This window comes from Anthonomus grandis, chromosome 14, assembly GCF_022605725.1.
Source record: "Anthonomus grandis grandis chromosome 14, icAntGran1.3, whole genome shotgun sequence".
Classification (NCBI taxonomy): domain Eukaryota; kingdom Metazoa; phylum Arthropoda; class Insecta; order Coleoptera; family Curculionidae; genus Anthonomus; species Anthonomus grandis.
In genome coordinates this window covers 4623577-4835066 of record NC_065559.1, presented here as the reverse complement: position 1 = coordinate 4835066, position 211490 = coordinate 4623577, and the positions used below count along the sequence as shown (strand labels likewise).

Below are 211490 nucleotides of genomic sequence, written 5' to 3'. Positions count from 1 at the left end.
ATCTACATTTTACGTTTTCGCATTTTTAGTTCGGCAAAATCATCTATAACTTTATCTACATCTACAGTACTGAATATGTCGCTTTCTACATTCAGAATAGCCAATAATGCCGAATTTTCTTGACTTTGACTTGAGAGAGTTTCTTAAGTATGATTTTACTCTTTTTAGAGTTGAAAATGATCTTTCACCTGATGCGTTGCTTTTTGGTATTGAAAGATATATTCGAAGGAGAATATCGATATTGCAAAATGTTGATAATATGTTTGAGTTTATAATAAATTGCAACATATTTTTTGGATTTCTTGGTACATTGTTAGAATTGCACAGTTGTTTAAATTGTGCAAGTTCGTCAGGCAATTCATTCACATCAATATCTTTTGCATAAAGCTCCTCAATATTCTTCAAATTGTTTTAGACTATTTGATCTGAACACGGAAAATCTATGAAAAGTATATTAAAAATATCACTCACACATGTATAGGAGTCTCTTCTTTTTGTTAATTCTGTAATTAGCTTATCACATATTGGAATAAAAGTATTGATTCTGAAGTCTTCACTACCTTTTTTAACAAATGAAACATCTTCTGCAAGACCTTCATTGGCAATTTTTTTTTCCGACTTCTAGAAGTCAAAATTTTATAATCACTGTTGGGCTGAAGTTTTCTTGCCTCATTTTCAATATCATTGAATTGATTTCTTAAATGATCGATGAATTGAATCAAACTGTTATAAAGACTACAAGCAACAGTCAAACTAGTGTCGAAGCAAATCTTTGGCTTCAATCGTGGTAGGTATTTTCTGATTTATGTCTTTTTGCAGCTCTTCTAAGGTAATTTTAATTTCATTAAAACCAAGTGCTATGGACTTACAGCATGGTCTTTTCACGGTTGGCGGCTTCGCGTTGGACATTGCTAATTTTTTTTGAAGTAAATTCCATGTATGGAATTCCATATGGAAGTGGATGCGGATAGAAAATTGTATAAACATTGTATATTATCAAAGTAGGTGGCCGCTTCGAAACAACATTCAGCTGCACTATTGCCTACCAAATTTAACGAATGACTGAAACAAGGTACAAAATGAGCACTATTTAAAATATTTTTTATTTTCGCCTGGACTCCGTTATATCTTCCAGACATATTCGAAGTATTATCTGCAGTATGTGAAAAAATTTGCACAAACCCCAAAAACCTTTCGACCGGTTTTCCATATCGCAGAACATACCTTACAATTAAAGTTAATTGATCGATATGGGAAATGTCTGGTGTAGAGTCAACTATAATTGAAAAATATTTTGATGAACTGCAATTCTGATACTATTGAATCTTTTACTTCATTTGCAAGGAGTGTTATAAACTCGTTGCAAATTGTCGGAGAAATATAGCTCACCTGACCACTACCAGGGTTCCCATATTTTTTTAAATGATCGGGTAAACGGATCAAATTTACTAAGAAATTCTAAAGCACTTAGAAAATTCCCATTGCCCTTGACAAATATTTGGTTTATAGAGCCGTAAAATGCTAATCCGTTTTTTTCAAGAAATTTAATAGTTGCCACTACTCTCTGCAAAAGGCTTCTCCAATATTTCTTTTCTTCATGATAGCATTTTTCCATTTCTGTATCAATACGTCCCTCCAATCGACGTCTGCTCACCAATGTTCCAATAGAAGTAATGTGTTCGCGTGAAGAATTATGACTTTTCAAGCTTTTACTAATATTTTTCCAGTCTTTATAACCGTCAGCACTAAGACTAACAGTTTTGTTAGCAAACAATTTGCAAACGTAACAATAAACCAAGCCAGATATTGGACTATAAACTAACCATTCACGAAGTACTTTTTCCCCGTTTACTTTCACTTTATAAAAAGCTGAATATTTTAATTTTCTAGTTTTGTTTGTTTCCACTTGCTTAATACATCCTTCTATTTTATCCATGTTTTGTTCAGGTGGATTATCTACAAAATAATTTTTTTAAATCAAACTCAATTGTTTTGGCCAATTTGCAATATCGGTAGGAACCATAGGAGCACATGAGCACGTGCATCTCCAAAATAAATGAAAAAAATATTAAAATAACCATTTAATACCTTACAAATACAATTATACAGGATATTCCAAACTTTAATAAGGCTGATATTTATAAATTTTCTTCAAATAAAAGCAGGACAACGGACGTCTTAAAACTGCAAGAATTAAAAAATACTATTACTAATATTTATACATTTATTTTCTGTCCAAAAAGAAACTAAACTATTTTTACTTGATGCCTTCTCATATTTTTTTCTTCTACGTTTAATACAGCTACGTAACCAAAAAAACATGTATGGTAGTTGCACAAGAAAAATAATTAAAAATGGATTAAATTTACACTAATTTGTACCCTCTTTATCATAGACCACGAGCCGCTACTGACTTAATATGAGATTGGTGGATTCGAGACTTAGTCTGGTTAAAAAAAAAGAACAACTTAAATTAGCAATATAAAAAAACAACTTACGTTCTGACAAACGTTCTGGAAAATGCTGGTTCGTTCGCTTACCAGTATATTTTATTTAAATTACACATCAAAGTACCACTAAATAGACTGGAGGAACTGTTTCCAGTATTACTGTCTTGAAATAAGTTATAACTAAAATCACTACAAATTATACGGTCCAGCCCGCAAGCGATTTTGGGCAAAGCCAGGTTTTTGAGATTACCCAAAATGCATAATCGCCGCATATTTATAAGAGCCCTCCATATGTGTATATATTTTGGTTTTTGGAAAAATCGCGCTTTACTAATTAGGTGGAATATATAGTTTTGGAAGTTATAGTTGTTTATAGTTTTCTACATCTAACACTTCAATAATTTTTTACCAAAAAACTTTCGTTTGTAGAGATTTGCAACCATCTAAAATCGATTTAGATATTTATTAGTAATTGCCTAAAAAACTTTAATTCGAATCCTTTGGGAGTTTTGGAAGTTATAGTCGTTTATATTTTTCTACATCTAACATTTCAATAATATGTTACCAAAAAACTTTCGTTTGTAGAGATTTGCAACCATGTTAAATCGATTTAGATATTTATTATTAGTTGTATAAAAAAGTTTCATTAGAATCCTTTGGGAGTTTTGGGAGTTATAGTCGTTTATATTTTTCTACATCTAACATTTCAATAATTTTTTACCAAAAAACTTTCGTTTGTAGAGATTTGCAACCATGTTAAATCGATTTAGATATTTATTATAAGTTGTATAAAAAAGTTTCATTAGAATCCTTTGGGAGTTTTGGAAGTTATAGCCATTAAGTTTTTTTAATACATCTAACAATTCAATAATTTTTTACCAAAAAACTTTCGTTTGTAGAGATTTGCAACCATCTAAAATCGATTTAGATATTTATTATAAGTTGTATAAAAAAGTTTCATTAGAATCCTTTGGGAGTTTTGGGAGTTATAGTCGTTTATATTTTTCTACATCTAACATTTCAATAATTTTTTACCAAAAAACTTTCGTTTGTAGAGATTTGCAACCATCTAAAATCGATTTAGATATTTATTATAAGTTGTATAAAAAAGTTTCATTAGAATCCTTTGGGAGTTTTGGGAGTTATAGTCGTTTATATTTTTCTACATCTAACATTTCAATAATTTTTTACCAAAAAACTTTCGTTTGTAGAGATTTGCAACCATGTAAAATCGATTTAGATATTTGTTACTAATTGCGTAAAAAAGTTTCATTCGAATCCTTTGGGAGTTTTGGAAGTTATAGCTTTCAATTTTTTTTTGTACATCTAAAAATTCAATAATTTTTTACCAAAAAACTTTAGTTTGTAGAGGTTTGCAACCATCTAAAATCAATTTAGATATTTATTATCTTTTATAAAAAAAAGTTTATCCAAATCCTGTGAGAATTTTGGGAGTTAGAGCCTTTTTCATTTTTTTACCATTTGACTTTTTAATTAATTTTCACAACAAAACCTTAGTTTGTAGAGGCTTGAGACCATCGTCAGTCGATTTAGGTATTCATTGTTAATATATGGACAAAAAATTATTAAAATCCCTTGGGAATTTCAGGAGATACGGGCATTATATTGATTAAATAACAGGGAGCGCGGGCTATAAATTGGTCGCTGGCAACCGGCATATGCTGCGTTCTCGATTTGATTGCTGGATATCGATCGGACGCTAGCTTCACACACATACAAATTAACTACTCCCAGTTTGAATAAGAAAAACTACCGCAACGCACTTTGGGTCATAAATATAAAATTAAAAAGGCACCGTCGGACCGTCGCTTTACGCCGAACTTTAGTGTAAGCCGCCTAACATGCAAAAAAATCCTTGTTTGGTCTGGGCCCATTTGCGGCGTTTAGAGTAAGAAGAAAAAGTCTTTATTCTATTCAATGCCGATGAAATATAATTTTTTTAAACCCAAACATTTTTTTATCAAATTTAATTTTTTTTTAATTAAAATATTATTTTATAGTACAGGGTACAGGTAGGAAATAAAATAATGCAAATTTCCTTAATATCACAGCGATTTTCGGGCCCTTCCAAATTACGGGCCCTAGGCCTAGGCCTAGCGGGAAAAAAGGCCCTGCTACTTACTGGTAATGACAGTTGACAGCTTAGCAAACCATGAGATCCAATGTTGTCAGGTATAGCTTAACAAGATGATGGGAAATTTGAATTGGTTTTTTTGTCGAGTTGATTTTGGTGGTGTAATATTTAAAAAAATTAAGTATTATAATTATAATTATATAAAAAATATTATTCATTTTTTTTAATTATTTAAACTTTACACACTATTGAAATTATATTTTTAGTAGAGCATATACTTAAGTTCTATCATTCTATAAAAGAAAACTTTTGTAAGCTAAGCCTTGGACTTTTTTATTAGTTTATTTAATTGAAAAATATGAAGAACAATATATTTTTGACTTAACATTTGCAGAAGTTTAGGCCTCCATGAAGCTTAGTATTATATGTACTTTTTTATATTATTTATTTATTTTTTTTTATACAACGCCGGAATCAGTCCTTGTAGACAGATACAATGTTTTCTAGATATTTTCTGTTAGGTAAATATTTATATTTTTAAAATAACGCGGTTTATATTAGTCCGGATTATTGTGGTCGCCCTGTATATGGGATTCTCTTTTGGGGAAACTTCAAAAAAATTACCTCTTGCGAGTTTCTTGATACGTTGGCGAAAATTCTCAATAGCCTTAATAGATGGCATCGCGGTAAAGAGATAGTAAACATTGCTCATAGATGGCAGGACGCACCACACGGTTTCTCCCTTCCTGTTTGGAAACTAATGCGACGTTGCCGCGTATAGATAAAAGCCAATATAATCTACTGATTTAATCATGTCTAAACCAATCATGTTTTATCATGTTATCTTACTAACTATATCGATATTCGCACTAAAAACGATATAGTTATAATAATTGTTATATGGTGAAATATAATTACGTATCATGAGATTTTTAGGTTTTAAATAGGAGTTCGTTAACACTTTTTAGGACATCGGTCTCCTGATGGCGGCATAAACCTCCGGCAACGCCGACTAATTTCCCAAGTTCCTATTCGAACGGACTTGCGAGTTTGTCTTGTCAAATGTTTTTGTGTATTTTAAAAGTAGTTTTCCCCTAGTTAAACCGAATTTTAAATTATAATTCTACGTGCAGTGAACTCTACGTGAATCGAACTGTGTTTTAAATTGTTGGTTATCGTGCAAAACCCCCGTGGAACCGAGCAATTCGACTTCAAACATTTCCGAGTCTCGGTACGTTCAGATCGTAACGGAGACCGGGGCAGCCATGTTGTAAAGAATCCTATCTGGCATCATGGGTTAACGCGTCCAAAATTGTCGCTCTTTTACCAATAGGGATACGTCGGGAAGTAAAAGAAAGCGGTCGAATTAACGAGGAAATCGTGAATTTTTTGGCAGGCAAGTGCTTTAACGGTGTTGTGAGGCGAGTGGACCGCTCTCGTCGCCCGCGATATGTCTCTGCGCACGGGCTAGTGAATGCATATCTCTACTACATTCAACCAAGTTGTCGGGCAGCGCAGGGAGTTAACAACGTAACGATATAAGCGAATAAACGACAGACTGGTCGAACTCGGAACTGCCGCCTCAGACGAGGAGGAGCAGCTTCGCATCCCCCTAAATGAAGCAGCAGCAGCAGGCAAAACCGAAAAACAAACATATTTCCGCCGCCGGTATGTGTTCTTCCGCTGTCGCGTTGTTCACGCGCTAAGCGATATCCGTGAAAAATCGCCCTCGTTTCCAGTAGTTGAAACGTGTGCGAGGCCATTTTCGTCGGCGCGATGGCCGATATCCTCGGAAAAGACCCGGCCACGTACTCCAGGGAAAAGGAGGCTTTCCTACGCGATTTGAAGCATTTCCACGATACCAGGGGGTAAGTTGATCGGGGGGAGGGTGCTTGATTGATTCCCTCGAAATTGCCGCGGTTGATGGGCTCGTTTTTATTTTGTCTTGTCTTTGTTGCAGAACTCCGTTTAGGAGGTGCCCTACCCTAGGTGGTAGAGAGATTGACCTCTTTCTGCTTTATACTTTGGTTACCCAGGAAGGTGGATGGATCAAGGTGAGCTTTTTTTCACTTATATTTAATATTATGTTAAGTAGTCTCATTGTTAACAAATAATATAAAATAATAATTATTAACCTTGAGTATAATATACATGTGTTTAATTTAGCAGAATTTAGCACATACAATAATATATAGTAATCGGGTGTATATAATATACTACTAAAAACTGGGAGCTATACAAAGAGCCATGAACATTGATTTTTATAGGTTCAAATTCAAAATGTTAAATCATAAAATACAAAGTATTTGTGGACACCTCTTCCTACTAGATAAAACATTCACCATGTAAAGAGTAACTAAATAGTGATTAAAAAGTATCTAAATCTAATAAATAAATAATAAGTAGCAAATAGAAATAAAATACAGAAAGGAGAAGCAAAATGCAATATTTCCAATAAATAAATAATAGTTTAAAAGAACAAGCTTTTATTGCTAATTGAACTAAAAAGTAGAAAATTATTTTTAATTACAAAGAGTTTTTATTACAGTAGTAGAAGGTTGGACAATCAATAAAACTGGACCTCTAATAAAATTTAAGTTATTAACAAAATAATTCAAATCAAAATAAAAAGAGTGGGCTGCTCGATATATTAAATATGACAATAATTATTCTATTGGCAACTATCTATGAGAGAAGAGTTATGAAAACTTTGAAAACTTTTATGAAAAGTTTTTACTTTGATTTGAATTATTCTGTTAATATCTTAAATTTTGTTATGATTTTTGTTTGAGGTAATTAATTATTATGATTGATTGTCCAACCTTCTACTACTGTAATAAAAACTGTTTTTAATTAAAAATTATTTTCTACTTTTTGGTTTGATTAGCAATAAAAGAGTGTTTTTTTTAAATTATTATTTATTATCTTGTTGAAAGCATCTCATATTACCTGGACACTTTCAGGGCCAGTGACATGTTCAAACTTTTAATACTCTCATTATTAAAATCAATAAAATGCATGTTAACTGAAAAAGTATACGAATTTGATAAATAGAAAATACAATGAATTAAACATACAATTAAGCAAAATTCTGCTGGCTGTCTGTGCAACTATAGACAGACCCATTTAAATGTCATTTACCACCTATTGTTTTTGAACGTTAACAAAACTTTGTGTGTGTCAGTGTAAATAATAAAGAATTTAATAATCCTGGCAGTTCTAATAAGGATAATGGGAAAGTGTTATCAAATTATTGCATCATCATCGGTCCTTGATATGTGTGCAAAGTTTCAAGTTGATCATACTTTTAGAAACCAGTGAAAATCAAGCTCAAACATTCTGTTAAATACATAGATGCAACCCGAGCTAATAAAAGCCTGTTAAAAAGGCAACCATCATAAATATACAGCATTTTTCGTTGATCATGTTACAAACTTCTAGGGTAGATAGAATATGTAAAAAAAAGAAAAGTTTATCCGGAAATGCTTCCTCAGGGAGCTAGAGCTCTTTGAAGATAATCTTTAAAAACTAGTTTTTGTTTTATAGCTTCGGAACTACTAGTTATTGCAACCAATTTTGTTAGTATGTTTATTCTTTTGAACCTACTAAACAAATCTTTTTAACTAGGGGAGTGGAAACCAGGGGGATATTTGGTAAATTTATCCCCATTTCTCTAAGACTTCAATTTCTGCCCATTTGTGTATCAGATTATGATGCTCCTAGGCCTTTTGCATAAAAAAGGGGCTCTCAGCAAAAATCACTAAATATCACCGTTTTTGTAAAAATCAACTAAAAGTAAATTAAGATACACCAGAATTAATTATTTTATTAATAATGCTAAAATTCATTTTTCCGTTCAAACTTTCAAATATATTATGTGCAAAATACAGTTATATATATATATAAATCAAACAAAATAAAATAGGATAAATACCATAATGCTTCACAATTTTTTTTCTCTCATACTAACATACAAAAATTAAAGTTATAACAATATTTAAAAAAAAAAGACACAAACAATACATTGAGAAGACTTAACTATAATTGAATGCATTGAGGTATTCTGTGGTGTCATAGAATGATTTTTTAGGCAACATTTTTTCACTTCAATTTTGACATTTTTCAAGGATAGACATAACAGAGTGAAATAGGGCATGATATGTAGTGCTCAAAACATCAAATCTGAACCTCCTGAGTGAGTCAGTAGTCAAAGTCAGATAAACCTAAATGGTCCAAGAAGTATTCTTCTATAGTTGCCTTTTACAACTAACATCATTCTTACCTCTCTCCAAAATAACTTATAAGAAATTGTCTTACGAAGAGGCTATGGAAGATGGTTAAATATTTTTTTACTTTCATAAAAATTGATTTTTTGATTAAGGAATAGGTGTAGGAATTGGTAAATTTATATTATAAATAAGTGTTATTTACATTTTCCGATTGGATAACCAAAGAATATTTCTTATGCATCAAAGCAACAGTTGCAGTATAAATAAAGATGGAAGAGTAAGATTTTCTGGAAAATAAAGTGAGATTTGCAAGATTCATGATACTTAAGAAGATACAAATATCTTATGATTTTTGTGCTGCAGAAGCACAAACACAGAGTTGAATAAATTTGCGGATGCATGCCCCCAAAAACAAATCCCAAAGTGTAAGTGTGATTCTACTAGAGGTGATTTATTAGGAACGGCGTGATTAGCGACCGTGATTCGGTAATCACCGTTCTTTTAAATGGTCACTGTGATCACTGTATTTTTAATATTTACATTTAAGGAGTCGCCTGGTGGCGGGCCAACTGGCCGGGCTTTGGTTAAAAGCTGTAAAAATATCAGTCATCACTCATACATCATAAGCATTTAGCTTGAAGTCCTTCCATGACAATAATATACACTATTGGAACGGTAACAGGTATCTCGAAATCACGGGTCGCCGTGATATGATTATTTCAGTCACCGCCGTTATTGGCGATTTACAAATCACGGTGACAAAATCACGGATAGTGAAATATCGCTCATATCTAGACTCTACCAATGAAAAATAGGCGTCTTTAGCTAGTAATATACCTACTATTACTTCTAATTATTGTTCATATAGCAAAACATTTAGATGCCAACTTGGAAGAGAGCTGCTCAATGTGATCTTCAAGCTTTAAAGTCACTAAATATACCTAAGAATTAATTAAAAATAATAGGGGAAGAACAGAGCCCTGTGGCACACCTGCTGTGACACTTAACTTTTCTAATTTAGAAACAGCAAAATGAACCCTTTGACACCCGTATATATGAAAATGATTTTAACCTTTTGAAAATTGGACTTCTAAAACCATACATCTCTAATTTTTGCAACAGTATTTTATGTGAGATCGCAGAACACGACTGCGGCTGCATCCCCATCATTGACGCTCAGATAAAGCTTCTCCAATATATAAAAATCTGCATCTTGGAACCCTGAAAGCCAAATTGAGCTTTATTTAAGAGAGATTTTTATTCTAAGAATGGATTCATCCTATTTTTAAGCAGCTTTTCCACAATTTTAGAAAGTGAATGAAGTAGAGATATAGGTCTGAAGTTAGCAGGGGTGCCCTCTCCTTGCTTAAAAATGGGAAAAAACTATAGCTTGCTTTAACAGGACCGGAAAGTTACCATCCAAAAAAGAGGCATTAATGCATTTAGCCAATGATAATAGTGCGATGGAGGCAAATTTGCTAGAACTTACATTGAAATTCCATCCCAACCTGAAGAACATTTAGATATAAAGTAGTCTAAAAGTAAACAAAGACAAACCAGCAGTAGAACACTGGATAAAACCCAGCACTTTCATTGCCATACCAGTCACCTGATTGATTTGACTTTTAAAAGACAACCTGGAGTCAATAAATATTCCCAAGTCAGGAACCTCTGTTTTGACACCAATTGCTGCATTGTTTTGTTTTATAATGAAAACTAATAGGGTTTCTTCGCCTAGAAAAAGTAATCTTATAGCACTTATTGATATTAAGGGGGATATTCTATTTAAGCACATGTCAAAAAACAAATTAAGGTCTTCCTGCGGGAGCATAGCATCATATAGGGATGTGATAAACCTAAAGAGTAAACAGCGTCATATATTCAGCGAACATTAGCACACTACAATATTTAAGTTTCCAAAATTAACAATCTGCATTCTACCTCTGATGAATCCTGAGATCCACTGAAGAAGAGGCCCCACAATACCTAAAGCCCTAAGGTTCTGCAAAAGTACCCCATGATTAACCCGATCGAAAGCTTTGGAAAAATCTGTATATATCAAGTTAACCTGAAGTCTCTTTTCTAAGCAGCTGTAAATTCCTGGACAGGTGTGTAAGAAATTTTTGTAAATTTTATTAATATAAATAAATCAGTATTCAGTAAATAATTGTAGTGAAAGGACCCAACACTCAAAAAGACCCTCCCGTTCTGTCGAAACGTGTAATGTATTTGGCGCTCGTCGGCCGTATCACCGCTTGTGCGGTTACGGGCAGAATGCTTCTCGCTTTGCTCTGCCTTCTTTCTAAGCAGTAAGCCCAGTAAGCATCATCAATCGGAAAAAGTTTGGACTAGTAGGAAGTCGCCGGAATGCCGATAGGCGATATCTGCTGAGCTTTGTGTGAGAGTGAGTGGTGTGCGGTGCTGCCTGATGTCGTGCGACGACGATCCGATGGGATCGCGGACGCGTGCGATGCGATGGAGAAAAGGTGGGCCCGTCCTCCTGGCGCGTGCCGTACGTTACTCTAGGTCAGGGTCGCATTCGCTGTTACTGTTTTGCTTGTCCCTGTGGCGCCCTGTCTCCTCTGCTCTCCCCGCCCCCCCCACACACACACATAAACACACACTTTCCCCGCGAACCGCTGATGCACACCGTTTAACGAATATGATGAATCCGTTTTGTTGGTTCGAGGATCCTAGCCAATCAGCAGAAGTGAGTTCGGCTTGTTATGTACTGTATCTGCGATGCATCGTGGCATATGGTTCCGAGTTTCATCGTGATTCTACCTGAGATATTACTGTTTGGAAAACACATTCCAAACAAGGTAAACCCCAAATAAAATTGTGCCGCCACTGTGTTTTAGACAAAGAAATCTTTTACGTATGTTCGTCCCTCTTTACCTGTTCTGGGTTCCGATGGTGAGAAAACCATACAAGGTAACCTTTTAAGTTTATTGTACTGTATGGCTGACTAATCTACTCAGATTTCATAATGTTACATGTAATTTATGTAAAGTAGGTACCTACAAAACAAAAAGATTCAGTGTAGTGCTTTCCTGATTTAAACCTAGAGTTTACTGGTGAATTAGTGTCTCGATGAGTGTTATAAAAATAAAGAGACAGTTTTTCCTTTGCTTTCCTTATATTTAAATTAAATTGATACCAAATTCATGTAAAAAAGGTGTCAATTTTTGCTCTTATTTTTGATAATTTGTTTTGTTGTATATTGATAATTTTACTGGTGTTATTTTAGTTAAGAAAAGTATGGATGGATGAGCGCATGACTTAAATTTATGATTATTTGTTTTCCTTGAAATACACCCCAGTTTTCTTATTTTAACACTGGTTGAGTGACTACTGAGATATTTGTTTTACAACAAATAAATATTCTCACAAATGTAATTATTTGGTGTTTTATTTACTAGTTGCAGTCCTAGCCTAAATAAAGGTAAAGTAGCTCAGGGTTTTGGTTAAGTACCTATACCCGAATAAAATTAGACTTGATCCGGTTGCCTCTGGTAAAAAAAGTTCTTCTATTTGTATTTGTACATTTAAAATAGAACCCCTATGGTAGCAGTGGCGAGGCAAATACGAAAATTTGTTTTTGTCCACTCTAATTACCACTAATAGGTTTTAGCGAACTGATCGCTGATGTTCTTACTTAGTTGCAGTCAAAATTAAATCAAAATAAGCTTTATTGTTATGAACAAATATTGGTTGTTAACAAATGAACTTAAAATTAAGAAAAAAAAATGTATACAAAAAAATGAGAAAAATAAAAATCTATATACAAAAACATATACACTGTAGACTCCACAAAACATAAATAAAAATTAGTAACGCCCTTATTTAAGTATTTTTTTGTACATAGAATGCAAAAACGTATCAAAATGTACACTCACATCACATGCACAAGAATAGCGCAACTGGCGAAGTTAAGCCTCCTGGCCATTCTTCCAGTCGACCAATTCGCCGGATATTAAGTTCACCATCTTTAAATATTAAGATAGGAAGTCCAATACAATGTTTTTAAGAGTTGACACTGATGATAAAACAGTTTTAACCAAATATAACAATGCAATATACATATACAATATATCTATCTGTCACTAAAAAAGTCCTAAAAATCTACTGCACATCTAATAACTACCTCTTGTATTTCGACCTTAAATAACCAATATTGCATAATATCTTAAATTGAAGAGGTAAATTATTATATAAATTAACACAATTAAAACTGAAGTTCTGTGCTGTGTTGAATAATTTTTTCTCATAAAGAGTGATTATGCACAGCCTCCTTATAAATTAGTTTTTTAAACAAATATACTGGTTGTTGACACATAATATTTAGTTTTCTAGAAAATAGTCAGGTTAAAATTATATCAGTTACCGCACTTAAACATGATCAAACTTTCTTAATTTATAAATAAATCTCCAGCATGTATTCTGAACTTCTTTTTAGTAAAGATTTTAAATGTTGTTCAAAATTAAGCTGTACATCTATACACAAACCCAAATTTCTACTGCAGTTAGCAAAACTCAACTGAGTATTTTCAAAAGCAGTAACATTGTAGTTTTTGTAGGATTAATAGTCAGATTATGTTCTGTTGAGTATTGCAAAATATTTATTTATTGCTCTTCCAATGAGCAATTGCCCAATTTACAACAATATAAAACAATTTTACAAGAGAAGAAAAACCTAACCTACACTACACATTGCACAAAAATCAATAATACCTGATAAAAACCATAAAAATAGATAGAGTACAATTTTACTTAAATATTTTCACATCACAGAACATTGGCTTTCAACAGTCTTAAAAACTTTATTTTATTAGTAAAACAATCCAACTGATCCGAGTACTGGTTAGCTAGTTTGCCTGCCCTGGCAACAAAGGAATTATTTCCATAATTGGTTTGGTGGGATGGAATATGGAATGAGGGTTTCTGACGGGTCAGCCTATAAGGAACATATAGACCAATTTTACTGAGTATATCTGGGCAGCAAGATCCAGAATGAGGAATGTCATTGAAGACTGACAGGTCACAATGTGTTTGAAGAGTATGGATATTAAGTTCAGATTCAAACTTGTGGTAGATATTAGGAAGTGGAACATTCCTTTTGAAAGCAATGTATCTTAAGAATTTGTGCTGAACCTGTTCAATCATCTGAATGTGGTTGTTATAATGAGGTGACCAAATACATGAACCATATACCCTAGGTGAGGACAAACTAGTGCACAGTAAAGAAGCTTAATAGAAGCAATGTCCTGGAATTGGTGCACCTCTTAATAAAACCCAGCATTTGCATAGCCTTTAATACAGTTGTTGTAACACGAAGAGAAAAATGTAACTGGGAGTCCAAAGTTACACCAAAGTCTTTTACACTAGATAACACTTCCAGAGGAGTGCCATTAATAATAGTATAAGTATGCTTAAGCTGGCCTGTGCCTCGAGAGAAAACTATCCAATGACATTTACTGGTATTCAAGAGCAAGCCTGTATAAGTTATTAGTGAAGTTTAAGGCAATCATCCAAATTTGAGACTCTATGGTAGACCTTAAGGTCATCCGCAAATTTCAGATAGTAGCTATTCATGAAACAACTTCCAATATCATTGATGAAGATGTTAAAAAGCAACGGCCCCAGGTGGGATCCTTGGGGAACACCAGATGGAGTCGGTATTTCATTTGATTCAAAATTGCACAGTTTATAACATTCTGCCTATGTTTTTTTTTTTTTGGGTCGGTGGAGAAGTTCTTTATGAACACTGGTTACGCGGCGCCGCCCCCAGTAGTGTGGGACTCAGTGTCGAGTCTGTTTCGTTCTGTACCCACTAAAACTCCACCGCTGGGTGGTGCCCTGTGGCTCCGCACACTGCAGTCTGCTAAAAAAGCAGTCCTATTGTGTCCCATATGTTTAGTCCCACAGGTTCAATTCTGTAGCTTCAAGGAAGTCCAGGATTGTGCCCAGTGGTAGATTTCTTATACCCTCTGGTGAGAGTTTCTCTTCCCCCAGGAATGTTGCCCTGGTTTGATTAAATGCTTCACAGAAGCACAGTATGTGAAGAGTTGTTTCGTCCTCCTCATTGCATCCCCTACATAGCGAGGTACCTGATTTCCCTAGCGTATGCAGGTGTTTCCTGCTGGGCGCATGGCCTGTAAATAGCCCCGCGACCCTTCGCAGTTGTTGTCTGGAGAGGCCCAGTATGTTCTCACCCTTCTTGAAGGGTGGGCTGCCTATAAGTTTGCCTATGGTTAGATAAGTATCTTTTCAGCCACATACAGGGGACCGGTGCCGTACTTGCTTAGTTTGCTTAACAAAATTGCATGATTGACGCGGTCAAAAGCTTTACTGAAGTCCGTATAGGCTGCATGTACATGACAACCTTCCTCAGCAGCATCATCAGGACAGTCTGGATTAAACTGAAATAAATTAATTGGGTATCATCCGAATATGCTTGCATGTGCGTTGATACAATAGAAAACATATCTGCAGTATAAATAACATACAATAAAGGGCCAAGTATGAAGCCTTGTGGCACTCCTGAAATAATATTTCTACTCTGCTCTGTCTCACCACCTATCCTAACTACCTGCCTTCGACCTGTTAAATATGACCTAAAGAACAGTATTTCAACCTCTCCAAAACCATAATATCAAGGTAATAAATTAATATAGCAGCCATTTGGCTATCTTGAATTTTTACAATGTTGTCAGTAATATTTAGAAGTGCGGCTGTTGTACTATGACTAGATCTAAAGCCCGATTGATGCACAGGAAAAAATACATTTGTATTAAAGTAATCAGTGATCTGAACATGAACTACTCTTTCCAGAACCTTATTACAGGAAGCAGACTAACAGGCCTCAAATCTGTAAAACTGACAGGATCATGTTTTTTAAGCAGTGGGGTAACAAGAGGGTAACAACAGCAAACTCAGTAGGTATTTATATCACAGAAAACTTAAGTTATGAAATTTAAAATTTTAAGTCTCTCTGCTAAGCAGCACTATGAAGTTGCAGGCATTTTGTCAAAGAAATCCAATGTGCAACTCATCCCTATATGACAAAAGTTCTTTAAGAAATTGATGTACATAAAGCTCTTATCATAACAGGAGATTTTAATGAAAGAGATACTTGAGCTCTAAAACTTTGTAATATTGCAAACATGAAACAAGAGGCATAACTAAGACAATTCGGTAAGTTATTGATAAATAAAACAAAAGAGGGCCCAAATTGCTGCCCTGAGGAACACCAGAGGTGGCCAAATACTCCATGGACAAATATCTATCAACCTATCAAACCGTTTGACTTCTTCCCTCACAGGAAGTGAATTTAAAAATTTGAAAGCATTAGTTGAAAGGCCAAATTTATCTAGTCAAGAGACAATGATTAATCTTATCAAATGCTTTTGCACAATCTCAGCAGCAGTTTGAAAAAAGACATAAATTTGTAACTGTAGATGTTAATGCTCCCTTTTGAGACTCTTGATGCATTTATCCTATTACACCAGGGGTAAATTCCATTAGTTTTAAGTCAGTTTTTTATTTTTGTAGGCACTATCTGGATAAGGCAGCAGCAGTTGTTTCATTCTAAATAAAACGAAATTTAGTTGTATGGTGTCTAACACCATTCAGGTTCTCTCCACAGTAGTTCTCCATTCAAAATGTTGGTATCATCAACAAAGTGAAATATGCCTGTCTACTACAACACCACCATTGATGTTGAAGGATTTAAACAGAAACAGGCCTATTTTTAGACTTCTCTGTGGCACCCCCATAACCATGTCTTCTGAGTAGTAGTTATGGCCATTTTTTCAAATACGATTCTAATTATCTCAGTGGTAAATCAACTAAAATGTCATGATTGGGTAGTCAAAAGCTTTTGAGAGGTTGAAGAAGGAAGAGTTTCACATGTTGAAATTATTGCAAAAAAATTATTTAATGGCAGCTGTTTAATTTCATTATGAGACAGTATACCTATATATAGCAATAGACCAGCTGAATCTTAATGTCTTAGTGACATCTATGAAATGTAATTTGTCTTAGGTTGAGAATTCCAGATACTAATCACAAAATGTCAATTATAAAGACTTTAGTATCAATCAATCTCTTCTTTATAATGGCTTAACTGGTAGGTATTGCGTGTTAATATCGAGTACAATCAAGACTCGTTTGCCTTGGTTGGATTTCTCCTGAATATCATCATCTCACTGATCCGATTGCTTAAAATTTCATCACATACAACGTACATGAAAGACTAGCTAAGACCGTACGTACATACGTTACATAAATAAAAATCTCGGTTATTCTAATAATACATGCCAGGCAACCAGAACAGAAGGTAAACGTTAACTTTTTCAAGCAGAGCGTGGCTCGAGTGAACAAAACAAAACCAATAACAGATTTAAATATAAACACCATGAGAAATTCTATTAAAAGAAAAACTGGTTCGGCATGTATCGGGGCGAGCCGAGAATTTTTCTCGGGAAGGTGCGCGCGCCTCCTTGCATCATGTTATTGTATCTTAGGAGTACCGATAGCGAGGCCACAAGAAGCCCCTCGATACCCCGACTATAGGTTAAAAACGGTTTACATTTTACATCGATATTTGGACGACTTATGTTTCAGTACGAGCCATTTAAATGGTCGATGAACTTGGGTGAACATTCAACGTTACGGCAGCAGCTTTCATGCCGCGTTGTCAGTTGGTAAATTTGCGACTGATGGTAGTTTAACTTTCAGGTGACTTGAAGATATGCAGAAGGGATGTCGTGGATTAAAACTAGAGAGTACTCAGAGTATTACAATTAAAAATTTAGCATCCAAAAGCAGCAGAGAGGATATCAAAGTAAGGTTTCTTCATGTGATACCATTAATTTTTCGACTTACAGTTACCCCCAAAAGTATTTGGACAAAATTTATTTTTAACAATAACCTCACTTTACAATATAATGAAGAAGATAATTATGCTACCTGATAATAATCTTGAATATTTCTTAAAGACTACTGAGCAACATTGATTTTTAGAATGAATTTTATATCTCAAAATTATTTGGACAAATAGAAAATTAAATATATACAATACAATAAATACCATACAATTATAAATTAATACTTAGTAGGAAAACCCTTCGATTCCATGACACATCTAAGTCTTTTAGGACGTCTTATGGACTGAACAAGTTTACTATATAGTGACATTTACAGAGATTTTATTCCATTCATTTAAAACTTGGTTAATTAGATCTTGTCTATTTTTTATATTATGTACTTAAACCTCAGATTTCAATGCCTGCCATAAATTTTCAATAGGATTCATATATTGTGATTGAGGGGGAAAATCCAAAACTTTAGGTACATTATAGACTAGCCACAATCTACTTATGTTTTGGGTCGTTGTTTTGAAGAAAAGCATAATTATTTTCTAAACCTAAGCACTTTGGTGTAAATTGGTTTTTAAAATATCCAAATACTTGTGTTTGTCCATAATTCCATCAATTGGGCAGATATTTCCTACTCCACTAGCTGCAAAACATCACGGAACCGCCTCCATGTTTCACGTTGGGACAAATATTTTGAGATTGCAAGGAGGTACCAGGTTTACGCCACTCTATTTTTCTGCCATCTGATGAAAAAAGGTTTATTTTCGTTTCATCCGAAAAAACCACGCGATTCCAAAACTCAGCGGGCTCATTTATGTATTTTTTTGCGAAAGCTATTACACGTTTCTGTCTGTTGATTTTACTAACATGTGGCTTCTTCCTCGCTATTCTGCCATGAAAATTGTTTTTTCTTATAACTCTCCTAACTGTCTCAGATCCAACTTCTCTGTAGTTCCGAAACAATTTTCGGGGCACTAATAAAAGGGTTTTTTTTTGTCTCTCTCATTATAAAGTGTTCATCACGAAGAGTCAGCTTCCTTGGACGACCGGATCGATGTTTATTTCCCACTAAATTTTTATCTTTAAATTTTTTGACAATATATCCAAAGAATGATTTATTTAGAGTTATTTATAGTCGGCTATTTTCCGATAAGTTGGCCCTTTTTAAATAAATGAATGCATTTTACAAAATTTTTATCCTACAATCTGGAAAAAAGCAATTATAAAACCCTTAGCAAAGATCAGTAATCCAAAGGAATTGAAAGACCTTAGGCCTATAAGTATACTGCCGTTAGTATCCAAAATCTTATTCACCAACAAATTTGGGCATATATTTATTTATTTTTTATTTTTTATCTATTTATTTATTTATTTATAACATCATATTATAGTTACACAGTTATAATAAGTTATTACAATATCAAAATTATGCAGTTATATTCCCCTAGATGCAAGCATCTGTATGGGAAGTAATAAATGAACAGTGTACAATAAACATTTTTCTTCTGTTCAACTTATTTAAAGAAAAAATATATACATTAATATGAGCTCCTAAGTATATTTATAAAATAATAAAGTACATAAAGTACCTAAACAATTTAACAAGGGAAGGCATCTACTAATATTAGCATACAACAGACTTAAACTTATTAAGATTGTTTACAATATATTTCTTCACTATTTTTGAAAATTTTTTATTTTTGATGTTTCTAATATGTTTAGGTAATAAATTGTACAGTTTTGGTCCTATAAATTTAATGGATCTCTTTCCGAACTCACTATAGCATACAGGAAGAATTAGTTGATTATCTTCATTAGATCTAGTGTTTTGGTTATGGTTTATTGGATATCTAATATTTTCACGATTGTGTATGAAGCAACAAACAGTTATACAGAATAAAGTTCTTATGTTTACATAGGTTTCATTATAAATTTCTTTAGTAGGGTATAAGAATGGTTTTTTAAGGATTATTTTTAATATTTTATTCTGCATTATCTGAAGAGGATTTAAAGAATTGTAATGCATACTGCCTCAGAGTAATATTCCATATCTTAGTATTGATTCCACTAAACTTTGGTATATGGTTATAAGCATATTTCTGTCTAAAATATTTCTAATAGTGTAAAATTTGTAGACTAGGAAATTTAATTTTTTTGTTAAACGTGCAGTATGTAAGTCCCATTTCATGTTACTATCAATGATCATTCCCAAATACTTTACATTTGATGCTTCCTGTTGCTGATGGTCGATTTATTTTAGTCTTTGAGAATGCAATATAGTTGGTTTTTTGGACATTTAATGTAATCTTATTCTTTAATTCCTGAATGCCAGGCAGGTTTTAGAAAGAACTTTAGCACTTCTACCAGTTTGGTTAACCTTCTTAATAATATCAGAAAAAATTAAGAAAAAAAAGAACTAACATGTCTTGGGTTGTTAGATTTTACTGACTTATAGTATAGAGCCTTCAATACTATAAGTCACGAAATGCTATTAGCAAAACTTTATTACTTTGGATTTTCTGGTGATGCAGTAAATTTTTTTAAGTCTTATTTAGCTGGCAGAGCTCATTGCGTAGTTCTTAATAAGCACTGAAAAATCAAGTTACCACCAACGTGGGCGAAATCAGCTGACTTAGACATAGTGTTGTCTGATAAAAAAAAACCGTTTCGGTGTAGACCTTATAGACTAGCTGAAACCGAAAAAGAAAAAGTAAGAACTACAATATTTAGTTAATCTTAAATGCTGTATTGACACCAAGGGCAAATGAGCATGTTGAAAGACTTAATAGAACAATTTTGTCTGCGCTTATGACTACTAGTACTAGGGAAGATACATGGGATATGTCTATTGACCAAGTTCAATCTTCCATAAATAATACTGTCCACCAAATCACTGGAAAATCTCCCAATCAGTTACTAATGGATTACACTCCACGGACTAAAAGTGACGCAATAATATCTGCATAACTAAGTTTGCCACACATTAATAGAAATATTGATATACTTAGAAAAGAAGCCTCAAATAACATAGGGAAAAATCAACTAAAGCAACAGAGACGATTTGATCAACATCGTAAGCCCGCAAGGAAGTATCAAGTAGGAGACCTTGTTTTAATATTAATGAATAAAACCGCGGACGGTCAAAGTAAAAAGTTAAGTCCTAAATGTGCTGGTCCCATGGTCATAAAAAAAGTATTGCCCAACGACAGATATAGAGTAAGTTCTACTATAAGAAATACAACAATGTGATCGCAGTTGATCGCATGAAGCCTTGGATACCACCGGAAGGAGTTTCAGATGATACCCAAAGCGAGAGTGGAGAGGATGGCGTTCCCTTGCCATCTGACTCAGAATAAAGTGGCGAGTTGCGAGGACGCAACTTTTGCCCAGGTTGGCCGAATGTAAAATATCCTAAAGTAATTTAATATATTTAATAAACGTAAATTTTTTAAACACCCTGTGTTCGTTTAAAAGTGTCTCAATCGTCCGAGAATTATCTTACATCTTTGAAAATCTATACCCTAAACATAAATAATAATAAGCAAAGATTGAGAGTTGTTGAGATGTTGTATAAGTCTATGGCTAGAGTTTTATGGTATACCAGAGTTTGTCGCTGTTTAGCGAGGTATTACCAGGTTGTGGTCGATTGTGTAGCAATGGACAGGGATGCCCTCTGAGCGCGCAGTTCCTTCGAGTTGGTCTTGTAAGTTATAGAGGACCCTCACTTGTCTTCTTGATTGACACATTTGGATTCTAAGATCTCGGTATATGTTATCTTAGTTTCCGAGTGTTGAGATGCTTACTGCTTAGCGGCAGTGGAGCGTCTGGGGTAGCCTTAACTATTTTAGGGGACACTAGCTAGTCGTCGAAGAAAGAAGATATATATATGTAAATTATTAGCAAACATAAAGTAACTATATTGATGGTTGTTGGCATGACTGAATCAAGGGGACCGAGGTTCCCCGGTGAGTAAACTTAATCTTTATTAGATGGGTCAGTACAGTAAATCGTAAACATTTTTGTTTCATGGTACTCTCAATCTCTTGCTGTATATGCACCACATTGTATCTACGGGTGTCCCGCAAGGTTCCATTTTGGGCTCATTGCTCTTTTCTTTATATTATGTTGCTAACATGATATCTTGTGTAAAACACTCAACATTACAGCAATATGCGGATGATTCCCAACTATATCTTTCGTTTTCACGCCAAAATCTTTCAAAATTTCAGTTTAATCAGGATTTAAAAAGTATTGATAACTTTTCACAGGATCACAACTTAAAAGCTTCCAAATCTTATACAATAATACTGGGTTGCGGCAAAAGTGCTTTTGAGGTTTTTCCCAATTTTCATGCACAGATTCGAAATGTTCAGCTACCATTAGTCAATGAGGTCAAACATCTGGGCATGTATTTTGACAGTGGTATTAAATTTTAAACTCATATCAAAAATAAACTTAAAATTGCATATATACGCCTAAAAAACTATTTACCATCTAATATTAAATATTATTTATGTAATTCACTAGTTCTCTCTTTGCTCGATTATTGTGATGTTTTGTATTCTGATTCCTTGACTGAAACAACTGCTTACTGTATACAAAAACTCCTAACTAGTATTGCTAACTGTAGGTTATGTAAAGGAATAAACAAACGAAATGACATTCAACCTAACCCAACCACTTTACTGCTTTGTCAGCAGTTAAAAACATTTGCTATTATTATTTAAGAAAATTATAATAAAACCTGAACCATGAAAGTTACGTAGTAAGGGAAGATATTCTTACTTTAAATTAAATAATTTTATTTCACAATTAATAATATATTATTTTATATTTTTTAGGTCAATGCCAAGAATGATTGGACGACGTTTTTCCCGCATTTCAAACTGCCTGCCGTATGCAGCAACGGTTGTGTGGCCCTTAAGCAAATCTACTTGAGGTAATTCATTTTCTGGATAGTATCTAATAATCAATAGCATTATTTACTTAATTTATTGGGTATTACGTCACTATTTAAGTGAAAATCAATTTAAAAAATACTATCTTATACGCTCAATTATTGAAAAGTAGAAGAAAGCATATGAGATAGTATATGTATTTTAAATTGATTTTTGATTGAAGTATAGTGACGTAACACCCAAGAAAATAAGTAAATAATTATGAATTCGTCGCAACAATAAATTATTAGTATTTCGCTACACTTGAAACCATTCACTTCCATATTGGGCTCCTAAAAAGCAATTTTTTTAAATTTGTTTTGGAGTCACTAAGAAAGGAGGATACCCAAAGAAAACCACTGTGTGTACAGTGAATTTACCATGAAAGGAACAAATTCATTTAAAATTGAGGTGTTTTTTAATTTTTTGGCACGTCGGTTAACATTTTCGCTTGTGTACCTCAAGTAGAAACTATGGCGTCAATATTAATTTTTTTAATTGGAGCGCCCTGGATATCATGACATTTTACAATTCTAGGATATATTCTTAATACTTTTTGTATAGCATACCATATTATGCCTAAAGTTAGCGGTTGGTCAAATTTGACGTAATAGACTAATGAAACATACGACATTAAAACATAAAAATATATACAATATTTATTGCAACTGATGTTCAATTTGTTGTCCATTTACTTCAATGCATTTTTGAAGTCGGTAAATAACTTTTCCAATTGCACATTTTCAATCACTTGCGGATCGATTAGTCTAATCGTGAATGCACTGTATAGTCTAGTATTTGTAATTAAAATTCATTTGAACAAATCTATATTAGATCTTTTTGCATAAAACTGCATACGCCTCCTTCACCAAAGAATCAAGAAACGACAATGCAATAAACTCAATAGAACAACACTCCGAGTCTCGTGACAAAAACACTTTCCTTATCGGCTTTTGACACCACCCGGAAAACCCCGATATATTATAACGCCGACCATCGGTATTAGCGATCACAGTGAGTTAGTTCGTAATGAACACGAGGTGGCTGCCAGTTGTTTTACAGCAGCAGCAGCAGGAGGGATCTTTACCGCTTTGTGCACCATGACACACAGGTATACTGCGACATACATGCAGGTAGCGGGGCGAATGTGCTGCAAACCGAACACTGGCGAGTGGTTTGTTTTTTTTTAAATAATGTTCGTTGTCCCTGCGAGATCATCACCGGCGGGTCTATTGCTCTCTGCGTCTGCGAGACCGGGCCAGACAAGCAGTCTGGCCTGGAGAATCGGGATGACTATGTCGACGACGTGAAAGTAAAAACAAGCAAGGCAGCCAGTGATTCCATTGGCTCATTGGCACATAGTCGGGTTTGTCGTTGCTCCACGCAGCGCGTGGTCCTGTAGAAGGTATAAACGAACTCGCCTAATGCACATAATCTTCGATTATGATTCCGACAAGTCATGTTCGAGTTACATTCTTGGTCAGTTACATACAATGAACTGCTCAGTATATTCAGACAAATTTTTCAACGTTGTTATACGATAAAATGAAAAGGCATCATTTATTTTCCCAAAAGAGCAAGCAAAACAATAAACGAAAAATAAACATAAATAATCACTATTTATAGGCATTCACAGCATCAACAGCCAACTACAGATTCCAACCTAAAATAAAGAGGTACTAACCTAATAAGGAAAAAACAAATACAAACTAAAGTAAAATGTACCAACTAAGCCATATCGGATGTCTACAAAACACATATTAAATAAAATAGGGTAAGAAATTAAAAATTTCAAGATCAAAAGTGTTTAAAATTAAAACAAAAAACATAGAAAGTCTCTTACAAGATGAAGAAAAAAGACAACAAAAACACGAATTTATGTTCATTCAAGTTTAATCGTGATGAGTTTCCTAAATTGATTAAGGCTAGTCGAGTCAATATCTATCCCTGAGGCATATAAATTAAAATAATAGCAGAGTTTATATATGGGAGAGTTTTAAGTATTAAGTACTTTAATTATTATCATGAAAGTTTAAGAGAAATGGGGCTATTAAAAGTAAATGTGGGGCTTACACGAAATATGAACAAGGGAGAAACAGTGTATCTAGTGACAATCCTGACAATACTAGATGCCTCATATATTCATGAAGTGAAGAATACTTGGAAGAGTCTGGAGTTGCAATGGATTTTTTAACTGATAAATTTTTTAAAGGTTTGAGGCTTTGACAAAGAAAAATTAAAAGTGCTGAAGAGTACCAATCAAGAAAATGTCTGTCTCCATACAGGAGTTTCCTAGTTGGAAAAAAGAGTTTTGGATCTAGAACTGATGGAATATGCATTCAGTGTAAAGATAATTGAAACCCAAAAAAGTGGTGGAAAAATTGAAACATATTGCAAATGACTTGTTTTTACATGATAGAAACAAAAAACCAAGTTTTTTTAATGGGAATAGAGGTCGAATGATACCTTGAATTAAAGGTAATTTTATTCTCTACATAGCGTTATTTTTATTTTTTATTTAATCAATTCGTTCTCAAGAAATAAGAATAAACATGGCTGACATTCTTCAAAAGTTTAATTCATGCAATTTTGTTGCCTGCATAAATTTTATTTTTTTTTTTAAATCCAGGTGTTCATCTCAAATCAAGAAAAAAAATATATTTCGTAAATTCAAGTTATTTTGACAAAAACGTCAAAATATGCAGTAAATACTTGCATATTTCGACGCTTTTGTTGAAGTGAGCAATAACAGTAACACGAGTAGTATTTGTTTAATCTAGTCCTGGTAATATTGATAACAATGGTTTATACGCTACAAGAGAGAATTGAGTTGGTGGGTCTTTAATATCAACAAATTAGGTCTGCTAGTAGAGCAGCAGCACGTGCGTTTAACAGTAATCATTCGGATAAAAGGGTAAATCATCCTTTTGTAATGTATTTGATGAGGAAGTTTTAAAAAGCAGTGTCAGTTCAAAACAGAAAAAATGAAATTCAGCATCCCATGAGAAATGAAGAGGTACAAATTGCAGTGTTGGGTCATGTTGAGGTGGAATACATTTACTCGAAAAATTGCTACCGCATCTGGCATGTCTAAAAGTACCGTTCACAAAATTTTAAAATATACAAAGATCATGCCTATAAAATTAAACTAGTACATGAGCTAAATGAAGATAATTTTGATCGTCGTGTACAATTTTGTGAGTACTTTACTTTAGTAAGTTACTTGAACAAGATGATAGATAACCTTCTAGAAAATAAAGTGATGGGGCACTACCACATTGTTTTTTGCCTTTTCGTCATTTTTTGAACGACGTATTTCCTGGACGATGGATAGGCCAGAGAAGTGCCTGCTACATCTCCCGATCTGACCCCTTTGGATTTTTTTTATGGGATCATCTAAAAACCAAAGCCTCCTGACTCTCTGACTCCTTTGAAGATCTTTGAAATAGAATTGTTAACGAATTACAGTTAATGATGCCCGAAATGTTCGCTAATGTGCGCAGACGGTTTTAACAACAATTGTATTTTTGTATGGAGGTCAACGGAGATTTTCAACATTTAATAAAATAGGTATTAGATACTTTTCATTTTTTTCATTTAAAATAAATAATCCACATTTATTCAGAACAAATTGATAAAATAAAAAAATTAAAGGGCTATGTATAGAGAATAAAATTAGCTTTAATTAAAGGTATCCCTCGACTCCTATTCCCTTTTAAAAAAAAAGGGGGCTCTGGGGAGTGAAGGGATGACGTCAGAGAAACGCAATATCTGTCAATAAATGTCACCCTCAATGTTAATTTTGACGTGTTCGGGCCGTTTTGTGTTTTGTCTCGGACAGCCTGTATATATGTATATTATATATACCTTATTCCATAGTATATTTTGTAAACTTTGCTACCGGAAGCAATTACAGCACTCCCTTTTCAAATTGAAGACACATTATATTGGTCAAGCTAAAATCGTTGTATAAAAAACCAATAATGTAAATATTTTCCAGACTAAGACGTATCTTTGCTATTTTAGAAAAGAACTCTACTGTTTTTGTAGAAGAATCTTTATTAATATATTTGTTAACAGTTATCGGGGAAAATTACCCTATTTTCCGATGAAACTACAATTCTTTGACATGGATTAAACAGTGAATCCTTGCATCTGACCCTGATGATGGACCTGCAGAGGATACGAGACTGGTTTGACTCAAATAGCCCGTCATTGAACTTCAACAAGACCAAAAGACATTTAGGGGATGTGATCATTGACGGTAATCAAGTTACTGAACACTATAGCAGCAGATTTCTTGGTGTCATCCTTGATAAAAACCTTAAATTTACTAATCATTTACTAAGATTTTGCCAATAAAATATCAACTGGTTGCTTTACCGTTAGGGTCGCAACAGAAGAGCTTGGTACCGAGATGGGTAGAACGGTATATTTTGCCCTTGTCGAGTCTCGTCTTCGCTACGGTATTTGTTTTTGGAGGAATGCTAGCAATTATCTTATCCAGTCGTTCTTTGTATTGCAAATGAGAGCCCTCAGGTATAATATTTGCAAGGCAAAACCTCGGGGTTCCCGCCGCCCTTTATTTGCTCGAGAAAAGATTCTGGAACAGTCACCTGGAATTGCCATCATGTTCAAGAATCGGCATAAGTATATGGCAGCGGACCCCAGGTATGTGACACGACAGAGGGGCAATCTGCAACTACTCATTCCCACGTCCGCTCTTATTTAGAAATCAATTTTTTTACGAAGTAATAAAGTTGTATTCAATCACCTGCCATGCAACATTAGAGGCCTTGCAACACTCAAATGGTTTAGACATATGCTTAAAAAGTATCTTGACAGAAAAGGCAGTTGAAAAAGGCAGAAAAAGCAGAATGTTTTGTGGAGTCTGCAGTGTATGTTTTTGTATGTATGTATATATTTCTTTTGATTTTCATCCTTTTTTTGTATTTTTTTTTTACTGTTTTTATTCTGTTTCTTTTTCTTAATTTTAAGTTGCTTTATTAGCAATAAAGCTTATTTTGATTTGATTTGATATGGCAGAGAAGTTCACTTATTGGTTGGAAAATTAATGTTTAATAAAACAAAAAAAATCCTGGTATAATTTTAAGAGAGATATTTTTTGCATTGAGCTAATAGGAAAGTAAATTTTCCGGACACTGGAAAATCGTTTCATTACCACTCAAAACATTTTTCTTACCATAGCCAAGAAAAGTCCACGATAGAACTCTGCTGGGATTTTTCTCAGTGTAATTTATTGCAATAGACCACCCTGATGTACGTCGGTTTAGTTTAAAGCGACGCTTATCTCAAGGACTACGTTTAAAATGATCGGGTTTTTACGCATAAACGAAACTCAACTGGTTCGTAAGGCGCGATTCCTCGTGTGACTCGTGTGCCCGGTGGAAACTGGAGGAGCGCCAGTCGTCCAAGAACGGAACACCCTTGAAGCTTGGCCCCCGGCTGTTTGTCGACACGAAGAGCACAACAACAAAATCACGTGGTTTCTCATAGCGCCACGTTTCCCCACCACTTTTGGTTTTTAGCCTTTCCCATGCCGGGGCATGGACTAGGTCAGTGTCAATGCGATAAGTAAATGCAGTCTCACCGCCAATCAAATACTACTTACTATTACTACTATGATTGTGTATTTAACGGTTAGTATTCGTCACTGGCTCAAGTATGTTGTCATTCCGTAACCGAATTAGAACATTCGGTGATGGATGCCATTACTCGCCGATGGCAGTTCAGCAATCTATCAATGTGGTGGATTCAGCCTAAATCTACATTGGTACGTAATTACGGATACGTGAGGCTGTCAAGCCTAACTGCTAGAGGCAAACGTATCCGTAGAATGACGTTATATTTTTACTCGAGCTTTTGGTGTTTACAGTTTTGACCCCACAATAATTGCTTCAACCTATTTTTATGCCTTGATTGTAAAGAGGTTCTCGGATCCCTTAGAGACCACTAAATTTAAAAATATTGTCCTCATTGGCGCAAAGTGCGAAAGTAAAACCCTGGTTCTCCTCCATATATACTAGGAAACCTTGATGTTCCAAAAAATTATGGCACTGGCTATTAATTAAAAAGCCGCAATAGTCACATTTAAAATATGTGACCCGGGGTCGAACCTAAACTCGACATTCTAAAAAGAATAGTACAATATAACAACTGGTAAAAAAAATTGGTAAAAATTCAAAAATAACAATAAAAAACAAATAGTACAACGGACCAAAAATACGGAATGAAGTTTGAATTAACCAACTTCTTTCTATCCGTGTTTTCATTCACGTAGGTATGTAAAAAATTCCGATATTCGCCTAGGAATTTGGTGATTTCTATAGGGAAATTTTACTTTTATTTTGGTTATTTCATTAGATATCATACCAACACCAAAAAATTAAAAATTATTTTTATTTAGATTCATGTTTACAATCATAGATGTAATAGATACAAGTTTTGAGTCCCGGTGTTTATATCTTTAGTTTTCTATCTGTTTTCTTTAAACACTAATTAATTTTTTTATTATGATTGGCTATATACTATCTGTTTAAATCTGAATTAATTTATGCTCTTCCAGATCATATACTTTAGGTAGGTGTAGGTGTAGGTATACCTTATATATACTTTCTTACTTGGATAATAATTGTTTTTGCTTGTATAGAGAACCGTGCTTGTATGTTATTTGCATTCTTATTTTTATATTGTATTTTTCTTCCAGTGTTTGCGACTTTGGCGATATTCCCTTAAATGTAGCAATATATTAGCTGCTGAAGAGGAGGAGCGTGGAGCACTTAAGAGCAGCAAATTGGGAGACACGTCAGTTGAGGGAAGAAAGTGATCCTTTTTCTATCGAGGACACACGATTTAAAGAACTAGTTAGAATCAATAAAGAAATGGCACAATTCTTATTAAATGGTATTTTGCCCCATATCCAACAAGGAAATAATCCTGTTGCAATTCCAAGTTACATAAAAGTTTTTATGCCACAGGAACCTACCAGAGGGTTTTAGGCCGAAGCCATGATAAATATATCGAAATTTAGATCTATTTTACTATTATTTGTTTTTGTTTGGTCTTTGGTGTAGTTTAGCAACATGTATTTAACCTAAAACCAGACGTATCGCTTCAAAGTGATCAAACGAGTCGTGTTTTGGCGGCATTTTTCGAGCATAGAATCGAATCAATCAATGGAATTCCATATGACACAGAGTCCCACTGCAGGGCACTTAAATGGTTGGGCGATCAACCGTTTCCAACTGTACGGACTGTCAAGCATTTAATAGTCTTCTAGAATTTTGCAGACATTTTCTTTTTACTTCTGCCAAAATTTTTTTGGAAAGAAACTTTCATTAACCAAATTTTGCGAAAAATCTTATATACGAAATTGATCTGTTCTCATATTAATCATATCAGGTGCTTTATTCAGGTGTGCTGATATGTGGGGTAAAGGAAAATTTCTAAAAAAGCAGTGAATTATATTGTGATTATTGTATAAGAACTGAGATATAATTTGAATTGAATTGGCGACATTGCATTTGCATAAGTAGGTATTGCAATAAACTGTTTTTGTGAAAATGGCGAATGAAAATGTAAACGGCAAACGCGAGAAGTGGATTCTGAAAAAAAAACTGGTGTATTAAATCAATGCATAGCAAAAGGCACAGATTTCCTGGTTTATTAACAGACCCAATATGTTTAATACTTGGGTTCAGATCAAAAAAATACCTAATATCTTTATTTGTTAAAAATGTGTAGCACATTCCTTTTAAAAAGGTCTTTTTTTAGACCATGATTATGAAGAATTGACCACTTTAGATCACATAGAGCAACAGGTTACAACAGAATATGCACCAAACTGACGGATTGTCATGTAATGCGTTCAAAAATAAATAAAATGAAGGTTAGAATCTGCATCTGGGTCTTGAGTAATACAGGAGGATCTTACACGGGCAATGTGGCAAAATGCGGTAAGATTGTCTTTTTTAACTGATTTTAAAACTTGATAGAATATGCTGTCTAATTCTAGACATCAGAGACCAAAATAAATAACTCAGTGAATCTCAAGATACAGCAGATCTCATCTTATTTCTGGATAGAGTGTTTGATAACTTCCATGTGAAAACTTACTCTAAAGCTGACGCCAAGAGCAATTTTTGAGAGATTTTATACAAATGGGAAAATTACAATAAATAGTGGTGACGTTTGCAAAACCGCCCTCTCAGGCATAAGAAAGCAATTAAAAATGCTAGATAAAAATGGTAATTTAACTCAACCAGGAGATTATACATACATCGAGGATAATTAAAATTTCTTTATGAAAATTGTAACATAGCTCGTTTATGTACAGCGCAATTAGTCAGATGTTAGTTCGTATTCTTTAAGTCAAATTTAATTACAAAATGTTCTCTTTTCTAGTGGTGCTCTGATGTTATTAAAGGAACATCTTCCCGTGACCATCACCCTATAAAACTACTTAGAAAGTTTATTTAGAAAATCTTAAAACAAGGTACAAAAAAGGTCAATATTCTCTATGCACCATTACATTGTATCAAATGCTTCCTAATTTCTAAATAACAACCAAAACCAATTTCTTTAGTATTTGATTATTTATTTTTACTGTCTTCTACTAAGGATTGCTGAATTGTGTAGGGGTAATTCCTTTATTAAATTTTTATAGACCTTTACACATTTACTATTTACCCCTGTACAAATTGTACTTTACAGACTTTGTTCTTCATACAACAAAGTTCATAATTAAATTAAGTAAATTGTAAATTTTATATTTTGTTTATTGTTTTAAGAAGCATATATTACTGTTAAATTTTATTATATAACTTGTGGATTTTTTGTTATAATATCTTTTATAATATACTTTTTTATTTCTTATTCTTGTTTAATTTCTTAAACCCAGACCTACGTATCTAGAAGGAAATGTATGGGTCTTTCAGAAATTATAGTACACAAATAGAAAAAATGATAAACGGAGGACTTTAATTCTACTACTTACTTTTACTACTGTTTAATTTGATGGAGACAAAAAAAATCCCAATTTAACACTTTTTCAATCCGTACTGTTGTTTCCGAAAGAACCACACATTTCCCACTAATTTTATAGGCGCATAAAAAATATAGAATTAGGCGCCATAATCAAATTTTAAATTTCCCGCTGCTAGTAGGTCACAGGTTTGCTATCTAAAAAATATTAATCTAGGGATGGCACTCACAATATGTTGCGTTTGGTCCGTGTTTATCAGCTCGGATTGTTTAGGTTTTGTCAGTGAAGAAGTTTTTGAAAAAAGTACAAATAATTAATAGTGGGAGGGCCAAAGATTCATGGGAATTAAGAAAAAGGAGGATGAATTCTTGGGTATCATGCTCAAAGAACTCTCTGTAGTGTATTGAGTATCAACAAGCAATAACTGAAATATCCTTCAAAGGTGATATACTCTTTGAATATTTCTATTATTACATAGTGTATTCTGATTAACAATATAAGTTGATACTAAAAATTGGTGGTTTTTCCTGATATTTTAGTCCAGGATAATATTTTAAAGGGTAGCGCGTAGGCTTACAATTTATTTATTATCCTTATGTGAAACAACTAATTCAAACCTTATGACCTCATGCATCCCAAATCAGTGGTATGTAATGATATGACTCTCCTTAACTGCAGAGAGCCAGTTTGCCATTGCTCTAATGAGTGGAAAAACAAATCTATATAGTCCCTGTTCACCATCTATGTTACAATCATTGTAACACTTTTACATCATTATGTTCTTTAAAGTTTAAATGGGTAATTTTGGAAGATGTGAGAAATTAATCGGATCTTAGCCCAAACATATATTTTCAGTTATTATTGACCTTTGGCGTTCCTCCGAAGATAAAGAACAATTTACTGATTCTCTTTAAGGCAATCAAAATAGACAATTATTTTAAGCACAGTTCACCTATGAACACCCTTATAGACACCATTTTAAACATAAAATATGAGGCATAATAACGATCTGCGAAAAACCTTTTGGATATATTTATCATAGATTGAGGGTTCTATAGTGTTTAAGGCTGTCACTATAGATGATTTTCTGAAGGTATGATTAGTGGCAGTCAAAAATTCTAATAATCCAATTAATTTTTTAGGTACTTGGACCGTTGGGAGAAGGTCCATTTTTTAGGCGAAGATGGTGACAGGGGCAGCGACGACGACGAGGAGAACCGACACAAGCGCTGGTCCGCCCGGGCTCTGAATTCCGTGCCTCACTCATATCTCTATTCGCAGCATAATGTTTCTGGTAAGTAAGTAACTCAAAGCGACGAATATTGCCTATGACAACAACCCTTGTGGTTGGATGATACGAATATAAGAGATACCAAACGCCAATTTTTCCATTTATTATTATCCTCTCAATTAATAGCTAAAGCAGATGAATTCTTTGACACAGTTACGTCCTGGTTTAGTCTTTGTCAGCAACAATGCAGATGTTAAGGAACACCTTGACTGGGATTATCATATAGGGCAATAAAAAAAGAACTCTAGTATTAGAGTAGGTTAGTAAATATATGAATGGATACTTCACTGAAGTTTCTGTACTTTGCAAATTTCTAATCTGTTCTGAGTATGGTATTATTTTCTATAAAGGGACAGCATGTTACAAAATTTTTTTACAATACAAAAAAGGTTAATAAGAATAATTAAGAAAATGGGCTATTTAGAGCTGTAGGTCAGTGTTTAAGAGCATGTGACCATGTTTGCAGTATACATTTATGAATGCCTTATGTTTTTCCACCAGAGTAAAAACTTGCTCCAGTCCAAAACAGAACAAGAAAATTTCATTCAAAAAAATCTCTTCATTATATGTGTGATAAATTAATTAACTCTTTCCTTACTCATATAAAAAGTGATAATTCATTTAAGAAATTAAAATTACAATTATGTTTCAATATTTGAAAACTGCTTGAAGAAACTATGAGCATTTTGTCTGTTCTTCCATTTACACAGTACTGTAGTTGCTAATTGAATAAACCCTTTTTCAGTTTTTGCTAAAAGTATGTAGCTACTAACCAATTGTTGCATATTTACTCTAGTTTAATAGTAATTATTTATTTATTTAACCTTAAATTAGATGTTAGACTCAGATTCACAAAATCCAAACCTTATACTAAGTAGTGGAAAGAATTTTCTCTTCAAATTCAAAAATCGCGTTGTTAACAAAGCTGTAAAAAGGAGAAAACGGTGGATATTTATAAAACAAAATAAGGGAACATTACAGGTAAAGGTCTTAAAACTTATAAAATACATGTATCAAAACTAGTGAGTAAACAACAATAATAAAAATATAATATAAAACAAAACAATATGACTAAAAGTGTCTGGCGTAAAATTCATTCAATGAGTAAAAAGCTTCACTCTGTAAAAATGTCTTTAATTTTTTCTTAAATTTAAGGTCACATTCAATATTCCTTGCTTGTGTCATTTTTTTAAAAAGTTTCGTCGATATTGTTTAATATGGTCATTTAGAAGAAATTATGAAATTGCAGAAGCAGTTGTTAAGTTTAGTTCTTTGTGGTGGATTTGAGCTTCAAAAGTGAACCTCTGTAACGAATTGTTATCCATTGTGTCTGAAAATCATTAACGGAATGTCTCCTTTAGTGACAAAGGAAATTTTAATCTAGAAATTCTGGTGTTAGTGGAATCCACTGTTAGATGTCTCCCTTTTTGGTAAAACCAGTTGCTCGTGATTACAACAAGAGAATTAAATTATTAAGTGTAACCAAATGTCTCTCTCGCCTTTCACTTTTTTTTATACCTCCATTTCCAAATTATCTTGTCTGGATTGGAATTTTGAAAATTGTGTTATAGTCCCATAGTCTGCCCAAAAATTCCTAAAAGTTTTTTGATGTTATTGGATATGGTCATTTAGTTAGAGAAATTATGAAACTTCAGAAGCAGTTATTAAATTTAGTTCTTTGTCTGTTTAATTTTTAAACAATTGAGTGGATTCTTGGAAAATTGTGTTTTCATAGCATAGTCTTCTTAAATACAATAGAAAAACATTATTTTATTATCATTAGTTATGGCACTGCAATGAGGAATTCCACGGAAATGAACCTCTGCTCCTGGCAGGTCTTTGGTGGTCAGAGGGTGCTCAGAATCCTTGGGTTAACTATAGGACTTAGCACATGGACTGTATAAAGCAAGGAGACTATAGCCATCTGATCATTTTAAACTTTACAAATTTGATTGTTTAAAATGTGAGTTCCTTAAGAGTGTCTCCAGACGTTGAGATTACTTCAGGTGTTCCTCAGGATGGGTATCTCTCTACATTCCTTTTGAGTTGTTTCATACATAATATTGAATTTGCCTGTTCTGATTTTTGCAGATGATATAAACGTGTGTTTAGGGTCATAAAGTTATGTAAGTTGCTGCAAAATGATATTAATGCCTTTTTGCTGTAGCGCAATAAAAATAAATTAATTTTGAATACCAGGAAATGTAAAGTAAGAAACTTTAGTTGTAAGAAGAATCCATTTACTTTCAGTTAACAATTGGATTATTTTCAGCTTGAGCGTCAGTGTCTTATTAAGGTTTGGCAATTTGGTTTAACTATAAACTTATCTTTTCTCAGTATATAGAGCAATACGATTATTAGGTTTCTTTTTCCGAATCTTACAGGGATTTGAAATATTTCTGTATTTCATTTGAAAAAAAAATAGTTTTTCAATGAAATTCTTCATTTTCTTTAGCATTTCCAAGTTCTTTGGCCTCTGTGTAAGGATCTAGAAATTCATCAAAATCCTTATGTGAACTTCTGCTTCCTGGCAGTAAAACCAATGGACAAAATTCATTCATTATCAGTCGTTTTCGAGAATGAATTATGAGTTTCTTAGATTGCTCCTTAAGATCTAATTCATGGCCATGAATCTCAGCTCTAGTTAGAAGGATATACAAGTTTGGATATACTGCAAGGAAATTCTTTACTTCACTAAGAGAAGGATGAGGTAAGCTAACCTTTACACCTAATTTATAGACGTTATGACGTTGAGAAACCAACGTTGACTTTTCCCAGTTCTTTTGCTTTTGATAACTCTTGGTGAGGCTCTAGAAATCCATAAAAATTCCTAAGTGAACTTCTGGTCCTTTCAGTAGCATATATCAGTTCCAGACAGAATTTCCTTTGAAAAGTTTGAATATTCTGAAAGGAAATTCTTCTTTTAATTTAGATTGAGAGGAGCTTAAGGTCATTAGACCTAGTCCAAGACGTAAAACCAAGATATATTGTCATTTTTAAGTTCTTTGCCCTGTGGATAACTCTGGGTGAGGCTCCAGAAATTCATTAGAATCCCTATGTGAACTCTGATTTGGGTTAGTACCATAGACTCTATTTATGAGACAAGGACACTTCATTGGCTTTCTTTTAATTCTCTTCGACCTCTGGGACTTTCAATGAAATTCCAGTAATCCATCATTATCGAGTCTTGTGTCACATTTTGGTCCCAAGAATACTTAAACTTTAATTTTCTTACTATTGATTTGGGCATTTGAATAGAGCTGAAGATTCCAACATATCCAGGAATTATTTACAATTCAGCTGGCTTCAGTAAAATTATACTGATAACCATTCGGATATTTAATGGTTTTTAACAGTTAATTGTGGTAGTACTATTGAACCTTTGGTGCAACCACTAACCAAAACTTGTTATTTTATACTGGACACGTATTTCATTAATACAGTTATCATTTTCAGGAAATGATTAAAACTAAACTGAGCAGTTATATCACAGATTCTAAAGAAACAGTAAAAGTATTTCATTCTTAGTTTGACTTAAATAATATGAATATCCTACATTAACCTAATTCTACTTGGAAATTTAACCACTCCTCTCATAATTTTGTAGGTGGAAATCCATAATCGATGATGCTAAGAATCTTACCATAGACTCAATCTCAATCAAAGGCTGTGATGATAATGAGACAATAAAACTTTAATATTATCATTTCATATAGATAAGTAAATAATTTTTTATACAAAAAAGACAACTTGAACTCAAAAAAAAAGATAGGTTAGAAATTCACCTAATTTTTGTATTAAACCCTTGCTCTTTGGTAGATCATGTAATGAAAAGACTAAGCCACCATTTTTGCGCGGATTAAACACCTGATCGAGATTAAGTTCACACGGTGCATACGGGTTTGAATAACCAACAATCTCTATTAAATAGGTACACTCAAAATCACACTGTTTGAATACTAAGGGAACTCAAGAGGATCGAAGTACTCATTGTTGCAATTAAAAAATTCAAAGCCAAAAAAATGTTGATAGGAGACGTTTATCTTGGATTCAAAACAGGTGTGAGAGCAGCAGATTCCAAAGTCAGAATTTCCATGATAATTAGAGATAGGGAGGGAGAAACGATGATTATTAGAGAGATGGTGATATAATGAAGTGCAACTTCTTCTGATTCAGGAACTTATCATTTACGACATCCTACGTTCATTTTAAAATGGTTCCAAATCATTACAAGTTAAAATATTCCGTATGTCTCCCCTAGTTGTCAGCAGCGAAATAAATAAATCGGTAAAACATGTGTATTGATTTTAGCCGTGCGCCGACGGCATGAACTTGTTGAAGGGGACGAGTGTACAAAAGCTTCATACTTTATGTGGAAAATAATACGCTTTCTCGCTCCTTGTGCTCACACGATTTTATGCGTACGGTTAAAGAGTGTGTTATTAGCTGCTGCTGTTGCGCTTTAACCTTTAAAGGTCTTCGAGAATTAACAGAAAAAAAAACGGTGAAATGGGCAGTATATTTTAATTTGATTTATAGTCATAAAATGCTAATTAGAATCGTACTAGGGTTTCAATGGTGCCGATTAGTATGACTGCACGGCACGTAGTCATTATTTTATAATTTTTGTAGTAGCTGAACCAAAAATCATTCTATATTATATTCCTGCTCAAAAAACCCTCTATATACGTTAAAACATCGCCCGCTTCTCATTTTTTGTCCTTTTTCAATATTCAGCTACTAAAAATTGTATTACAAATCAATAAAATATTCATGATAGCCGAGAGCTGAGGATTTCAACGGCGCATATTTGTATAACGTAACGAGGACGACGACACACAGTGGGCTGTAAATGATTTTTGTTTGCAAATGTCTGCTTTAAATTATAATAAATCAAAACTACTAAAACACATGGTATTTTCTAGGCATGGAGTCAACCATGCAAGAGTTCTGTTGAAATCTACAACCAAAAATTGAAATAACCGTTTTCCTTCATATATTCTTAAATGATAGATATTATACGAGGGTCACTTGAAAAATTTTCGGTCTTTTTAAGAAAAACACATAATTCAAGCAGAACAAAAATTTATTTCTCGACATTCTCCACACAAATCAATACATTTCATCAAACGCTTATCCCAACCCTTTAGGCCATCGGAAAAATTATCTTTAGGTAAATCTGAAAAATACAGGTTTACTGCCTCTTCCACCTCAGTATTTGAGTTTGAAGTTGGGGAACAAAAAAAAGTCACTCGGAGCTAGTTCTGGTGAGTACGGTGGATGTTGAAACTTCAAACTTCAATTTCGCCATTGCGACCATGCACGTGTGGACTCGCGCGTTGTCCTGATGAAACAGCACCTTCTTCGCCAAATTGTTGTCGTTTCTTGAGTTCCGCTTTCAATCGGTCCAATAACGCAGCGGAATAGGAGGGTCCATTGATGGTTTTCCCTTTTTTAAGGTAATCAACCATAATTATACCATGGCTGTCTCAAAAAACTGTCGCCATCACTTTTCCAGCAGAAAGAACGACCTTTGCCTTCTTCGGAGCTGGTTCCCTCACCGCAATCCACTGTATTGACTGTTTAGTTTCCGGAGTATGGTGATGGATCCATGTTTTGTCGACAGTGACTAGTCGGTGTAAAAACTCGACACGTTTTGGTCGATTGTCAACAAACGCGGCATCCATCGCGCGGATAATTTTGCCATGCACAAATCTTCATGTCAAATCTTATGCACCCGTTCAGTCGATATCCCGCAAGCCTCAGCAATTTCTTTAATAGTTAATTGGCGATCTTCCATTACGATTGTGTGCACCATCCGCGGAAACTTTTGTAATGGGTCTACCAATAGAAGTGATAGAAGTTTAGTGCGCCATGTACGCAAAATGGTATGTGTCAAAACGCGGATCAAGCGTCAGTTGTGTTAAGTATACTTTGACATTTCATCATGAATCGTTTAAGTCAAGAGCAACGTATAGCTATCGTGAAAAGGTATTACGAAAATACGCAATCGGTTTGAGCCTGTTATCGTGCTCTTGAGGAGATTTTGGCCATCGTGGACGGCCTTCTGAGCTTGCAATAAGGCGCACAATTAATAAGTTTGAACTGGAGTACACTCTTCTGGATAATAAGCCACCAACGCGACAAAAAAGTGCAAGGACCGCTGAAAATATCGTGCTGCAAGAGAAAGTGTTGACGCGAATAACAATATGTCTGTTTTGCGCCGTTCTCAGCAATTAGGCATTTCACCAATGTCTCTGTGGCGCATTTTGAAGAAAGACTTAGGCCTACATCCATATAAGATGGTTCTAACTCAAGAATTGAAGCCTACTGACTATCGTTTGCGAAGAACGTTTACCGACTGGGCCCTGTTGCAGTTGGAACAAAATGCCGATTTTGAGAAACAAATCATCTATTCAGATGAAGCCCATTTTTGTCTTAGTGGCGTTGTCAATACGCAAAATTGCCGCTTCTGGTGTCAGAACAATCCCCAGAAATTAGTACAAGTGCCATTACACCCGTTAAAAGTGACTGTGTGGTGTGGTTTGCATGTCGGTGGAATTATCGGTCCATACTTTTTTGAGGATGCAGGGGGGCGTACTGTGACAGTCAACGGAGAGCGCTACCGCGACATGGATAACAAACTTTCTTTGGCCTGCAATTGATGGTGGAGACTTCGAACAGAATTGGTTTCAACAGGACGGAGCAACATCACACACCGCCCGAGCCATAATTAATTTATTAAGAGAGCTTTTTGAAGATCGAATAATTTCAATTCAACTGGCCACCAAGGTCCTGTGATCTTACTCCCCTGGACTTTTTTCTTTGGGGATATGTGAATTTAAAGGTGTATTCTAACAATCCTTAAACCATCAATGAGTTGAAAGTTAACAATCTAGGGTTATTCGCGAAATTCAGCCCAACTTGTTAGAAAAAGTGATTGAAAATTGGGTTCATCGTCTAAAAGTCTGCCGCCGTAGCTGAGGTGGACATCTTAATGATATTTTGTTTAAAACATAATGTTACATAATAAACTACAAAATGAACTTATATAATTCTTATTGGTAGACCCTATACGTCCAGAACGTTCAAGAACGTCAAAAATGCTTGTACGACAGCGTTTAAACTCGGCCATTCAATGGTTCACGGTTGTAAATGAGTGCGATGATTCACCATACACGGAACTAACTCTTCTTTCACTTCCCCAGTTTTTTCCCTTTCAAAGAGAGGAACTTTCACCGCGCGATATTCGATTTGGTCCATTTTTTTAAACAATTGTCAACTGTCAAAAGTTGAAGGATACCATGTGTTTTGTACTGACCGAAATGACTTGAAATTTTTATGTCATACATATGTAAAGGGCATCTATCGGTAAGCGAGAGATCTCGAATATACAGCGACGTTTTGCCGGTAAGGCCGAGAACTTTTCAAATGACCCTGGTATTATATTTTCGGCGATCATCCTGTGCTGATCGACGCTTTCAGTATTTCACGATTCGCCGGTTGCAGTATTTGCAAGAAGTAAATCGCCGGTAGCGCCAGTGATTTTCCATTCACCGGTGAAATATCGCCCAATACTATTGAGTGAAGCAGAATGAACGAAGGTGGGGTGTTTTCAAATTGACACTCGATACTGTCTGATAAAAGAAACAGAAAGATTTTTTTAAAAATGTGATACTCATAACGCACCTAAAGAAAAGCATTCCGAATTCCGGGAGCCTTGTTAGCGGTAAATGAAACGAATGCACGGCCGCGACGGCGAATTGACGGAGGGAGGAGGTACAGAAGAATCCGGGTGCGGATAATCCCCGCATTTGCAACCGTGGTTCGCATGTCGGCCAAAAGCGTGCCGGCAAAGCCCAATCGCTCAATCCCGACCCCGGTAAACACCGGCTCGCGGCGGCATCAACCAAGAGAGGGCAAATCGATAACCCTCAACCCTTCGTGGGGTGCCGCTAAAGGGCGGAAGGGCGGGCGGCTGCCCGTCGACTGTTCGCACCTCTTCATTCTCCCGTCGGCGACGTTGTCGGATCATTCATTGATGATGTGGTATAAGCAACGGCTTTCACAGATAATTTAAATTCACAAGACACAAATACGAGGTGTGATCAAAAAATAAGGTTAATTTTAGCGGGCTACATCGGTTCGATCTTCGACTATTTTATATGATTATGTTGGTACGCTTGTCTCCAGCATATGTCCAAAATTTTATTGGTATTGTGTAAATCAGCATTCTGTCAAATTAAAATCAATATGGCCCCCTGTAGGCACGCATTGCACAGAACTTAATAAATATATCTGGACTGCTAATGCATATGGCCCCCATACCCAAAAATGACCACTGCCTGTTGGCCGCCATTTTTATAGTGGTTGTGTCCTTTTGATGTTGGTGACTCTGAACATTTGTAGTGTTGCCAACAAAAAATATATTAAATAACGGTAATGAAGTTGACGTTTGACGTGTGAGTGTAGCGGATTGCCTAGTTTCGGCGATTTGTAAACGAGGCTTGGGTATATTGTCTGCAACAGGCGATATATGTCCTCCTAAAAATAGTAAACAGAGTTCCGATAAGTATAAGGCGGAAAATGCTTATAAATTTAAGCGGAAATGCGCACCACTTGTCTATAACACTTAATCGTACTATCATAGAATATTGTTGCAATATCAATGTTACTTTTCTTCAAATATTTACGAATGAAAGGGTTTTAGGTGTTGTGGTCAACTACAATCTGAGGAATCTGTCTTTTACTCATCAAATTGTTGATATGGTGAATGAGGCATACAAAACAATAGGTCTCATTGTCAGATCTAATAAACATTTTAATGTGGAGTATTGTGTGAAGTAAATCGACAATCTGGTATTACCAAAGTTGGAATATGCTAGTATAATTTGGTCTTGTCAATATAACGTTTGGATTCAAACCATGGAGCGCGTTCAGTTTAAACAACGTTGGTTCCCCTGAAATTACTAAATGTTGCTGTTCTTGTTAGAAATATAGCAAACAGAAAAGATGTTGCATTTAAGCCTCCCTGGAACTAATATTTATAAACACCTATCTATCTACAAAATGTGCAATTATTTTAATATTTGGGCGTGTGATTTAGATTAAATCTGCTTTGAATTATACTGCCAAAACAGCAAATTATTTACCCATTTAAACTTTTGTATCTGTTATATGTATATTTTTCGAAATCGCTTTAATAGTATACATCAAAAATAACTTCAATGTTTTCTTTTAGATGAGAAACGTGAGCAATTCCATCTGGATTCGAACCTGTACAAGGCCTCGGACTATGACAGGCTGGCTCTCTCATTGATTTCGCCGCTGCCTAACGAGCAGGATTTCGCCATTAACGTGTGCACCCTACTGTCGAACGACAACAGGCATAACTTGAAGTTGGACAAGCATCCCAGGATCGTCACGTTTTTGTTGGCGCACGCGGGAATCTTCAATCACAGTGAGTACGAGAAAATTTTTTTTTGTTTTTTTTTTGGGAGATGTTGATCCCCTTTGATGATTTTAAGAAGATACCTGATGAGGTGTTCTAAATTTGTTTAATTTTTGAACGTATAGCTTTGCTTTTTTTCATTCATTGTAGGTGGCGGTTTTTTTTTGGAAATACCAGATGTTAAGTGGGAATTTACGGATGATAAGTAAAAAATTGCAGAAAAAGAACATTTTTTGATAATGCCGGAAATATAGAGATATTGAGGGGAAATTTATAGTTAAACGGGTGGAAAGCTCCAGATAGTGAGCGCAAATGTTGAGATAATATCAAATCATTTTTATAGTATGTGTTTGCACAAGTCAAAATTTAAGTCTAATGGCTTGAAATATCTATAAAAAAGTAGAAAACAAATTATTACATATTAATTAAAATTCATACATCATTTAAACAAAATATAACAAATAGAATTCCTAAAGAAAACAAACTTTCATACAGAATCGGAAAAAAATAAAGGTAATCTAAAATAATTTTACCAATCCAGCATGGTTTCTTTCAGTCCAGATTAACAGTAACTAACTTCTTACTAACTAACTTTCGGACTGCATATGAGGCTATAAATAATAAATGTCAACTAGACCATGGACTTCTTGCTCAGAAAATTATCAGGCTTGACTTTTATTCTAATCTTGTAGAATTTTTTGCTTCCTATCCATTAGATAGACACCAGTTTGTAAAGTATAATGGGTTTAGGTCATATGTTTATAAAGCATATAGGGGTGCTCCTCAGAGTAGCAATCTTGTTCTTTTTGTGTTTTACATTTTTATCAATGATATATCTGTTAATATTTTAAGCAATTGTCTTCTGTTTGTTGACTACCTAAAGCTATTACCTATTATAACTAATTGGGAAGACTGTTTGCTTCTCCAAAACGATCTTAATTTAATCTATAACTAGTGCAAGATTAATAGGCTTCCTCTTAATATTGCAAAGTCTAAGATGTCCATTTCTTTTCAAAGTTAGTTTTGACCGTACATTAAATGGTACAATTTTTTGTAACTGTGATTATATTGACAAGAGGCTTAATTTTTGCAATCATATAGATAACATCAAAAAGTCACCTTTCAAATCTATTGGTTTTATTATAAGAACTACATCGGACTTCACTAATATATCAAGTAGAATCATCTTGTTTAATTTCCAAATAAAATTGGGATTACTTTATTCGGCTCCACTCTGGTATCCAAACTATATTGTTCACATTGTTAGACTTGAATCTGTCCAACGTAAATTTCTAAAATATACTGCTTTGAAACCTGATGTAGTTTACTCCGAACAAGGATACGATCAGCACTTGTAACTCAGCGGATTTAATATGCTTTCCATATATCAGGAAACCATTTGTGCCGCTTTGCTTTTTCTCTTCAAATTACATATGTAATGGTCATATTAACTGCCTGGAATTGTTAGCACCTCTACACTTTGTTGTGCCTTACATTAATACTAGAAGGTAAAAAAAAAATTACTTACAAATATATAGCTCAAATTTAGCAAAGAAAGAGGATTTATACAGAGCATGCTCTTTGTTTAACTTTGTCCATTTGAATCTGGATGTCGATCTGTTTAACATATCTCCTCGTCATTTTAAAAAAATTGTACTTTTTTTGTACATATTTAATGACTACTCATCTTTTTAGGTTTTTTATACAATTCGGCTTTTAATTGTTTCCCCCTCTCCGATCTTTTGAATGCATTTATATAAAAATTTGTGATTTGGCACACATCATTAGCAACCTAAATACTACTTTTTGTTGTTACATATTGTTTACCAATTTTATTTGAAAAATAAAATTAAAATAGCAAGGAGGGTTATGCGATACATCGTTTGAAAGATCCCACTGAATGATTTACGGTCCTGGAATATTAGCTCATTATTTCTAACTATAGGAAAATGGAAGCCTTTCAAAATGTTATTTTACACATTTTTATTTAATTTTATTTTCTTTACTAAACCTGTTCATGTGTAGTAAAGACCTAAATTTGACTGGGAACTTTATTTAAACATGTTGGAAAATGCAGTAGAACCACTGATCCTTGAGATTATTGAAGACAATCCTCATGAGTTTGAGTTGGAAACAGTTTTTCAACAAGATGGGGCACCGCCTCCCTTTAGCAGAAATGTTAGAGAATATTTAACTTACTTAACCTAATCGGTGGATTGGTCGCAATATTGATGTTGCCACTTTCCAAAATGTTCGTGAATTGTTCTCCAATAGATTATCTTAATGTCTTGAAGTTAATGGTGCACATTTTCAACATCTTTTGTACTTTTTCTGTGTTACGTAAAGTTTAATTATTTTAAATGGAAATAAAAATGCGAAAAATAAGATTTTGAAAGGCTGCCATTTTGCTATCGGTAGAGGTAATGGCTTAATATTCTAAGACCATAAAGCATTTAGTGGGAGCTTTCAAACGATGTACCGCACGACCCACCTTTCTATTTAATTTTATTTTTGACACCATTTTGGAGTTTTGCAAAATGAGCGAGGGATCAAAAAGTAGTAGGTAGGTAGTAGGCTAATGATATGTGCCAAATTTAAAATTTTTATATAAATTTATTCAAAATATAAGAGGGGGAGGGGGACAATTAAGAGCCGCACTGTATATGATTATTATTAGTTTTCATTACATATGCATTTTCATTACTTCTATTTTCATATATTCTCTTAGTGATTAGGTTTAGATTCCTGTTAGACAATAAATATATTTGAACTTGAGTTATTATTATTATTATTATCTGGATAAATGTAGAGAGCAGATTATAATAAAAAATGACTAAAAAAAACACTGATTTTTTATAACTTTTTCTAAGAATTTATTAAAAGACTCGTAAATAATCTTAAAGCAATATAATGAGGGGACCAAAAGACGGAAATAGATAAAGTTTGATTTGATATTACTATAACTAAATATATTTTCTTTTTAGGCTCTCTCCGACAATTGTTCGTGCACATTTACAGCGACGTAAGAAAGAAGCCGATCCACAATTTCTGGAGCGACGTGCTCGAGTCCGACGAGTTCCTCGATCTCACTAACGAAAATAACTTCTACACGCGGAAGGAGGACGAAAAACCCTGTGATACGCTAATAAAGGACGACACGTTAAAATATGCCCTTCTCGATTCGAGCGAGAAGGGCGGCAAGCGGTCGGAATCGCGCGAATCCGACATCGAATGTGAACTGGTAGAAGATAGCTTAAAGCCGCCAAAGTATTTTAGATTTAAATCCGATCCTTCCGATAGGGAATTGTTTTGTTTGAGACGGACACTCGGTACGCAGGATTACGTAGGCCAGCGAGTGTTGCAAGTAGCTACGATCTTAAGGAACTTATGCTTTATGGAGGATAACGTGTCGGTATTGACTAAAAACTCGACGTTTTTACGGTTTTTGTTGTTGTGCTCGTGTTCGCAGTGGGGCACTCTACGCAACCTGGGTCTAGATATGTTGGGGAACATAGCGGCCGATTTTGACCTGAACGGTCAGAACGATTTGTTGGGCACCTCTTTATTGAAAGTAATCAGTAAAAATCTACAGAGCGACGATCGGGCGTGTTGTCTGTCTTCGGTAGAAGTATTAAATAAATTAAGCCAGAACGAGAGAAATGAGGATGTGCTCATTCGCTCTCTGGAATCCACCGTATACAAGAGGGTCTGCTCGTTTCTCACTATACACGACGTGATGCTACTTATTTATACTTTGGAATGTTTGTATTCGTTGTCCTCGTTGGGGGAAAGGTCGTGTAATTTTATCGGGAATATCCATGGAGTAATTGATACGTTGGTGTCGCTCGTTACAGTTGAGGGAAAAAGCTATGGGCCAAAAGCTTGCATAGGTAAGTGGTTAGCTACAAAGGTTTTATTAATTTTTCTAAAATTTTATAGAAGAAAGAACTCTTTTTGAAATTGGGGGTAAATCATTCACTTTCTTCAACATTCAACCATGTATACTTTTATTTATTATTTTACTTTTAATAAAACCAATTCGTTCACTTAAAGGTATGAAACTGGTGGAAACCATACCGCCCGGCAGCCACCTACAGTCGCAAACGCAGCAGCAAACGAACAATCAAACAAATAATCAACAGACTTCCCCGCAACAAGGCAACTCGGCTACAGCCACCACCAGCAGCATGGATAGCGGCAATATCGTTAGTTCGCCCCCACCGCCGTCTGTGACGCCCGTAAAAGTCATGACTACAATGTCGAACACCCCTATTAGGAATGTGACTATTGCGCCCCAGAGGCTGTTATCGTCACCCGCCAAAACTGGTAAGTATTTTATCTAAGTTATTTTAATTTATTTATTTCCACAGTTTTGCTACAATTAAAAAATAAAAGATACAGAAGCTTACGTAAAATGTATGGAATTTTTGCATAAAAGAATATTAATCTGAAATCCTAAGACTAAGAACAAAAAAAAACAGAGATATGTCATGTATCTATACTTATACTATACACAAAATTATAAACGAGTACTAGAATAATATGACTGCAGTAATTATGTCACAAAAATTTAGGAATTGCAAAGACAGTTAAAATTGCCAAATTAATTTAATGTAACACTACGAGGGTGGTCCCAGAAGTACCCGGCCTGACCTAGAGATGTTGGTAGTAGTTTGAAAAATATCAGTATATTAGAAAGTATACAATCTATAAAGCATATGTTTCAAGTTTGAAGACGCCACGTTGTTTAGTATTTGTTTGGCAGCCATTAATAGTGAACGTTTTCAGTGAATTTGTAAAAATGGGAAAAATTGGTCATCGTTATATGATACAATACTTTTATTTGAAGGGCCTCAGCCCGATATAAAAGCTGAACTAGATTCTACTCTGGGTGAGTCTGCTCCTTCATTAACAACAGTAAAATATTGGGTAGCAGAGTTTAAACGAGGCCGTACGAGCTGCCAAGACGAGCATCGCAGTGCTCGACCAAATGAGCTGACGACTCCAGAAATTTAAAAAAAAATTCACAAAGTGGTACTGGATGATCGTCGACTGAAAGTGCGCGAGCTAGCGGACATAGTAGGCATTTCAAAAAGTGCGGTACATCGCATATTAACTAAAAATTTTGACATGAGAAAGCTGTGTGCAAGATGGGTGCCGCGTTTGCTCACACTCGAGCAAAAACAGTGTCGTGAAGATGTTTCAATTGAGTGTTTAGCGAAACTTAATAGCAACAAAGCAGAATTTTTTTTTCAAAGAGAAACAATCAAAACAATGGATTCAAAAGGGAGAACCGGCTCCGAAGAAGGCGAAAACCTTTTCATCTGCAGGCAAGGTCATGGCGTCGATTTTTTGGGATGCGCGAGGGATAATTTTCATTGACTATCTTGAAAAAGGTAAAACTATCAACGGCGAGTATTATGCGAACTTATTGCAACGTTTGAGCAAAGAAATCAAGCAAAAACGGCCGCATTTGGTTAAGAAGAAGTTGTCTCAGTGGTCAAAGATTTGCCAACAATGAAGAAGTGATGTCTGCAGTTAATGGCTATTTCGAGGCGCAAGACAGTTCTTATTATAAAAAGGGGATCGAACTTATAAAACATAGCTAAGAAAAGTGTATAGAGCTGAAAGGAGATTACATTGAAAAATAATTAAATTTTTTTCCAAAATTGTCGTGTTTTCTTTCTTGGGTCGGGTACTTCTGGGACCACCCTCGTATTTCGAACGAAAAACACTATATCCAGACACCAATATTAAAATGAAACCATGATATAGGAAATAGAGGAAAAAAATGAACTTCCATTTATATATCCCCTTCTCAGCCTGAAATTTAGAGCAGGAAGGGAATAAAATGAGATTTTTCTGGTTTAATTGGACCAATTAATATTCCAGACGATCCAGAGACCAGTAACAAAATGAAACCATGATATAGAAAATAGAGGAGAAAATTGAATTCCCATTTATATATCCCTATCTCAAACTGAAAATTAGAGGAGCATGAGAATAGAGTGATTTTTTTCGGTATAGATCTGGTATAGCTAAGTTAAAGCTTTTTTGAAAAAATGTAGAGTTAGTGTATATAGTAGAATTGCGCGGATCACACAGCGCTTTCGCATTTTGTGGAGATTCTGTAGTGAATAACCTTCAGAACACAACAACAACAACACTTGAGTGTAACTCATCAAGCTAGATAAATCTTTGATCTTCACATCTTGTTGCGTCGTTTTTTTTTTTTTTTTGAAAGTGGAATAAAATGTAATGTAAGCCATTTGGTTGGGAAAAAGCCTTTGTATAGCCTTTTAATTCCTTATTGTCTATAGTAATTTGAGCAATTCAATAGGCACTAAATCTGTTCTGTTTTCTTTCTTTTGAGCTTTTTATTGCTCGTAATAGTCTCTTCTGACTGTGTCTCTCATCTGCAAATATAAAGGACAAATGGTGTTATCTTGTGCCATTTGTCCTTGTTCATTTTATATGTGAAGAGAAAGTTTTCGATATACTCCAGCTGTTTCTTTTATTTTCTTATGCAACTTATACTCATCAGGTTGTTCTTGCGAATGTTCTTATATCATCTGCCTGGGTTCTTGTATTCTCTTGTACGCTTAATTTATATAATACGAATTTACGGTTTTCAGACCAAACTACGACGCCACTGAAAACTGCGGTAGTAGCGACACCGACTGTGACTACAACTACTCCGGTAGTATCGGCGTCCTCTGTTATCCCATCGATGAGTCCGCAAATGCTGATTCAGCAACAACACGCCCATCAGCAGGCGATTCAGGAGAACGAACAGTTCGCGCTGGCGTGGTTAAGGGCGACGTACGAGCCATGCACCGGATCCAATAAGTAAGTTAAGATTTTAAGTTAAATAAGTAAGTTATGAAGACCAAAAAGCCAAATTCATACAGGGCTGCACACTGTCTACTTTTAAACATATTATAATCAGACTCGATAACGAGAAATGGGAGTAAAAATTAATGAAGAATATATAAAAGCGATACGATATGCCTAAGTGATAAACTAGAAGACCCGCAACATCTACTAAACTGTGTAAACGCAGAAGGTCAAGAAATGGGGTTCAACGTTAATATCACCAATACAAAATTTATGGTCTTCAGTCGACAACCACGTCCGGATGTTGCACTACAGATTGATACGATAAATATAGACATATCAGTTAAAGTGCTCGGGGCAACAAGGTATATAAGCCATATTCAGTAACTTTTGTGAAAAACGACTTTAAAGGTGGTATGTCTTTTTCATGTCAAAATAAAAGTACACTTTCTGTTACTATTAAAATACATTCAAAAATGGTAAATGTCGGTAACGACAATGGTAAATGTCGGTACAAAAGAAGTTTTATAAACTCAGTTTTAATAAGAAACACTCAAGTTTCTATAAGTTAAATCATCGTCAAGTTAAATATCAATAGTCTTCAAAAATACTTACCTTGGCGAACAAATTTATGGAAACATTTTTAAAATATAAATAAAAAAAAACTACTTTCTAATTTGGTTTTTCAAGTGCGGCCAAAAATTCTCTATAGGATTCAAATCAGGTGTTTGGGAAGCCCAATCCAATACTTTAATTTTTTCAGAAGGAAACAAGTTCCTCTCCAACATGTATGTGACTATTAGTTTCTCCTAAATTAAATTTTTGTTCGGTTATCGTTATTTTAGATTCGGGTAGTCATTTAAGGTCACTATCAGTTGGATAGTAATCTCTGTTTGAACTAAAATGACTTTCAAACAAATTGTCTGAACGTTTTGTTGTTGACTGAATTATGCGAAAATTTTAATTTTCAGTAAAATATGGCTTATATACCTTGTTGCCTCAAGCCCCTCAGTTTAAGTACCTTAAATGTTATATCACCAAACATCTAATCTTTTAATTATGAATTCTCCTCTTTTGTAGGATATTGGAATATTTAGGCACCTTCTATATTCTCCCTCTTAATCCTATCCTCGACATTTAACCAGTTTTAGGCCGATTTAACTAACTGATTTATCCTTATAAGAAGCATTTCAACGATACACTAAATTTTCTTACAATTTAATGATAAACCCCGTACAATGCCTTTCATATTAATTCTGGACTTGCCTCGTATTATTATTAATGCCCACCGAAACAATTAAAAAGGATTTTGTTTTTTAGAATTGACCATCAAGAATTGTATAAGCACTACATCAGTTCCTGTTCAAAAATTGGTCGACGTGGCGTGATATCGCCCCTACATTTTCCCAGATGTGTTAGGTAAGCATTAAATGAATATTTATGTTGACTTAAATTAATAATTATGTTGACGTTTTTTCCTAAAATCAGTCTAGAGTTATTTTTTGGTTGGTAAAAATTAAAATTTACGTTGTAAAACTTCTTATTTATGTGAGCAGAGACTTTGCCTAAACTTGTAAATGGAAGTGCAAATGTGTAAGTAGGGTTCCAAGAAAAAGAATTTTGTCACTTATCACATTTGTGCGTGCTATACCTTAAAATTCACCAAAAAAGCTTAAAAATCTATATAAATTTAAAAAATCAATTAGTGTTGTTTCTGGTGGTTTAAAAATTAGCTTTAAAATTATGAGGTACAATTTTTTCGCGTGTAAAAATCTTAATTTTCTTCTTATTTCTGAAGTTTGAATACCCATCACTTACAATCGAGTCATAGTCTCAGTGACAATTTGGAATTTCAATTGGCATTTAATTTTTTGATACATCCAGATGTGTGGTTGACATCCATTTTTTTACAACATTAATTGATGGATCAATTTTGAGCTGGTCGAGATTTCGGTCAAAATCTCCGTCAATTAACCAGACACAACACCAGTTGTTGATATAATCTAAATCCAGCCAACATTTTGCATTTAAAATTGTACACTGTATGCCGTTTTGGTTGTAACAATAAGTTATTTTTAAAGATCAATTTTTTAAGTTTTCGCGAATCTATGCCACTTTTTTGTAAAACTAATAATGCTGCAAACAGAATTGAGTTAATTTGTTTGACCTCAAAGTAAGATTAAAAAAAAAAATTAAAATTGTTTTGGATATATATTTTTGCGTGAAATTTAATGCCATTTCAAAAAAAGACATGAGAAGCGTTGTTTTAAAAGTCATCGAAAATTGCAAAGTTTTATCTATAAAAATAACCGAGATATCTTGCAATTACAATAAAAATGGGAGACAGTGTACGTACAGGGTAATTCCTTATATTTTCCCACTTTCCTTAACACTTTTGGACCATCTTGTATAAAAGAAAATAAATGTAAAGTTATAGGGTCTGATATGTAGTTTTTGCAAAATCTAGTTTTACGCTTGTTGGTGTAGAAAAAATAACAAAAAATAATAAAAGAAACATTTTTTAAATGATGGGTCCTGTTAATTTTTATTTTAAAAATATATGCATTATAACATTTGATTAAGCTGTTTTTGAAATATTTTGGTTTTAAAGTTTATGATTTGGTTGCGAGACTGGCAGCCATTGTCTGTGTTTTAATTTTAAAACATGGTTAGAATATAACTTTTTAAAATCATTATTTTCAAAAGCTATACATTTTGATATAAAAAAGAATAATAAAAAATACATATAAATTAATGCAATAATTAGAATTCAATTTATGTTCTTTATAATATATAAACTCTTAACTAATATATGATTAAAATTAAAAAAATTCACAATTGCTGAATATGCCCACCATTTTGATCAATACAAATTTGAAAGTTCCTTTTTAACTTATAGATTCCATTACTGATATAGTTTATAGAACTTAAAATTCTAGCCCTGAATTCTTCAATATTTGCACTTTGTGAAAACACTTACAAACCCCCACAAAAATTAATCCAAAGGTGTAATCTCTAAATTATTTATTGGCCAGCTTATGGGTCTTCGCGGACCTATCCATATTTCACACTTATTACTTAAAAAAATTGCAACAGGCATCATATTCTGTGGTGGAACTCCATCTTGGTATCATATTGACGGATTGGGATCTCCTCTAATAAAGCCTCTATTTCTGAATTTAAAAATTCGATATCTCACCAGTTAAAGATCTCTCTTAAAAAAATGGGACCAATAACTTTATTATATCGGATACCGTACCACACGTGGAGGGATCTCCTACCCTGACATTTTATTTCGTAGAATTCGCGTGGGTTCGGTGTGGCCCAAAAATTTGTATTTTTTCTGTTAAATACACCCGCAGTGGTAAAAGTCCACTCATCGGTCCACAATATTTTCTTAATTAAAAAATTATCCTGTCTCTTTCTGTGCAGCATCTCAGCACAAAATACCATTCGAGCATATCGATGAGCGTTCTCCATCTTATCCAATCTTTGAACAGGCATTTTTTTAATGGAAAATAAGAATACTTCTTAAGTATCTTTTGAATTTTGCACTCTTACTTATTATATACGGTCTTCGAGAGACCTACTAGGATTTTCTAAAAAGTGACTGATGGTCTATATTCCCTCTGAGTTGCGGAAGCATTTTTACGATATTGATGAATAAACGCAAATTTTGGATTTCTCTTTATCTGTATAACGCATTTTTACACAAGTGAAACAAAAACAAATTAATTTCATATTATTGCTCTTTCTGCCAATGTAATTTTGTACAAGTTTCTTAGCAATAAAATAATTACAACAAAACGCAGATTTGAATTAGCATTGATAGCTCTGATCCAATGATGCCAAGTGCTTATGTAGAAATGGCAAAAAAAATACTTTATAATATTATAAAATTTTGTCACTTATTTTGACACAAAACAATACTACTCGTCCTCTTTAATAATATATGAGGCATTTTCTTCAACAACATATGATAAGATACTCTATAAAGAAGTCAATATTCAAAGTAAAATAAATGCAGATTACGTATATTGGAGAAAAAGGCAACAAGTCGCATTGTTGATTCCATCGATACAAGAAATCTTTACCAGTGCCGTCGTCAAAAAATATTCACATGATAAATATTTATTAGTAATAGATTATGTTTTAAATTATAAACAATATTACAATTATTATAGATTTCTTAACAAGTTTTCATTATTCTCTGTTTATGATGACGTTTCTCCCTTGATATGATGTTATGAGAGTATCAGTATTTACTTGTGAAAAGATCGTCTTGAGTCACTTTTTTTCCATGGTGCGGCACAAGTTTCTACTATCGTCACAATTCACAAAAACACTCAAATGCGTCCTTTTTCCTTTTTGAACCAAAAACTAAAGAAGAAACGCAGAACTTTACAAATGTCGAATGTAAACAAAGCCGTTTAGCGAGATGACATTCCGCAAAATTAGCTCTTGCTTGCGGTGTTGCCATTCCAAATTTGTTAAAAGCGGTTTTTGGACTAAGAATGTTAATAATTATTTTTGTGCTTAAAATAAGATATACCTATTTCTACTTTTCATTTTTAATCCAAAATCTAACATCAATAAGTTAAATTAACATTATTTATATGTGTTGATATATAGCTGAAAATTTCCTCTTTTGAAAATGCGTGTAAACTTGACAACAGAGAATCGGTGAATATGTTTGTGAACAAAACACCCTCCTTGCCCCTGTGCAATCAAACAAAGTAGTTGTTTACTAATTATAGTGTTTCAATGTTCTAAAAATATTTTACAAACGGCTGAACTAAATGTTAATAATGCTTATAGTTTTCAAATAAGAATAAGAAGATCTATTATTTAGAAAAATAAAATACAGTGTGAAATTTTTTTTTATCCTTTTTACAACGCCATGTATTATACATAACATAACACAACATTTCGCAAAAACTACGGTACAACTTTTAGAGTACGAATCAACCTAGTTTGGTACACCTACGTCAGAGCCTACGTCAGCGCTGCAGCGAGACGTATTTCGCATATCAAGCGGTAAAAGAGAGATAACGGGTTTTATTCGGGCTGTTCCAGTGGTATAGTTGATTTTATAAATATGGATTTTATAAAATGTTGAGATTTAATTGTTATATTTTTATAATATTCAGGCAGATTCTAATAATTTCTTAAATTTTGCATTTGCATTTGTATTTACAATTTACAAAGTAGGTAGATAAGTACAAAAAAGTTTAGTGAAATATGAGGTGAAATATTTACAAAAATAAACAAGTTTACAAAGTATCTACATAAGTAGGAAAAAGTATAGTGAAATATTTATTAAAATATTACATATTTACACCAAATCGTCATTCTGTTCAGAGCTGTCCGATTCAAGGATTGAACACCCTAGTTCATCCTCTGATGCCGTCTCATCGTCATCCCAACCCTCTTCACTCTCCTCAGATGAGCCTGTATTAACAGAGTGAACACTAAATTTTCCACTATCTTATCTAAAACTTGTTCTTTTTCTATGAGTTCATTCTCAAACTTTCTTACATGTTGGCAAATATTGAAACACTCTTGTTCTGTCACCTCCTCAAATTTTTGTCTTGCCAGCGCCTCAGTATCAGGCAATCTAAACGTGGTATTCCGCGCTGCAACCCAATTCTTTACCAAAGCCCATATTTTTTCAATGGGATTTAGTTCGGGATGGTACGGAGGTAAACGGAGCACACAATAACCATCTTTTTCTAAAAGCTCATCTAACCTATATTTTATGGAAAAACGAAATATATTTTCAGAAATTATTTTGTATAACTCTGGCCTGTTTAATTTTGAACGAAGAAAAAATTTTAACCATCTACCTTTACTTTCGGTAGAAAAGTTAATAATAATAATTACTTAGAATTGGGACACCCTGTACGTATCATGTAAATAAAAGAATTCTACGTCGTATAATTCTTCTAAAAAATTGTTTTCTAAGTAATTCGTACCTATGAAGATAATTTAATGAATAAAATAATTTTGTTTTATTTAAAGTGGGTTTCTGCTCTAAATAACATACCTATACCTAATATAAAATAAAATAAGAAATATAATATAAAAGTTCAGTGTGTGTTTTCCTTATGGTATAATTTATGCACCAAATTAAAATAGGAAATAAAACAAAAGTTGGTTGAAAAGACTTTTAACTTTTTGACTTATTTTATGTAAAAATCGATTTGAGAATCAATTTAATCAATTTCAGCCTATAACCCTTCTTTTTTTAAACAGGTTTTTGTTTTCTTCTTTTTCTTGAAAATGTTCAAAATACTGGAATTGTGTGTTCTTATTGATTTACCGTAGATACCTGTAATTTGTTAAAGGAGTGGTAATCCCTTCTTCAGCCTCCCTTTTCATGAACTGAATAATATTGTTCACAATTTCACAGCTTTGGCTGTGTAAAACACGACCCCGTCCAAGTTTTTTAGGTGCCTTATCAATATTATCAATATAAACACACACACACACACACAATAATATCTTAAATGAATAGTCACAAATAATTTCAAATTAATACCAAAAAACAAACAGATAAAACGCGGCGATCTTTCGTGAACAAAACAACTGGCAACGCTTAAAATAACGGAAGCGGAGAGCGTTGAATATTATGATATTTGAGCCTCGGCGTTGTCAGCTCCATTCGACCTTTATTTGCGTGACAATATTAATACAAAACAGCAGTGCACGCCTGTGGAGCTATTTCGCATCCAGCTTAGCACAACTAAACAAACATCGCGCTATATTTTCTCTTTGTTGCGTGTGACGTAGATGTACCAAACTAGGATGGTTTTTACTCTACCTTTACCATCGTTTTATACAGGTTGGTCCAAAAAAGTTAAGAGGGTCTAATTTAATCCTAGAATATTAATTAGGCCTCGCCGAACGTTAATACATTTTCACATTCATATTTTAGATCAGTATTCGGCGGCACCGTGGGTCCGAACCCGATGAAACCAGCCAACCCTAGCGACCCTCAATACTACGAGGGTATCAAGGTGCGCCCGCAACCCCTTAAACTGAACATTCCACCCCCGTCCCCGACTCCCAAACCAGTAGTAGCCGTACCCGTCACTGCCTCGTCAAACTCCTCGAATACGACTAAATCGGGGTCGCGTCGAAAACAAAAGGTGACGCCGGTACCCGCGTCCATTAGCGGCGCTAAACCCGGTACCGTCGTCGGTACTGCCCCTCTAACGGTTGAGGCGGAACCGGGGTGCGACGGGAACGGCGGTTCGTTTCCTTCAGGTCCCTCCTCCCTGTCGAATAATCAACACGCGCCCCCCATGTCCCCGATCCTAAAGGCTCAGTTGAGCGCCCCGCCGAAACCGAGGGAGGGCTCGGGCTCTGCTGCGGCGGCGGCCGTTTCAAGTGATCCCCCTAACAGTCAGGTAAAATAGTATTCATTCTGCAGATATCAACTAAGGCCAGTAGAATCGTCCTCGTCGTCGTTATCAGACTTAAATTAAGTACTATAAGAAATTCGATAGAGAACCAACCATCAGGAGGAGATGCGAAATCCAAATTTGCCCCACGGTGCAAAATTAAGCAAAAACCGTTTTTTGGTTCTAATTGACTTTAGGTATTCCCGCATTTTAACATTTTTGAATATGAAATAGTAAGCTAATTTTTTTTGGATATTATTTTAAGCAAAAAAAATTGAGGATGAATAACATTTTTTTTAATAAAAAAATTTAAAAAAATCATGACAATGTTTATAGTTTAGGTGAAGTTACTTGGACAAGTATAAAAACTAAAAACCTTTAGCAGGCGGCGTTTTCTTTATAAGGCATTGGCGTGCATATAATTTTTATTTCTCTGGCTTAATATATACCGGGTGGTGCGTCGCTGAGCGGAACATAGGAAAACCCATGTAAATTTTAGAAGCCAATAAGTCGACTATTGGCTTCTCTGTACATTTTACAGTGCGAACGTAAAGGTTGGAATAAATTCATTTAAAATTCAGGGGTATGTTCAAAAAAAAAACGCTCGGACATGTCGATTTTTATTTTTAACTGCGGGTTTTGTTACTATAATTTTATGTATACAGGGTGGCCCAAAAATAAGTTACGGTCATCAACGTAATTTTTTTAAACGTAAACACCTATTTTTTATTTTAGATTTAGGTTCTACATCAAATTCTAAGTACATTTCATGTACCATGTCCTATACCTAAACTCGACCGTTGACGATTGAACACAATAAAAGGCTATTTTTGGAAGAGTTATTTATATCAAGCAACCTATCAGTTATTGTTTGGTTATTTACATTTGTGGTTGGTGTTTTTGATTGTTAACTTGTCACAATTTGTTGACATCAAATAATTTTGAGTGAATTTAGTTTGATTTAGATGCCTAAGCAAAGTTTTGCTTGTGTTAAGTTTATCAAAAGATAAAATTAAAATTTCAAAAAATGGTACGTCTTAGTGAGCGAGAGCAAATAGAGATTTTGATGATGATTGGTTATGGAAACAGGATGCGCACTCAGATGGAAGTCTGTGAAATTTATCATGCCAAGTATCCTGATAGGCCACGTATATCTCAAAGTACTGTCAGTAAAATAGAACAGAAATATCGGGATTTGGGTCATGTCAGGGATAATTATACGAAAGGTCGGTCAAGTATATCAGAAGAGAAGCAACTAAATGTTTTGCTGGCAGTTGAAGAAGATTGCCATAAAACGACTCGCAATATTGCGTTAGAAAATCAGATATCCCAGACATCCGTCGTTAAGTATTTAGGTATAAATAAATGGCACCCTTACAAAGTTCAATTGGTTCATGAACTAAATGAAGATGACCCAGATAGGCGTTTAGAGTTTTGTGAGAGACTTATGGACTTGTGCCATGCTAATCCACAATTTTCAAAAAAAAATGTATTTTCTGATAAGGCAACGTTTTGTCTTCATGGTAGTGTAAACCGGCAAAACTGCCGATATTGGGCTACTGAAAATCCGCACTGGATGATGAAGTGCCACAGCCAAGTCCCTCAAAAAGTAAATGTTTGGGCGGGGGTGATTGAAAACAGGGTTATAGGGCCCTTTTTCTTTGAAGGATACTTGAATGGTGAGAGGTATTTAGAGTTTTTAGAAAATGACTTGGTTTCATGCCTTGCCACTTTATACCCCGATCCAGAAGACCCGGATATATTAGATAATTCCTTATGGTATCAGCAAGATGGAGCTCCAGCCCATTACACTCGTCCCGTGCGCCAGTACCTGGATACCGTTTTCCCTGGACGTTGGATTGGTCGGAGGGGTGCAATTGAATGGCCGGCCAGATCGCCGGATCTGACTCCTTTAGATTTTTTTTTGTGGGGGTATCTTAAGTCCAAAGTTTATGTTAATCGGCCAAACAACATTGAAGACTTAAAAATTAGAATAACGGAAGAAATAAGATTGATAGAAGGCATCTAAATCAAACTAAATTCACTCAAAATTATTTGATGTCAACAAATTGTGACAAGTTAACAATCAAAAACACCAACCACAAATGTAAATAACCAAACAATAACTGATAGGTTGCTTGATATAAATAACTCTTCCAAAAATAGCCTTTTATTGTGTTCAATCGTCAACGGTCGAGTTTAGGTATAGGACATGGTACATGAAATATACTTAGAATTTGATGTAGAACCTAAATCTAAAATAAAAAATAGGTGTTTACGTTTAAAAAAATTACGTTGATGACCGTAACTTATTTTTGGGCCACCCTGTATACATAAAATTATAGTAAGAAAACCCGCAGTTAAAAATAAAAATCGACATGTCCGAGCGTTTTTTTTTTGAACATACTCCTGAATTTTAAATGAATTTATTCCAACCTTTACGTTCGCACTGTATAGAAAAAATGTAAGATAAGTTTTTGAAGAGACCAATCTGGCAAACCCTTGTGCAAAGTTTCAAAAAATTTTAATAAGCGAATCTTGAATTATTCAATTAAATGTAATTGCAAAATTAGCAAATTTTCTGTTCAGGTAAAACCAGACACCAGCCACCAGCAAACAATTTGTTATAAGGCTTTGTCAAATCTTTATCTGACAAATATTGATTGTTGAGCGGGCCGGAGGCTGTGGAAAGACTCGAATCGACCATAAATATATACGGGAATCGATCACTAAATATCGTAATATATTTTGCAGTTTATTTTAGTGCGTATATTTTTATTTGATGCGTATGTCTTTATTAAAAAAAAACAATATTAATCTTACAATATTACTTAATACTACATTGCCAAAGAAGGCGAAGATTAGCTTAAAGCTACCCTTTAACTCTTAACCTTCCTAGCATTCACAGTTTAAATGAAGAAAACAAGAGAAAAAAAACAAAAAAGTTGTTGTCAAAGTTAATTTAATTTTGTGACAGCCGCGTCAACAAAATCGTTCTTTCAAAATGCCTGCATTATCTCCTCAACAAAAAGGGATATTATACACTCGTCTGATGGATGGAGTTCCTATAAAAAGAATCGCAGAAGAATTGGGCATTAGTAAAAATACCGTTTCCTTAGCTAAGGCAAAATAATTGCAGAATATGGAGCTATTGTAAGAAATCCAGGTTCTGGTCGACCAAAAATTTCAAACGAAATTCAAGATAGAGAGTTAGTTGGCTTTCTAAGAAACAATCCGTTTGAAACAGCAATAAAGGCGAAAGGAGACACGCATTTTCCTGGTTTTGCTAATACAGCTCGTAGTAGGATAAGAAATTTGGGAATTAAAAGTTGTAACAAATAAAATATTTTTGACTGAAGCAAACAAACAGAGAAGATTAGAATTTGCCCATCAGTATGCACACCAGTAATATTTTCAGATAAAAAAACCGTTCAATAGTGCAATAATGGCAAAATCCGCGTTTATAGGCCTTCTAATACCAGATGTGGTAAAAGATATACATAAAAGACTAATCAAAGTGGACGTTTTACGAGGGCGGGTCAATAAGTCCGTGACTTTTTGGATAAAAGACAGGTTTTTATATAAAAAGTTATTTTATTTTTCAACATAGTCTCCTTTGAGTTCTATACACTTAGTCCAACGTTTCTCCAATTTTTTTATCCCTTCGGAAAAATATGATTTGTCGAGGTCATCAAAATAGGCATTTGTTTGAGAGATGATTTCGTCGTTGGAGTCAAATCTCTTGCCGCCGAGCCATTTCTTTAAGTTTGGGAATAGGAAATAGTCACTGGGGGCTAAATCTGGAGAATAGGGCGGATGAGGAAGTAATTCGTAACCTAATTCATGGATTTTTGCCATGGAAACTGCACATGTGTGGACCCTTGCATTGTCCTGGTGGAAAAGAACTTTTTTTTGGCCAAATGTGGTCTTTTTTATTTCAGTTCCTCATTGAATCTATCCAATAAGTTGGTATAATATTCTCCATTAATTGTTTTCCCCTTTTGAAGATAGTCAATGTGGATTATACCGCATGCATCCCAAAAAACGGTCGCCATGACTTTATTGGCTGACAAACCCACCTTTGCCTTCTTGGGCGCCGATTCACCCCGAGAAATCCACTGTTTTGACTGCTGTTTGGTCTTCGGCGTATTGTGGTGAATCCACGTTTCGTCCACGGTGACGAAACGACGCAAAAATTCGTCCATATTGCGGTTGAATAACGCCAAACACTCCTGGGAAATTGTCACACGGTTGCGTTTGTGGTCGATTGTGAGCAAACGCGGCACCCATCTTGCGGAAAGCTTTCTCATACCCAAATGATCATTCAAAATTGAAACTACTGAACCATGTGAGATGCCTATGGCTTCCACAATCTCTCTCACTTTCAATCTCCGATCGGCTAAAACCATATCGTGAATTTGTTCGATTGTATTGGATGTAGAGACCTCGACTGGGCGTCCAGAACGTTCGGCATCTTCCGTGCTTGTACGGCCACATCGAAATTCAGTAAACCACCCTTCTTTACCATGGAAATGGATGGTGCAGAGTCCCCATAATATTTATCAAGCTTAGCCTTGGTTTAAGTGACGGTTTTTTTCCGTAAAAAATAATGCTTAATGAGCACACGAAATTCATTTTTTTCCATTTTCTTCTCAAAACGAGTGGTAGTCTGCTATCAACAGCTGTCAAACACAAACTAAATGGCGCAGCTTGTTCAAATTTTGACAGGCGTCAACTGACTGTTCTTTGTTGACAGGAGCAGAGTTGCCATTTCCATTAAGGGGCGGGTTAATTCAAAAAGTCATGGACTTATTGACCCGCCCTCGTAGTATAAACGTTTGGGCCTGGATTAGTTTTAGAGGGCCAGGCGTTTGTCAAATAGTGCAGGAAAGGCTTAATGCCTTAGGATATTACAATATCGTGAACAATGTTATGATGCCATCGGTTGGTGTAGTCTATGGGCAAGATTTTATCTTCCAACATGATAATGTTCCTATACATACAGCCCGTATAGTGCAAAACTATCTAGATAAAAGTCGAATTCAAGTTTTACCGTGGCTTCGAAAAGCCCTAGTATCAACCAAATTGGAAACGTTTGAGGTAAAATGGCAAAATATATGTATAAAGATAACTTTAGGCCTAGAAATCAGAATAAATTACGCCTAAAGTAACTGAAATAACCAAAGAATATACCAGAAACTTAATTTTAATTATGCCACGACGTTTGCAAGCTCTAATTGACAACGACGGTGCGCTTACTAAGTATTAATAATTTTTTATTCCTTATTATCAAAAAAGATATTAGTTAGTTTTGGTTTATTTATAAAATGTGTTCCAAATAAAAATAAATATCGAAAAATAAAAATGTTTTGTATCAATATTATAGAGTGAACAGAGGGAGCAGCCTGGGTTCAGATTTCAACTGTGCCAGTTTTACTTTTTTAATTTTTTGGCAACTAATAATTTTGTAGTTTTGAAAAACTTATTTAATTTTAATGAAATTATGCATAGAAATGATCAAAAAGAGGAAATTGTGGGTTCGGTAAAGTTAAAGGGACGTCTAAAAACCGATTTTTTTTTGAACATTTTGAGCGTGGTCAAAATATTGATAAAAAAAGTGAGGATGGTTGGAAAAAATACAAAACTTTGGAAATTATCAAGATTTTTTTACATACGTTAAATACGTAATTATAGCCGCCTTGCACAAGGTTTTTTAGCTCTTGATTTTGCTATAATTAAAAAATATATATATTGGGGCAATTTTGGAACTTTTTGGGAGCTAAAATTGTAAATTTATAGTAAATTTATAGTACTTTGTTTTTGCAACTAAGAATTTTGTAGTTTTGGAATAATTATTTAATTTATAATTACATATTTTGTAATTTACACATATGACAAATAAAACAACAACCTTATTGACAAAAATGGGAGTGGCTTCACTATGTCCCCAGTAGTATTTTTTGGTTTTGTCTGGAACACTTTTTAGTTGGATGGGTCGGCTGTGGACTCAATTTTAGATAATAAAACACATTTATCAGGTGTTACAAAAAAGGTATTATTTATTTAAATTATTTGATGTTTTATGTAATATAATATATTATAAATATACATTTTGAAAAAAAAACATAATTTAAGATAATATTTAATCATTAATAGGTAAATAATAACGATGAGATTTAATGTAAATTAACTTATAGTCAAAACAATAAATATCTTTATTAACCTTTGTGCTACCAAGGTTTTGAACGTACGAGTAGTACCAAGGGGGTACATATTGTACCCTCTTGGTTGTTCTTATTTTTTTTTCAATATGGATAGGAAAATCTTACTAAGCATAAGGAAATATCAAATTTTATTCAAAATCAAGTTATTTTTATTAAACATAATAATTTGAATATAACATAATTCAATTTCAATTGTCATTTTGATTTCACCTGTTACAATAATTAGTTTTTTTTTGATGACCGTGATTTTTACAAAAAAATTCTTGCACTTTTCACATTAAAGCCGGCACTTTTTGTCATCCTTTCTTGGGCAATAATGGCAGCGTCCAAATGACCCTTCTGGATTTGGCGGCATAGGCAAGATTTCTTGAGGTAGCACTTGATTCATAGCAGATGTAACTCTTTTTGGGAAGCCGTTTAGATTTGTCATTCTTCTGGCTACGTGCGGTTTTATGAGGGCAAGTCCTACGTCAAGTAAAAATAATCTCCTGTTGTCCATTTGTTTTTTTTCCAGTCTGGAAACTTTTTTCCATAGTGAATATGAATTTACGCCAGCTATATCAATAATATTTTGGAAAAGTACAAATGGATACCTTTTTGTATTTCTTTTTACACTGTACTGATTGACCAATTTGTCCATAGTATCTACGGCCCCTTTTGTATTATCATAATGGAGTATCATGTCTGGTTTGAAGTCATTCTTTATTCCACTTATGGCCTTATCATGATGTTCGGTGCTCAATAAAATTACGGCATTATTACTTTTGTTCACATAAGAGGAAAGAGTAATAAATGAGGAGAATGCAAATACAGAACTTTTCCCTCAGGCTTTGTTTTTCCTCAATGTTCCGCAAAGTATTATACCGCGTTCATATAGTTCCTTAGCAAGCGGAAGACTAGTAAAAAAATTGTCCGTGGTAATTCCAGAACCTCGCTGAATACCCTGTACCAAGTCAAGGACAACCCTTTTACCTTGTTGTTTTTCTGGAACATTACCGTCTTTACCTGAATAAATTTGGAGATTGCAGGCATATGATATCTCACAGTCAACCATTGCCCATATTTTTAAGCCATATTTCGCTGGTTTATATTTTTAAGCCATATTTCGCTTGGTGATACACAAGCGGGGTACAAATTGTACCCCAGCCAACAAAATTGATTATAATTTAAAAAATATTAATTGTAATTAACCGATTATGATTTTGTTAGTTGACTAAGGTATTGTTAATGGCAATGATAAAAGGACAATACATTTGAAGAATTAATCTTTCAAATATAAGTAATTATTTACGTGTGGGGTACTGCATGTACCCCCTTGGTAGCACAAAGGTTAATAAAACATTGATATAAATAACTAAACGCAACCATAAGAACTTATATCATTAATAATCGAAGTACAAATTTTTGTAACTTTAAACCTAAAATACTTTTTTATTTCTCAATGTAACAAAAAAATTATGTCTATACAAAATTTAGGTAATTCCATAAGGAAGAGAATGATACGTCATTTGCTTATGTGGGACAAATAGGAGCCAATGAAAAAAAAAACCCTTTTTTTAAATAATTTCGCAAAAGTAGTTGGCACGGTGCTGCAAATTTGGATTTAACATCTCTTAATCGTCCTATATTGAATGTCGTAGTGTACAACATTTGGGCATGGTAACGCAAATTAAAAATACCATTCTACTGGCCTATACTTCAAATAAACCGAAGAGAGCTTGGGTCGGTGGAGGGACGGGTAGTTTTCTTTTTTATTTATTCGTGACGTTATGAGATGGAATCGAAATGTTTCCAGCGGAAAATTTGTGTTCATTACTTCCTTAGTTTTCATTTCAACTTTTAAAGAAGACTTTTTGTCAATAATTTGAAGAGGATAAGGACTTTTGTCCTATTTCATATCATATCAAATATATGAACTAAGTTTCCTTAGGGCTTCAGAATTTATAATATTGATATATCATAGGATAACTTTTCAAATAGAGAAAACTTCGATTGAGTTCATTAAGCAATAGAGTAGATAAAACATAATAATTAAATGTCTGATGCCCTCTTTAGAGTGTACATATACATTCAGGCTGTCTCAAAATTGCTCCTCTAGCATATATTTTATCTTATATCTCCTAAACAGATTCACAGTAATGTTCCTGAATTGCAATTGTCTCGTACCTTTTTTTCCGGAAAAGAATGTCACTCGAACTTTTAAATTAAGGACATAGGCGTTCTTCTTTAAATAAAAATCGTTGGATGGAATTACTGAATAATTCAACCCAACATGCTACTTCAAGCTGCTCAATCAAAGCTTTCTTGCTTAAAATACTACATGCCGGCGCTTATTGGGTTCATTTAATTGACGTTTACACTCTTAAGAACATTTATTTTTAAACGCCACTTTTATTGTCTGACGCGGTGGTTTGAAGATGCCTATTAAAAGGCAAAACACGCGCAGTTTCATTGTTTACACTTGAAAATCCAACAACCATAGAAAAGCCATGATGTCTGATTTGTTAAACTATTAATTAATTTGTAAATACATTTACAGTCGTGCGTATTTTTCTTCAAATCGATATTCTATATTTGACGAGTTATTCTATAAAAAGAAAACTTCATCCCTACCATATACATTTCCGTTATTTATTTTTTAAGTTTTAGGGGGGTAGCTACGATAGAACTCTTGATGTAACTAATTACTATTAGAAAATACTTTGGCATTTAAAGAAAATTTACCTGGACTAGCAGTGGAGCCTTTTTCTATCCTAACCTAAACGAGTCCTCATGTAACTTGTGTGCTTATCTGTTTTATTTTTGGTAGTCAGTTGTGTTTCTTTTAGTTTTTGTAGCTTTGTTTTTTTTATATATTTTCATTGCATAATATGAGCTTGTGCCTTTATAATGCTATTTGCAGTAAATTATAATCATTGTCGTGCATTAATTTTTCCCGATATAAGAAATCATCAGAAATCTGCTGCCACACTTTAAATATTGCTATAGACCCAATTTGTATATTATGAGTGTATTAATATTAATTACTACTAAATTAACTGTTATCAACTGAGGAGTGTCAAAGTTTAACTTTTATAATGAATAACCGCTGATTAACTTAATGAAATTTAGTAGGTATCTGGTTTTTTTTTTGAGATATAAGTTCCAATTTGATCTAATTTTGTTTCATTACTCTCTTGTACGTACAGTTTTTTTTTTAACTTAAAATATAAAGCGGTGGCCTGAAATTGATTCTGAAAGATGAAATCTGATTGATTTTGTAAATGTAAGACTCATTGTCTTATTTTTTGACTACACTATTGTAAGACTAATTGGTGACAAAAGAGTGATAAACGTTTTAACAAAGTAAAGCTTTTAAAACCAAAATCTTTAAAAAATAGGAGACTAAGAGTACCAGCAAAATAAGGTCAAATTTGAATTTTTCGAACTAAAAAAAACACATTTGAACCCTTTATAATTAATAAATGAATAATTTGTTTAAGTTAAACAGAAGTTATACTTTGACACCCTGTATCTCTATTAATATTTTGACGTTTAAAATTCTGAAACCCTCTAACGAATGCACTGATGTTTTCTTTACATGTGAGAAAGATTACACTGCACTGATTATTATATAAAAATATGTCTAAACTCGGATCTTATATCATGTAGTGCATGTATTAAATAAATAAAATGCAGCAAAGTATATTTATTGCAAAAAAGAGCCAATTATAAGGTCATTTGTAATTTTCGTTTTGCATGTTTTTGTGTTGATAGTGATTGCAAATTTAACAGTTCTCCTATATAATTTATAATTTTTTTACATTAAATCTTTATCTAAAAATCTAATAAGCGAATTGTTTGATGTATGTCAACAATGTGCGTTCTTATGACATTTTTTAAACATTATCCAGAAGAACCCTGAATTCTGAAAATACCAAATTTCAAAGTATGTGATATAATTCATATACATTTAGATGCAAAAAAAACACAACAGAGAAAATTTTCGTCAAGTTTAAAGTATTATATTTTTTACCCTATTCTGATGATTTTTCTAACAGACTGTATATAATATATATATGAATTTTAATTGGTACACTCAGTTTTTTAAAACATGTTTGTGTTTGACTTATTATACCATTATAAGGTTGATTCCTGTACCCTAACTTTGACACGCCCCGTGGAATAATTTCGTTAGCGAATTTTCATGAAACCTTCTTTTTCGGTTACAACAAATCTCTTGAGCAATTTGTTTTTTGGTTCATGTCAAAATGTGCTTTGGTTCATTTCTAAGAGCGAACTGAATTTTCCACATACAGTTCACTACTTTTTCAATTATCATTATCTTTTGGTGTTATCTTGTAATACGACGAGTTGGCTTTGATGCGATAACTGTCATGTTATATCGATGACCCAGTAGCACTGTATATGGAATTCAAAAAAACGTTAAAAAGCAACGATCTGGTATTGGTTTTAATAAACGAATGGCTCCGCCGAACAACGTTGCAAGTGACAAAAACTTATTTTTTCAGAAATTCAAAAAAACACTGATTGTTCAATGAAATTAATTTCTAATTTACAATTTCTTATTATAAACGAGGCTTTGTTATTAAGTGAAATCATCTACAAGAGAAAATATTATACTATCATATCTTACTAAGATATTGACATTTTAAAAGTATTTTTTCGGGTACAACGTTGTAAGCGACGTTGTTCTTTGAACAAGACGTATAATACTGAATTAAATGGGGCTGATTCAATAATGTAAGTAGGTAGTTTTCAAATATGATCTTTAATAATAATAATACAAAAAACTTAAGTTTTCTTATTGTTCAACCTTAATATTTTCATAAAAAGGCATATATTCTGGCGGGATGTATTTGCACATATCCAACAAGTCCTTTTTCTTTGCCGATTTGATCGGGAGTCTATCCTTGTATAAAGGTGGGAACCGAGAAATTTTTACTGGGGGTATACTTCTCTTCTTTGGCCCCTTTACTTTTTTTGCTAATGAGTGCGAAGTCCATGTTTGAAGGACGTTGTGTGATTTCCTTCCACGCAATGTTATAGGATCATCTTTTGTAATTTGGTACCATACATGGCTAGTTACACTGAATTTTATTTTTTCCAGTGAATCTAACAAAATGTCGGTGTTTTTGAAGTCTGCTGTATCCATAACACAGACAGTAAAACGATTGGGTGGTTCCTTGGCATTAGCTATGACTTCCACCCATTGGTGAGGAACATACACTTTTTTACCCTTTTTTGCTCGTTCAATTAGAGCAAAGTCCCTGTCACAGGGTAGAAAACACCGTCATCATAAACTTTTGCGCAACGGTAGTGAAATATTCATTCAAGAGCAGGTGCTGCAAAACAGCTATAATCCGCCAGTTGTTGTTCTGACCTACGCATCTGTCAGACCAAAGCTTAAAAATTCTCACTTGGCTTCAAATTTGTAAAGTTAAGCTCAATATATTTTAAAATGCATGATGCTATTTCCGCAGCACCTCGCTTGGCAGTGGTCTCATCCCAGAAAAACATATAAGCCATGTTTCTCCCCTGGTCATGTATAGCCAAATTGTAGCACGATAGTTGCCTCTGGTAAAATACGTTACTATGCGTGAGGTTTGGACAAAATAAAACTTGTTGTAGGTCTACACAAAGCACAACGTTTTCAGAGCTTAATATGGCACTCTCTTTATCTTCAGCAAGCGCCTTGTAAGCAGAGTCAGCCCTCATATGATGAAGTTTGCTTTGATTTTCAATAATTTTTTTTCTCTCTTCAGTGGCAGCTGCAATGAGCTGAATGTGCAGCTGATCACAATAAGTACAGGTATCGGACCTAGGCAGACCAAATCTTGGTTGAACTCACTTTGAAAAACATCACGGTACATGTGAAGTTTTGCAGTACTGTTGGTGTATTTAATGCAGAAAAGCTGCCACATTTTCTTGATACTCAGGTCAGGATTCAAACATTCCTTTTTGCTCTTGCTGAAAATGTTGTGACTTACCTCTTCAGGTGGTAATTTTCCAGGCACTGGCCGGTTTCTTTCGGATATGTATGGATTTCCAGAATCCCTTGAACGCTTACGACACTTATCTTTCCACTCACTAACTTCAATTTTCCTCTTTTTACCATTATTTAAGCGCTTTTAATCGCCAGGCGAAAAAAAACAACACTCTCCGCGCCAGACATTTTGTCGGTTGCAACGTTGTTCCGAGCGCGTCAACCTGTTTTCGAAGTCATTTAACGTGCTGCCATCTAAACCACAATCATATAAAACTGATACCAAAAACTGCCATGCGGTAGAAAATTTCGTTTACAACGTTATTTTCTGAAAGTCTCAATATCGCAATTAATGTCGCTTACAACGTTGTTCGGCGGAGCCATTCAAACAATGATAACAAAAACAGAACAAATGATATTTCATCAAAAAACATCGTAACTAAAACTTAACCTACGTAGGTAAATTACAAATAACTAATACTTTGTATTACCCTGGCTGCTATAACCGCTTGTACACGTCGGTTCATGTTGTAAATGAAGTTGCGACATTTAATCCTCCTGCCAAGCATGAATTGGCACCTTCGACAATTTTATTTCGCAACTCTTCTAAATTTGTTGGTCTACTAAATTCATGCTTGTAAATGGTTTTCTTAAGGTAACCCTACAGATAACAGTCATTTGGAGACAAATCTGGAGATCTAGGAGGCCATTTAATATCGCCAGTCCCACTAATAAGGCGGTTAGGAAAAGTATTTGTTAAAAATTCTTTTACCCTAGCCGCGTTATGAGCGGGACAGCCATCTTGCTGAAAATAAACCGATCCCAGGTCTACATCAGGTAGGATTTGAATGGCGGAAAGAACTTGGTTTTGCAGCAACTCAAGGTACTTTTGGAAGTGCCATCAATAAAAAATGGCCCTATAACATTGTCGCCCAAAATACCTGCCCAAACATTCAATTTCTGAATTTGTACTGGGTACGAAACTGAAAACTTCTGTGCTCGTTTTCCTGAGACCAATAACGAACAATGGAAGGATTGTGTTTGCCATGTAATGGAAAAGAAGATTCATCAGAAAACAACATATTTTTTAAAAAATATTCGCCTTTTTTATTGCCTTTTCCATCATGGTTTCACAAAATTCGATTCTTCGCCACTGGTCTTCAGGAAATATTTCCTGAGTTTTTGAATACTTGAAACATTTGTACCCATATTTTTTCCAGATAGGAGCAACAGTTTTATTGCTCATTCCCAGTTCCTCTCCAACACTTATTAATGGAACGTGCAGTAACACAGCAAAGTTGCTGCTGACTCCCGGTTCAAAAAATAAAAACGAAAAATTCCGCCGCCTGCAAGCCGCAACCAAGCGGTGTTGCCATTATTTTGGGTAATACGTAGCTCACGATAACACGATCTGTATATTATTAAGTATAATGTAAGAATCCCTAACGTATTCTATAGGGCTAAGATATGGAGAACACACTGGCCAGTCCATTTTGATGATACCAACTTCTTCTAGGTATTGCGTAACACAAATTGTAGAATGTGACCGCCCTTATCGCGCATTAGTATAAATTCATCATACCAATTAAAAATCATATATATACAGTCTGCTAAAAAAAAAACCAACAAAATAGGTCTAAAAATTAAAAAAATATATATGTAATACTTTAAATTTGAAGAATATTTCCCTGTTGTTTTTTTTTTCATCTGAATGAAGTTATATGTTATGCGGTAGTGGCATTAAAAAGATTGGCCCATTTGAACGTGGCCGCTTAGCTTAAAGTTCAAAATCTCAGTTAAACTAGTTAGAAAAAATCGTAAATTTTGCATTTTTAGTAGTGTCTATATACACTTACTTAAAAAAATAAAACAGGAATATTTCTATGAAAGGCAGAATATTCTCTACAAACGTTGTTTCGGATTTAAACCAGAAATATTTGTGTCTTCTAACAGTCTTAATTTTTTTTAATAGTACAGAGTTCTATTAAATATTGTCACCCAGTATTATATTACAATTGTACTAAAGAGGCTAATGATTGGACTGGTGTAAAGTGAGTGGTCAGTTTCAAATGGTACATTCTCTTTCATACCACTACCCAATAATATCATTATTTTCTGTAAGTTTTGAACTGATTTTTCTTTATGAACAATGGGCACAGTTTAAGGTAAACCGTAAGATTATATCTTTAACAGTAAGGAAGCCACCCTGCAATTACATCTAAACTGTTAAACAGTATTGTCTTCTCAATATTCCACTTTAAAATCGCCAATTTAAATGTTTATTGTCACCAAGATTTTAAAAAAAAAGGAAAATATATTAATGACAGTGTATGTACATATAACTCTTCCATTCAATTTTTTTGATACTTAAAATAAAAAGAACATACATCTACCCTAACAGCCTGTTTAAATTTAAAAAAAAGAAAAACGATTAACCCTTTTGGTTTCAAGCACCCGTTTTGTAGTAACTAGACAGTGTGTGTTTTACCACGTCCGAACTTGTGCAATAAACCCGTGTATATATGAACGTTTCTTCTCCCAATAAAAGGCGATATCTCACCCGCACCTGAGTCACGCCCTGTTAGGTAGCACCGCTTCCACGTCCGGTACGACCACTACGACTACGGCCGTATTGGCCAAAAACGAGACGGGAACAACGCAGGGAGGACAAAACAATAGCAGTTCGTTAATAAAAAGCCTGTTGGCGAACAAGGTAAACGATGCATGCGTGCCCCCTGTGAGCATGAAGGCTGCCACTACTACAACTGACTGTCAAAATGTAGCTCAGGTAACACACTAACTCCAAGCCCAATTAGTTTTTTTTTTATTTGTATGTGTTTTTTCTAAGAAATTTTTAATAGCTTCTTTTTTTTTGCTTTGTTTTGTTAAATTTGTACTAATATGTAAAAACTTGTATGTTATTATAATGTTCGAATCTTTAAAGCAATAGGGTGGAAAATTAAGGTTCAATCTGAGTAGGTCAACCTGGCAAAGTCAAGGTCATCATTCAGCTCTTTGCATCCATGCTGAATATAAGTTTTCCTCAATATTTTCTGTTTTGAGTGGTCTGCATCCAATTGCTTTTCATTCTTTTGATATCGTCGGTCCATCTTGTGGGCGGTGTTCCTCTATCGGCTCTCGATTCGCCATTCAAGCCATCTCCTCGTCCATCTACAATCAATTTAAATTAAGACTATTCTATTCGTCATATAACATCAGTAACACCAGGAGAAGGCGGAATTAGTACTACTCAGATTTTGTTTTACGGTCGATCGGAACGGTTCGGCTTTTCCTCGAAAATCCTGGGTTTGTATTTTGATATAGAAATAGAAGCAAGGATAGGAGGCATTTATATTTGACAACGTCGTATTTACGAATTTCAGCGGCTAAATAGCGACCGATCCGATGGATTTTCTGTGTCGCAACTGTTAATAGCTAGATGGCGCACGCGGGCGGCAACTGTATTATTAAGTTATATGGAAATATGGGGTATTCTGTATAGTGTATACGTTACGGTCAATGACGAAAATTCGTAACGATCGAAGTAAAATAGGCAATATATGAGGTAAATCGAAGTTTTATGACCAATATTCTCTATTTTCTTAAAATATTCAAAACCTGACCCAACCTTGGGCCAACCCAAGTCACCAGGACTTGTGTAGCCAATTAATTTTGATAGCGCTTAAATTGATGTCCAGTCGTCATCATTTCATAACACAAAGTTAGGGCGAGTTAGGTTGGCCCAAGGTTGGATCAGGTTTCGTATATTTAAAAAAAAATAGAGCATATTGGTCATAAAACTTTGATTTTTCTCATATATTTTATAATAATTTGTATAAGTATAAAACTGATTTAATTTTAAATTAAAATTTTATTAAAAGTTTCATGCCTTCTGGCTTCATTAATAAATTCTTGATCAAAAAATCTTTGATTACCAAATCCTTCCATCTTTGCAACACTCACACACACAACAATAAGTTCTTTATAGGTTGAACGGCCTTATTCGTTGTAGTTGTTGTATGGTTGGTATCACATTCAATTTCACACAGTATCCCCCTCCCTGAACTGAATACTGAATTTCGGTCACATTGCTAAGAATATTTTAGAGTTCTGACAACACTGTTTTTAACCGTTCGGCCGGATTCGTAAACGTAGGACCAATTCCGATCCCCCAACACCAGTTCTCGTTCGCAGATTTTCGTTTCAGATATGATTCCGCAACGATACACTCTACCAACAGCCACATTTTCACTAGGAATCTTGATACTTCCTGTAGTTCCTGCAACATCTGCTTGATATCTTTCAGGTTGTCTGACAGTGATGTATATGTCACATTCCAGTGCAGTTCTTTCAAGGCATACTTCAGGACGGTGATAAATACTTTTTGCGACATTGTTTCTCGCTACTACGCTTCTTCCGATAGGGATTGTGTTGGTCTTAGTTACAAGTCATTTGATTTGAAAAAATTTAAAGCAGTCACCCACTTTTTTTTTCTAATTTGATAGTTTAATCAGTTTAATAATGCTTCCTTCTGGTTTTATCAGATATTTTCTTGAAAACGGTTAATTGTATCGACCAGAGACAACAATTTTAGGTTTTTTAATGATGAAATAGATAGTGTTATGTTTTTAAATTTGTTATCGAAAATATAAGATAGGGGCCATCAGAAGGAGAAGGCCCTCTCCTAAAATTAGATTTACACTACTTTTGGGACGGAAAATGAAAAGAGCACCCAAAAAAACGGGGAATCGCACATTTTCGAGATATTTAACGCATCATAACTGTATTTTCTTCCGGTTTTCTTAAATCCTAACAGATTTCTTCAACCAATTTGAGCAGGCTATAGCTCTAAGGGGGAGTATTTTAGGACACATGCTTGTAGGAAAAAGTCTTATTTTGACTCCAACATTACGCTCTTAAAATATTTGCACCGAATTTCGTAACACCCTGTGTATCTTGTATTAGGTTAGTGTATCAATAGTTTTGTGTAATGAATTCATGGCTGCATCTCAAGAACGAGTGGTCTGTTGTATTCGACAGTTTTCTCTATTAGAGTTTCTATACTCTGCAAATGGTCATTTGTCCCAAAATCATCACGAAACTACCTATTTATCGGTTGACAGAAAATTATTTTCAAGTAGTAAAGTTTTAATTCTCGTAAATATTAAAAAAAAAACGACTTAGCGAGCTGTAATTCTAGCCACAACCCCTTTTTTATGAAGCAATATTACAGTGGCGTTACACCACTTGTCTAGTATGTTATTCGGAAAGGAACATATTGATAAGTGTTGATCTTCTATAATTGGGTTTTGCTTCCGATCTTAATTGTGTTAAATACCAAACGATCCTCACCACGAACTTTCTTGATTTTCGATTTTCTTAGGGTTAGCCTTATTTCACCGATGGTAACTAATTCAACCTAAAAGAACTATTAACTTGCTTTATGAGAGCAAATAAGTAGTATTCTTAAAAAAAAAATTACTTTATATTTAGCTATTCGACTTTGGCCATATCTAAGCTAAATTGAACGTTGCAGAACCCCAGTTGGAAAAGCACAGTATATTGAAGGAAGCAATCCTTAATTACTTTGCTCATGGTACAAGATATTCTTATGGAAAACTAACCAGTCGACTAAATCTTTTGATTATATCTGATTTTGAACTGAACCTTATTGTCATAAAATTTACGACCAGGCGATGTATTATTGGCACTGAGGGTCCAGTCCACACATTAAAATATCTGCAATATGCACGTTGCGTCAAAATAACTGAGTTTCCACTTGAAAAACTTGTTTACTGTTCCCTTTTTAAATTTCCAAGCATTCTTTACACAATTCTGAAACAAAAATAAAAATGCAATTTTAAATAAAAAAAGTTGCAAAGCATCTAAACCATAAAGCTGATGACCCTATACTTTAAGAATTTCATCCCTTTCGTTTCAGCAAGGGAATCCATGTGTTATTTAAATCAGCTGATAGCAGAAGGGGTACTACTAGATGAAGGCATTAAAAAAAAATACCTCAAAACTAGAGGTCAATTTCTCGAGCTGCAAATAATCTCAACATTTTGACGTGAGCTTACAATCAGATTCTGACAGGTTTCATTTTTCTGCAATATTTGGTTATAGAAAGGCGTAACCAGACAGGAAAACTATATTTTGACGTTAAAATTATGGTTTCAAATATCAACATAATTTTGAAAGTACTCCTAAGCAGAATTGCAGATTATTTCGTCATAATTTGGACTATAATAGATCTATTATTATTCATTTGGACCCCTTTACGTTGAGTGCAACGTCCCAATGCAAAGCAGTAGTAGTAGTTTTTTGACACTCTCTGGAAAATTGCTTCTTATCTGCAGAATATGGGGACTTTTTAATATCACTAAAATTGAACCGTTAATTCAAGTTTTTTTTTGTTTCTGGCTTGTAATGGTTTACAAAATAGAGCCTCAAACAAGGCTATCATTTAACATTTTCTCAACTTTCCAGTTACTCATTAATAATGACATATGTATATTTAGTTTAATTAAATGATTTTTGAATAGGAAATATTGAGGCTTCTTAGAGATTGCTAACAAGATGTTGTAGCTTACTCTACACTTATTTCCAATTCCAGCTTAAGTACGTCAAGATAAATCATATATGAAAACGACTACAATTTAATTTATTTCAGTTAAGACCAAAATTATTGTTATATGAGCATACCACATATTCATAAATTTATCTTCTTTGTCCTGATTATAAATGAGCAAAAGATATACATAAAAAATTGCAAATTAAGTGTGATATAAGTCGCATGGTTTTGAAACTAAACAAAAAATGTAGATAATATTTTAATAATACCTTAAAGAAAACCTTATTTTTGTTTTTAGAAAAAGGCTCCAAGTGGTCAATAAACTAAACCATGAATAAGGGAGAATCTTAATTACGTTTGCAGTTTTATGCTCTACATATAGAGGGGTATTCGATTAATCGTGGCGAGGTACCATATTTCAGCAATGAACAAGAGATTTGGTAAAAAACTCGGTGCTGATTGAGCAATATTAGACTCAAGAATTTTCCGCAAAAAAAAATTTCTTATAGGTCTATAAAACATTAAAAAAAAATTGGATGGACCATATTTTGTACTAAAAAATTTAAAAAAATTCTTACTACATGACGTCATTTTCAAAACTCTCCGATATATCAATTTTTCACAAGGGTCTTCAGTAGGGTTGCCATACTTGACAAAAGTCCAAAAAGTTAATGATAAATTCTTGTTTTTACTTGGCATTTCTCTTAAGTGAATTGATATAAAAATATTTACATGATTACTCTATTTTAACATGCAACTGATTAAGTATATATATTTTTTTTTAATTAAAAATTGCAAGGATCCCTTATTTAATATGTAAAATTTGAGAAAGGGCTTGTATATGTTCAAATCAACCAAACCCAATACAACCCAACCCAGTCCAACGTAACCAAACCCGACCCAATTTTAAAAAGGCGTTAAATTTTTAATTATTATATTTTATTTATTTAATAAGTATAGAAATAAAGTAAAAATGTTTTAGATCAACATAAAAAGATTAGCCCGCGATAATGCCGTAGTATATTTTCAATATTTGTCTCCATAACTAAATAGGAGCATGGAAAAACCATCATCCATATAAAACATAAAATTTTTTTTTTTTTTTTTTTAAAGTGGCTCTGTCAAAAATCTTTTTGTATTAATGTAATGGACTTAAGGTACGCTTCCTAAACATACCCATAAAAAATCGTTGGGTAGTAAATTGCTGAACCTCATCAACTCAGTTAATAAAAATGGACATGGACAACTAATTTGTGTGCAAAATAATTCAATTCTTACTTAAATTATAAAAATAAAGTTTAGTTCTAAGATATTTGCCTAAAATATTAAACAAATATGCCTGCAACTTAAAAAATAAACCTTTTTAATGAGTTGCTTATCTCGATTATTTAAAGGAATAAGTAGAACCATAGATTAGATAATTTAAACTAATTTTTTCATTTTTTGTTCCATATAAAAATATATATCAATAATAATTTTACATATTATGTAAAGTTTAGTTCTCAGAAAGACTCCATTATATCTTTTTGTTTTAATGTAATGGATTTAAGGTACGCTTCCTAAATATACCAAAAAAAATCGTTGGGTCGTAAATTGCTCAATCACCAATTCGGTTAATAAAAATTCACATAATAAATTGCTGGAAATCATTTTTTAGTTAACTCGCAAAAGCAATAAGCAATTTCTTTTGTCTAACTGATTTTTTCCCCAAATCCCTTGGATTATTCATTGCTGAGAATGCTATGCCAAAAACTTAATCAATTCCCTTTAATGATGTCGAAAACTGCAAATGCAAGAAAAATTTTCAATTGTATATAAACTCATTCAACATCTTACTCATACAACATTATTATTACTAGGTGGCAGCACGTCAAAAGCTTTTATCACAGCAAAACACTGCCAACGACAGCAACCAAAGAAACCCAAGCCGACTGGAAGCGCTAAAAATGCACCGAATCAACGGTGTGAGGCAACTGTTCGCGGAAAAAGAAATCAACGACCCGTCGGTTTCATCCACCACCCAATTCGTGAGTTCGATTAAAGGGAAAAAGGAACCGCCCCAACCGCCACCCCCGCCACTGGCACCTCTGAGCAATAACACAAAATCGAAAAGCGTCACTCTCGTGAACGAGGACAGCGACTCGCTGAGTTCCACTTCGTGTTTGGGGGCGGTCGGGATCGTCTCGTCCACGGAAGATAACGATAATTCTTTGACGAGTTTTGAAGGTCTGCTGAACGGCATGCCGATCGTGGAGGAGACGTTAAACGACAGCAGCAATTCCAAAGATTCCGTGAAAACGTCCAGCAATGAAATTAGCATCGATAAGCCGTTGAGGCTGGCCGATTTGCTCGAGAAGAAATTCGACACGAAGGGTCCCGCGCTCTTAAACGGGACGCTGAACAAAGATCTGAAGTTGAGCAGCGAGAAGTCTGATCTGTTAGAGAACCACATTGAGAAAGCTTTAAGTAGGGATAATGTAGATATTAAGATGGAGGTGGAGGAAGTGATCAAGGAGGAAGTGATTGACATCAAGGAGGAAGTGCTGGATGAGGAAGAGGTGGATTCTAAGCAGGGTGAGTAAACAACCGTTTTTCTCTGTATTTCCGGGTATACAGGTTGGCGAATAGAAGACTACGCATAGGCATTATAAACGGCAACACCACTTCTCGTTTACTTTCTGGTTGATGAGTGGCGCGGCGGATTCCGATCGTCTGAGTTGCTATTTTCGGCACGGCACAATCGGCAGACCGCATTTTGCTCTGTAAGTGCATATTGCACTGTTGAGTCTTAAAGCGCTATTTTAATTTTTTTTAATAATTATCATTATGGCTGTTTATACCCATTGCGAAAAAATTCAAATGATTAAATGGTTTTACGAAGGTACAATGCAGGAATTTATTCTCAGTACATTTCGAAAATAGACTGATTCCTTGTGCTAAAACTATTTTAAATGTCAAATTTTGAGACATCTTTTTGCCTCCAAAAATGTGGAAATTGTCACATCAAAGCTCAAGAACCACCCATTGAAATGGACGAGAACGGCGGAAAGAAATGGTTTGTAGTGCTTGATTTTTGGATTTAACACGATCGAGCGTAAGTGTTGGAGAGGAACTAGGTATGCACCATAAAAGTGTGACGAATAGTTTTAAGTATTCCAAAACTCAGGAGGTGTTTTCTGAAGACCAGTGGCGATGATTGGCATTTTGTGAAACCATGATCGAAAAAAAAATGAAAATTTCTTAGAAAATATTTTGTTTTTAGATGAGTCCTCTTTTCCACTCAAAAGTTGAATGTTTGGGCTGGTATTTTGGGCGACCATATTATTGGGCCATTTTTCAACAATACCGTCAGGAGTTGTTGCGGCGTTATTGTCTTTTTCTTTAATCTAGGGACGTTATCTGCATTCATTTAACATTGAATATTGACTTCTTTATAGAGTATCTTATCATATTTTATTAAAGAGGAACAGTAGTATTGTTTTGAGCCTGTCAAAATAAGTTACTAATTTTTATGATATTATGAAGCATTTGGCATCATTGCATCAGAGATGTTGCAAGCAAAAAAACTGCCCATAGTTCTACGACAATGCTAATTCTAGCCTTTCAATGTTCTAAGGTTATAAGAATAATTTTCTCATTAACGATGATGAACTTAAACGCAATCAATCTCAACTGAAGTATAGTTAGCGAAACAACCTTCAGGACATATACAGTATCGGACAAAATTAGAGAGACTTCTCTATTTGCCAACTCCAATTTTTTGTACTTGAAATAATATTAATATTTGTTAAGCAGTATACCGGAGTTGACAAGAATTCTATTATCAACAATTCATTTTTGTAGCTCATGTTTACATTTATTTAAAGAATGTTTTTAACATTGATAAAAAATTACTGCGACAGAATTAAAGAGACTCATTTTGTATTTAGTTTCGCTGAAGTCGCGATTAGTTTAATTTCTGTTTATTAGTTTGAGAATATCATTAGCAATGCCTCGTGGTAAACATTATTCCATAGACCTAAAAGAAAAAATTATAAAAGCCTATAACTCAGGTCGCTCACAAAAATTAATAAAAGAGCAATTCAACGTCAGTAAACAAATGGTTTCCAGAACAATAAAAAATTATCAGCTCCGTGGAAGAGTGACAAACCTTAAAAGAGGTGGCCGCAAGAGAAAAACCTCAGTACTGCTGGACAGAAGAATTAAACGACTAAGTCAGAATAATCCGCGTCTATCTTCAACACAGATTTTGGCTGAATTGGAGGCGGGGCTTCCTGGAAGGAGACCAGCAAAAAAAAACCATCTATCAAAAAAAAAATGTAGCTGCTAGAATGTTATTTGCAACACGTCACCGTTACTGGACAGCTAAGGACTGGAATAAGGTTTTGTTTAGTGACGAGTCTAAATATAATATTTTTGGAAGTGATGGAGCGCAGTTCGTACATCGCCCAGCAAACAAAAGGCTTGATCCAAAATATGTTTCTGGTACTGTGAAGCACGGAGGTGGCAATTTAATGGTTTGGGGTTGTTTTTCGGGTTATGGAATGGGTCCTATCCACAAAATTGAGGGCACTATGGATAGATTTATGTATCGGACTATACTGGAAGATGTAATGTTGCCTTACGCCGAATGGGAAATGCCGCTAAGATTCACGTTCCAACACGATAACGACCCCAAACATACGGCCAAACTTGTGAAGGAATGGTTTTTGACTAACAAAATTCAAGTTTTAAAATGGCCACCGCAATCGCCGGACTTGAACCCAATTGAAAATCTTTGGGAGATTATAGAGAAAAAGATTCGCACTAAAAACATCGGGAATCGTGCTCAATTATTTGAAGAAATCGAGAATGCCTGGAAATCAATGGATCCGGCTGTAATTTCGAATCTCATTGGATCGATGCCGAATAGATGTGCAAAAGTTATCCAGAATAAAGGGTACTGGACAAAGTATTAGGTTAGTTTCATTAGTATAGAGTACAAATGTACTTTAAGGATAAGTCTCTCTAATTTTGTCGCACAGAATTTTTTGAATTTTTTTTATTTTTCCTAATAAATCTTGAGAAATGTTTTTTTTTTAAATTTATTTTAGTGCCTTTTTAAACTACTTCAGAACATAACATCCTTCAGCACAAAAAGAGGAATTTAATCATTTTTATCTTACATAAAAGACGTAAGTAGTCGAGTCTCTCTAATTTTGTCCGATACTGTATATACCGGGTGTCTTAGGAAAGTGGTTCGCTCCTATAACTTTTTTAATTTTTTATATTTCAATCTAGAGTGCCGTGAATAGACTTTTTAGCATTTGCGTAACAACTATTGAACATCCAAGATTAATGATAAATTGGACTCTCCCCTTACCGTCTAATTATTAACGATAAATTGAAGAGCTTTTGAAGTGTTTTTTGTCGGTATTTATAATACAATAGTAAGTTGGCCTTGGATTTGACATATCATTGTTACAAATTATCACGACAACCTGTCAGTTTCTGATATAATTCGAGTTATTCAGACATTTTTCAATAATAATAGTTTTTCAGACAATTTTGCCAGCAACAAACGGGTGGCCATTTTTAGCATTTTGTGCCTTAATAAATTATTTGACATGTCAACTTTCAAATAATTTATTTGTTTTTTTTCATTGGGTAAGTCACGCATCACTACAGTCGATTTTACAGTGACGCGACGGCGGCGCTGCGATCAATCCAATATCAAGAGATAAATAATAAAATTTCAATAATGCTGGTTTTTTGAAACTCCCACTATCGATTGTTTTATACCAAATTATTTTTAAAAAAATTCACTTTTTAACTATGGTAATGAGCCACCCTAGTTCCGTTTGAAACAATTGAGTTAGAGACGAAAATAGTTAGATCTAGGAAAGCCGTGAAAAACAAAAGAGAGTCAATTATATTTTTTTTAGTACTACTTAATGTAAAATTAACGATTTTAAATTATTCATGGCACTCTACATTGAAATTTAAATAATTTAAAGGTTAGATGTGAAAAGTTGACATATGTGAGTCATTTTTCTTAGATTGTAATTTCCTGTCAGAATATGTTAAAAAAGTTGGAGGGTTCCATTTAAAATAAGACAGTTGGGATCATTTCCGGTTAAACCAGAAGTGACAGAAACCAACTGAATATGTCAGCCAATCCCAATTTCAATGCTACACCCACTTACCAAATTTCATTTTTTTTTAACTTAAAAATTAAAAAAGCAAACCACTTTCCTAAGACACCCGGTATATGATGTTTTGAGACCGAGACTTGGGGTTTTTAATATTTTTTCTCTACTTACGTAGGTCTCTTTGAGATAATGCACGAGTTCTTTCAATTTGAACTGAAGTATCCTGCGCACATAGACGAAATAATGATGATTCTCTCATATCGCTGAGTAAAATCGCTTGTTGAAGCTTGAATATAGTCCTTAAAACATTACAGGTATTAAACGACAAGCAACAGATGAAATCTCGGGCATAGAAGCGAAAAAGGCACATCTTTTAACCAACGTCAACGGATCGACCGGAAGCTCCGAATTGTCTAGCGCGAACGGAGACGATCGACCGACGACCGTTTCGAACGCGGCGGCGAAGTTATTCGCGGATTTTGCCGCCGACATCCTCGAAGACGAGGACGACGACGTGATAATCCAGGAAACGACGACGCCGGCCAATCAGCCGCAACCGGTCGCCGAACCGGCAATTCAGCAGCAACAGCAGCAGCAGCAGCTAATCGTGGACAACAACCAGCAAATGTTGCTGTCCCAGTCGAGGCAGATGATCGTGTCGCAGCCGACGGTACATACGTCGCAGTCCGTCGTTTTGTCTTCGGGTGAGTTGCTTTTTTAAATTTTTGGGTTATTTTTATTGGATACTACGACCTAACACAAAAATGTTCGGACATTAAAATATGTTGTTCGTACATCATATTATCAAATTTGTTTTTAAACACTGTGATAATTAACTGCAAAACTAAACTAATATTGGAGTGCAGGTTCTCCAGGCCGAGGGTTTATTTTTAAAAAAATAAACAGGTTTCCAAAAATACAGGATTTTCGGAAACCTTTTATTCATAGGCATAATTGCAACAAGCTTTTGACAGTCTTCGGCAGTAAAACAACCCCATATACAGTGTGTCAATTTGAAAACTTTCAATGCAAATATCTCTGAAACTAAAAAAGTTAGAAAAGCGAAAATTGGTACAAATGTTATAAAGATAGAGAAAATACTACCCCTCTTGTGATACCTTAAATTAAAGGTCTTTTGGAGTAGTATTCACCTGCACAAAGATTTTTCGAAAATTTTATACAGGGTTAAAGAAAGGTATAATTTTAATGATATAAACTCGGATAGAAAGATAGATTCACCTCAGAACTAAGCTTTTCTTTTACCTTTGTTTTGAGTTTTGAAACATAACCTAAGTAAGACAAGGGACTTTTAGTGTAATGGCAAATCCATGAATTTTAAAGTGCTCTTGCACAAAAACTAGTAATTTAATAGTGTATAAATAAATGTAGTTTAATAAAATTATATTTATTTTATTTTTAAGTACATTATTAATATCGTAACACTTACTACACACATACAAACATATTATTATTTTGGGTCAATATAATTTATTGTATTTACAAATTTCCCTGTATTTTAGTGCTCTTGTAATTTTCTGTTTTGTTGATGATCGAAATCTTCTTATCCATTTAGGATAAAACAAGTAGCTCTTATATTTTGTTAAACTCTAATTGTTGAACCCATAACACTCTACCAAGGTGGTTAGTGCTAGTCGGCTTTCCTTTAAGAAGATCCCTGAAGCATTTGCTTTTTTAAGTCTCCCTCCTAGCCCTCACTTTCCATATTTTTACCTCTTCCTCCTTCCCTTGATTTCCTTGCATCCATTTATTATATGTGACGCCGCACGAATAAATCCACCTAAGCGTCTAAAAATCCAATTTTTTATTTTAAATTTATTTTTATTGGTTTTTAACATTGTGCAATCGGAAAATTGTTATTGAGTTATTGAATTTCAAAGTTTGCTATTTACCACTGTTTTTTAACGACCCATACTCGGTGCGCGTACTTCGGGTACGCTCGTTCGAGAAATCATGCGACCTTTTTCCTGTAAAACTTTTCTATGAACACTTAGGTATGTTTCTTCGTGCGGCGTCACATATAACACATCATATTAAATTAAGTATAAAATCGAAAGTCATACTTAATAAAACTTTCCTTCTAATAAAGGGACCCAACTGAAAACCACCTCCGGTCAAACGGTGATCGTCCAGAATGCCGGAATGCAACCCAGACAATCGGTACTCATCCAGCCCGCGAACTCCGGGCAGCTCCTGTTGTCTCAGGGACTACAGGGCCAAGTTCAATTGGTTCAGAGTGCGCAAAGCGGACAGTACGTCATACAGACGAATTCTTCCCAAGGTACGTATAATATAATAATCACGATACTTGTTTATTTATAACACGCCCCCTCTTAAATAAATATTTAGGTTACGTGGTGGCCCAACCCCAAACGGCTATGGTCCATGGTCAGCCTCAAACCGTACTTTTGACTCAGCAGGGCCAAGCCGTCGGTTCGAAGACGATCATAATTTTGCAACAGCAGGCGTCGGGTTCGGCCAGTCACCATCAAAAAGTCATGGTGACCCCGCAGGGCCAACAAGTGGTCGTCACCCAAGTTCCTAGGCCTGTGGCCCAAGCATCCACTGTAAGTAAATCATTATTTTCGTATAGTATTTTTAAGTAAAATGCCCATCTCATACGCTTATAAATTGAAAAGAGGAAGAAAATCGAGTTATTCACGTATTTAAAAGAAATATGAACTTAAATCTTTAACGATACCTTTCATTGTATTTAATTTAAGTTCAATAAGTTTTAAATACAATAATTTACTTGAGGTATAATAGATTTATTTACATACCCATGAGCTAATTTAATCTATTAATCTCTGAGCTCGTTTCTTCTTTTCAATATCCTACCTAACTTTGTTATGAAGATAGAAAATTGAGAAATATGAGGAAATCTACTTATGTAATACCTAATTTGAACCAGCGTTTTGGTAGTTATATCTACTACCGTTATCAAGGTAAATAAAATTAAATTAAAAATATGGAAAAAAATATATACTTATCTCTTCCCATCTCTTGTCTATGCTCCATTTAACATTTTCTTAATTCAACAATAGTTAAAATACTTTTTTTATAATTTGACGGTTGATTAATAGTTTGACAAACTGTTTTGAAAGATTCCAGTAGCTATCGCGTGAATAACTGATGGTTTCCTTTAAATAATTAAATAGGGTTGAGAAAAAGAAAATTAAAATCTTAAAGACCTGGAAGGTGGTTCTTGTGCCCAACTAAATTAGACATTCAACCACTTAATATTTAAGTCAATCCAGGATTGAGTTTGTTCCGTCCGAACTTTTACCAGTTTATCTAAATTTAAATTAAACCGTTAATGAACGTTCCAAATATTAATAAGCGCCATTGAAATTTTAATCAGAAGGCCTAGGCCTTATTCAATCGTTTAATGTCACTTTTTACTATTAATAGAGTCCATCTTAATTATAAAAAAGAAAGAAAGACGCAGCTTGAATTATTAAATAGTTAAATTTTACTTTGTTTCACCTCCTTAATAGCGAAGCATTATCATATGTGCTTTACAGGTAGTACCAAAAACTTCAATTTAAGTACACTTAACAAAGCAAAACTCTACGAGGTGGGTAAACAACTAAGGAGACATTTAAATGTAGTCAATAATATTAATTTAAAACAAAATAGATTGTAGCTCATTACAATAGGGAAAACAGCTGAAACAGTGGTGAAAATCCAAAAGATCTTAATGGTTCAACTCAACCACTAGTCAAGCCAAGTACATCAGCTATCGCAGAAAAAGACAAAAGTTTACCCAAAGGCTAAACCTGAGTTCAGGATAAATCCAAAACTAAAAAAAAAGAAACTAGAAGAAAAATAAACCTAAAAGAAATATCTTCTATTTATTAAGTAGAAATCATAAGTCTTACCTCGGAAACTAATGAGGTTAACAAAAATGTGCCACTAAGGAGTGTGACGCAGGAGATTTGATCTTAGGCGATTTCCTGGAGGTTGTTATAAAACTCCCTTTCAGCACAAATTACGGTTTCCAAACAAGTGTATAAGTATACCGAAATTTCAAATTTAATTGGACCACTTTTATCCCCTATGAAGGTTAAAATTTCCAAAAATTCTTAAGACAACGTGGGGTAACAAAACTACAATTTCCAGCCAACTGAGAACGGTCTAGAATTGTCTTCCTTCATAAAGAAACTACAAAAAATGAATTCAACGGAAAACCCGCATAGAATGCTAAAGTAAACAAATAAAGCAAATGCCACAGCAAAATTATCCTAAGGAGAAAAATAACGGAAAACAGCGTCACTGACAACAAGGGGCCAGGTTGACTGTCACTTCGACCGTCATTCAAAAGTAAACAACAAAAATGGTTCTTTATGCTTCACAGAAAATCGCTTCAAGGAAAACCACGATTTCTATGGGAAAAACAAGGACTGCTATACTTGGATGGACACTAAAAGAGTACAGCCCACAGAATGGTAAGCTCTATACATGCTATTTCTCAAGGACTCAAGATAAACAACCATCGTAAGTGTTCAAAGAGCAATGCGCAGAGAAGTGAGAGAACCAACCAACAAACCAAAAAGTCAACATAAAAGACCAATTCAAATTTCCTTTGAAAACTAGCTCTAAACACTGAGAAAAACAAAGTAAAATAAGTTAGCTTTTAGACTTTCATAACAGCTTAGACCTAGTGGAACTACTAATAATCTACAGGGACACCAGAAAAACGTGTGAAAACCATAATCGAACTTAAAAAAGTACCAAACAAAGAATAGGCATACAAAAAAATCACAAGATGTAGCATTTCTGTTTTTATTTCCCAGGGACCAATGAAATTATAATATAATTAAGAGTTTGATGAATATATTATCATCAGGAGATTACTCTACTTTTTAATCTAATCACGATTTCATACATATTATATTAAATGGCAGATACTAAATAAACTAGACCATATGCTTTAGTGATTAATAATTTTTTAGACACCATGAAATGATAAAATAATAGTCGCCAAATATGGTCTAAAATTCGCAAATTAAATCCATACTTCTGGTTCGACAAAAAAAGATTTAATCCATCCCGTTTTCGGTCCTGACACTATCAACACATATTTTGCCCAGTTTTTAAAATTCTATTTATTTTTTAATGTAACACACACTGGGGAAGTTAATTTTGTACAATTTTGAAGCTGAAAAAAGATTAATGCTTAAATTCTGTAGTTCGTTTATTGCTGTTTTCTTGGTCCGCGTAATAAATTGTCGTGTTGTAAACAATTATTTCTTTCTTACATCGAAGACCGAGCGCTATTGCTATAGTTGCTGTTGATCCTAATGATTTTTCTGATATACGTATTATAAGTATTTTGTCTAAGATTTTTAAAAAGTTATCTATTAACAAATTCATGATTATTTTTTGAATAATGACCCATTACCTAATATACTCAGTGAGGATTTAGGGGTGGGCTAAGTACAGCCACGGCGGTTCCTAAAGTAACCAACGATATTTTAGAAAACACAAATCAATGCAACGTTACAATATTTCATTGCTCAAATGGACTTTTAGTATTCAAGTTTAAATATTTTGGGTATTTGGAAAAGTTCACCTCTACGTTTGAGTCATATTTATACGAGAGATTCGATTTTTTTCTAACCACAGCGGCATTGCTTGTTATAACTTATACTTCTGACATTCTAACCTCCTTTACAAACGTGTTTGTGATTCTCAACTATGATATAGCGAGCATGTAGAGTAGTTCTTTTCAAGAAAATTATTTTTACAAATAAGCACTTTTTAAATTTTAAATTTAGGAAAATCTTAACAGATTCGCTTGTCCTTTCAGTCATTAATTACTGTAATTTTATATGCTTCATGAAAATATGATACAGGTCATGCGGAACGCTTGTGCTCTTTTGAATCAGAAAAATATAATCATATGTCTCAAATAATTTATTGATTTGAAAGGGCTTTGTATGGAAAATAGATGGAAATATCACTTATACATTTTTAGTTAATCCTGATCGCCATTTTAATATCTTGCGCAATATCTTTAGAGCACGTCGTTCCATACACTCTGTGACCGTTAGACATAAGGCCAAATATTCCATGCCTCGTTTTCGTACAACATTTTATACTAGGTCCTTTATCTATAATATAACAAACTTCCGGACGAATGGCGATTGCATAACTTTAACAAATTTAAATTTAACACTTATTTGATAAGCAAAGTGTGGGTATAAAAAATTTGACGGTAGGCTTGTTATACATACACATCTGCAGTTATTTTAATCTCAGTGTGCTTTGCTCGACTATTGCTCAATAATAACTAATAACTTCTTTTTCAATTTCTCATATTTTCTCCTAATTTCGAAGATGAATATGAAAAAAATCTTCTTTCCATAAACAATTTTCCACTTATTCAATATATGGTGTAGACAACCGACAAGGGTGTATATAAGACTGGTTCCAAATGAACTGCCCCTCATAATGTCATGTTTGTGTTTCTTGAAGAACATAGTTATTGTTTCGAGTATACCGGGTGACAATGAAATCATTTACCAGAGCGTCATTGATTTGTTTTTGGAGTAAGAATTTGGATCGTTGACATGGTTGTAAAGTTTAATATTCGAACTCCCATTAAAATTTAGCAGGACGTTTCGGCAGAGAACTATCTCCCATCCATATATCCCAGGTTTAGTAAATTTAAAATAAAGACAATGGAAGTTCTGCTTATAGCAATAAATATTTTTGTTATTATTTTGTATAATGAAACATTTACTATTAACTAGTATTTGTCCAAACCAACCTGATTCAACTGCAAAACTTAAACAGTTTAATTGCAGCATTAACTTCAAAATGTATGGAGATCGAATCAATTTTATGACGTTACTTACAGGTTTCATGCAACAATATCCAACAAACAAAAACAACAAGACCGACGCCATCTCCGTCGCCAGCGCTAAGCACAACGTCTACGTCGTCCAGCATGAGTAATGGCGTTAAAGAAAAGTCTGAGGAGCCGGTTAAAAAGGTCGTCAGGGACGTTACCTCACTTTACATTTGTGAGTGGGACGACTGTCAGATGTAAGTCGAATTTTATCGTTTATTAACACATTTTAGAGAATTTTTCTGCTTTATTGAAACCGATATTTTTTCTTCAAGAAATACCAAATTTAAATCCGCCAATCAAGTGTACCTTCACGCCTGCGAAAGTCATTGCCCCAAAGGCGACGAGGAGGTCTACTGCCTGTGGGACCGATGCGATTCATTGAAGCGTAAACGATTCTCTTTGATGACCCATATTAATGATAAGCATTGTAATCTCGAGGTAAGTTGTGTTTTTTTCATCACTTTTATGAGGTACAACAAAATTTTCGCAAGAATCTTAATGAACCCAGTTAACAAAAATTAACTTCTGGTAATAATGAGAATTTAGATTCAATTCAGTTTGAAAAATTGAGTTTTTGTTGTAAGTTTTACAAGGATATTGTCTCTATATGGTTATATCCAAAAATATTTGCATTTATAGCAGTGTTATTCGACATGTTTTAATACACAAATTGGGGTAGTTAGTCTCTTATTTAATATTTACATCATTCTAATAAAAAATATACAAGAAAGGTTTAAACTATTGCTCGTCAAACTTGTGAAGACTGAAATAAGAAGCAAAAAAAATTAAAATGCATTAAAGTGGTATTAAACAAGTGAAAACATTAAGAACTCGCTCTACAGCATTAGAATACAATCACTGACAAGTCACTATTATAGAATGGACATATGATAGACAGGTCCGAGAAAGATTAGGAGCTAATTTCCTCTCCTAGAGTCCTTATTTTAACTTTAGTGTTTCCTATAATATTCCGTTAATATTTTTGAAAAGTTTATGTTTCTATGGTTAAAAAAACTTTTCTCTGATCTATCGTTGTGTAAATAGACCATTAAAAACGTTAACGGGTGACATAACAAGGTTTTGGTCAAGTTAGAAGTGTTTACCTTCTAGTATCATTAGGTATTTTTAGCCATCAATAGTTGTGTCAATATATAGTGTGAAAAATATTACTTAAATACTGCAATAAACATTTAAAATTAAATAGTCCAAGAAAAAAGGATGTTTGTATATGATTTAATTTCTTTTAGGCGATGAAACATAGTTTGGTACGACGGAAAAAGATCGCGCAAGGTTTAACGGTGGAACCGCCGCCCCCTAGTCCTTCATCGCATCCGGGATACGCCCCAGATGCGGCCCTTCATGCGATCAAGCGACACGCCCTCGAGTTCGTGAACCCCAAAGAATTACAGGTAATTTATTAAGTTTGTTCACGCTGATTTGTTTCTTTACGAAATGCTATGATAAAAATAAGTAGGATTTTTACCATGAGACTATCGATTATCAGTAAATTAAGCTTCAACTGAAATATTGTAATTTATACTTAGATCAAAACGACTAAGCAGGGCGCCACAACAACAATAAAAGTTCAACTCCCACCTTCAGATCAGGTGAGGTAACCCTTATCAGTTTGCTCGGTTTGCGTTTAACATTTTTTTTGCTACGCATTTTTTTTTCCTTTTTTTAACATTCGTGTTCTCATCATTTTTTTTGCTTATGCATAAGAGTGACTTGGCATGGTTTGTGAATTCATTTTGGTTGATTTTTTTTTAATTCTCTCATATTTATTATTATACTGTACCTGATCCTGCTGGTAAGAGTAAGAACAACGATCAGTCAGAGTAACTGTTTTGTAAAATTGCTTTAAAATGTTGGTAGATATACGAGGTTTGTATAGGTAAAGCCTAACTTGATATGTTTTGAAAAAACCTATTTATTTATTCATCAATATTTATGTTGCAAAGTAATCGGCATCAGATATTATACACTTGTGCTTTTTCCAATCCTTAATGTAGTTTTTTTAGCGGGACAGTCAATTTGGCATACAGAAAGTCTATAAAGAAAATGTGTATCTAGTTCTCTTGGGCATTTTTTGGGGAATTGAATGAATCAAACACGAAGATAATTAAACTCTATTGTTACGGAAGTGAACCTGCTAAAAATTGGAGTTCACTTAATAGGTACCCTCAAAAACGATTTTGCAACCCAATAACAAAAATCAAACCGAAAATCATTTTTCAATGTCTTTTTTTATTTATAAATAATTTATTACTTTAAAGTTTGAATTCTTAAAAGATGCCTCCCAAGGCGTGACGTCACTTGTTAGTTAACGCTCAATAATCGTTGGGTTTTCACAACGACCATAATAAAACCGCATAAATACATTGTCTATTTAATAGAACATTTTCTTAATCATATCATTAGCATCTTACTCGCAGTTTCTAAAATTATTGAAAAGCATATATCTGACAAGCTAGGTCGATTTGCGGAGATATATTTAATTATAAAACAAATAGAAAGAGAGCGACAAAATAAATCTACACTGAAAAATGTGGAATTATATAAGGAAAGCATACATACGACTTAACGGTGAATTCCTTGCTACATTGGTTCTATACAAACATACCGGAAACAAATAAAAATTCAAAAATATGTCTGAAATATATTTGGGATATTAGATAACGCGAGTCAACATGATAGTTAATTAGTTTATAGAGACAAAACATGTCGGCGAGAGAACGCTTTAACTTATCAAATATATTTCAAGAGAATATATTTGGTATTTATTGATATGTGAGTTAAATGTACAATTAAGCCCATTATTCAATTACACTTGATGCTTAAGTAATTTATAAGTTCTGCGACACCCAGATCCTTCACTTTACCTGTCCTCTTAGAATTCGATGGAATTATAGCCAAATTGAAATAAATTAATATTACGTGTGAAACTAAAAAACGTGCATTTTTCATAATTGAGGCGTTAGAGCAAAAGTGGCACAAGCCAAAAATATTTTTTATGGAGAAATTCGCAAATAAAAATAATTAAATTTTTTGAAGATTAATTACGAAATTATTAGAGGCTATTGTAAGAATTTCTTAATTTATATTTATTTAGGTAAGCGGTGGAATATTAAACATAGTTTTTGGACATTTTTTTTTTGAAAAATAAGATTTTGTATGTGGCTTGGGCCACTTTTGCATAACCTTTTTTTTTACTGACTTGAGAGTAAAAATGAATTACTAAAGCAAAATAATTTATTTTTAGGTAAACCATAAGATATTTTTAAACAAAACTCAACGTAAACTCTTATTAATCATTTTCTTCTTCCTCATGATTTTCAAAAACATTCGAGTCTTCTTCAACACGTGCTTTGTGAACCAGTTGACGATAAAATTCATGGTTTACTGGTGGAATATAATCAAGCAAAGATAACAAATCTTGGTATTTCTTTTCTTGTATGGGCTTAGGTCCCTCGAACAGAGGAAGAAGTATGGCCATGTCATGGAAAGTTTGGTTACCCCGTTTTTTACATTAACTTCGTTAAATAAAACATTTTCGTTATTGGAATATTTAAATTGGATAATTTCAGGATTTTCTCTATCATACCGAAGCCACTGTATTCGCAACCATTGTACTTTTTCATCAGCTGCCGTTTTTTTACGATTCGGTAATGCCTTTTCTAGTTCTTTTGTTGAAAAAAAGTCGCTGGAGGTCATAACTACTACTTTGAACGGATTTCTTTTCCTGGCTTCTAGAACCACTTGCATCCAATCATTGGGAACAAAAATATTTTTATAGTGTTTTTAATTTTTTTCGACTAATCCAAAGTCCTGATCATTTGGAAGGTAGGAGTGACCAGAAACTAAAAATTTATGGTCAATGTTGTTAACTGTGTAATCGCTGGATAATACAATGTATGTACAAAGGGCAGCCATTTTGAAATTCCTATTTTGACCACCGCACTGATCGCTGTATATTATTAGCTTTCTTGTGGTAACAAAATTCTTAATATAGTGTGCAATACAGGAACCAATTTCCTGAGTACCCCGGCATGCAACACTCTCGTCCCACATGTACATGTGTACTACGCGAGTTTGAAGATCTTGAATTCCAAAACAAAACGTCCAAAGTTGCCTTTTGTAGTACGCGACTCCTGTTGAAATGATCGGCGTTGCCAATGTTTTCACTAAGTCAAATGAAATTACGGTAAGGTCATTGTCCGATTTTGCAGCTTCAGCATCGTTTCTCATGCCTTGTCTAGCAGCTTCAGCTTTCCTCTGGTGCAGCTCTTGTTCTGCTTTAATTGCCTCACTTTCTTGGTCATCTGCCATAGCTCCTTTAATTTTAATATTGAAAGCATCACATTTGCGACAACTATCGGATAACGGCGCGTGAAACTTTAAATTAAAATCATTTTTAAATATTTGACGAAAAACAAACAATGAAACCAGTTTCATTTTTATACAAATTGTACATTTTGGTTAGGTCTAGTTTTAGAGAAAGATACTTGACATTTGGCCTTTTTTTATGAATAATGGGACTCATAAGCTGGTAATTTATTAATAAAACTTTTCCAGAGAAGTTTTATTAACTGGTATTGATTTTCCACGTTTATCAGACTGTGGTGTTCCATCAGTGCTTTTTGACTTCAATACCCTAGTTATGCGGCCATCAGACACGCCCAATGATTGCTTAAAAAAAGTTTTGCAAACTTTTTTGTCTTCTCCTTTGTCATTTGGCAAAATGTAGCACCTGCTGTGTTCCTTTGGTTTTATATTTTCCGTGGTATAATTCCGTTCTTTGTTTAGAACTCTGACATGTCCAAAAATATAAGAAGTCTGCAAAGTGTGAGATCCCAAACTATAAAAGTTTATGAATACAGCCTCACGCCATTTTTGTGAAAAATTTTCGTGGCACTTCTTTGAACAAGGGCATTCTTTGGCTTCAAATATCTTGGAAGAAACCACCCTCCCCTTGGTGTTCACGTATTCTTCACCAGCAGCACGCTTTCTTTTCCTAATATTTCTCTTCCACTGTCCTTCATTTTTCCTTCTTTTTGCTCCCTGAATAATTTGCTCGCGAAGTGCGTTCTATGTCTGTAATATAAACAAAACATTAATCAATAAAACATAATATTTTATTATAGAAGTCAATAAAAACATAATAAAATATAATGTTTTTATCGATTGATAAGGAAACAAAACTAACCAGAGAGCTCGCTAGCTTCACTTCCAGAAGGTACGAATTCAGAACCTGAATCCTGAAAAGGTTCTTCTATATCTGTAACAAAAAAAATGTAAATGCAAAAGTGGCCCAAACCTGGATCACCGAAACACAGTATTTTCATAACCTCAAAATACGTATTATTACAACTTTAACTGCAAATGTGCAAATAAAATTTAATTATAGGTTACTTACCAGAGCGATCTTCGTCACAACCAGACATATTTCTTTGTATTTTATTTGAAAAAAAAAACTTTACTTTTCGAACAAAAAGTATGCTATCAAAATTACAAACACGTGGTCAAAATAATCTCAACGTCACTGAATACTAAAGCGGCCCACAATGGGTTGGGCCAGTCTTGCTCCAGCAAATATGAACGTGCTATGTACGCAAAAGTGGATTTATGTGACATCTTGCGGTGGTATAGTAATGTAATGGTCAAAATAGGCTTGAAAAAAAATTCGATATATTTGTAGGCCATTTTTGCTGTTAGCTCAACTTTTTTAAATATGTGGCTTGGGCCACTTTTTTGTCCAAATCATTTTGTAAAAAAAGCACCAAGAGTATATATTCCAAATAGTTTATGTATATATTCCAAACAATTTATGTATATATTTAATTAATGATTCCACAATTTTACCGAAAATATCAAGTTTACTTATTGGCCTATAATTTGTCAGACTAGATTTATCACCACTTGATAAAAATGAGCCACTTGCAAGGAAACAGGAAAGGACACTGGTTAAGAGATAAGTTATAAATAATAGATAATGGTTTATATTGTGAAGATGCACATTTTTTTACAAAAAAAAAAAATCGGTACACCTTTACTCTCGTCCAAGTCACACAGAGCTCCTTTAAATCTGAAGAAAACGCTTTAGGAATTATTGCGGATTACTTAATACTTGTGCGGGTTTCGTCCAGGATTTAGTACACGTACAACTCTAGTTAAAATGTTAAATCTAATGAAGAACGTAAATGTTCACTTGTTTGATTTTGGTAAGGCATTCGACACTGTGAACCATAATTTGTTACTAGCAAAGCTGTAATATTTTGGCTTGTCAGTTAATGCCATACATTTTTTCCAAAGCTCTTTTGACAGTAGAAAGTATAGGCAGGTAATATGTACCAGGTGGTTAAATATCTCAAACTATAACCAATTTATGTGCCAAAGTATGTACCAATGATAACGCAAAATATTCAAATCGTGCAAAATCTTCTAATGTCGGATCTAAAAAATCTAGAAACCTTTGAATTAAATCCCAACTTAAAATTAAACTCATTAAAAATACAATTATACTTAGTACTAAGAAACAAAAACATAAGAAAGACGTTGTGTGGAATTTGGACATCCATTTATCTGGAAATCATTTTCCTATTATCGAGCAAGCAAAAAGGCTTGGTACCTATTATTATAACCAGTTCTCTCTAACCTTTGAGCCTCATATTTAGTGATTCTTTAGACTAAACACCGACTAATGCTGAACGTGTCTAACTAACTTTTGACTTCACATCATCAGGAAACGTTCCCGGTTTCGCGTGGAACAACTTAAAACAACGTATGATTAATCGTTGTTTATTTAGCATATTGTGTAAAAATAATTTAAAAAGCTGACCAATGCAAGAATTTCATTGCGGTAAATTCGGTTTGAAATATGTTTTTTTTGCGGCAAGGGAACGGGATACCCGTTTTCGTTAATAAGTGTCATAGACCACTAACGACTGATGAGAAAAGAAAGGCTAGATAGATTTTTTAAACACTTCAATTGCCAGATTGACTGTACGATAGTCGATTTTTGGTATAGCTTTCAATTTTTCCAGCGATTGGCTTTTTATCGAGTCAATCTTGCAAAATCCTTGCAATTTGTGGGTACATTTCGGTTTTGGATATAAAAAAGTCACACAGGGCTATATCTGGTTAATATTAAGGGGAAAGCCACGAAACAGTCGAACAAAAACTATAATTATTTATTCTCGGACATTATTTCAAACCGTAGAACAAAATAAATTATACTTTTCGTTAATATAATAGTCCTCGTAATAAAAGAAAGAAAGGACTTATTTTTCTCAGTTTTTTGCAGAGCTATTGAGCCATTTCCGATTTTGGAGTTTATCGATATTTCCTAATGTCTTAGATAAAGTGAATACACGAGTTTTGAATGTTTGGACTCAATGAGAATCACGAGAATTCAGGCGTGGTCTCATAGGAATTTGAACGGAAATTTTTTTAATTTTTTTAAATAGCATCTTAATAAGCATCAAACTACATGACTTTCTCACTATTTTGTAATTTTTACGCTTAGATTTTACATTTGGTACATAAAATTAAATAGAAACATATTAAGCAATGTATAATAACTATGTAAACTTACATAGTTCCCCGGGTAAAATTAAATATGAAAAAGTATTTTTTTTATATATGTGGTATTAGTTAATAAATAATTTTAATGTAATTATTACTTACAGTTTTTATAAGTAGGATGTCCAATGCTTCTATCGTGATCTTCCCAAAGATTTTCTATTTGATTTAGGTCATTTTAGGACCATTTCATAACAATAATGGTTCTATGTTAGGTAATTAATGATTGTCGTGTATCTTTCTCGTTTCCTTTCCTGAAGTTACGATGGGAATTATCCAAAATATTCAATTTATTAGCTAGTTCTATTATCCAGTTATTATTAAGTAAATCTTAAATTTAATTTACCCCGAAAGGTGGATCATTGTTACCAAAATCATGTTCTTCATTAGATTTATTTATATCTATATTATAAACTTTGGTTTTTTTTCAGGATGATAATGAAGGCCCAGTAACCAAAAGTATTAGATTGACAGCCTCGTTAATACTACGGAACTTAGTGATTTATAGTAACACTTCAAAGAGGTAAGACTTTTAATTAATCAGCAGTTATCGTAATTATTTTACAATTGTGAGTCTTTGGCAGATGATTTACCAAATGTTTATCTGTTTATGTTTTTTTTCTTTTCTTAACTTTACTTTGATATCCGTATATTAAATTTTATAGCGATTTAGGATACGTTTACACTTTTGGTTATTTAAAGTTTGGTTCCATCTCGTATAATAGGTCCACCAGAAGCTAATATAAGAAATGACCCTGTATAAATTTCATATTAATTCATTTATTTATTTATTCTTCCTTGAAACATAAAATAATTTTTAATTAAATTAAGAGTGCTTACTACCAATGCAATCTAAGATTTCATAATAGCTATTACAGACCTGCTAAATAACTTAAAAGAAAATAATTGAATCGATTATTTCAGAAACCCGTCAAGCGCCAAAGTATGCAAAAATGAGTTACGAACGGAAAAAATTCCTTTGGATATAGTTGCGTCGTTTAGCGCATAAACCCGGCAAACACCGTTGCCGTATAAGGGGTATACGGTAGTGTTGTAAAAATCCGGATTAATTCAATATCCGGACAGTATTGATTCGGATGAATTGAAAATTCGGTTTTTTTCATCCGGATTAATTCATCCGCTCGATGTCTCGTCCATTCGGTAAATTATGTCATGTTTCGGGCTCGATGCTCGACCGTCCGATAAACGTTTTTTAAAGCTGTTTTTCGAATATGAGGTATGCATTATGCAACCTATTGGACATTTCGTTTTTACGGATTTCTACATGATGTTAAAACTAAAATAGTTAATTATGTATGTAATAAATCAAGTGTATTTTAAACGATGCAAAATATCAATACGAAAATGCTTTGTTGCCGATTGCCGGGTTATTTGTCCGGACGATTTAATTCGGATTCTCTTAGCTGGTAAAACGTGGAACTTCGTGTCACTTCGTGAGCCTCGTGCAAGCTCATACGATTATTTCATCGTCGGGCTAACGGACGACGGGCGGCGTGTATCCGGACGATCTAGATATCCGGATTGATTCGGAATAATTTGATATTCGGATTGAACGGACGATTAATCCGGACTCTTCGCATCACTAGTATACGGACCATATTTATACCGTTTAGTGCAGAAACCCGTCAAGTGATGTCGCTTAACGGCTTTCTGCGCCAAACCGAACATGGCCGCCATTATATGCTGCCAGGCGTTTGTTTTTGTGCTGTTCTCATTAGTCTTTGTTTGTCGGTGTTCCTGAACGTTACGTAAAGTGAATAATAATCATTTAAAAGTAATTATATGTAGTTCTGCATGATAATAATAGTGTTAGTGCCCGGTCAGTCATGTTAAGCAGTTCAGAAGAGGATGAACCTGTGCCTAAAAGAAGACGTGGAATAACCCATGAGGATTTATACAAGCGTAATAAAATGCGCAATGCTAGATTAAAAGGTGAGACTTTGTGACTTGTAAGTGTGCTAAAATGTCATTTAGACATAAATCAAAATATAATAGATGATACATGGCATAAATTTTATTTACTACAAACCAAGGATCTTCAAAATACCTATTTACAAACTTTGATAGAAGTCGAAGACGTCAAGCGAAGACGAAAAAAGACCGAAGAACCTCTAGAATCTAAAAGAAAAGTTACATATAGATACAATGTAAAAGTACATGGTGTACTTAAAGTTGTATGTAAAAATTGTTTTTTGCAAATACACGGAATTTCACGTGACAGGGTAGATAGAATCTGTCAGCTACTTGGAAAAAACCTTGGAACGCCAACTGATAAAAGAGGTAAAAATAAAAGTGGTTATTCATTCGGGCGGCCTCAAGTTGACGTTTGTAGTTTCTGCGAGAGTCAAAATGTTAAGATAAAAGATAAAGCTCTAAATGACACTGCAAAACGGGTTGCAGTAGCAGAGTTAGTCATTCATAAGAGAAGAGCAAAAAAGTTCTATGCAAGTATGAAAGCTGCATCAGAGAATAAAGATGGTGATACTACTTGTTTCCTGTGCTTTGATTTTATGCAAAATCTGCCTCTGCCAAACATTCCCGTGCAAGAAATATTTTATATGCGTCAACTTTGGGTAAATGTCTATAATAGTATACATGATCTGAAAACTAATAAGTCAAAGCTATACGTATATCATGAGGGGGAAACAAACAAATTCCCTTGATGAAGTTTGTAGTATGATTTTAAACTACATCAACACTGAAGTACCTGCAACTGTAAAACACCTTGTTCTATTCAGCGATGGTCCCTCAGGCCAAAATAAAAACCATACAGTTACTCGTTTTTTGATGAATCTTTGTGACAGGAAAAGGTTTTCTACAATAACACACAACTTTCCAGTCAGAGGACATTTCTATTCAGCATGTGATCGGAAGTATACTTTGGAAGTATAAAGCGTATGTTGAGAAAAGTGGATCGCGTCTACACGCCAGAGCAATACGTTGAGCTAATTTTAAAGGCTAGTACCAAAAACCGCTTTAAGGTTCATTAAAAACGTCAGAAGTCTTTAGTTTCAAGAAATGGTGGCCAACACATTACAAAAAAAGCACATATTTTGTTGACAGTCATGGCAGAGGAATCCCACAAGCACAAAAAGAGAGTTTTAAAATATCTACCTACAAGCAGTTCTTCTAAAGTAAAGAAACCAAAGGAAAAGTAGTAGTTAGTGAATACGTGGACGAATTAGTAAAGTCCTATTATTAACATCCTCCAAACTTACCAGTGTAAGTAGCTTATCCAGAGGGAAAGGTAAAAAAAATTGGCTCCATGAGTCTTGATGACTTGATAAATTTGAACATTTTTTCAGGTACCCATAAACATCAAGAAAATGAGAGATTTAAAAAAACTGCAACCTTACCTTGCCGGCTACGAGGCATTTTATGACCGGATTTTTGAATGGCCTACTACATATAGATGTGCACCAAAACCCATTAAAGAGATTTAAACTTTAAGATGTATTTTACTCGCGGTTTTAAGAGTATTTTTTTGTAGTTATCTATAAAATGTAATAGAAAAAAAAGTAATAAATGCTGCAATATAAATAACTGACAACATTATTTCCTAATTACTCCAAAAAACTTCTTAAAAAAAATACCTTCAATATGTCAACAAAAAATATTATCGTTTAGTACAGAAACACGTTAAGTACACGATTTTCAAAAAAAAAAATTGTTTAGGTGCCACGAGAAAAAAAATTGTTGTTTTCATAAAAACGCTTGGTATTATAAGTACTTTCAGTAAAAAATTACGTTTACCCTTTAAAAAAATTGTTTTTATAATGAAACAGTTTTCTTTACTTTTCTCTAAACTATAATTTTGACACTTGACGGGTTTCTGAAATAATCAATTCAATTTATATCTACATACATAAAACAAACAAGTAAAAATGCACATTTAAATAAAATAAATATTTATCCCAAGTCCAATTTAATTTTTTTAAAAGAAGAGTTGAAAACATCACATATTGCAGACTTCTAAAACTTTGTTTAGCCCAGGTGATTGTTTTGACAATAAGGACCAATACGAAAATAAATTTAAAAATCTGTTCGCCCGACGATTCCTCCGATATAGTGGCGTCTTCAGGAGCTTCTTGTTCAGTTAATAAAACAACGAACAAACATTGAACTACTACACAATCATAGACAATGCATGGCTATTATTAGTCATTCAAAGATATCACAGACTTCTTTTAGACTCTTTTTACACACGTTTTTTTTTTGTACTGTTTTAAAATTTACATATGTCTTACCATATTTTCCTAACTTTGCCCTTTTTTTTAACAAAAGGTACTTAAGATCATATGAATCCCACCTGGCCAACATCGCCCTAAGCAACGTAGAATCGTCACGAACAATAGCCCAAATACTATACGACATAAACGACAGGTCGACCCACAGGTGACCGCGCAGGATCCAAGTGTGATTTGTGAATTTTTTGTAATGTGTGTGTATATATATACATATGTAATTCTTTTCATGAATGTTTAGTTGTAATTCTGCGTGAAGGGATATAAAGACCACACAGTTTTATTATCTGAAGATCTGTGAAAAGAACGTTAGATGAATAAGATTAGCCCGTAAGACAAACATGTACGTATAAGGTAAAAATGTAAATTATTTAATTGAAATGTACAAATGTTAGTTTAGAAGGTTAAAAGCCCGTTGTTATTTTTATATTATTTACTACTAGGGTAAATCGAATGAAAAAGGCATCTGAACCAGTTGTTTGGACCTTTAATATTAAATAAACACTTAAACTGTTTTTATAATTCTGTGCAATTTATTTTCGCAGTTGTGTTTTGATAGTCAGTACTAAGCTAACGCTACTTATTACATTATTGTAAATAATTTTTAATTGCTGTATTTTGGGTACTTTTCCATTTTACATGTGATAGAAACGCAGTTTTTTTTTAAATTAATTATTTTATCAGTATTATCTGAACGGTAACGTTTTAAAGTGGTAGCCTGTTAATTTTTTTTTTTAGGATATTAATATTACGTCACAAACAACGTTTTATTTAATAAGGATCTTTTGTGTTATATACTGGGTGTTTATTACACATTCGGCAAAAGTTCGGGACAAAATAAGAAAAAAAGCCTCGCTTTGTTTTCAAAATACAGGATGTGCAAAGTTTAAAAAAGAAACGTGTTTTTTATTCCTGATTAAATAATAGCTTTTAGAATTATAATTTAGATGTAAGAGCATAAGGTAGAGAATATGCCTTATAGAACACTGGTGAAGCATCTTCCTTAAAAACCAGTTGGGCCTTAACAACTTTAATACATTCATTTAGGATTGTAACCACATTAATTACTACAACTGTTAATCACACAGCATAAAGACATTCTGCAATTGGAGACCGGAAAGTTATGAGCTAAATCATAGTATTCATTTAACATAATAGAAACAACAATTTTATCGATCACGTATAGAACATGACCAGAGCTTTTTAACACAAGATGCGAAAATTTTAATTTATATTCAAATTCTGACAACACAGTAATACTTGACCCAGTATCTGCCTCCATCTCCACCTTTTTACCTTCTATATATACAGTTTTAATTAAAGCATTATTAAAGTTATTTCTCTGATGTTTAGCTAGATTAATAGTCCACAGGGAGGATCGCACGGAAATATAAGCATTGCAAGCTATTAAATTAATCAATAGTTTCGGAAAATAAAGAATAATTCTAATTATCCTCGACAAAAACTAGATAGTTATTACACAAGCTCGCATATGCTGAACCTCATGGATCAATGGGACTAATTATATTTCTTCGGCAAAATTCTTCATTACTCAGCATAATCTGCTAATTTTTCAATGCTTTTCCTTGTAGCAAAATTTCTTTCTCAGAATCATATTTTTCAGATGTACGAAAAGCCAATAGTTCGACGTTTAACTCGTTTCGACGGTCAATTTCACCGTCATTTTCATTGCTCAAACAGCAGTTTTTTCGTGGCATAAATAAATCAGAAAAATACAAAAGCCATAACCTTTACGTCTTTGATCTTTTGCCAATTTTTCTCCATTCTGATGATCTCCTTGTTCAGGTGTATTATAGTGCTTGATCCATGTTTCATCCATTGTTACATACCGCCCTAAAACTCCTTTTCTGGCATTTTATTTATCAAAAAGGTAATCGAGAGAGCAGTCTTGCCCCTTTTCCTTTACAGTGTTTATACTTTTAACATAACCAAATCGTTAAAATTGTGTCGATATCACTTATATACGGATGATACAATTTTATGTGCCATTCAAACACGGTTTTCCTAAAAATATTGCTGCACAATTAAATTTCGAAGATCATCTTTTAAAAATTACTCCTAAAAAATCTTTTACAATTTTTTTTTGCAATGTAACTCAGAAGTCAATTGAACCTACCTTTTAAAGATTTACTCAAAAATCTGGGATTAATAATGGACAGCAAACTAAAATTTAGAGACAATTATCAATCTTTGTCTAAAAAAAGCTTACTCGATACTAAAGACAATTTACTTACAATAGGTATTTGTCTCTAAAAACTAAACCTATGCTATGCAATGCCCTAATATTATACCATGTTAACTTTGCGGACCATTTGTACAGCTCTTTATTGCATAGCATCGATATTAAAGGGTTTCCAAAAAGGTCAAAGCAAACAGTCTCTTTTCCGTTTTTTTTTTCTTAACACAAGTGTGATGTCACTATATTTCTGAAATTAATGGTCGAACTGTCATGAAAATTCAACACGTTTAGTCTGAAGGTTAGCAGTACTATCTGAAAGTCGTAGTTTTGTTTTATTTGTCAATTGTGACGACATCAGTTGGTTAGTCCTGGGACTTAAAATAAGGCCAAATTTAATTTTATGAACTTTTCTAAATAAATGTCGCCAAACCAAAACCCCAGGAATTTCTTATAAATTCTAATAAGGTTGTAACACCATAAATTGATTAACGAATTTACTTTTAAGGAACAAATATTTTTCCTTTAAAACCTTGCCCAACCTATCATTTGGAAATGAAGCTATCCCGGAAATAAGTACTTTTTTCTTATTTTGACCCAAGAAACACCCTCGAAAATTTTACCAAGCCAAGTATATACGAAACGCACCAAAAATAAACTAATTCAATTTCTCTTTTTTAAATATAGTCCTAATAAGTCAATAGTGCTATTTAGAAATAACCTAACATTGCGAAAATATATGCAGTCTATTAAAAAGAATTAACAGGCTAAGGATCCAAGAGGCATTAAATTACGAATCTCTCACAAACATGGATGATGACCGATGTCGAGTACATTACATAAATGCGCATGTGAAAAAGCAGACACTACCATTACATCTCGAAATACATATGTGCTTAGCATATCCTTTTATCCAATAAACTAAATAAATGCTGTAAACTACCTACTTAACATTTTTTGTCAATGAAAATAAACTGCATTTAATGTGTGTCTATTTTTATACTTGTGTATTTTTGATTTAGATTTAAGTTTGCCATTTGTTTCTTATTGTAGAGGGTGAGTCAACGTGTACGCGGACTAGTTTGAAGATAATATTTGTCGGATTATCGCCTAATTCGATATTTCTCGTATTTCAAACGTAACACCCTGTATTGGAATTTCAGGCTATAACCATGAAATCTATGTATAAGAGGTTTTTTTGGCAACGAATAAAATAAAATATTTATAACATACCTGCTAGTTATTTAAGGCAGCATCTAGCTGGACAGTGTTACTATCCTTAGAACACAATATCTGCCACCACGACTTCTCTGAAAGCACACAATTCTGATGTTGAAATTTACCATTACTTCTAAACACATTTCTCGAGTTATGTCAGAAGTTATTCCTCTAATTTCATCTTTCAATTGTTGAATAGAAAAATAATCCAGTGGCGTCAAATCGTATGATCTTGCCGGCCAATTTACGTCTCCATTTCTTAAGATAATCCTCCCTCCAAATCGTCATGCAATAAAGTCAATGTTCATCGAACACCCGTTTTCAACATATTTTTTAATCATCTAAACACGTTGTTCGACTGTATAGCGCTGCATTTTTAAAATTTCACTAGATTTCTCAATCAAATAAAAATCGAATTATATAAACAAAGTTTGAGATAACAATAGTAGCAAATAAAAACATTCGAAACCTCTTACTGGAATACCGTTTATAAGTCCACTTCTTTTTTCCTCCTTAAAATTAAAATTTACTTATTTTGAAAAAACTGAATGCCTGTAAATCTTCAGAGCGTGTGAGGCATATCTTCATTGTAACTTTATTCGTGCCGACGTTTCGCTACTATCATCTTCAGGCTAATGAGAGACGACTTTTTTTGTTGATCAATCACCGATTAAACTGTTCATAAATATAAACAAATTCTTGTGATTGTTCCAATTGAAACGCGTTAATAATTTAAGTCAAACATTTTATTTAATACCTACAAACTGCATATACAACTAACTTTTCACTAAAATCTTTTTCAAAACTGATATTAGCCTAATAAATGCATCAACAAACTGAAAACAAAATAATAACATGTATAAAAGAATATATTAACAGAAATTTACAACTAAGATGCTCATTTTATTTGATTAAAACGGCTACAACCCTTTCATAAGTTGCAGGCCGATGCCCAATTTCGTGGCAACCTTTAGTTGTGACGCAGCCGCGTCCCTCAACGAGAATAAGTGGATCATCTCCATTTCTGATCTCGCTAACCCGATCGCTTTGTTAAAGAGCTCAATCGCTATCACTAGGTTACCCCTGAAACAAATTATTTTTAGCTAAAATCCCGGGTATACGAAAAGATTTTAGCGTTTAAAACATAACGATTAACAAGTATCAAACTGTTTTACTATAGTTGATTTAAAGGGTTTTGCATTCTGAGGTGCGCAAATAAAAGAGCCAATGTACAAGGATGACGGGGAACGAAATATTCACTACAATAAAGCGTGGTCGATGTAGTGGGTTTACATCCGGCTTTTCTAACGGCCTAATTACAGTGGCGGATAAAAAATAAATCCGCGTTTATTCCGCTAATAAGGTGTTTAAAATCCTGATAAATTTAAGTTCTTTTTTAGTTAGTGAAACCAAAACTCTTCCACGCAAATATTCTTCTCCAATTTGTGATTTTACATAGGTTTGTCAATAGAAGTGTAGGTATTCCCTTGATTGATGAGATTGATTGAGATAATTGTGGTAAGTAAGGTAGATTAGTAAAGAACAGCCCCTGCTTCTGCTTGTTTTATTTTAAGTAGCTTTTTACTCTAATATTAAGCTGCTAGCAAAAAGAGTCGCATAGCCTTGGTACACAAAAATGCATGATTCGTCACAGAGAAGAAACTATGAAATACACAGACAAAGATGCTGAACCCTAGCTTATCATAAGCAAAAACAATGAAAAATTAGACAATCTGTGTCCAATGACTCTAGGAAGGTACGTAAGAAATTCAACGTCCCAGAGGTCCAGAAGACCCTAAGAAAAGGTAGAAACCAAGGAGTAATTACTGGACAATGCAGAAAACACAAACCAAATACTAGACACACCGTAAATAGACTAAAAAATATAAAGTAGATGGACAAAAAGAGAAAAAGTGCATGGCCATTTTGAGATGCGATCGAAATAGTGGGTAATAGTATTAATGGTTGCGATTGCACAGGGAGACTAGAGGTGGGGGTTTAGGTAAGGTCCTATTTGAGGTTACCTAAAGTGGAATTGGTAGAACCGGTGGATTTTTTATTTTAATTGGATGGAATTCTTACTTTCCAAATTAGATACGTGCATACTAATATTTACAATGTACCCGACATTGGGTTTAAGGAAAACAAAAAGAGAAAGTTACGGATGACAGAGAAAATTCTGCAACTAATGGACTGAGAGAAGGAAGTGCAAGGGAATACCTCTGAAGTATGAGGAGATAAACAGGACCGTGAGGACTAACCGTAGAAAAGCAAGGAAGTTGTATCTGTCCGAGAAATTAAGTCACTGCAGCAAAAACATGATTCCTTTAACATAGCACAAGAAGGTAAAAGAGCTGACAGGAATGGAGAGTAATAAGCAGGTGGGAATCCGCAGACATGCGAATAATCGGATCGAAGAAAAATTTTAAAAATGGGAAATGTTCGATGATGACGGCCGAGGTCTCTCACAGAGGTGGATGATGACAGAGAGAAGGGACTTTACAAAAGAGCGAAGTTATCCATGCAATAACCATTCAGAAAAACGGACCAAGAAGACAAAGGCCTAGAGCTTTTGGTTAAATTATTCAACACCATCTACAGTGCAGAAAAGGTCCGATCCGAATGGCTCAAGTCTACTTTGGTGGCGATTCCAAAAAAGCCAAACTCCTCTTAGTGTCTATCCCACAATTAGTCTGATGTTCCATGTCATCAAAATATTCGTAAGAATAATCCATACACGGATTTCTAAGAAACGCGAAGAATAAATAAGGATTTCATGAACACTTCCAAGACCAAATTAATCATTTTCTCCAAGGCACATATCACCGGAACGCTTTTGATCAATGGCAGAAATATTGAACAGATATCAGCCTTCACATATCTTGGCACCATAATCGACTCAAAACGGGAGATACGTTCTAGAATTGAGCAAGTCAGGAAAATTGCCCACCCAGAATGAAGCAGTTCTTCACCAGCCTTGATTTGAGCAGCTTGAAACTCAGAATGCGCATGGTCAGTGCTACATCGTCAGTGTAGAGTAGTCCCAAATGAGATGGCGTCGTGCTGTAAAATCTTTAGGCCATTTCTAGGCCACGGAAGTTCCTAAAGCCACAGGTGTAGGGTAGTAAAAATATATTACCTGGAAATAATATCATTTACCTGCTCTTCACGAACTTCCGTCACCTAACAACGGCGTAAATATTTTATTGCACACCTTTGGCCGTTGCCATTGATTGTCAGCTTAAGAGCACTCTATTATTGTACGATTTTGAAGGCTAGACTCTCGATCCGATAACTAAGAGAAGGATCGAGGCTTTTGACATGTACGTATGTCGCCGCATGATTCGTATCTCGTGGATTCACCGAGTTACAAAACGAAGAGGTCTTAAGAAGAATACAAATCATTAAAGAGAGAAAAACAAGACACATAGATCATATCATGAGAGGTGAAAAATACGAATTACTGTGGCTGATAATTGAAGGAAAGATTCAGGGAAGATTAGAAAATGAGAAAGACATCAGAAGATGGGTGCACTTCCACTGAGATTTTTAGAGTTGCTGTATCCAGGATAATGTTAGCTATATGGATTGCCAACCTTCGTGATAAGAAGAAGATATTTGGATAGTTTGTATGTTCTCAAAAAATATACATTAAAGTTCATCAATGTTAATTTATGATTCATAATTTACAACGAAAGCTCTTAACTTATTTGGCATAAAGAAATAAATTGTAAAGACTTATTTGACCTTATATCAAACTAAATCTAAAAAACTAAAAACAATTAACTGAGTCACTAAAATAAAAAATAACATATTAAATTAATTGGTTAATGTTAAACATAGAGATATGAGTACTCCAACCACCAAGTTATTTATTGAACCAGTGGAGAAAGGATTTATGATGTTAGTTTTTAATCGTGATCTTAATGCGGTAAATTTAGGTGGTTTTCAGAACTAAAGGATAAGGTAGAACGTGTTACGCATATCTGATGCAGCTACAGTTCGGGTAACAAAGCCAAAAGTGCCTTCGCTTACGCACTCTAAATAAAATGAAAAAATATAGAACAAATATTACCAAACTGACCGAGAATCCGAATCCAGATCAAGGACCTCAACCCTAAACAAAGAACCAATCCAGATCAAGGAACTACTAAAGCAGGTGCTTGCAAGAAACACCCTTACAGAGGGAGTAAGGAAGATAGTCTTGCACAAAGTAAAGGAAGCAGAAAATTTAGAAATAGAAACATACCAAACTGTCACCCCTGGTAAAAGAAGGGAAGACCAGATGGATCAGACAGCTTCTGAAGAACAGATCTCAAAAACACCTAAAGAAAACCCATCAGTAAAGACCTAGTGATCAACGCAAATGCCATAAATTGAATGACAAAGCATCAGAAACGGCTACCCAAAAACTATCCATTTACTGCATATAGTAAAACCTGTTATTCAAATCTTAAATGAAACCTGGATAAACCCAACGATCGACATCAATTATTTTGCAGACTACTTAAATGGCATAAGTTTGTGAAGAAGAGCGATGAAATGATATTAAACAGCGACTTCACGGATAGTGAGATAGCGGCTATAAGGAAAATTGAGAAAAGGGGTATTTGTAGACAAAACAAGCACACTGAGAGAAAAGTAAGATATAACCCACTGGTTGAGTTCTTTACCAAAGCAAGAGGCTAAAGTAACGAGAATAAGGAGAAGACAGTGGTGATTTCTCCACTAGGATCTTCCAATAAATATTTAAAAAAATATAATATTGATATGTATATTTTCTTCCTTATTATTCTTTATTTAAAGCATTTAAACATCATAGACCAATTACTTGTATCGCGAGAAACAAACAGGCCGATTAGGAAAAATATAATTTAACAAATATAAACTGAAAAAGTATAAAAGTATGTGCTGTAGTTATACAGAAACTGGGTTGTTTTCAAGAAAAACAGACAAGAAATTGCTCCTTTCAAATAAATATATTGAGCCCTGTTTGGAGTTTGCAAAGACTCATCTTTCCTACACAAGAAAAAAAAGTCATCCTGGAATTATGGCTAAATTTAAGTATCAGATGCAACTTTGCCAAGATAATTTGCCTTTAACTTTATAGATGTCAACAAGAAAACATTCGAAATATTAATTAGAAAAACCATGATGAACTTTTTATCACGGCTCGTGCATATAAAATGACTTTTGGCATGAAATTCCCAATCCTTGCTGACTAACTTGCCAAAACATGCCGCTGTTCTATATTCTTTTAATCTATAACTTAATTATTAATAATTGACAAAATAAACTAAGACTTTTACTTGCCTTTGTACTTCCACGGTTCCTAACGTTTCATACGCAAACTCGCATTTTTCATCAATGCTAATGGCTTGCCTCATTAACCGAACGGCATTTTCAATGTCACCCTTCCACTGGAGCATTAACAGGCCTCTGTGAACGTACACACTCGCGTTATTCTCATCCACTTTCATCGCTTTCTGATACAATTCTTCTGCCTCTTGAAATTCTTGTCTTTCCGTTTGTACCTAAAATAATTCGTTTTAGAAGTAACTAAAACAAACAAGAATATTCGATTACTTGCGCAAATAAGATATAAGTCTCTGGGCAATTGGGGAACTTCAAAATGGCCTCTCTGAAATCTTGCAAACTTTTCATTAAAACTCCGATGTCTTGCGATTGCATCGCATGTCTGTAGTCGGTGTAGCACTTCTGTACGACCGCGATAGGGAAATTGGGGTTTAGTTTGACAGCTTTTTGGAAATCGGCACGGGCTTCTTCTGTTTTTTCCATCAGTAATAGAACCTGACCTCTATGATGGAAGACGTCTGGGAGAGTAAATAATGAGATTACTAATTTGTTCACGTCAAAATTATGTTTTAATGACTTTCTACAGGGCGTCTATTGTATATTTATTTATTCAGGGTGTCTTATAATGTGCTAAATAATTTAACAGCAGATTCCTTTTAAAAAAAGAATGAGGTTATGTTAAATTTTCCTAGTCCGAAAGTCAAAGACATCAAAGATACAAGGTGATAAAGTTGAATTTTAGCCAAAAATTTAGCATTTATTCTTCTTTTTTAAGAAAATTTGAAAAAAGGTTTTTTTTATATGGCATATCTTAATATTAACTTTTTTTAAAATTATTTCAAAGAGGACGTCACCAGTAAGATTTTTATTTTTTATTAAACTATAACTTTGTTAGGATTGGCATATTTTAAATTTCTAGTTCTTGTTGTTATTTATGTTGATTATTGTTACTTATTGCGTATGGAAGTCGAAGACTTGACCCGCATGTCCAGACTTTAACCCATTAGATTTGTGCATATGGGGGATACATGCAATTATTAATGGTAAAAATATTAACTGCTGTTAAGTCATTTAGCAATGAGCAATTATTTTTTAAAAGAATTAATAGGCTGATCTTTCAATAAGAGTTTTAAAATGTACTAAAAAATATACTGAGACATGATTTAATACACCATGATATATACTACTCCATTCATGACTATCATTTACTGGCAAATATTTATAATTTTAATTTTAATTTTAAATTTAACTTGTATTTTATTATTCACTCGAATAAAGCAATTTAAAGATAAAAATCTCAAAAAGAGTTAATCGCAGCGGGATTTTTGAAGTGTAGGTACCTTTTTTTAAGCAAAACTGTTCGCACAATGCATATTTAAAATAAAAAATTAAATTATGCGTTTAAAAAAAACCAAAATGTTGCCGATGGCATCCTCTATGACTTAATCTTAAGATTTGCCATATAAAAAAACCATTGTCTAAATTTTGTTAAAAACAAAGAATAAATGCTAAATTTATAACAAAAAATTCAAAAAAATTACATTAACGTTATCACCCTGTATCTTGGTTGTCTTTGACTTTTGGACTAGGAAAATTTACCTTAACCTCATTCTTTTTTTAAAAAGAATTTGCTGTTAAATTATTTATGTGACATGCTGTACAATGTATCAACAACAAAATTGCAAAATATACGAGAACTTTTGCTGCTTAAAAGTCTTGACCTCTCTTGTCAAGTTATACCAAAACCTGGTTGCAATGTAGTCAAATGATTTTTGATAATTAGCTGACCTATCTAGTCTAAAATGGTCAATGTGTCATGTATTATAATTATGATAAAAACTATTAAATAAATCCTTTAAATACACTGGCTGACCTGTTTTGAGAATTCTATAAATAAAATTAAACATATGACTCTTTCTCCTGTTTTCCATATTTAAAATCAAATTATTATTTAAATAAGGAGTTTTGTAATTTTTGGATTTTACGATACAACATTCTTGTGAGTGATTCACCATAAACAATATCTCAATGATGATGATGACAACACAAGACTTTTGCATGAGCTATACTTTACTTTAGATGATAAAAAAATTTTAAATTTATTTAAACTCTTCTTTTTGTTTGTGAGATTTAAATTTAAGTTACGACTTTGTGCATATTTATTTAGGTCACTATTTAATTGAGTTTGTATAGTATTGTAATTTAATAGTGTAAAATTTGTATACCTGGGAGTCATCTGCTTATTGTTGTAATTTAGAGTATTGCAAGGTTTGATACACGTCTGAAACATATGTAGAAAACAAGAGTGACCCCAAAATAGACCTTTGTGGCACACCAATTGTAATATTTAAATAAGTCGATTTCTCTAAGATGCCATCTTTAATAACGGAGACACAATGGATTCTGTTGCTTAGATAATTTGACATTAGGGTTAAAGCCTGGACAGAAAAACCAATAAATTTTCATTTCGCTAGAAGTAACTCATGAGAGCTCATGTCAAGAGCTTTACCAAAATCTAATAAAGCTAGAAGTGTACTATGACTTTTATCTTGAGCGGATCTTATTTTATTTGTGAGATTTACTAACGTGGTTGTTGTACTACGAAAAGAATTAATTCAAATGAATCTATGTGTTTCCAGATTTGACAATATGTGTTTTTCTATAATCTTAGAGAGAACTGATAAAATATTTATAGAACGAAGATCTTGTATTTCCTTAGGCTTAGAAAGGTGGTAATATTTTTATTTAGGTCTGATGATGCCTCTAGGGGCGAAATATGTGTAACCTATTTTCAATCTTAACCCTTTCAGGACCAGTGGTTAGCTGAGCTAACAACAATTTATTAAATTTGTACGTAAACGTCTAGCGGTCATTTGATCTAACCACAATGCATAGTGTTTTGCCAAGTAGTATATTATATGGAAATATTACAAGCATGCTCTAGATGGCAATAAATTCGGTTTTTATTTCGATATTTGGTTAGTGTGAAAGGATTGTTTTGTTTTGGTGTAAACAAGTGCATTTGCTTCACGTTTTGAAGTGGTTTTGATAAAAAATGGCAGGTAAAAACATATTTTCTTTATAATTATTTGTTAGAAATTAATTGTTTTGCTAGTTATCATTAATTTGTTATGCCCATTACTTTTATTTTTGTAAAACAAATGTGTGGTATCCCGGTCTAACCACCAGGCATCAGTAAATCTGAGAGATATCAGAAAAGGTTTACAGGAAATTTACGAATGGTTTGAAATAAAGACTTTGACTTTAATAGTCTCAGGCGGTTCTTGGTGATTTCCAAATCTAATAGGAGTCGAAATATACATTTGCTATAGATATTTTTTATTACTAGTGATTTATTTCACAGAGGGTTTATTGGAGGTGGGAAGAATTATAAAATCTACCTCCTGGCGATTTTGAAAATTTAATCAGTAGCATACCATCTGATAACAAATCAAAGGTGTCTTCCGTTACCGAAGATGATATTTGTGACGGTGAGGACATTTTGGATTTATGGCAATAGACGTTGATATATTAGAAGATGTCGAGGAACAGCAAGATATACCTGCAGCTATAGTTATATCGAACTATGAATGGGAATCTGAAGATGAGGTTCCTTTGGCGCAATTACAGTTAGAGCTTAGAAATACTACAATACAGTGGACAAAGCAGACAACATTCGGTACACAGGAAAATACTGGACCCGTTATACCACAAGATCTAGAAAGTTCTACTGAAATAAAAGTGTTCCTACCTTCTGATGGGATTAAAACCTATTCCCAGCTATCGTGATTATTGGTTGTCCAGAATTGAACTTAGAGATGATTATATAAGTACTGCTATGACCAGGGATCGCTTTGGCTGGTTGTTGAGCAACTTACATTTGAATAACAACGAAGCAAGATGACAATTATGACAAGCTTTACAAAATTCGCCCAGTCCTTTATGCCTTATCAAATTCTTATCAAAATTCATTTATGCCAAGTGAGTACCAAGCCATAGACGAATCTATGATACGATTCAAAGGAAGAAGCAGCATTCGACAATATATGCCGATGAAATCGATCAAGAGGGGATACAAGGTGTGGGTAAGAAGTGACGAAACAGGATTTATGTCGCAATTTCAGATTTATACGGGTAAAGTTTCAAATCTTACTGAAAAATCCGGGAAGGTGCCAGGGTTATAAAGGACTTACCTAGAGAATTAGTTGGTAAGAAGCATAAATTATACTTTTTTAAGTCGGTTGAACTGCAAAATAGTTTACTATTGGAAGGCATTTATGCATGTGGAACCGCCAGAAAAAATAGAAAAAATATGCCAAACGACTTGCGTGACGATAAGCATTTGAAAAGAGGAGAATCGGACTATCGGGTATCTACAGGAGGAATTGTAGCCTTGAAGTGGATGGATAGAAAAAGCGTTCTTTTTATTTCAAATGTTCACGATCCTGCCAACCTGGAAACTGCTTCTAAAAGAAAAAAAGACGGCTCTAAAGAAGATGTAGAATGCCAATCACTTGTTAACGATTATAACCGGCACATGGGGTACGTCGACAAGTTTGACATGTTAAACTCACTGTATGAAATAGATAGGAAGTCACGAAAATGGTGGCACCGAATTTTTTGGTACTTTGTGGATGCTACAGTCATTAATTCCTACATCATCTTCAAACAAAGAATGCCAAATGATATGACCTTGAAACAGTTTCGGCTTTCTGTAGTGAGTGGCTTAGTTGGTTCAAATCCAGAATCCGAAACGTGGTCGGAAAATTGCAGAGAAACCCCCAAATAAATTCAAACCTCTTGTACCTATAAAAATGCTCATATGCCCATTCACACTACTTCTCTTAGATGTGCCCAATGCAGTAGCCGCAAGGAAACACATCGAACCGTATGGAAGTGCTCAACATGTAACGTCGTATTATGCCTGAAAGATGTAAGAAACTGTTTTTACGATTTCCACAAACCATAGTGAGTGGCTAGTGGTTAGTCCAGATAACCGCCGTTTATTTTTTTATCTTATTTTTTTTATACTATTTTATGTTCAAATACCCATTTAAATAAAGATTTTTTGGTAGTAACTGTTTTCTTCGTAATTTAATTAATTCCGTCCTCAAAGGGTTAATATAAGTGACTTTTGACCAAAATTGTAATTTTTTTACTAGGAGACTACTTTTAATTAACGTTGACCACCAACTGGGGTAATCTGGTGCCTAGTGGTCACATACTTCCTAAACTTTATATAAATAACTAATAAATAAATGAATGCCTTACCTGAGTTATCAGGTCCCAAAATTTCAGCTTTATCAAAATCGTTTAAACATTCGTCCAATTTTTCTGTCTGCATATAAATGGACGATCTCTTAATAAGGGCATTTACCTTTATTTTAAGATCGGCCGAATCTGACTCGATATTGTTAGTTAAGTCTTCAACAGCCTCTTTAAACTGTCCGGTGAGGAAGTAAAAGGAGGCCCGTAGCGAACGTGCTTCGGCCTTAAAATTGGATTCGGACTCGCTGAGATTTAGTTCCTCAGTGCAGGCCGGTATGATCTCTTCGTATTTTTCTGTGGCAAAAGCCAGCTTTGCTTTTAGGAATCCTACAAAAGTTTTTATCAATGAACTAAAGACGGATTCTTAATTTTTCACTTACCTTTTAACTCTCCTTGCCCTAAAGGGTCTGTAGTTTCCATGATCTTTTTATACACAGGATCTTCAGAAAATGACGCAAAATATGTCTTAATAAAGTTTTTAGAAGGAATAATGTGTTTTCGGGTTCTTACTGCCTCCGAGGCGTTTTTCCTGCCTAGCTCTTTAAGTACTCTATCTGCCATCATTAAAACATTTTGGTTGCCAAAATTTTGTATTAAGCACAGGGCTGTGACGTCGTCTAAGGCGTTTTCCCAGTCTTTTGTCATTTCAAGGGCTTTTGCTCGCCTAAAATAAGCATAAACAATCAAAGAATAATATATTCAAATTTTGAAGAAGTGACTAGAGTTATTAAAGACATGTCGAGAATAAAATAAAGAGTGTCAGTTAGTGGTAAATTTTTTTTGTGATTGGAATGTCAGATCAAAGGTTCCAACCATAGAACAGTTAAGATTAATTAATTAAGTTTTAAGACTAAGATTAATTAAGTCTAATACTAGTGATCCCGATCCAGCCTTTTTGTTATTTCAATAACAATTTCTAGGAAATTTACAGGAATTCAACAGCTGAGTGTGTTACAGTGAAAAAATTATTCACTATAATGTTAGTATTGCATGAATGGTATCACTATGGCAGTTTATGAATTCTAACAATCTAATAAACAAGTAGCTTCATTTATAAAAGGAAGCACTAAGAGTAAGTTTTATTTAAGGAAAGAACCCCTGACAGAAGGTAAGCTTATTAGTTATTAATGAGGTAAGTATTGATTTTAATTGAAGTTCTATCCCAAAATAGTTGCCCTAGCTGAAAATTACTTACTGACTGAAATTTATTTAAAGAAGTACCAAAAAAAAATTAGGATCTTTTGCAAATGTATTAATTGTAGAAGCTATTTTGTTAATAGGAATATTTAGTAAATAGATTGCTCTGCAAAGGTGAATATAAAGAAGACCAATACATTTACAAGCCTTTCAATATGGATCAGAAAATGAGGTGACAAAATTTTATTGGAAAATCCAAGAAGAAATGTCACTAGGCGAATATATAGTGCATTCAATGCTGAGACATTTTCAAGTTCTTTTGATAAATCCTTGCAGCTTATTAAGTCTATTTATAGTATGTTTAATGTGGCGGAAGAGAGTAATAGGACTTGCAAAAATTCCAAATTTTTGACCGAGTCAAGCTGCTTCAAGGGGACACAACATAATGACAAGGAACAGAAAAAAAAAATCAATGTAGTGAGTAAATAAAACTAAAAATACAATAAAATATAAGTACAGATATATAAATAAAAACATAAATATAGTATATGATCAATAATACAGCCGGATTCAATTCACAAAAGTGAAAAAATAAAAGTGATATAAATAAAATAACAGATAAGTGGCAAAAATCATCTAAATAAAATAAGGCGGTTTACAGTTAAAATTTATCCCAAAATATCAAAAATTAAATTCTTTGGTAATGCAGTTCTTGAAATGGGCAATCCCAAATTATTACTATTAAATCCTGTTATTCTCGCTGCATTATCAAAATATCCACTGTCTATAAGAATAAAAATGCAGGTAACAGTAAGAATCTTCTCTCAAATAAACAGGGGCCTACAATGCTCCCTAGGACTGACCCCACACAAATACTGCAAAGCCCTCTTCTGGAGAATATAGATTGAATGAGTTTACTGTTTGTAAACCCCCAGAATTGAATACCATATCTCAAGTGTGATTCGACCATCAAGGCAAAATATATCCCCCTCGCTATATCCTGGCCTAAGTTAATTCTGGTTACTCTTATAGCATAGCAAGCAGGAGTCAGTTTTTTCCTCACATTCTGAATACTAATATGTTCCAAAAAACTTTAATCTAGTATTAATAAATACCCCCAAAAACTTATAACTATCTTTATTATCCAGTTGAACATCGTTTAGGAATATGTCTGCAATAGAGCACTTAAAAGATAAAATATTGGTCTTGGAGATATTGAAGACCAACCTATTATTGTTGCACCATTCCATTATTGCTCTAATATCACGATCAGTCATGCCCCTTAAAATATCTGAGTCTTTACCTAGCTATAGAATTGATGTATCATCAGGAAATAAGGTAAAAAGTCCTTTTATGTTTGAAGAAGTGAGGTTGTTTATGTATATTAAATACAAGAGCAGGCCTAAAACTGAGCCTTAAGGAACTCCATGCTCAATGTTCTGATCCGCTGATAGACCATTATTAATTCCCTTAACAAACTGTTTCCTATTAGTAAGGTAGGATTGCAGCCACTTCAATGGTGTACCCCTAAAGCCGTAATGTGAGAGATTCTGCAGCAATATTCCTTGATCTAAGCAATCAAACATCTTTGAAAAATAACCCGGTATTTTCGTGATCTACTTGATGAGAACAACCCGCTGGTATAGTTAGTTCGAATTCGAAAAAAAAATATTTTTCTAAAAAAAATCGATACGTGGGGGTATACCCGAAAAACGAAAAACCCAAACTTTGAAGGCTGATATCTCGACTTCTATGGGAGCTATCGGGAAAATTCCAACGGTTTTGTCTTAGTTTCGTCATTTTGAATTCAACGATACCATCCGCAAGGTCTTAGCTTTTATAATAGCCGAGATATGGCATTTTTGATGCCCATTTTTGGCCTCAAAAACGAGGTCGAAAAAATACTCGATTTCTTAGTTTTGCTCGGATTCCCTTATAACCCGGTATTTTCGTGATCTACTTGATGAGACCAATCCGCTGGTATAGTTAGTTCGAATTCGAAAAAAAAAAAAAATTTTTCTAAAAAAAATCGATACGTGGGGGTATACCCGAAAAACGAAAAAACCCAAACTTTGAAGGCTGATATCTCGACTTCTATGGGAGCTATCGGGAAAATTCCAACGGTTTTGTCTTAGTTTCGTCATTTTGAATTCAACAAGACCATCCGCAAGGTCGTAGCTTTTATAATAGCCGAGATATGGCATTTTTGATGCCCATTTTTGGCCTCAAAAACGAGGTCGAAAAAATACTCGATTTCTTAGTTTTGCTCGGATTCCCTTATAACCCGGTATTTTCGTGATCTACTTGATGAGAACAATCCGCTGATATAGTTAGTTCGAATTCGAAAAAAAAATATTTTTCTAAAAAAAATCGATACGTGGGGGTATACCCGAAAAACGAAAAACCCAAACTTTGAAGGCTGATATCTCGACTTCTATGGGAGCTATCGGGAAAATTCCAACGGTTTTGTCTTAGTTTCGTCATTTTGAATTCAACGATACCATCCGCAAGGTCTTAGCTTTTATAATAGACGAGATATGGCATTTTTGATGCCCATTTTTGGCCTCAAAAACGAGGTCGAAAAAATACTCGATTTCTTAGTTTTGCTCGGATTCCCTTATAACCCGGTATTTTCGTGATCTACTTGATGAGAACAATCCGCTGATATAGTTAGTTCGAATTCGAAAAAAAAAATATTTTTCTAAAAAAAATCGATACGTGGGGGTATACCCGAAAAACGAAAAAACCCAAACTTTGAAGGCTGATATCTCGACTTCTATGGGAGCTATCGGGAAAATTCCAACGGTTTTGTCTTAGTTTCGTCATTTTGAATTCAACGATACCATCCGCAAGGTCTTAGCTTTTATAATAGCCGAGATATGGCATTTTTGATGCCCATTTTTGGCCTCAAAAACGAGGTCGAAAAAATACTCGATTTCTTAGTTTTGCTCGGATTCCCTTATAACCCGGTATTTTCGTGATCTACTTGATGAGACCAATCCGCTGGTATAGTTAGTTCGAATTCGAAAAAAAAATATTTTTCTAAAAAAAATCGATACGTGGGGGTATACCCGAAAAACGAAAAAACCCAAACTTTGAAGGCTGATATCTCGACTTCTATGGGAGCTATCGGGAAAATTCCAACGGTTTTGTCTTAGTTTCGTCATTTTGAATTCAACGATACCATCCGCAAGGTCTTAGCTTTTATAATAGCCGAGATATGGCATTTTTCATGCCCATTTTTGGCCTCAAAAACGAGGTCGAAAAAATACTCGATTTCTTAGTTTTGCTCGGATTCCCTTATAACCCGGTATTTTCGTGATCTAGTTGATGAAAACAATCCGCTGGTATAGTTAGTTCGAATTCGAAAAAAAAATATTTTTCTAAAAAAAATCGATACGTGGGGGTATACCCGAAAAACGAAAAACCCAAACTTTGAAGGCTGATATCTCGACTTCTATGGGAGCTATCGGGAAAATTCCAACGGTTTTGTCTTAGTTTCGTCATTTTGAATTCAACAAGACCATCCGCAAGGTCGTAGCTTTTATAATAGCCGAGATATGGCATTTTTGATGCCCATTTTTGGCCTCAAAAACGAGGTCGAAAAAATACTCGATTTCTTAGTTTTGCTCGGATTCCCTTATAACCCGGTATTTTCGTGATCTACTTGATGAGACCAATCCGCTGGTATAGTTAGTTCGAATTCGAAAAAAAATTATTTTTCTAAAAAAAATCGATACGTGGGGGTATACCCGAAAAACGAAAAACCCAAACTTTGAAGGCTGATATCTCGACTTCTATGGGAGCTATCGGGAAAATTCCAACGGTTTTGTCTTAGTTTCGTCATTTTGAATTCAACAAGACCATCCGCAAGGTCGTAGCTTTTATAATAGCCGAGATATGGCATTTTTGATGCCCATTTTTGGCCTCAAAAACGAGGTCGAAAAAATACTCGATTTCTTAGTTTTGCTCGGATTCCCTTATAACCCGGTATTTTCGTGATCTACTTGATGAGAACAATCCGCTGATATAGTTAGTTCGAATTCGAAAAAAAAAATATTTTTCTAAAAAAAATATTTTTCTAAAAAAAATCGATACGTGGGGGTATACCCGAAAAACGAAAAACCCAAACTTTGAAGGCTGATATCTCGACTTCTATGGGAGCTATCGGGAAAATTCCAACGGTTTTGTCTTAGTTTCGTCATTTTGAATTCAACGATACCATCCGCAAGGTCTTAGCTTTTATAATAGCCGAGATATGGCATTTTTGATGCCCATTTTTGGCCTCAAAAACGAGGTCGAAAAAATACTCGATTTCTTAGTTTTGCTCGGATTCCCTTATAACCCGGTATTTTCGTGATCTACTTGATGAGACCAATCCGCTGGTATAGTTAGTTCGAATTCGAAAAAAAATTATTTTTCTAAAAAAAATCGATACGTGGGGGTATACCCGAAAAACGAAAAACCCAAACTTTGAAGGCTGATATCTCGACTTCTATGGGAGCTATCGGGAAAATTCCAACGGTTTTGTCTTAGTTTCGTCATTTTGAATTCAACAAGACCATCCGCAAGGTCGTAGCTTTTATAATAGCCGAGATATGGCATTTTTGATGCCCATTTTTGGCCTCAAAAACGAGGTCGAAAAAATACTCGATTTCTTAGTTTTGCTCGGATTCCCTTATAACCCGGTATTTTCGTGATCTACTTGATGAGAACAATCCGCTGATATAGTTAGTTCGAATTCGAAAAAAAAAATATTTTTCTAAAAAAAATCGATACGTGGGGGTATACCCGAAAAACGAAAAACCCAAACTTTGAAGGCTGATATCTCGACTTCTATGGGAGCTATCGGGAAAATTCCAACGGTTTTGTCTTAGTTTCGTCATTTTGAATTCAACGATACCATCCGCAAGGTCTTAGCTTTTATAATAGCCGAGATATGGCATTTTTGATGCCCATTTTTGGCCTCAAAAACGAGGTCGAAAAAATACTCGATTTCTTAGTTTTGCTCGGATTCCCTTATAACCCGGTATTTTCGTGATCTACTTGATGAGACCAATCCGCTGGTATAGTTAGTTCGAATTCGAAAAAAAATTATTTTTCTAAAAAAAATCGATACGTGGGGGTATACCCGAAAAACGAAAAACCCAAACTTTGAAGGCTGATATCTCGACTTCTATGGGAGCTATCGGGAAAATTCCAACGGTTTTGTCTTAGTTTCGTCATTTTGAATTCAACGATACCATCCGCAAGGTCTTAGCTTTTATAATAGCCGAGATATGGCATTTTTGATGCCCATTTTTGGCCTCAAAAACGAGGTCGAAAAAATACTCGATTTCTTAGTTTTGCTCGGATTCCCTTATAACCCATTATTTTCGTGATCTACTTGATGAAAACAATCCGCTGGTATAGTTAGTTCGAATTCGAAAAAAAAATATTTTTCTAAAAAAAATCGATACGTGGGGGTATACCCGAAAAACGAAAAAACCCAAACTTTGAAGGCTGATATCTCGGCTTCTATAGGAGCTATCGGGAAAATTCCAACGGTTTTGTCTTAGTTTCGTCATTTTGAATTCAACGATACCATCCGCAAGGTCTTAGCTTTTATAATAGCCGAGATATGGCATTTTTGATGCCCATTTTTGGCCTCAAAAACGAGGTCGAAAAAATACTCGATTTCTTAGTTTTGCTCGGATTCCCTTATAACCCATTATTTTCGTGATCTACTTGATGAAAACAATCCGCTGGTATAGTTAGTTCGAATTCGAAAAAAAAATATTTTTCTAAAAAAAATCGATACGTGGGGGTATACCCGAAAAACGAAAAAACCCAAACTTTGAAGGCTGATATCTCGACTTCTATGGGAGCTATCGGGAAAATTCCAACGGTTTTGTCTTAGTTTCGTCATTTTGAATTCAACGATACCATCCGCAAGGTCTTAGCTTTTATAATAGCCGAGATATGGCATTTTTGATGCCCATTTTTGGCCTCAAAAACGAGGTCGAAAAAATACTCGATTTCTTAGTTTTGCTCGGATTCCCTTATAACCCGGTATTTTCGTGATCTACTTGATGAGAACAATCCGCTGATATAGTTAGTTCGAATTCGAAAAAAAAAATATTTTTCTAAAAAAAATATTTTTCTAAAAAAAATCGATACGTGGGGGTATACCCGAAAAACGAAAAACCCAAACTTTGAAGGCTGATATCTCGACTTCTATGGGAGCTATCGGGAAAATTCCAACGGTTTTGTCTTAGTTTCGTCATTTTGAATTCAACGATACCATCCGCAAGGTCTTAGCTTTTATAATAGCCGAGATATGGCATTTTTGATGCCCATTTTTGGCCTCAAAAACGAGGTCGAAAAAATACTCGATTTCTTAGTTTTGCTCGGATTCCCTTATAACCCGGTATTTTCGTGATCTACTTGATGAGACCAATCCGCTGGTATAGTTAGTTCGAATTCGAAAAAAAATTATTTTTCTAAAAAAAATCGATACGTGGGGGTATACCCGAAAAACGAAAAACCCAAACTTTGAAGGCTGATATCTCGACTTCTATGGGAGCTATCGGGAAAATTCCAACGGTTTTGTCTTAGTTTCGTCATTTTGAATTCAACAAGACCATCCGCAAGGTCGTAGCTTTTATAATAGCCGAGATATGGCATTTTTGATGCCCATTTTTGGCCTCAAAAACGAGGTCGAAAAAATACTCGATTTCTTAGTTTTGCTCGGATTCCCTTATAACCCGGTATTTTCGTGATCTAGTTGATGAAAACAATCCGCTGGTATAGTTAGTTCGAATTCGAAAAAAAAATATTTTTCTAAAAAAAATCGATACGTGGGGGTATACCCGAAAAACGAAAAACCCAAACTTTGAAGGCTGATATCTCGACTTCTATGGGAGCTATCGGGAAAATTCCAACGGTTTTGTCTTAGTTTCGTCATTTTGAATTCAACAAGACCATCCGCAAGGTCGTAGCTTTTATAATAGCCGAGATATGGCATTTTTGATGCCCATTTTTGGCCTCAAAAACGAGGTCGAAAAAATACTCGATTTCTTAGTTTTGCTCGGATTCCCTTATAACCCGGTATTTTCGTGATCTACTTGATGAGACCAATCCGCTGGTATAGTTAGTTCGAATTCGAAAAAAAATTATTTTTCTAAAAAAAATCGATACGTGGGGGTATACCCGAAAAACGAAAAACCCAAACTTTGAAGGCTGATATCTCGACTTCTATGGGAGCTATCGGGAAAATTCCAACGGTTTTGTCTTAGTTTCGTCATTTTGAATTCAACAAGACCATCCGCAAGGTCGTAGCTTTTATAATAGCCGAGATATGGCATTTTTGATGCCCATTTTTGGCCTCAAAAACGAGGTCGAAAAAATACTCGATTTCTTAGTTTTGCTCGGATTCCCTTATAACCCGGTATTTTCGTGATCTACTTGATGAGAACAATCCGCTGATATAGTTAGTTCGAATTCGAAAAAAAAAATATTTTTCTAAAAAAAATATTTTTCTAAAAAAAATCGATACGTGGGGGTATACCCGAAAAACGAAAAACCCAAACTTTGAAGGCTGATATCTCGACTTCTATGGGAGCTATCGGGAAAATTCCAACGGTTTTGTCTTAGTTTCGTCATTTTGAATTCAACGATACCATCCGCAAGGTCTTAGCTTTTATAATAGCCGAGATATGGCATTTTTGATGCCCATTTTTGGCCTCAAAAACGAGGTCGAAAAAATACTCGATTTCTTAGTTTTGCTCGGATTCCCTTATAACCCGGTATTTTCGTGATCTACTTGATGAGACCAATCCGCTGGTATAGTTAGTTCGAATTCGAAAAAAAATTATTTTTCTAAAAAAAAATCGATACGTGGGGGTATACCCGAAAAACGAAAAACCCAAACTTTGAAGGCTGATATCTCGACTTCTATGGGAGCTATCGGGAAAATTCCAACGGTTTTGTCTTAGTTTCGTCATTTTGAATTCAACAAGACCATCCGCAAGGTCGTAGCTTTTATAATAGCCGAGATATGGCATTTTTGATGCCCATTTTTGGCCTCAAAAACGAGGTCGAAAAAATACTCGATTTCTTAGTTTTGCTCGGATTCCCTTATAACCCGGTATTTTCGTGATCTACTTGATGAGAACAATCCGCTGATATAGTTAGTTCGAATTCGAAAAAAAAAATATTTTTCTAAAAAAAATATTTTTCTAAAAAAAATCGATACGTGGGGGTATACCCGAAAAACGAAAAAACCCAAACTTTGAAGGCTGATATCTCGGCTTCTATAGGAGCTATCGGGAAAATTCCAACGGTTTTGTCTTAGTTTCGTCATTTTGAATTCAACGATACCATCCGCAAGGTCTTAGCTTTTATAATAGCCGAGATATGGCATTTTTCATGCCCATTTTTGGCCTCAAAGCCTCAAAAACGAGGTCGAAAAAATACTCGATTTTTTAGTTTTGCTCGGATTCCCTTATAACCCATTATTTTCGTGATCTACTTGATGAAAACAATCCGCTGGTATAGTTAGTTCGAATTCGAAAAAAAAATATTTTTCTAAAAAAAATCGATACGTGGGGGTATACCCGAAAAACGAAAAAACCCAAACTTTGAAGGCTGATATCTCGGCTTCTATAGGAGCTATCGGGAAAATTCCAACGGTTTTGTCTTAGTTTCGTCATTTTGAATTCAACGATACCATCCGCAAGGTCTTAGCTTTTATAATAGCCGAGATATGGCATTTTTGATGCCCATTTTTGGCCTCAAAAACGAGGTCGAAAAAATAGTCGATTTCTTAGTTCTGCTCGGATTCCCTTATAACCCGGTATTTTCGTGATCTACTTGATGAGAACAATCCGCTGGTATAGTTAGTTCGAATTCGAAAAAAAAAATATTTTTCTAAAAAAAATCGATACGTGGGGGTATACCCGAAAAACGAAAAAACCCAAACTTTGAAGGCTGATATCTCGGCTTCTATAGGAGCTATCGAGAAAATTGCAACGGTTTTGTCTTAGTTTCGTCATTTTGAATTCAACGATACCATCCGCAAGGTCTTAGCTTTTATAATAGCCGAGATATGGCATTTTTGATGCCCATTTTTGGCCTCAAAAACGAGGTCGAAAAAATACTCGATTTCTTAGTTTTGCTCGGATTCCCTTATAACCCGGTATTTTCGTGATCTACTTGATGAGAACAATCCGCTGGTATAGTTAGTTCGAATTCGAAAAAAAAATATTTTTCTAAAAAAAATCGATACGTGGGGGTATACCCGAAAAACGAAAAAACCCAAACTTTGAAGGCTGATATCTCGGCTTCTATAGGAGCTATCGGGAAAATTCCAACGGTTTTGTCTTAGTTTTGTCATTTTGAATTCAACAAGACCATCCGCAAGGTCGTAGCTTTTATAATAGCCGAGATATGGCATTTTTGATGCCCATTTTTGGCCTCAAAAACGAGGTCGAAAAAATAGTCGATTTCTTAGTTCTGCTCGGATTCCCTTATAACCCGGTATTTTCGTGATCTACTTGATGAGAACAATCCGCTGGTATAGTTAGCTCGAATTCGAAAAAAAAATATTTTTTTAAAAAAAATCGATACGTGGGGGTATACCCGAAAAACGAAAAAACCCAAACTTTGAAGGCTGATATCTCGGCTTCTATAGGAGCTATCGGGAAAATTCCAACGGTTTTGTCTTAGTTTCGTCATTTTGAATTCAACGATACCATCCGCAAGGTCTTAGCTTTTATAATAGCCGAGATATGGCATTTTTGATGCCCATTTTTGGCCTCAAAAACGAGGTCGAAAAAATACTCGATTTCTTAGTTTTGCTCGGATTCCCTTATAACCCGGTATTTTCGTGATCTACTTGATGAGAACAATCCGCTGGTATAGTTAGTTCAAATTCGAAAAAAAAAATATTTTTCTAAAAAAAATCGATACGTGGGGGTATACCCGAAAAACGAAAAAACCCAAACTTTGAAGGCTGATATCTCGGCTTCTATAGGAGCTATCGGGAAAATTCCAACGGTTTTGTCTTAGTTTCGTCATTTTGAATTCAACGATACCATCCGCAAGGTCTTAGCTTTTATAATAGCCGAGATATGGCATTTTTGATGCCCATTTTTGGCCTCAAAAACGAGGTCGAAAAAATACTCGATTTCTTAGTTTTGCTCGGATTCCCTTATAACCCGGTATTTTCGTGATCTACTTGATGAGAACAATCCGCTGGTATAGTTAGCTCGAATTCGAAAAAAAAATATTTTTTTAAAAAAAATCGATACGTGGGGGTATACCCGAAAAACGAAAAAACCCAAACTTTGAAGGCTGATATCTCGGCTTCTATAGGAGCTATCGGGAAAATTCCAACGGTTTTGTCTTAGTTTCGTCATTTTGAATTCAACGATACCATCCGCAAGGTCTTAGCTTTTATAATAGCCGAGATATGGCATTTTTGATGCCCATTTTTGGCCTCAAAAACGAGGTCGAAAAAATACTCGATTTCTTAGTTTTGCTCGGATTCCCTTATAACCCGGTATTTTCGTGATCTACTTGATGAGAACAATCCGCTGGTATAGTTAGCTCGAATTCGAAAAAAAAAATATTTTTCTAAAAAAAATCGATACGTGGGGGTATATCCGAAAAACGAAAAAACCCAAACTTTGAAGGCTGATATCTCGGCTTCTATAGGAGCTATCGGGAAAATTCCAACGGTTTTGTCTTAGTTTCGTCATTTTGAATTCAACGATACCATCCGCAAGGTCTTAGCTTTTATAATAGCCGAGATATGGCATTTTTGATGCCCATTTTTGGCCTCAAAAACGAGGTCGAAAAAATACTCGATTTCTTAGTTTTGCTCGGATTCCCTTATAACCCGGTATTTTCGTGATCTACTTGATGAGAACAATCCGCTGGTATAGTTAGTTCAAATTCGAAAAAAAAAATATTTTTCTAAAAAAAATCGATACGTGGGGGTATACCCGAAAAACGAAAAAACCCAAACTTTGAAGGCTGATATCTCGGCTTCTATAGGAGCTATCGGGAAAATTCCAACGGTTTTGTCTTAGTTTCGTCATTTTGAATTCAACGATACCATCCGCAAGGTCTTAGCTTTTATAATAGCCGAGATATGGCATTTTTGATGCCCATTTTTGGCCTCAAAAACGAGGTCGAAAAAATACTCGATTTCTTAGTTTTGCTCGGATTCCCTTATAACCCGGTATTTTCGTGATCTACTTGATGAGAACAATCCGCTGGTATAGTTAGCTCGAATTCGAAAAAAAAATATTTTTTTAAAAAAAATCGATACGTGGGGGTATACCCGAAAAACGAAAAAACCCAAACTTTGAAGGCTGATATCTCGGCTTCTATAGGAGCTATCGGGAAAATTCCAACGGTTTTGTCTTAGTTTCGTCATTTTGAATTCAACGATACCATCCGCAAGGTCTTAGCTTTTATAATAGCCGAGATATGGCATTTTTGATGCCCATTTTTGGCCTCAAAAACGAGGTCGAAAAAATACTCGATTTCTTAGTTTTGCTCGGATTCCCTTATAACCCGGTATTTTCGTGATCTACTTGATGAGAACAATCCGCTGGTATAGTTAGTTCAAATTCGAAAAAAAAAATTTTTTCTAAAAAAAATCGATACGTGGGGGTATACCCGAAAAACGAAAAAACCCAAACTTTGAAGGCTGATATCTCGACTTCTATGGGAGCTATCGGGAAAATTCCAACGGTTTTGTCTTAGTTTCGTCATTTTGAATTCAACAAGACCATCCGCAAGGTCGTAGCTTTTATAATAGCCGAGATATGGCATTTTTGATGCCCATTTTTGGCCTCAAAAACGAGGTCGAAAAAATACTCGATTTCTTAGTTTTGCTCGGATTCCCTTATAACCCGGTATTTTCGTGATCTACTTGATGAGAACAATCCGCTGGTATAGTTAGTTTGAATTCGAAAAAAAAAATTTTTCTAAAAAAAATCGATACGTGGGGGTATACCCGAAAAACGAAAAAACCCAAACTTTGAAGGCTTATATCTCGGCTTCTATAGGAGCTATCGGGAAAATTCCAACGGTTTTGTCTTAGTTTCGTCATTTTGAATTCAACGATACCATCCGCAAGGTCTTAGCTTTTATAATAGCCGAGATATGGCATTTTTGATGCCCATTTTTGGCCTCAAAAACGAGGTCGAAAAAATACTCGATTTCTTAGTTTTGCTCGGATTCCCTTATAACCCGGTATTTTCGTGATCTACTTGATGAGAACAATCCGCTGGTATAGTTAGTTCGAATTCGAAAAAAAAATATTTTTCTAAAAAAAATCGATACGTGGGGGTATACCCGAAAAACGAAAAAACCCAAACTTTGAAGGCTGATATCTCGGCTTCTATAGGAGCTATCGGGAAAATTCCAACGGTTTTGTCTTAGTTTTGTCATTTTGAATTCAACAAGACCATCCGCAAGGTCGTAGCTTTTATAATAGCCGAGATATGGCATTTTTGATGCCCATTTTTGGCCTCAAAAACGAGGTCGAAAAAATACTCGATTTCTTAGTTTTGCTCGGATTCCCTTATAACCCGGTATTTTCGTGATCTACTTGATGAGAACAATCCGCTGGTATAGTTAGTTTGAATTCGAAAAAAAAAAATTTTTCTAAAAAAAATCGATACGTGGGGGTATACCCGAAAAACGAAAAAACCCAAACTTTGAAGGCTTATATCTCGGCTTCTATAGGAGCTATCGGGAAAATTCCAACGGTTTTGTCTTAGTTTCGTCATTTTGAATTCAACGATACCATCCGCAAGGTCTTAGCTTTTATAATAGCCGAGATATGGCATTTTTGATGCCCATTTTTGGCCTCAAAAACGAGGTCGAAAAAATAGTCGATTTCTTAGTTCTGCTCGGATTCCCTTATAACCCGGTATTTTCGTGATCTACTTGATGAGAACAATCCGCTGGTATAGTTAGTTCGAATTCGAAAAAAAAATATTTTTCTAAAAAAAATCGATACGTGGGGGTATACCCGAAAAACGAAAAAACCCAAACTTTGAAGGCTGATATCTCGGCTTCTATAAGAGCTATCGGGAAAATTCCAACGGTTTTGTCTTAGTTTCGTCATTTTGAATTCAACGATACCATCCGCAAGGTCGTAGCTTTTATAATAGCCGAGATATAGCATTTTTGATGCCCATTTTTGGCCTCAAAAACGAGGTCGAAAAAATACTCGATTTTTTAGCTTTGCTCGGATTCCCTTATAACCCGGTATTTTCGTGATCTACTTGATGAGAACAATCCGCTGGTATAGTTAGTTCGAATTCGAAAAAAAAATATTTTTCTGAAAAAAATCGATACGGGGGGGTATACATGAAAAACGAAACAACCCAAACTTTGAAGGCTGATATCTCGACTTCTATGGGAGCTATCGGGAAAATTCCAACGGTTTTGTCTTAGTTTCGTCATTTTGAATTCAACAAGACCATCCGCAAGGTCTTAGCTTTTATAATAGCCGAGATATGGCATTTTTGATGCCCATTTTTGGCCTCAAAAACGAGGTCGAAAAAATACTCGATTTTTAAGTTCTGCTCGGATTCCCTTATAACCCGGTATTTTCGTGATCTACTTGACGAGAACAATCCGCTGGTATAGTTAGTTCGAATTCGAAAAAAAAAATCTCTACATTTACATTTAGAATTTAATAGTTTGTGTCAAGAAAATTAGATTAAATATTTTAAAATGTTGTTAGCATAAATAAATACTATACATATTTTCTTATGTTATACATTATATAACTTTATTGTAGGTTTGTGTCAACAAGACAGATGTAAAAATCTTAAATCATAACACTTTTACTGACTGGACTAATATTTAAAACAGGTTGATGTCATAAATACCGACATTTCTTTATGAAAATAATTTAACTACAGATTTAATTCAGTTAATTTCTTCCTATTTAGAGAATAGACAACAGTATGTAGAAATTACAGGCGCCAGGGGTGATGTTTACACTAGTACCTCAGGAGTTCCCCAAAGTTCCAATTTGGGACCTCTGTTATTTTTGGTTGCCATAAATAAAATTGCTTCTGTTTGTAATGATTCACAAAAACTACTTTTTAACAATGACTTTAAGATTTACATGGAAATTACCTCTCTAATTGATTGCATCTCTCTGCAGAATGATTTAGATAGGGTTGTTGATTGGTGTAATGCAAACTCATTTCATTTCAATAATAAAAAATGTTCAGCAATGTCGCTGACACTTAACAAAAATAGAATTAAATATAGCAATAATATTTGCAGTACCCAGCTTGAACATTCCAACAATGAAAATTATTTAGGTGTAATTGTTGACTGTAATTTAGCTTTTTAGTTACTGAGGCACACAAAATAATGGGTTTTGTTATTAGAACTTAGAACTACCAAAAACTTTAATGTTGAGTGTTGTTTTAAACTGTTTGATAATCTGGTTTTACCGAAGTTAGAATATGAAAGCATAATTTGGTCTCCACAATATGACATCTGGATTCAAACCATAGAGCGTGTACACCCCAAATTTTTAAAATATATGTTTTTTAAGAGATTTGGATATTATCCCGAACAAGGTTATAACCATAATTTGCTTCTGAAAATATTTAACAGATTATCCCTAGAAAATTGGCAGATTAAAACATCCTTAGTATACATTTATAAAATTTTAACAAATAAGATTGATGCTCCTCAAATTATGACAATGCTGCCATTCTTCATTAATGTTGGTAACACCAGAAAAAGAAAATTTTTTCATCTTGATATATACAAGAACTTACAATATATAGAATGTTTAACACATTGACTGCCATGTGTATATATATTATACACAGCGTGTGTGTCACTGGCGCCATGTGTATAAAATATATACATAGTTCTATTGATGACTGCAGGCCGCGTGTATACGATTTACGCATATTTACGACATTACGTGTATTTCTTATGGGTTCTATATTTGTCCGGCGTAGGACTAACATATAATGTGATTGGCGTGAAAATATTTTTCTATTTTTTGAAAATATAGCTGTTTTAAATTTTGCATTGCAAAAAAGTGCCCAATAATGCGGGTCTAAGTTGGATAGGATTTTCTTTGTTTCTTAGTAAGAAAATACCACATTTTAGGTTAGGAAATGTAACATAAAGTAAATTGGAAAATGTTTTATTAAAAAAAAATAGAAGGTGATAACTAAAAATTACTTCTAAACTAATGGAAAAATACACCAAATATTTAGAACATTGTGAAAAAAATGGCATAATTGATAAAAATATGGAAAACCCCTTTATTACTTTAATTTGGCTTTATGAATTACAAAAAAACATTCAACACATATTGGTGGTTTACCTGGACAGGCATATGTATAAATTTTAGCGGTTGTGTATAGTATTTACTTACACAGAGCAGATTGATAAAAAAATAATACTGTGCCGCATGTATACATATTATACATGCTTCTAAACAAGGTCAAATACAAAAAAAAGTGTCTCTTGCTACTATATTTGGATCTAAAATCTACTTATTAGAAAACAAAATTAATAAAACACTCCCGGCGCACCTGACCCAAGTTCTGATATATGTCGGGCAGTCAACGTGTTAATAATTTAAATATTAATGCCTCTGACCTTGATATTGCTATTACAGATTTAAGACATTTTACAGAAATTATTGACATTAGACTTTTTGATTCTCAGTCTCATGTCTGATATGTGATAATATGAATGTGGGTAGTTTTTTTAGTAAATACTTAAATATATTATAGATAGTTGGCCTCTATGGCTGTTGATACTGTAATTCAATAAATAAATAAATATATGCAACAGATTTGATCTTTAAAAATTAAATATTATCTCATAGAATATGTAGAGTTCTTAAATAAAATCATAGACAATCTGAGTAGTTAACCAAGATCAAGTGTTTTTTAATAGTCCTTGTGTACAAAGGTCTAAGTTGGAAAAAATGAAAAAGGTCAACAGAAATTTTCAATTAAAAAACCAAGGTTGAGGTTGCCCATAGAAATTAGAATAAATAATAAGGGCAAAACTTGTAATCTCTCGAATACAATACAGTTACAACAAAGTATTTACTGTGTGAATAATACTATAATATGATAAGTCATTAATTTGTCAAAGCACTTTTGTTTATCAGGGACCATAACTAATCAAAACGGACACTTAACTAAAGACAATATTATCAATAATTATCATTATTTGTCACTAATAATATTTTTATTGATTGAATTCTCTAAACCATTCATTATAAATATTATTTTTAATTATTGGCTTTATGAGGCAATAGGTAACTTGTTCATCATTATTAGATGCATGAAATATAGGATAAAAAACACTCTCAGATCTACACATTTAAACATAAAACATCTTTAAATGAATGTGACAAACATTTAAATTTTGACTGTTACATAACACAACAGGCCTAAATGAATCCATGATTTGAACTTACCTATATAGAGCTTTTTCATATTTCTGATTTAAATCTATGGCTTTCCCACAATCCGCGATAACAGCACTCCACTTCTTAAGCTGCTCATAAGCTGCCGCTCTATTCTGGTAGTACATAGACAAATCTGTCTTGTACTCTTCGGGAATGATTTCGATGGCTTTGTTGTATGACGCGATGGCTTCATCATACTTGCCACGCTTGAACAGTTCATTACCTTCAGTTTTGTACCTTTGTGCCCTTTGGAACGGCGTTTCTTCTTGTTCAATCGGTGATTTTTCCAAGGATTGTAAGGACTGCGTTTTGCTAGACCTTAGGTACCAATAAGCGATCCCTACTGCTCCTGCAGCACCTAAGCCAAGCGCAATTTGCCATTTTAACGACGACAAACCGCCACCGCTAGAAACCATCCTCTGGCGATTTATTTAAACAAAATTATTGGTAAAAGTGGGTACTTTAGGTGCCAAATAAACACCGATAATGAGGCGAGGTTAGTTGTTAATTTTCTGACATTTCGCAAGACTCGTGTAAAATCACAGCAGGAGCGCATGATGCCGATGGACGTGTCAAAGTCATGTGTCAATAGACTTTTAAGGCGGATTCACTGATTAACTTAGCGGAATAAACATCCGCATTTCTAAATACAAGATCCGATCAATTTTTCTACTACTGTGGGTCAGTTTTTTTGTGAAATGCACTGTATAACTATTGCAAAAGGAATAAAAATGTCTTAATGGTTGGTGTCTTTAAACTTCCTAATGCATCCTGGAAACCCAGTGAAGACCTACTTGGTCTATATGCTAGGAACATGTTGTTCGCCAAAGATAAAGTTTTCTGTAATTCACTTGGTTTTTCAGGTTTGTGTCAGTTCAGAAGATCTCTTTATACAGTCTCATACAGCTTTATGCAATCAAATTCAAGATTTTGATCTAACAAAAGCTTTTGATCTGATGGATCATGAAATTCTATGTAAAAATCTAGACAAGGGCCAACATTGCAGGTGTCTGTCTGAAGTGGATCAAATCATTCTCGAAAAGTGTTTCTAAAAGATATATATAGAAACCTGGGATTTATAACTAGATGCAGTCAAGACTTCTCATACTCTGTCTATAAAGTTCTGTACTGTTTATTAGTACATTCTAGTTTGGAGTATGCTAGTTCCGTATGGTCTCCCTTTTATAAATCGCATATTGAAAAAGTCCAAAATAAATTCTTAAGAAATTGTCCTTTTAAATTTAAGGTTCCATTAGCTAATGGTTATACTGATTACAAGTCGGTCATGTCAGTTCTCTCTTTGGACCCACTTGAGTTAAGGCATAATAATTCAGACTTCTGTTTTATTTGCAAATTAATATCTGGCATAACTGATTGTAATTATCTTTTAAATAGGCTGAATTTTCGGGCGCAAAAATTGACTAGACTGAAAAAACTCTTCTATGTAGATTTTGATAGTAGTTCTTATGGACAGCACAATCCTATAACTAGAATGCAACGTTCTTTCGATAGGTATAGTATTGACTTGCACGTTTCTTTTAGCAGTTTTAGGAGTTCTCTCAAATTAATTAGTGACTCGTGACAGGTTTCTTTAAATTAATTTGTAACATTGATTTATGTCTTGCTATTATCTAGCTTAAGTTGTATTAAGAGCTTAAGTTGTATAAAGGGTACAAATCACATATGATAATAACTTAAAAAATAAGGTTGGTATATCTGGTGGGTTTGGAAGGCTCATCTTAGCCCCTTTACCCTTTATTTATTTGTTACAAGTATCAATATCTTCACTTACAAGCCACTTGCAGGTAGGTAATAACTTAACATACCCTAAAAAGTACTGAAATAAATAATAAATTCCTTTTATAATAAATAACTCAGAAGTTACCTACACTAATAAAATACATAACAAATACCCAACAACATCACTGATCAGTTTATTTAGTATTATTTTTTTAAACTGATTCAGACTAGTTGAATCAATGTCAATATTAGAAGCATGTAACTTAAAATATTCACAAAGTTAATAAAAGAGAGAATTTTCATAAAGGTTGGGTCATGGATAAGCCAGTTAAAATACTAATGGATGGCAAGTGTACATTTTGTTTAAAGGTAAAGGTAACTGACTAAGAATCTCAGGACAATCTATTTTGTTTTTCAGTATTTTAAAAAGAGTCTATCAAAAACCTACAACAAATGATCATTATCACAGCCTCTAGGGGGATATATACCAAATTTCCTAAAATACATGCTCTTTAAAAACCTCCTCTGGAAGCCTTCAACCATTGCGACCCAGTTAGTGTAGGGGAGAGGTAGGTACAGTGAGACGGTCGGAACATTGAGACAAACTCGGTAGAGCTTCGTGTCAAACTAAAAGAACACACCTATTGTCACCTTAAATCACTGTTCCTTTACTGTCTCACTATTCGTACTAAGTAGGATATTAGATATCTGCTTGATGAAAGTTATGAAAAAAGAATTTTGAGTATATACAAAACTCATTAACTTCCACTTAATTTTGGCTACATAGTAGCCTTCTATATAGAAAAATACACAGTATTTTATCTATATTAAAAGGTAAAAAAAAAATCTTTTAAAAATTATTTTTGTAAACTAAAATTATTAACTGTACCAACAATTTATTCCAATACAGTCTCTACACACAGTGTCTCAGAACCGTAAGAATGAATAGATGATGGTAAAACTAAAATAAAAATAAATTAAAAAGAAAAAAATACACAAATACCTACTCAAAAGTGTCACTGTTCCTTTGCGGATTTAAATAGAAAATGCCACGAAAAAACAAAACCAATCGACAAATAGGCCGATTCTCTGAAGACCAGATAAGGCAGGCTATCGAATTAGTTCAAGGAGGCACTTTTATACGTCAAGCTGCACGAATGAAAGGACTATATTTCCAAACGGTCCATAGATATTAAAAAAAAAAAATCATCAAGACGAAAACATTAGTTTATGTCCTAATTACAAGGTGAAATAAATTTTTACTGTCGAATAGGAGAACGCCTTGAGCGAATATATAATCAACTGTTCCAAAATGTTTTATGGTCTATCAAGAGACGATACCCGAAGATTGTCATATGAAGCTGCAGTTTATAATAATATAGTCGTTCCAGCAAACTGGCATGCATCAAAAAGTGCTTCACTTGCCTAGATAAAAGTATTTCAGAAGCGTCATGCCGACTTGTCTCTTCGGACCCCAGAAGGTTGTAGTATTTCAAGGGCAACCAGTTTCAATAGATTTAACGTTGACTTTTTTTCACAAAACTTGAAACTGTTTTAAAGCGTTTCCCGGTCTTTGGAGATGGTAGTCGTATATATAATTTAGATGAGACAGGAACCGATACCGTTCAAAAGTCCCAAAAAGTGTTTGCACAAAGGGGTATACGACAGGTTAGTAAGACCACAAGTGCCGAACGTGGAACGCTAGTTACAACCTGTTGCATTGTTGGAGCATCGGGAGCAGCTATTCCTCCTGCTATGGTATTCCCGAGAGTGCACTTTAAAGACTTTATGATAAATGGGACGCCCAACGGAACTTTAGGTCTGGCTTCGAAAACAGGTTGGATGAATACGGAGTGCTTTGTGCAGGTTGTTAAACATTTCATTAGGTACACTGGTGGCACCAAGAAAAACCCTTTTTTGTTGATAATGGATAATTACCAAAGTCATTAATCGATTTGTGTTAAAATAATGGTGTCCGATCCTAACTATACCGCCGCACTGCATTAATAAGTTACAGCCATTGGACGTAGGCTTACTAAAACCATGTCAAACTTTCTATAATGCATGGATGATGAACCATCCCGGTCAGACATTTACACGAGCAATGACGCCCATTAACATCACAAGTGCTTTTCGGAAAACCGGAATATTTCCATTCGATCGGCATATTTTTACGGAAGAAGATTTTTTGTCGAGTTCTGTGACGGATAGGCTGCTTATTGCGGATGAAGCTACTCCTGAAAATACAGATGAACCTTCAGTTGTAGAAAATGCAGGTCCAAGTAACAGTGACACCGCCACGAAAACTTTTGTTAGCCCAAGTGTTTTCAAAGGTTATCCTAAAGCTCCGCCAAGAAAATCAGGCGAGAGCAACAAAAAACGCAAAGGAAAGACGATGATTGCTACCGATACTCCGGAGAAAATGGAACTTATTAAATCTAGAGAAAAAACACCAAAAGAAAAAAAGTAAAAAAGCGCGTATTAGATAGTGATTCTGATGAACAAGATGAAAATGAAATGGAATTACAGGATTCTAGCGGAGAAGATTATATTGGTGAAGATCCCGAGCCCCCAATTAGTTTCGAATATCTTGATCGCTGTCCTAATATCGGGAAATATGTGCTGGTTGAATTTAACTCTAAGCAAAAAACATACTATGTGGGCAAAGTCCTATTTCAAATAAAAGAAAATGATTTTGAAATATCGTTTTTAAGAAAAAGCATTAAATGTGGAAGCAGGTTCTTATTTCCAATGGTCCCATATATCTCACATGTATTAAAAAAAGATATTAACATTAACATTAAAAAAGGGTTAACCAAGCGTCAAAAGTCGCTTTTGAAATTTGAGATAAACTTTAACAGTCTTAAGCTAAAATAATAATAATAAGTGTTGCGTCTCAGTGTTCCAACATGAATAAGTATAGATAGAGACATCTGGTATTTTTTAGTTTTAATTTTTTTGAGATGTTACCTTTAGTTTTCGTCAAAAAGCAATATCGTTTTTCAGTTCCTATTTATATTCCAAATGTAGAGATAAAATATTAGCTTAAAATAGCGTTTAATAAAAAAGTTATTAATATTAAAAGTTTTGCGTCCCAGTGTTCCTACCTCTCCCCTACTGGTGGAACCAAATTATGGACCCATTTTCCAAGTTTGGCAAAACTAAGTTATCAAAAAGATGGAGACTCACTTCAACACCTAGCTCCTTAGTGGCTCTAACAATAAATCCAGATTTATTGAGATTTTTTGGGCATTTTCTACTTTAGGTAAAATGTGTTTGGAAAATGAGTCAGGTCGAAAATTACTCCTAGATCCCTCTGCTGGGGTACTCTTTGAAGTTGTTCACCATTTAAGGTGTAAAGTAAAAAATTATGGGAGATTACTATTAAGGGTGAATGACATACACTTACTAACATTTAATCTGAAGCTATTTAATTCTCACCAGCTCGCAACATCGCAGAATTCATTTTGCAACACCCAACAATCATTCTCTGACCGAATCTGTCGGCAAACAATAATCCCCTTGCATTGGTCCAAGATTGGAACCCTGTGGAATACCAGAAGTACTTTTAAAGATACATGTCTTGGAACCTTTAATTTCAACATATTGAAACCTACAACCGAGATATGACTGAATTAGGCAAATAATAGAAGGAGATACATCTAAGTCTGACAAAGATTTCAGGATTATAGATCGTCTCACTTTATTGAATGTTTTTTCCATATCTGTATAACATCAACTTGGGATATTCCATTAATAGCTTCATATTGACAAAATATGAGATAAAAAGATTAGTTAAAATTGATTTTTTGGGCATGTTGACATGAAGTAATGCGATTAGCTATTTCTGCAAATAGGAACTCTTCTGTCTGGCAGTAGTGCTACTTTCGTTTTATTTGCAGATGGCACTTGTGCAAATTGTAATATAAATATAAACATACTAGCACTAAACTATACTAAACATATCATGAGACAGAAATTATTTAGAGTAGAGCAGTAGGAGACAACTACTTTAAGATACAAAGTAAAGTTTCATAGATAAGAACATGTATTGGAATGCAAGTGACAGTATTTGTAAAAAAATAGCATCTGCTAATTTTGAATGAATCTAAGACAATCATTAGGACAAAAATAGCAGATCCATTGCCATTTACTGCAATAGGTGCTCGAACCAACTATTACCTAAATTCTCCTGTAATATCCATGTGTCGCCTCTACGATAATTTGTAAAATAAATTGAATATGATATTAATTCATCAATTACTTATTTAAGGCGACTAGTATAATAGGAATACTGTAAATTATTTACTTGCTTCGTAACCTTCTCTATTATTGGTTCTTTAGTGTAGTTTTAAAAAAATAATGTATATATAAGTTCTTCAGTCTATAATTAATGTGTTGCTTCCTGCTTATTTTCACTCGTCTCATTAATATGTGCTTAAAACTTCCGACTTCATACTTGTCTTGAGTATTTATTTATTTATTTATTTAAGTACAAGGCTCTCCTACAGCAATCCAATAACAGGAAAGCACAAAGTATCTTAAATGAATGTATCTTAAATGAATTTAAATACAAGTAAGCGCTTTGCCAAACATTACATTTTCACCAAACCTAACCAACAAATACACCAAGTAATATAAACCTAACTAACTTATTTAATAGTATCTCTTATAAACAATAAAGAAGCATATATACATATGAATAATGACAATAGGGAAAAAAAGGACAATATATAAAGTATCGCTTAAATGAAGCCATACTAGAGAAAAATATATCATTATTCAAATTGGTTTCTTGAAAATGATTAAAACTACGGGCGCATCTGAACAATGGAGAGTTAGACAAATAGTTTGAAGAATATCTTGAGATGCTAAAGGTCGATCTATTACGCAAAATATAAGGAATTAAGGATTAACGTTGATATGTAAATTTTCCAGACAGAAAGGGCAGTCTATTAAATTATAAATAATTTTATAAATCAATATTAAATGAAAATTGTTTCTACGACTCTCTAAGGGCTTTATACCATAAAATTTTAAGTTATCATAGTAAGTAAAAAAATGTATTTGTCTATTAAAGCGAAAATTTACTATATTTACAAACTTGCGTTGAACTCTTTCATTTGGTCAATATATTTGTGATACATCGGATTCCAAGCCACTGTCGCATATTCTATTATAGTAGGTTTAACGAATGCATTATAAATAATATTAAAGATGATTGATTACTAAAACCCTTTGTAATTCGAGATACAAAACCTAGATTTTTTAGAGCTTTCTGAACAATGTTTTCTATATGAACGTCGAAGAGCAGTCTGGAATCCAAGGTCACACCTAAATCCTTAATAAACTCCACATACTTCAAGATAGTGCCCCCGAGATAGACATCACATTTGTTTTGTGTCTGAAATGGTTTTCTGCTAAAAAGTATAGAATGACATTTTTCTGGATTAATAAATAATTTATTTAAGGTACAGTACCTTTCAAAATTTGCAAGATCAGATTGCAGGGCGCGAAAATCTGATACCTTCTTAATTGTTGTAAAGATTTTTAGGTCATCTGCATATGCAAGATATCTACAGGTAGAGAAACATTGACCAATGTCATTTAAAAAAATTGAGAACAAAATCGGTCCCAAATGAGAACCTTGCGGTACTCCTGAAGTTAGGTTGTACAAGAAGACTTTACTCCATTTATGACAACGTACTGAGAGCGATTTGTTAGATAACTTTTAATGAGTTTGAGTAGGTCCCCGTGCACACCGAAATTCTCCAACTTCACGAAAAGTGTAGGATGATGTACCTTATCAAAAGCCTTGGAAAAGTCGGTGTACCCGGCACAAGTTTCCAGACCACTATCCATACATTCGTTTATACTCTGAATAAATGGTATTAAGTTGGTTATTACCGATCTTTTTTGGAAAAAGCCATGTTGGTTAACATCAATAGCTGCTTTGACCTTAAAGAATAATTGTTTTAACAGCAAAGATTCAAAAAGTTTACCAAAGTGACTAAGTAGGGAAATAGGCCTGTAATTCCGTACATAAGTTTTTTCTCCAGATTTAAATACTGGCACAATTTGAGCTGTTTTCCAAATATGAGGAAAAATGCCGCTGGATAAACATTTATTATACAAAATATACAAAGGCTCGCACAAGCTAGGACAAGACTTCAAAAAAAATGAAGGAAAACCGTCTGGACCAGGTCCCTTTTTAGGATCCATAGATATAAGTGCGGATTGAATGTCATTTATATCAATACAGGGTGATTTTCAACCTATGCGCATAAACTTGGGAAATGGTAGATGACGATCAATAATGAGAAAAAAATGTAGTAAAATATTTTTGGTTTCCGAAATAAAGTTAAACAAATGTCAACAGAACGTGTATCAGACGAACTTATTTTGTTTATTAATAACTGATAGTAAACAAGTCATAATGTTTGGAATCTTTAGCAGTACTTAGTTTGTTGGTGGCTGTGATCGTTTTCGATCGTTATTTTCACACGAACAAAATAAAAGCGTCAAATGTAATGGCGCACATTTTTACAAACGAAGAACTTGTCGACATGGTTTTGGTTTACGGAGAAACGCATCAGAATGCAGTGGCAGCAGCTGATCTGTATGCCCAAAGATTTTCCCGAAAATATCACCCGAGACGTGGGGCTTTCTTACGTGTTATTCAGCGGGGTAGAGAAACTGGCAATTTGCGGCCGCGGCCTGGACAAGATGGAGGAGCTAATAGACCTAGGCATATTCTAAATCTGGAGGAGGATATTTTAGAAGTTATCGAAGAACAACCTGGAATTAGCACTAGGACAATTGCAGCGCGATTTGGAATATCGCAATCTACAAGTTGGAAAATTTTAAGGCACGAGTTGCTGTACCCGTTTCATGTGCAGAGAGTACAAGCCCTACTTCCAAGAGATTTTCCGCTTCGAGTACACTTTTATGAGTGGTTGTTACATCACCAGCAGTTAAACCCAAACTTTACCATGAACATTTTAGTTACGGATGAGGCAAATTTTACGCGCAATGGAATTTTCAACTTTCATAACACTCATTACTGGGCTTTGGAAAATCCGTATATTACACGGAGAACATACTTTCAACGACGTTTTTCTGTAAATGTATGGGCTGGAATTCTGAACGGGATGCTCATCGGACCTTTTATTCTGGAAAATCGTTTGACTGGTGCTCGGTATTTAGAATTTTTGCGCAAAAATTTACCAGTGCATCTTGAAAATGTCAATCTCAACGTTAGGCAGAACATGTGGTTTTTTCATGATGGTGCTCCACCACATTTTTCACGACCAGTGCGACAACATTTAGATCGTGTGTTTCCCGGACGATGGATAGGCCGTGATGGTCCAGTTGGGTGGCCCCCTCGCTCGCCTGACCTTAATCCATTAGACTTTTATTTGTGGGGTCATATGAAAACAATGGTGTATGTAAACGAAGTTGATACTGAGCAAGAGCTATGACATCGTATACACGCTGCCAGTGACGCAATTCGCCTACAGCCTGGTTTGGCCCGTGCATGTACGTCTTCATGGATTCGACGAGCTCAAGTCTGTATCGAAAATAATGGAAACAACTTCGAACACTTGCTTTAAATTAGTTTAAATTAAACACGTTGAAAAATACACGTTTTTTATTTAAAAAAATATGGATATCTCCATAACTAAAAATATTTTACTACATTTTTTTTTCATTATTACTCATCATCTATCATTTCCCAAGTTTATGCGCATATGTTGAAAATCACCCTGTATTGTTAACTACAAAACATTCATGATATTGACTAGGCTCAATTAAAGTTGGTGTATCAGAAGGTTCATATACTCCACTAAAATACTTAGAAAAGAGTTCACTAATGTCAACACAATTCGAAGCTTCCTGATCATTAAATTTCATTTTTATTGGTAAGCTTTTAGTAAGTCTTTTTTGTTGTTGTGAAAAAATGACCAGAAATATTGAACGTCTTTGACAATGTTTATTTCTGTTTTATAAATATAATCTTTGTAATCATTGCGTGTCATCATCTACTGTTTTGCGTAAATTTAAAAAGTTGTCGTAATCAGATTGTCTTCGGTACAGTTTCCACATTTTATGTGCCTTTAATTTATTTTTAATTAGATTGATTGTGTGTTTAGAAAACCATAGAGGGTATTATCCCTTATTGATCTTAATTCTAGGGATGTGGTTAATAACAATGTTATCTAAACCTGTATAAAAACATGCAATGTTAATATTTACATCTTTAGATGAAAATAATTTGTCCCAATGAGTAGAAATAATAATTTCATTGATAGTGTCGTAATTGGCATTATTAAATGTTAACTTGGTATATGAATTACTAACGATGTTTTTCTCCGATATCAAATTAACATTTATATCCAAAGACATGTGATGGCTATCTTCAGGCACAAATGGATCCATACTTTTGTTTACAATAGCTTTTGTAGAATTAGAAATAATAAGATCCAGAATTTTATCACGAGCATTAAAGACGTGATTAAATTGCTTTAGATTATTAAAGTAAAAAGCATCAGAAAATGCTTTGCTGCAAGGATCAGTGGCGTTGATAGGCAATAAATCCTTAACATTCAGTTTTTGTGACCATATTAAATTAGGTAGATTAAAGTCACCCATTATTAAAAAATAACTATTAATATTAGTGCTTATAATATTTTCTAGTTTAGACAAAAAGTTTAGATAGTTATTTACTGCCGCATGAGGTGGAATATAAACAATGCATAAAAATAATTTTCTGCCCCCCTCTAATGTAACGCTCACCCATATGTCTTCGATTATTGTGAGAATTACACCACTTAGAGACAAGTTCCGTGTGGTATACGTCACGAATCGCCAATAAGACACCGCCACCATCACTTTTGCCACTAATGTTAGCGTTCCTATCAAGTCTAAAAACGTTATAGTTGTTAGGAAACAGCTCCAGAACGTTGGGATTTAATCAAGACTCGGTTATTGAAATACAGTCGTATAGACAGGTGCAGGCAGACTGATAAAAGTCTCTTGTCTTTGTCCTAAGGCCTCTGGTGTTTTGGTAGTAAATAAAAAATTGCTGAGACGAAGTCATTAGAAAAAAAAATTGTAAGTTGCCACAAGGAATTACAAAAGTACTAATTAGAAGATATGGTTTATAGTGATGCTAGCACGAAAGACAGAGTATGCTCATTAATAATATAATATATAGTATAGTATATATAGTATACTCGCAAAGCTAATTCTATGCATTTATTAACAGTTGCCAACATTTTTCTGTAATAAAAATTTATTAAAATTAAGTACTAGTTTTAAACAAATAAGGAAGCAAAGTATGCTCATATATTTCATTTTTTTACACTATATACAACAAATATTTTTTAACATTAATAATTAAACATCAGCTTCTATATCATTATTTCTCTCGCATTTAATAAATCCCTCTACCTCTACCCTCTTATCCTCACCTAAATTATTCTTACTTTCAAAACTAAGCTGAGGTTCAATTTTAGGAGGCAACAAATGCCTTATGGGCTCAACAATTAAATTCTTATCCAAAAACGATATTTTCTCGTTTTGTAAAGTCTGAACACTTATGCCTAACTTTAAAGCGATCTGATTCGGTGGATAAATAATGTGAACGCACTTCTGAACGTACGGTATTAAATCGTCGGAAAAACACATGCAAAGTCTAGTAAACGCATCTTTTGAGGTGCTGGTAAACGCTTGTTGCTCTTGCGAATAAAGAATCAGTAACGATTTTGATATGAACACTAAGGACTTTTGTAGGGAATCGATTACTTCATTTACTATAGAAATCGGTGCGCACGCCCTAAAATTATTTAAGATTTTCAGGATGTTGTTTAAGTACTCAGCCAGCGGATAAAATTCTAATAAAGTATCAGGTGGATGCAGGGCATCCTGGTCTTTGGTCTTCCAAGGGATATTCGGTAAATTTTTGTTTATCAAAGTGAAGTGCTCTATGGTCTTTTCGAAGCTTATCATAGCCTTAGCTACACAGTTCCTAAAGTTTTCCAGGATTTGGTTTGTGAATATTGGGACTAAGAGGCTCCTAAAGTCACATCCCACTTTACTGAACGACTGTCCAAAATACATGCACTGATCTAAAATCGTCTCCACAGACTGTACAGACTTTAGATCATCTTTTAGAACTTTAAGAAAGTCATCAATCTGTAATATATTATTTATATATTCAAATTATTTTTGGCAATACCTATGTCCGTACTTACCCGGTCATTTATCCAAGTATAAAATATTATATTTGGATTAACGTCGTTTCTTAAAGAGGTATTAGACATTGATTCGTCATCGTTGAATATCGCTTTATACTGGGTGATAATATTGAATAAATTCACTCTAGTGATTTCAATTGTCTTGGTCAGGTGGTGGTTTGCTGAAAATTGGTTTACAATAAAGGCTCAATGGTATATCAGGATAAAGTCATACATTCTAACTAGACAACTTATAGAAAACTTCATATAAGGTCTAATCAGATGATTCAAACATTAAAATTGCTGTGTAACTTCTATTTATAATGTAGGAACAATGTTAGTCAATGTTTAAGGTTTTGGGGTCAGAGGTGATTTCTGTGAATAAACCTTAGTGTACTTATTATTATTTAATGTGTATATCCCAGAGAGTAAATGAATAGGGAAGCAACATGTAATATGAATATTCCTTATGAATTAAAAATTCCCACTGCAAAGTTTTGGTCATGATGTCATTTAAATTCAACAGAAGAAAATTAGACTTTGAACTTGTGCTGTTCCTTTTGAGGTAGATGAGGTGCGGATAAATCATTGAACATACTATAAAATATATTTTACTTACGTTCATCTTTAGGTATATATTTGACGCAATGATCCAGCCAATGGTGTCTTGCCTGAAGGAATTTCAGTTTTAACTCTAGTTCTGTGAAAACTTCCATTCTTCTAAGGTAGCCAACAATTTGGATACATTTTGGCAAAGTAAGTTCCTGTTTAAGTTGGGATAACAGTTGATGGAGCATCAATAACCATGCTTGATTTACATCGTTTAAGATACTCTATAAAAGAATTTAATTATTACTCAAATTATTATTAAATTCATAAAAACAATTTATAATCAAATCATATAGGGTATTTAATTAAGCATATTTCAGAAAAAATCAGGTTATAGAAAGAAACTGCTGCAAATAACTCCTAATGACTATGAAATGGATAATTTAAGAATTGCAAGAAAATTTGTTTATACATACATTAAATATAGGTATATCCCTATACTTGGAACATAACTTTCTAACATAAGCAGCCAACTCCAAAGCATCTTCATACAACTCATCATTGATAAAAGAGTTCATTAACTGAGGCAACTCTAAAATTTCCAATAACTGTGCATTTTTCGTCAAAGTAAGGGAGTTTAATTTCCGTAAATTACTGATTTGACCAGTTGTCTGACTGAACCTCGAACATTTCTCCTGGAAATTTGGCAGGTCGACAAGCAGCTGGTCTAGTTTGTGCTCTATTACGTTAAATTGGGTGAATAGTTCTTTTGAACATTCAGCAGTTTCAATGAATGTTTTATAGTTTGAAACGGCCAGGTCTTGGGTCTGCTCTTGAATAATTTGGTGTTCATTTTCTAAATATTTGGGCTGCTTAATTAGGTCTTCGACTTTGTATCTGCCAAGTTTATTTAAATATTCACTTATGTCTTCTCTATACTCCCATTCACCTGAAAGTTAATACACAGTGATTTATGAAGTGTTGCTATAAGTATTAAAAAGCAAAAACTAATGTACAATTCTAAATCTAGTAGAAATATAAGAATTTTAATATTATAAACAATGCAATAAATAACTTTAGAAAGAATGAATGTTTTTTTTATTTTTAAGGTCTAGAGAAAGCTTACTTGGATAATCTTTATCATACAGCAACTCTAGTAATTTAATTTTTTCTTCTGTCATCGTGATAATACGCTAAATAGCTAAATAGCAAAATTAGTAGAATTCGTTAGATAATCCCTTCTATAATAGCCACATCACAATTTTAAATAATTATTTATACTTATTGTTTATTGTTGAACCTCAAACTAGTTAAAAAAACAATAAAAAACAGCTGTTTAAATGTGACATTTGACAGCAAATTGACATTAAGACAGGTGTCATGGCCTATAGGTTAACTATGCAAGGTTCACATGCGAACGGAATTGAGTAGTACGCAACGGCATAAAAATAATAACGAAACCAATTTAATTGGCTAACTTTAATTCTAACGACATTAATTTGTTACGTGGTATACGGTAGCTATAGTTTTAAGAAAAATAAGTAAAAAATATGATTTAAATTATAAATATCTATAAAAAATAAGAACAAGAACACAAAAGTATCAATTAACAAACCAGATAATAAGTCCATCAGTATATAGTACTTAGCTAACCCTAGCAAGGGGTCATCTCAACAATCATGCCTAGGATTAAGTGTGGGTATTTAATAGTTGGTAAGATTGGTAATAAATAAATAATATGTTTTTTGTTTTGTGTATTATATCTGTAGGTATACAAAAATTTAATTGAGATAATGACGAAAAAGAGGCACAAATACAATTGACTTAATACCCGCTATAGAAAAGTTTTATTTACATAACAATAGGTTAAAAAAAACTCAAAATAAAGCCAAATACAACACATTTAAAATTTAGCTTATAAGTTTCCTCGGTTCTTTATAGATCCCTGATGATGGACATCTTATATGTCCGAAACATGTAGGATAGATGGTTTTCCAATAAATTTAGTGGAGGATGACCGAAACTATTTTAGTTACCCTTTGACATTTTAACTCCACTGCAAGTATGGACTACTTCTTCAACTTTAAAGCCAAATAGTTTTAAATTTGTTTTATTTATTATTTAGCAGATAGTTTGAATGGATCTCAAAATAGAATCCAATGTCTGAACGTTATTTAGCTGCTAAAAATGAATCATTTTCCATTCTATCCATTCTTCTTTTAAATATTCAATCGTTTAGAAATAAGTCATGATAATTATATGTTGTTTTTGTTGTATATCCATTGACGATATTTATATCTCAGTATTTGTTTTTATTGTTTTTGTCATTTTTAACCTAGGTATTTAAGTATAATATAGTATATTGACTACTATACTATGCTTTATCAACAAGATATAATATCTTTTGAGAATAAAGCTTATCTTCACCTTGTACCTTGATTAATCTTGCTTTCGTGAAATATGTTCAAATCGAATAATTGATTGTAAATCCGCCCTTAGCTCTTGTTGATTCACTACTACAAATCTGCCGCCATTGAAACTTTTATAGCTTGTCAGTTGTCAATGTCAATTTTGACAACTCAATTTGACATGAACCCATGTGGGATCGTTCTGCGAGAATGTAATTTTAAAAATACTTTCACGTTACTTGAAATTATTATAGAATAGGATTTCCTATAACTATTACACGTTACACAAAACCTTGAGCCAGTCTAAGTCTAATCAATCTACAAATCCTTGCGTTGCGTATCGTGAAGGTGCAATATTGTGTGGCATATTGCATCAGCATTAGCACATTTCTTCCAATTTTCAAGATTTATTTTACATTATTGTGATTTTATAGTGTAAAATGTCCAGTAAGGAGGCCTTAGAGCAACAAATTAGAGAGCAGGGAGATTTAGTGAGAAAATTAAAGGCTGCTAAAGAGAGCAAAGAAAGGGTAAGTGGAGCAATACATGTTTTCGAGAATGTCCTACATTTAGAGAAAAGAAATTAAAAAACTTAAGGTTTGGATACTAGTTAAAGGAAGTAAAACATGCAACGTGAAGGGCAATGATAAGATAGATAATTTTTCTTCCTTAATAAAAAAATAGTATATCAACACTTATAGGTTACAGTGGATAATACAAGCTTAGTTCTAATATGAACTCTTGGGTTTACTAACAGATCAACATCTGGCTTTACTTAAGTATCTGGTGCAAAATTTCCTTTAAATGCATTGTTCAATCAATGCTACTTTATATAGCTCTATTGTGGTTCCTGTGCTATGACGAATAAAAATGCTTATTTATAAACCACCATTTACAAATCACAGTGATAATATCCAAAGCAACCCTCATAATAAAAATGTGGTAATTCACTTTTAGAGATTGTTATTCATAGTCACAGTTGTTAATGTTTTACCATAATCTTGCTGGGTTTTTCCGACAGTGTAGTCTGAAGCTTTCAGACTATGAGTAGCAACTTAACATATGATGAATCCAGAGGTATTTTATGAAAAACTACAGTTGGCTATATGTTTTCCTTTAATTTTGGAACATTTTACTATTTTCTTACTTACCACTTTATATTAAATATGTTAATGTATTGGTTTAGATTTTAATATATATAACATAGGCATCATAGGCCAGGATGAGGGAATAAGAAACATGAAATAGCCACCCTGGTCGCAGTTTTAAAGATATGTTTCTGTAATTTTTTTTGGTATGTATCTGACTTTAGGGTATATTTGGAAGGGCACCAATTCACTCTTCTCAGTTGTACATACAAAATTTGTATTTGTTTCTTATTAACCAATGTAATGTTTTCTTATTTCCCCATTTGGGGTAATAAAAAACGGTTAGGTTACATCCCATATATCAACAGTTTAAGATAAGATACACTATTAAAGTGTATCTTTTTACCCAGATTTTTTAATTTTTGTTTTTTTTTGTTTTACTTTTTTTGTCCGCCCCCAACAAAATTAAAGAAAACAAAAGTGATGCTTAAAGTTCCAAAGCAAATTTATTTAACATTATAAAAAATAAAGATTTTTACTAAGTGTCATTTAGACTAGGCTAATGATATATTTAAACGAAAAACAAACATATCTAAACGAAATGATGTAATAAATGATACAAAATCATACTTAAAAGAACATATTTTCTTTTTTCATTGCAGAATAGCATTTTTTAATTTGAACATAATCTGCCCTTTTAATAGTAAAGAGTCCAATACCCAATAAATTGATGGGACCATAAAAGATATATTGTTTTTTTACAACTTGTTTATCCTCGTGTGCTGGCCAATCAAACTGTTCAAGATTTTCTTTAAAAAATTTGACCATACAAGTGTCATCTGTGATGGAAATAATCCGACCTAAATACCAGTTGATGTCATAATAGACAGCAAAGTATTTTTCTTCTTCCAGATTCACTTGTGCTGTGTCACCATAATTCAGCTTAACACATAGGGTTTCTAGGGGCTGGTCATCCATATCGCTCCAGTCATCCGAAGCATCATCCAATTCCAATAGTTTTGGGTCAAGATCTTGCACATCTTCGGAAGTTGAGGAGTGCTCCATGGTATTTAGGAGTTCTCGATGGAATTTTCTTTTGTATACTTTCCCCGTGTCTTTTTGTTTTTTTGGATTCAAAAAGGTTTTTTAGGCATTGAGCTACCACATGAGGTCAGAATTTCTCCAACACCTTGCAATACTTTCTTTCTCTTTCCTGGTGCAGTTGTGTTTTTTGCAACTTCAGAAAGAGTTTCGGAAAGCTTTTTTCTAATGAATAACTCAAAACTGGAGTTGCTTGTTTCTTTTGTTTCTTTATCCTGAGAAGACCTCTCCTTCAGTTGCTCAGCTTCCTGGGCTTCAAAGGCAGTAAGTCTATGACTATGGCCAGGGATATCTTCTGGATTATATAGAGATGGCGAAACTGACGCAACAGGACTTAGAGCGAGTTGAGGCTGGTCCTCGGTTGGTATATTCAGCAATATTTCCAGCTTCCTTGAACCTTTCAAATTTTATAGGATCATAGGCAGTCTCTGGAAACTTGTCAAAATTTACAGGAAAAAGTCCCGTTGATTGAAAACCGGACCTAAGGTTCCGGGATTTGAAGGACTCTTCCCACAAAGTACCAAGCTCAGCAAATTGTGCTTTTGTCAACAATTTTCCAGTGTACTTTCTGTTATGTTCAATAAGAAGTTGATTCCAATCTGTTTTCATAGTCTTGAACACTGTTTTGTCAAGTGGCTGAATGAAATGACTTACATTTGGTGGAAATTTGACCAGTACGACATTATTTTCTTGTGCAAGTTTCACTAGACTGTAGCTAATATGAAAGATCACTCCATCAAAAAACAAGACAACCTTCTTGCGTCTTTGCTCTTTGGAAGGAATGGATGGTAAAAATAATTCTTTAAACCATTTGTTAAATAAATTCCCATCCATCCAACCATGTTCTTGAACAGCATATCGCATACCGGGGTATTCATATTCTGGAATCCATGTGGACCACATCTGCTTCCCAGTGAAAATTATGAAAGGCGCAAGTTTTGTCCCATCAGCTGCTCCGCAGGCTAAAACTGTTCTATTTGTTTTCCCAGTTCCCGCAATATTTCTCGAGATTCTTTTGACTCCCTTTTCTGTCACAATCTTCATATCCTTTGGATCATGTGAAAAGGAAGTTTCATCACAGTTGAACAAGAGGCCACCATCTTCAGAGCCAATGCCTAGTTCATTGGACATTTTTGAAATGTCATCGTAAAAACGTCTGATGACAAAGGGATCCGTTCCTCTGACCCTTTGTGAGCTGAGAGCTTCACCTTTTCTTATGGCTAGACGAAACCAATCCTCACCAGGACCTTTTCCATCTTTCCATCTGGTTTCTATTTCCTCTTCCTTAATAAACTGTGACACAAGTGTTAATGTCTCTTTTTTCGTTAGTCCTTCACCATGTAGCGCGCACACTCTTAGGTACTGAGCAAGGTCCTGTTCATCTTTATATCTAAGTTCAGGCTTTCGCCCACCACCCACTTTTTTGTATTGTTTGGAAAGTGTCCCAAATGGCACTTCGTATTGTTCTGCCGCGGCACGTAGTGTTAAACCTCTGCGAACTGCAGATATAGCTTCTGCCATACGATCAGGGTCATAGGTTACCCTTATTCCCTTCTTTTTGTAATTTCTGGGCATTTTTACTTAACTGGATTTACCTGCAACAACAAGGACTAATAATAATACTTTCTTATTACCCCACAATAGGGTTTCTTATTGCCCCATTAAATAAAACAATTGGGGTAATAAGAAACAATTCCATTATGGTGTACGCGTTTGTTGCAGGGAGATCTGAGAAAAAAGAAAATAAAGGCCTTTCACTCGTCTACAAGCTACGGTATCGAAACTAATGTTAAAAAATATCTTAGGGCAAATTTTAAAAAAATATATTTGAAACCCACCACTTTGAGGTGATAAAGTTTTAGGCAGAGTTAGCAAGTCTGTCAAAAAAATTGATAAAATATACAGCAATGCAAAATCGACTTTATATACCTTCTAGTTAAAGGATTTAAGTGTCTTTTATAATTTTTTCAGATTTTTCACATTAACAAAAATAAAAAATAAATTATATGTATCTTATTGCCCCTGTTCCTTATTCCCCCATTGCCCCCTACTCTTTATCACCTAATTTTTTCTCCCAAATCTAATGGAAAAGTCAGTTTTTTGGTACCACTGACGGTTTACCCAAAAATTACAACTTTTTCAAATTTGGATTTGTTTCATGTTAAATAGTAAATTTTCATTTTATAATTAGATCTTGTATACTAATTTTATAGCTGATTTTAATATACAATGAATTATATCTGTATATTACTTATAATACACATACTCTAGACTGGACCTGAAAAGAGACCAGAAAAGCTATGAAATTTTTAAATCTTAGGTTCAGAGAGTGCAGTCTTATCTTGTCAGGTTAATAGATCTTAATTATGATATTTCTTTTAATATAATAAGAGCAACATTGCTAGATGTCATTCTTATTGACCAGACATGTCTATCTGAACTTAGTCCTCTTATTCTATAAAATCATTAACTAATTAAAATATTAATTAATTATTATTATTAAGTCTATAAATATTAATAAAGATCTTTAAGAATCTATCAAACAATCATTCTGTAATAGAATTAGAATTCCGATATTATTAGATTGTTTTTCTTTAGGGCACAAATGGGTTTCCATTTCAAACTCCCTTAACCAAAGAAACCTATCCGGCCTTAAACAACTATCTATGCAATCACAGTTACATGTGTGGATATCAACCAACCAAAATTGATAAACAAATTTTTTCGAATATAAAATATATAAAAGAATTAATCAGTTATGACCATTTGAGACGATGGTACTGGCACATAGAGTCTTATTCAGAAGCAGAAAGAACTACATTTAAAGATTATGATAGAAATAACCTACAGCTATTAATTAAAGCGGTGGTTGACGGTCAGGTAAACTAATTGTTGTTTTTTCTTTTAAGTGTTGAACCAATTTTGTGACAAGGCGTAATGGGTTTTTGCACTATAGGGTGGTTTGTGGGGCATGCCCGGCTGTACAGTAGGCCAATTTGCACTTATTCTGCTTTGTTTAGACCTCAGGTCAGTGGATGATTTTTCTTCTATTGTGTAAAGCTTTCTTAATCATGCATTTATTTTTGTTCTAATTTGGTTTGGGACTAAAGAGAAAGTAGGTTCACAGTCTCCATAATAATTGTTGAAATTTTTTGCTGTAGTAGTTACTTAATGCAAGAGTAAAATGCATTGAACCAAATAATTTTTATGTTGCTAAATATTAATTTAATGAGTTACTTACTAAATTATTTATGTTCAAACCAAATTATTATTATTGGTGACTGCTTGTGAAAGTTTAGTGATTATTAATACCAAAGATGTAATATTTCAATTTTATATGAACCTCTGACCAAAACTAGATGCCAATTTATACATTATTACCCATTGTACTTCTTTTTAGATTGCCGAAGAAGTAGCAAAATTACTAGACCTGAAGGCTCAAGCACAGTCCCAAAATGAGGACGGACCAGCTACTCCGAATGTCAATCAAAAATTCACTCTTAAAACCCCAAAGGGCACAAGAGACTACTCTCCCGAGCAGATGGCATTAAGGTTGTCTGTACTTAACAAGATAGTATCTGTATTTAAGAAACATGGAGCTGAGACTATTGATACACCAGTATTTGAACTTAAGGTAAATTATAATTAACACTATTTACATTAGGTAGTATAAAAAAATAACAACACTATAACTTAGCAGTACCATCATAGAAACTACATTAAAATAAAATACTCATAAAGTCCTTAATTATTTCTTATAAATTTCCTTACATATTTCAATCCTTAGGAAGCAGCAAAATTAGTGAGGCATAATTCTCTACTAAATTTGCTTGTTTTAAATTCTAAGATATTAGAAGGCAGATAATTGTATAGCTTTATAGCATTATAGATAAAGCTTTTTGTGAAAAATCTGGTCCTGTGCTTAGGGATGATAAACTTATCCTTATTTCTGGTATTTATAGAATGGATATTTGAGTTGGTTGGTAAAAGATGAAGCAATATTGATGTACCCAGGTGAAGGAGCCTTCTACTTAACATACTTAGCCACTAAATTTCATTGATTCTATATGATACCCTATCATATTTTCCTGAGTTAAATATAAAACAGCAACACATGTTTTGAATTTTCGGAATTCTGTAAATTTGATATTGTGTAAGGCAGGGACCAAAGTGGAAGAGTACAATTAAACTTGCTTTGTTTTGACTATCAAACTTTCAACTTGTTGCATAACAATTACAGTGGTTTTAGAACATTTAAAGTTACAAACATATTTTTAGTTCAACCAGATCTTTATTAACTTAAACACACTTTCCATGTCATAAAGTAATTGCATCATTTGCAAATTTAATAAATTTACCTGATAGGTTTAAATTGGATTCCCGAACACGGGTTGGAGTGTATTGAAAAAATATAATTTCTTGAAACATTCTGCTGCAAAGTGTTTTTAAATATTGAAGTATTTGCTATGACTAATATTATATTTATACTTCTACAACCGGCAATGATATCAAATTATCCCAACAAAATCGAATTCAGTTATAGTATAAATCTAGGAGAAATCGAAGCCACATTTGTCAAGTATTTCTCTACAGATACAGAAATTAAGATACATAGTGAATGAACTGAATCCATACTCTTTTATCTTAAGTCCTATAACATTTCAGAAAATAATAACAATCATAAAAAATTCTGAGCAAACATGCTTATTCAATGAGCACAAGACAATAACATATGCATTGGTTGAAGAAAATCCTTAACTTTGAACCATTACCATAACTCTCCCATAAAATCAATTTCATGATGCAATAAAGATTAACCAGTAACCTTGTCTCTTGTATTGCTTGCAACTTGCCTAACAGGATCAATTTTATTTTATAAAATGTGACTATTATTAAAGTTACATTCTCTTAGATCACCTCTTATTACCATTCGCTTTCGGTTGCGACACACCTCCCAATCTATGGGTCATTCCCCAACAAATGACAATAACAAGATCTATTTTATTAAGAGAATATAGTTTAAGATGCATCTGAGAATGACCCGACTTATGGTATAATTAAGAAAATGTTGGCTAGTTTTATTGAACTTGAAACGCCACTAGGTCAAGACGTTGTTCTTAGGCTTGGGTTGTAAAAGATATTTTTACTAACAAATTGATAGTTGGTATTTAAATTAACAAATTAATAAAACGGTGAGGTTACAGGAAATGTTTTTTTTTATGTAAAAATATTGAACTCTATTATTTTGAATTTAATCTGTTGAGATACACACTGCCCTACCCTAACTGCTGATCTATTTGTGAGAACTTTTTGGCTGTTGTATTGTTGTTCCTGCACCTGCACGCCGTAGAATTTTTCCTGAATTTGATGAATTAGGAAACACTAATGCACAAAAAGCTTATTTTAGTGGTCTTACCACTATTCTTCGTGTCATGCTAAGACGTGCTCGAAAAAATGAGTTAAGGCTTAATAATGCCTCATTTGTTTATCGTATCCGATTGGTTGAGCATGGAATTACACCATTTTGTCATAAGGCTTTTTTGTTTTTACATGGAATTACAGTTCGTCGAGTTCGGTACATAACAGACTCGTTGGTTTTAACCGGGAAATCGCTCAATCGTGGAATCGTGGAAAACAGAACACATGACCTCACAAACTTATGTATTCGATTGACAATGTTTAAAATAAGATTTCCTATGAATCCTTCCGAAAAATTTTTGAATATAACTTCAATACATCGTTTGTTTATCCACGATAAAAAAAAACATGTAGTACGCGTGATTCCTTAAAAGCTGATAAATTTTCACTCGCTGCTACATTAAATTTCGACACGGATGAACAGGCTGGGTAGGCAGCAAGTAACAATTTGGAGAAAAAAAGACTTGAGAAGACCCTACATCAACAAAAGAGAGCGATTTTATAGTCTAAAGAGAAATTACCGCAAACGTGCTTCGAAGTCACCCGCTATCACGATAACTGCAGTTTATGCTCAGAAAACTCACGCATTCCCAGTTTTTGCAGTAATAAGTTGTGATAAACATTATCAAATGCTTCAGCACAGTCAGTCATAACTGTATCTAGCTGCTGTTTATTATTTATCGCTGAGGCAACTGACTTACAAATAAAATGCAAGAACCCCAGAATATTGTTATAATTGCACCACATAATGTTTAGAAGGTTATCGTCACCCATTACAATTACATTCTCAAATGACTCACAGGCATTAGAGAGAGTCAGCATGTAGGTTTCATAAATTGCCACATCCATAAGAGGACGAATATAAACAGAACCAATACAGTATGTACAAAGGGTTGATTTAGAAGAATTGTTTGTAGCAATGACTCGTGTCTTCCTTGGCTTTTGGTACTGGTGTTAGAATTCCTGTCCCTTCTATAATATGGTGTATGAGTGTATGTATAAGAGTCTAGAAGTTCAGCATTTTTTTGATAAGAATGCAACAAATTAGCCTTTAGGCAAAAAAGTGAAATATTTTGTGAAGGAAACTGTACTCCTCATTTTATTCTTATATGTTCTTTATAAACACTGTGTTAAGTGAACACTTTATACCTAGTAGTAGAACAATCAATTTAACAGCTAACATTTTTTTTTGTAGGAAGTCTTGACCGGTAAATATGGCGAAGACTCAAAACTAATCTACGACCTGAAAGACCAAGGAGGCGAAATCTTATCCCTTCGTTATGACTTAACGGTTCCATTCGCCAGATACCTGGCTATGAATAAAATTAGCAACATCAAACGTTACCACATCGCCAAAGTTTATAGAAGAGACAATCCGTCAATGTCAAGGGGACGGTACAGGGAATTTTACCAATGCGTACGTTTTCAATAAAAAAAAAGTAACGTTCTTCTTTTAAATGACATAGTTTTATTATAGGATTTTGATATCGCTGGTGCGTACGACCCAATGATCCCTGATGCTGAATGTGTAAAAATCGTCTCTGAAATATTGGACAGTTTAGAGGTTAGTTCGTACGTTATTAAAGTGAACCACCGGTTACTATTGGATGGAATGTTTGAGGCTTGTGGAGTACCAAAGTCCAGTTTTAGATGCATTTGCTCTGCTGTGGACAAGCTGGATAAGGTAAGGTAAGCACCCTACTTGCCGCAATACCTCTAAATATGTTTTTATGTATTGTTCAGTCTCCTTGGGAAGATGTGCGTAAAGAAATGGTCGAAGAAAAAGGTTTATCGGAAGAAGTAGCCGATCGAATAGGCGAGTTTGTTAAACTTAACGGCAGAGAAGAATTAGTAGATAAATTATTACAGGACGAACTCCTCTCGAAGAATAAATCGGCAGTAGAAGGTTTGGAAGCCATAAAACTACTGTTGAAATACTGTGATATATTTAATATATCGAAAAATGTGTCGTTTGACTTAAGTTTGGCCAGGGGTCTTGACTATTATACCGGTGTGATTTATGAAGCGGTTTTACTAGGAGGTAAGATAATAAAACACATAAAAAGAGATACAGGCTTCTCACGCAACTTTTCAGATGTTAGTAAAGGAGAAGAGGTATCAGTGGGATCTGTAGCTGGTGGAGGCAGATACGATAATTTGGTTGGCATGTTTGACGTGAAAAATAAGCAAGTTCCGTGTGTTGGAGTTTCTATTGGAGTTGAAAGGTAAGCAAAGATTGGAATCTCTATGCCATATATAACAATCTTGTCCTATCAATGCGATAACTCTTGTTAAATATCAAGGTTCAAACTAAGTTTCTGTGACATTTCAGATTATTTACTGTTCTGGAACAAAAAATCCACGCGACAAACAGGAAAGTCCGCACAACGGAAGTCGACGTGTACATTTGCACTGCACAAAAGAATTTGGTGGAGGAACGGTTGAAACTTTGTAACGAACTTTGGGACGAGGACTTTAAGGTACTTAAAATTTCTGATATTTCAAGCAAAAGTCCCAAGTTTCGTTTCAATTTTAGGTGGAGTATTCTTACAAGAAAAACCCGAAACTGCTGGCGCAACTACAATATTGCGAAGAGAACAGCATCCCGTTCGCGATAATTTTGGGGGAATCCGAAATCAAAAGTGGAATCGTTAAATTACGAAACGTGAACACGAGGGAAGAAGTTGACGTTAAAAGGGGATCGCTTTCAGAGGAATTGAGGCGGAAGCTGGGAGAGCTTAATTTGAACGGGACCGTTCCCGCGTAGTATTCGCATTTCAGTTTATGCTATTATTTTGTCCGATATACCGGTGATCTACCAAAAAATGCAAACTATTTATTTTCTCCAATAATGACTTTATTGTTTCTAGAATTTATTTATGAAATTAGATTTCTTTGGTAAGAATAAAACTTGAAAGTTAAAGTTGTTTTATTGTGGTAACCATACTGGACTAGCAGAATCTAATGTAGATCGCTCCTAAGAGCAATAAGAGCTCTAAAACATTAAATCCTTTAAAGTTCGACTAATAAAACCCAATAACTTCATAGCTTTACTCTTTTATATGATTATCAAACCTAAAACCCTTATTAGTAATATACACCAGATCTTTAATTTCATGAACTCTATCCGAGATATTGATATTAATGCGATAGTCAAGTAAATAATTCGCGGGTGCATGTGAAAAAGGTGTTATGTCATTTTTTTGTCAAAACTGGTTTATGTCAGAAGCCGAATTTAAAAACCCTCCTTTACGTATGGGAATAACGAACTAAATCATTATACACGCGTGAAAAGGGATTTAAGTCAAACATATGGCTTATTTCACAGCAAAATATTTAACACCTGTTCCAGTTCCTATATCTAGTGAAAAGAAAAGTAATCTTATAGATCTGCTGCCATACATTAGCGACACTTTTGCGGATTTTTATAAAAATTTGACCACCACCAAAGACAAAAATGCTGATACATATCCTGATGCAAGTTCAGATGAATCAAGTGATGAGTAATATTTTATTTCTCTTAAAATAATTTGAATATGTTCTTTGCTTTAAAATTAAATGCTTTTAAGTTGAAGAAACAGTTCATTGCTTGAATTGGAGTTTAAAGTTAAGGTAAGTAAAACTCTTTAAGTCGTCTTCCAATATTTAATAAATTTAGAAAAATTTATATATATTCTCTACATGTTTCGAGAGTGTAAACTCTCATCTTCAGGAGAATAACTACAAAAGTAATGGTCTTAAACTAATATAAGTACAAATGCAAAATGATGGAAACTTACCCTTGCACTGACATTTTCGCAATAATGCCACACCTTCTTATGTTAAACCATATAGATTACCTTTTTCACAAAAAGATAAAATACATAAAAAAGTAACTAAAATGTGCCAAGATGGTATAGTTGAAAGGGCACAAAGTGAATGGAATTCTCCAGTTTTATTGGTTCCAAAAATAGAAACTGAAGATGAGAGTTTACACTCTCGAAAAATATGTAGAGAATATATACAAATTTTTCTAAATTTATTAAAATTGGAGGACAACTTAAATAGTTTTACTTACCTTAAATGCTTTTGTTGGTACATTCGTTAATTAAAATAATATTTCCAATCCTTTGTTTTTTTTATTGTGTAAAAAGAGTTATGTCAAAATTTTAAGAAATCTAAATGTTGTAAGTCAAAAAAAATGTAAATACTATTTTATACCAAACACTAGAAAAGTTTATTTACTTTACAATAAAAATGCTCCTTTTATTCTACTTGATTCTAAGCAAAAAAAAAATATATGTTTAAAGTTTTAGTCACAGCCCAAAATAACACTTCAAGTGCGAATTACTAAAATTCGCTATTTTTGACATACAACTTTTTTCCCATGCACCCGCGAATTATGAATTACTTTTTGGATCACAATTTAGGAGATAATTATTAATGAAAGTAAAATTCACAGGTGAAGTTCACGATTTAGGCTTATTATAAGGGAGTACCAATGTATACCACCCTCATGAATAGGGATTACTTTATTGGTTACAAATTACCAACATTGGTTTGTCAAATTAAAATAGGTAAAAGCCAGTTAATTAATTTTTATTAAACAATGTATTAATAAAATCCCCAAAACTAAAATTGAAAAAGTACCAGGTTCAAAATTTAAAAAATACATATAATATACAACTAAAGATACAATAAGCATTTATCCAAAACAATACCTGACAAAATCATACACAGGGTGTCCGGAAAGTCAACGATAATACTGAAGAGGCTGATGGAGCAACTCATAAGCACCCAGAAAAACATAAAATGACCTTAGTAAAAAATCGATGGTTTTCGAGATATTGGCACTTTAGTGGAAGCCACCAAAATCCTACTCTTGCAGCAGATTTTTGATTTTCAGGCCTTAAAACTAGATATTTTTTTTTAGCTTTGCAAAACGGTTAAAAAAGCGGTTTACTGATATTGTGAAAGATAAATCTAATTTACCTATAAAAAAAATTAAACAAATTCATAATTATGTTATGTTTAAAAAATATTTTTAGCTTATAACTTAAAAAAGTTTTAAGAAATCAAATAATATGTTCGAACTGTCTACCACCAACGCGAATGCAGGCGTGGCATCTTGGCATCCCATCTTGCATTCCTGGCAGCGTTTTGGGCTGCATCATTTATTCGCTGCCGAATTCAGCAACATTATTTATTGGTAAACCATTCCTTTATGCAACCCAAGTAAAAAAATCTGGAAATCTGGGAGGCCATAAAATTGGACCAAGTCGGCCGATACATCTGTTGTGGTAAATTTGGTTTGAATATATACTTCATAGGCATAAAGTGCCGGGCAACCATCATTTTGGAACCACGTTATTCGGCGACTGGTCAAAGGAACATCTTTTAAAAGAATTGATAGATCATTTTAACAAAAACCTAAATAAGCCTGCCGTTCAAGATACCGGTGCACAAGTTTACTTTCAATCGGTACTGCGATCTTTCTTCTCAAATAGAGTGGACATTTTCCAACGCATAAGTGTGCAAATGATGCATGTTCACAACGCCATCCTTTTTGAACATACTTAGTCTCATCCGACCACAGTATATTCTCTTAAACATTCGGATCCTCTTGATTTTTTTTGCAACATTCTGCGGTAAAATTGTAGGCGTGGTTCGTAGTCTCGAGGCAGTAGGCTTTGCACCCGTTGAACATGATATGGGTGATATTGAAATCGCCTAGTAATGAGTTTACTACCGATTTCGGTATCCCTGTTCTTCTATCGATTGCTCGTGCATGAGGCATCCTGCATTCGGAATATGAGCGGTGAATATTAAATAATATTCGATATTATATATTAAATTATATAATATCGAGCAAAATTTGGATATACATATTTTTTGATAAAGGTTAGATGCTGATAGAGCATTTCCTCTGCTTTCACCATAAATAAGATGCATGTTTGCATATTCTTTGCGGTATACGGCAAGGGCATAATAAATTATTTACCAATAAAATAAACAACTCAGTAAACACAGTCCACAGGACATGAACTCAAAAACAAATCCAAAACAAAAAGTAACAGAAATGTTAGGATACAAACAAAAAAGTAGTTAGTTCATGGAATACTGTAAACAAACTAAATTTCAAAAATGTTTGTTGTTTATTACTATGGTGATAAGAATTATCTTTGCTCTTGATTTTTTAATTTTTAAATATAAATTAAAAATTTGTTTAGGTTGATCTTTCACTCTATCACAATAACAGTAAACCGTTTTTTAAAACATATTGGGTAATTTTGAAAGTAGATTAAATGAGCCAACTTTATAAGGTATTGGCCAGGTTGTCGTACAATTTTTTAGTCCAGTATGAGGGATCAAAGTTGAGGTATATATTAATAATAAAAATAAGTAATACTTCCTTTTAGAATAAATGTCCTATTAAATGTTTTGGCTGTTTAGTTTAATGGTTGTCTTTGATCAGTAAAATGGCTATTCAGTGTTGCAAAGCTAAAAAAAAAATATCTCAAAAACATCTATTTTTAAGGCATGACAATCGAAAATCTGATCCAAGAGTACAATTTTGGTGACTGCCACTAAATTGCCAATATCTCGAAAATCATAGATTTTTTACATAAGGTTATTTTATGTTTTTCTGGGTGCATATGAGTTGCTCCATCAGCTCTTTCAGTATTATCGTTGACTTTCCGGACACCCTGTATAGACCTAAGCTAATATGATTTTAAGTCTTGCAGTACTAACACTTTTCAGTCTAATGCTTGAAATTTTTTTTAAAAGAGTAGAAAGGGTATTTCAATATAAAGCTTTCAATTTTTTCTTTTAAAGTATTTCTAGTATTAGCTGCTTTGTAGTACTTGGAAGTTCATTGTAAATTTTGATACTCATGAAATGTGGACCTTTTTCATAAAGAGTTGTACTATGCCTTGCTAGCTGATTGTTAATTTGCAGGGGTATAGTGCCCAGCTACAAATAAATCTGTTTTGATTAAATTTAGTACTTTTAAGTACAGTGTAAAAACATGAGCATTCGTTAAATGATACAACTAATACCCGAATTTAATAAATACTATATGATTTATTTAGGTAAGAAGAAACATTCTCGAAATATTAACATTGTCAATTACTTATATTTAAAATATATCATTTTATCATTAAAATATATAATGTTACTTTCCTCCTTTACTATACAATTTGTAATTCTGGCACATGGTGTTAGATAATTTAGATCTTTCTTTGAGTTTTCTAATTACAGGTGATTTTAATGTGAATTTTATGACCAATAACCATAGGGCAATTGACTTTGGCAATGGATCTTGCAATGAGAAAGGTTCCTGCTCTAACTAAACGTTTAAAAATATGAGTACTTCATAGAATTTTTCAAGATCCTTTGATCTGCATCACTTCTCATAGGGGTATATTATCCTATTTAATTATGGTCAATTCAATTAAAAAACTTAATAAAATAATCAATTATAGACTTATAACTAGTGAGGGCCTTGTTGAGGGTGTGGACTGAGATTTTGTGGATTCCCCGTAATTCTCACTTGAAGATCGTTTTTGCATTTTTATTGATATAATCACGAGTCTAATAGAATACTGCTTTCCCTTAAAAATTTGGGACGAAAAAATTTGGACTGGTACAATGATAAAATATTTTGTAATATATTATTATGATTAATAACTATACAATTTGTATGAATTTATGGTCTGATTTCAATAATTATTAATCCTTAAAGCTCCCTTCAGATGATCGACTGTAGTTTCAAAGTTTCCAATGAATTCAAAGGGCACATTTTATTTACTTTTGTTGAATATTCAAGTAGGTAACTCTATTGTTTTTCAACCAGCTAACAAAAAGTATAAGGACTATGATGCAAAGAAAAAGCAAGCACGGATTAAAAAATTAAAAATTTGCTTGCCATGCTCAAACCATTATGAAAATCAAAAAGACATATGTTAATATATTTTTAATATTTAAATAACCCACAAGAAGAGTAACAGACAATCTTGAGAGAAAATCAAAACAAAAAATTCTATTTTCTAGTTAAACTGGAACAGAAACATTGATATTTTATGCACATAAATATTAATAAAAAATGTGTTTCTAAGGGTAGAAAAAATGAGCTAGTGTCCTAGTGAGACTAAGAATTCACTGATACCTTAGATAGATTCACTATTATCATCTTTTTAATGCTTTGGTCATATAATTCAGATGATGTTAATGCTCTCTTCTGAGTTTTTTTTCTTAAATTGATTTTTCTTGTCCCTCTGTAAGACTATAAAGTAACACTCATCAATAACACTATCAACAGAAACAATGTCCGCATACACACACACAAATCACAATCTGAGAATTAAGCTGTTCTTTTTAAAGCCTTTCTGATTATTGTCCAGTCTTCCATAATTTGCTCAGGCTTAAGCATATACACAATATAAGGCCCCGTAACAGTAACAGCCTTTTTCCTAGTTGTCGATCTAGCTCTTGAACCCCACTCTCCATCTTCGCCCCATAGTATTTCACTGTTCTGCTTATCTTCCTCAAGTCTCTTTATGGTGTCCATTAAGTCACTATGGTAGTAATCCATAGCCAAGGATTTTTCACTTTCGAAATTTTGAAGTGCCGCTTGCTTCTCGGCCTCATACTGGTTATTCACATTTTCAAGTCTCAGTTGCCTTAAAATGCCAGCAACTTCGGTACGTACGCGCCTCTGCTCTTCCAATTGTTGCAGAGGAATAAGATATTCCGAAGATTTGCCACTTTTCACTTCAGCCAGCTGAGTTTCGACTTGTTGGATCCGCTCCCTGTACAATTGCTCCCGCAGTAGACTAAACTGATTTTCAAGATCCTGGACGTGTTGAATTAGTTCGGTTCTTCGTGTTTCGCATTCACCTTCGTCCATATCAGAGCTATCATCTGAATCGGGCTCATCTTCGGAGGTTTCTCTGTTACCCTCATTTTCTCTGCTTGAATTGGACCTTTCTGACTCGTTTCCCGATACTTCGTTGTCGCTCATATCGGCGGAACAGGAGTTGTTGTTCGAGAGTTTTATTAGAGGCATCACTCTGACCACATTTACGGGTTTTTTGGCCTTAAACTTATTGAAAACTACACAGAAAAGTAAAAGAAAACAAATTTATGACTTTGAGGTTATGTATTTGTTTACTATTTGAGACGCCTCCACTGAATGACAATTGACAACAGTGTCATCAAACGTATAGAAAAATGCGAGTTGGCGTAGAGAATGTCGGGGATATTACCGCGCCCTCTATTAAAATTCCTATTGGACCAATTAGGTGCGAGGGAAGGCGTGGTCAAGTTCAAATTTTGGCGCCTCTTACGAAAAAGTCATTAAAAAACATGGAATAATAATATTACATAGTTTTTTTTAATTTCATTTAGTTAAGATATGAAACCCTAAAATAAAAAAAACACTAATTAATTCTATTACATTTGAAAATGTGAATGAAAATGATTTTGTTAGGATTTGTATTTACATAAGTTGCACAGCCTAATTAAGAATACGTTTTTTAAATAATTTTTTAAAGTTTGCATCTGTTTGAGCATTTTTAATGTTAATAAGCGATTGATTAAATTCCTGTAAGCCTTTAAAAAATAGTGTTTTTATTGTAGTTGCCTATATCGTTCCAACTATATGATAATTATTTCTATTCCTTGTAGAGTAATTATGAATCTCGTTTCGGAGGGTGACTGTGTTTTCTTAAATAAAAATTATTGTTAGAAAGTATAAAAGTTGTTTTACTGTCGTTAATTACAAAATTTTTTGTAAGAAGAATCCCTTTCTCTAGTTTTAGTTGTTAAAACATAATCATACACCATGGCACCAGGTTTATCTCTGATACATTTTTAAAACTATTGAAAGATAATTAAAAACTGGTTTATCGAACCACATAAAAATATAGATTAAAATCACCTCACTTAGTACAGTTTCTACAATTAAAGAAATCTTCAAAGAATTCTTTAAGTTTTTGTAATAACAAATTAAGCTGGAAGAATAATACAACCCTCCTATTTGCCTGGTATTCCTTGTACTTATACATATATAAACAAAATTCAGTAATTCTCTTCCACGTATTGACCACTACTTAGTACTAAAAGTCAAGTTGTTTTGTATGAAAATAATGACACCACCTGTTTGTTTTGAACTCGAGTTACATCTTACAAGACTGTAGCCTTTCATATGCATTTTAGCATCTTCTATGTCTTTCGTACATCTTGCTTCCCTCCATATAATAATTTTGGCATTACACTTCAACTTTTTTATGACCATTTCATCTTTGTTAGCAGGAAAACTTTGTGAGTTCACATACAGAATATCATCATTCTGAAAGAAGAGATTTATTCAGTCCATTGTCTCCTCCTTCGCCTTATAAGATTTCTATGATAGTAATTATTATCTGTTTTTTATATGAAAGGTTTAATCTTGACATTTATTGGCCAGACATCGCTATTCATTATATTCTGCTTAAACTGTAGGCTTACAGCAGTTTCGAAATAAGTTTTGTTTGAGTCTCTAGACTCTATTTTGCCACAAGAGATTATTTCAACATTATTCCTTTCAATATGATCTTTCATCTGTTCGATAGTGGTGTTTGGTGCCACATTATCCGCATAGAACAGCTTCCTCTCACGCAGCTACTAAATTTGTCAATGTGGAATTACTTCCTTGAATTCCTTGTAGGTTTGCTTTGTTTTAGGTTCCAACTTGAATCGTTTCGTTTCTAGTTGGTCGTTGCACAGGTTCATAGAACTTGGCGTTTTATTATAGTAAGTGTTAGATAAGGTCATGGCATTAACCCTTATTTTGTTATTGTTAATTAAGGCCACTTTCATAATTTGGCATTAGATAAATTGCAAAGTGCAGTAGATTAATTGATCACCTTGAATTAACCCCAAGATCAATAATGTAACACTAGTTTTTAAATTACTCGCGTGGTGCAAGTAAAATGAAACACCCTGTATTATGGGTACATTGTGTGTAATAATCAAAACTTTACACCACTGGTATATTGCCAAAGAGCAAACCTAACACTTATTTTCTCTGTTTTCTCTATACAACTCACACCTGATTTTTTCCCAATAAACAAAGATACACGCTATATAATGTGGTTAAGACGAAACCTTTTTTTAATGATATGCGAATATCCTGGAAATTCATGAAAATCCGGTCATACGTCCCAAATGACTTGAGGTCTAGAAAACTAGTTTCTCCGAATTCCCGGGTTTTAAATCTTCTTTGTAAACATGAGTTTCCTTAAGCCGAGCGGAGGTGGTATTTTCGTATGTCGTCTTGTATATCTCTCGCTACGGCGCCTAAGTAAATAGGAAACCTATTAGTATCTCCTCTAGCAAAGTGGGAAAACGTACTTAAATAAACGTAAAAATAAAAGTAAAAAAAGGGGGTTTTCGGTCGGAGAACTTACCTCCCGATTCATTACAAGTTAATGTGATAAACCCTACATCATTACTCAATCTTGATACTTAAACAGGATTAGATTTTTACGTGCCCCCAACACTCTAAAGAAAATATTTGACTGGTCATGAGTTCATTTTCCAGATAGCCATTGAATTTTTATTAGAAGTTCCCTTTGCTATCCTATGGACATCCACAAATTGTCCAGATGATATTCAATGGACAGTCAAAAGCAATCAGTTGTCCTATAATGTACACTTATTTGGACCAATAGTCCATTGGACCATTGTTTTCGACGCTGAGTTGCTCGATTTATTTCCATTTTTTTCGAAAACGGCTCCTATCGAAAGAGCACCTTTACATTCAAATTACTATAAAATCAGTTGATAATAATGACAGTAGTATATGCTTAAAAATTCGAATAATTACGACCAGGCTTTGTCAAAATCGTCTTCTTTTTCTGCATTCGTAGCCATTGCATTTCCATTCCTGAACATAGGCCTTACCAACTTGTTCCTTGTCTTTCTGTCCTGTACTATCTGTAACCAGTTTCTAATCACAACATTTCTGGCTGATTTCTTTATATCTTCAGCCCATATCTTCTAAGGTCTGATCCTCTTGTTAGTCTTGATGTTTATCCATCTGTCTCTTCTTTCTTCTTCTCTCATTTTTCCACTGCATCTGCCGCCTTCGTTCTTGCTCTTATGTCTACCGATGTCCAACATCGCTCTTTCTATTCATAAATATCTAGTAGAGTTTTTCATCTCCTACTTATTAAATAGGTAGCAATTTTTGGAGTTTAATGAGTTCAGATCATTTACGTACAATGCCTCAAGTGGATCAATCTTGCTTCATTTTTGTTTTTTATCAATGACATTTCCACGAGTATTGGCAGTAAATTTCCTATTGTTTGCCGATGATGATATGAAGTACATTTCGCATTTAATTTTAATTAAAATTTTCAAATTTTATTGTTAAATTTCATCTCTATGTTTTTGACCATTGTATACCATGAATGATTTTTAACTTTGTTAATAATTATACAAGTGTTTTTTTCTATGTTCTTTTTTAATTTGTAGCGCCCTGAAGAAGGCTTAATATAGGCTAAAACGTTGATATAAAAAAAATGTTTGAACAGCTTGGATTTTAATTGACCCCACATTATTGGTTATTTATAATTTTTTAACCATGATTATACTTCATCGCTCAAGACTGGTGGTGAGACAATTTCTATAAATTCTTATAATTAAAATAATTATTTCCTATTACCTGCCACATAGATAGATACATAGATAAATGAATCGGTCATTTCAGAATCAGAAACAGCACATGTCATATTTTCGGCCATTTTGATTTTATACCGATAATGCAATATTTAAGGATAAATACATCGTTCCATGTTTCCATATTCCAACCAGAGAAAAACAAACCACCTGTGGTGGTGGTTTGTTTTTCTCTGGTTCCATATACAGTAACATCACTTGTCCGATAACATTCGCACGATTTTATTCTCCTCCTAATATTCGATTCCGTTTAGTAACAACAAGTCAGTGACATGTGCTCTTTCTCGAAGCATTATAGTATAAGTAGTGCATCATATATATAAGTAGTGCTATTTTTTGTTTTGTTGTTTGTTATTGTAAACCATGCCGTCAACAAGTGGTAGTGACTCTGATAGTGCTCCGACTATTTTAACAAACAAGAAGGGTAAAACAAAGTTATACAAATGTGAAATAATAAAAAAAGCTAGACTAAAGGGTGAAGAATATATTAATTATAAAGGTGCTGTAGTTTCTGCTAAAGAACAGGGTGAAAACTGCGGGTAAGTTGTTACGGGTTTTAAGGGTCAGGTTAGCTTTTGTTAAGTAAATTTTTTTTTGTAGATGTAAGTTAAAGTGTTATAACCGATGTTCCGAAGGTGACCGTCAGGAGATTCTTCAAAAATTCAGGCTTTTGGCAATCAAGAATGAGCAGGATGCATATTTACAAGCGTTAATGTCTTGCCAAAACGTCAAAGTTAAAAGGCCAAGGAATATAGGGCGAGCTAAACCGAAATCTTACACATTTAAATACTTTTTAACATCCTCATCTGGACGAATCGTGGTGTGCAAAAAGGCTTTTATTAACATTCACGCAATTACACCTGCTAGAGTTCGACGTCTAACTAAGTTACTTGTAGAGGGCAAACATCCTAATGACAAAAGAGGCAAGTGTATTTCTGGAAATGCAATTCCAGGAAATATAGTTTGCCAGATTGAGGATCATATCAGGAGCTTTCCTAAGAAAATCTCACATTATAGTAGCAAAGAAAGACATTATCTTGACGAGAAACTTAACGTGAAAATTATGTACGATTTATTTAAAATACAGAACCCGTCAACCAAAATAAAATACAAGTTCTACTTGAAAATCTTTCAAGAAAGATTTTCCGTCTCTTTTGGACGACCGCAAGTGGATACCTGCTGCAAATGCGAAGAACTAGGTGTCAAAATAAAAAGTCCCTCGCTGAATGATACTGCTAAACGAACCGCTGCTGCGGAATTAATGGTGCATAAACGCAGAGCTAAGAAATTTTATAACAAACTAAAACTCTGTACTGAAATTTCCCAAAAATCCCGAAAATGATGATACCGTCGTAATAACATTTGATTATAATGCAGAACCTTCAATTGCCACTGGTTCCAGTACAAGAAACTTTTTATTTAAGACAGCTTACTCTTAATGTTTTTGGAATAAATTTAGCTGGAAAACAGAAAGCCAAGTTCTACCTTTATCATGAGGGTATCGCAAGAAAGGAACGATGTAGCAATGAAATTTATTTATTTATTTATTTATTTATATACACGGGATCAACCCCATTACAAAAAATATATATATTTCTGAAAAAGAAATAAAAGCTATACTACCTAACCACTAATTACTAATTAACAATAATTATCAGACTTAATCTTAATACCAAGGATAATTAAACCGTTTTACAAGTAGTAACAATATTCTCTCAAAATCAGAACAATTAACAATGCAAAATTAGCTAAGAAAAAACAAAATATATTATTATCAATGACAATGATCAAATGTATTTCAAATTATTAATCATGGAGCAAAATTAATTCAAAAAACAAAATCCTACAAACTCTTAATAAGACTCCTAAAATGCAATAAGGAAATTCCCAAAACTTCAATTCCAGTAGAGTTTACCAGCATCAATAATGGTGTTTATAAATAAACACCAAATCATTCTCAGTGCGTCTCTTAAGTAAACTCCGCATATTCAGCAAGTTCATTGCTTCATCATAACAATGGTCATTAGGAACTGGAATGCGAAGTTTATAAAGGCAGAATCGTAGAAATTTATTTTGAACCCTCTCCAGTGCCATACAATTATTCATGCACAGAGGAGACCAAATTATTGATCCATACTCCAACAAAGAGACAACAAGTGATATGTACAACCTTTTGCAAGTTTCAACCGACAGATCCTTACAATTGCGCAGGACAAAACCAAAAAAAAATTCAAAATTCAAAACGCGTGCCTCAAGTTTAGTTTTGGTATGAGTAAATGCGACCATGTCACTCCCCTGTTGGTCAGATCAGGGTGGCTTTCTTTGGATGAACGCTTTGTACTGCAAATGGCTACACTAGTCCATAAAGTTGTGCTTTTCGGACAACCAGCTTATTTATCTAATAAATTAATTTTAAACTCCAAAATTCACGGCAGAACCACACGAAACGCGCATAATTTTGTTATTCCAGGGCATAAAACTGCAAAATTCCAGGGCTCATTTAGTTACAATGCTCCAAAAATCTATAATGCACTACCACCTGAAGTTAAGTCTCTTCTCTCTGTAACAACCTTTAAACAAAAAACTAAAAATAATATTTTTCAAAACCGACATAGGTAATCATCTCTGGTCCTTCATTGAAGTACCTACTATGATTTATTGCGCATAGCAGATTGTATTATATTTATTATTTTACATTTTTATTCTGCTATGTTCTATAAAATTTTGCATTTGTGCTTATTAATATGGTTAGATAGAGTAGCTTTAAGCTAGATCTCGCCATTACTTATTTAGTAGTTAAGAAAATATGTATTTTTATGCTGAATAAAGAAGACATTTATTTATATTTAAAACCAAGGACCTTAGATGCTTTAGTTATAATAGTATTTACATGGGTATTAAAATTCAATTGTTCATCAAAAAAGATACCAAGGTCCTTTACTACTTCACTGTACCTAAGATTAACATTATCAATAGTATAGGAGGAAGTTACCCGTTTGTTTCTTTTGTAGAAACTAATGTAACTGCATTTACCCACATTCAGAGCCAAACTATTACCAACACACAATCTATTCAGATCATCTTGCAAGAGAACCATGTCTTGTTCTGAACTGATCACCTTATAAAACTTGAAATCATCGGCAAATAACAAAAAAATTACTATTTTTAAAGCAAACCAAAATATCATTAATGAAAATATTAAACAACAGGGGAGAACAATGACCACCCTGTGGAACCCCAGAGGTCACACTGATAAGATGCGACCTAGCATCCCCAATTTGTACCTGCTGAAATCTGTCAGAACAGCAAATGAACAGCAAATGAACGATGTAGCGTCATTTCATTTGGACTTTTTGCAGAATGAAATTCCAGTCGGGACTAAACATCTACATATTTTCTCCGATAGTTGCAGTGGTCAGAATCGAAACCAGTTTTAATAAAAAATTAACCAGTATTTTCCACAACGAGGACTTTCTTTTTTACCAAATGATCGAAATTTTGCAACCATTAAACGAGTGATTAAAAAACATGATAGAATCTACTCAATAATGGACTACGTCGAAATGATGGTCAATTCAACAAAAAAATCGAAATATTTTGTAAAACTTGCAAAAACTGAAGATATTGCTGATTTTAAAGGTTGGTGGCCAAAGTTCTATAAAAAAAACACTTTGTCCATTGAATCTCTTGATAGAGGTGTGCCGAGGGACCAAAAATACATATTTCAAATTTCAAACTTCACGCATTTTAGATATTCTTCAAATGAACCTGGCGTTGTTGAGGCGTTTAATTTTATAGACTGGGTTACAAGCCGTAAATTTAGACTTGCCACCTCCAACTTATTACAACTTCCTACCCCTGTGCAACAACCAGCTTAATCACAAGGAAAGGTTTCGGTAAATTCAAAAAAACTTGAAGACATAAAGCGACTTTTTGCATACATTCCAGAAGAACACCACCGCTTTTATACAGAGATAATAAATTGGCCGAGAACTGAAAATGAAGACCATTAATTAGTTTTGCTTTTCATTTTATGTTTTTTTGACGTATTATTCAATAAAAATATATCCTTATATTCTGGGTTTTTATGTTCATTTCGGAAACATCACATGTCGCGCATTTTCAAATACCCATATTTTTTTCTTTAAGGTTTAAATATTATTGTATTATGCACGAAATCGAACAAGTTTTTATAAAATTTATAAAATGTTTATTATTATATTATAAAATTTTATATTGCTAATTATTTGAAAATAATTTTTTAATCCATTCTTTGTTTTTTTTTAGTTTTTCTTATTTTCTGTAAAATGGTTTAAAAGTGACATGTGCTGTTTCTCAAATGACCGATTCAAATAGGGTGAAGGCTGTATAAAGGGTGTGAGGTGAACCTCAAGGAGTCCCAATTAACCTTCAGAAGTGTAAGAAGATGTAAATTTCTTTGCTCAAAAATAAAATTGACGTTGGGTACATGATAAATATTCTGGCTCAGTTACGGTTTGATATTAATCTATTTGGCATGACTTTGAATAATTTCAAATCAGTTCTTTCAGATAAAATTAGATTATTACTTGTTTGATCGTTTAATATCTACCTAATGTTAGTTTTATATTGTACCAATTTATGAGTTTGATCTTATTATTGTATTTATTGTATCATCTATTAATATTTCAATAATGGTCTTATTATTAGGATTTGTCTCCTGTTGGACATTAAGACTTATTGTCTTAGCTACAGGCTGTAATTTTAGCTACCAAAAGACTCTGGTGAAGTGATGAATGAAATTGAAATGATCTTCCAATTATTTCTCTCCTGCTAGTACTGCGAGATTGGTTGTCCTACATTGAATATTATGTCGCTGATTTTTTTGTCAATTCTATATCTCTAGTTATTATCTACAGATTAAAATAATATTTTCTCGCCGATTCCGTCCCTGAACCGATGCGATATCAATGATACCCACCACCGTGCAAAATATAAACAATGATTTTATATTATCGTTAGTCGGTCCTGGGATTATCTTAGAAGTAAGTCGCTGTCGTCTCAGTTTACTTTAATAAAAGTTTAAGTCGAATTTTGAAAGTGAAATGTCACAAGAAGAAGAGAAAGTTACCTATTTCACCCTAGAAGAGGTGAAAAAACACGACGGGGCGACAGACGACAGGGTGTGGATTATTTATAAGGATATCGTGTATGATGTTAGTTCATATTTAGAGGAGGTAAGTCTCTTGTATTTAGAATTAGATGGTACATATGGATATATACACTTATCATATATAACCTTATTTTTTTTCTAAAATAATTAAGATATTTATAACCCTCAATTAGGATTTATTATAGTGGTGTGGGTGAGCTAATATTTGATTTAATATTTTTTCAGACATATTTGAAAAAAATAATTATTTATTTTGAAGTTTTGACCCCACATGGATATACGTACGTGTGTACTTATAAAAACTTAATTTAATTATTGGTTAAATATCAGTTTTAAAAAACTATAGTTTATAATAATTATTTGTTATCAATAAAAGATCTCGTGTGGATGTATGCATACTCCTATATAAATTTATCTCAATTATTCTTTAAGTTAATTAATTTTTTATCAATGGATAAAAAGTAGTTTTTTCTTCAAGAACGAAAAATAATTTTTAAAATAATGAGTTTAAGGCTTTCGTGTTATTTCATTTAATAAATGTCTGAAAACGGTCTGGTTTGTATTTTTAAGGATGAAAGTGCGCAAAATTGCTGGTCATTATAAAAACATTTTCTTATTTATTAAGAATTTTACGTTTTTTTTTATTCCACCAGTGGCTCTTAGAAGTTCCATATATTTTTTGTAATTTTTTTTAACAAAACCATTAAACATTTTTTTCCACAGGAAAAGTTAAAATAATTTTTTTGTCAGCTCATATTTAATTTACCATTTTCCTAAATATCAGATTCATTTAAGAAAGGTATGATTAATTTTGAAACTAATGATCCTACTACATATATGTATAGTAAGTACCTACTATATAAATTTATTCTAATTATTGGTATCGGTGTTTCTTCCAAAAATATAAACTTAATAGGGTTAATGCGCTAGTTCTCGACCACTTGAGCGTTTAAACATTAATAATAAGAAAACATCAGATTTTTCGCGCCGAAATAATTTGGAATTGCTTCTGACGCCTTTTGATCATCGGTGACACTTAGCGCCCCCTACATGATACTAAAAGGGTTACCTCAAAAAATCAGTTGACATCGTGCCACAAACGCATTAGCATTATTATAGTGTTGCAACAGAAAATAGCGAGTAAGTGAACAGATTTTTAAAAAAAATTGTGTGTCTTTATTATATTATATGCTTTAGAAAGACTTTTTGATAATTTTTTCAACAAAATTTTGCTCAAAATATATTTTTTTATACTGAATATTAGGTGGTCGCGAACTGAATTCAAAATAATAGTCATTTTTAGTTCTCGGCCGGGTGGTCGAGAACTAAAGTTTTACGACCATTGTTAAATCGTTAATGTTAAAATATTCATTTCAATTAAATGTGGTGATGATATTTCCATTAGTTTAGTTCGCGACCACCCTTTTCAAAACATATAAATTATAAATTTACTGCTGAAGTTTGATGGTCGAGAACTCCAATTTAGTTCTCGACCACCCATCTTTTTGATGAATTCTATGCTCGATTCTATGTGTTTCTGGAACGTTAAACTGCCTCGCCTGAGGAATTGCCTCGCGAGGCAAACAGGGTCGTTTGTGCAAATGGTCTGTACTGACAGTTATGTTGTAGTATGTCACACTATATCAGAAAAAATGTATAATACTGTTGAACTCTAAGGAATGCCTCGGGCGAGTCCGCTCGTTCGGAACTGTCCTCTATCTTGATTGCAAATATTTTATTTTTCGAGTGGCACGTAATAAGAAAAATTCTTCTCGCACTCGCTCAAAAAATGCTGCTCCGAAAAGAACGATGTTTACGTATTCACAAGAAAAATTAAAAACGGCTTTAAAAGACATTAGAGAGAATGGACTTAAAATTCGTGAGGCCAATAGAAAATATCTGGTACCAAAGACGACACTACTGGATCGGTTATCAGGAAGAAGGCCTGAAAAACTTAAAAAACCTGGACCTGCTCCCCTCCTAACTGAGGAAGGGGAAAAACGTATTAGGAATTGGATTATAAATATTGCTAAATGCGGGTTTCCAATACAAAAAGATACTCTTATAGAGACGGTCTCATTAATAGCGAGAGAATCTGGCCAGGAATTATTTAAGGACAACACACCAGGACAAAGCTGGTATTTAGGATTTTTAAAAAGGAATCCGGAGATATCTCTAAGAGAAGCGGAAAGCGTTAATAAGGCTAGGGCAGTGGTCAGTGAGACTTCAATACGAAAGTGGTTTTTAGATTTGCGAGAATATTTAACTAAAAACAACCTTATGCAAATATTTAGTGATCCCACAAGAATCTTCAATTGTGACGAATCCGGGTTTTGTTTTGTTTATGCCCTAAATCAGGAAAAGTTCTGGGACCTAAAGGCTACAAAAATCTTTACGACATTAAACTTGGAAACGAAAAGGAAAATATAACTGTTCTTATGATGTTTAATGCAAGTGGAAACATTTCCTCACCTTTAGTATTATTTTCATATGTGAGACCCCCAAGAGCTCTTGTCGAAAATATGCCACAAGGATGGGTGTTAGGGAACAGGGTGATGTCTTTTTTGAATACATCGTGAATGATTTTCATAAATGGACATTGGAAAACAATATTCCTAAACCAGTAATTATTTTTATTGATGGGCATAAATCGCACATGACTATGTCGTTAAGTAAATGGTGTGATGAAAACCAAGTTATTTTATATGCGTTACCCCCCAATACAACCCATATAATGCAACCTGCAGATGTAAGTTTGTTCAAGCCAATGAAAACCGATTGGAAAAAAACGGTTCGCAACTGGCAAAGTAGACCAGAGAATATTAATTGTCCAGTAAGCAAAATAAATTTCTGCAGTATTTTCAATGAAGTATTCTAGAACAATGTAGAAGAATTTCAAGCGAGTATCAAAAATGGGTTTCGGAACTGTGGGTTGTTTCCGTTAGATGCTGATTCTGTTGATTATACAAAATGTGTCAAGGATATAGCTGAAGCTCTTTCAACAAACAAATTACCCAGGCAAAGGCGATCAAGTGAGGGAAGGATCTCACAAAGAGACTTAACATCAGCAAAAAATGTAATTCTAACAATTAAAGAAAATTTACAATCTTATGGAATTAACCCTGATGTAATTCTAAATGAAATACAACTTCTGCAAGAGAATATTGAAAAACAAAGTCCAAAAAAAACGCAATAGTATTACGAAAAATCCTGTGATAGAAGCACCAAAAGCTCTAGATGATTCTCAACCCTCTAGTCAAGCAGCTACGCCTCATGAAGTAGAAATAAAACCCTCTTGCTCAAGTAAACCTGACTTGCAAATAATTGATAATGATTTATCAATTAATAATGATATAAATCAGGTAAGCGTTGACTTACTGCCAGATGTTACTTTAGGTGATACTTTTACATCATCTTTTATAAAGGACTTAGAAAATAACGAACTTCTAGTGTTTGATTTTCCTAACTTTAATGATGACATTGTGTCAAGTACTCCTACATTAATTACATCTGATAATAACTCTAATATAAACAATGATAGTACTACAGGTAACCTTAATATACAAATTGATTCTACTAGAGAATATTTAAGTGATGACCTCGATGATGTCAATAATATTACCCCTAATATTTAGCCTAATATTATGAGAGATCATTTTTCCAGTGATGCAATTGTCGATACCACTTCTGATAAAAGCAAGAATGATTGTGATGATGTTCTAAAGGTTAAAGATACCATGTGCAACATGCTTCGAAAAACTTAACAGTGATACGGACGACGATGATAAAAAAAATATAGGATGCGACTATTGTGAAAAATGGTATCACAAAAAATGCACCAAATTCATTGATACCCCATATAATATTGCCGCAATTCAAGACTACAAATGTGATGAATGCTAAAGTACGTTATTTTCAAATTTATTTTTAACTTTTTACTTTATTTGTAAGCGCTAATTTTCGTTTTATTTTTTATTATTAAAAACTAACCGACGTGTTTTTTTTTTTAACTTTTTTGTTCCTATTTCCTATCTGATTTTTTTTTACTTATATAGAGCATTTTTATTGGTTTTGTGTTTTTTTTTTAAATAAATAAATATTTGTTTTTGTGTTCTTTTTTGTTAAGGCTTTTTTATTAAGGTTGCCTATACTATGCAATCCAATCGCCTTAAAGTTGTTTAAAAAAAGAGTGGTCGAGAACTAACATTTAAATGGTCGCGAATCATGTGGGGTGGTCGAGAACTAGCGAAATAGCACTATTTCTTTCACTATTTTAGTAAAAAAATTTAAAACTGTTTAGAGATTTAGAAAAAGTCACTATGGTAAGTGATAGATTAATATTTCAATTTTCACAACATTTGAAAGTGAAAATTTTACTAAACTGGTCGAGAACTAGCGCATTAACCCTATATAAAAACCGAAAATTATTGATTTGTCTAAAATGTATTTTTAACGATAAAAGTGCGGAATACACGTGTAAAATAATTTAAATTGACAATATAAATTCAAATTTCCCGCTTGGATTATGAAGTAATCAAGTAGGCAACAATAGCGCCTGCGAAATAGAAAATGTTGCAGCGTTGCCAATGTACTTTACATTTCTAGAAAGTTTTAATTCCTTACCATTCGCTGACATTTTAGGCCCGGTTGTACAATGGGCGTTCAACAACGGTTCAGCGGAATTAATCCGTTGTACAATGTTGGTTCAAACGATAACCTGCAGTTCATCTTGAACGTCCAATTTGGAGCGTTCAAAGGAGGTTCAAGCAAATTTTTGAGATTAAATTAATATTTAGTATATTATATATTTTTTATTTATGTAAATACAGCCGCCTTTCAATAATTATTGTGTTTGGTAAGGTGCTAATTTATTAGTTACTAGATTAAGTTTACAAACCATAAATATAAAAATGGGGTGATGGCGGTTAATACAGCAATACGAGCGGTTAATTAGCAAGATAATTTGATTAATCAAGATTATAAGAGGGTAGGTATGACTTTTACTGTTGCGCATTCTAACATTCGACGAATTTTCAAATTATGTGTCTGATTACGACTTTGGCATTTTGGGACTGTCAGAAACGTGGTTAACTCCTGAGCATGATAGCATTAGCTTCGAAATTCCTGGATACAAACTTATTAGGAGGGATCGAGTAGGAAGGGGTGGAGGCGTAGGGATATACATTAAAAACAAATATAAAAATGAAAATATATATTTTAATGTAATTTCAGCTGATTTTGAATATGCTAGCATTAAACTTAATATAAATAAAAGATCTATTGTGTTAACAACTGTATATCGTCCGCCTTCATCTAATGCGGATCATTTTATTGATTGGTTAGAGGAAATGTGTAGCTTATCCTTGCCATTTTACGATCAGGTTATCTTTGTTGGGGATATTAACATTGACTTTTTAAAACAACATTCGCCGAAAAAAAAACTTGAAAGACTCTTAGAAATTTTTAATCTAAAACACGTTATTACAGAACCTACTCGAATAAATTTCGCTACAAACAGTTTTAGCCTCATTGATGTTATTATAACAAAGCAATCATCAATCATAAAAAAATCAGGTTCAGTAAGTATTTCGCCAGACATTTCAGACCATAATATGGTATATACTGTTTTGGATTTTGCCAAGGGACGTGATACTCTTAAATACATCCAGTATAGAAATTATAATAATATAAATCGCGATCAGTTTAACTTAGACGCAGATATATATATATATATATTATACACAAGATATAGATAAAAAGATTGACATATTTAATAGGAATATATTATTTTTAATAAATAAACATGCTCCCCTATTATCCAAAAAGGTAAAAGAAAAACCGTTTACGCCGTGGATTACAAATATTATTAAATTTCTTATGAAAGAAAGAGATAAGGCTCATCGTAGATATTTGAAACAAAAAACTGAAGCACACCTCCAGTACTATTCAAGTCCTATTTCAACACAATGTCACAAAAGCATGGAAGAGAATTTTGGAATGCTGCAAGAAAATTAAACCTTGGCTGTAAGAGGAATTCTGGCTTACCAGACAAGTTTTTAAATGCAACTGCTCTTAGGAACTATTTTTCAGGTTTAAATAATACAGCTGATACAACTTCAAATGAAAAACTTAATTTTTATAAAGCTAATAGGTATTTTAACACAAGGTCTTAATTTTACACAATCAGATGAGCCAACATTAATTAAAATCATTAAAACAATTCACTGTAACGCAATAGGTGAAGACTCCATATGCTTAAAAGATCTAGAAATGTGCCTACCATATCTTACAAAACTATTATTAAATATTTTAAATAGCTGCTTATTACAAAATTTTTATCCTAAAATTTGGAAAAAGCTATTTTGAAACCTCTAGCAAAGGTAGCTGATTCAAAAGGGTTTAAAGACCTCAGACCCATTAGTATACTGCCTCTGGTATCCAAAATTTTAGAAAGGTTTGTGCACCAACAAATATGCAGCTTTGTTGATTTTTATAACATCATCCCGGATTGCCAATCGGGTTTTAGAAAGACCTTTAGCACTACCACGAGTCTGGTACACCTTCTTAATAACTGTAGGATAAATGAGGAAAAAAAGGAAATAACATGTCTTGGATTATTGGATTTTAGTAGAGCTTTCGATACTTTAAACCACGAAATGTTATTAGCAAAGCTTTATTATTTTGGTTTTTCGAATAACGCGATTGATTTCTTTAAGTCATATCTTAATAATTGAGCGAATTGCGTAGTAATCAACAAGGCATCTACAACTGAAAAATCAAGTTATTATCCTGTATCTACCGGTGTTCCCCAGGGTTCTATTTTGGGGCCGTTGCTTTTTTTATTGTATGTTGCAGATATGAAATTCTGCATAAAGTACTCAATGTTACAACAATATGCTGACGATTCCCAGCTGTATACTTCATTTTCACGTGAAACTCATAATAGAAGAACAATTTAATAAGGATTTAGAAAATATAGATAACTTTTCCTGCGACCATAATTTGAAATTAAATTCGTCTAAATCATGTGTAATTTTTTTGGGTGGTGGAAAGAACGCCCTTAAGGCAGCAACAACTTTAAATGCAAAAATTCATAATGAGCAGCTACCAGTAGTACGAGAGATCAAAAACGTAGGAGTATACATTGATAGCGGTATTTCATTTCAAACACATATAAAGAATAAGCTCAAAATTGCATACATGCGCTTAAGAAAACTTTACGGCTTAAAAAATCATTTACCTCCTAAAACTAAATATTTTTTATGTAACACACTTGTTTTATCCTTATTTGATTATTGTGATGTGGTATATTCGGATTCATTGACTGAAGACTCCGCTTACTCAATACAAAAACTTCAGAATTGTTATATGCGTTTTTCTTACAAAATTCCATTTAGAAGTCACATTTCGCCTTATTTAAACAATAACTTAATTCTAAATATGAAAAATCGTAGAAAATATCACATGTTTTACAAGTTTTCTTCATGAGCATAACACTAGATTTATAAATTTATTTAGAATACCACAACATAGAACAGCAAATTTTCAAAAATCTTTTGTTTTTGTCGCCTCTCAACTTTAGAATAGACTTCCGGCTAATTGCAAAAGTTTTCTGTTTACTGCATATAAAAAATATGTTCGTAATAAACTGCTTGACTCTCAAAAAAACAATACTTAATCTACAATAAAAATTAAAAAAACTGAGCCGCTCGATCTTCTATTGCTGTCTACTTATTATTGTTATAAATATTAATTAATTTACCTTTCCTGCATATCCAGAACCCCCGCCTGCTTCGCCTTACTTAAATAATTAAATATGATACTCAACACATGCATGTCTCGATTAATTAAGAAAATCTTTTATTTTACTTTTTACTTTTAAGGGCTATGCCACACAGGTTCTATCTTATGATGAACCTGTGTAAACGGTTCTCTATAATCGAGGCATGGTCCTATTTATCATGTATTTGGTAGGTTGTACAACATATGTATATTATTATGCTACAATTTTGTATATGATTATTTATTTACCTTCATGATAAATAAATTTGTTTTGAATTTGAATTTGGGAAGATATTACGGATGACGAAAATTTTCTGGAATTAGTAAACAAAATTGTACACCCTAGATCATCAGAGGTGTACAGGGATAGACCGGATCTTTTGAACATTTGGGATGATAAAGAATTTAAGGCTAGATTTAGGTTGGAAAAGCAAGCTGTAAGAGCAAGCAACTTGTCAATTGTTTAATTACACTAATTATAGACTTTAAAAATACTTTTATAAAATACTTTAAAAAATACTTTCAATTGATTCTTAAAATTTTACGATATTTAAGATTGAAAATGATATAAAACAAATTAAAAAAACCTGCAGTAGCATCAACGTCATATTTTTATGTTAGTCCTGTAATTTGGCTCCCTAATATTTCATGGATATCACTCTCGCTTGCAGTTATTGTTATAAATTTTTGCTTCGCCCTTTTTCTATATTTTCATACCTATTTTTTAGAAATGTAACAGTTCTAAGGGGCTCTCCGAGAACACTTTTAAATTCCTGACAAATTTTCTCCAAGGCCTCTGCTTTAATTTCATTATTCTTGTGATCCGTTTTCTTACATTCTATGCTTTCCTTGTATTTCTTTACTAAATTTATAAGAACATTTTCTTCTCTCACAGAGAAATTGCTTGCCCTAATTTTTTTCTCCAGATGTCAGATAAGCAGACCCAAACGGTTTGGCAAACAGCAAGGCGGCACAAAATAGTTGTATTCAAAAAATACTAATAATCGGCAACAGACAAAAAAGCTAAGTAAATAAATAAGTTAATTTTAATGAATAGGTTAGGTTCTTCTTTTCTTTTTCTTCTTTTTTATGTGGCCATTTCAGACTTTAAATAGAACCTAGTTTAACTAAACTTGTACTGGAACAACTTTCGAACCTCTGAACTACGTTCAACGAAAAACTGCAGTTTAGTAGAACTTAAGTTGAACCACTACTTGTACAACCGGGCCTTATTAATCATTTAAATGTTCTAAATAACAACTGGTCCTTGTACGGATCTGTTTCTTAACTCAATGGTTTTTCCCCAGCATAAAATACCGTCACATACATTTAAAATGAAATGGGTTTCCCCCGATAACTAGCAAACTGCACTTTTATTCTAAATTAAAACAAACAGGCGGTCGTAAATAAATTATGTAAAATGCTGTTTGACTATCTCCGCACTCTCCTCTCCCTGTCTACGCTCGTTATACACCATGGAATGAAATTGAATTTAACGGGGAAACCCGATAATTAAATCGTGTTTTTTTTTCGGATTGCGGTAGTAAAGGTTAGAGCATCGCGCAAATAAAATTTCCCACAAATCGTGTTCATTCATTTCCACAACTCGTTTATTATAAATGGGGTTTTTTTGGGGTAATAATTATTCGGGTGTAATTGAATATATGTTGGTTTTTGATTTTTATTGCGCAAGTCCGGAAGTTCAAAATCATACAGTTGGATAATAAATATAATTTTTATTTCATTATGATGAATATTCGAGACATTTTGCAGCCTTTTGTTAATATTTGCCCTTGGGAAGATGACCTTTATTTAAGGCTTAGTACACTATTTAGAAAAAATTCACCGATTTTCAATTATTTACAGTTTTTATTATTTTTATTTAACAAGAATAATTTTTTTTTCAATATATCTAAATAAAATAAGGATCATAAAACACACATCGAACACACTGAGGTCGAATTTAGTTCGAGTGAAACAGTTGGCAAGACTGCGGTACGTATTGCTGTTTGTACCTCCACTTCGACACCAGATAGGTTCCAAGTGCTCATTTATAAGCGGTAAATTTAAATATTCACTATATTATAGTCAAAGGAAATTTCATAGAAAAATTTTGTAGATAAAAGTTCTTATATTATCTCAGGCATTTCAAAATAGTTGGTAACATTGTATGACGTCTCCGTCAATCACATTAGACAAGTTTGACAGCTACCTAACTGTACATTTTTACCAAATGAAACTAATTTTAGGAGGGAAATTCAAATATATACTACAATATTGTAATTTTTTATGTTTTAATAATCTAAATAAACCATAGAACAATAACATTGAAACATACTATAAAGCAAAATTATTTTAAAGATGAATTTTTGCTGAAAACATAACAATTGATAACTGTAGGCAGCGTGTGTATGTTTATAAATAAACCAAGCTTATTAAACATTTACCGGATTTTTAGTGCTTATATGGGACTTTCAAAAAAATATTTATATCTGGGAGCAAATAGGAAAACTGCGGTGTATGATTTTTTATTTTATTTATGGTTTCACGGGGTATTTATTAAAAATATATTAAATCTTTTAATAATCCAGGTTTTATATCATATACATTCGTACTAGAGATGAGCATAATGTTCCTAAGTATTATTATAAATGAGATTATTCCAATAAGATTTTGAATTATTGTGACTTATTAAAAAAAAAGAAATAGTTCCTAGATCCGTTATTTCCCGTAAGTAAACCAATAATTTAATTGATTGATTACTCATTAATCTCGATAATTTAAAAAAAAAATTATTTAGACAATAAAGGTTAATTTTTATCAGTTGTCGCCAAATATTTATCTCACACATGTGAAAATAATCGATAAAATCTATAGACTATAATTTGCACATAACCTGATAACTTTATCTATATATTGTCCTATATATTACGTGTAATGCTGCTGTATCATTATGTACATACAGGCTTATTTTTATGCTAAATAGAGAGTTTTATTATTAGACTTATTATTATTAGATAAATGTTAAGTATGTTTACTACTTCTTAATGAACTTATATTCGCGACTTGGTATTCTAAAGTTTACGTTTCGCATTTGTTATGGTACTCTATTTAGTATGCTTAGCTGATTTATATTTCGGGTTGAAATGATATTTTTTTTTTTTTTTTTTTTTTCTCTTTCCTCTCTCTCTGAAATTCTTGTTTTTTTTTTCTCTTTTTTTTCTCTTAAAATAATTTCTTAGGTACTTATAAGCTATTTAGACTTAGTTTATCTTTATATCTTGAACATTTATAATGACATATATATAGGTATGTAATTTATATTGCCCATTAAATGGATATACTGTTGAACTGTACTGCTTTAAATAAATAAATAAATAAATAAAAATTATTTTTTGTAAGATTAATTTATATTAAAACGCCAAAATAAACTTTCAACATTATGTAAACGGCCAAAATTTTATAAATAAGACACGAGTGCTCACAACAAATATAATATTCCAGACTACCGGGCTTTTTCTTTTTAAAATACATTCTAGCAGATCTAAAGTTTGTCCAAACAGTTGGATAACAGATGTGGGTAGATTCCCACCATAGTTCGAAGGCTCATTAGTATTCTGATCACGTCCCAGCCTAGGGTTGCTTTTAGCACCATGTGGTCTCATTTTGGGGCCGGTACTTTTCCGTAGATTACAGTCCGCCATCCTGACCTAACCGCCTGTCCTAACCGCCTGTCCTCAGGTGGGGTTAACCTGAAAAAAACAACCGCCTTAGCGTTATAAGTAATTGCCGAAGTCCTTTGACCTCAAGTATTATTTCTTTGATCCGTCGATCAAATACAAATAGATCCGTTGATCTCAGATATAAATTTGTGATCTTAACTCATACGCATAGATCCTTTGATCTATGGAGATCCGTTGATCTCAACTAAAATCCGTTGATTATGTTCGTATAGACATAGATCCTTTGATCTATGGAAATCCGTTGACTTCAATTAAGACACAATATTTACAACTTACACACATAGATCCGTTGATCTATGGAGATCCGTTGATCTCAATTTAGATCCTTTGACCTTAATTTGTGTACATAGATCCGTTGATCTATGGAGATCCTTTGATCTCAACTAAGATCCTTTGATCCTTTGTAAATATAGATCCGTTGATCTCTACTTGAGAATCGTTTATCATAACTCATACGCATAGATCCTTTGATCTATGGAGATCCGTTGATCTCAACTAAGATCCTTTAACCTTAGTTCGCATGCATAAATCCGTTGACTTATGGAGATCCGTTGATCTCAGTTAAAATTATCATTTTTTTGTTCAATTCGTATCGTATTGGTCCTTTGACCTTACTTTGTAAGTATACGTTTTATACTCACAATTCATCGTCTTGAAAAGTATTCCATTTCTTAATCAAATCAGGAGACTAACGGTCCAAAGACCATCGATCTGCTAACTCGTTTGGCTCCCTCTCGTATTTCCTGGACCTCATAGCGATCATTAATTAACACTTTTGTTATGCGGAATGGCCCTCTGAACTTCGGTAACAGTTTTCGGCTTGACCCTGTTGGAACCTCACTGACTATTCGCACCAGTACTACATCTCCTTCTTGATACTTCGTAACCTCTTTCTGGTCTTGTCATATCTTTCTTTTTGCTTTCGTTGATCTTCGGTTATGTGTTGGGAAATGCTCTCTTGCAACTCATGTAAATCCAATCTTTCAATTTGAACTCGCACTTCTTATATTCTTTGATTTGCAACCGATTAAACATTCCATTGGTGTGGCATTTATAGCTTGATTAAATGAAGTATTTAGTGAGCATTGAATTTTTTTGTTAAACTGGTCCCAATTGTCAGCTTCTTTTTCTTCTGCTGTCGCAGCCAAAGCGTTAGCAATAGTCTTATTATACCTTTCACATTGGCCGTTGGCTCTCGGAGTAGCAACAGCATTTAACACATGTTTTATCCCAGAAGTTTTGCAAAAGTTATCAAACGTTTTCGAAGTAAAAGCTGTTCCTCTATCACTTATAATACGATTGGGAACATCAAAAAGATAAATTAGGTTCATGAAAGCGTTAACAACATGTTTACTTTTTTGATCACGTACAGGTTCCAATACACGAAACTTGGTAAAACCATCTACAATCACCAACAGAAATTTATTCTTCTTCTTGCTTGTAACAAATGGGCCCACGTGATAGATGTGAAGTGTATGAAATGGAACTGCGATTTTTTCGATTGGATGTAGTTTACCTTGTTTGATTACGTCCGTTTTCTTATAATAAGCACAGTATAAACAAGCCTTGATATACTTTGTGACAAATCGTCGCGCATTTGTGCAAACCAATAATTTTCACAAATGCGCTTTACGGTTTTATCAATGCCCAAATAACCAGAATTATCATGACACAGTCTACATATCTGCATTTTTGCCATTCGAGGAACTACATATGCTAGTTTCCCATCTTTTAACTTCTTTATTTTTATTTTTATAAGGACATTTTTTATGCGCATGACCTAACTTTTTACAATTGCTACACTCAACTTTTGGCCTTCTACAATCACGTGCATAATGTCCCATAAGTCCACAATTAAAACAACAACTTTGAGTCAGCTTTTTATTAATAATACATTTTTGTTTGCGAATATTGAGGAGGCAAAATACGTTTAGCTTTGTTTGGGTTAATAAAAGGTTTAAAGGTTTGAGGCTTAACAGAAATAACTTGACTTAAATGAGGCGGCATATTTCCTAATGTATTTAAATATGCATACAATAAATTTACGTCTGTATGATGTGCCGCTCTAACAGTTCTTGAAATATTTTCATCTGTTATTCCACCAATTATCGCATCTATTAAAAATTCGTCAGGAATTGTCAATTGCAATGTTTGCAATATACGTTTTACCCGTTTCTGGCTTGGTTTTCCCATTTTAATGTTGTTTAAACAAAAGTCAAAAATCAAAAAAAAAACCGTGCCGATTTATATTTTATAGTTTTTTAACGTAAAACGTATAAAAGTACACTTATTTGAGCCGATCCCACTTCTGACAATTTGTAACATTAATTTATATTAAAACGCCAAAATAAACTTTCAACATTATGTAAACGGCCAAAATTTTATAAATAAGACACGAGTGCGCACAACAAATATAATATTCCAGACTACCGGGCTTTTTCTTTTTAAAATACATTCCAGCAGATCTAAAGTTCAACTGTCCAAACAGTTGGATAACAGATGTGGGTAGATTCCCACCATAGTTCGAAGGCTCATTAGTATTCTTATCACGTCCCAGCTTAGGGTTGCTTTTAGCACCTTGTGGTCTTATTTAGGGCCCAGTACTTTTCCGTAGATGACATTATATTTTATACTTTTTTTTTGAAAAGTTGGCCGAAGCAAAAATTATTTTGTTGAACGTTCATTATGGAAAAACTATCAAAAATGTCATCGATCATAAAATTCTCCATTTTCAATAGAAAACTAAGGAAAAAAATAAAAAAGTGTATTTTCATAGGAACACGTGCATTACAGAAATTGAAAGGAGTAAAAAAAAACACTTTTTTTTTCATAGAGTGGGAGAAAATCTTGAAAAACCTCTTATCGAAAAAGGGCAGTTTTTTCGAAATATATAGAAAATGTAATTATTTTGATTTGCACAACCGATGCCTCTCCTGACTACAAAATTAAAAGTACTGTAATCTACGGAAAAGTGAGCGGGCCCAAAATGAGACCACATGTTGCTAAAAGCAACCCTAAGCTGGGACGGTGATAAGAATACTAAAACTATGGTGGAAATCTAGCCACATCTGTTATACAACTTTTGGACAAACTTTAGATCTGGTAGAATGTATTTTAAAAAGGAAAAGCCCGGTAGTCTGGAATATATATTTGTTGTGAGCACTCGTGTCTTATTTATAAAAATTTGGTCGTTGGTCGTTTTGAATCGTTGACCGTTGCAACACTCGACCTCTTCCGCAGTTGGAAATTCTGTAGACGAACGTATTGAACGCCTTGAAAAGTTAGTTGAGCTGTTTGTTAAGCAAGGCCCACAAACAGAAGTAAGGCGTTTAGCAGTGATAAGTGACTGTATCCCAGAGTTTGATCCAGAAAATCAATATTTGTCAGCCACAGTTTGGTTAGAGAAAATTGACCAGATAAAAAATATTAACAATTGGGATGATGTTACAACCATATATCAAGTACAAGCTCGATTAAGCGGGATGGCATGAAACTGGTACAATGGTTTACAGCAATACCCTAGTTCCTGGAGTGAGTGGAAATTGCTAATTTCCACAACATTTCCGGATCATGTGGATTATGCCATGGCCCTGAGAAAGATGATGGGACGCACTAAAGAAAGAGGAGAGACCATGACCAATTATTATTTTAACAAAATGGAATTATTGAGAACATGCAAAATAACTGGCAGAAATGCTGTATCATGCATCATTGATGGCATTACCGATGTCAGGACGCAGAATGGTGCTAGAGCAGGCCGTTACGTCGCGCCAAAAGCTCTATATCAGGAATATTCATCAACGTTACGTGATGATAAATATTATAATATGGTAGAAAATGTTAGGAAAATTCCAAGTATCAAGAGTGAAAATAATCGCTGATGCACGAACCGATGTAAAAAGAGAGCCTTTTAGGAGGGCCGATGTAAAAAGCGTGCAGTGTTACAATTGCAAGTCAAGGGGACACTACCAGTTTGATTGTCCGAAACAAAGAGTGGTGTGTAAAAAGTGCAATCTATTGGGTCACGAAGCCAGTAACTGCAGGGTTCAAGTAAAAAACAAAAAGCCGACCAGAAGCGGGTAAGTCCTCTATAAATATTATTCAAATACCTGAAATTCGAAATTTGAAAACTGCAAACACATGTTATTTTATTGATTGCATTATTAATGGCTTCTCAATTAGAGGCTACGTCGATTCTGGTTGCGGAGCTGTAACAATTAAACAATCAGATGCAAATAGAATAGGTTTACCTCGCGAACCAATTGCGGCTTGGTTACGGGTGGTGGTACTGTTTACGTAAATCAAAAACTAACTGCACAGCTAACAGTGGATTTAGCCTCTGTTAGAGTAGAAGTTACTCACGATTATTCACGATTGTCAAGTTAGGTTATTTAATAATAGTAATAATAATAATATTAATAAAATTGAGTTGCCAAATATTGAATTATTACCGCCACAAAAAGTAGATCTTTATGCTGCTGATACAACTGTCATCCCATCACATCATATGGGTCATATTCTTGTCATTAATAAAAAAAATAAAGGTGACATTTTCATTGATCTGCAGTATAGAAATATACCTAATCAACAACATGTTGTACCTCGCTGTGTAACGAACCTTAATCAAGAATGTTACGTACCTATAGTAAATTGTTCAGATTCAGATATTTATTACGAAAAGGGTAGAGTTGTGGTTAGGGGTTATACTTGTCACGAAAAAGTTGAGAACTCTATTTCTATATTAGGTGCTGAAGTTACGGAATTCAAAGAGTTTGCGATTCACGACGTACAGGCCCAAATCAATCCTAAACTAACGGATTCCGAAACAAATAGATTGTTAAATCTACTTAATGAATATCGTGACTGTTTTGCCACTAGTACGAGTGAAATCGGAAAAACAAACACAGCGGAAATGATAATTACATTAACTGATGACATACCGATTGTATATCGCCCTTATCGCATGGCTTTTAAAGAAAGGGAAGTGGTACGAGGGGTAGTTAATGACCTTATGGAGAATAGAATACTTCGCGATTCATGTTCTCCATACGCCAGCCCCGTTCTGTTGGTTAGGAAAAAGAATGGTGAGCCACGCATGTGTCTTGACTATAGGGCGCTAAACCGCAAAACAGTAAAGGATAAACATCCTCTACCTAGGATAGATGATCTCCTCGACTCTCTTGAAGGCAACCGCCATTTCACAACTCTGGATTTGGCCTCTGGATATCACCAAATTCCATTAAGTGAGGAGTCTATCCCTAAAACTGCTTTTGTGACACCAGATGGACATTACGAGTTTCTAAGAATGCCATTCGGACTCGTAAATGCGCCTGCCGTGTTCCAGAGAACCATAAATCAAATACTGGGCCCACTACGATTCGATACTGCAATGGCATACATAGATGACTTGATAATATTCTCGAAAACCATAGAAGAATGTCTTGAAAAGCTCAAACACATACTTGGTGTTCTTAGACAAGCTGGTCTGACGCTCAGGCCATTTTCTTCAGGAAAATATTGAATATCTTGGCCACGAAGTATCGGAACTCGGTATACGTCCTGGTGTAGACAAGATTAAGGCGGTAGCTGAGTTTTCCAGACCAACTAATGTACACGATGTTAGAAGGTTTCTAGGATTATGCAGCTACTTTAGAAAGTTTATAAAAGGATTTGCGTATATTGCTAGAGCAATATCTGCCCTCACCAAGAAAAACGCAATCTTCGCTTGGGACTCCGAACAACAATCTGCTTTTGAAGAATTGAAAAAGAAGCTTACTGGGAGACCAACGCTAGCTATATATAACAGAGACTTAGAAAATGAAGTACACTGCGATGCGAGTCAAATCGGATTAGGGGCTATTCTATTGCAAAAACAAATAGATGGGAACTTAAAACCAATCCAATACTTTAGCCGTGCGACCACAGAAGCTGAAAGAAAATATCATTCATACGAGCTAGAGACATTGGCGTTGGTGGAGGCTCTCAAAAAGTTTAGAGTTTACCTTATTGGCAATAAGTTTAAAGTTGTGACAGATTGTAACTCACTGCGTCATACCTTGATGAAAAGAGACTTAGTGCCGCGCATTGCTAGATGGTGGCTTGGGATGCAGGAACTTGACTTCGATATTGAATATCGCCCCGACACAAAAATGGCACATGTAGATGCGTTGAGTAGAGGACCAGTGCAAAATATCGAAAACTTCGACATTATGATTGTTAACGTATCTGAAGAGGACTGGATTTTATCAGCACAACTGCAGGATGAACTTTGTAAACGCATCATAGAGTCATTGTCAGGAGAAAGACCAGATAGGGAGAGTCAGGGAAATCAGAAAAGATACTGCCTTAAGGATAACCGATAAGGTTGTATAGAATTACACCTGGTGGTCCAAGATGGGTAGTACCAAAAGCATCTAGGCGTACTATTGTTACGACACACCATGATGGTGCTGGCCATTTTGCTCTCGACAAAACATTGGGAGCCATAAGTACCAGATACTGGTTTCCAGAAATGTTATGTTATGTTAAAAACTATATAAGATCTTGTTTAGGCTGTCTCTATAATAAAATTCCATCCGGAAAACAAAACGAAAGTCTAAATCCAATAGAAAAGCTTAGTGTGCCCATGGATACACTACACATCAGCCATCTTGGACGCTTTGTTACGAGTATTAAGAAAAATGCTTATTTAATAGTTGTAGTGGATGCATTTACAAAGTTTGTTTTCATGAAGGCAGGACCTAATACGAAAACTTTACCAGTGACACGTTTCTTGTAATCCATCATTGTAATGTTTGGTGTATCAAGAAGATTAATTTGTGATCGAGGCACAGCATTTACAAGCAAAAGCTTTACGGGCTTTTGTGAGACGTTAGGTATTAAACGTGTTTTATGTGTAACAGCGACGCCTAGAGCTAATGGGCAAGTGGAGAGGATGAATCGCTCAATCCTGTCGGCCTTTACAGCTTTTATTGAAGATGAATCCAGTTGGGATGAATCAGTGAGTAAAGTGAGGTGGGGAATTAATTCGACGGTTAATTCCACGACCGGAAAATCACCTTACGAGGTTTTCTTTGGTTACCGCCCACGAAACGTGAACGAATCTTTTCTGGCTTCAGAAGTCATATGTGAGAATGGCAAGACTTGGAAGCTATGCGTAAAGAGGTAGTAGAGGTTATTCGAAAACGGCAACGAATGCAAAAAGAGTTTTATGATAAAAGGCATGCCTCTGTTACGAATTACGAAGTTGGCCAACATGTGGTGGTTCAAGCCAATAAGGTCTCCAATGACGGAAGGAGTAAAAAACTTGCACCTCGGTATAAAGGTCCTTTTGTTGTAACAAAAGTACTAGATAACGATAGATACGTAGTTGACGAAATAGTAGCTGCAGGACTGCTTATACGGACATATGTCCTTCAGATAGAATGAAACCTTTTGTTACGACAGTTACTGATGATGATGATGATATCAGTAGCAACCATCAGTAGACGAAAAATGTGTTTCGTCTTCTGAATTTATTTATAATATAGGTAACTAATTAAGTTTTTTTTTAGTTTTTTTTAGTGAATTTAGCTTCACGAGGTCGTGAAGTGTAGTCAGGAAGGCCGACTGTAATCTACGGAAAAGTACCGGGCCCAAAATGAGACCACATGTTGCTAAAAGCAACCCTAGGCTGGGACGGTGATAAGAATACTAATGAGCCTTCGAACTATGGAAGGAATCTAGCCACATCTGTTATCCAACTGTTTGGACAAACTTTAGATCTGGTAGAATGTATTTTAAAAAGGAAAAGCCCGGTAGTTTGGAATATATATTTGTTGTGAGCACTCACATTTTATTTATAAAATTTTGGTCGTTTACAGTACTTTACATATTTTTTCCAAAAAGTATGCAGAAAGAAGTGATGGACATTTTTTCGGAAAATTTTGAATCAATCTTACATCAAGAATTAGTTTATTTGCGATTTTATCAAGTTTTTTATTAAAAATTCAATCGATGACGTTACACCAACGTCATATTGATTTCCTGTACTATTTTAAAACCAAAGACTTATTACTTGTAATATGTCACTGACAAGGCAAAGTTTCGCTCTATCGAATGATGTAATAAAATATACAGAATGCTATGTAAAATAATCGATTTAGGTCTGTTTCCGGTAAAACCGGAAGTGATATTCAATTGTTTTCTTGTATGTGATAAATATGAGTTTTCGGAAACCATGTTACCGATCCGAATTTCAAAATTCTGACTTAAGAGATAAATGATCATTCTTAATAAAAATTGCCAATGTCTTGATGTCAAAAAAACTTTAGTGAATTATCAAATTTTTACATGAAATACTAAGAACCCAACGAACAAATGTAAATTTTAAGATTTTTTTTTAAATTCTTAATTATATTTATTTTTCTTGTATGTATTTTCAGCATCCTGGAGGTAGCGAGCTTATCACGGAATACGCCGGAAAAGACGCCACAAAAGCGTTCGACGACTTTGGCCACTCTTCAGACGCTAAAAAGATGTTAAAAGCTTATAAGATCGGCGAAGTGGTCGAGGTAAGAATATTTTTTGAGTAAATTACACTCATCACACAATGATTTTGCACGCCATGTGTCATCAGTACACTTTGGAATCGACCACTGTCCAAATGAGCATATTGACTCCAGCTTGTTAAATAGAACTGGAACAAGTCAATCTATTGTAGCGTTTTTACCCGTTCGCTAAGGTGTGAATTAAAATACTCAACTGATTACACTACTAAACACGATCAATCACGACTACTACAAATATTTATTTAAAACTCGCGCCAATATTCCCAACTGGCAACAGGCCTCCCAGCAGCGACGCGGCTCGTTATATACTCGGCTGACCATGCATCCATCATGTTCCACGCGTCTCCAGAGACATCATGCGCTTCACGCACTTGTGTCGTTACACTATTATATAGGAGCTTTTTAGAAAGTACACTATGCTCAACAGAGTCAAGTCGAGAGTTTTTCATGAATCGCTCAGTTCCGCTCAGTTTAAGCAGTCACTAGATAGGGATATTGCTGGTTAACGTGCCTTAAAGGGTAAAATTTACCTCTTATTTCTCTCAAAAATCATCAAGCTACTTTGATGGCCCTGATGTTTTAGATTTGTTGGATTTCGATTCAAATGAATCAAGGTAGATATTAACAAGGGCATCCACAAAAATATAAAGTAGACATTAACATATTATGATCTCAATTTATTGTTCCGCTGTTCTGTGGATGATACAGCTGATACCTGCAGCATCACTCCTTCTTGAATTGAATAAAGATTGTTGGTCTGATAGAGAGACATCACCAACATTGACCACATTTGAGGATTCTGGAATATTTGTAAATAAAAAACTAAGATACATAAGTCATCGAATCTAAGTATTTGTTCTCGTTGTGTGTCATTTATTGGTTACCATTTTTTATTTAGACCTTGATCAGTAAAAAGAAAAATCACTGGTGAGGTAAGCATAGTTCAGTTCTTACTGCTGCTTTGGAGAAGTCAATAAATCCCGGTTAGATATCGACCAATGGAAAAAATGTGTAATAAAAAAAAATCCTCCTCTAAAAATCACTTTTTCTTCTTAGAGTGTTTAGATGTCCGAACTTTGATGGAATAGTTGAGTGGTTGAACCACGTTCTTAAGGTTTTCAACCACGATATTTTCTTTGTGTTTGCCTTGAAGGATCTTCTCCGAAAGGACATATATAACATATTGTCGACGGTATGATGTAACACTGTCTAATGACAAAGAGCAATTGTTTCATAATTTCCCTAATTTCTAACTGTTTTTTATAGAAATTGGGTCATAAGAAAGGAATTTTAATTCCAAACAAAAAATGTGTTTACAAGAATGTCCATTAATCTAATCGTTTCCAAGTTAAGGGACAATTAGTCCAATAGTTTCCAAGGTAAGAGAAAATTAAGAAAAAATTTCCAGTTGAGAAAGAGCAATTCATAATTTGCCTAATTTTCAACCGATTTTCAGGAACGTTAAGTCATAATAAAGAAATTATAATTCTAAACAAAAAATGTATCTACAAGAATTTCCATTAATCTAATCGTTTCCAAGTTAAGGGACAATTAGTCCAGTAGTTTCCAAGGTAAGGGGAAATTAAGAAAATATTCCCAGTTGAGAAAGAGCAATTCCTTCATAATTTGCCTAATTTTCAAGCGATTTTCATGAAAATTGGGTCAGAAGAAAGGAATTTTATTTCCAAACAAAAAATGTATCTATAAGAATTTCCACTAATTTGGATAGTTTCCAACTTAAGTGGAAATTAAGAAAATGTCCTTGAATTACAAAGAGGAATTCCTTCCTAATTTCTCTAATTTTTAACCGATTTTCGTGAAAATTGGGTCATAAGAAAGGAATTTTAATTCCAAACAAAAAATGCATTTACAAGAATTTCCATTTATCTAATCGTTTCTAAGTTAAAGGACAATTAGTCCAATATTTTCCAAGTTAAGAGGAAATTAGGAAAATATTCCCAGTTGAGAAAGAGCAATTCATAATTTGCCTAATTTTCAACCGATTTTCACGAACGTTGGGTCATAAGAAAGAAATTTTAATTCCAAACCAAAAATGTGTCTACCAGAATTTCCATGAATCCAATAGTTTCCAAGTTAAGAGAAAATTAAGAAAATATTCTTGAATTACAAAGAGAAATTCCTTCCTAATTTCCCTAATTTTCAACCGATTTTCGTGAAAACTGGGTCATAAGAAAGGGATTTTTATTCCAAACAAAAAATATATCTATAAGAATTTCGAATAATCCAATAGTTTCCAAGTTAAGAAAAGTTAAGTTCCAGTTGACAAAAAGGCAATTTCTTTGTAATTTCCCCAATTTCGAACCAATTTTCATGATAATTGATGAGTTTTTAACTATAATTGAAAAAATCATTGAAATTCTTGCAGTAGATGATGTGATATTAAAAGATTTATCACAGGAGTGCCTGTACTCAATAAAATCATTAATCTCTTGCCCAGTCCAATGTCGAAAAAACACTGCTGAGATAAACATGTTATTACATCCAAACCGATGAGGTTTTTAAGGTTGATAAATCACTCACGTGATAAAGATGAATAACTTAATCGGTCTAAAATCTTTACTCTTGACCCTATTGAAATGGAGATGTTGCTTATTCTTATATAGAGAAACTCCCCAGGAAAATGTCGAAAATTGAAAACTTAGACGGTTAAAACCGAATCTGTTCAGTTGCAAATAACGATTTTCATTGTCGGGTTACGGCATCGAAAAATAATAAAAGTCGAGTTTTACATCCTTATTATATTATCACAGTTACCGGCAGAGGCGTAAAAATGTTATTTTTACGTGCAGATGAGAACTGTAATCTTTTTAAATCCGATTAAAAATATCTCTGATGCGGATTCGTTTATATAAAATACAAAGTGGAAAAGATGTTTGTTAATAATTCATGTTTTTTCATTTTTAGGAGGAACGCAAAGGGAAAATTAAGAAGAAGGAAAAACCGTCAGTAGTAAACGTTAATCCTGCTAAACCGCAAACGAGGTACGTATTTATTGTTGAAGGAACAGTTTTATATTTATGGAAACTAGTTAATCATATTTATTGGGAGTCCTACAGCAGACCTACATCAACATTGCACACTGAATTTTGGCACCGCTCTAACATTGTACTTAAGGACTCAGCATCGTTATATAAATCATTTTTACGTGACATTCTATACTGGATTTCAGCATTCCGCTATACGATTGAACATAAGAAATGTCCTATAAATTTAAATAATAAGAAATATAAATTTATTTTTAATTTTTAGGAGCTGCTTTTCCATTATCACGTGCGGACTCTGCGGTTAGGACCTGACTCAAGAACCATCCAGAACAAGCAGTATAAGCAATACAAGACAACATGTGAATTAGCCAACATATTTTGCCTTAAAAATGTGTGTTCTCTAGGTTTTTTTTAATGTAATTAAATTAAAGAAACATTGTATTGTTCGTAAAAATAATATGCGTCAACGTTCACGTAATTGATTAGATAATTACGTACGTCTTATTGTGATACATGTGGCTATAGACTCATGATATAATTTTATGTATCATTATTTAAAAATAATTAATTAATTGATAAGGAAACTGTTGTATCATAGCATTATTGTGATAATCATTTTCATTATTATAAATTATTTACTTTATCTAATAAGCTTCCTGATGCTGTAAAATGACTAAATTTTATCGGCTGATTAATATAAAATTTTTGACACCTTTATGATAAATGACCAAAAAAAAAATTAAAATTACAAATTCTTTGTAATGCTTTTATTTAGATTTTTTGCCTGTACAGGGTGTCCCAAGTTCGAGCATCATCACTGGGATCTCGAAAACTAGAACTGATACGAGGTCGCTTAATTGGAGGCAACGTTGCGCAATTTTTTGCTCATTAAAACGCCCAATTTCTATCATCATATTAAACAAAAATTAAATATACCTGTTCCTCAATTTTTCACAACTTTTCCATTTAAATTGAAACATTTTACACACCACACTATATACCCTATGCTTCACAGATGATCAAATATATATAAGAATATGACGACCTAGAGTAAATGACAAGAAATCTTATAGAGGAATATGGAAAGTGGGGCCTGAAAGTCAACATGACTAAAACAGAATACATGTGTATTGGGGGTTTACAGCAAGACCTGATACTAGAGGATTGTCATTGGGTCAGATCAAATACCTGCTTTTTTAGTTCGTGATTTATTCCTTAAAACCTTTCTCCAAATTTGGCGAAATGCAAGTCTGTCCAATCTTTAAAAACGATGACAGAAGAAAATGATTTCCCTATTTCCATTATTTGTAATTTGGTCAAAGTTTTTGAAATAGCGATTTTTAACTCTATTAGTCCACTTTAAGGCTTTCCTTAAATATCACGATCACAATATAATTTTTTATATTTATTAATGAAATGTTTATGTTATAATACAATTTATTGCTAAGTCCATAATTATCCGCAGTTATACTGACATCATTTACACAGACAAAGGAAACTATATGGCTCTGTCGAATACGTCAGACATTCCACCAGGGTCAGTTTTGCGACCTTTAAACCTCAACCTGAATGTGACCTTTAAAGGAAAATGGATTGGAAGGAATGAACCTATTAATTGGCCAGCCAGATCGCCTGATTTAACAAAATTAGACTTTTTCATTAGATTTTACTTTACATTAGATGTTTGAACTAAACGGAGATATTGAACATAATAATAATAATAAAATGAATAATATTTTTAATATGGTTGTTTAAATATTATCGTCAATATTTTAAAAACGAATTAAGATAGCTAGCATGTTTACATAAATAAAAATTCATTAAAGTTCCATCTGAAAAAATAACAGGAAATGAAGATTTAAAATGCGTAAAATTTAAATGATAACTACGTATATGAGAAAAAGGAACCATTTAACTCAAAGTAATCCTCCATTCTTCTAGGATCTTAATTTAACCTAATATTGACATTAAATTAACATTTTCGATGTCAGGATTAAATTAAATGATGTAGTGATTATTAATGAATTTTTTTGTAAAAAAAATTATTGCAGTCAAACTACGTATGACAAAGTAGCCTAAGGTAATGCCAAAAAAGAAATGAAAAGAGTGACACTCGATTTAAAAAAAAAGGCGCACTTTCTTGAAGCACCCTGTATATTTCAAAATATTTTCCAGACATGCGCTCACCTCCCAACAATATTTTAAGAGGTTAGAAAATGTTAACTCTTTTCATAGGCTTTATGGAAGACCGATGCATTGTAGGACCCTGTATGTCTACATATCGGGAGTAGTTAATTAACACAGAAAGAAATGGATTTATCTACAGTATGTCTAATAGTCTATGACTACCAATCCATAAACGTTACACTAATCAAAATAACCTTACTTGCATCTCCAAATAAGACGCAATAAGAAATATTTCATCTAAAAAACCACTCATATTTGATGGACAATACAAGAACTAAATCGACTAAATATTGATTAGAAACTGATGGTTATAGATATGCTTTACAAACGTGAAAGGAAAACCAACAGCAGAATGTGGATCCGATCATAAATTGTTATGGGATTGCATCAAGTTGAAACTAAAAAGAATCAAGCAGCACCAGACACGCAAAAGATTGGAGATTTCAAATACAGAAGCATTTCAAGTGGTATTAAAGGAGATTAGCATTTTAGGGACACAAGAAGAAATGTGGAAAGTATTCACCGTAGAAACCTCTGTGGAAATAACAACTTCTTGAAGAGAGAAGAAGAATCGAACTTGTTAAGGTGAAACAGAGAAATGAAAAGAATATTGTAACCATATTGTAAACACCGAGAAACCAGCTGATTCTCCGTCATTCCAGAATGACACAAATGTCACACCGTACGACGTCTCGAAGGTCAGCGGGAATCTTCCAGAACAGCATTCTGCCGAGTATATAAGAAGCCGCGTCACCGATAGTCGTCAGTTCAGTAAAGTTCGGAATATTGGTGCGAAATTTAAATAGTTACAGTAAAAGTAAATATGTCTAGTAGTCAAGTGATCATGTTTTCGTAGTGAAGGATAAAAATAAACTAGTTGACTATTCTCGATTGTTTTAAGACCCATCTAACGAACGGGAAAAACGCTATATTATGTAGGCAGGACAAAAATAAACATATAAATGAGGAATGCGAAGAACTAGGAAGGCATGCAAGCCGTTATGAATGCTTTAATGACTTTTCACATAGCTTAAGACGAATTAGGAGCCCCATTTATAAACCATTTGCCGCTATTTTTTCAATCAATTTTCCTGCGATAGTTCCGCACAGTTTAGCATTTAAATCAGATTGTCACACATATTATAACTCAGCGAATCTGGAATATTGTATATATAGGTGTACGGAATCCTATTTGATTTGATTTATTCAAAACATGATTACCAATGTGTAAAATTAATGGAATTTTTAATTTAGTCATATATGTGCCGATATACAATATTCAAATTAGTTTAGTAATAAAGCATTTCTATGTATAAAAACATACATATTGAGTGGAAATGATGGAAGCCAATATAAGCTGAAATATCGGGCGTACTGTATCAACTTTTAGTAAATATTTGTTGCTATAATTATAAGGAGCTAATAACAAAAAAACATAAATTACAACAGAAAAATTCAATTCATATTTCTATTCTATCACAGCTCACTTTCAACACTCAGGGCTAGATCCTTTAATCATAACCTCAAAGTACCAATAACACCTCTGTTGGTCCTTTGGAGGTTCTCTCAGTAATAAAAAATCTTGTAACAGTAACAGTGCTGCATTGGATATATACAATCTTAGCAATAAAATTCTAAAACAGCTAAGTGCAATTGTCCATAATAATTAATAAATCTTTAATCTTAGGCTGTTTTCGAAAGCTTAGTAAGGCTAAGCCACTTTTTAAAAAAGGGGGATGACTCCTAGAAATTATCGACCCATCTCATTTGTCCCGGTTTTATCAAAGCGAATAGAGGTATATGTTTTAGTAGTAGAATCTCAAACTTCTTGAAAAAACGCTTCGTAAACCACTCCATACATAAAACTTTACATTTATTAGATAGATCAGAAGTTTTTGATAAGAAAATGTTCAGTAATAATAAGGTCTTAATACAGTGAAAGCAACTTAAGCAGCACTTGAAAACTCGTTTGTTGTAAACCCAATTGCTCATTTAACAGGGACATATAAGAGGCGCAGTCGGTAGGATCCTGTGAGTCATTCTAATATCGACAATTACGTACCTTAAAATAACCTAAAAAACACAATCGTACTCTTATACTTTTAAGTCCTTAATTTTTTTCTCTGTTACACCCCAGTACAATCTTGATATGCTCACCTTTTTGGCCGTAAGATCCCTAATAGCAGCTTTGCTGTCCGAGCAGATCGAGACGACGTGTGTCCACAATTTAGAATTTCTACATCTTGATGCAGGGAATACTTCAACTTGGAACTCAGTAACTTCCTATCCACCACAGAGACCTACCTCAGCTCTATTGCTCATTCAGCAGCCGTCTGGATACCAACTGTCCACCTAATGCAGGTCACGAAGTTCTTATCCCCGTTAAGAAGAAAGGGCTTACAACCAGATTTTAGAAACTCCACTAGTTTATCAAAAACATAGAGCCTGAACTCAGTTCTCATAGATTGTATGACAAGATCCGGCACAAAAGCGAAAACCTCGTCTATAGAAAAAAGCATCACTGGCTCTTGCGGAGGTGGTTAGTCACATAGTCGTACACTTTGACAAGGGTATATATAAAATATTTCTGCAAATTGCTGTGATCTCTCAAAGGCCTTTGACTGTGTGTCACGTCAGGTTCTGCTAAGCAAGCTGGTACAAGCATGGTACGAGAGGTAATGTTTTAAGACACTTAGAACTAGAACTCAAACGGTTGAACATTTGAATAAGATTACCAATTGCTATAGATGTGCCACAAGGGCTCACATATCAAGGTCCAAAGTCATGAGGGTAAAGATCTTTTAGAACTTCAAGTAGCTGCGAATTTAACAACTGATGATCTCCAAACAAAATAGAAAAAGTTGAGCCTGTCTAGAGTCTGAGAAAAATAATGTGTAATAAAAATCCAACTGACAATTGTAGACCTTTATTTAAGCAATCACAAATTTTAACAATGCCAGGCTGGTATAATATCTGTTGTATATAAAAATATATGTCTTTCTGAATTTGGTACAGCATTGCTAGTGACATGCATCCATATTTATTCTACACTATATATAATTGAATATTTGTAACAATAAATAAATTACGAAATATTAATCAGATATATGGTGTCCTTCTTACTAGAGGAGAGTCTACACAGTGAAAAATCTACATACAGTAAAAGCTCTTTATTCGCGAGGTATACGTTCCGTAAATATGCCGCGAATAAAGAAACCGTGAATATGGAATGGTAATATATATGGTATTATAGGGCATACGTTCCTAGGTGACAAAATAACAAACAAGTACATACATACATATATATAAAAAATGAATTTAGTTGAAGTTTTTGACCATATTGATTAATTATTACCTTCAGGCTTCGGCAATGGCTTAAAGAAATTTGTAATTTTTTCTTGCTTGGCATTTTTTAAAAGCTCCTTCAATTCATTCTGATATTCAACAGTGGCATTAGCAATTTGCCTCTTAAAAATAAGACTTCGTTCCATAGATGGATCAATTTTGATAAAAAAATCACAATGTTCATTTGCCATTCTTAAACCTTCGCTAAGTATTTTTGAATTAAATGTCACGCTTCCAGTGCTTGTTGAAGCCTCTTCTTCAATAGTTTCAGTCAAATCTTCATCTTGCGATTCAAGCAACGTCTGAATGTCACTTGATTCTATCTGTTCGAACCCATCTCGTCCTATTTCATTCGCAATTTCGGCTATGTTTACAGTCAAAGTTTGAATTTGCACAGATTCTTCGTCATTTCCTGTAGTCAGAGCGGCCTATGTCAAAGGAACCAATACAGCGGCGATATCATTTAACAATATACTTTGGGTATAGTTGTAATAAGGTTAATGTTACTTTTTTATTCGTCCATTTGACGCTGCGTTTACAAAGGATATTTCGTTGAATACCGATTTGAATCCTTTTTAGCAATATATATGTACCGACGTACTGATTCGTTCCGCGAATAAAGACATTTTTAACCCCGAATATAGGAATTGGGTCGCATTTTTTTAATCCGCCAATAGTGAAAACGCGAATGAAGAGCTTTTTCTGTACTTTGCCAGATTTAATATACTAACATAATGTATTATTTAAGATTGTTGAGATTACAGGCCCTGTGGCACCGTTGCTTTCTAAAATGCGCAGACGTTCGTAGATGTGACCAATCAAAAGTCTGTCAGTCCATTGACTTAAAGGCAACGTCGTACCTAGCACTTACACCCCTCTCACTTCATCATTCATCACCCTGATTCAACCGTTTTGATCATTTTGGTCTCCCATTAAATAGAGACGGAATGACATGGAAACATGGAAGTCAGATAACAGAAAATCTTCATTAAAGAGACCGATATGCTCGGAAAATCGCAAGTGAACATCCAATAGCACCATTGACATTTATATTTCGAGATTTATGTCCACTGATTATTCTTCCCCAATGAGACCCTAGTCAAAGGCTTTGGAATAATCTAGTAGAACCAAATTGTCAGATTGATTATAAAGATGGCAGTTGGACTGCTTGGGTCACTCCTACAGCCAAATCTAATGATTGCAGGGTAGAAACTCTATTAGAGCTTGGAAGAATGTCGATTTTTTTGATGTCGCAACTTTGAATAGGATAACTTCCAAGCATCAGCAAGAATATATCATCTATTTTCTCCAAAAAACAAGCATGTCATTTCAAAAGTGAAAGTTTAATTTACGCATAGCTGCACGTGTTTCGCTCGCTTCAGAACATCATCAGGCCTTAAAACAAACCACGCATTCATCAGGATAAGTAGTTCATGTTTCTATAAACTCGATCTCAATTTCTTCGACGATGCTAGTCCAAATTGAAAATTCTGCTCTTGTATTGCCTGTTGGAGTTAATGAGTTGGGGTTTTCTGGAGGTTTGATCTAAAGTCTGATTTTCGGCGAAGTCGTATTTGTAAAATTAAGAATAAAAGATTTCTTTGCTTTAAATAAATGAAAGTTTCTATTAATTCAATAAATATAATCGACGCTTAAAAATCGACGCTTAGGCCCCGGACTAAATAAGAAATAAATCGAGGCATAATTATTAGTAATTAAGCATATACCGTAAATACAAATATTGAAACCGAAATGAAGTCAGCCGAATATTAGTCCGGAAGCATTTAGATATTCCACTATAGGATTCGGCCGATGGCATAGCTGAATGTGTATTGTGTAATGAGGTTGCACAATGATTTCTTGAAAAACATAAAATATAAGATTTTTAACAGTTTATTATCTCAGAATCATTAAACTAAATCGGACATGTTTTGTTACACAACAACTTTTATATTTTTATTAAATTTTTTCTACAGAGTAACGCAAAAAAGATAGTGGGGTAGTCAAATTATACAGAAACATACTAATTATAAAACAAACTATAAAAAATAAAACATTACATATATGGCTTATACAACTATGACTTGCATCAACAATCTCTGCAGTCTGCATTTCGGCACTGCTGCAACATTGTACTTATTACGTGGCATTCCATAATGCATTTCAGCACATTTCAACATTCCGCTATACGATTCGGCACCTTAAATAGTTTTGACACTATTAAAACTACTTACCTTAAACCCATACCAAGACAGGAAAGTGACTTGGTATGGGCTTAAGGTAACTAGTTTAGCTTGTCCGGGAACCATTTTTATAAGGGGATTATAATGTTTATTGAATTACTGTAGCAAGTCCGATGAAAATTTCTGACCATGCACCACTGACTTCTCTTAAAATACAACAGAATTTTTAATAAAAAAAAGACCGCTTCAATTGTCTTTAATCTCGTCGAAACGTATCCTACACCTGTAGCTTTCCCATCGGAATTTCTACGTCACTCATATTTCAGCAGTCAGCAGGAGAAAAGTTACGTTTTCCAAATGCACGATGGACGAAGGGGGAGCGTAATCTCTGGACCCTCAAGACATTAATTATGTATGAGGATACAAGGACATTCCTAATTGATGTCATCTTAAGTTAGATAAAAGTTGGAACTTCAAAATATTGTTCAAAATCGACTATCGAGTTTAAACCATGCACGAAGAAGAAAGATTGTCCACTTGCCTGGAATTGAGGTCTTCAAACTGCGTTAAGAATGGATGTGTCATCAGCCAACAACTTACTACTTCTAAAAGGCCAAATCAGTCATATAGAACAGAAATAAGGGAGCAGAACGTTGAAGCAAACAACATTAATTATTGTTTGTGTTTTCAATCATTGAAATAAAATTAGAACCTCTCTACGGTCATATATCTGAAGTTACGAAGGAGACAAGATGACTGAGATAGTCCAAAGCTTTAGGCAAGTCGCAAGAAACCTCTGCCGAAACGTGATTTCATTAATTTAGGTTTCATCCCTCATTTCTTTCTATTAGCTCAACAAGGGAAGGAATAAATACTGAAAGGGAATTTTCAAGAAAACCAGTGTCTTTTTCTTTGTAGTTGTAGAATTACTACGTGTTTAAGGATACTAGGCAAAAAGGCCCTTACTTAAGAAGTAATTTAAAGCATCAGTAAGATATCATTATGACCATAAGACTTTAAGAGAGAGACTAATTTTACGAACATCCACAGAAACTAAGAAGACATTAGTGAGATTACTATTTAAAATAAATATGTAGGAAGAGCAAGCAGATTACAGTGAGTTAGACAAGTTTATCTTTACTGTCTCTATCTGAGAACATGCTCAGAAATTTCAATAGCATTCCTTACGACGCAGCAAGCTCTATCCACATGCTGTCAGTCCTGTGGTGTTTTAAACACATTTTGTCTTCCGTTTTTCTAGGAGGAACATAAATATTAAATATAGATGGGAATCAGAGTATTCAGTATAGCCTGTAAACTGCAAATTCGTCCCTCAGCTGCCTCAACCTGATCTCCCTGTCTATACCCTCTCTCTAGCTTTTCCTTAGTCTTCCTTGAGCAAAGTATATTTCTTCTATGTAGTGACCTGATTCTTTCCTTTAGAGATTGTAGTCAAGATCAACAGGCTCTAGATGAAGTTGTAACTCTGGATTCGGGATTGATCTGGCGATCTATCTTGTGTCAGAGTACAGAGAATAAAGAGTACCTTTTTGGTCATCGAACTTTGTTGCGGTATGTACAATTTAACATTTTCTGTCCGTGTGACAATCTGATTTAAACGAATGATATATAAAATATAAGTGTGTAAATACATCTCTTGATTTTTGCATCAATAAAAGATAGGAAAAAAATCCAAAGCAAACCGCTGATATTGGAAACCTGAAGGCAAGACAAAGAGAAATAGATAATGATCCTAAGCTTGATAGTCAACGGGAATCGATTTGCTTTGATCTAAAACCGCAATAATCCGGGCGCAAATGATCTTATAATTGCATTAAAAAAATTGGTGTTTCACGTATATAAGTCAAATGTAGACCACATAAAAATTCTTAAAGGCCCGGACTATACCGACTTTCTTTAATCTTAAATCGCAATAATCCGGGCGCAAATGTTCCTATAATATACTTTTTTTTTTAATTAATTTAAATATTGATATTTTTTGATAAGTACAGTTAAGCGTGCCTGTAAAATCAATTTTGAAAAATTAATATGGTCGACATATACAAATCCAGCCATAGACTGCGGACTCAATAATAATAATTAATTGGAGACATTTCCAACTGTATTAAGCACATACCTGTAATTTGTTTTACATCTCTCTTTAGCGTACTTATAAGACCGAAATTCAAAAATTACATGTGATACGATTTTAAATCTGGACCTGTAAGCGTCGAAAGTCTCAATATTAGTCCGGTAAGGATTTTTACAAGCGGATGGTCTCCCTACTTAATAGACCTCTGCCTGCATATTTGATGCTATACATTTCAATGGTGATTTGCGACATTTCTAAAGCCTTTGATTACGTAAATCACAGTGTCTTACTTGCCCTTAAAGCATATGTAGTTAAATCTTTTGTTAAACTGATGAACATTGATGACTAATGCTAATGTAAATCCTTTCCACATGCATATAAAACCTAAAAAAAGCAATAAAAAGCACCGATAAAGGAATAGCAAACACGCTCGAAATAACCATACAGTCTATCACATCACCTGCCAAATAAATAAAAATCACTCCAATTTAGCTAATTATCTATGCAAACATCCGATGTTAAACACCCTTTATTATTAGGTTTATGATATTTATCCCGAAATTCGCACTTAAATATTGACGTCCCGATAAAACAACTAATGCCCCCTTGACGTATGGACTAATATCTAATAGATTTACAGTGCAATTCTCGTAATTCTTTGATTCGCTGTACTTGGTTTTAGGAAACATTTAATTGATGACGAGTAATTGCCAAAAATATCCATAATATACCAACGTTACCTTAGTCCAACCTTAGTCTTATAATTATAGTCCCACCCAAATTAAATATGAGATGGTTGAGACGTGTTTCTCTTTTTTAAACTTTGTCTATGATTTTCTATTGCATGTTAATACATGGGCATTGTGGAACTCAAAAAAGAATTTTGCCAGGCATGTATGAGCTCTAGAAAAAGCAAAGAACCTCATTCCGTTACCACTTCTGTACAAACTAACATAAATTCAATCCAATGTCGCGGAAGAAGCTTACACTAGTATATACCGGTCTGGTAAATGAAGGTCTTGCGTGCAGAAGTCAATATATTTACTTGCAACAACAATCCTAAGTCACAAGCTAAAAAGAGAACGATAGCATTTCTGCTACTCCTCTCTTTTCTTATTGCAGTCCAATCTAAATTAAGTATGAGATGGTTGAGACGTGCCTCTCAGAGACAAACGCAAGTAAAGAATCTATGACGAATTGTCGTTCTCTTTATCTATGATTTTTCTGTTGCATGTTAATGCATGGATTTGGTATAATGGTAAGAAGCATACATTAGTATATCGGCCTGGCAAACGAAGGTCTTGCGTGCGGAAGCCAATGTAAATTGATTAGAAATAACAAGTCTAAGTTAAGACGTGCTTCGTATTCAGCGGTAAGCAAATTGAGGAATGCCCTTCTCTCTTTTTACTTAAAGCTTTGCCTATGATTTTCTGTTGCACGTTAACGCATGGATATTTCCGCACTCTAGAGAGAGAGAAATTTGTCAGGCAGATTGAAGTTCTAACCTCCTCTTTGATAGTGCCAATGACCAACAGATTCAAAATGGTTGCCAAGAAGCAGTTGGAATGCTGCCGATAGCTTTGGCAATATAATGGCTTCTAAGTCACTGGAAGTTTCAATGGAGCCACCCTGGATTTAACCATAAGTTAACAACTAGAGTGTACCATTGTAATATTATATTATGTGCGAGGAGTGCAGCGATGACCTTACTAGTTAAAATTAATATAAATCAACTAAAACTGAATATAAATCACCTCGTGATTAGGTTCACGCCTCTAAAACGTGTCAACGTGCTTTTTGCGGTAAATTACAGACGGTTCAGGGGGATTTAGTTATCTTTGCAGCAGGGCATTTTTCACGTACGTATTGACCCATAGCAAACAATTAAATTCGGTTTTAAAATTTTATTTAATTACCTAAAGAGTGATTATATTGAGGCGTATAAAAACAGCTATTTTTTTCCAAGCATAGGAAGGCTGTAAAATAAAGCTGAATAATTTTATTCTATCTTGATCAATACTTCTGCTCATACCTAATTAAAATGGCTCTCGTTTCTATCAGTAACCTTTTTGATTAGGCTTTAGATATTGCGATTATGAGATTTTTTAATAAATGAAATTTGATTTTCCCGCCTTAATTTGGCCACGCCTTTCTACCATTTTGATAGGTCCAATTAGGCACGTTAAACTGTCAAGTTAGTTACAATAGTTTCCGTTGCCAAGCGAGAGGACGCTAGCTGATTTGTCAGAAGAATTTCTATCAGTTTGTATGCAACCACCGCTTCCCTATAGTTTTGTGCAGGACAAGAAGAAGAAGAAGAAGAATAAATTAATATTAATATTTTTCTTTTGTTTCTTGGGCTTTGCAATAAAACACGTGGAAATACTTGTTATTTCTTTTCAATTTAATGATTAGCCTCTTGCTAGAAAACTGATAATTACAGACTTAAAATTACACTAATGAAGTGATCGATGAAAAAATAAATTTATCCTGAAGCGCTAGAAAAATTGAAGGGACGCATAAAGCACTAACAGATACACACAAGATTAAGAAGAAGGTGAAGAGGAGGAAAAAGAAGAAGTAGAAGAAGAAGAAGAGAAATAATGAATAAATTCAGACAAAAAATAAATATTTACATTTTTCTTCTTATTACCTAAAAAATACGAGCTTTTGACAAAATAAAAAGCGAGCGGCGGACACAAGTAGCGACATCTCTGGGCACCATGGTACCCCACTTACTATTAAGGATCCCTCGCCGCTAGGAGGCCAGTTGAATATTGGCGCGACTTTTAAATCGTAATAAATAGTATGAAGTAAATACAGTGTAAATAATTGTTTCTAGTGGTGTGTTCGCGTATAATAAATCAGTTGACTATTTTTGTGTATCGAGTGTTTTAATTCATACCCAAACGAACAGTTAAAAGTTGAAAGGAGCTTTAAATAGTCTTAAAATCTGAACTTGAAAGTTAATAACAAATTATTCCAAAAGCCTACAAATTTTTGTAAACATTTATAGATAAAAAAAGGGAAGGGAAATAAAGAAACTACTTCAAAGATCTGAAAGAGTTAAACAGTGCTTTGAAGAAATCGCTATAAGTACCAAGAAAAATATTAAAGCTTCAAAGGCCCTAGAAAATATTCATGGAAATTGTTAAGGTTTACTTCAATTAAACACCTCAATCGTTTTGACAGCGTCAAAGTCAGAAGTTCATGGCGGAGAGAAAGGTGAACGTGGCACGTTGCTGTCAACTACTAACATAACGCCGTCAAATAAGCCCTCCACCTTTCTTACATATTAAGTGCATTTCTTAAATAAAGAAGTGGTTCACGATGGACTTGTTTGTTTGATTCACCTATAAAAATACAGTCCACAAATAACCCTTGCTGTTCCCAGCATCAGAGACACAACACAATTTGTTGATCCAGCAGCGGAGCAGCAACAAAACAGAAATATACATGATTTCATCTGCCTCGAATAAATACATTGTTTGAATTTCCAATGAAAATATGAAAACTTAAATATTAATTTAATAGTCAAAAGAATTCTGCGAATAAAATTTTAAAAAATAACGTCCAAAAGATAACGAAAAACAAACTACAAATGGATTAAAATGCCTAAAGGAAAAATGTCTCTAGAACTCTGGAATAGATAAATCAATGATTTAAAAAACAGGAAAAAATCACATGAGTTCATCTGCCTTTGAGTGTCTTCAAATAGCAGAAAGTTTTTTTTTAAATTGCTTTAAATGGAAAATATTGAAAAACTCGAGGAACTTCAAACGTCGAAGATTAAATCGAAACTCAAAATATAAGATAAGTTACTTGATTTTTAAATGCTGAGGACTTTATTTGAAAAACCTGAAGATGTAAAAAATTACTCCGAAAGCCTGGAATAGATAATTAATTTCCAAAAAAACAAAAAAACTGTTTTAATTTTATACCTAAAATAAAAGGCAAAGAGCACAAAAAAAATTAAAATGTCCTCAAATTCCAAAAAAAACGCAAATTATCTCCAAATGCCTTGGATGTGACATAAAATAGCTTGACATTGGATAATTGGAATAAAATTGAACTATTTTCCAAAAGTCTGGATAACAAATGGCTACTGCTTACTAACATTGTATTAGTTAAATTAAATATTGTATTATATTGGTCCTCGTTTATCGTCTTAGAATAGGATCGAAATTCAAGTAAGATAGTAGTAGTAGTAGTAGTAAGGGTGAGGGAGCTAGAGCTCGGCAAGTAGGCCTGAGCAGTCCCTTTTCGCCAACCCCAGAATCACCCACCCCTACGCCTCCACTCCCAATGCGCGGTCTCCACTGAGTCGGCCCGTCCTTTTAATAAAGGCTTGCACGTTGTCCCAGTCCAGATCTTTAAGATCTTCCCGCTGGAGTGTCGTTGCTCCGAAAATTTTCCTTCTCACAGATACCTAGTATGTGGTATGAAGTTTCCTCCCCTGTACCGCAATTCGGATAGAGTGGGCTTTCTCTTATCCCAAGAAGGTGTAGATGCCTGTTTAGTTTGTGTTGTGCCCGGTCAGGATTCCCACCACGTCTTTGATACTTTGTCGGGTCTTTGTTAGCAGTCGCCTTGCTTTAGAGCCGTCGTGGTCTCGTATCATTTCCTTGGCCTGTCTACATCCTTCTGTCCTTCTCCAATTCTTCCTTGTTTTTTCCCAGGCCCAATTATTAAGTGCCTGGGAGATTTGTTTTTTTGCTAAGACCGAGACAAGGTTCGGGGCCTACGAAGGGGTTAACGGAACCTTGTCTTGCCAGTTCGTCGGCCCGCTCATTGCCCTCAACACCTTGGTGTCCTGGGACCTACCTCAGTCTCACTTTCTTGTGTGCTGCAAGCCTTTCCAATGCGTTTCTAAATCGTCTTGAGGTCAGCTTGACTATCGGAGTAAATCGTCCGTTACCTTCCAATGCCTCTCGTTTGTTCGCTTCTTCGAGTATAGCAAACACCTCCGCTTGGAAAACTGTGGTGTGTTTCCCTAGCGGGAAGGCTTCTCCTGTGTTCGTTTCCATCCTATACACCGGCTCCGACTGAATTGGTGCTTTTTATCCATGATCCATCTGTGTACCAGGCCTGGAAACCACTTGGCTCTTTAATTTGGTTCGCCGACCATTCTTCCCTTGTCGGGATTTCGACTTGAAACCCCTTCTTTAACCTTAGTTTGCCACTTTCTGTAGTGCATCTGGATGTCAGAATTGGTATGTTCTTACACATCCTGAGAGCAATCGTCATATGGCCTTGTCCTAAGTGAACATTGCGCCACCCTCCGCTATCTTTCATCCTCTTGTACGCCGCCATGGCCTCCCTCTCAATCCAGATATTTAGTGGTGCCGCAGGTGTTGTTCTCATAGCTCCAGTAATTCCCAAGCAGACCAGTCTTTGCAGTCTGGTCAGCTTTTGGGCGTTGGTTGGTGACTTTCAATACGGCTGGCCACCATACCACGGATCCGTACGAGATCCTCGGTCGTATGACTGCGGTATAAAGCCACTGGAGAACGTGGGGTTTAAGACCCCATCTTGTACCTATTGTTCGCCGTAATTGCCATATTAGGGCTGTTAGTTTTAAGGTCGGGGCACACATATCCGTACCGAGACCGCACCGTGCCCGCAGCGTGTCTCGGTGCGTTATCTCCCAAAACACACGTCTCCGACACACGGCCGCATCCCGCATCGCATTGGACGGTCACGACGCACTTCAAAGTATTCAGTTTGGATCGAAACTTAATTGGGTTGGTACATGTTCTTGAAATTTGGTAATAGTGAATTAGCAACGCTAGCTATTGCATTGGATGAAGAGGAAGAAAACAAAGTCAGAAATAAAAAGAAAAACTTGAGAAGAAAATGGATACACGGTGCTTGGAAAGCAAGAACTACAGAAGGAGAATTCAGCACACTATTTCCTCATCTAATGGATGACGAGACAAAATTCTATCAGTACTTTAGAATGACACAATCCACGTTTCATAAGCTACTGAAAAACTTGGAAAAAAAATTGATGAGGAAAGATACCTCTTAAAGGTTATCAATAACACCAAAAGAAAGGCTAGCGGTGTGTTTGAGGTTAGTTATTTACATTATAAAATAAAACACATTTACATTATAAGATAAAAGCCAAAAAGGTCAATCTTTCTAATATCAACTTTCAAATTTTAGTTTTGATTTTTACATGTGGACATGTAAACTTTTTAATTTTGATTAATGTAAGAATTTTAAATTGTGTTTGTCGGTATGTGGTGTTGCTTTGGTGTCGTGCCATTTCCGTACGTACTATTTGCGTACAAGAGTTTTTAAGGATCATTTAGTGCCATATCTGCGTACCATAAGCGACGGTTCCCGAAGCAGGAAGTTTTAAAA

General features: G+C 33.9%; 6 protein-coding genes across 16 annotated transcripts; 3 read left to right on the top strand and 3 right to left on the bottom strand.

The window, feature by feature from the left end:
* The first annotated feature begins 5572 nt into the window (after positions 1 to 5572).
* Positions 5573 to 103419, top strand: LOC126744573 (AT-rich interactive domain-containing protein 2). Of its 7 annotated transcripts, none has more exons than XM_050452038.1 (21): positions 5573 to 6413; positions 6506 to 6599; positions 22498 to 22595; positions 32740 to 32891; positions 42130 to 42348; positions 45324 to 46229; positions 46393 to 46665; positions 48975 to 49188; positions 50497 to 50595; positions 56114 to 56195; positions 71341 to 71580; positions 77226 to 77940; positions 81812 to 82201; positions 83605 to 83796; positions 83865 to 84082; positions 88381 to 88568; positions 88647 to 88812; positions 89622 to 89783; positions 89919 to 89981; positions 96387 to 96478; positions 100261 to 103419. In XM_050452038.1, the coding sequence occupies exons 1-21, from the start codon at positions 6322 to 6324 to the stop codon at positions 100373 to 100375; spliced, it is 4770 nt and encodes a 1589-aa protein (XP_050307995.1). In that variant the 5' UTR covers positions 5573 to 6321; the 3' UTR covers positions 100376 to 103419. The 7 variants fall into 7 exon arrangements, with proteins under 7 accessions (XP_050307995.1, XP_050307993.1, XP_050307990.1 ...); XM_050452036.1 differs by having other exon boundaries at positions 56114 to 56588; positions 71341 to 71505; XM_050452033.1 differs by having other exon boundaries at positions 56114 to 56588.
* Positions 103420 to 104486: 1067 nt separating this feature from the next.
* Positions 104487 to 132372, bottom strand: LOC126744577 (mitochondrial import receptor subunit TOM70). Its single transcript, XM_050452047.1, has 6 exons — positions 131846 to 132372; positions 114600 to 114883; positions 114223 to 114546; positions 109222 to 109469; positions 108949 to 109169; positions 104487 to 104718 (listed from the first exon to the last, which is right to left on the bottom strand). The coding sequence occupies exons 1-6, from the start codon at positions 132250 to 132252 to the stop codon at positions 104556 to 104558; spliced, it is 1647 nt and encodes a 548-aa protein (XP_050308004.1). The 5' UTR covers positions 132253 to 132372; the 3' UTR covers positions 104487 to 104555.
* A 10534-nt stretch (positions 132373 to 142906) lies between these two features.
* Positions 142907 to 145686, bottom strand: LOC126744576 (conserved oligomeric Golgi complex subunit 8). Its single transcript, XM_050452046.1, has 5 exons — positions 145490 to 145686; positions 144840 to 145312; positions 144434 to 144647; positions 143833 to 143996; positions 142907 to 143773 (listed from the first exon to the last, which is right to left on the bottom strand). The coding sequence occupies exons 1-5, from the start codon at positions 145542 to 145544 to the stop codon at positions 142976 to 142978; spliced, it is 1704 nt and encodes a 567-aa protein (XP_050308003.1). The 5' UTR covers positions 145545 to 145686; the 3' UTR covers positions 142907 to 142975.
* A 1255-nt stretch (positions 145687 to 146941) lies between these two features.
* Positions 146942 to 157301, top strand: LOC126744574 (histidine--tRNA ligase, cytoplasmic). Of its 5 annotated transcripts, XM_050452042.1 has the most exons (9): positions 146944 to 147301; positions 151559 to 151840; positions 152361 to 152594; positions 155574 to 155795; positions 155856 to 156062; positions 156122 to 156419; positions 156474 to 156603; positions 156711 to 156858; positions 156915 to 157301. In XM_050452042.1, exons 1-9 carry the CDS (start codon positions 147212 to 147214, stop codon positions 157143 to 157145), a joined length of 1842 nt encoding a protein of 613 aa, XP_050307999.1. In that variant the 5' UTR covers positions 146944 to 147211; the 3' UTR covers positions 157146 to 157301. The 5 variants fall into 5 exon arrangements, with proteins under 5 accessions (XP_050307998.1, XP_050308001.1, XP_050307999.1 ...); XM_050452041.1 differs by having other exon boundaries at positions 146942 to 147301; positions 156122 to 156603; XM_050452044.1 differs by lacking the exon at positions 151559 to 151840 and adding an exon at positions 151870 to 151987 and having other exon boundaries at positions 146943 to 147301; positions 156122 to 156603.
* A 5019-nt stretch (positions 157302 to 162320) lies between these two features.
* On the bottom strand, positions 162321 to 163553 carry LOC126744578 (breast cancer metastasis-suppressor 1-like protein-A). Its single transcript, XM_050452048.1, has one exon. It carries the CDS (start codon positions 163425 to 163427, stop codon positions 162723 to 162725), a length of 705 nt encoding a protein of 234 aa, XP_050308005.1. The 5' UTR covers positions 163428 to 163553; the 3' UTR covers positions 162321 to 162722.
* An 8518-nt stretch (positions 163554 to 172071) lies between these two features.
* On the top strand, positions 172072 to 196071 carry LOC126744580 (cytochrome b5-like). Its single transcript, XM_050452051.1, has 4 exons — positions 172072 to 172299; positions 192184 to 192312; positions 195235 to 195311; positions 195580 to 196071. The coding sequence occupies exons 1-4, from the start codon at positions 172168 to 172170 to the stop codon at positions 195617 to 195619; spliced, it is 378 nt and encodes a 125-aa protein (XP_050308008.1). The 5' UTR covers positions 172072 to 172167; the 3' UTR covers positions 195620 to 196071.
* The last annotated feature ends 15419 nt before the right edge of the window (positions 196072 to 211490 follow it).

Coding starts and splice junctions, on each gene's coding strand:
- LOC126744573 (XM_050452033.1), top strand. CDS start 6,322: ATGGCCGATATCCTCGGAAAAGACCCGGCCACGTACTCCAGGGAAAAG. Junction 6,414..6,505: donor CATTTCCACGATACCAGGGG/GTAAGTTGATCG, acceptor TCTTTGTTGCAG/AACTCCGTTTAGGAGGTGCC. Junction 82,202..83,604: donor GTCCGTCGTTTTGTCTTCGG/GTGAGTTGCTTT, acceptor CTTCTAATAAAG/GGACCCAACTGAAAACCACC.
- LOC126744577 (XM_050452047.1), bottom strand. CDS start 132,252: ATGGTTTCTAGCGGTGGCGGTTTGTCGTCGTTAAAATGGCAAATTGCG. Junction 109,470..114,222: donor TTTGGGACCTGATAACTCAG/GTAAGGCATTCA, acceptor TTACTCTCCCAG/ACGTCTTCCATCATAGAGGT. Junction 104,719..108,948: donor GGAACCGTGGAAGTACAAAG/GCAAGTAAAAGT, acceptor AATTTGTTTCAG/GGGTAACCTAGTGATAGCGA.
- LOC126744576 (XM_050452046.1), bottom strand. CDS start 145,544: ATGACAGAAGAAAAAATTAAATTACTAGAGTTGCTGTATGATAAAGAT. Junction 145,313..145,489: donor GTATGATAAAGATTATCCAA/GTAAGCTTTCTC, acceptor ATTAACTTTCAG/GTGAATGGGAGTATAGAGAA. Junction 143,774..143,832: donor ATACTTGGATAAATGACCGG/GTAAGTACGGAC, acceptor AATATATTACAG/ATTGATGACTTTCTTAAAGT.
- LOC126744574 (XM_050452041.1), top strand. CDS start 147,212: ATGTCCAGTAAGGAGGCCTTAGAGCAACAAATTAGAGAGCAGGGAGAT. Junction 152,595..155,573: donor CACCAGTATTTGAACTTAAG/GTAAATTATAAT, acceptor TTTTTTTTGTAG/GAAGTCTTGACCGGTAAATA. Junction 156,604..156,710: donor GTTTCTATTGGAGTTGAAAG/GTAAGCAAAGAT, acceptor GTGACATTTCAG/ATTATTTACTGTTCTGGAAC.
- LOC126744578 (XM_050452048.1), bottom strand. CDS start 163,427: ATGCCTCTAATAAAACTCTCGAACAACAACTCCTGTTCCGCCGATATG.
- LOC126744580 (XM_050452051.1), top strand. CDS start 172,168: ATGTCACAAGAAGAAGAGAAAGTTACCTATTTCACCCTAGAAGAGGTG. Junction 172,300..192,183: donor TTAGTTCATATTTAGAGGAG/GTAAGTCTCTTG, acceptor ATGTATTTTCAG/CATCCTGGAGGTAGCGAGCT. Junction 195,312..195,579: donor CCTGCTAAACCGCAAACGAG/GTACGTATTTAT, acceptor TTTAATTTTTAG/GAGCTGCTTTTCCATTATCA.